Source organism: Erythrolamprus reginae, chromosome 4 (assembly GCF_031021105.1).
Source record: "Erythrolamprus reginae isolate rEryReg1 chromosome 4, rEryReg1.hap1, whole genome shotgun sequence".
NCBI lineage: Eukaryota > Metazoa > Chordata > Lepidosauria > Squamata > Dipsadidae > Erythrolamprus > Erythrolamprus reginae.
The window spans coordinates 29,192,325-29,431,232 of NC_091953.1; the positions used below are offsets into that span (position 1 = coordinate 29,192,325).

General features: G+C 39.2%; 1 protein-coding gene across 3 annotated transcripts; it reads right to left on the reverse strand.

Moving 5' to 3' along the window:
* Positions 1–17,957: 17,957 nt before the first annotated feature.
* On the reverse strand, positions 17,958–219,088 carry DCLK1 (doublecortin like kinase 1). 3 transcript variants are annotated; one of them, XM_070751704.1, is made up of 18 exons: positions 218,951–219,088; positions 204,725–205,113; positions 190,650–190,996; positions 140,349–140,448; positions 94,262–94,378; positions 89,630–89,724; positions 77,338–77,422; positions 72,995–73,103; positions 70,920–70,977; positions 68,029–68,148; positions 59,516–59,662; positions 52,900–53,033; positions 52,533–52,610; positions 51,876–51,972; positions 48,555–48,635; positions 44,994–45,107; positions 33,443–33,516; positions 19,229–19,365 (listed from the first exon to the last, which is right to left on the reverse strand). In XM_070751704.1, the coding sequence occupies exons 2-18, from the start codon at positions 205,098–205,100 to the stop codon at positions 19,308–19,310; spliced, it is 2,190 nt and encodes a 729-aa protein (XP_070607805.1). In that variant the 5' UTR covers positions 205,101–205,113; positions 218,951–219,088; the 3' UTR covers positions 19,229–19,307. The 3 variants fall into 3 exon arrangements, with proteins under 3 accessions (XP_070607804.1, XP_070607806.1, XP_070607805.1); XM_070751703.1 differs by lacking the exon at positions 33,443–33,516 and having other exon boundaries at positions 17,958–19,365; XM_070751705.1 differs by lacking the exons at positions 33,443–33,516; positions 94,262–94,378; positions 140,349–140,448; ... (1 more) ...; positions 204,725–205,113; positions 218,951–219,088 and adding an exon at positions 90,737–90,802 and having other exon boundaries at positions 17,958–19,365.
* Between the last annotated feature and the right edge of the window lie 19,820 nt (positions 219,089–238,908).

Here is a 238,908-nt window from a genome sequence, read left to right on the forward strand (position 1 = left end):
TCCATACTTTCAAAGAGACAAGGTACTACGGCTCAGCTCACTCATCTACAAGATGGGATTACATCTTCCATATCCAGATGGTCAAGTTGAAATATTAAACATGCTTACAAATCTAATTTCCTATGAGATACACGAGAACTGTAATATGAGGAGAACCTTTCCTATCCTTAACTCAGTCAGAAACACATCTTCAGTAGACTGGTTGTAAAAATGGAACCCAATTTTGCTTCTGCTGTTTCTTCTTTGGCAAACGAATATAAAAGCGTTGAGTTTTTCTGTGCATATAGTAAGGCAGGTGATATGCTGATAAAAGGGAAAGTACATTACTACGTATTGTGCTTAGATCTGGTCTACGAAGGACCATCCTGCGATAGGAGCTTAGGAGAGCCACACATGGACTTCCAAGACTCTGTTTTTATTTATTTTATTTATTTATTTATTAGATTTGTATACCGCCCCTCTCCGTAGACTCGGGGCTGCTTACAACAGTAAAAAGACAATATGAACAAATCTAATATTAAAAGTAATGTAAAAAACCCCAATTTAAGAAACCAATCATACATACAGACATACCATGTATAAATTTTATAAGCCTAGGGGGGAGGGAATATCTCAGTTCCCCCATGCCTGACGACAGAGGTGGGTTTTAAGGAGCTTACGAAAGGCATGGGGGTGGGGGCAACTCTGATATCTGGGGGGAGTTGGTTCCAGAGGGTCGGGGCCGCCACAGAGAAGGCTCTTCCCCTGGGGCCCGCCAAACGACATTGTTTAGTCAACGGGACCCGGAGAAGGCCAACTCTGTGGGACCTAACTGGTCGCTGGGATTCATGCGGCAGAAGACGGTCCCGGAGATATTCTGGTCCGATGCCATTAGATTTGTATGCCGCCCCTCTCCGTAAACTCGGGGCGGCTAACAACAGTAAAAAGATAATATGGCTGTGATGGATGTCCTCCTGCAGCCCTCTGCCTATGAAATTGATTCACTTTCTTGTACAAATTCAAAACCACTCAGAAGCTTGTTTCAACTCAAGCACTTCCTCTGCAGATTTTTTAACATGCAGCAGGGGAAAAAAATGCTATTTAATTTCACACTCAGCTAATCCTTTAATCATTTTCTTTCACCCAGAATGGAAAAGTCTATCAGTTCCATAATAAAATAAAAATTAAAAAGTTAGGTTGTTATTTTGAACTTTTGACTACCTTCTTTTTCCCCTTCCCCATAGTCTCAGCCCCCAGCCCCAACTGGGAACATAATCAGATATCAGTGTTGATGGTTAGTGATAAATTATCCCTTGGGGTTATTCTTCCATTATTGTATCACTTGTCGTAGAAATGAATCAGCAGGACTGGATATACTTTTTCACTCATCAACAGATTCCCCCCCCCCAGCTTTTAATAAATGGGCTTTTGCACATAAAGATATTAGGCAGTTTTCATTTAAGAGTTAGAATAAAGAAGCAACATTTATTTGACACTAAACTAAACAAAGGTATTGGTATAAATGATGCTGCAGGGAGCTGAGGTTATAAAAATTAGTCACATATTATAGAGAAGGACACGGAGTGGAAATTTAACTTTATGTTTCCTGGGTTCGTTTATTAAAGTGTGATATTGGTGAAACCCTCTTGCATACAAAAGTATCAGTTTAAGATATGAAACCTTTGTTTTTGTAGATCTCAGGGGTCAATATATAGTCCAGAGTGGAAACTATTCTTGCTTCTGCTGAATTGCCAAGAAATGGGAAGTTGTAATTCAGCATCATACCCTACAAAAATAGACTTACAATCCTGGGTCTAGAAAGCTTAGAACTACGACGCCTTAAACATGATCTAAGTATTGCCCACAAGATCATATGCTGCAACATCCTGCCTGTCAGCAACTACTTCAGCTTCAACCGCAATAACACACGAGCACGCAACAGGTTCAAACTTAATATCAACCGCTCCAAACTTGACTGTAAAAAATATGACTTTAGCAATCGAGTTGTTGAAGCATTATCAGACTCCGTGGTGTCAACCCCCAACCCCCAACATTTTTCCTTTTGAGTTTCCACAGTTGACTTCTCCAGATTCCTTAGAGGTCAGTAAGGGTCGAGCATACAAATCCAATAAATAATAATAATAAGTGCACTAGTGTGCCTTCCGTCCCCTGTCCAATTGTCTCTCCTATATTTTATATATCTTTTCTCCCATCCATATATCCTTCCTCTACTCTTTATTGAAACATAGAAACATAGAAAACTGACGGCAGAAAAAGACCTCATGGTCCATCTAGTCTGCCCTTATACTATTTCCTGTGTTTTATCTTAGGATGGATATATGTTTATCCCAGGCATGTTTAAATTCAGTTACTGGATTTATCTACCACGTCTGCTGGAAGTTTGTTCCAAGGATCTACTACTCTTTCAGTGAAATAATATTTTCTCACGTTGCTTTTGATCTTTCCCTCAACTAACTTCAGATTTTGTCCCCTTGTTCTTGTGTTCATTTTCCTATTAAAAACGCTTCCCTCCTGGACCTTATTTAACCCTTTAACATATTTAAATGTTTCGATCATGTCCCCCCTTTTCCTTCTGTCCTCCAGACTATACAGATTGAGTTCATTAAGTCTTTCCTGATACGTTTTATGCTTAAGACCTTCCACCATTCTTGTAGCCCGTCTTTGGACCCGTTCAATTTTGTCAATATCTTTTTGTAGGTGAGGTCTCCAGAGACCTATTGATGTATTCTATTCTCATATCTCTTCTTCTATCCCTTCCTTGATATTTACTAGTACACGTTTTTATTCTCCTTAACTTTCAATTTGTATTGGACAAAATAAAGAAATAAAGAAATAAATCTTCTGGAGGAATTATTTCCCTCAACTATGTTCCAGAAAATATAAAGAGTTAGGGTGGGGTACTTTATTTTTATGGAAACGGGAAGTAGGTAAGGCTCAGAATAATATGTGTTTAAGTAATCCAATCTTTTGTATTCCTCCTTTCTAGTGAAATGTAAGGTTTTCCCCATATAAGAAATTTTCTGGTTTGGAATGATAGTCCAACATATATGAGAAAATATAGAGCTGGGGAAATGTGATGGTTGAAATTCCTCAGGGTATCAGGAATATTTCACAAGATTTAGGCATTTTTTAGTATATAATTATTTTGTAGGAAGAACATCTGTGAAGGATCCAATACTAGTTTCCAAGACATTCAATATCTGACTTAATTGATAGTTTAGAGAGCGAGATGACGTTTCCTCCACTTCTCTTTCAGAAATGTTTTCTATTTATTTTTTAAGAATGCTCTTTGTGTGCCTTCTTCCCAACAGTTGTTCTGTTTCCCTTATTCCTGATATTTGAATTTATAGTATGGTAAACTAAATTCAGAAACTATGGAGATGTTTGCTAGGCTCTTGTGAAAAACAGATTTCCCATTCTGAAAAATAAGAGAGTGGTTAAACTATTTTAGTCATTGTGGAATTTAAAAATGGAAAGTTTGCTGGTTTTTATCATACTTTTATTTGTTGACTGATTTATAAGGTTATGCTGTTGCTTGCTATAACAGAACATGTGGAACTCATGTGCATGTTTTTTTCAGTATGATGGATCAATTATCTCCGAGAACGCCTTCTGCCGCACCAATCCCAGTGACCGGTGAGGTCCCACAGAGTTGGTCTCCTTAGGGTCCCGTCGACCAAACAATGTCGGTTGGCTGGACCTAGGGGAAGAGCCTTCTCTGTGGGAGCCCCGACCCTCTGGAATCAGCTCCCCCCAGAGATTCGCACTGTCCCTACCCTCCTCGCCTTCCGAAAGAGCTTAAAAACTTATCATTGCCGCCAGGCTTGAGACGTTTTGATCTTCCCCCTGATCAATGAATGTTTTAAGTATGAATTGTTGAATGATTGGTTTGATAGGTTTTACTTTCTTTTAACTGAATTTAATGGTTGTTTTTAATGTACTAATTGGATTTATATTATTGTTCTGTTTTTGTATAGGCTGTGAGCCGCCCCGAATCCTCAGAGAGGGGCGGCATACAAATCCAATTAAATAAATGAATGAATAAATGAATGAATGAATGAATAAATAAATAAATAATTCATACTGATTTTTCCTATCTGAGAAAACAACACAATCAAGAGAACTCCTATTAATTTTCACCATATTTCTATATCATAGAAATGTTTGTGGTCACTAAAAAACATATTTACAACTTGATGAAGTTTGAATTGATCATTAAATTGTATAAGTTAAACAAAATATTTCAAAGTATTTGGATAAATAGTCTTAGCCCAGGATGTTTTTTCATGGTATATAGTTGTGTCAAAATTTAAAAGAGGACATATGAGTTGTTTGTTCTTTACATCTGCAATCTAATAATATTGGGTTTCTGGCAAGAAATGAACTTGCAAACACACTTTTAACATATGTACAATATAGCAATTGTCATGTGAATGGATATATATACGTATAACAGAGACATTACTTTGTGCAGTAAACATATTGTTCTGCCGGGCTCTCTGGTAGGACCCTCCCGAAAATTCAAGGATACAAATTTCAGACACACACACGCTTGAAAATTCAAAACAATGTTCTTTATCACAAAATTCAAAATAAACTGAGCACTCTTTTTATATTGCAAAGAGCACTCGTCCCAAAACAACTGGGTAGTCTGTACAACCTTTAAGTACTTAGCTAGCAGCTGTGAAGAAACTTTACACCCCTTCTTCTTCCATGAAGTGAAATACCCACACACTTTGCTCTGCGTTGGTTTCAAAGACGTGAAAAATCAACAATGTCAAGGCACGATTCCTGAAGAACTGCGATCAGATACTCTTCCACAATGGCCAAACCCACACGCTGCTATTTATAGCAGCAGCCCTAATTCCTGGAGCCCCACCCAAACACAGGTGGCCTCTCTTATCTCCGGTAATATGTCCTTTCTTGGTCTCTTCTACGCATAATTCTGCGCTTGCGTGGGTCCAAGATGTCTTCATCTGAATCAATGAAAGATAATGGAGATTGACTGCCTGGGCTGTTTGCCAAGCCCCCCTCTTCCAAGTCACTCCCACCTTCTTCTTCGTCCGAGGAAACTAAACTCTGAACTGACTCTGTCGGCAATAACACAGGCCTATGGCATGTTGACGTTTCCCCTGCATCCACCTCCCTGGGGGAGGAGCTGGGCCAGAGCCAACCACAACACATATGAACAAGCCTGTTCAATAATTGTGTGAATATTATTGTCCAACTTCAATTAATGAACAATTAAAATACATTTTAAAAAACCCAACCAAATATTTTACTTGATTGATGTGCATGTTTCAATTATTTTTTACAAACTGGCGTTTCACATGCATGGCATGTGTATATGAGCCACATAGTCTTTAAAGCAGCATTTCATTTTATAAAGTGCTGCATTTTGCTTCCATGTGTATGAAATAATCTCTTTCAAAACCCCTTTTTGTGTATATGGACTGTAGGAATGAACTATAATCAAGAGGATGGATGCATTATTATTATTATTTTTGTAGGAATGTCTCAGAATTATTAGCGATCCATCAATATATTGTTTTATAATGTTTTCAGTGGTCAGTTTATTTAATCCTGCTAAAATTCATAAATTACTTATTTGAGGGATCTATTTTACATTGACCTTACAACGTTCCCTCTCTCTCTCTGTGTATGTGTGTGTGTGTCTTGAATTTCATACAAATATTCCTTTGGATAGAGAGACTGTTGTGGTTAGCTCTGGCCCAGCTCCTGCCCCAAGGACTGTGGATGTGGGGGAGACAGCCACATGCCGCAGGCCTGTTTTTCTCCCAGTGGAATCTGATGATGAAGGCTCCTTTACCAAGAAGACATGAGTGACAGGGAGGAGGAGAGTGTGGCAGACAGCTCAGAAGGAGATCAATTATCTAGCTCCTCCTTGGATTCGGAACAAGAGTTAATGATACAGCCATGCATGCAGAGAGCGATGCATAGGCAGCAACAACTGAGAGATTATTATCAAAGAAAATGAGGCCACCCGTGGTTGGGTGGGGCTGGGGTAATTAGTGAAGCTGCTATAAATAGCAGCCTGTGGGTTTGGCCATTGTGGAGGATTATCTGATCGTTGTGTTTCATGCCTGCCTTGCTGACTTCGACCTTTGTGTGCTGATTTTTCCCCGCTTTGAAACTAAACCAGAGCAAAGCGTGTTTCACTTTGTGAAAGAAGAAGGACAGTGAATTGCCTCACAGCTGCAAGCTAAGTATCTCAGAACTGATAAGGGACTTGTACAAATTACCAGTTTGTTTGGAGACGAGTGCTCTTTGCTTTACAAAAAGAGTGCTTAGTTTATTTGAATTTTCGGTATAAAGAACATTGTTTTGAATTTTCAAATGTGTGTGTGTCTGAAATTTGTATCTGTGAATTTTCGGGAGGATTCTACCAGAGAGCTCGACAGAACAGAGACTAGCAGAATTTAAAAATGAAATACCAACAGACAAAAGGCATTTGGCAGCACTTAATACAAAGAAAGTTCTCTACACCGTCCAAAGCAAATAAAAGAGACAAGCATGTAAAAGGCTCCTCATTTAATAGTACTTTTAATGTACTTGACCTGTGATCATAGGAGACCATTATTATGCTTCAGAGTCAATTTCTCTTTAACCACAAAAGTCTTTTGATTTCTTTTTAATAGCTTTCCCATCTATGTTTTATTTGTTGGAATATCTTCCTGCTATTCCAATGTTTCAGTGAATATGGAACCACCAGTTTCTCCCTTCCCGTTTATTTATTGAGTTTTGCATGTGCTTTATGTCCTGAAAAGAAATTAGATGACAGCTTCTTTCACTGTAGTAAAGTTAACAATGATTTGTGTCTGTTTTCTTCTTTAATAGCTTGCATATTAGTTTCGGCTTCAGTGTCAAGGAAATAGAAATATATTAAATATGAAATTTGAGTAATTCTAATTTGTAAGGATGATTTACAGAAAGCATGCTATGATATGCCTGTTATTAATGGTTAGTACTTTACCAAATCAAAAAGTTGATTCTTAGGACTTTTATCTCAAAACTCTCAATCATTTTTCAGTATGAAAAGATAGTTTCAGGTCATAATTATTTTTATATATGAGAAGTTCCACAAAATACACTGAAAATTACCTCTAAGTAAATATGCAGAAGATAAGATAGCCAGTAATGCATGCTACCACAGTTTATAAAGACTTAGAAAAGTTCCAATATTAGTCTAACGTATCATTGATATTGCATTAAAACTGCATATTATTTTTGAAAAATTAAAAGTATAATTTATTTGAGCTATCCAAATCTTCAAATATAATTTGTCTTCAATTTAAATATTTTCAAGAAGGAGACAAAAGGATTATGCCACTGTTTATAACACAAAAGCAATCTAAATGTGCTACATATAATTATCATCCCTGTGCTTTTTTGTTAAGCCTCCAAGTTAACAAAGAACTAAATAATTCATAAACTGGTCACTAATATATATCGATGATGAACTTATTTATTGTTAAGATCAACTTGGAATATACAGCCCTCAATATACAATGAAAATGAATGAAGCCCTCAATATACAATGAAAATGTTTCATTGTGAAATGAAACATTGGAGCAAAGTTAATGTGTAACACAGTTTTAGACCATTTAAAAACAATATTTACTTGGCAACAATATAATGTGCTGCTTGATGTGCTTTATTCATTCATATATACTGTTATATATATTGGGCTACATTGTGCTGAAAACTATTCAGCTGGTAAACTTCTAAGTAATCTAAATCTAGTACCTTGAATTTCATGTTATATTAATGTACATATCTATGTTTGTTTTGTTATTGGTCTTTTAGCTTGTCCCTCTGAACCTTTCCTTTAAGGTTAAATTTATCCACATCCTTTACTATTCTTCACAGGACAGTTAAATTCATTTCATTTCTGACATCAAATAGCAAATAGAAAAGTATGATTTTTTAAAAACCGTATCACTTAACTAGTGACTTGTGTTTAACTCATCTGTCCAGTCCTTTATAGACAATAATTAGCAAACATTCCAATCTACAAGTGTCTGAATTCTATTTAATTTTAATTAAGAATGTAACTAAAGTTGATTTTCCTTTTGCCCTTCTGTGTTACAGAAGTTGATTATAAGGGGGGAAAATAATTGACTTTATTATGAATTTCATTATGAGAGAATAAGCTGTATTTCAATAGGCATTTCAGCTATTCATTCTGAGAAAATGGGATCTAAAAATACAAATCACAGTCTATCATAGTCCAAGAACAATTTCTGAAAGTTTTTACAAAGTTAATGCCAGCAAAACATAAATCAATAATCAAGCACTTGGTTGGCAGTGAACAGGAGAGGGACGGCTGTAATTGCTATAATATGGCACAATGATGAAAGAGATTTAGACATCTTTTTTTAATGATATTCCTGGATGGTAAGAGGGAAATAGAGGTAATATAAAGCTGAATAGCTGATGCAGCATGACCATAATATAAAGCATGTTAGGCCTGGTTTCTTTACTTCCTCTAATCAAGACAAAGGAATCACTTTGCTTTTAAGTGCTAGTTTTCTACCAGGAATCAAGAAATCTGTATTATTAATGGACATTTTACAACAAGGGATAGCATTTATTATTGTGAAGGAATACCACGTGACCTGCCATAAGAATATTTATGGAGTCTGGTGTGTTACACTGATTTATGACCAAGAAGAGTACCTTCATTTTTAGTATATCCAAAGTCTATATTGTTTCATAGGTCCAGATATATTCTCGTTATTTTCTCACTCTTATTAACCATTCAAATAAAAATGTAATAAAAATGCTTTTTGGCTACAATCAAGTAACAAATCACAAAAATGAATAGCTATAGGATAACACAATTAATTATAAATATGAACAATTTTTAATCTGTATTCCAGGTTTAAAAATGTTTTCATAATCCCAGAATACATCCCTTAAATTCAAAAGGAAATATAAGATTGCTTACAACTGAACAAATTTGACAATGCACCCTATTCATTTTCCTTGTTACAAGAGCACCAGGAGGCAAAAGTAATTCTAATACACTGCTCAAAAAAATAAAGGGAACACTTAAACAACACAACCTAACTCCAAGTAAATCAAACTTCTGTGAAATCAAACTGTCCACTTAGGAAGCAACACTGATTGACAATCAATTTCACATGTTGTCAGCACACTCAACTTTGTACAGAACAAAGTGTTCAATGAGAATATTTCATTCATTCAGATCTAGGATGTGTTTGTTTGAGTGTTCCCTCTATTTTTTTGAACAGTGTGTAATGCAATTTCCCTTCACTTCATCTGCTGAATAGAACCTGCATTTACCAGTAAAGAATTAGTTTACTTCTATGGTTAAAAATTATTATAAATTAGGTGGCGTATAAGAATAATATATTTTAGCATTGTTTTAATAAAGTAATAAATAAATAAAGAGCGAGTTCCTTGGATCAAACCAGTCAGTCCTAGAGGAGATCAACCCTGACTACTCTTTAGAAGGCCAGATCCTGAAGATAAAACTCAAATATACTGCTCAAAAAATTAAAGGGAACACTTAAACAACAGAATATAACTCCAAGTAAATCAAAATTCTGTAAAATCAAACTGTCCCCTTAGGAAGCAATACTGATTGAAATCAAATTCATTTTGTTGTCAGCACATTCAACTTTGTACCGAACAAAGTATTCAAGGAGAACATTTCATTCATTCAGATCTAGGATGTGTTATTTGAGTGTTGTCTTAATTTTTTTGAGCAGTGTACTTTGGTCACCAAATGAGAAGGAAAGACTAACTGGAGAACAGCCTAATGCTGGAATAGATTGAGGGGAACGACAGAGAATGAGGTGGCTGAATGGAGTCACCAAAGCAATCAGCTTGAGCTTAAATGGACTCCGGAGTATGATAGAGGACAGGAAGACCTGGAGGACTGTTGTCCATGGGGTCATGATGAGTTGGACACGACTTCACAATTAACAACAATAAATAAAGAACTGGAAAAAATAAAAAAAATAGAGATTGTAGATTTCTGACTATAAATAATATTAAGTAATTTTATTGCATTTTAAAAAGTTTTATTAGTAATCATAGAACTATGAATGTATTGTTGTGGTTTCGGGTCCAAAGGCTATAATATAGGTTTGATTTGATTGATTTATGGTGTCATCTGTATTGGTTCTACCATTGAGCGTTCTATCATTGAGCATTAGTTCTACCATTGAGCATCCTTTCAAACCATCCTTAGAACCCATTTCAATCAGGGATGGGTTTCTCCCAGTTTGAACCAGATCATCTGAACCGTTAGTGACCCGCTGGTGATATAATTTTGGCATCATGGATCCAGTTCTGTCTGTGTTGGTCCATGCATGCCACCATCTTTTTTTGTAATTTTTGGCAATGTTGTTTTGTTGTTTGTATAGCTTCTCCTCATCCTCTGCGGTGAAAAAAGCCCACCCGCCAGCCTGTGGGTGAATATTGATTTTTATTTCTTCTCCTGCTCCCCATCTGTGTTTTGGCCTGAAGCCACTTTCTGAGCATGCGCAGAAGTGAAATTTGCCGGAAGGGATGCAGACGCACGCAAAACATCACAATGTGCACTATTAGCAAAGGTAAGTGAAACCCACCCCTACTTTCAATCATTTACAAGAGATAAAAACAGTTCAGAGCTTCAAGCTTGACAAATAATTGTGAAACATATTAGGGTTGGTGGTGATCAGCCAAGGCCTCTAGAGGATGGAGAGATCCCTGGCGTGATGTGGACAGCAATGGGCCTGGAGGCAATTAATTTCAGCAGGACTCTCCGGCGGTGGCAGGGCACACGAGGCGGCAAGTGGCACAAGGAAGGCAAGGAGGAAGGCCTTGCCTTGGTGCACACATAGAGACTTCGTAGGATGGAAACCATTCAAAGGTTTATTAATTGCAATACCGTTAAGGCAAACGGTTACTGGAACAAGTAATACAACAACAACAACAAGATGGCCGTGCCTGGCAGCTATTTATATCCCTGCTGCCTGGCTGAGGCAACCAATCCTGATTCTGTATAGGAATAGGGGCGGGTACCCATAGCAAACTATCCTCTAGACACAACAAAACATTTCCCTTGCATGCTAACCCAAGGATTTATTACCCAAGGATGGATTTTTATCCTATTTTACTTTGTGTCTAGGGAGTCTCAGCCATCCAGGTCATGGTTGTCCCAAATGTGCTTTTTCAAGAGGTTTAACCAGAAAGACCAGTTGCCTCTTGAAAAAAGGGAATCTTTGGGAATCGTTTACTTTGATTTCAAGAATAATCCTTGCCTTGATTATTGAGAATGTGATATACTCAGCTTTCTCTTCCTTTTTACCAGAAAATTTGGAATAAATGGATGCTGTTTGCCAGGGATATCAAACTCATATATCACAGCGGTGTCACGTGATGTTTTTATTTATTTATTTTTATTTTATTCATTCATTTGTCCAATACACAAATACTTAGGAAGAAAAATAGACATGTAGTAATATATATAAGGGTAAAAGTGAACTTAGAGGAGAGGATATATGAAAGAAAGAAAATATATATGATAAGTGAGAGAAAGGAAAGACAATTGGACAGGGGATGAAAGGCACACCAGTGCACTTATGTACGCCCCTTACTGGCCTCTTAGGAATCTGGAGAGGTCAATCGTGGAGAGTCTAAGGGAGAAATGTTGGGGGTTAGGGGTTGACATAATTGAGTCCGGTAATGAGTTCCATGCTTCGATAACTCGATTGTTGAAATCATATTTTTTACAGTCAAGTTTGGAGCGGTTCGTATTAAGTTTGAATCTGTTGCGTGCTCTTGTGTTGTTGTGGTTGAAGCTGAAGTAGTCATTGACCAATAGGACATTGCAGCATATGATCTTGTGGGCAATACTCAAATCGTGTTTTAGGCGCCGTAGTTCTAGGCTTTCTAGGCCCAGGATTGTTAGTCTATTTTCGTAGGATATTCTGTTTTGAGTGGAGGAGTGAATGGCTCTTCTGGTGAAATATTCTGGAGATGTATCAGGAGTTTATCCCTCTTCACTAAACTGGAAGTGGGTGTGGTCTGCGCATATGACCAGTGAGCCAGGAGGTTGACAGCCATGCTGCATGCCCAGTAATGGGCTACCAAAAGTTTTACTACCACACTGTGGGCGTGGCTTATGCATTTTGTTTCATCATCTTTCAGTGCAAATTGAGTACTCTGGGGGTAGAGCTCCATTTTCCCTACCCCACTGTGTTCCCCCCCCATCCGGGTAGTAGCCCACTCCTGATTATCTATTATGTACACACACATGCACGCACAGCTCTTCTAAAATTATACACATTCAACCTCATTTACTGTGATAGGAAAAACATACCCAGAGCCCAGAAGGGGGAAAAAAAATATCAAAATTTTGCTACCGGTAGTATGTACCTGACCCAAATTTTGCTACGGGTACTGTGACCATACCCGTAGGAACCCATCTTTGTATGCTGAAGTCTCAATATGAAACACACACACAAAAAAGAAAAACATAGAAAACAGGTTCTTTTGTCTTAAAATCCTTTGTGTTTGGAACCAGCATAATTTTAGTAGAGGATGCACAGGGGGAAAAAATTAAGTTATCCTTGTTCTAGAACTAATTATTTTAGTGGAACAGTTCTTGGCCAGCGCTAGAAATACTTCAACTGTTTCATAGGTCATTTCTCACTTATCACTGCATAAAAATATTGCACAAAAAATCCTTTGCAGCATTGGATTTTTTTTATTTTTTGCCACTGAAAAAACAGCAGTTGTCAATTGTTTTAAAGCAAGAATTGGAAGGAACTATTTAAACAGCTTGAAGTCCAGCAAGAGTCAGCAGGAGAGGTCCTCATAATGATGCCATTGCTATTTGAGACCTGTCTAAAAGATGGATTTACTTTCTGAGATCCATTTCATAGAATTACTGAATTATGGAATAGGAAGGAAGATATGTACAACTAGTCTAGTCTTCTACAATATGCAGAAAAACCAATTAAACTATTCTCAGGGCTAGGTATATAGCCCTTTTAAACAAATCTTCCAGAGATGAAATATTCATAATTCTATAGATAAAATTTCCCGCTATTAAACAGATCAGGAAATTTTTCATAATGTATAAAGAAAATCTAGATAGCCACAATATTATTTCTGTGGCAAAAGAAAATAATTTCTGCCCATTTTCCCTAAGGGAAATTTTATGTACCTGCTCACAGTCACTCATGCCCTCATCACCTCGAGGCTCGACTACTGTAATGCTCTCTACATGGGGCTACCTTTGAAAAGTGTTCAGAAACTTCAGATCGTGCAGAATGCAGCTGCGAGAGCAATCATGGGCTTCCCTAAATATGCCCATGTCACACCAACACTCCGCAGTCTGCATTGGTTGCCGATCAGTTTCCGGTCACAATTCAAAGTGTTGGTTATGACCTATAAAGCCCTTCATGGCACCGGACCGGATTATCTCAGGGACTGTCTTCTGCCGCACAAATCCCAGCGACCAGTTAGGTCCCACAGAGTGGGTCTTCTCCGGGTCCCGTCAACTAAATAATGCCGCTTGGCGAGACCCAGGGGAAGAGTTTTCTCTGTGGCGGCCCCGGCCCTCTGGAACCAACTCCCCCCAGAGATTAGAATTGCCTCAACCCTCCTTGCCTTTCGCAAGCTACTTAAAACCCACCTCTGCAGCCAGGCATGGGGGAATTAAGATTCCTTCTCCCCCTAGGCCTTTACAATTGTATGTATGGTATGTTTGTATGTATGTATGGTTTTTTATATTAAGGGGTTTTTAATTCACTTTTAGTATTGGATTATTATTGTATACTGTTTATGATTGCTGTTAGACGACCCGAGTTTTCGGAGAGGGGTGGCATATAAATCCAATAAAACTAAACTAAACTAAACTATTGATATCATGTCCTCTTCAGACATGTTTTCTCAGACTGAATATTTCAATTTCTCCTCCTGTACTAATAGTACATATCCCAAGTTCCTGTACCATTTTTGCTGGGCACTTCTGAACCGGTTCTTTTTTTTTACCTAACCTTTCTCACTTTTCTTTGCCCTTCCCCCTTCCCTCTCCCTGTCCTCTTATTTGCTTTTGTATTTTATAATACTTTATAACTCAATAAAAATGTACATGGAAAAAACAAAGTGAGAAAGTATTTTGCAAAAGAGCTAGACTTTACAACAGGGGTCTCCAACCTTGACAACTTTAAGGCTTGAGGACTTCACAATTCCTCAGCAAGCCAAAATTGCCAGGATTGGAGATTCCTGCTTTATAGAGTTTGCCTTTCAACAAATATTGTAAAAATGTAAGTGTCTCATAATTTACTTCTCGGATCTTGGAAAAATCTGCAATTTGCTTTTGGAAATTACATACTCATATACTCACTTTGATGAATAGAAAGGTGACAAATAAATTGATAAAGAAATACATTTGGGGAACACTTTTTAAAAAGAAGGTCCAAATTATTTATGAAAAGAGACTTGGTTATAAATATTTTATTGCTGGAAAAAATGTTTGTTAATGGGAGTTAATTTTAAAGAGTACAGTGGTCCCCCGATTATTGCGAGGGTTCCATTCCAGGACCCCTCGCAATGATCGGTTTTTCGCGAAGTAGCGGTGCGGAAGTAAAAACACCATCTGTGCATGCGCAGATGGTGTTTTTACTTCCGCCGCAGCAGCGAGGAGACGAAGATTGGGGTTTCCCCGCCGCCCACGCAAACTCCTCGCTGCTGCCACGCCCGTCGCTTTTCTGCCCGCCGCTTGTCCGCCGCCTACCTGCCTGCCCGCGCACCTGCCCTTCGCCCGCCCACGCCATTCGCTCGCGCCGCTTCCCAGCTGAGTCCTGAAGCGAACTTCCGCGTTTGGCTTCAGGACTCAGCTGGGAAGCGGCGCTGGGGTTTCCCTGCCGCCCACGCAAACTCCTCGCTGCTGCCGCGCCCGTCGCTTGTCCACCCGCCGCTTGTCCGCCGCCTGCCTGCCCGCGCGCCCGCCCTTCGCCCGCCCACGCCGTTCGCTCGCGCCGCTTCCCAGCTGAGTCCTGAAGCAAACTTCCGCGTTTGGCTTCAGGACTCAGCTGGGAAGCGGCGCTGGGGTTTCCCTGCCGCCCACGCAAACTCCTCGCTGATGCCTGCCGCTCGCCCTCCCGCCAGCAAGAGGGGGAAGACCCAGGGAAGCCGCCCAGCAGCTGATCTGCCCGGCGCCATCTACGCATGCGTGGCCATAGAAAAAAGGGCGCGCATGCACAGATGGTGTTTTTACTTCCGGGTTGAAAAATCGCCATATAGCCGTTCGCAATGATCGGGATCGCGAAACGCGGGGGATCACTGTATTCAAAATTTCTGCTCATGGAGATGTCCTTTTAAAAACCCTGATAGGTCTTCTCATTTTAAAATATTATAATGCAATATTTTTTAATGCTGCAAATCTTTAAAAAAAGTACCACTTAATTCAACTGTCTTTAGAAGCCAGATCCTACATACTACTAGATAACTCTTAAAAATATAGGATTTACTGCAACAAACTCAGCATTACAGTACTACAAACATGCATTATGTTTAATTACAAAAGAGTATCTCAGGGAATTTCCACCAAATATTTGCTCAAAACTACAAAAGAGAGGACTTTCTTGGGTGTTGGACCCCACTTATGAAATCTATCCCCAGAGCATACATAGTATCTTTGTTGCCTTTCCAATCCAAGCCATTTTTCATTTTATTAATAATTTTATTAATAATTTTAACTCAGTTTTTGATTTTATGTGACAAAGTTATACCATAATAACAACTTTGCTTTATATTATCTTTTCCGTAATTCACTTTATTGTTCTTTTCACTTTTATAGTTTTAATAGCCTTGGAAGTTTCCCATGCTGATTATGGATTATAATCAAGTTTGGTACTGCTAAATTTTGGGTTGATTGATTGTTTTCAGATTAGATCCATCAAAAATTGATACTGGAATCAAGAAACATCCAAATTAAACATACAATCATCAGAAAGAGGAGAGAAATCCAGATATTTTAAACTGATAATTATCCAATAAGTAATTATTTCTTGTTACATTTTTGTAATTTATGAAAATTTTAATATAAGAAGTAACTGAGATTAAAAAAAAAATCCAGATTGTTAGGAGAAATTGTGATATTTTCCATATTAGTAAAACATGATAACAATAGCACTTAAAACTTATATGCCACTTCAACAGTGCAGTTTACCAAGTCAGCATATTGACCCTAATATGTTGGGTCCTCATTTTACCGACCTTGTAAGGATGGAAGAATTTGACTGTTTGTCCTCTGGGGAAAATGTATAAAAACAAGCTGTTGAAACAATGTAGATTCACACATAATTTAAGCAGAGAGATTATCCATGAGTCAATTGAAAATTTTCACAGCTTCTGTTGCTAGAATTTGAAAAAGTATTAACATCATGGCTTGCACATGCTATTTAACTGATTTATATTTATGCAACTTGTTCATTTATAGTTTTTTTTAAAAATATCCTTAAAGTTAAGCAATGAAAAATGCAATGGTGTATTGGTTAAGGTGGTGGCCTAAGCCAGGAGTCTCCAACCTTGACAACTTTAAGACTTGTAGACTTCAACTGCCAAAGTGCCAAAGCCCACTGCCACAATATTGCCAAAAAGGCTTCTAGAGTTGTTAACCTGATCCTACGCAGCTTCTGCTCTGGCAATCTCACACTACTCACAAGAGCCTACAAAACTTTTGCCAGACCCATCCTTGAATACATACCATATCTCGGACATCAAAACCCTTGAAAATGTCCAAAAAAACTTCACCAGAAGAGCCCTTCACTCCTCTACTCAAAACAGAATACCCTACGAAAGCAGACTATCAATCCCATGTCTAGAAAGCTTAGAACTACGATGACTAAAACATGATCTAAGCATTGCCCACAAGATCATATGCTGCAACGTTCTACCTGTCAGTGACTACTTCAGCTTCAATCACAACAACACAAGAGCACGCAACAGATTCAAACTTAATATTAACCGCTCCAAACTTGACTGTAAAAAATATGACTTCAGCAACTGAGTTGTCGAAGCGTGGAACTCATTACCTGACTCAATAGTGTCAACCCCTAACCCCCAACATTTTTCCCTTAGACTATCCACGATTGACCTCTCCAGGTTCCTTAGAGGTCAGTAAGGGTGCACCAGTGTGCCTTCCGTCCCCTGTCCAATTGTCTCCCCTTATCTCATTTATCTTTTCTTCCTTTCAAATATGTTCACCTATACTTTTATATCTTTTCTTCTATTCTTTTCTTTATTTATATTACTACATATCTATTCTCTTCAATTTGTATTATGTATTGGACAAAATAAAAAAATAAATAAATAGAATTCCTCAGCCAGCAAAGCTTAGAATTCTGGGAGTTGAAGTCCACAAGTCTTAAAGCTGCCAAGGTTGGAGACCCATGATCGATAAAGCAGGATATTTTAGTTCTAGTTTTGCTTTTGTCTTGAAAACTGATTGGAGGGTTAGTAGTTACTCTCGCTTCAACCAATTCACCTTACAGGATTGTTGTGTAGAAAAATAGGGGGAAGAGAACTGGTAGGTTAGTCACCTTGAGTTGCATATAACAAAGTAGGATAAAAATATTAAAAAACCTATCTTAAAATAAAATATTTCCCATAATAAAGCAATACATTAATAACAGCCATTTTTGTATCTGAAATGTAAAAGGAACTTTACATGTGAAATTTTAATACTCTACATTTGTGCTCAATATTTGTTAATAACACTTTAAAAAGCATAATTTAAAAACGAAACTTTTTTTTATTATTCAACTCAAGTTATGGGTGAATGGACCATTTTACAATAATATTACAATTTTAAACCAAAACTATAAAAAGATGCTTAATGTAATTTAAATGTGTTTTTGAAACACTGATGGAACATTTCTTTTCAGATTTTTTTTAAATCCCAGTCTCATACACACACAGTCTCACTAAATTCTGGTAAATATATTTTTACAAACACATTAGGTGAGTAATTGCTAATCATGTAATTTTCAAAACAACAGTTATTTATGTTTGGAATTTCAAGACCTTTCCTTGATTTACAGTTTCAGTAGAATGAATTGTTCTTTTTTCGAAGCATTGTGAAGAGAGAATAAGTATATAGTTAAATTCTCAATAATATTCACAGAAGAATCCATAGTATGTAAAAATTGATTGTGTTTATTGCTGCCTCCTAAACATGTCTTTTGTCTGCACCTGTACATGTGAACATAACACATTCTTTCAACTACACCTCCAGAAACTGTGTTTCAATGTATAAATGGCGACTGAAGTCAATAATTTTGAGATTATTGCCACATCACCCACCATAGTTTGATTTCAGACAGTTCTACTACCGATGAAATTATTTAAAGTAGTAGAACACATATTAAGAGAATTTTGAATAAGAAACAGTAAAGAATGGGATGCATATTTCTTAGCAAAATTTAGGAGCCATCGATATCTTTTGGAATCCAGATAGGATACATTTTCTTCTTGACCTTTAAAACAATCCACAATATTCTAACCAATGTCCATATCTATTAGGGTGGGGGGTTGTCCCCATGCATAAGAACATAAACAAGGTCATAGCTGGTACTTTATGATTATGGAGCACTTAACTCAGATTACTAAGTACCTGTAGAAAAAAAAACCTGTCGATAAAGCCCTCATTTTGGCTTGACAAAATTAAAATTAAACACTCAGAGGGTTAACTTATGCTTAAATTACGCATAGTAGCTCCTACCTCAATTGATGAAAACATTCATTGCTGTTATCCCCATTTGAAAATTATATATATATATATATTTATATGTATATCTCAAAATAGCCTTAACCCTTTGAGGATCATATTAGCAGCAAATCACAATCTAGACTAGGCTTCCCCAATCTGGTACTCTTCAAATGTGAAATGGGATTGCTTGGCAATTCTGGAAGGACAGTCCCACCACATCTGTGGGTGTCAGGCTGCAGAAGGCTAGTCCAGACAGAAAACAAAGACCATCTCAATCATACAGGGAATTATTGTAATAAAGATACCATAAAACTTCTTTTTGGCATCTTTGTCAAGGAACTGATACAGACAAAAATCAAATGGAAAAATTGCACATGGTTTCAGGAACTGTTGTCAAAATCTCAAAGGGTTAAGCCAAGGCTTTCAAGAAAAGTGATGTATTAAAAGGGTGAATTGGGTGAGCGAACAGTCTCAGATGAACTTGGTGAATAGTCTTCTGATTCAGAGTTGAGTTCAGGAGGTGGTGGCTGTGGCTTAAAACGTCCCCTCACATCCGGGTTGCGTCTTCGTCGGAAAATCTGCCTCTCCTTATCAAGAGCGGTGGTCTGGCAGGGGCATAAAATGAGAATAGATGAGATTAAGCTGGGCATGAAATAGCAAACCTGACTCTCGTTTCTCTTCTTTTTCAAAGCAAACCTCAACCCAGGTCAAATTAACCCCACCCCGCCCTCCACAACCATCAGGTCTGGCTAGTTTTGCAAGCTTTAATCCATTACATGACTCAATTCATATCAAAGTGCATAATCCAACCTATAAAGAGGCAGTGTGATCTCATCAAGCATGTACAGTATGAGTGCATGTCTCTATATGGATGCCATATGTTAGACTTCTGGAAGCTATTAATATATATATATATATATATATATATGAATAATAGGCTCAGGTTTCAGACAAAATGCAGTCTAACCTGCTTTTTTCAAATGAGGTCTCGGTTCTGAGTAGAAATTCAATGCAATTTAATCCAAAGAGAGAGGTAAAAATTTGCCAATGTTCAAAATAATGAAAGTATCCATCAAAACACCACTGTTAGAAATACAGTAGTACCTCCACTTAAGAACTTAATTCGTTCTGCGACCAGGTTCTTAAGTAGAAAAGTTTGTAAGTAGAAGCAATTTTTCCCGTAGGAATCAATGTAAAAGCAAATAATGTGTGCAAACCCATTAGGAAAGAAATAAAAGCTAGGGATTTGGGTACGAGGGGGAGGAAGAAGAAGAGGAGGAGGACAGTCGGTGCCGAAGGAAGAAAGTGAGGTGAGGGGAATAAAAAAAATCCAAAACTTTAAGGCTTAAAAAAAAAACGAGGGACTCTGAGGCGGCAAGGAGGAGCCTGCACCTACCATACACTCAGCGCGAGGCTGCCTCGCATACATTGCGCCAAAGAGAAAAACCCAGGGGGAATGGCAGGAAACTGGCCGGCCTTCATACTGCTCTCAAATTTCCTGGGAATTTTTTCCGGGCTTGGGTTCTTAAATAGAAAATGGTTCTTAAGAAGAGGCAAATTTTTTTTGAACACCCTGTTCTTATCTAGAAAAGTTCTTAAGTAGAGGTGTTTTCAGTAATGAGCAGCCAAAATTTTTACTGCCACAATGTGGGTGTGGCTTATTTTGTGATTGTGGCTTAATGATCATGTGACTGGGTAGAAGTGGCTTGCTGGCCATGTGACCAGGTGACTTGCATGATCATTGTTCAAGTGCACTGTTAATTTCTTGACTTACAACTTTACCAGTGTTGCTCGCTGGGGTGATAATTTGCTTCGCGTTTCCCACGCTCCCCTTCCTGGGTTGCCCCCCCACCTCAGGCTGGGTAGCTAGGCGAATGGGTGCTGCCAGAAGCATAAATGCTGCTAGTGCTGCTTCCACCTCAGGTGGGAGGTGGCTGTGTGAGGCTGGAGGGGAGCCGGGCAGGAGAGAGAGAAGCTCGTCCGAGGCCAGGAAGGAGGAAAGAGGAAAAAAGCAAGGAGCGCAGATGCAGCAGCAGGGGGAAAAAGGAGAGCCAAACTGAGACCAGAAATCCAGGAAGTGACAGCCACCAATTAGATGGAGCTGCACATGTATCATAATTTCTTCTGGTGGAACTGTGTTCCACCCCCGTCCTGCCTGCTGCTCACCCCTGGGTATTCTTAGGTAGAGGTACCACTGTATTAGATTTTGATAGAACAATCAGACAAAAGAGAGGTATTCTCAACATGCTTACTCTTTCTCTCACTTCATACTTCCCTACTCACCATTCCTCTTTTCCTTTTAACGCAGGCACTTGCTTACACATCACAAATCACACAGACCATTTCTACATCCCATAAGTTTCCACTACGCTTTCCCTTTTGCTCTTTTTACACCTTTTCCAGCCAAACAAACTACTCTTCCCATTCCCTTCAGATCCCATTGGCCGTTTATCAGTGTGAATTAAATTGCCACCAAATTCCAGTGTGAGCTGGAATTTCTTGTGCGAAAGGTTTAGTACTCATTTTCTAGATCATTCCAGTTAGATGCTCCTTACCACTATCTAATTCTTATTAAGACACAGGGTGATTTTTGGAAAGACTTAACCTATAGGTACATAAATTCAAGTAATTATTTAATAAGTTGATGTAATGTTGGACCTAACAAGCATGTTTTTAATTTTTAGAGTCAGTCTAAGTTTTATTAGTTTGGGATGTCTTTAAACATTATGTAAATTTCCTGAAATTCCTGGACTGAGAGTTAGTCTCTAAACTATAAATGCTCACTATAGTAAACCAGATTCAAAACTACTGGAAAAATCCAATAAAGCTAAGTGTTTTCAGAAATGTTGGAAAGGTTATTATGATGAGCTGATATGAATAAGAGTTTATTATACTTCAGTTCTTCCTGAGACATTCACAATTGTTTTTTGTTGAAAATCTACCAGTTATACAGTGACTCAGAAACATAGTTATACTCTGAGCATTTTTGAGAACAAGATTAAAACTAAATCAGGTTAATGCAGGTTAGTATTATAGCAATCCATGTTTTAAAATAATGCAATCAAGCCCCCAAAATGTAATAAAAGCAGAAGAGGGACAAAGTTTATAAAGCAAATGGATTCAGTTAAGCTAAATTGTTCCCCTAATAGTTTTATAGTTAGAATATTTAAAGGGCTGATATAAAGTGGCAATAAAAGTTCATCTTTGGATCTTGGGGAAAAAAGACAATACTAAACGCCAACTGCTATCGTTTGCCAAAAGTTCTTTGTTTACAGTTGGCCCTTGGAAAAGGCCTAAACGGTTTTCAAAGTTGTGCTTTAAAACCAACTTTATGATTATATTTTAATAGAAAGCAGAAGACATTTGGAATCATATTCACATTACAGAGATAGAATTTACAGTATATAATTCTCTGTAACAAATGGAGAGAATGGCATACATTACTCTTCTATGACATACAGATTTGCATTTAAAATATTTCTGTGCACAAAAGGAGTTCATTTAAAGATTGACTCACATCACATCATTTTTATATTAATCCCAGATTCATGAAAAATTCTTTCTTTCGGCAGGAAAGTCTAAATTAAAATCTCCATTACAATCCAGAATAATACGCTCCTGGTAAGCAACTTTTGTTTTGTTTTTAAGGATGAATTAATCCTAACATTTCTATGTGATTGGGGTTCATATTATTTAAATCAAAATCTTTTGCTCTTATGTCTAATTCAATCTTTTGTTCTTCTAGCTATCCAGACCAACAAGGAACCTACACATGAGAACTATAGCAAAATCATGGTCTGTGACATATCCATAATGAAGGAATAGTTTAATTTAGTACTAACATGTTAGCAAAAAATTATCCAGATCTCTCTTTAGCATTAATTGGACTTATAACGAGGAGAGGTTTTCTACTTTCTAAGACAAAGTAAGTTGGGATGGTAGAGTATATGAAGTTGTTGGGAGATGTTAGAACAGAAGTTATGGAGCAATTACAAATTTCCTTTGGCACTATTAACTTAACAGATTGTTTATTCCTGTATAAATCTTAATGAACTAAGTTGAAAATTGATTCTGTATTGACCAATCTCATAAGTGGTAGGCTTCCATGGAAGTGCAGCTATTGAAATAGATATTTAAACTTCAGAACCTCCTCCTATCTTTCTACCTTTCCAAATCATACTTCTTTCCAAAATGTCCATAAACCATTTCATATGCTGCCATTTATTTTGAAATTTCTATCTAGTTTGAACATGGATTCATTTTTAACTTTCTCTCTTCCCTGAAACCTATTCACTCTTTCTTCATATATTTGTTTTGCAACTTTATTTTCCTTCATTCTGTCTTACTTTAACAAATATACTTTGACAGTCTTACTTTATACTAATAATTCATATTTGTTTTCAATCATCATTTATTTGGCAGATTTAACCTTATTTCTGCATTTTTCATTTTACAGATTTAGGTACCCCATTCTGAGGATATCCAATGTTTATCCTGATGTATCCAACTCTCACTTCTGCACAATAACACAGCATCTTATTTACAGTCATTTTTGCTTCTATCAATCAGCACTCAGTCCTTGCAACAATTCATATAATCGAAATATGTGTTTTTTCTGGAAGCATCTGGATGTTTCAACTTTTTTCTATCTTTTTCTACCAAAATATATATCATTCTATAATACAAATTCATTTATTTGCTCTAGTTTTTCAATAATTTATGAATAAATTACTCAATTTTCCTGTTAAGTACAACCTTATTGGTCTTTGATTCATTAAACTATACTAGTATGTTCTGTAAAGTACAATATTCAGGTTTTTACTAACCAGAACTCTATTATATAAATACATATAAAAGTACGGCTCTATTCCTCTTCTTCAGTGAGTGTACCTTCAATGTCATCAAGAGTAATCCTTATATGATTATCCATGAATATATTTTACAACTTAAATGGCCTCATACATCCTTGTCAAGATGGTAGAAAAACTAATTACTAACTTGGATAGAAACTGAGGCAAGGAAGAATATGTTTAATTACCTATCCTGTCAGGTGACCTAATGGGTATGATTGGAGCTAGGCTACGCATGCCATTTGTGACACTAGTTTAGATTAAACCCTAAATGTATTTGGGCATATTTTCCTATGAGTCAATCATACACAAAACATATACTAAAAGACCTGACACGCTAAAAAATTTTATTTATCTTGCCACAGGATTTCTGTGTGTTTCAAGAAAAAATAGAGAGCTAACAATAACAATTTCAAGTAACAATTAATGTGGAAAATGTTTACAAAGACAAATAAGAACTTTCTATTGATGTTCTCCGGGATCTAATTGACTTTGGCTATTCTTGAAAATAATAAACGGGGTCAAGTTACTAGATATGACCAGGTCTCAAAGAAGATAGTAGAAAAGCTGTTCCATTATTGTGAAATTATTCCTATAGACCGAGGTGGGTTCTGTTTTTCTTCCCTGCCGATTCGCTCCCTGGCTTGCCGTGGGGGCATGTATAGTGCTAAAAAAACCCACCTTCTGCGTGTGAGCAGAAGCAAAAAAAAAGATACTGGTGGCTAGTGGTAGTGATATCTTGTGCCACCAAGAGAGCTGGTCTGGGGGCATGGCAGTTCTGGGCCACTGCTGGTTCTAGCGACCCAGGCCACCAAGTTACGAACGGTTCCATTGAACCGGTCTGAACTGGGAGGAACCCATCTCTACTATGGACACCATAAACTGGATTTGACTCCCCCCCACTTGCTGAAGGGAAGACTTCCAGAATAAACAGAACATATTATTTTAAGCACAATTTGTCACATTGTTATTCAATTATGAAGCCCTGTCTTCAAGTGTAAGAATAATTAAACTCATCCGTAAAAGAGAGGAACAAAATCTAACTAACAAATGAATAATAGCCTCCTAGAGTCTTTTGGAGTGGGAGGCTATAATACATCTAATAAATAAATAAATACGTTTATCTTTTTTTACTCCACCTATGTTTCCATGCCAATAAATACTAAATGCCCTATAGTGGTACTTCAATACTCAATTGCTTTACAACTCATTGAATTTGGCACTTGATACATTTTGACACAAAAACATTGTCCCAGTACTTGTTTGTTTGGTACTTGATGTGATGCAAAAGGAAGAGGGAGGTGGCCACAGATGGCAGACAGGAAGTCAGCCATGATGAAAAGGAAGTCAGCCATTGCTGACATAGGAAAAAGGACAGACAGGAAGTCCTTCCTGACTGAAACAAAGGGTCATGTGGTAAGTTAGGTGGTTTGTTTAGTACTAGTTGTTTTTAAGTACTCATCGTGCCTCCTGGAACCAATTAACGACAAGGGCCAAGGAACCACTGTATTCCAAATTCCATTAGTATGTGAGTTCATATTGACACAAGCAAGATAATAGATCTTGCTTATGCCAATTAATTACTTCATTAATTGACATAGTTAATAATTAATTAATTGATCGATTAATTAGTTAGAATACAAGATACTGTACATACTACCATAGACAAAGATGGCTTCATAAAACTTCCACACTCAAATCTATATAATGTCATTTTAATAATAAGTTCCAAACATACTTTATCATTGTCTCCATTAGCATAGAACTGAATGACAGTTTTCTCACTATTGTTTTTTTTTTCTTTTTTCCCTTTGAAAAAATAGCAATGTTCCCATTTAAATTCTAGCAGGCTATAAAAGCTAAGATTTTCTTCCATTTCATTTCACCATATTCATATCTTTCAGATGGGGAACTTAAGAACAGTAATTTGACAAGAACACTTTAGCTTCAAAGGTTGAAGCTCAATATAATATCTTCATAATCTTCTTATGATTATACCATCTACTAGACATATGATAATTCTTCCATTCTAAAATAATCAATCCAAATGCTGTTATATAACGGACAAAACTTTATGCTTCTCTATAGATTCCCTTACAATATTATTTTTATTAGACATTTGATGATATCAATGAATAAAACACACTTGCAAGAAGTGGGGCCTTTTTTTAAAAAAAGTATGCAGTCATTTCTAAAATGTCCCCCCTCCAAAATGAAAACACTAGAATATCCAAGTTAAATTATCATTTATATGTTAAATATATTAAAAAGGATCATGCTGGCTGGGGAATTCTGGGAATTGAAGTCCACTCATCTGAAAGCTGCAGAGGTTGAGATCTGATCTGTATCAATAGTGAGATGCTGGAAACACATGACTGATTGTAACAATACCTTAGGCTGGTTTTCTCTAGAGCAGTGTTTCCCAACCTTGGCAACTTGAAGATATTTGGACTTCAACTCCCAGAATTCTCCAGCATTTGCTGGCTGAGGAATTCTGGGAGTTGAAGTCCAAATATCTTCAAGTTGCCAAGGTTGGGAAACACTGCTCTAGAGCAGTGATTTTCAACCTTTTTTGATCCACGGCACATTTTTTACATTTACAAAATACTGGGGCACACCACCAACCAAAATGACAGAAAATAACACCCTAAGACACTCTCCTCTCTTTTTCCATCCCTGTCTCCTCCCCCCCTTGTGTGTGTGTGTGTGTACACATTCTGGAACCCTTTCCAAAAACAGGTGAGGGCTGGGTTTTCTCTCTCTCTTTTTCTTTGCATACTTTTTATCGTATGCTTTAAATCAAGAGTCACTTCTCTCTCTCTTTTGTTTCTCTCTCTTTCCTCTCATTCTCTGTCTCAATCATTTTCTCATTTCTCTTTTTTCATCCCCTTTTTGCTCTCATTTTTCTCTCTCTCCCTTCCTCTCCTTTTCTCTCTTTCTCTCTCTCTTTCTTTCTTTCTCTCTCGCTCTTTCTTTCTCTCTTTTCTCTCTCTCTCTTGCTTTCTCTCTCTCTCTCTTCTTCTCTCTCTCTTGCTTACTTTCTCTCTCTCTCAGCAAAAATTTGCGAGACCAAAACCTGAGCTTCCTTCTTTGCAGCACACCTGACCATGTCTCGCGGCACACTAGTGTGCCACGGCACACTGGTTGAAAAACACTGCTCTAGAGCAGCGTTTCCCAACCGGTGTGCCGCGGCACAGTAGTGTGCCGCGAGACATGGCCAGGTGTGCCGCGAGAAGCTCCAGCTGGGCGGGGCGCTGCCGGCGCCCCTGCCTGTGTCGTCCTGTGTGGATGGTCTTGGGCTTCACATTCGCTTCCTGGTTCCCTCTCCTCCCACCGCCTGTGTCTCCCGCCGTCGCCTCCCACCAAGCTGTCGCCCGTTGCCGTGGGTTCCTTGAGTGGGAGCTGCCGCTTCCCTCCATCCAGCTCAGCCACGCTGCCGTAGAAAGCACAGAGGTTATTGCCACCGCTTCTGCCTCCACTCAGGGAGCCACCGTGGTCACTGCGCCTTTTCCTTTCGCTCAGCTCAACCACGATGGCTCCCTGAGTGGAGGCAGAGGCGGCGGCAATAACCTCTTGGCGGAGGGGAAGCGCTGATGGGCTCTCCTCCTTCCCCACCCCCGCGCTTCTCTCCCGCCCTGGCTTTTGCTTCGCCCCATGATTTCCCCGCAATTTCATCCAGGCCACCTCTTGCCTCTTTTTGAACTGCGGGGAAATCTGCGGGCGAAGCAAAAGCCAGGGCGGGAGAGAAGTGCGGGGGTGGGGAAGGAGGAGAGCCCGTCAGCGCTTCCCCTCCGCCAAGCTGCCTGCTTGTCCTCGCGCCTCGTTGCTACCTCCTGCCTTTTTCCAGGGGCCTTTGGAAGGTACCCAGGGAAGGGGGGGGATTGGGGGTGGCTGCAGCGGCTTCTCGTTCTCCTCATCGGGCTGCTAATGCCCGCCCGGCCCCTCTTGCATGCAGTCCCTTCACCGAGCGCTTTTTTCTTCTCACAGCTGAGGCAGGATTTGGAATGTCGGGGGGGGTGTGCGTGCGGGCTCCGCATCCCCCTGCTACCCGGAACATTTAAAATAAGAAAAACCTTCGCCGGCCTCCGCAGAGAAGAAAGGAAGAGAGAGAGAGCAAGAGAGACATAGCAAGAGAGGCAGAGAGAGAGAGAGAGAGAGAGAGAAAGAGAAAGAAAGAGCTAGCAAGAGAGAGAGAAAGAGAGACAGAGAAAGAGAAAGAGAGACAGAGAGAGAGAGAAAGAGATAGCAAGAGAGAGAGAAAGAGAGAAAAAGAGAGAGAATGAAAGAGAGATAGCAAGAGAGGCAGAGAGAGCAAGGGAGAGAGAAAGACATATAGGGAGGGAAGGAGGGATGGAGAAAGAGAAAGAAGGGAAGGAAGAGAGAGAAAGAGTGAGGGAGGAATAGAGCGAAATGGAGGAAGATTTTTTTTTGTCAAAACTTTTCTTTAGCCACCCCCCCCCATTCAGTGTTCCCCAGGATTTTGAAAATGTGAATAATGTGCCGCGGCTCAAAAAAGGTTGGGAAACACTGCTCTAGAGGACCTTTCATTTCCTCTTTTTTAAAAGCTTTCTTCCATCTATCTTTAAGCTGCAGAAAAAGGATAACACCTAGTGTAACATTATTTCTGCTGTCTCAAAGGTGCTTTTTCAGGAGGCAACTGGACTTTCTCGTTTTTCTTTCTTAGCTTCTCAACCAGCTCTAACTGGATGGTGGGAAAAAACAGGGCTGAAGAAGCATTTTGGATGAGAAGGAAAGCATCATCAACGAAAAATCAGAAAGTCCATTGCCTCTTGAAAAAGCACTTTTGGGACAACCATGGCCTGGATGACTAAGAATCTCCATGGACATTATTTCTGCCGTTGTGTATTATAATTCCCATACTAGTTCCCATTACTGATGTTAAAAACAATTTGCAATATATCATTCAAATGTAATAATATACATGTATATAGTTTATCTATTATGAATCAAAATCAAAATTTAATTATGGCCCAAGACAGAAGCCAATGAAAAGGCCAGAAATTTTAAAATAGCAAGAAAATCCTAAAACAATTAATAGCTAATAATTACTAATAGGAAGGAATCCGTACGAAGTTTGCAATCTTAGAGATTTCTGAAGGGTGGTCACCCAGGAGAAGGATAATCGCTTTCTGTTCACAATGGCAATTAGAATTGCTAACAATTGGAAGTACAGTGATACCTCATCTTACAAACGCCTCGTCATACAAACTTTTCGAGATACAAACCCGGGGTTTAAGATTTTTTTGCCTCTTCTTACAAACTATTTTCACCTTACAAACCCACCGCCACCGCTGGGATGACCTGCCTCCGGACTTCTGTTGCCAGCAATGCACCCGTTCTTGCGCTGCTGGGATTCCCCTGAAGCTCCACTCCATGGGAAACCCCACCTCCGGACTTCCATTGACAGCGAAGCACTTGTTTTTGCGATACTGGGATTCCCCTGCAGCATTGCAAAAACAAAGAAGTCCAGAGATAGGGTTTCCTATGGAGGGGAACCTCAAGGGAATCCCAGCAGAACAAAAACGGGCGCTTCGGCTGGCAAAAGGGGTGAATTTTGGGCTTGCACGCATCAATCACTTTTCCATTGATTCCTATGGGAAACATTGTTTCGTCTTACAAACTTTTCACCTTAAGAACCTTGTCCCGGAACCAATTAAGTTTGTAAGACAAGGTATCACTGTATTAAACTTGATGACAATCTATAATGGGTATTTTAGTAGCACATGTGAGACAAATTCTACCTCTGATTCTGAATAGAAAAAAACTGGCTGTCATATGAAGGCTTATATTAGTTGTCCTATTTACGTCCCAATTTGTCCAAAATAAACAATCTCCTTTGTAATGTTAACAAAATATCTATTGATAGTCCAGGGCAGAAGAACGATTGTACTATAGAAGGAAAAGGACACTTTAGTTCTGTTAGTTCCCCTGCTTTACTTCAGCCAGGGTTTACCTAGCATAATATAAGCAATAGTATAAATGATATAAACTATATTACTATTTATAGTTTATGATAGAAACCTTTGCTAGCATAGCAAAAAAATCATAGCCTACAACAAACACATACACATATCATATAGTATATGAACACAAAGACAAACACATAAATATATTTGCACACACAAATACAGACACACGTGTATAAACATATTGCCTAAGCAGCAGAAAAGGCAAAAACAACAACAACAAAAGCACAATACAGCATTTCTAAACAGTTTGATTCTGACGTTTCCACCAGGAATGTTTCAATCAAATGGTATAATCCATGAGAATAATAAATTCAATAGAGAGCAAGAATCTATTGAATTGAAGCTCTTTAAGGAAGGAAATCTTGACAACCTAAACAGGTCAAAGCATGAGTAAAAATTTCAACATTTCAATGGAAATTACATTGACAAGCAACAGATGGCAATCACAAATGCAAACAACAGTACCATTAATCAGTTTCTAGAGTAAAGAAAACCCTTCAAATGCAAAATATTATAACATTTACAAAGAAACTGTTAATATGCTGTAAATTTTAAGTTAAGATTCAATTATCGTATTGGTTTATATTCTGGGAAAAGCTAACTCAGGGTGTCCAGGGGGAAAGCATTTTGTAATTCCCTGATATTTCCCTGACATTTCCCTGTAACTTGCCATCTAGTTAAGACATCATACCAAATAGCATAAGCCATGGAGAAATATTGTTAGCTGAGGAAGCAAGTTGTTGCCACAGTTATGCTCATTTTTGCTTGACTCTGCCAGGCAGCGCAATCTGTTTTTTTTAAACCTGATTTTCCCTGACTTTAAAACATTTTAATACAGTTTGTTTTTCCCCGATTTATTCCCTGATAATTCCCTGATATTTCCCAAACCGCCGATTTCCCTGTTTTCCAGGTTTGCTGGACAGCTTGTAACAACTTGGTGGTAAACATTTAGTTGTAGTCTTCAAATGCACATATTATTTCTTTAACATACTAAAGACAAAATAGATTCCAGATAATAGGATTGTGGAAACTTCTGCATGAGAACAAATAAAGTGAGTCTCATTTAAAATGCAGTACATTGTTGAGTTACATGGTTTGAAATTTTGACTGAGCATGAATCACAGCTTATGACCAATATATGAGGTTAGAAATAAAGGATATAGGAGATTTAAATTCAGAATCACCAAGCTTGGAAATTGTTATACATTTACTAACTATAGACAGAAGTTCCAGCTGGCAATGATTTCATATGATCCTACATGATAAACAATCTTCTATTAATATAAAGCATGCATGAGAATAACATTTCGCTTAGTATGGTACTAATTATTGTGATCTACTGAATATGTCCAGTGTAGCGCCTTAATGGACCAGTTTTCCAGTATACATATATTAAAAGGACATGGTCAAGACCAGGTATATAATCCGTAAATGGAGTGATCAATCTATATGTACATATGAAGTAGTAAAGGAAAAGTTGAAATCATAGCTAACACAATACAGTAAATTTCCAAGCAAGTGTACATTATCAATTTCTAATACATCCAAATAGATAAATGTGTTTAAAGATTTAAAATACCCTGACATATAGACATGACCATGAATACTGACAGAATAGAAACAGGATACAGTGTTCCCTCGCTTTTCGCGGGGCATGCGTTCCGAGACCGCCCGCGAAAGTTGAATTTCCGCGAAGTAGAGATGCGGAAGTAAATACACTATTTTTGGCTATGAACAGTATCACAAGCCTTCCCTTAACACTTTAAACCCCTAAATTGCAATTTTCCATTCCCTTAGCAACCATTCAGATTACAGTGGTACCTCGGTACTCGAACGCTTTAGTTCTCGTACATTTCGGATAACGAACAAAATTTTCAGCAAAAATTTGCTTCGGTATCTGAACAAAAATTCAGATACCGAACAGCCAGAGAAAATTTTGTTCATTATCCGGCAGCTTCGGGGGGGCTGAGGAGCTCTATAAGAGCTCCAAGCTGCAGGAAGGGTGGGGGCTGTGCCATCCGCTCCAGCAGCTTCCCTTCATTACGTGACGTTCCCGGCGCTGTTGTTCCTCGAAGGGAAGCCGTTGCAGCCGACGGGAGGGAGAAAGTTTTGCAGCTGCTTACAGGTAATAAGAGGAAGCATTGAGGAAAGGAAAGGAGCAGAAAGGAGTGGGATTGCAACAGCCCCCACCCTTCCTGCAGCTTGGAGCTCTTATAGAGCTCCTCAGCCCCTTTAAGCTGCCGGGATTGCAGCAGCCCCCACACTTCCTGCAGCTTGGAGTACCAAATTTATTTATCCCATTGGAAATAAAGAAAATAGATTTAATTGGTTCCCAGAGAATTAACAGGGGCTGGGAACCAATTAAATCCATTTCCATTATTTCCTATGGGATAAATAAATTCGGTACTCGACCAAATCGGTTCTCAACCACACTTCTGGAACGAATTGTGGTCGAGTACCGAGGTACCACTGTATTACTCACCATGTTTATTTATTAAAGTTTATTTTAAAAAAAATTATTAAAGGCAGATGAAAGTTTGGCGATGACATATGACATCATCGGGTGGGAAAAACCGTGGTATAGGGAAAAAACCCGCAAACTATTTTTTAATTAATATTTTTGAAAAACCGTGGTATAAACTTTCCGCACAGTTCGAACCCGCGAAAATCAAGGGAACACTGTATATACTTCAAGAAGGCATCCATCCAAAATTTTTCTTCATATAAAGATTCACTTCTGGACACAAGAAATGTAATTTTTCCAAAGGTAGTTCATTGCAACCTAATCCAGATACTTTAAGCAAAATATGTAGAGGTAATATTTAATTTACTGTAAATGCTTGCATTGACTACTGCCACAATTATATTAATAAAGGTTAGATCTGCACATTCTGGACAAACCTTCCACAGCACTGAAAGCAGTTCCTTGCACATAAAAAAATATTTGTAAATATTTAGTTCATCCTACTGAGTCTTTTTTAAAAAGTTATAAAACCCCATCTTTATAAAGTTATCAAAATGTATAAAAATTGAACATCAATAAACATAATAGACATTTAAATTGGGAATTTTAGATACCATGTTCATCTTTGTAGCAAAAATTATGTATCATTGCTGATAACACCTATTTTCAACTGAACGGGTATTCTTAATCACAATCCTGCCATATAATAAAAGGTGATGTACTAAAGAGAGGTAGGTTCATGCAATATCATTTTTATCCACGTCTTTTAAAAATGGAGTAACAAAAATGTGCATACTTTGGAAACACAAGCTAACCATAGCACATACAATGCATTATATTTCATTGAACAGCTTCTCAATACTATGTCATGTCAATGCATTGTTCATTCTAAGATAAGGAGTGTGGTTGGGAAGGGGGAATTTAAAATGACAGTATATAATTTTGTATCTCAGAGAGAAAAAACAAAAAACAAATATAAATGTAGATCCGGAGGTCTTGATATCCTGTTGCCGTTTCATAGGTCGAAAAAGAAAGAGCACAGGATATTACACGCCTTAAAAGCCGTTGACGTAAAATAAAATATTGCGTGAACGTTTCATTTTTCTGTATACACTGTCCTTTTAACTAGAAGGAGCACTGGGTACTGAGCATGTGCAATGAAGAAGAAGCTTACAATGTCAGTGTGAATAATGGGTGAAGAAAGGAAATAAAGGGGTGTGGTATCTCAATCAAGATTCAAATGAAACTGATAAAGCAGCATATGGAACTGGGTAACAAATAAAAATAAACATGTTTATTCACTGAAGTAACTGGTTAATGGAGACTGCCAGCACGTTGCCATGGAAACACTGACTATTAGAGCTGTACCATCTCATACCTTATCCAATACATTCCTGGTTGTTGGTAGTAGTCCAAAGACCCTGATCTCTTGATGGTAAACCCGTGGTCCAGCTGAGCAGAGAGAAATGGGCAACTCAGTGGATCGATATTGTGCTAGAGAATTAAGACCTCCAGACCAAAACTGTTCCTTGTTTATTAAGTGCATATTTTTTTTCCCCGTTTCACAAGGTAGCACTCTAACATTTTAAAAATAAAATAAAAACAAAAACTACATATTGAAAATGGGGGGGAAAGGAAAATAAATAAATAAATAATGAGGAAGATCCTAGACCAAATAATTTATCTGGATAAAATTAGTATCTTGTTTATTAATTACTACTTAGTGCACTTATTTCCAATTGTAACAGTCATCGGTTAAAAAGATAAACAAAATAGGGCTGTATAAAGGCATCACGTAAGGTTCTCCCATTTTATAATAAAATTTTTGTGAACAGTTTTGTTTTCAGTATATCTTGGGGGTTTTTATAAACCACAACAGCCACCTCTATAACCAAATAGATTAGATTTTCACAGATCAAAACCACTCTGCTTCATATTGATGAAAATGTATAAATATGAAAGGGTAACATTTTGACATTCCCACCAATCTTTGTTACTGGTTTCAAAAGGAAACTTTGATCTGATACAGAGGAAAATCCTAGATAACTGTACATTATTATAGTCTCAAATTTAATCTTAAAAATGTGTAAGTTTGCATTACTAAACCCTTGTATTCAAAGTACAATCTTAATTTCTTAATTTGGGAGGAACATTTTTTTAAATTGAAGGAAAAAGAAACTATTCCTATTTAATTTCACTTCTGATATAGTAATAAAAAGATGATTTTATTCTTTATTAAACATACTTTCCATTGTGTGTAGCAGGGCACCACATAAGTAATTAAAAACTATTTTAGTGCAGGTAGTTCTTCAGAGACAGAAAGGGGAACAAGTTGTACTATACAGTTTAATATTTGAAAAAGCTTTAGCATTTACATACACATGCAGAAAATAGAACAAAGATATATCCCTTTTGTGTTCATGTGTGCTTTGTTAGAATGACATAAGGCCAGAAGTTTACAATTTATATTACAAGAGGCAGCTTGAAACAACTCCAAAAAATCAGTTATTTAGTTGTTGCAGTATGCATCCTGACTTTGAATCCAGATCATAAAGAAAATAATGTTTATTTTCTTTCATCAACTTTTTTCTTATATAGGATACGTACTTTAAAACACCCAAATTATTGAAGACTTCCAGCTAAAATGATGAAGGCCTTATATTGTATCTACTACTGTATCCAAGATCTACTGCTGCCATCTATTGTTGGATGAGGGCAATGCACTAATAACACTGAACAGCCAATGTCCAGGAATTTCAAAATGAAATGTTTTATTAAACTGTAATTACTTGAGTGGAGAAAAAACATTGGCTTAGATCTTTTGCATCCCTTTTTTAAATCCAGCATTTTAAGTACTCAAAATCATAACATTAATTAAATTATAAATAACGTATAGTGGAAAGTAAAAAAAACACCAAATAAATTCTTTGCTTAAATCAGATTCACGTGCCAATGAAAAATGCAATTCACAAGCCACTTAAGGCTGCAGAATTGGGATAGCTCACACATATAAGCACTTTTTTGAATCCAGTGTTAAGTATCTTGCAAAATAATAATAATAATAATAATAAGATGCATTTGTTTCATCACAACTGTAGAGTCCTTTTGGACAATGGATCATCTGAGATCATGGTAAACTTAGAAGAACATATGTTTCTGTGCATGAGAAAGAAAAAGAGAAAGAAAGAAAGAAAGAAAGGAGGAAAGAAAGTAGGAGAGAAGGAAGGAAGGAAGGAAGGAGAGAGAGAGAAAGAAAGGGAGGGAGGAGAGAGAGAGGAAGGAAGGAAGAAAGAAAGGAAAACAGACAGACACAAACAGTATTCTACTTTCATTCAGCTTACAACATAGATTCTGTGGATTTCCTACTCACTTTTTATTGCTTCCTACAAAATAAAAGGGGAAATGCCTTCTCCAACTATTCCAGCAGTATGTTTTATTGCCGGCAATTGTATCAGTCTAATAGGCCTAAATGCTGACAACATAACTTATCTATTTTTAATCTACTTAAGGTAAAGACATTTCCCTTTGTGACAGAAGGAGCAAGGGAGCAGATGGATAGTTTCCAAATACTCAAAAGATTTATCTGTGATAGGAAAGATGCTCACAGAGTATTAAGCTGAACCTCAACTTTTGCAAACTATTTTGGATTCTTTTGGAGCTATGTGAACAGAGACTCCTAGTCCTCATGACGCACTGGTTCAAGAATGAAAAGTCTGAGGAGTAGTTATTTTGAAAATGCATAACTCTTAAGCTCCCTTACTTTTACTGATAAAAAGGATCACATGCTTGAATGTATAATTTATTAGCTAAAGGGTGTTATTAGGACCAATTCAATTCACTGATTAATTGATGTCCACAATTAATTTTGTTTTTAATTGTACTTATTGATTTGGGCAGACTTTAATGTATGGGAAGAACACATGGAACAAAATGGTGGATCAAGTAAAGGTCCATCTAAATTCCAACAGTTCAGGAAGCTCAGAAACATAGACAATTACAGTCCCCAAGTTTGAGCGTGAAGGAAAGTGGCCCAAATTTCCAGGAGGCAGTGCATTCTGTAGAAGCAAAAGACAACACAGTTAAGAGTTGTTTGCTTTAGTTTGGCAAGACTGATGGCAGGCTCCAAAACCCAAGACAAACATACTGAGATTCTTTTAAGAAGTTTCCTTTATTGTCCCTCACCTATATAGAGAAATCTTGCCAAACTAAAACAAACTATGCACCACAAACATATATTCTGGGAACTATTAACTTTGCTGACTCTTGCTCCTCTGGAATGTACCTCCTCCCTCCTGGGAATCTAGATCACATTTTATCACAATACTTCACTGCAAGACCACCCAAAAAATTCCAAGGCTGTAGAAAAAATGTGTACGCAAATGTGTGATGTGTCTATATACGTGCACACATTTTTGTTTTTAAAGAATGTTCATAGATGTGTTCATGGATTTTGATCAGTTCAGAAGAATGTTAATTTTTCAGTTCTATGATTCTGGATAGAGTGCTCAGTCATCAAGTGATCTACTGATAGGTAGATCTTTCATGAATTAGTGCATTCCCATTGGTGATGATTGCACCCGATTGCAGCAACTTCCATAATTGAACTACGCATGTTTATTGAATGTTAAATTACTGTAAAAATGCATGTAAATTTAATCTACCAAGTGAAAATGTTAAATTAACTGACCATTCTTTAAGTGGCTGTAATAACTATAGAGGTCACTTGAAGGACAGAGGAAAGATTCATTACTAAGGCAATCGTCTAATAAAACAAGGGTTGGTTTACAAAACTGTGTCAGATGACCCACTCCCCTTGATTCAGACAAAAATACAAGGGGTGGGGAAAAGAGACATAGAGTGGTACCTCTACTTACGAACTTAATTTGTTCCATGGCCAGGTTCTTAAGTAGAAAAGTTTGTAAGAAGAAGCAATTTTTCCCATAGGAATCAATGTAAAAGCAAATTATTTATTTATTTATTTATTTTATTTATTAGATTTGTATGCCGCCCCTCTCCGAAAAGAGAGAGAGAGAGGCCCCACAGAGGCTTCTCCCTGTCTTTTCCAGCCGTTTCCTCCCAAGAGAGTCCAAGAGGCCCCACGGACGCTTCTCCCCGCCTTTTCCGGCTCGGTTCCTCCCAGGAGATTCCTAGAGAGGCCCCACAGAGGCTTCTCCCTGCCTTTTCCGGTTACAGTTTTGGAGGCTCAGGTTTGTCAGTGGAAAATGGTTCTTGAGAAGTGGCAAAAAAATCTTGCACACCCGGTTCTTATCTAGAAAAGTTCATAAATAGAGGCATTTGTAGACAGAGGTATCAGTGTATATTCAAAGTTACAAAGTTTCTATTACTACAATGTTCTAATAAAACTGACTTTAAGTTTGCTCAGTGGCTCTAGTCTACCTCACTGGGCTGACGTAGCTGAAAGGTTCAGCTTCAAAAAAAAAATTGCAATCAAGGCTTTCTTTTATTAAATGTGATGGCAGCGATATAAGCTGTCATAAATGTAAAAGTTGTTCACTAGTGGAACAGACTACTTTGAGAAGGGAGGGATGTCCTTCCTGGGAGCTGCTTCTGTTGGGGATTTATTATTTATTATTATTTATTAATTCGACATCTTTGCCGCCCAATCCCAATGGGACTCAGGCATAGAATTTAATAGTGGACTCCTTCACTAGAGAGGGCTTGAGAACAGATACTCTCTAAGATCTTCCCAAATTTTCAACTTTTACATGGTGTTTCCTCATTTTGTTAGGATCTAAATTTAAAAAATGGAATGTTATTGTAGTAACCAGGGATCCAATATTTGTTCAACCCAAAGTAAATCCCGCTTAGTTCTTAAGCATGCACAGAAGTTCACTCTTAATCAACTAAGCTTTGGTTGGACAAAAGTGTGATAAAATGTAACCCTAGCTATGGTTTATACTAGTTTTACTTTATTCTTTGGGGCATTTAGCTCTTCTTTAAAACCACTGCCAAAATGCTACTTACCAGTTTAAATTGATATTTGTATTAATATAAAAATGATTATTCTTTTAATTATTCTTTTTATTCAGTCAATCAAACTAATAGAACGATTTTCGAAACACAATTGCAGGTTTTAATTTTCAGCTATATGGACTACTAAGAGGAAAGATGACTAATTTCATTGCATTTGGAATTTTTGTAAGGCAGGAGCCAGATGTTATTCTATGGTTTTCAAATCCTCTACTGGGAATTGAATTCATGGACATTCGCACTTTAAATGACTACATACAGTGCAGTAGTTTTAGCAGCAATCTAGGTCGTGGTATAGGTGGCTGCTGAGAGGGTTATAGAGTGGCTATCAGAATGATGTATGCAACTCAGCTGGACTTAAGCTCTGTGAGTTGAAAGGCATCAGGGTTATATTATGTCATGCCGCCATCTGTCTACCCATGTCTGATGAACCCTGGTCAAATCCTATTTAGCTCTTGGTAGTCACTGTAATTAAAAAATGCCACAGCATATATACCGTGCATAAAAATAGAGGGAAGTAGAAGTTATGTGAAATCCCATACATTGGATTGTATTTACTATTCTGAGAATTGCAGGTCATATACTTTCATTATTACATTGGGTTTTTTTTTCTTCTTCTCATCAACACATGGTACTTTCATGCCTCAAACAATAATCTACTTTTATAGATAAAAAAGGAAAGTCCAAAAATCAAAGCAAACTTAGATTTTGTTGTGTCTCCTTGAAAGCAACATATATAATTGGATCTTAATTTATCCAGTATAATGACAATAAGGAAAATAAATTGGCCGGCAACTCACTAATATACAATATTACCTCCCTGTTAATTTTTTTAAACAAGGAAAAGGCTCATTTGTTTTCATTAATTTCAAAACAGGAAAATGTTATTAATCAATTCTTCAGGGCAATACCACTTCACTATGAGTCTTTCAAGACATCTGTTAAACCCTAATTACCAGTTCTCCTCTTTAGTAACTACAGACACCACAAGGCAGCAGTTAAGTCACTAGTTCTAAATACTCAGAGAAAACAGTGACAAATTGCTGGAAAGTCCTCACAGTATTGAAGCAATTACTTCTCATTTTAACACATTTTTTTCATCCAATCAAAGAGTGTAAAGAAAATAGTTTACTGATGCTGCTGTCTTTATCTATTTATTGAAAATATAACCTCAGAGAAAAGATTATATTAGCTTTGGTTACACAGCATGGTAAAGAGAGAGAAATTTCATTTAAGAACCTGAAAACTGGATGTTTAGAAATGTATTTCTTCAAGAAAATTTGAAAAGAACTATTAATATTTAATATGCATTTGCATAAATGGCAGATGAAGTGATAAGTGCCTAGATATCAACAGTACTCAACAAAGTCTGTCATTGCATTTTCCCTTTAATGTCTACAGCTGACAGAGGGAATGGAAGAGAGATGCGAATATGCCATCAAATTCATGAAAATGTCAACTGTATTTCATTTTTAAAAGATAATTTTCTTTTAAAATCTTTCATCATTCTGGTGTCCAGAGGATTTGGGTAAAATGAACTTCTACAAAATCTGTAAAAGAAAAGCAACTCCAAACAGCTGTTGTACAATTTCACAGCCAATGTTAAAAATGTCAGAAGTATGCTCCCTCTTATTTTGGGGGTTCAGGAAAGGGACTGATTTTTTTAAAATGCCACATTTAAAGGCTGGGTTGATTGAAAAAGGTGAGCAGTTATCAGAATAATGGTGGGAATGGTGCTTGCATATTAATATGTAGTGCATGTGTTTTGGGATTCCATAAGCAGCTTTGGTTTCTTAATGTGTAGATATCAGTAGTGGGCTGCACCTGGTACAGATCACACTATAGTGTGGTAGTGGAAATGGAGATGCACACGCATCTACGCATCCAGATGTGTGCATGCGCATGCCCGTGTGAGATTCGGCTTCTGCACATGCGCCAGAAGTGAAATCTCGCATGAGGATGCTCACTCGCATGCGTGAGATTTTGCCAATTTTGGTGGGGGTTTTTGCTTCCACGCTTGCAGAGAAGGAACCCTACACTGGTAGACATGTAGTAATGTAGATACCGGGAAATCTTTAAATATAAGAATCTAAGTATAACGTTACCTATATTTCTGTGTAAGACATTTCAATGAAAGAGCCCCTTTCATTAAGCCAATATGAAGAAGATGGAAGCTTTTGCAAGAGGAACTGACCTTCCCATCACTCCAGAATACCACTTTCAGTGAACTTCAGGAAGAGAGAAAGCTTTTGATCAAGTAAATGAAGTTAAATGATTGTAGTGTAAACTTCTGAAATGCTTTAAAAAGTTTATGTAGTGTTCCAGATCTCATATTATAATGGATGATGTTACAGGGTCCTTAGTACTTGATGGTTAAGATAAAATACAAAAAATAGTATAAGGGCAGACTAGATGGATCATGAGGTCTTTTTCTGCTGTCAGTCTTCTACGTTTCTATGTTTTCTTGCAGACATTTGATTACCAAACAAGAATAACATCATCATGAATGAAACCTCTGCAAGAAAACTACCAGGTTAGGGAGCACCAAGCAGAGGTGGGCTGCTAAGGTGGAACACTGACATGTGCTCGCCTATGTGGCTCTGAGTGCTAGTGGAGTCCAGCGCAACTCTGTTACTACAGCTGTGCAGGTTGCAGAATCGTGCATGGAGACGCAGGGGCGCCCATGTTTCAGCATGTTTTTCTGTTTCCACTCATTCACAGCTGCAGTAGCAGATTTTTTTTAATAAATATGTTTATTGAATGTATACATTAAAAACAGGGTACAGAAAAGTAAAGGGAATATATGTAATGTACATTCTAGCAATTATAGTTTACTTATATAGTATGCATAAGTGGGTAAAGAGAGAAGAAGAGGGGGAGTGGGTTGAAGGGGAAGAGATACGAGGGGAAGAGGGATAGGAAATTAGAGTAAAAAAAAGAGTAGTAAGAGGAGAGGGCCAGCGTTAGAGCTGGGGCTTCAATGTTTAGCGGTCTGTGGTTTAAACATATAGGTAATGTAGATTTCCCTAAAGTTTTATCCATATGTGTTTGACGTAGTTGCTAGTGCCAACACGTATCAGTGATTTAAGGGTTTGTTCATTCAGTTTCTTTGTAATTCGAACTTTGTGTCGATCAATGTTTACAGTTTGTCGTTTCAATTTGATATTATGATTCGTGTTGTAGATTGCTGCAGTAGCAGAATTGCGCTGGACTCCGCTAGCACTCAGAGCCAAGGGAGGGAGCCAATGCCACTGTTCCACCTTAACAGCCCACCTCTGGCACCAAGGATTCCAAATTCACCCCTGAGCTACAAATATTCTCTTATATTGGATGATGTTATGTTATATGTTAAACAATTTGTCCTTTATTTTTGTATTTTTTTATAAGTGCCATTCTTTTGAGGGGGTAAAAATAGAATGTCAAACCTTATATTTGTAAGAAGAATGAACACTCCATCTCATTTAAAGCGGAACGGGGAAATCAAGTGGATACAGAAGTCAGCATTAGATGTCATATATTCAGCATGCCCTTTCTAAGCCTATATTCAGGCTTCAAGCCTACATTTAGTTTAGTTTCCTGTATTAAGTTGTGCTTAGTTCTAAGTAGTCCTTGACTTAGCAAACATTTGAAATCACTTCCCTGGTTCTGAAGTTCCATCAGTCACATGATCAATGTCAATTGTTAGGCAACTGGCCTACATTTAAAGTCATTTTAAGTGTCCCAATATCATATGATCACATTTTACCACATTCTTGCCAAAACCTGACAATTCTTTTTGAATTTTGGTAAAACTGTCCCACAGTAAACAATTGGTTTGCTCAATGACTGCAGCATTCACTTTAATGACCACCCCAAAAAAGGTTGTATAATTGGGTTGGTCATGTGGGTGATCTGCTTTAAGGTCATCATGACTTATAATCATAATGGCTCCATTAAAGTTCTAACTGAAGGATTACTTGTACTGCATTTATATCCATTGCAGGAACTATGGCGTCACAATGGCTAGACTGTAGTATTGCAAGCTAACTCTGCCCATAGCCTGACCAGCTCAAGGTTGATTCAGCCATCTTTTGTGAGGTTGGTAAAATGAGGACCTAGATTGTTGGGGCCAATATGCTGACATTGTAAACTGCTCTGTGAGTGCTCTAAAGCAGGGGTCTCCGATTTTGGCAACATTAAGACTTATGAATTGGCAACATTAAGACTTGTGAATTTCAACTCTGAGAGCAAAGTTGGCTGAGGAATTCTGGGAGTTGAAGTCCACAAGTCTTAAAGTTGCCAAAGCTGGAGAGTCCTGCTCTAAAGCACTATGGACAGTATATAAATCTAAGTGCTATTGCTATTGCTATCTGACATTATTATTGAGGTACCAGGTAGCATACATAATAGACTCCAGCCCACATAGAAACATTTTAAACATTACAATACATGGTACATACAGAACAGTACATTTGAATTGGATTAGAAACACTAATAAATATTATTTTATTTATTAACATTGTATTATAAAGTTGATGAAAGTTAGAGTGGTTTGTGAGTGTTAGCTAGTAAAAACATACCGTGTTTCCCCCAAAATAAGACTCTATCTTATATTTTTTTTTGAAACCTGAAATAAGTGCTTGGCCTTATTGCAATGCACTCAAAAACTCGATTGGGTTTTTATTATCAGGGGATATCTTATTTTGGGAAAAATAGGGTATCATCAACATTTTTTAAAAAATAAATGGAACTGCAGGTTTTTTGTTCAAATTTATAATGAAGCAAAATGATGGAGAGCTATAGAATAATGTAAGCCCAATAGCAAATTGATAAGGTGCCAAAGCAACACAGTGCTAAACACAATGCAAAGATCTGTGTATTTCTTTATTCTCGCATTTTTATTCTCAGTTTGAAGCTGCAGTGCAATACCTGTTCTCGTTTTTAAAAAATCTGAGTACTGAAAACAATAAATTTTATGCAAATCTTGCAAATTAAACTTAAAAAACAAAACTAAACGCAATAAAGAAGGCAAAAATGGGTGCAAAAGGGACTAGCAAAGCATTTTGAGAAGTTGTAAGAACTATGAAAAACAGTGCAGAGTAGAAGAACTGAGCGGTACATTTCACGGGCAAGCGTGCTGGCAGTCCAATTGAAAAGCGTTTCAGCTGGACAGTTATGCATATACCTGGCAATTCATATGAAAAATGCATACAATGGGATGTTTTAGTTGTGGGAAAGCTATGGTGGTTTCCCTATTAAAAAAAATTAAAAAAATATTGACAGTATGTTAGATGATGCCATTAACATAATAGGAACAATAAAGTCCAAATCTAAGAAAAAGATAACAAATTATCTTCCATGGTAAAGAGGGTGAATTTGCTAATTCTGCCAAATGAGTTGGGTTTTTGTTTTTTTATTTTTTAAACTTCTGCTGACTTAAAATCAGCCTCTGGCTAATACAACAACTACCCAGAGTGTACCACCTACAATTGCTGGTTGTACCATCTACAATTTAGTGAAGCTAGGGAAGAAACTCTGATCAGTCTAATGCGGTAAATGAGCATGTTCAATGAATCATTATGATGTTTCAGTCTGGAGCATGGTTTAGGGAGGCATAATTATGGAAGGAAGCTTAAAATGTAGGCAGACTTAAAGAAAAAAAGATGGGAACATTAAAAAAATTGACTACTCCATTATATTTATTAGTAGAATCGTATATCCTGCATACGTTTGAGAGATCAACAAATACTAATCATTTCACTACTATTAAATTCATGTTTTAAATATATATTGTTGGAAAAAGGTCAAAGTGAACCTGGTTCATTTCCATTTGTACTATGATAAACAGATGATATGTTAAACAGGTCTCATAATCTCTCATACTATGTCCTGCTATACAACTGCAGTATGTTGAAAGACTTATGTTGACTCTATTTAAATCTCATAACACTTTAACTTCTGCCTGGAAGGAAGCACTTAGTCAAATTGTGTGCAAAATAAAACTATTTAAAATGGAATAAAATTCACAAGCATATATCTAAATGCATCCCATAATATAAAAGACAATATGCCAATAGATTGATCCCTATCCATTTCCTTGCTAGTATATGATTCTTTGATGACTCTGTCTGTCTGTCTGTCTGTCTGTCTGTCTGTCTGTCTGTCTATGTCAGGGATGTCAAACTTGTGGCCCACAGACAGGATGTGTCACATGCTGGCCACACCCACCATTTTAACAAAGGGAGAAAAAATCGTAACATGTTTACATAATGCGATGATGCGAGTTTGACACCTCTGGTCTATGTCAAACAAGTCATCATAAACTTTTTTGGTGCCCTTAAAAAGGAATTCATTATGGCTATTACAGTTTCACTACAGTTAGGGAAAAATCTTAAAATTCTTCCGGTAAGGAAATTTTAGATGAACTAATAATACCTTGATCATCAGCTGAGCTGACAGGGCAGGTGCCAATCTCTCAAACACAGAACACTGCATGGATTAGCCTCGCGTGGCATAGCAAAACTGGGAGCCTTTGTAGTGACATGTACTGAGCCAATTTAGATAATATGGCCAAATCAAATTAATTAGGCAGCCATATATATATGTCTAAAATGGCTGCATTTCTTTGTACTTTACATGTGTATTTTTCCTCTTGCTCATAATTGGAATATGATATTTTTTCCCCATGAAATGTTCTTTAAATGTTCATCACAGGGAATGTGTATTGAATTTTTCTCCTCATAATGACTGATTCTCAATCAGAAATATGTATTCTGCCTAGCATTTTAGGATGATGAAGCAATTAAAAAGTGTGAGTTCCCAATGATGGAATAATGGAATATCTGTTTTTCTCTGCAATTAAAACTGAATATATTAATTGAACAAGGGGGACGGTTCCTCAAAAAATAAATAAATAATTTTCTAAATATGTATGGGAAAAATGCATTGCAGATGCTTACTGCTATAACGGAAACTCCAGCAGCTGTGCTGTTGGGCTTCGGACCTGTGTTGAAATGTTTTTTTATCTTCCCAGCTACTGACAACTGATGCTCATTTTCCGGAAGGCCATCATCCTACAAAACAAAAGCAGGTAATTCATTTCAGGTCTTTAACAATTTTGTGGTCATTTATGCAAAACCATTCTGTCTCAAAGATTTTTAATTTTCAGAAATATAATTAATTTAGTGACTCTAAACTTTACAGTTTGCTAACCTTTTATCATCAACTAAGAACTCCTAAATAAAATCCTATCTGGAGATACTAAAGTATTATAACTTCTAGTTATAATCATGTTTTCCACTATGATTTCTCATACACTTTAGCCGCACAAATCCCAGTGACCACTTAGGTCCCACAGAGTGGGCCTTCTCCGAGTCCCGTCAACTAAACAATGTCATTTGGAGGGACCCAGGGGAAGAGCCGTCTCTGTGGCGGCCCCGGCCCTCTGGAACCAACTCCTCCCAGAGATTAGAATTGCCCCCACCCTCCTTGCCTTTCGTAAGGTTCTTAAAACCCAACTCTGCCATCAGGCATGGGGGAACTGAGATATTCTTTCCCCCTAGGCCTCTACAATTTATGCATGGTATGTTTGTATGTATGTTTGGTTTTATAATAAGGGTTTTTTAGTTGTTTTAGTATTGGATTGTTACATGCTGTTTTTATCACTGTTGTTAGCCGCCCCGAGTCCACGGAGAGGGGCAGCATACAAATCCAATAAATAAATAAAATAAAATAAATAAATAAATAAATAAATGTAATATGCTGAAGGTAACCATAAAACAAGGCATATTAATTTCAATTGTTTCAGGCACTTTCATACACCAAAAGATAACCTGAAGAATCTTGTTCTTCAGAAGAATATGGTTATTTCATAAACCATATAGATTTTTAGAATGATTTCACATTTTCTGTCAGACCCTTTTAAAACTCTTTTAAAATGTATTTTTAAGACCAGTCGTTATAATTTCATAGCAATTGTAAATAAAAATTAAACAATCTTGATTAGGAATTTCCATATTCTTGTACTTACAGCCGAAGTTCTTTTTAAAGCAATATTTTCTGAGCTATTTTAGACATAATGTGTTTTATTATTTATAAAAAAATAATTTTTTATCTATAGATGGCAGTGAAAATATTTACTGACCCCTTGCATCCTGGACACAAACTGTTTCCACTTCTACCATCAAAACGTCACTACAGAGCACTGCACACCAAGACAACTAGACACAAGAACAGTTTTCCCCCAAACGCCATTACTCTGCTAAACAAATAATTCTCTCAACACTGTCAAACTATTTACTAAGTCTGCACTACTATTACTACTAGTTTTTCCCTCATCAACCCTATCACCCATTTCCCCCCCACTTATGACTACATGACTGTAACTTGTTGCTTGTATCCTTAAGATTTTTATTAATATTGATTGTTTCCTCATTGCTTATTTGATCCCTATGCAATCATTAAGTGTTGTACATCATAATTCTTGACAAATGTATCTTTTTCTTTTATGCACACTGAGAACATATGCACCAAAGACAAATTCCTTGTGTGTCCAATCATGCTTGGACAATAAAGAATTCTATTCTATTCTATTCTATTCCTTTCAGCCATACATTTGAAATATTTCATGAAACGAAAAAGTTTAGGTATATCCTTGATTGCAACATAAGCAGTAAATTATAATGATTAAGAGAAACCTAAGGTTTGTTTATAACCCTTCGTCCAAAAATCAGAGGCAGTTCAGTTAGAAACTGATTCAGAAGCAAATAGTTTTTGAGTAAATTAGAACTGAACATGTCTATTTTCCACTAACCAGCAACACAGTCAGGCTTCTTTCTCTGAAACTAAAATGGAACCATTTGACCCTAAAATTGCCTAATGCAGATGCCTTACGCATCAATATAACCTCACAATAATTTTGACAAATCTTAGTTGATCTTCTGCAATATACACAAACCAATGCTTACAAAGTCCAGCCACAATATGTTGTATTATCATTTTTCTATGATAATATAAATGGCTCATATTTGTAATGATGCTAGGAATCCAATAGTTTTAAGATGTCTTCCTCCCAAATCATACTAAAATTTGAAAATATTAAATATCATAAGTAGAAGGTGCATAATGTTCCTTCCTAGCTACTAAATAAATTGAGGAGAAAAACCAGATTTGTATCATTGACCTCACAAACAGTTTTGACACTGGAATTCTAGGCTGTGCTTTGTTTCTTTTGGTTATCTCACAGAGTGGAACTCTATGAAGCTTTTTTTGGGGCAAAGATGGATCTAATGTTTCTACATTTTCAAGTTTATTTAAGTTTAACTTTTTAGTTAGAATCAAGACGTTCAGAATAATTTTATCTTTGACTCAACTTGAAAACAATTATGTGATTTTCTGAAATCTGGAAGGTACTAAATTCCTTTTCGGTCAGTTGGAATACTTGCACATAATGCTACAAGCATTATAATAAATATTCTGACATAGACCTAATTTGCAGACTGCTAAATCAGTAATTGAGATAGTGAGATGGGCAGTACATAAATTTAATAAATTAATTTAATAAATAAATATCCTGAGAAATTGGGAAAAGGTTATAAAATGTACATTCGTGTGAATTTTGGAATAATAATGAGTGTAGAAGCTCAGTTTAACAGGTATAAATTTACTTTCATAAAAATGAGACTAGTAGAACAGGAAGTTTTATTTTGTAGATACTGATAAAAATAATTCAATGTAACAAACTTTCTATTGAGAAATGGGAACTTATATAATTTAGATTTGTATTATTTCAGGCTGAAATAACTTTAGATTGATCACTGCTGAGTAAATATGTGTATATTCTAAAGTTTGGCTTTCTTTTTTTTAAAAGTGCATCAAACCAACCAGTATATAAATTTTGATTAGAATATAATAAACATCCTTCATGTTAAATCTTTCATGTAAGAGGGATAGGTAAAATAATTATTAAATTACATTATAAGCGCAAACTTGTGCCTAAATTATAGCAATGGATGAGTTTGATGTATCGCAATATGAATTACATATTCTTTTTTTTTTTTTTGTATAAGCAAGGAAAATAATTTCTGAGCAATTTAATCAAACTATCTGGAATATCTTGGATATTCCTTCCTCTCCTAAACTTTATCCAGAATTCTCTCTCCTCTGCTAGTTGGTTTTTATTTTTTTTAAAGACAAATTTTAGAACCCTATTCAGTTTTAAATTTAATGAAAAAAAATATCCTGATATGGCAGGTCCTTTATAACAAGTTTGTGAACTGGAATTGGCAAAACTTCAGAAAGTTAGTTACACTTTCTAAAGACACAACACCATCCTGGGTCTGGCATATTCTTAAATTCATTTTCAGAATATATGCAGAGAAAGTTATTATTGGAAATAAGCCTACATTTTGCTATAATGTTTAAAAATTTCATATTTCCAAAACAGCATTCCAGCTGATTTGACAAATAATGCAATAAAACACAGTGTGGCCAAAATAAAACCAGTAGCAACCTTCACTTACATTAACCCATGGATGCTCAAGCACTTGCAAAGCTGAAAATCGCTGTTCTATATCTACCTGAAGCATCATAGTTATTAGTTCCTGTAAAATGAAAGTATTACAGCCAGTAAGTTCATTCTAATGTGATACATTTGATAAAGAATTTTTCAAAGATGATAATAGCAAATACAACACTGAATACATTGAAAAAAGTAAGATACAAGGATGAAATATAGTGGTACCTCGTCATACGAACCCCTCGTCATACGAACTTTTCGAGATATGAACCTGGGGTTCGGACTTTTTTTACCTCTTCTTACAAACTTTTTTTGCCTTACGAACCCGCCACCGCCACTGGGATGCCCCGCATCCGGACTTCCATTGCAAGCGAAGCATTTTTGCAATCCTGGGATTCCCCTGTGGCTCCCATCCATGGGAAACCCCACCTCTGGACTTCTGCATTTTTGCGATGCTGTAGGGAAATCCCAGGATCGCAAAAACGGGCGCTTCACTGGCAACGGAAGTCAGGAGGTGGGGTTTCCCAGCGAGGGAAGCCTCAGCGAAATCGCACCATCACAAAAACACGGAAGTCCTCAAAACCCACCTCCGGACTTCCGTTGCCAGCAGAGCGATCCTGGGATTCCCCTCCTGGGATTTACCTACAGCATCGCAAAAATTCGGAAGTCCAGATGTTGGGTTTCCCATGGAGGGGAGCTTCAGGGGAATCCCACCAGCGCAAAAACAAGAGCTTTGGCTTGAAAAAGGGGTAAATTTTGGGCTTGCACGCATTAATCGGTTTTCCATTGATTTCTATGGGAAACATTGTTTTGCCTTACGAACTTTTCACCTTACGAACCTCCTCCCGGAACCAATTAAGTTTGTAAGACAAGGTATCGCTGTACATTGCAACCTTGCATTTTAATGTATAAAGCTGATAACTGAAAAGTTTATTAAAAACCTAAAAGTTGAAAAATCATTTGAAAAATTCAAAATAGTATTGCATATAAGTATGGTCAAATATATTTGTAACAATATTTATGATTAATATCTACTAAATAATTTGGAAAATATTTTCCTAAATATCCAGAAAACATGCTTGTTAATTTCTCAAGTCCTTATACAGTATTCAGTTCCAGAATGCCTTCTGTAGAAAAGTATCAATTCCAGTAATAACACTGCATTTTTTATTTTTCATCTAATTTATTCAATTTTTTAAAAATCCAGGTTCTATTCTTGGGCACAACCAAACATACTTAGATAGTATCTTCTTTACCTGCCCTTGATAATAGTCCTTCTAAGCTAAAAGGTTTTCCTTCCAGATATTGTAATATTCATAATTTCATTTGGCCTTAAAGGCTTATACATCTCTTAGAATGTTATTTAAAACATTGTTTATATCAATCACGTATATAATAGAATCATGCTTCATATCACAAACATGGCATTAATTGTATCATTTCTTTAATAACTCTGGAGATGTATAATCTAGTAAATTAACAATGCAAAGTACTTAGTTGTGATGAAGAAGTATCGGATGTAGATTTAGTTAACTATCAAAAGCATAGGAGTGTTATTGATTTAGAATCTTAAACATATTTAGTATAGAACGATAAAGAAATGCTATAATTAATGCTATGTTTGTGATATGTAGCATGATCTTTATACGTGCTATACAGTATGGGTATATGTGATCTAGGTGTGTGAGTGTATGTGTGTATATATGCATGCATGCATGTATGTACACACACACTGGATTACTCCATTTGGAGTATAAGATGCACTTTTCCTACTACAAGAGGCTGAAAAATTGTATGCATCTTATACTCCGAATGGAGCCCTGCCCATCCCCTGCCCCCACTCTACAACCTCCATGCATCGTCTTCCTGGTTGCAGAGATTGCCATAGACAATTGCTTGCCTTTTGGGGCTTAGTGCCCCACGTTTTCAGCCTCCAAAGGCTCCATTTGAGAGCTGTTCAAGGCTGCGGGGATCACCAAAGCACATAGTTACTGATCGCTGCCCTTGCTCGTTGCGTTTTCAGCGTCCATATGTTCCATTTTTGGTTTCTATCATGTTGTTATTATTATTATGTCAATACAACACAGCAAACGAGATCACTATGCTGGATTTCGTATTTCATCACCAGTCGAGCACTTCCCAGGCACCTAGGACTGCGTGATGTAGCGGCGAATTATGTTTGCCGATCCCAGTAAAGTGGCCTTTTGCAATTGACAGATGGAGATTTTGTCAATTCCGATGGTTTTCAAATGTCCACTGAGACCCTTTGGTACTGCATCCAGCGTGCCAAGTACCACTGGGATCACTTTCACTGGCTTATGCCAGAGTCGTTGCAGCTCGATTTTTAGATCTTTGTATTTCACTAATTTCTCTAGCTGCTTCTCCTCAATTCTGTTGTCTCCTGGGATTGCGATGTCGATGATCCATACTTTCTTTTTCTCCACAATCAGGATGTCTGGTGTGTTATGCTTCAGAATTTGGTCAGTCTGAAGTCTGAAGTCCCACAGTAGTTTTGCTTGCTCATTTTCGACCACTTTTTCGGGTTTATGAACCCACCAGTTCTTTGACACTGGTAAATGGTAGTTCCGGCACAAGTTCCAGTGGATCATCTGTGCCACAGCATCATGTCTATGCTTGTAATCAGTCTGTGCGATCTTTTTGCAGCAGCTGAGTATGTGATCGATTGTTTCATCTGTTTCTTTACAAAGTCTGCACTTTGGATCGTCTGTTGATTATTATTATTATTATTATTATTATTATTATTATTTATTAGATTTGCATAACGCCCCTCTCTGCAGACTGCATTTTCGGGCAGCGATCGGTGGTGATTTGCTTTGGCGATCCCTGCAGCCTTGAATGGCTCAAAAAAAGAGTGTTTGGAGGTTTAAAATGTGAGCCACAAGGCCCAAAATGGCAAGCCGGGACAGCTGCTGCCTTGTCTTACCACTTCCATACTTTGCCTACTTTACTCACTGAGCTCCCTCTGACGATCAGCTGTGTTTTTGAAGCTGCCTAACAGCCCCAACAAGGCGCGTATAAGCTAAGCAAGTTCATGTGTGCACATGCTCACAATCAGTGAACTAATGTGCTGAAGCTGACCAGGTAAAGGATGCTGGTAGGCAGACGCAGAATTCCTCCTCCTTGTTTTCCTCCTCCAAAGCTAAGGTGCGTCTGATACTCTAGTGCATTTTGTACTCCAAAAATAGGAATGTGTGTATATGTGTGTGTGTGTTATAAACTTTACATGATGTTGCAATAGAAGAACAAAGATATGGGTGCATAAAGAAATGTCCTAAAGGGAAGAAAAAAAACATTCTCAATATACCTTTGCAGAGTCAGATACATTATCCCAATATGGAGATGGAAACTCTACTTGTCCCATCAAAATCTGATCAAAAAGAACTTCCTGGTCTTCTCCACTTCTGCATAACAAAGAAATAAAACTGTCATTCTCTCACTGCTCCTAATAAGCTACAGACAAGCAAAAAGAGAAAAAGCTTTTTAAAAAGCTGCACAACTATTTTTGTGATGCACTGCCATTACTTGAGCAATCTGAATAGCAAATCAAATATTTATTAGAGTCACAGACCAGCGTAAACATGAATGCCAAATTTGAAATTTAAGGAAAAGAGAAAGAAAAAGAAGATGAGAATAAGAAAAGCCTCATAAAGCAATCAGTTTTATATTGGAATGGTTCTGACATTTATAAGCCCTGCATATTTCTTGTTTCCATTAAATACAGTTTACACTGTAGACAATTCTATTAACATAGTACTCAGGTTTCTGTGAAAAAAAAGAGATTTCCCCTAGTATTTAAGTCTTAGTAACAATATGTTCTTCTACTGCTTTTTTATGTTTTGCGAATGGAAAGAGGCTAACGGCCAATATTACACCCAGACAAGAGAAATAAACCATATGGGCAACTGATAGAATAGTTAAGAGATGCATTCTTAAGAGATGAATAGAAAATCGTAGCCCATACCCTCGGAATGGAGGAAAACCACATAGCAGGATATAAGTAATCACACCAGCTGCCCAGATGTCCACCTTCAGGCCATATCTAAAATTGATAAGGGATTATGGTTAGGAAATCAAGAATGTATGGTCTAAGGGAAATAAAGGCAACAGAAAATGATACGTTGGCAAGGAACTTCATTAAATTAAATGATCTCATCTAAACAAAAGCTGTAGTTTATATCACGTTTGTATGATATAAGAACAAACTTATAAATATAAGATATCAAAATTCAAATTCAGTATGGTTTCTATTTAAAAGGGCATTGCTTAATCATATGGGGGGGGAAAACAGCTGTCAATTGAATCTCTTCTACCAGGTGAAGTTAGTTTACCCAGTTTCTGCAATGATTTCTGGAGCCACATAGGTAGGAGTTCCACAAACTGTGTAAAGAGGTCCATCTACTATAGTGGCCAGGCCAAAGTCTCCCAGTTTCAGTGACTTGCTTCCATCTTGGTGCTCGTAGACCTGAGAACAAAAATGCCATTAAGTTATGACAGAAATATGATCTTCTCTTAATAGCCAAGCTTATATACTTCAAGGAAGCAGGCCTTGCCATTCTCCAGTGTCATGTGTGAATCTGGAGTGAAGAAGAAAGACAAAGACAAAGTAGTGTGGAGATAGTGGGAAAGGTTTGGAAACTAACCAGTTTTCAATTCTTCAACCATGAGGCAAAATATTATAACTAAAATATAGGAGTCCAAAGGCAATACAACTTTTATGTACATGGTTCCATCTATATGTGATCACAATTTTGGCATAGTGTCCAGTCCTGTTTTTATTCTTGGTAACGTGGATTTTTAATTAATCAAACAAAGCCTTAAAAACATTTCTGGACTAGTGAAAGATGTTCAGTTTAGTTTCCTGTGTTTTTAAAATGTGACAGTAGGAATGGATGAAACTTTTGGTTTTCAGAAAGTCGATTTTGTCTCATTTCTATGTGACTTTTAAAAAGTAATATTCTTTTAAATTCTATAGATTTTTTTCTCTTTTAAAGTCTATATTTTAAAAAAATATATAGTTTAAATCTACAGATTTAAAATTATTATAATTATTATTACCACCTTTCTTACCCCTTTTTATTATGTTTTTGGCCTTACTGTATGATAGATTAGGTTGAATGTGTATGATTGCATAGTTAGGGATTTTATTATGTTATTAATGCTTTCTTAAATGGATTTAATTTTTATTATTGGATTTGTAATGTATTGTATTACTGTTATGATGTGAGCCGCCCCGAGTCTTCAGAGAGGGGCGGCCTACAAATCTAATAAACTATAAATTATAAACTATTAAGTTTAATTATTTAATAAAATAATTTATGTAGTGGCACAGGATGATTTTTATTTATTTATCATCATTATCATCATCATTATTTCCACTTTCTTTTCTGTCACAGGTCATGGAAGTCTTCATAACATATCTGAAATGTCCCCATAAAAGGGCAGAAGTTGGGTAAATGGTAATGGTAATGACCTATAAAGCCCTACATGGCATCGGACCAGAATACCTCCGGAACCGCCTTCTACCACACAAATCCCAGCAGCCAATAAGCTTCCACAGAGTTGGCCTTCTCCGGGTCCCGTCGACTAAACAATGTCGTTTGGCGGGTCCCAGGGGAAGAGCCTTCTCTGTGGTGGCCCCGGCCCTCTGGAATCAACTCCCCCAGAGATTAGAACTGCACCCATCCTCCTTGTCTTTTGCAAATTACTTAAGACCCACCTATATCACCAGGCATGGGGGAACTGAGACACCTCCCCCAGGCTTTTTATATTTTATGTTTGGTATGCGTGTGTTGCATGGTTTTTAAATGATGGGGTTTTTAGATGTTTTTTAATATTAGATTTGTTTCATTGTAACATTGTTATTATTGTTGTTGTGAGCTGCCCCGAGTCTTCGGAGAGGGGTGGCATACAAATATAATAAATTATGATTATTATGATTATTATGATTATTATGATTATTATGATCATTATGATCATTATTAAATCACACAGAAAAAATGCAGCTGCCCTGTGCTTGTAGGGAAATCCATTTCTGTTGACTGCTATAAAATGTTACCATGAAACATTTCATGAAAGTAAGGATAACCTTTGGGAAAAATATGGGCAGTCAGACAATTACCTACAGTTAGGATTAATATATATCTTCATTGCCACTGTTACACAAAGGACACAGGAGGTTATAAATTTTCTTTTCTAAAAATATAACATCTGCTGTTGAACAAAATGAGGTGAACATAAATTATACAATGCAGCACATTTCAATCTACAATTGTGAGAAACTAGATTTATTTTTCAAGTATCCCCTTTGAAAGAATATATGCGCTATGCCAGTGATGGCGAACCTTTCTTTCCTTGGGTGCCGAAAGCGTGTGTGCATGTGCTATCGCACATGTGTAAATGCCCACACCCATAACATCTCCCCTGGGCCTATACAGTTTATACACGGTATGTTTGTGTGTATGTTTGCTTTTAATAATGGGGTTTTTAGTGTTTTTTAAATTATTAGATTTGTTCTTACATTGTCTTTGTTATTGTTGTGAGCCGCCCCGAGTCGACGGAGAGGGGCGGCATAATAATCTAATCAATCAATCAATCAATCAATCAATCAATGCCTGGGGATGGCGAAAATGGCCTCTCCTGCCTACTGGGAGCCCTGACACAGCCCATTTCTCAAATTCTGGTGGGCCTGATATGTCTGTTTTTCACTCTCCCCAGGCTCCAAAGCAAAAATGCCCTCCCCCATCCCCCTGGAGACTCTCTGGAAGCCGAAAATGTCCTCCCAGAATCTCTGGAGGAGCCGAAAATCAGCTGGCCGGCACGCACATGCACATTGGAGCTGAGTTAGGGTAATGGCTCATGTGCCAGCAGATATGGCTCCATGTGCCACCTGTGGCACCCATGCCATAGGTTCATCATCACTGCTCTATTGCTTTTGCTTGGAAAATACCAGAGGAACTTACACAAGAGTCATAATGAAAAGAGGAGGCTGGAGATATTGGATATGTTCACGACATTGACTTATTTTTTAAAAATGAGGAATATAAACAATGTAAAGAACAAACAGACAAATAACAACTTATGTTTAATTTAGTATAATTCTTGACTAGGTATTTTACTTAGATAAGCAGAAGGTTATTTGAAGCTTTTTATTTGCTTAGTCATAATTTGTCCATCAAATATTTTTAGTTGTTGAGAATTCTGTACTTCTTACTCAGAGGTCACCACCTGTAAACATAGTCTGTTTTTCTTCGAAGACATGCATACTTTTAAGCTACAAATTTGCTTTTTTTAACAAAGTCAATCTGTTTTTTTATATTCTCAAAGAGAATATAAACTGTCAAACTATTCACTAAAGCTGCATTACTATTACTATTCTTTTTTCTCATCATTCCTATCACCCATCTCCTCCCACTGGTGACTGTATGACTGTAACTTGTTCTTTTATCCTTACAATTTATGTTTCCTGATTGCTTATTTGAAACCTATGACAATCATTAAGTGCTGTACCTCATGATTCTTGACAAATCTACATTTTATTTTATGTATATTGAGAGCATATGCACCAAAGAAAAATTACTTGTGTGTCCAATCACACTTGGCCAATAAAGAATTCTATAAGGGACAGACAGAGCTTGTCTTTTTCATACTAACATATCCTTTAAGAATGAAATCTTATTGGTGATAGGATGCCATTGGGTACCTCCCACTTCAATTATTCTACATCTCTAGGGCAAATTTCTAGGATGTGCAGAGAGCTGTAAGTAATAATGGGAGCTGCTGTTCCCAAAATTTTGGCAGTCCATCACTGGTGATAGGATGCTGTTGGGCACCTCCCATCTCAATTATTCTCCATTTCTAGAGCAAATTTCTAGGATGTGCAGGAAGCTATAAGATGTTTTTCTAATAAATCTCCCACGTGTGTCTTTTCATTTTCCTATGATACTTTTTCTAGCATGGCATCAACCAAAACCATTCTAAGATCAGAGGCAAAGATAAATCATGTTTCCTAATTTGGTAGCAATAAAAATAACGCAAAGGCTCTTATTAGAGGCCATTATATCAACAAATATATATTCTAAAATAGTAAGGTTTTTAAATATGGAATTGTATTGTTCCCTCCAGTTAATTTATAATAAATTTATGCAAACAGAATTTCTCTTTAGAAAACTTGCTATCAAATTCTCAACACAAAGCAATGGAAACACCAAAAGAAAGAAAAATACAATTGCAGTTGTAGTAAAAACATATGTATATTTCTGATTGTTAACTATGAAGAACATGTTTACTGATGTAGTAGATCTACTACTATACTATTAATTATTTCTCAACATTTTTAGTAACACTTTAATCACACTTCAGATATTTAGCAATGCTTATGTCAGGGAACATCTAACAAATCAGGGAACATCTAACAAATCTTACAAACTGTTTTTCTTGGTCATTACTTTTTAATAAACAGTTTTAGTTATTTTCATTAAAGTTTCTGTGTAGCTGAAATTAATGGAAACTATAGAGGAAAATCTCTGCAAATCTGAATCACAATTTCATAAGTTTATGAAGTACCAACTAAAAGAATTCATATTTTTATAGTTGATATTTTGCCTAAAGATTTAAAAAAAAACTTGAATGGAGAAATATAGAAATTAATCTTTTTTCCTATGAATATATAGCAAATATAATGTGGGAGACAATATTGCATCTCCTAAATCACCAGATATGCTGGGACTGCAACTCCCAAAATTCCCTACCAGTATGGAAATGAGTTACTGGAGAGTGTATGAAGGTGCTATCTGATGGGTATCAGATTGAATACTATAGCCTCAGCAAGAAAGATTAAATATATATATCATTAAGGCTGAAATAAGAAACAGTAATAGATTTACTATCCACCCTGTCAAGATCAAAGAATGCAAATGATCATTTAAAGTTCATCTTAGTCAGAAAGTAAGGTCTTTACAAATTTTATTTTCCTTTCAGCCCTGAAGGCCAATTAAAGATATGTGGATTAGTGTAAATTACTCACTATGTAGTACTTTCACCGTTTTACCTAAGCAATAAAACAGTGTAATTGTACACTACTAATTGAATCCAGCTATATATAATTGTGTGCTGCCATATGCATCCTATTATTCTAAAGGCTATCCATATTTTTTAAGCTGCTCTGTGATCACTGCAGATGGCAACAGTCAGAGAAGTTGTTCTCCTGGGCTTATTATATGGCTATAAAGCTATCCCATGATTTGACAAAATAATCACACTAAATAGTAGCAATTATGGAAAAATGTTCCAATTAAAATGGGAAAACCCAGCTTTCCAAATGAAGTGAGCATAGACTATTACAGCCTTCCATAAACAATAGACATTCCAATTTTCTGCAGCAACTAAAAGCTCATTGATTAATGCATATTTTGAAATTATAATTTAGTAATCTCTTTACACTGTGACGGTTCTTTGTTTTTTAAGAACTGGACACACCACAGCATAGCATTTAACTATACAAAATGTGCAGTTACAGCATAGACTTATTATAACACACACCCCTTTCCTATTGCCCTGGGTTAACCTCCTACCCTTTGAAAGTTATGGTAAGTTACATGTAGTCCTGTAAATATGAGTTTATTATTTTATAATAAATAAAAGTTTTAATGTTCATAAAAAGGCATGCAAACATTGCCTATTTCCTTATTCTTGTTGGAATTAAGTGTGGTTTCAGTCTTCCAGTTGCTATTTGGACAGGGAGTCATTGCTCAGAGTCACTCATGCCCTCATCACCTCGAGGTTCGATTACTGCAACGCTTCCTACATGGGGCTACCTTTGAAAAGTGTTCGGAAACTTCAGATTGGGCAGAATGCGGCCGCGAGAGCCATTGTGGGGCTTCCCAGATTCACCCACGTGTCTGCAACACTCCATGGCTTGCATTGGCTGCCGATCAATTTCCGGTCACAATTCAAAGTGTTGGTTATGACTTTTAAAGCCCTACATGGCATTGGACCAGAGTACCTCCGGAACCACCTGCTACCACACGAATCCCAGCGACCGATAAGGTCCCACAGAGTTGGCCTTCTCCGGGTCCTGTCGACTAAACAATGTCATCTGGCGGACCCCAGGGGAAGAGCCTTCTGAGTGGTGGCCCCAGCCCTCTGGAATCAACTCCCCCCTGGAGATTAGAACTGCTCCCACCCTCTTGTCTTTCGTAAACTACTCAAGACCCACCTATACCACCAGGCATGGGGGATTTGAGACATCTTTCCCCCAGGCTCCTTATAATTTATGTTTGGTATGTATGTGTTATCTGGTTTTAATATGATAGGGTTTTAGTTATTTCTTTTAATATTAGATTTGTGCCACTATAATATTGTTTCTATCATTGTTGTGAGCCGCCCCGAGTTTTCGGAGAGGGGCAGCATGCAAATCTAATAAATTATTATTGTTATTGTTATTGTTATTGTTATTGTTACTGTTACTGTTACTGTTGTTGTTGTTGTTATTATTATTATTATTATTATTATTGAGTTTCAGGCCAAACTCTAAGACAAGCTTTAGCCAGGAATCACGCTACAATGGACTGTTTACAATAGCTTGTGGGCAACTGACTGATAGTTCACTTGTTTGGTTGTAATAGTTGTCAGACCACTAAAACTCTCATTGTGTATTGGACAAAATAAATAAAAATAAAATAAATAAATGTGGGTAGAACAGCTGATAGATTGCTTGCAGCTTATAATAAGTAAAATAATGAATATTAACACTAAAATTCCATTGGAGCCCAGATTGGAGACCTGGGGGTACCAAAGGTTTACTTCTTCCTGGGGGAGAGGGGGGTGACAGAAAATAATTGAGAAGCACTGCCCTAAATAGTCTGAAATTTGAGACAGATGATTGATAGATGATTGTTTTAATTGTTCAGTATCATAATCTCTATCACCACTTAATGTTTTACTTACCAGCAGATTTTCTGGTTTGATATCCCTGTGAACAATGTTCAAGGTATGAAGGTATTTGATGGCACTGGCCAGATTGTACAGCATTCCACTGGCATCCCTCTCGGTATACTTATTTGTAGAGGTAATTGCATCAAAAAGGTCTCCTCCCTGAAGTAAAATGAAGACAACATATTAGTATAATTCACTATGATTCAGGAGAAGGCTCATAATGATAGATAGCATTTTCTTGCAGGAGGTCTTAGAATTCCCATTCTTAAAGAAAAGAATGAAATCTGCAGTGACCATTTTATATTTCTATAAATCAGTGATTTTCAACCTTTTTTGAGCTGCGGCACATTTTTTACATTTACAAAACCATGGGGCACATTGAGGGGGGAGGGGCGGCTAAAAAAGTTTGGACAAAAAATTCCTCTCTCTCTCTCTCTCTCTCTTCCTCCCTTTCGCTCTATTTCTCTCTCCCTCCCTCTTTCTCTCCATTCCTCTTTTTTCTCTATCTCTCCATCCTTCTTTCTTTCTCTCTTCCTTCTTTCCTCTTTTTTGCTCTCTTTCTCTCTCCCTCCCTACCTCCCTCTATGTCTTTCTTTCTCCCACCTTCCCTCCCTCTCTTTCCCTCTCTCTCTCTTTCTTTCTCTCTCCTCTCTTGCTTTTTTTCTCTCTTGTTCTTTCTCTCTCTTGCTTTCTTGCTTTCTCTCTCTCTCGTTATCTTTCTTTCTTTCTCTCTCTCTTGCTTTCTCTCTCTCTCTCTTGCTTGCTTTCTCTCTCTCTCTCTTGCTTGCTTTCTCTCCCTCTTGCTCTTTCTCTCCCTCTCCCTCTTTCTCTCTCTTGTTTTCTTTCTCTCCCTCTTTCTCTTTCTCTCTCTCTTTCTTTCTTTCTCTCTCTCTTGTTTTCTTTCTCTCCCTGAGCTTCGCGGCACACCTGACCATGTCTCATGGCACACTAGTGTGCCATGGCACACTGGTTGAAAAACACTGCTATAAATGATGAGATAAACTCAAAGAATTCACAGTCTAGCCTGGGGGGAAAATGCACTTCAACTCTTCATGGATTACGTTATTTCAATTTGTCATTGGTGGTAGCCGTTCAGTAAAATTCTAATTTTTTTATTTTTATTCATTCATTCATTCATTCAATTCTTATGCCCCCCTTCTCCTTAGACTGAGGGCGACTTTTTAACAGAGCCAGTATGTTGCCCCTACAATCCGGGTCCTTATACTACAAGTCCTTATACTACAAGTCCTTCCAATAAAATACATATTGTTAAACTTTTGCAGTTTTACAGTTAAGGAAATTGGGATGTAAGAAGGGAAACATGAAATATTTAAAGTAAACAGGGAAATGCTGATGTCTATTAAGACCCTAACTCTTCAACTTACTGACTCCTCATGTGTTCTGTCTGGGTGCCCCCAGACTTCAACACCAACTGGAAAAAGCAGCCAGACACGCTGGTAAAAGCAAAAGCACTTTATAGTTTGAAAAATAAACACAGAGAAAAACCTGTTCTTCCTAACAGGCAGGCTATGAGACTTCACAGCAGAGTCCTGATGGCCAGACAATACAGCAGACTTCTTGCTGGCACACCCACCACTGTAGAGAATAAGACCCACACCTTTTCCCCCAAGGTTTCAGTATTCAAAGTCACAAACCAGAATTCCAAGACGCCAAAGATCACAGCCAGGTCCCAGGACTCCCAAAGATAATACTCCACAAGCCAGGAAGGGTGGGTCTGCCTTTTCAGCCTTTCCAGAGAGCACCACACCCAAACCCAGCTGTTGCCTCTTTAGTGCTGAAAGTACCTGGCTAATTGTCCCCTTCGTTGTGTTGCTCTTCTCTGCCGGAGATCGATTATTGCTTGTGCGTTTTCATCTAAGGAATCCAGGCTGCTTGCTGGGGAGAGCTCCCTCTCGGGGGACTCTGGCTGTCCTCCCTCTCCCTCAGCCTGAGATTCCTCCTCCCCGTCTGCCTGAACCTCCTGTTCCTCATCCTCCCCCTCTGAGCAGGAAGCCGGCAGAGGATCAGCCGTTCCCTGAGGGGCCTCAGACGGAATCACAACATCATGAAGCTTCAGATTGTTTTATTTTTATTTGTTAAATTTGTTTTCTGCCTATCTCATCACAAGGCAACTCAGGTTGTTTGCTGACCCCCAAATAATGATGAAAATAATGTAATAAATACCACTTAGTACTAAATAGGTGGTTTACAACTCCAAAACAACTGGAGCACCATTTGGACTCCCGATCGCATTGACAAAATCACCACCAGTCAACTACAAAAGGTAGCTTTACTTGGGAAAGGCTTACTTCCTCTGACACTGCAACTATATCGCCAAAAAGGCTTCCAGAGTTGTTAACCTGATCCTACGTAGCTTCTGCTCTGGCAATCTCACACTACTGACTAGAGCCTACAAAACTTATGCCAGACCCTTCCTCGAATACAGCTCATCTGTCTGGAACCCACACCACATTTCAGACATCAACACTATCGAAAACGTCCAAAGATATTTCACCAGAAAAGCCCTTCACTCCTCCACTCGAAACAGAATACCCTACGAAAACAGACTAACTATCCTAGGTCTTGAAAGCTTAGAATTGCGGCGCCTAAAACACAATTTAAGTATTGCCCACAAGATCATATGCTGCAATGTCCTTCCGGCCAACGACTACTTCACCTTCAACCGCAACAACACAAGAGCATGCAACAGATTCAAACTTAATATTAACCGCTCCAAACTTGACTGTAAAAAATATGACTTTAACAATCGAGTCGTCGACGCGTGGAACTCATTACCGGACTCTATAGTGTCTACTCCCAACCCCCAACATTTCTCCCTTAGACTCTCCACGATTGACCTCTCCAGGTTCCTAAGAGGCCAGTAAGGGGCGTACATAAGTGCACTGATGTGCCTAACATCCCCTGTCCAATTACCTTTCCTTTTCTCATATATCCTATATATTCTCTCCCTCTCATCCACTCCTCTTCTTTTTTACTTACTATCCCTATATATACTACTTAATGTCTATTTCATTCCATATGTATTGTACATTGGACAAAGAATAAATAAATAAATAAAAACAATACCTTTATTACCATCAAACAGCAACTATCTATCCCAATTCCTTAAGAAGGGCTCAAAAAGGTGGATTAAAAAAGCCAAATTCATTCTCAATATAGGACAAACCATAGTGGTAATTTGAACCCCTTAAATAGTCCCAGAAAGCCTAGAACATGGAGATCAAATTCGATTTCATTGGAAGCCACATTATAATTGTGTTTGACGTTGGGATGCCAGGGTGGGTGTGGCCAGTTCGATGTCACTCATCGAGGATCCATTTTTGGTTGGCCAGCCTCCTACAGTCCTCTTCCAGAAAAAACAGTTTGAGGAAGTCGCACGTGGCCCAGTTGGGCTGTGTTTTTGGCCAGGATGACCTCCTACAGTCCTCTGCCATTGAAAATGGAGGTTGGGGAGGCTGGCAGAGGGACCGCAGAAAACAGTCCTTCGCTGTTAACAAGGAGACCCCGTGAGCCAGATATAAGCTTAGGCCTTGAGTTTGATACCCGTCGCCTAGAGCAGAGGTCCCCAACCGCCGGTCCGCGGACTGGGACCGGGCCGTTGGGGTTTTCCAGCCGGTCCGCGGCGTCGGAGACCCAAAGCCCATGTGGAGGAAGACGGAGCCAAGCGGGGCCACCCGGAGACCTTTTCCCGTCTTCTTCTCCTCGCTCGCTCCCCTCATAGCCAGCAGCCCCGCTCGCGGGGGGATGCCCGTTCGTAGCTACCAGCCCGCCAAGCGTCGAGGGGGCTTCCGAGGCTGAAGGGAAGAGCCGGAATGCCCTTCCCGGGTTTAGATTGCTTGCTGTTGGGGGAAACGGAGGAGGCGGCGGCGGCGGTGGGGCGCGATCGCCTACTTTCTGGAGCGAGGAGAAAAGAACCGCCGCCTCCTCCGTTTTCCCCAACAGCAAGCAATCTAAACCCGGGAAGGGCATTCCGGCTCTTCCCTTCAGCCTCGGAAGCCCCCTCGACGCTGGAGGGATGGTTATGAGGGGAGCGAGCGAGGAGAAGAAGACGTCCCACTCATCGCTCCTGAGGGAACGGGCGAGGGCGTCGGAGACCCAAAGCCCATCCTGCGTGGAGGAAGACGGAGCCAAGCGGGGCCACCCGGAGACCTTTTCCCGTCTTCTTCTCCTCGCTCGCTCCCCTCATAGCCAGCAGCCCCGCTCGCGGGGGGATGCCCGTTCGTAGCTACCAGCCCGCCAAGCGTCGAGGGGGCTTCCGAGGCTGAAGGGAAGAGCCGGAATGCCCTTCCCGGGTTTAGATTGCTTGCTGTTGGGGAAAACGGAGGAGGCGGCGGCGGCGGTGGGGCGCGATCGCCTACTTTCTGGAGCGAGGAGAAAAGAACCGCCGCCTCCTCCGTTTTCCCCAACAGCAAGCAATCTAAACCCGGGAAGGGCATTCCGGCTCTTCCCTTCAGCCTCGGAAGCCCCCTCGACGCTTGGCGGGCTGGTAGCTACGAACGGGCATCCCCCCGCGAGCGGGGCTGCTGGCTGTGAGGGGAGCGAGCGAGGAGAAGAAGACGGGAAAAGGTCTCCGGGTGGCCCCGCTTGGCTCCGTCTCCCTCCACACAGGATGGGCTTTGGGTCTCCGACGCCCTCGCCCGTTCCCTCAGGAGCGATGAGTGGGACGTCTTCTTCTCCTCGCTCGCTCCCCTCATAACCATCCCTCCAGCGTCGAGGGGGCTTCTGAGGCTGAAGGGAAGCGCCGGAATGCCCTTCCCGCGTTTAGATTGCTTGCCGTTGGGGGAAACGGAGGAGGCGGCGGCGGTGGGGCGCGATCGCCAAGTTTCTGGAGCAGATAGGCTTTGAGTTTTTGGCTGGGGGGGGAGAAGTAGGACCTTCCTAAGTTCCCCCCCCAGTCAAAATCACAAAGCCAGGCAGCCCCCAGCCGCCAAAGGAGCCTCCTCATTCTCCCTGCCCTGTGGAGAAGTGTGGAGGGCTGCGTCACTAAGCTCCACCCCTCCATAACCCCACCCCCATATGACCAAAGCCCCCCCCACCGGGCCGTAGAAAACTCGTCTAACTTAAAGCCGGTCCCTGGTGCTAAAAAGGTTGGGGACCTCTGGCCTAGAGGGTCAATATTGATCACTTTGAGGAACCCTGCCCTAATGTGCTAATTTTGCAAGTAATATAATTGCATATAATTCAACATTTCCCTTTCGTTGAGCAACCGTGTTCAACTTCCCAATTTCAGTCATTTTCAGTCATAATTTTTAATAGATTACTCACTATTAGCCAGTCAATAATATTATTTGATTTCTTCACTAACACTGCACTTTTCTGAAAGCATGACAAACTGAAAACAGCTTTAAAAATGTTTTTTTTTAATGAAAAAAGGATGGGATAAGATGGAAGAACAAACCTTATCGCCTTTCACCATAAGGCACTGACATCCAGAAGAACAATAACCAATTACTTATTTACTACCTTCCAAAAGAAATTCTATAATATTCCCTTTCTCATGGGAAATTGAAGTTAGATCCTTTGAACAGCAGGAAGAAAAACCCTATCATAAATCATGCTTATTAAAATAACTAGGGCAATGCAAGCCTTGCATAATAATCTAGTCCCAGTACATACAATGGCAGCTTGCCAGCAACCACATCCTCTCTCACCTTTGAAATTTGTTTTTATTTATATATATATGAAATGCATTTTTTACATCTAAGGACAGAAAGATATGCCTGGGATGAAAACAGAATGTATGTGTAGCAATAGGACCCACTTATATTAAGTTTGTTGGGACCATTGAAAGCATAATGTTGTCAACTAAAGTTTGACATGCCAGCAGTCTTCCCTTGAAAAACCTTTGCCATGGGAGAATTGAATTTACATGTTAAGACTTCAAAAAGCAGCCCTTAGCAGATGGTTACTCAGCTGTAAATGGGAATAGTGAATGGACTATTCAGCAAGCTTCCAAAAATACTTGCTCTATTATTTGAAAAAGAAACTTATAACAGGATTTATTCAATTTTAAACAGACAGCCCCATTATGGCATTCCCTTTTGGGACAGGGAGGCACAAGTAAGCAAAACACAGGAAGGGAATACAAAGCAGTAAGGCATAGAAGTTAAATCAGTGGTGGGTTGCTCCCGGTTCGGACTGGTTCTTAGAACCAGTAGCGCAGCTGGCGGGAGGCTCTGCCCACCCACCTGGGATATGCAGAAGTATTGCATACAAGCTTACAAAACTTTTGCCATCCTCGAATACAGCTCATCTGTTTGGAACCCATATTGCATCTCAAACATTAACAACCTTGAAAATGTCCAAAGATACTTCACCAGAAGAGCCCTTCATTCCTCCGCTCGAAACAGAATACCCTACGAGACTAGACTTTCAATCCTGGGCCTAGACAGCCTAGAACTAAGACGCCTTAAACATGATCTAAGTATCGCCCACAAGATCATATGCTGCAACGTCCTGCCTGTTGGCGACTACTTCAGCTTCAACCACAACACAAGAGCACACAACAGATTTAAACTTAATATTAACTGCTCCAAACTTGACTGTAAAAAATATGACTTCAGTAACCGAGTTGTTGAAGCATGGAACTCATTACTGGACTCCATAGTGTCATCCCCAAACCCCCAACACTTTACCCTTAGATTATCTACGGTTGACCTATCCAGATTCCTAAGAGGTCAGTAAGGGGCGAGTACAAGTGCACTAGAGTGCCTTCCGTCCCCTGTCCTATTGCTCTCCTGTATTTTACTATGTGTATATAGCTATATACCCACTAAAACCCTCATTGTGTATTGGACAAAATAAATAAATAAATAAAAGCTCATGTCACACACGAACTGGTAGATCCCACTACTGACTTAAATGCATAAGAGAATAAAATATAGCTAAACCTAGCTTACACCAATGGCATTCACTATACCGCTCCATATTTTTTCCATTTCCATAGGGAAATGTATATGCTTTAGATCACATAGCAGCCTTCACTTCATAGGCTTTAGAGTTGAAAAGGACCGCAAGAATGATCTAAGCCAGTTTCAAGCAGACAGTTCATTTTTGTCTAGCTATCTCCCTCCATTTCTGTCCTTTTTTATTATTGTGTACACAAAACAAAAATCCCATCCAGTGATAAGGTTCCGGTCAGTGGTGGGTAGGCAATTCTAGTGCGGTAGGCAATTCCTCACTGGTAGTGGCCACCAGATTGCACAATTTGCATACGACCACTCCGGTGGGGCAGGGGCTATGGCAGAGGAGATATATTACCTGGTTCCCACCAACATTCCTTGGTGATGGAACCCACAATATGCCCAACCTGTCCAACCAAATTGTACAGGTACACAACCAGGAAGGATAAACCCTTGGATAGCTTGGCCCCAAGACATGAAGGGCTTTAAAGATTATAACCAGTACCCTGAATTGCACCTGGTTACACACTGGCAACCAATGTACTTACAAAAGAGATCTTCCATTCAAGCACTTTTGTACTTTTTCCTATTACACCCTGTTGTGGTTAGCTCTGGCCCAGCTCCTGCCCCAAGGACTGTGGATGTGGGGGAGACATCCACATGCTGCAGGCCTGTTTTGCCCTCGGTGGAATCTGCTGATGAAGGCTCCTCTGACCAAGAAGACATGAGTGACAGGGAGGAGGAGAGTGTGGCAGACAGCTCAGAAGGAGATCAATTATCTAGCTCCTCCTTGGATTCAGAACAAGAGTTAATGATACAGCCACACATGCGGAGAGCGATGCATAGGCAACAACAACAGAGAGATTATTATCAAAGAAAATGAGGCCACCTGTGGTTGGGTGGGGCTGTGGTAATTAGTGAGGCTGCTATAAATAGCAGCCTGTGGGTTTGGCTATTGTGGAGGATTATCTGATCCTTGTGTTTCATGACTGCTTTACTGACTTTGACCTTTTGTGTGCTGATTTTTCCCCGCTTTGAAACGCAACCAGAGCAAAGTGTGTTTCACTTTGTGAAAGAAGAAGGACTGTGAATTGCCTCACAGCTGCAAGCTAAGTATCACAGAACTGATAAGGGACTTGTACAAATTACCAGTTTGTTTGGAGACCAAAAGAGGGCTTAGTTTAAGTGAATTTTCATTATAAAGAACATTGTTTTGAATTTTCAAACGTGTGTGTGTCTGAAATTTGTACCTGTGAATTTTTGGGAGGATTCTACCAGAGAGCCCGACAGAACACACTCAGCTTCCATTTTCATATTATAACTTGAGCAGAAAAAGGTTCTTACAAATACAGTATACATTTTAGCTTCTTTCAACAAACATTTATACTTCACGATAATCTACAAAGTATCCCTACATTTAGATAAATATTTACAAGTTACTCCATTCATATCCCCATCTTTAATAATCTTTCTATTGAGGAATAGTATATCTTCTTTTCTCCATGTTCATACACATATTTCTCTACACTGAAGCTAAGATTGGAATTCTGCTAAAAGGCTAACAAACTAAGCAGCAGCAAATCATTGTTCACCTGTACTTACTTTTACAAGCTCCATGACAAGATACAACTCAGTGGGCATATCCATTTCTTCAATCAGGAGAACAATATTGGGATGTTTGACCCGTCTTAAAATAGAAACTTCATTCTGAATCATATGTTCCTGCATAAAAGGACAGGAAAAAAAATATATATGAAAAGAAAATGAAACAAAACCATAGTTGCTCCAGGACCTTTGCCATATTTAACGGGGTAAGTTGCTCTTATAATTTATCAAGTCAGAGTTCATGACTGTAGATGCCATAGGCCAGTGTTTTTCAACCAGTGTGCCGCGGCACACTAGTGTGCCGTGAGGCATGGGTCAAGTGTGCCGCGAAGCTCAGCAAGAGAGAGAAAGAGAGGGAGAAGAGAAAGAAAGCAAGAGAGACAGAAAAAGAAAGCAAGAGAGAGAGAAAAAGAGAGAGAAAGAAAGCAAGAGAGAAAGAGAAAGAGAGAGAAAGAAAGAAAGCAAGAGAGAAAGAAAGCAAGAAAGAGAGAAAGAGAGAGAGAGAGAAAGAAAGCAAGAGAGAGAGAGAAAGATAAGCAGGGAAGGAGGGAGAGATAGAAAGAGCAAAAAAGAGAGGAAGGAAGAGAGAGAGAAAGAAAGAGGGATGGAGAGAGAGAGGAAGGAAGGAAGAGAGAGAAAGAGGGAGAGAAATAGAGCGAAAGGGAGGAAGAGAGAGAGAGAATATTTTTGTCCAAACTTTTTTTAGCCCCCCCATTCTCACCCCCCACTCAATGTGCCCCATGATTTTGTATATGTAAAAAATGTGCCGCAGCTCAAAAAAGGTTGCAAATCACTGCCATAGGCTAGTGATGTTGAACCTTTTTTCCCTTGAGTGCCAAAATAGCATGCGTGTGTGCTATTGTGCATGCGTGAGTGCCCACATCCGCAATTCTATGCCTGGGGAAGACGAAAACAGCTTCCCTCAGTCCCCAGAGGCCCTCTGGAGGCTGCAAACGGCCTGTTTCCCAACTTCTGGTGGGCCCAGTAGGCTCATGTTTCGCCGTCCTCAGGCTCCAAAGGCTTCCTGGACCTGGAGGAGGGTAAAAATGCCCTCCCTCATCCCCTCAGAGGCTCTTTGGAAGCCAAAAACACCCTGCCAGAGCCTCTCTGTGAGCCAAAAATCAGCTGGCTGGAACATATATGCATGTTGGAGCTGAGCTAGGGCAACGGCTCGCATGCCAGCAGATATGGCTCTGCGTGCTACCTGTAGCACCCGTGCCTTAGGTTCGCCGTCACTGCCATAGGCTAAATAAAATCAATATATTCAACTTCTGGTTTTCTTGGCAGTGGTGGCTTGCCTATACGTTGTTTCTTAGGCTGAAAGAGACACTCATTGACCCCAAATCTCTTCACTAGCCTCTCAACCTAGGAGAGGACTAGAACACACAGGCTACTCCTTTCTAATCTATTGTCTTAATCACTACACTAAAGTTTTAGAACCCTTATAAATTAATGCATTTCAATGACTATGCTGAGTCTGAGAAATAGAGGTAGACCATTTAAAATTGCAAGTATTTTATTTAGATTTAAGCTTTCCTATATTTAACATTGTCTTTTAGTATGCCTGTGAACAATTAAACTTCCAACCTGTATCTCTCTCTCTCTCTCTCTCTCTCTCTCTCTCTCTCTCCCTCTACCTCTCTCTCCCTCCCTCCCTCCATCCATCCACCCATCCATCCATCTACCTACCTACCTATATCAGATCTATATTGCTTCTCTATTGCTTGTTTTACCTTATGTGAATCCTCCAGAATATTTTAGAGACTATGAGTCTAGATGTTTGTTGATACTTAAAACATCTGTGAATGATTTAGAAGAAGAATAACACACCAATCACATCAAATCAAGACTCAATAATAAGAATAATATGGGAGGGAGGGTCTTTCGTGAGCCTTCTTTTGGCATTAAATCTGCTAAACATTCACCTAGCTTCAGCACTTTTTCACCTCTCTCCAGCACAAATTGCTTAAATCTTGTCAGCCAGGCAATCCACAATCTCTCCATTTCAAATGTCCTGATCGTAAGGAGATACCCCTAGCTCTGCGATATTGGCCACACCCCTAAAATACTCAGTCTTCACCATCTTCAGAAATATCAGCAGTGTAGGGCCTCCTGTAGCTACAATGGGATGTGTGTACCAAACAGGAAAGGCACTATCAAATTTTTCAGGACCAAATCTCCCTGATCAGGTATCAAAAGCTTCTCTTTGTTTATATATGCACAGGCCAGAGAGATTACACTTGAAAGAAACAATTGCTAATACATCTTGAAGACATGATATATAAGGCTTTCTACATTAAAACAAACACTAATTTAATTTGACTATGTAACTGTAGTTGGACATTTGTTTTTTTAAAAAATCTGTGAGGTAACCAGAGTTTGGATATTATATTACAAGAATAATTCATACGTAATTAATATCTTGGCTCCTGAATGTTATAATTATAGATTCTGGGACATTTTCAAAGGCAGATTTTTACAAACCATATTATAATAATCTAACTACATCGGCTGATCGATGAAGTGTTCAAAGAAGTTCACATGTAGCCAAGCTCATATTACAGGGACTCCTATCCATTTCATCAGTTTCCACATGGCCAAATAACTCCAAGATAACATCACAAGAAATTATTCACATCATCACATTAGATTCCAATTGATACGTAATTCTGAGTCAATGTAAGCTATTTTTTCCTATAAAAACCTTGTGAACATGTCAGGGTGCCCTGCCAAATCCTTGTTCCATCTGTTGTTCAGCAAATGTTAGACTACAATTTTTTTTTAAATTAACCACTAAATTGGAGTGCCTGCAGATTAATCTAATTAAAAAACTGAACATAAGATTCCTCTGTAACATATGATACTCCACTGAGGTTCTCAATACTTACTTTTCCTCTGCATTTACTTTTCTTAATGATTTTCAGGGCATATTCTCTACCAGTTGACCTAACAAATTCAGAAGAAGGAAGAAACAGATTAAATTCATTTATCAATAGTGACAACCTTTTACTATTTAACACCTAGCCTCAAGATTATTTTGCAGAACAGCCTAAATGTATATCTTAATAGAAACAACTAGAAAATCTCCAGCAGAAAATAAGGAACTTTTTATAATGTTTCTATTCTGTTACTGTTGGCAAGCTGCTGTGAAATATGAAGAGATATATGATATTGATTTAAATAATAAAATTGCTAATAGAAATGAAAACATTAAAGATTAAAATGAAGCTGAAATTCACTATTTAAAGCAAAGACTTAGGAAACATCTCACGTTTTATCATATTGCACCATTGTTTTAAAATACATATGCATATACATGTACATATAGATATAATGATATATAACTATATCTACAGCAGCACGAAGTTTACAACTTCAGCCTGATGATGGTGAATGTGATTTCACCGAAACGTCGCATAGTCATGCAAAATATTACATGGGGCAAAACCCGAACTCAGAACAATCTACATATATATATATATATATATATATCTGAGCAAGGCATCATTTTCCCACTAGAGGGCTTCTTGGCATAGTAGTTACTCTGAAATAAGATATCAAAATGCTATATTTATGTGGATTACCAGTTGGAATCCACCTCCTCCTGCTCCTCCCCCCCCCTATTTTTCATCATAGGTTGCATGTTCAACTTTTATTTTTTTAAAAATTCAAATTTTATATTCTGAGTTCTAGTGAAACAGAAATATATGCAGATGCTATTTTATTAAGCAACAGTTGCCTCATTAAGGAATAATAAATTCAGTGTGGCATTTGAATTGCTCCACTCAGCCTCTTTTCTTTGCTATCCCTCACCTTAAAATATAATACTTCAGATGGGCTTAAATATATGACAAAACTTTGGTAGGATAGCCTGAACAATTCCATTGAATGTCCCGGAATGATATATTTTCTCATTTGTTAAACTGTGACATGAAGCTTAGAATACTGGGCTTAGGTTTCTGGGGACACAACTTTATCCCTGACTCAACCTAAGTTATTCTAGGGATGTATGCTTCCCCACAGATTGACAGCATCAGTAGAAGGGAAGAATATGAAAGCTGCCTTGAACCTCTTAAAGGAAAAGAAGAATGAAATGCAATAAATCAATTCTACTCAATCCCTGAATTGGAACGGAATAACTTCTTTATTTAATTATACACTAATCTATACTGTTTAGATAATTCTGGAAAAGAACACATGTTTGATTTGCCTGTGATTGCCTTGGTTGCTTGTAATAAACACAGCTTACCCCATCAGGCTAGGATTCTTTTGCATATAACAACTAGCTTCTACACATAAATTCCTGTCTACAAAAGGACCTGTGTATGCCAACAGCTGCTGCACAGGGAATTTTTCTGACATGACCAAAATGCTCCAAAAGGAAGAAAGTGGGATTTCTCCCTAAAAGTTCTTCTTTACCAAACATTTAATGGAAAAACAGCTATTTTCTGTTCAGTTGACCCCCAGCAAGTTCTATTTTATATGATTATAACCAATGTAGCATATAGACTAGTGCTGGTAACAGCAGAGAGTTGGAAGTCAAAACTGAAAAAGTTATGTTACAGATGGACTTTTTTAATTTCCAAAATATTTATTGTACCTGCTTATATATGAAGCTTTTGAAACTATTGTGTTTCCAAAAGCATATATGTCCCATAAGACCCAACTACAGAAAAAATAATCAAGGATGGTAGAAAATAAAACCAATTCATTTATCAAATTCCTAGATCATATCTCTATTAACAAATGATACGTAACAAAATAGTGCTTCAACTACATAGCTATAACAACATCAACAAAAACTGTTCTTTATAGGCCTAGCTGGAGTCTTTGTTGATGTTGTTATAGCTATGTAGTTGAAGCACTATTTTGTTACGTATCATTTGTAAATAGAGATATGATCTAGGAATAGTCTAATGTTAGGAAATGCTTTTAACAGTAATAAGGGAACAAGCTTGCTCACCTTTCTATACACTCTTTTACAATAGCAAAATTTCCATCTCCTATAGTCCGACCGACTTTATACCTCTCTGCTATTGAGGCTGGAACCTGGAAGCCTTCATCCAACACTTCTAAAAAGAATTGTTAGTAAGCTTTATTTGTGGGAAAAGCAACACATATGTGGCATTTAATACATATTTTACCTATACCTATACTGTTTAAGACAATTGAAACCATCCATAAATGGTATTTTGCAAAACAGAAGAACCATCTTGCTGACATTATCAGAAAGTTTCACAATATTAAATATCAAGTTTATGGACAGTGACTGAACCCATTGCTTGTATCTCATATACAATGGTGATCAATTCACAGACATAACTATTTCATCTCAATGCAGGATTAGTTCAACACACCATAATTAAGTATCTGCAAAAGAAGTTTAACACTCAAACATTTGTTTTATTACATCCTGTAAGCTGAGAACAACACAAACTTGCTCATGTGATAACTCCTATTTTCCTCCTTTTGTATAAAATATTTGGTTTTTAAATAAGTGTTCTCAATAATGTCACTAACATTCAACCTGGACACCAGACACCTTCACAGTTAAATCAAAAGAGAGGAAAAATGGATTATATTTATTTTATTTTAGCAGCCATTAGAGAATTACTATTCTTCAATTAAAAAAAAAAACTCAAGCCATATACCTTCTCTTAAATGAATCATGTTTAGCTTTTTCTAATCATTAGATTTTCATCAAACATATTTTCTTTTAATCCTTTAAATTCTGTTCTACAATCAGTGGAATCATTAAACTGTCCTGACCAGATAACTTCTTGTTTTGTTTTTGGTAAGCTTTCTCAATTTGATTAAAGAGATGAATCTGTACCAAACTTGGTTTTGTCAGGGCAAAGCTTTAGCTTTTCCCATTGCCTCCTGATTCCTACAGACTCTAGACACAGGGGATCAGAATAGGCTGGTTAGCCTGGGATTGAAATATTCATGAGCAGACGGATGATACCTGACATTAAAATTGCCCACAAGGAAAAAATGATTCCCTGCACTTAAAAAAAAAAAAAGCAAGATGGCCAAGATATTTGCATATATGTCCTGAGTTTGTTTGATGATTTAAATTTGTTAGAGCCACCTATTTCAGTAGATTCTGATAATCTTACAATCAGTTTCATAGCACATTATTCTTCCAATATTTTGCAGCTTGAAGCAGCAAGCTGAATGGCTTTGATTACAAAGGCTATTAATCAGTGAAGTGCTACCAAAATTTTTACTACCAAACTGCGGGTGTGGCTTAAACAGGATGCCCTGCATTTTCTTTCAACATATTTCAATGCAAATTGGGTGCTCTGGGATGGAGCTCCATTTTTGCTACCCTGCTGCATTCCCCCCGCATCCAGGTAGCAGCCCACCCCTGCTATTAATGTATAGTTGGAAGATCTGAAAGGTCAGTTGGGAGACCAACGATTTTGAAGACGTTCTATCTGTGATGTCACTGAGACAACACTATCTTAACAGCATAAAACCAAACAGTTAATTTATGAGTTCTCATATCTCAATTCACTTTTAAAAGAAGACATACCAAATCAAATCTTCCCATTGGGCTTGGTTATCCAATGGGAAGATTTGACTTGTTATTTGACCTATCCAATGTGGATAATTATTCAAATAATGTGGATAATGTTTCAAATAAGTGGAAGTGATGTGCCGGTGTCTGGAGGTGGTTAGGGCCTAGATGGGTGTCAACAGACTCAAACTCAACCCTGATAAGACGGAGTGGCTGTGGGTTTTGCCTCCCAGGGACAATTCCATCTGTCCATCCATCACCCTGGGGGGGGGAATTATTGACCCCCTTGGAGAGGATCTGCAACTTGGGCATCCTCTTCGATCCACAACTCACATTAAAGAAACATCTTTCAGCTGTGGCGAGGGGGACGTTTGCCCAGGTTCGCCTGGTGCACCAGTTGCGGCCCTATTTGGACCGGGAGTCACTGCTCACAGTCACTCATGCCCTCATCACCTCGAGGCTTGACTACTGTAACACTCTCTACATGAGGCTACCTTTGAAGAGTGTTCGGAAACTTCAGATCGTGCAGAATGCAGCTGCGAGAGCAATCATGGGCTTTCCCAAATATGCCCATGTTACTCCAACACTCCGCAGTCTGCATTGGTTGCTGATCAGTTTCCAGTCACAATTCAAAGTGTTGGTCATCACCTATAAAGCCCTTCATGGCACCGGACCAGGGTTTCTACGAGACTGCCTTCTGCCGCATGAATCCCAGCGACCGGTTAGGTCCCACAGAGTTGGTCTCCTCCGGGTCCCGTCAACTAAACAATGTTATTTGGTGGGACCCAGGGGAAGAGCCTTCTCTGTGGCAGCTCCAACAATCTAGAATCAGCTCCCTCCAGAGATTAGAACTGCCCCCACCCTCCTTGCCTTTCGTAAACTCCTTAAAACCCACCTCGTCGTCAAGCGTGGGGGAACTGAAATATCCCCCCCTGCCTATGTAGTTTTTTGTGTATGATATGACTGTATGTATGTTTTTATATATTGATGTTTCTTGTTTTTTAGACTTTTTAAATGTATTATTGTTATTTTAGATTCTAACTATTAGATTTGTCATTATATATTGTTTTTCATCATTGCTGTAAGCCACCCCGAGTCTACGGAGAGGGGCGGCATACAAATCTAATAAATAATAATAATAATAATAATAATAATAATAATAATAATAAAATAAGATTTGACCTATCCAATGTGAATAATTTCTTCTTATTCTGAAAAAAAATCGTGAAATAACCCACCCATTTTCTTTGACAATCAACATGATTAATTGCAAATGACTAATTATGCCTATCTTGAGATGAGATGCTATAGGATGTTCCAGGGAAAGGGAGAAGCATGAGAAACAAATTAAAGAATAATTTACTCTTAATTATACTAGACAAAAGTTGTGCAGGAAAATTATTTGGCAGGATTTCAAGATTAATGTCATGCTCTGGAAGAATGATCAACTCAGCAGAAAAAGAAAAATTATTTAAAATTTCTGTGAAGACCTGTCTGCAACAAATTAGAATTTCTCTGGCAGAATCTAAAAATAGATGTTTCGTGGAGTTCAATTTATACAACATAAGAAAATTATAAACAGCAATAACATACTCATGCTCACCTTAAACACTGGAAGAAGCCTGAAATTATATAGAATTCACTAGCAAATAAAAATGACTTAGCAGCACACAAAAAAGGAAAGGTTAAATACAAGTCCTGGACAGAATATATTTAATTATTTCTAAAGAAATAGCCATTTTTTTAAAAAAAAAAAAAACCCTGAAACCTTTCATTTAATTGAAAATTGGTTTTTGCAAAAAAAATTCCACCCTTAATCTGAATCACTGAAAAATACCAGAACCCTCTTTTCCTACTTTCAATCCATAGCTTCTCCCTCAGTTCCCAATTTTAATTTTGCTTCTACCTTTTTCAAGGAGTCAATTTTTGTCTCCCTAGAAAATCTCTCTCCCTTGATGTTGGCAGTCAATTTGAAAATCCAGACTAGGTTGCAGACTAACATTCACAATACTTCAGTTCAGCTCACATGAAATCATTATATAACCCCTCCTATTTGTGGCTTGTATACAAAAGGTTTAGGCAATAACTAATTAACTTTCAAACCATATCAATTAAAACCTCTATAAACAATCTGAACTAGAAAGTTAACCAAACTTTTTTTTTGTCAAGGACATGTACTCTCATACTTAGTAGATGATATACAGTAGGAATATGTTGGATGGGAGCATGGCTCATTGTCTAAGACACTGAGCTTGTTGATCGAAAGGTTGGCAGTTCAGCAGCTCAAATCCCTAGTGCCGCATAACGGAGTGAGCTCCCTTACTTGCCCCAACTTCTGCCAACTTAGCAGTTCAAAAGCATTTAAAAATGCAAGTAGAATAATAGGGACCACTTTTGAAAGAAAGGTAACAGCGTCCCTTGCAACTTTGGCATTTAGTCATACCGACTACATGACTACGGAAACGTCTTTGGAAAGTACTGCTTCTTCGGCTTTGAAACAGAGATGAGCACCACCCCCTAGAGTTGGGAACAACTAGCACATATGTGCAAGGAGAACCTTTTACCTTTACCTTAGGAATATTTTGATTATTGCAAAAAATGGAAAATAGCTATGGAAGTACCTGATTATACAGTAACACATAGATGCCAAAGACAGTTTCATACAAAACATCAATTCTGCCCTAATATCAAAAATCTTTCTTTAACTTTTAGAGGCAATAAATTATAGAGACCTTTGTATTATCACATTTCAAACCGAGAGGCATTTTATCTACTTATATTACCTTCACCAGTCCCATCGGTTTCATCCATCGAACTGCAGACTTTGGTAGAGGCTAGTGAGGTAGAGGAGCCACTGTGCTGAGAGCTCTGAAAATACAGAATTGGATTGAATAAAGATAATTTAATATGGTTTCAAGAAAGCTAGATTATAACAAAAAGCATCTAGAACTGTGATGGCGAATCTATGGCAAGCCACCACTGCCAAGAAAACCAGAAGTTGAATATATTGATTTTATTTATCCTATGGCAGTGATGGCAAACCTATGGCACTGGTGTCACAGGTGGCACATGGAGCCATATCTGCTGGCACGCGAGCCGTTGCCCTAGATCAGCTCCAATGTGCATATGTGTGCCGGCCAGCTGATTTTTGGCTCACACAGAGGTCCTGGGAGGGTGTTTTTGGCTCCCAGAGAGCCTTCGAGGGGGATGGGAGAGGGCATTTTCACCCTTCCATGGCTCCAGAGAAGCTTTTGGAGCCTCGAGAGGGCAAAACACAAGCCTACTGGGCCCACCAGAAGTTGGGAAACAGGTCATTTCTGGCCTCCAGGGGGTGGAGTAAGCTGTTTTCACCCTACCCATGCATTGAATTATGGGTGTGGGCACTCGTACATGCTGATAGCACACGCCCACGCTCTTTCGGCACTTGAGCTAAAAAAAGGTTCACTATCACTGATCTAGAGGGACTTCTTGATAATCGGAAATGATTTTTTTTTATTAAAAAAAACAAAGCTTCTGAAACATTCTCTTTATGAACATCTTTGGAAACCATTTTCAACTTACTGCTTATTATATAAAAACATGGTATGCAACATTATACTTCCTTGTTAGTCTCATTTTTTAACAATTCAAAATACCTCTGTTAAAGTGTCCTATTGAAAATTTATTGCTCTGTTTCTTTGAGTAATTCATCATTTAGGATTTGAGGTGTTAGTCACCGGTACATGTTCTTCTGCTTTCTTACCTGTAAAGTTACCTGTAAAGTTACCTGTAAAGTTAACTACAGGAATGACTCGCCATAGCAGCTCAATTTTCGCTACCAGTGCGATGGTGTCAACCCGCTCCTGTTGTACACATTGGTGTGTGTGTGTGTGTATTACAAAGGGTGAAGTAAACCATATACCATTTGTAATACACCCCAAATACATCCCAAATAAGACAATAATACATAGTATAATTTATAATTTATTACATAATTTATTAATAAATACACCCCAAATAGGACATCCCCTGACAATAAGCCCAATCAGGCTTTTGAGTACGTCGCAATAAGGCCAAGCGCTTATTTCAGGGTTCAAAAAAATGTAAGGCAGGGTCTTATTTTCGGGAAAACGTGTTGTATGTTGTTGGTTTGAGCTCCAAGTTTGGCAATTTGGTTGCAAATGTTTCATCCTCATTCATGGAGACATCTTCAGTGGGGTTTGAATTGTGCTTGTCTGGGGAGTAATAACCTTTAAATAGCCTTTTTGAGTCTTGTCTGATTTTGGGTTGTGTAGTTATGTTGGTTTGAGCTCTAGCTTGGAGATTTGGTTGCAAAAGTTTTGGAGTTGATTTGGTTTTAGCTGCTGAGTCATAGTCCTTGGTTTGAAATACTGTCTGTGTGATGTAAATTAATGGTGTTGTTGTTTGGATATTGTCATTTTCTGATTTCGGGTTGATTTGGTTGGCTGCGTATGAAGTGGTCAGTCAACCGAATCAACCCCAAACCAGACCATGACAACATCAGAAGACATCTCAACAACACCAGCACTAATTTACATCACACAAGCATAATCCAAAGTGCACTGAAGATACCTCCTTGAATGGGGACAAAACTTCTGCAACCAAATCTTCAAGCTCAGAGCTCAAACCAACATAACTACCAACCTGAGCTACTAATATGTCCAGTCAACGAAGCAGTGGAAGTGATGTGCCGGTGCCTGAAGGCTGTTGGGGCCTGGATGGATGTCAACAAACTCAAACTCAACCCAGACAAGACGGAGTGGCTGTGGGTCTTGCCTCCCAAGGACAATTCCATCTGTCCGTCCATTACCCTGGGGGGGGGGAATCATTGACCCCCTCAGAGAGTGTTCGCAACTTGGGCGTCCTCCTCGATCCACAGCTCACATTAGAGAAACATCTTTCATCTGTGTCGAGGGGGGCGTTTGTCCAGGTTCGCCTGGTGCACCAGTTGTGGCCCTATCTGGTCCGGGACTCACTGCTCACAGTCACTCATGCCCTCATCACCTTGAGGCTCGACTACTGTAATGCTCTCTACATGGGACTACCTTTGAAAAGTGTTCGGAAACTTCAGATCGTGCAGAATGCAGCTGCGAGAGCAATCATGGGCTTTCCCAAATATGCCCATGTTACACCAACACTCTGCAGTCTGCATTGGTTGCCGATCAGTTTCCGGTCACAATTCAAAGTGTTGGTTATGACCTATAAAGCTCTTCATGGCACTGGACCAGATTACCTCAGGGGGCGCCTTCTGCTGCATGAATCCCAGCGACCAGTTAGGTCCCACAGAGTGGGTCTTCTCCGGGTCCCGTCAACTAAACAATGTCGCTTGGCGGGACCCAGGGGAAGAGCCTTCTCTGTGGTGGCCCCAGCCCTCTGGAACCAACTCCCCCCAGAGATTAGAATTGCCCCCACCTTCCTTGCCTTTCATAAGCTGCTTAAAACCCACCTCTGCCGACAGGCATGGGGGAATTGAGATATGTTTCCCCCTAGGCCTTTACAATTTTATGCATGGTATGTCTGTATGTATGATTAGTTTTTATAATAATGGGTTTTTAAATGTTTTTAGTATTGGATTATTGTTATATGCTGTTTTATTACTGCTGTTAGCCGCCCCGAGTCTGCGGAGAGGGGCGGCATACAAATCCAATAAATACAATACAATGCAATAAATACAATATTCAGAGACATTTCAAACCATATATAGTGTACTATATTTTTTTTACTAAACACATTAGATAAATAGGACTTTTACATAAATTAGATAAATAGGAAAGAGCCTTGGTGGTATTTGTATTTTATTTGTATAGATAATTAACATACTTATTATTTTTATAGCAAGCTCACATAATTGTATATTCTTTCAAGAGGCAACATAATATTTGAGCCTGGACTGCAAATTTCCCCAAACCACAGAGATTGTAACGTTTTCTGTATCTGCTTGCTACCATCTAGTGGTATTTCTAAGGTTCAGAAATTGCAGTCCTAATAATAATGCTTCTTATATCAAATTACCTTGGTTTTACTAAATAAAGATATTATCAATAGATTTCTAGCTATAAGGAATCAAATTATAAATTTTTCAACTACTTAAGGATCAGAATTATAATACAAAAGAAGGTAAAATCTGTTCAATGTATATTAATTGTAATCTTTTGACCCCTTTCTTCTAAGAACTTTTACACTTAAATTCATTATGCCTTAATCTCTATAAGTGATATGACTAATTTCTTCTTGTGAAAGGAAAATGTTACTTATCACTGCCTTCTCATTTCTACTTTTCAGTGACAACTCTGAACTAAACTCATCTATTCAACACACAATATTAACAGATGGCTGCCAACATGTTTTTTTGAGTCCATGAGCTGCTGAATGGCCAAATAAGTGGAGACAAAGAGTTATTCTAAAGAGTTGGCTTCATCTAGTATGATAAGATTCATAGATGAGTTGGGAATATACAGGCAAGCAATCTTGCCCAAATGTAACATATTCTCCAATTTATTATTTCCAAACTTAGTCGCCCAAAGACTGAGAATTCATGAAAGCTGAAGTCCAATATATCCAAAGAACATCAGGTTGATGAATTCTCTATCACTCTGATACTTCTTTTATATTATTATTATTATTATTATTATTATTATTATTATTATTATTATATTTGTATGCTGCCCCTCTCCAAGGATTCGGAGCGGCTCACAACAAGAAAACAGTACAAATCCAATAGTTAAAAACAGTTTAAAACCCTTAACATAAAAACAATCATCCATCTCATACAGACCATACATAAAGTGGAGACAGCCCAGGGGAATCAATTTCCCCATGCCTGATGGCAGAGGTGGGTTTTGAGGAGTTTGCAAAAGGCAAAGAGGGTGGGGGCAGTCCTAATCTCCGGGGGAAGTTGATTCCAGAGAGTTGGGGCCACCACAAAGAAGGCTCTTCCCTTGGGTCCCGCCAGATGACATTGTTTCATCGGTGGGACCCGGAGAAGGCCAACTCTGTGGGACCTAACCGGTTGCTGGGATTCGTGCGGCAGAGTATTGGTAAGAGATAAAACAAGACAGTGGAAATACATTCCTAGACTATTAAAGATATCTGAGCATCAAACTCTCATGATAGCAATGAGCCTTTTCTGGTTTGTGTGTGTGTGTGGGGGGGGGTGTTGCACAAAGAAAACAGACAGGGACAGGTTGGGAATGTACCAAATAAATTGAGCATTTGCGTGGGAAGTTTATAGTAAAATCCCAGACAGAAAAGATATCTGATATTAATTACCATATTCACAGTAAAAAGAAATAAATTTCAAGTTTGCACATATTTATTTCCATGTTTGTTTCAATACATCATTTAAAAATAATATGTATCATAATGTAATTTAAACAATCTATAGTCATTAATAATGGTGATGTAGCTCTATTTCATTTAGATCACTTTACAAAATGGACTCCACAGATTTTTAATCTTAAGGAAAATAAACCTGAATAATATCATTTAAAAATCAGATCATTCTGAGATCTTTGATTTCAGTGCACAGTTACTTTTCAACCGTATTAATAATAATAGAACTGAAATACACAGTTCGGATCTGCACCCCCAGATCTAAAGGGAAAACATCATTTGAGTTCTGCTTTTGATCCAGGAGCAGAGATTAAGTATTACTGAGATAAAAATGAATTATATTGAACTCTAAACTAATGAGTGCATTAAGATTTTCAAACTATTAGGAAGAAAAAAATAAACACCACAACTTTCAATTAAGCAAAATACCAGTATGTTTCCTTGAAAATGTTAGCGTTTAAAGTAGTGATCCAGTTTGGTATACTGATTAAAACAATTGTGGCCTCTAGTATTTCTTTAGTTACAAAGTCAGCTGTGTGACCTTGGGCCAGTCACTTTCTCTCAGCCCTGTAGAGGAAGCAATAGTAAATAACTTTTGAAAAACCTTGCCAACAAAGCTACAGGGATTAGCCCAAGAAGTCACCAGGAGTCAAAAATTTTGACACAAAGTTTTGGATAACAAACCATGGCTTGCTAATATTTATGCCTTGCTTGCCAATTACAGTATTCCCTTTGTAATATGTTCAGTCCAAGTCTTAATAAATTATTGTTTGGGGAATGCATTAAAATTTAAGCAGGACATTATGTGACTAGATATTGTTTGCTCCGATCTCTGGTATGATCCAAATAGTTTCCAGAAAAGTTCCTAGCCATAAAGTTGCTTGGGTGATAATGTATGAATCTGTCTAGAAGAATAATGAAACATTAAATTAAAGTTGGACGCTAAAGCTGCCATCACATGTAAATGTAATTGTGTATCCCACCAAACTCGGTGGAATTCACAGTGCAAATATTATTGAATACATTAATAATCCACAATCATTTATCTTTAGTTTATCCTTCATCACATTATTATTGAGCAGGGACATTATGAAATTCCACTATCTGCTTTAAACCGGTGAGAAAATTATTTACTAATCTACATTAATTACTAATCTACATTTAAATTAATCTTATTTTATGCTATTTTTCCCTGTGTTTAATATTATAAATCAGCAACAGATTTTGTTATTTAGGGACAAAAACATTTTTCAGAAATACTTGAATGAGAACAGTTTTCAGTTGCTCTTTGGGGTTAAATGAATGCCTTTTGTAAGGGTTCTTTAAAAAATAAAATACAAATCTTTTTTGTAATATCAGAAAAGAATGAAAACCACAAGCTATTCTCTAAGATAAATTTCAATACAAATCAGATAAAATCCACTCAACCAAATAATATTATTTTGGTAAGAGACCATAATTTAGTAAGAAAATTTTGGTCACCATACCACCTGCTGGAAATGTAATGAAATGAATTTTTTTCCTGTATACTTTCTGGGTAAAATATAACTTACTAACAAGTAATACTCTTTATGTTTGGCAGAAATAATTAAACAATCATCATGAGCTACACTAAATCCTATTGTAAAGGCTTCAGACTTATTTTCTTTAATTTTTATTTATTACATGACGGTCAAGGTTGGTCATTATATATTTCAAAAGTTTGAAGGATATTAATTTTTTTCTCTCAATTATTATTCCATAATTATGGAACAGCAATTCATATGTTGCATGACTATAACTGGGCAAACGTCCTGGGTAGCAGTGATGGGCTACCAAAATTTTTACTACCACACTGTGGGCGTGGCTTATTCATTTTGTTTCAATGTCTTTCAGTGCAAATTGGGTGTTCTGGGGTGGAGTCGCTACCCCACTGCGTTCCCCCTGTCCGGGCAGTAGCCCACCCCGATTATCTGCTATATAAAGTATATGTACACACACGCACGCACAGCTCTTCTAAAATTATATATATTCAACCTCATTTGGCATGATAGGATAAACATACCCAGAGCCCAGAAGTAAAAAAAAGGGGGGGGGGAATCAAAATTTTGCTACCGGTACTGTGTGCCCGACCAAAATTTTACTACCAGTACTGTGTACCTGACGGTACCCATAGGAGCACACCACTGCTGGGCAGTTATTGTGAAGTTATGCACACTGTACTGCAACATAGCTGTAGATCACATTAGAATTACTGGTGGTGGGAAGAGATAATTCCAGACCAAAAAGCCTTTGAAGAACCTAAAGCACGCAATATAAATGGCAAGTCTAAATTTTAATTTAGGCTGCACCATTTGAAATGTCATCACCATTAAACAAACTTTAAGAGGAAGTTCCTGCTTCAGTTTCTGGCCACCAGGCTGCTTTTATGGCACACCTACATTAAAGAAAGTAGCTGCATAAAAGTAGGATTTGATCTGTAAGTACTTCACTTCCAGATCAGCTTAATTTAACAGATGGCCAACATACCACCATTACTCTACAACGGAAAAAGGAAGATCAGCACTCTAGGGTTTCAACCACATTTTACTGAAACTTTTGTTCTGCAGTTCATTGGTAAATATTTTAAACAGATAATCTCAGTAATAGTCCTCAGGCTGAAAGTACTGTACATCAGTGCATACTAGTGCTTTAAGCATAGAAATTAATATATGCTGAAGATCTTTCTTCTTTTTTATTTGTAACTTAAAGGGAGCAGTTTATGTCTGACGTATCATAGAATAAAAGGTTGTAAATCAGAATGCCTATGATTCTGCTCAATATTTTCCATAATATTTATTATTGGAAAATGTTCTGCCGGGCTCTCTGGTAGGAGCCTCCCAAAAATTCAAGGGTACAAATTTCAGACACACACACGTTTGAAAATTCAAAACAATGTTCTTTATCACAAAATTCAAAATAAACTAAGCACTCATTTTGAATTGCAAAGAGCACTCTTCCCAAAACAACCGGGTAGTCTGTACAATTTCCCTTAAGCAGTCATTAAGTACTTAGCTAGCAGCTGTGAAGAAACTTCACACCCCTTCTTCTTGCAATGAAGTGAGACACACACACACGTTGCTCTGCTTTGGTTTCAAAGGTGTGAAAAATCAACAAAGTCCAGAAAACAGCAACACACGATTCCTGAAGAACTGCGATCAGATACTCTTCCACAACGGCCAAACCCACACGCTGCTATTTATAGCAGCAGCCCTAATTACTGGAGCCCCACCCAAACACAGGTGGCCTCTCTTATCTCCTGTAATATGTCCTTACTTGGTCTCTTCTACACATAATTCTGCTCTTGCGTGGGTCCAAGATGCCTTCATCCGAATCAATGGAAGATAAGGGAGATTGACTGCCTGGGCTGTGTGCCAAGCCCCCCTCTTCCAAGTCACTCCCACCTTCTTCTTCATCCAAGGAAACTAAACTCTGCACTGACTCTGTCGGAAATAACACAGGCCTATGACATGTTGAGGTTTCCCCTGCATCCCCTCCCCATTCCCTGGGGCAGGAGCTGGGCCAGAGCCAACCACAACAGGAAAATAAAAAGGACAGTCAGATTAATTTTACCAAGGTTTTGTGGTTTGTAACATTTACACTGTCTCATTGTGAAGAAACATTGGATCCAGGGACATAGGTTTAAGGCTAGTGCTCCCTCTAATTTTTTTTGGGGTGGGCGGAAAAGTATAGTGTCTGAGCGGCTGTCCCTTCGGGACTGGGCGGCACAGAAAAAACAAACAAACAAACAAACAAACAAATTAAAAAAACCACCCTGTTTTGCCTCAGAGAATTTCAAAATAAAATACTGTACTGTGTGTCTATAACAGTGAGCTCATAATATGGCAACTCTATCAATATCAAAATGCCACTTAAATAGTTGAGCTAGTTTCAAACTAGATTTTGATTTTCTTTCTCTCTTCCTTACTCCCATTCTTTTTCTTTCTCTTTTCCTTCCTCTCTTTTTTCTATCTGTTTCTCTCTCTTCCTCTCTTCCTCTCACTCTCCTTCCCTCTCACTCTTTCCCTCTTGGCTTCTGGGCAGGTTTGGAAAACTCTGAGTTGATGATGATTTTTAAGTGAGCAATTGCTCACTGCTCAGCTTAGAGGGAACTATGTTTAAGGCTATTTCATATGCAGAGTGAATATTCAGGCAATTTAAGTGTGTTTTGGAGAAAGAAAACTAGCAAACTACAGTAATCATATAGTATTGAATTTCTCATCATTTAGAAATGCCAGTTCCTAACGTACACATAGCTGTAGCCAGGGGATTCAATATACAAGCTATATGAAAATACCCTTTAAAATATAAACTTAAAAGGTCAGTGAAAGAGTGTTGTCTAGGTTGAGCAAGATGATATTTTGGCAGTTTTCAGATAACAAGCAATGGGTTTCTTAACTCTTCCAGTTCTCTTTATTTTGTAAAAAGCAGATGTTGCATTCACATAAAGTGACAATCAGGACAGTTGGTTAATGCAGAGATGTCAATGAAGGCACACACTTTTATTCAGAAAGCTTCAATGTATTTCAGGGCTATCATTTGATAGACCAAAGCAGTTGCTAAGGCAGAAGATGTTGGTATAATGACTAGAATGCAAATAATTTATTATTTAATATGTTATTATTTTATATTTATTATCAGGAAAGGGGAGATATAGTTTTGCAGTTGATTGATAGACGAAAACAATCAAGATAATTTTTAATTTTTGCTTAAATTTCTTCAAAGTTGTTCTATTTACACTTTACATTTTAAAAACAAATTACCTTTCTGTTTATATTTATATTTACAGTCAGTTTCCTATACATAAGGAAAGTGAAAGTGATCGTGAATTTTATGATGTTCTAATGGTCAAGTCTTCTTTTTGAACCTTTTCATATAATAATGTATGAGTGTAAGGGCTCTTTGGTTCTATTCCCCACCCCAATCAAAACTCCAATCCAGTTATTCCTTGACCAAACAGAAATAAAATATAATTCCAGGCTCCAAGCTAATATGAAGTCCTTAACTCATATTGGTAGCACCCACAATATAACCAGTATGAAGTTCACTAATTCTTGCTTAAATAGTATGAACTACATTATTTCAAAAAAAAAAAAATGGGTATTTTAAAATATGGCTCCATTTCCTTTCACGTAAATAAACTTTTGACATCCAAATTGCTTGAAGAAATAGCTACATCTGAAAGTGGGAGTTTTTTCTATAGGCAGAAAAGGAACTTCTGTTTCTTTACCTATAATTTGTCCATGAAAAATACCAATTTGTTTTTATTTTACCATTGTCATTTTAAAATATTTTGATTAAAAATTAAGGCTTTAAAACCATGTGATATAATCTGTACACTTTCTATTTATTGATGACAGATATGATAATGCTGGTAGTTCTTGAGAAACTAAAAATAAGTTTTGAAAAAAATCTTAATATAAAATACCTTATATTTTGGATAATCATGTTTTGGCATTGTAGATTGTAGTTTAACAATCAAATAATTTGATTGTTTAATTAAAGTGCTGCAGAAGCACATGTAATCTATGTATCTGTTGCTATGGTGATTAACAAAAGGTGAACACTTTCTAACTTTAAAAAAAACCTTCTAAATTAATTCCTATTTGAATTAAGAAGTAAAATAATTGTTTCATTAATTTTTTCTCTTACAGAGAAGAGATAATTAATGCCAAAGTAAAAGGATTTCAATGCTAATTTTCAAGGACTATTTCAAGTACAGTAATACCTCGTCTTACGAACCTAATTGGTTCCTGGGGGAGGTTCGTAAGATGAAAAGTTTGTAAGATGAAACATTGTTTCCCATAGGAAACAATGTAAAACCAATTAATCCATGCAACGAAACCCCCCACCCCCGCAAAAAAACGCCGCTGCCCAGCTGTCACCTTTTAAAACAGCCGGTGGGGGGGCTTCTCAGCATCCTCCTGAACCCGAATGCCAAACCTGAACTTCCGGGTTTGGAGTTCAGGAGGCCGCCGAGAAGCCCCCCAGCTTTTTAAAAAGGTGACAGCCCAGGCGGCAGGGCTTCTCAGCGGCCTCCCGAACACCGAACCTAGAAGTTTGGCAAAAGTTCGGGTTCGGGAGGCCACTGAGAAGCCCCCCAGCTGTTTTAAAAGGTGACAGCCGGGCGGCAGGGATTCTCAGCAGCCTCCCAAACCCGAACGTTTGCCAAACTTCTGGGTTCGGCGTTCGGGAGGCTGTTGAGAAGCCCCGCCGCCCGGCTGTCACCCTTTAAAACAGCCGGGAGGCTTCTTGGCGGCCTCCCGAACACCGAACCTGGAAGTTTGGGTTTGGCGTTTGGGTTCAGGAGGACACTGAGAAGCCCCCCGGCTGTTTTAAAAGACGTCAGCCGGACAGCAGGGCTTCTCAGTGGCCTCCCGAACCCGAACATCCAGGATCAATGAAACGACAATTTGTGTTTTAAGTAGAAGCTTGTGTGGAGATACTGCTACGATTAAAAACCTACCATTGCTCAGGTCAAGTTTGGGCATATAAAGGGCTGTTCTCCAATCTACCATGAAGTGACCACGATAGTCAACACAAGGGTACAATTTTCAGTACAACGCCCAGGAATAGAGAACAAGGCAAATCATTTGGCAACAGTCACAAGTCAGAAAAAAACAGATTCATTGGATTCAGTAGCAAAGCTGTACAGGTGATCATTGATTTTAATCAATTGATTGAGCGACCATCAAATTTACAGCAGTGCAGAAGAAAGTGACTTACAACCAATACTTGCACTTATGCCCATCACAACATCTCATGGTCCTGTGGTTGAAATCTGGGCGCTTGACAACCAGCATAGATTTACAATGGTATCCGGTTGTCACATGATCAGTATTTGTGACCTTTCCAGGCAACTTTCAACAAAGTTGAGGTGGGTGGGAGAAGCTAGATTTGCTTAATGACCACATGGTTTGATTAACAATCATAAAATCAAGTGCAACTCGCTTAACGTAGACATTGTTTAATGATGAAGTTCCAATCCTAATTGTGATTCTAAATTAAGTACTACCTGAATTAGTAAAATTGCAGAGCTGTCAGAACTCACTCCATTCCTACTTTGTCTGGTAAGGACAGTAGTTGACTTAGCAAACAAAGTGGAAGGAACAATGATCCAGCATCTTTGGATTGCCAAACTCATGATCAAACCAAGAGAAGTGAGGGAAGAGGAGGGAGAAAAATGTGGAGTTCATTTTGACAATGTTCCTGTTTTTCATGCAGAAGTGGATGCAAAACAGACACATTTTTCAAAATTTGCTACAGCTTTGGGAAACCCTAGGATGAGTACAAGTGCACTAGAGTGCCTTCCGTCCCCTGTCCTATTGCTCTCCTATATCTCCTATACCTTTCTTCAATTCCTATATCTCTTCTTCTGTTCTTTCATTGGTATGTTCTATTACTATATCTTCTTTTCTATTATTTCTTAGATATATTTTACTATGAGTATCTCCTCTATAACCTTCATCATGTATTTTACTATGTGTATATAGATATATAACCACTAAAACCCTCATTGTGCATTGGACAAAATAAACAAACAAACAAACAAACAAACATTCCACCACCAGTCAACCAGCCACCATTTTATTTCTTTATATTCATTAGCATAGTATTCCTTGCATTATCATTTTATGGGGGTTGTGATATCAGAACATTTGCTAGATTAAGAAACTTGGTATCAAACGATTCACTTGGCCACCTTCAAACCTTGCATTTTCTTACCCTCTGTTTCCGCAAGCTTCCTGGGCTAGTAGGAGAAGGGCTTGGAGACTTCCCGGAACGGGGAGTAGAAAGCTGACTTCCAGGCGTTCCATTAACTAGAGAAACATAAGAACAGACAAGAAAACATGATTTTGGATCTGGCACCACTATAATTAAACACCAAAAAACATATTGCTCATATTAGCCAACACTTTCTGCTTTGCCCTTTTGCAGTCTGTGTACTCCTAATAAGATTTGAGTAAAGGTTCAATTCTTAAGCAATTAATCACTATACGCTGTACTCAGTTGATATACATTTTACTTAACAAGTGATTGACCAATTTGTATTCAATATGTAGCCACAATGAAATTAAAAGTATTGTCTTCAACTCTGGACTGATTATCCATCCTCCCCCCAAGAGTCTGCGGAGAGGGGTGGCATACAAATCCAATAAATAATAATAATAATAATAATAATAATAATAATAATAATAATAATAATAATACTTGCTCTTAAAAAAAACCCTTTAACAATTGGTCTTTCCCCCTCCTTTTTAGAGATAAGGGAATGTTTTAATGTTATCTGTTAGAAATATCAAATTATTGCATTACAATAAAAGGGCATTTATTACTACTGATACTAACTTGGAATTGTTGGAAAGATTTCTGTGTGATACATTTGACCTAGGCATTAAATCATCTGGGACTCTTTGATTAATAAGATCAGTCATTCAGCCTTTCATAGTTGCCTTCATGAAAACGAGAGGCTTCTAAACTGTTGCTATATTCTCTACAATTTGTTCCTACTTACATAAGATTTGCCTTAGCATTCAATATAAAAACTTCACAACTGTAAAAGCTGTAGAACAGAAAACATAGGCAAATAATGCTAACATTGCACTGAAAAGATAGAGGAGCGAGAAAGGGAGAGAGAGGGGGAGGGAGGGAGGGGAAGAGAGAGAGAGAGAGAGATGCTATATAATAAAATGTCTTCTCAAACATGCTATGGCTAAATCACGATTATATATACTGTACACCAGCCATAAAAAGCAGTAACCAACAGACATCCAAATTCTGTATTTTGCGCTGACATTTCCAGCCTTGATACTAATAAGGCATTGAACTTACCTTCTATGAGTTCTAACATGGAAACAGACTTATTTTTAACCTGATAAAGCCAAGCAGGAAAATATTTGCTTTTTGTACTACACGCTGGCAGAAACAGGAAGCGTTAGGAGTACTTAAAGGTTGCCAAAGCAGCTCACAAAGAGAGCTGAATAAAATGCCGGATTCATAAGCCAAGGCTTTTTCTGCGTAAGGCTGACGTCTTCCAAGCAGCAGTAGGTGGTGTAGGTGCCGTCTTAGGGCTACATCAAAGGTGTCAATACACAACGCCGCAACTTCAGGATGTTGAGCAACTGCAGCCCTCACTCTGATCTGCCAAGCCCCCATAGCCTTAGCAATCTTATATGTTGCTGCACACTGAATCATAATGAAGTGCCTTTGGGAACAATATACCAAATTACTCATCCAAAGATCACAATAATAATAATAATTTTTTATCATAGCTTAGCTGACTGATAGCCTTGGAACTGCTACACCCAGTAGAGAGAGAACTGGATTTTAAAACATTGTCAGATGGGAGGGATATTTTTCTTTCCCATCTGCCAACTAGGCACAGTGATAAATATTCTGCCTGGTTACCTAGATGATGTGTTCTTTATTCAGCTCAGACATAAAAAGCACTTTGTGGAATGATAATTAACTATTGCAATACTGTTATGTTAAATTTGCCTTTGGAAAACTGGGGAGTTTTTTGCGCATTGGGTTAGGATTAGCACGAAGGTTGGGACACCTGTAGCCTTCCAAATGTTGCTTAAGTAATCCCTAGCAGCCCTGGCCAAGAGCTCAGAAACATCTGGAGGCCAAAACTATATTAAACTTTGAATTAGTCCTTGGATTAAATTACTATTGCAGCCGAAGGGCTTACTATTAAAGACAGGAAATCTACTGTTGAAATCATAGGAACCTTTGGAGAATTTTTGGTGCATTAATGCCAAAGACATTTGCTTGTGAATCACCACTCATCCGTCAATAATATTATTGGTGTGGTGTGCTTAGACATAGATAATTTATAAGAGATAACAGGGCATTCTAATGGAGGCTGACACCAATGTTGCCAACAACACAATCCTGCTAGCATGATTAATTGCTTGCTTCCAAGTGATTTTTGTTTAGAATTAAGGCTAAAGCACAATTGTGCATTTCATTGAAAGACTTCTATTTGATTATTGTTTCCCTAAACACTTATTTAACTTTCAAGCAAATCCCAACGTTTCGAGATGGAAAGTACATTTTAAATGCTAAACGCTTTTTCTGATATCTCTAGTTCAAAACAATTGAAATCGTTTCAACTTGTAGCATAAGGAAAGTTCTAGAAGTGTAGACAATAAATAAATAAATAAAGTCCAGAGATACTTTATGTGAAGAGCTGTTCACTCCTCTACTTGCAACAGAATATCTTATGCAACAAGACTTGAAATCCTAGGCTTAGAAAGCTTAGAACTATATTGCCTTCGACATGACCTAAGCACAGCTCATAAAATCATCTGCTACAACATCCTTCCAGTCAGCGACTACTTCAGCTTCAACCACAACAATACACGAGCACACAACAGATACAAACTGCTCCAAACTTTAATGCAGAAAATATGACTTCAGCAACCGAATAGTTAATGCCTGGAGCTAATAACCTGACTGTAGTTTTGTCACCAAACCCCAAACCTTTACCCTTAGACTATCCACTGTTGACCTCACCTTAATTCCTAAAAGGTCAATAAGGGGTGTGCATAAGTGTACCAGCATGCCTACCATCCCTGTCCTAATGTTTCCCTCTTATTAGTACCCATCCCATGTATATAAACAATGTTATATCTATGTATATTACAAATACATACTTGTAAATAAATAAATAAATAAATAAATAAACAAGCAAACTTCTGTAATTGAAATGAAAGTCTGATTCACTCTCTACCGTATTTTCCAATGCCTATTCCATTGCCATTCTATTGCCACTTGACCCTAACATTTTTCAGAACACATAATGAAAGTTTGAAAATTATATACAGTATTGTATGCAGTTACATTAGGAAGACAAACAAATAGCCTGTCAGGCCCAAAGTCATTATGTGAAGTTAGAAGTTTTGGCCTGACACAGTTAGCAGCGATAGGGAAACAGGAGGGATGAGAGAAAGACAGAGGGAGTGATTGATGCCACCAACATTTCTTTACGCAGAGTCCAAGGTCAACTGAACTAATGAAGAAGCCAGTAATCCCTGCACCAGATTGGTCCACATGATTGCACTTGTGGGTGTGGGGATGTGAAATGAACCTTATCTCTGGGAATTCCTTCTGCCGCACGAATCCCAGCGACCGATTAGGTCCCACAGAGTTGGCCTTCTCCGGGTCCCGTCGACTAAACAATGTTGTCTGGCGGGTCCCAGGGGAAGAGCCTTCTCTGTGGCGGCCCCGACCCTCTGGAACTAGCTCCCCCCCTGAGATTAGAATTTCCCCCACCTTCCTTGCCTTTCGTAAACTCCTTAAAACCCACCTCTGCCGTCAGGCATGAGGAAACTGAAATAACTTCCCCAGGCCTATATGGTTTATGTATGGTGTGTTGTGTGCATGTTTTTAAATCATGGGTTTTTAGTTTAAATTATTAGATTTGTATTACATATTGTTTTGCTACTATTGTTGTGAGCCACCCCGAGTCTACAGAGAGGGGCGGCATACAAATGTAATTATTATTATTAATAATAATAATAATAATAATAATAATAATAATAATAATAACCTGGATGGGTACTGAAGAGAAATTCAGTGTTGGAACGACAGCCCCGAATCCAAAATGGTCATATTAATAAATCGAACCTTGTGTGAGAGCACAGGAGTGGAATGTGATTTATTTCTCAGATGCTATCTGGTTCACTGACATAGACATAGTCTTACTTTCAGCAGGTCTGACATTGTTTGAATTTTATTTGTGAAGCTAATGATGGAAAGGAACACATCCTTTCCAAAATGATATAAACTGCACAGGATGCAGAAGATTCCATGTTGCTAATATTAGTATTAAGTGTCACCCCTACACAAGACCTTGACAAAGTTACAGTAGAGAAATTACTGAAGAGGTGCAAGAAGGGAAGGGAAATACAGTAGTACCTCGTCATACGAACCCCTCGTCATACGAACTTTTCAAGATACGAACCTGGGGCTTGGAATTTTTTTGCCTCTTCTTACAAACTTTTTTTGCCTTATGAACCCGCCACCGCTGCTGGGATACCCCACCTCCAGACTTCCGTTGCAAGCGAAGTGCCCGTTTTTGCGATCCTGGGATTCCCCTGAGACTCCCCTCCATGGAAAACCCCACCTCCGGACTTCCGCATTTTTGCGATGCTGTAGGGAAATCCCAGGAGGGGAATCCCAGAATCGCAAAAATGGGCGCTCCATTGGCAACGGAAGGTCGGGTTTCCCAGCGAGGTAAGCCTCAGCGAAATCACAGCATCACAAAAACATGGAAGTACGGAGGTAATAATAAATATGATAGCCACAGAGTTACCTTCTCCTTAGTCAAATTTGTTTGCAGTTTGTTACCTGAGCTGGTGGATGCTGGAGATTTGCTGCGTCGGGATGGACCTGGGCTCTTGGTGGTGCTCCGACGTGGTGCTGAAGCTATTTTGGTATAGGAAGTAGATTTCACGACACGACATTCTGAAAGTCAAACAAATAGCATATCCATTAGTACCCTCAACAACATTCTTATTTCTGCCTCAAAATGATTTATAGTGGGGGAAAAGATCTTGAACATACTCCTTGACGTACTTTATAAAAGAGTGGAAATCAAAGACTATGACTTTCACAGCTTGTGTGTCTATGTTTCAGCATGCGCAGAAGCAAAAAAACCTCGCTGAAACACAGGGCCACCTGTGTCTCCGTGCGTGATTTTGCTACCTCCATAGGTGCAGAAGCAAAATCACGCTGGCCCCGCAAGCACTTACGAGCTGTGGCGGCAATTTAGCGTTCTGGCTAGTAGCCCACCACTGAAGATAAGTCATCATATTCTAGATTGGATTAAGATTACCAATATCAGGCAAAAGGAGGGCATGTCCTTTGTTTTGTTATCAAATCTCCTGAGTAGTCTAGGCGTAACATCAAATACCTTCTGGCTTTTTGAGTGTAGATAGTCTTCGATCTATTATCATAATTTGATCAAAAACCTGGTTGTAAGTTATTACGGTTATAACACTCATGGAGACTGGAAGTAGTATTGTGGCTTTTTTTTTTGGTTTTTGCAGTGTTTGTTAAGTAAATGCTGCAGTTATCAAGCGGACCCATTCATTTGAATGGGTGGATTTTGACAGAAACTACAAAAAACTCCATAAACCAATGAAGAACATCATAAATGATCAGGGGTGGGCTACTAGCTGGAATGCCTAATTGGGCTCGCCTACACGGCTCTGGAGGCATGCGCAGAAGCAAAAAACCTTGCTGGAACACAAGCGCAACCTGCATCTCCGTGTGCAATTTTACTACCTGCACATGCACAGAAGTATAATTCCGCTCGACCTCATGGTACCTCCAGAGCTGCAGAGGTGAGCCCAATTAGGCGTTCTGGCTATCAGCCCACCCTGTAAATGATGGTCATGTGAACATGGAGCACCCCAACATGTGGCGATGCAGCATGCTGGTGCAACTATTTAGAGTGGCACTCTCTCTCTCTCTCTCTCTCTCTGTATATAAAATAACCAGTTGTAACTCAAGGACTACCTATATCTACAAAGATTCTCTTTCTGAGCAGCTTTCTTCTGCAGCCCAGCCCTTTCCTAATAAATGCTAGCCACAACTTAACATGCTCTGCTCCATGAACTTAATTAGTACCCTCCAACTTGCTTGTGCTATTGCCTGAAATTAACAAGCCACAAACTGAAGTCATTTGCCTTCCAATCTCTAGCACATTCCTGCATTTGAAAAAGGAGTATGTGTTGCTGGAAAAAATTAAGTCAATATACAGATATGCATAAATACTTTGTTTATTATTTATTTATTTATTATTTGGATTTGTATGCCGCCCCTCTCCGAAGACTCGGGGCGGCTCACAACAAGTGAAAAAACAATCCAATACATAATCCAATTAATTAAAATATTAAAAGTTTAAAAAAACCCTATACTAACATACACACACACAAGCATACCATGTATAAATTCAGCGGGCCCAGGGGGAGATGTTTAGTTTCCCCATGCCTGACGGCAAAGGTGGGTTTTGAGAAGTTTACGGAAGGCAGGAAGAGTAGGGGCAGTTCTGATCTCCGGGGGGAGTTGGTTCCAGAGAGTCGGTGCCGCCACAGAGAAGGCTTCCCCCTGGGGCCCACCAACCGACATTGTTTAGTTGACGGGACCCGGAGGAGGCCCACTCTGTGGGACCTAATCGGTCGCTGGGATTCGTGCGGCAGAAGGCGGTCTCGGAGATATTCTGGTCCGATGCCATGAAGGGCTTTAAAGGTCATAACTAACACTTTGAATTGTGACCGGAAACTGATCGGCAGCCAATGCAGACTGCGGAGTGATGGTGAAACATGGGCATACCTAGGTAAGCCCATGACTGCTCTCGCAGCTGCATTCTGCACGATCTGAAGTTTCCGAACACTTTTCAAAGGTAGCCCCATGTAGAGAGCATTACAGTAGTCGAACCTCGAGGTGATGAGGGCATGAGTGACTGTGAGCAATGAGTCCCGGTCCAGATAGGGCCGCAACTGGTGCACCAGGCGAACCTGGGCAAATGCCCCCCTCGCCACAGCTGAGAGATGGTTTTCTAATGTGAGCTGTGGATCGAGGAGGACGCCCAAGTTGCGGACCCTCTCTGAGGGGGTCAATAATTTCCCCCCCAGGGTAATGGACGGACAGATGGAATTGTCCTTGGGAGGCAAAACCCACAGCCACTCCGTCTTATCTGGGTTGAGCTTGAGTCTGTTGACACCCATCCAGGCCCCAACAGCCTCCAGGCACCGGCACATCACTTCCACCGCTTCGTTGACTGGGCATGGGCTGGAGATGTAAAGCTGGGTATCATCCGCATATTGATGATACCTCACCCCATGTCCTTGGATGATCTCGCCCAGCGGTTTCATGTAGATGTTGAATAGCAGGGGGGACAGGACCGACCTCTGAGGCACCCCACAAGGGAGAAACCTAGGAGCCGACCTTTGACCCCCCACTAACACCGACTGCGACCGGCCAGAGAGGTAGGAGGAGAACCACTGGAGAACAGTGCCTCCCACCCCCAACCCCTCCAGCCGGTGCAGAAGGATACCATGGTCGATGGTATCGAAAGCCGCTGAGAGGTCAAGGAGCACCAGGACAGAGGATAAACCCCTGTCCCGGGCCCGCCAGAGATCATCCATCAACGCGACCAAAGCGGTTTCCATGCTGTAACCGGGCCTGAAACCCGACTGTTGGGGACCTAGATAATCGGCTTCTTCCAAGGACCGCTGGAGCTGGAGTGCCACCACCTTCTCAACAACCTTCCCCATAAAGGGAAGGTTGGAGACTGGACAATAGTTATTAAGTATGGCTGGGTCCAGGGAGGGATTCTTGAGGAGGGGGCGCACGAGCGCTTCTTTATAGAGTGATGGAAAAACTCCCCTCCCCAAGGCAGCGTTGGTAATCTCCTGGGCCCAGCTCCGTGTCACCTCCCTGCTGGCCGAAACCAACCAGGAGGGACACGGATCCAGTAAACAGGTGGCGGAACTCACAGCTCCAATGGCCTTGTCCACTTCATCAGGTGTCACCAGATCAAACTCTTCCCAGACAGGTGGACAAGTACATGCCCCAGTCACCTCGACTGACTCGTTGTCAGTCGACTCTGTCTTACAAAAACTCTGTTTTTCAGTTTTTCATTGTATTTTTTATCACCAAATCCAAGAAAGCTAAACAAGTTAGTGTGTCCTTCTTGCCAACTATTCAGGTTCTCCTTTGCATGTTCAGGTATCTGGAAACCCTAGGCCTGATGCCTCTCCTAAAGGAAGTGGCTTTTGAGACTTAAGTCAACCCTTTGAGATATACAAGGTTGTGAAACAGATACAGCAGGAATTCTAAGAATAACAAAATCTTGATAACATGTTAAGAGTTTCTGTTCCATCTTGTGACAAACAAAATAAAGAAAGGGCTATTTTGAGCTTCTTTGTTATTCCTTCCTCTTTCTTCAGACTAAATATTTTGTTTAAAAGTCCTCATTAATTGTTGGCTTATTCTTTTCCTATTCCTAAGGCAAGCTCTACATTCCTTCATGATGGCTTGCCACAAAAAGCAAAACACAGAACAATTCAAAAATAAAATGACACAAAATTGGTGGTATCATACCCTGAATACCTTCCAGAAGAGGTATCCAAAAATAAAGGAGATACTCAGCGGCGGGCTGACTAGCCGGAATGCTAAATTGAGCTTGCCGTGGCAGCATGGAAATGCTTGCGGGGCCAGTGCAATTTTGCTTCTGCACCTGTGGAGGTAGCAAAATCACACACAGAGCCGCAGGTGCGCCCATGTTTCGGTGAGGGTTTTTTTGCTTCCGTGCATGCTGAAACACGGGTGCACCTGTGGCTCCGTGCACGATTTTGCTACCTCCACAGGTGAAGCATAATCGCACTGGCCCCGCAAGCATTTACGAGCTGTGGTGGTGAGTGCAATTTAGCATTACGGCTAGTAGCCCACCGCTGCTTATCTTTGAAGTACCCTGCTACCTGCAGAACAATTTACTAAGGTCATCATCATCATCATCAACAACAACAACAACAACAATAAATTAGATTTGTATGCCGCCCCTCTCCGATAATGGGTTATATAACTGCAATGTAAGAAAGAAACCCAAAATAACACCTAGGGCCTGATGAAGTGGACAAGGCTATGGGAGCTGTGAGTTCCGCCACCTACTTATTGGATACATGTCCCTCCTGGCTGGTTTCAGTCAGCAGGGAGGTGACACGGAGCTGGGTCCAGGAGATTGTCAATGCTTCTTTGAGGGAGGGGTCCTTTCCAGCTCCCTGCAAGGAGGCAGCTGTGTGCCCCCTCCTCAAGAAGCCTTCTCTAGACCCAGCTGTTCGGAACAACTATTGTCCTGTCTCCAACCTTCCCTTTATAGAGAAGATTGTTGAGAAGGTGGTGTTGCTCCAGCTCCAATAGTCCTTGGATGAAGCCGATAGTCTGGGTCCTCGGCAGTGAGGATTCATGCCCAGCTACAGCTCTGAAACTGCTTTGGTCGCACTGATGGATGATCTCTGATGGGCCCGGGATAGGGGCCAATCCTCTATCCTGGTGTTACTTGATGTCTGAGCAGCTTTCGATACCACCGACCATGGTATCCTTCTGCGCTGGCTGGAGGGATTAGGGGTGTGAATGATTGAATTTAACGAATGGGAATGACTGCACTGATTTTATAAATAATTCTTTTAAATAATAATTAGATTTCTTTTTGTTTCTCATTATGTTGTACGCCACCCTGAGTTGCTTCGAGAAGGGCAGCATAGAAATTAGATAGATAGATAGATAGACAGACAGACAGACAGACAGACAGACAGACAGACAGACAGACAGACAGACAGACAAATGGAAATGAAGAGAAAGTCTGACAATTTTTCAAGATTCTATTATTCTATATTACAACAGTAAAAATCATTGCTGGAATTCTTGCTGTGTCTGTTTCACGTCCTGACCTATCAAGAAAACCGGACAGCTGCTGAGTCTGTTTGGATCAGGGCTGTCAAACTCCTGGCTCACAGGTCAGATAGCCACACCCACACCTGGTTTAATAAAGGAGGGGAAAGTCCCGATATGTCACATGACACCACCCTAACGATGTGAGCTTGGCAGATCAATGTTTCTCAACTGTGACAACTTTAAGAGTGTGGACTTCAACTCCCAGAATTCCTTTGGTTAGCATGAAGTTGAAGGGAATTAAAGTGCACATATCTTAAAGTTGTCAAAACTGAAAACTGAGAACTGCATACTTTTGCAGAATCCAGAAAGGCAGAATGAAATAAAGAAAAATTTAAGAACGTTACAGGGCCAGTTAAGCCTGCAAAAGCAATTTAAAAGACTATGTTAAAAGGTATGCTTTCAAGTCTTTCTTAAAAGCAGAGACTTCGAGCCAATCTTAACTTGGCCAGAATACATTAGAAATCAAGATTTATGTATGTAGAAGAAGTTCAACCAACTATCAAGAAAGCGTGCTCTTTGAAGGAAACACCTGAAAATGTTCAAGAAAAAGTCAAGAATTTTACGTTAAACAAAGAAATATTGGGTCACAAAATTATACAAAAGTTGAAAATAACCAAGGGGTTATTTTGAGTTCAAGAATTCAGAAAACAGATTGACTTTTGTAATTTTCTAAGCAATAAAAAGAAATAATTGCCTAGGCTAGATATGTATATCATGTTTTATATGTTATAAGGAACATCCATTAATTTTTAATTATAAATTTAGTGCAGTGGTTCCCAACTTGGGGGTCGGGACGCCTTTGGGGGTCGAATGACTGTTTCACAGGGGGCGTCTAAGACCATGGGAAAAGATAAATTTCCCAGGGTGTTAAGAACTAAAGCTTCTATTCTGGCACTTTGGAACATATTTTTATAATCTGACCAATCAGGAGTTTACAGTGGGGATGTACCTCTAATTTTCCTGCCAATCAGCTTAAAGCTCTGTTGGGAGAATTGGGGCTAGACTTATGATTGGGGGTCACCACAACATGAGGAACTGTATTAAGGGGTTGTGGCATTAGAAAGGTTGAGAACCACTAATTTAGTGGCATTTAGCAGAATGAAGAAACTTGCTGCATGCAATATGAGAAGGAAAGAACAACTAAAACTGGGGTCTGAAGAAAGACCTGAAGTTTGACTCTTGGCATACTTAAAATGGCCAAAATGTCCTTCTTTTGCTCAGCTTTTAAAAAAGATTTTTATAATATATGTTCATTTAAGGCCTATTCCTGAAAATTTCTTCTCATCACATTTTACACCAACAAATATTTTCTCCATTGGGCAAAAATACAAATGATGTAAATCATGGGTGAAATTCACTTACCTTCCCTACCAGCTCATACGCAAATGCTGAATACTGTCACAAAAAAGTGATGTCATGATGTCTGTGTGGGTGGGAGGGGCTTCGTGCAGTTGGCCCTACTGTATTGCGCAAGCCGGATAGAGCCGGATGAATTTCACCCCTGATGTACATAATCTTTGAAATATCTACATTGATATCACAATGTACAAAAGGGTATATTAAAACTGAGCATACTAAAATTAAAAGACATAAACATACTGTTTCTCATGCAAAGTGGAGGACATCTGCCAATAGTCATCCTTTCCCTGTTTTCTAATCTAATATAAACAAACTTTATTTATTTATTTATTTATTTATTTATGTGTTTATTTATGTGTTTATTTATTTATTTATTAGATTTGTATGCCGCCCCTCTCCGTAGACTCGGGGCGGCTCACAACAATAACAAGAACAGTGTAAGAACAAATCTAATAATTTAAAAACACTAAAAAACCCCATTATTAAAAGCAAACAAACACACAAACATACCATGTATAAACTGTATAGGCCCTGGGGAGATGTGTCAGTTCCCCCATACCTGATGGCAGAGATGGGTCTTAAAAACTTTACGAAAGGCAAGGAGGGTGGGGGCAGTTCTAATCTCCAGGGGGAGCTGGTTCCAGAGGGTCAGGGCCGCCACAGAGAAGACTCTTCTCCTGGGTCCCGCCAAACGACATTGTTTAGTCGACGGGACCCGGAGAAGGCCAACTCTGTGGGACCTAACCGGTCACTGGTATTCGTGCGGCAGAAGGCGGTCCCAGAGGTATTCTGGTCCAATGCCATGAAGGGCTTTATAGGTCATAACCAACACTTTGAATTGTGCCCGGAAATTGATTGGCAACCAATGCAGACTGCAGAGTGTTGGTGTAACATAGGCATATCTTGGGAAGTCCATGATCACAAGCCCAATGTGGACTATGTTTTTGGATACTGAAGCTAAATTTAGTTGTCTTGTTCTATCTTTCTTTTATATTGCCTAAGGAAAAATACTGGAGGAAAAACTCTCCAAAAGAGTTTACATATTACTTTGCCACTTTTTAGTAGGTCCTGTTAAATAACATTGCCCTAATTTTACTTTATACAAGCTAAAAAGTTAAATGTTCCTTTTCTTATTTTTCTTGGCAGCAAATTCAGATATGAGATCATTAATGACATTCTCCTTCCAAGACTCCATTCTACCGAGTGCATAGATAATGATAGTCTTGATTGCCGCTTTGGGAAAAGTCATTTATTTTTAATCAATTACAATTTGGAGAAAGTTCTCTGTCCTTCACATTTTGAAATGGAAACATACAAAGGTGAAATGCTATGATAATATTTAGAAAAATGTCAACCAATTTCTAATACTATATTTTAATATTATAGGTTAATGATTGCAAACCTTTTTTTCCGCAGGTGGTGAAAGAGCATGGGTGCGCGCAATCGCGTATGCGCAAGTGCCCACACCAATAATGCCTGGAGAGGGCAAAAACACCTTACCCCTGTCTCCCAACTTCTGGTGGGTCCAGTAGGCTCATGTTTCGCCCTCCCCAGGCCCCAAAGGCTTCCTGAAGCTGGGGGAGGGTAAAAACACCTTCCTCTATCCCCCAGAGACTCTCTGGAAGCCAAAAACGCCCTCCCAGAGCCTCTGTGTGAGCCAAAAATCAGCTGGCAGGCACACACATGTACATTGGAGCTGAGCTAAAGCAACGGCTTGCATGCCAGCAGATATGGCTCTGTGTGCCACCTGTGGCACCCCTGCCATAGGTTCACCATCACTGTTATAGTGTTAATGCTTATAAAAGCATTCTTTCATTTGCTTACTATATAGCAGAAATGTAAAATATTTTATTTTTAAGGGAAGAGAGGTTTGGATATTTTACAAAATCATCAGTATCCATTTTCCAATGAATCCATATTTAGAGTGGTCTGTGCAATTAGATAAAGAAAGCTACGTGGAAATACAATGGTGTTTCTTCAGCTCAAGAATATAATTATGTAACAGTATGTTTCCATCTTTATATAATATTATACGTTTCCACCTTGAAAGTATAGGGTAAGTCCCATGTATAAATTTTTCAACTTCAATGTAACAGGAATTTTAGCTGATAGAAATTTAGTTCCTCTCCCAAACTTGCTAATAAGATTGGAAACTAACTTAATAAGCTATGTATTATTTAAATATTCATGTCAAAGAAGAATACTAAGGCTCAATAAATTGAGTGGGTGAGTGAGTGGGTGACCCATGATACTGAAATAATGTTTGATCCTTTTATTCTAATTTATTAGCTGACAACCCCCATTCAAAAAATAATAATAATCTGATCATTTCAAATAATGAATCATACTTGCATGGAGGCTTCTGCCCCCACAGACTCTGGCAATTGCACCCTTACCCATCCTCCTTCAAATATGTTATCTGAAGCAGTTCCAACCATATAGTACAGGACAAAGGAGACGTCATACACCAGAGTATTTTCAATTCAGAGCAAACCGGTAAGCCATCAAATAGAATGCTCAGCTATCATACTTTCCTTTGTCTCTACTTATGAACTTTTCTAGTTAGCTTAGTTATAGTTTATTAGATTTGTATGCCGCCCCTCTCCGAAGACTCGGGGTGGCTCACAGCACAACAGTAATACAATACATTATAAATCCAATAATAAAAATTAAATCAATTTTAAAAAGCATTAATAACATAATAAAATCCCTAACTATGCAACCATACACATCAACCTAATCTAACATACAGTAAGGCCAAAACATAATAAAAAAGGGGGGAAAGATGGTAATTATCCCCACACCTGGTGACAAAAGTGGGTCTTCAGCATTTTACGGAAGGCAAGGAGGGTGGGGGCTGTTCGAATCTCTGGAGGGAATTGATTCCAGAGGGCCGGGGCCGCCAAAGAGAAGGCTCTTTCCCTGAGTCCCGCCAGCTGACATTGTTTGGTCAATGGGATCCGGAGAAGGCCAACTCTGTGGGACCTAATCAGCCACTGGGATTCGTGCGGCAGGAGGTGGTCTCGGAGATATTCTAGATAAGAACCGGGTGTTCAAGATTTTTTTGTCTCTTCTCAAGTACCATTTTCTACTTAAGAACCTGAGACTCCAAAACTGTAATCGGAAAAGACAGGGAGAAGCCTCCGTGGGGCCTCTCTAGGAATCTCCTGGGAGGAAATAGGGCCAGAAAAGGTGGAGAGAAGCCTCCATGGGACCTCTCTAGGAATTGCCTGGGAGGAAACAAGGCCTCCCCCATCCCTGTAGTTTCCCCAATCGCACGCATTATTTGCTTTTACATTGATTCCCATGGGAAAAATTGCTTCTTTTTACAAACTTTTCTACTTAAGAACCTGGTCACAGAAAGAATTAAGTTCATAACTAGAGGTACCACTCTACACTGAATGTTAATTTAAAAGTGCTGCAAAGAATTTAATTTAGCCAAAATTAAAAGTGCTACAGATAATTTAATTTAGCCAATATTGTTGTCACAGAAGACTGTTTAAAGTGGAAAAGAAAGTTTTACATATTATTATGGGTGGGAAATAGATTTTCTCCCTATCACACATCTCAAGCTCATGCAATTATTAGTTCCAGGACATGGCACTAAAAAAACCTATGAGTTTTAAGGTAGGTTGTGGGATTTCTACCCATTCACAAGGAAAGGTTAAACATTCCCGAAAGAGGAAAGTGCTGATAAAAACACTATAAAGCAAACTGGGCAGGCATTACAAAACTCAGATGATTTGATGGAGGGGATAGGGAAGACCTTTAATCTTCTAACATACAGGTTGTAGAAAGTACAGAGGAGGTCCTTGATTAAGAGAAGAAGGAACTGCTATCAATTCAAGAAACAGATCAACATGAGTCCGTCCATTACCCTCGGGGGGGGGGGACGCAACTTGGGCGTCCTCCTCGATCTACAGCTTACATTAGAGAAACATCTTTCAGCTGTGGCAAGGGGGGCGTTTGCCCAGGTTCGCCTGGTGCACCAGTTGCAGCCCTATCTGGACCGGGAGTCACTGCTCACAGTCACTCATGTCCTCATCACCTCGAGGTTCGACTACTGTAACACTCTCTACATGGGGCTACCTTTGAAAAGTGTTCGGAAACTTCAGATCGTGCAGAATGGAGATGCGAGAGCAATCATGGGCTTCTCTAGGTATGCCCATGTCACACCAACACTCCGCAGTCTGCATTGGTTGCCGATCAGTTTCCGGTCACAATTCAATGTGCTGGTTATGACCTATAAAGCCCTTCATGGCATCATACCAGAATATCTCCAGGACCGCCTTCTGCCGCACAAATCCCAGCAACTGGTTAGGTCCCACAGAGTTGGCCTTCTCCGGGTCCCGTCAACTAAACAATGTCGTTTTGTGGGACCCAGGGGAATAGCCTTCTCTGTGGCGGCCCTGACCCTCTGGAAACAGCTCCCCCCAGAGATTAGGATTGCCCCCACCCTCCTTGCCTTTCGCAAACTTTTGAAAACCCACCTCTGCCATCAGACATGGGGGAATTGAGGCATAAATATAATTTATGCATGGTATGTTGTGTGTATGTCTTGCTTTTTTAAATAACGGGTTTTTAGAGACTTTTTAATATTAGATTTGTGATAAATTGTTTTTATTATTGTTGTGAGCCGCCCCGAGTCTACGGAGAGAGGTGGCATACAAATTTAATAAATGAATGAATGAATGAGTTAAAAAATATCAAGAGAAGTTTAAGAAAATGTATCAGACAAGCACCACCCTAATTCTAAAGAAAATAAGATAGGGATGAGGAGAAGCATATTCAGATTTTCTATAATGTTCTAATAAAAGTAATGTTAGATCTACGTGGCATCTCTTTCATAGTTTGGTCTATCTTGTTGGGATGACACTGGCTTATCCTTTTGCCCTTATTTCCAACATTTTGATGGCAGTGATGGGATTCAATATTTTTTACTACCGGTTTTGTGGGAGTGGCTTGATAGGCATAGCATGGCTTGGTGGGCGTGACAGTGGAAGGATTCTGTAAAATTTCCATTCCCACCCCACTCCAGAAGAAGATGATTGCAAAATCCCCATTTCTTCCCGATCAGCTGAGACTCGGGAGGCAGAGAATACATGGGGGTGGGGCTAGTCAAAGGTGGTATTTATGGGTTCTACGGACTATTCAACATTTCTGCTACCAGTTCTCCAGAACTGGTCAAAACCTGATGAATCTCACCTCTGATATTGTGTATGTGTCTGTGTTTTAAATCAGTAACTGTTTTTTGTATTCATACATTTTATATTTCTATAAATACAGAAGTTATATTTATATTTCTACTCAATACAGAAATGTAAGAAGTAAAATGGTCACTGCATTTTGGAACTACCATCTTAGATACGTTTTCTTGGCTCCTTACAGATGGAAAACTTTGTACTTTTTATGGATTCTTTTACACTTACTTTTCAAAGGCTGGGTCCTTGGCTTATCCTGCTCTAGGTCCCCCAATGAACCCTGGAGTTTACTTCACCTTAAATTAATTTGATAGTCTGCAGAAAAGACTTTGTGAGTTCTTTGTCACTAAGAACATTTATCAAGTCCCGGAATTTGTTTCCTCAGAAAATGTATTTGGTTCCTTTTCTCTTGCCAGTGGAAAAGAATCAGAGTTCCTTCTTTCACCAGCCCTTTAGTATTGTTTTTATCTTGGCATATTTTACTTCTGTTTATTTTCTTTTACTGTTATTAGCTGCCCTTCTGAGATTCTCATAAGGTCAGGTTTAATTTGACTTGGTTGGACCAGGACAGAGACTTTCCATCATCACCTTGCATGAGTAATCAGAAGTTGCCAGTTTTTTGTCCCAGTGTTAAAGCTCCCAAAAAATGGCTCATTTAAGAACCATTCACAATGGTTCTTAAATGCATCATATGCTGCAATGTCCTGCCTGTCGGCGACTACTTCAGCTTCAACCACAACAACACAAGAGCACACAACAGATTTAAACTTAATATTAACCGCTCCAAACTTGACTGTAAAAAATATGACTTCAGTAACCGAGTTGTCGAAGCGTGGAACTCATTAGTGTCATCCCCAAACCCTCAACACTTTACCCTTAGATTATCCACGATTGACCTATCCAGATTCCTAAGAGGTCAGTAAGGGGTGAGTACAAGTGCACTAGAGTGCCTTCCGTCCCCTGTCCTATTGCTCTCCTGTATCTCCTATACCTTTCTTCTATTCCTATATCTCTTCTTCTATTCTTTCATTGATATGTTCTATTACTATATCTTCTTTTCTATTCTTTCATAGATATATTTTACTATGAGTATCTCCTCTATAACCTTCATCATGTATTTTACTATGTGTATATATACCCACTAAAACCCTCATTGTGTATTGGACAAAATAAATAAATAAAATAAATAAAATAAACAATTGTGACAATTATGAAAAAATAACTTTGGGACTAATCCTAGCATTAGTGGTATGTGGTGGCACAGTGGCTAGAATATAGTGCTGCAGGCTACTTCTGCTAACTTCTGGTTGCCAGCAGTTTGGAGTTCGATTCTCACCAGCTCTAGGTTGGTTCAGCCCAGTGAAGGGCTACCAAAAATTTTACTACCACACTGAGGGTGTGGCTTATTCAGGATGCCTTGTATTTTATTCAACATATTTCAGTGCAAATTGGGGGCTCTGGGTAGAGCTCCATTTTTGCTACCCCACTGCATTCCCCCCCCCTGGTCCGGGCAGCAGCCCACCCCTGGTTCAGCCTTCCATCTTTCCAAGGTCGGTAAAACAAGACCCAGGTTGTTGGGGTCAATATGCTGACTCTGTAAATTGCTTAGAGAGGGCTGTAAAGCACTGTGAAGCAGTATATACTGTATATCTAACTGCTATTGCTATTTACGACCTTTGCAGGTATGCAAAACAAAGGAAAACTGAGATAAGATAATAAACATGCATTTGGTCGAACCTTACAATACAGTCCTTTCAACAGTCCCAAGAAGGTTCTTCACCCATTTGCATTCTGATTCAGGTGATTCTGAGGATACAGGTCAGAGATGCTTTCCTACCAGTTCCAACTGCTTATTTAGAACCATTAGTAAACTGCTGGTGACATCAAGGAGAAGCTTCTGTCAGTGCCAGTCCGTGGGCAACGCCATATTGTTTTTGGCTCCTGCGCATGCGCAGAAGCTGAGTTTTAGGCACTGCGCCTGCGCAGCACAGCAACTTGGTGCAGGAAGGAGCAAACCAACCGCAAGGTAAGTTAGAACTCATCCATGATACAGATGAAACCCCCTCCAAGTGGTCTCAGTGACTCTCATAGTGCCAATGACTAGATGACTGCAAACCATATCTCTACATTCTACACTAGTTAGTTAGAAGTGAGGAAGCTTCTTGAATGATAGGTGAAATGTTTTCAGAATAAAAAAACCAAAAAAATCCAGTTGCCTTTTAAGGGGTGTAAAAGCATTTTTGGGACTACCTGTATCAATTTCACATACTCTCTGCTACTACCAATGAATAATGAACAGGTTACTACTTGGTAATACTGATTTTCTAGGTATATAAGCAACTTATCTCTTTAATGATCTGTAAAAATCTCGCCTTGCTTTGTTCTTCCAAAACTCCACTTTTCTCTTGATTATTTACTTGATTATGTTATGTTTATACTTTTCTCTTGATTATTTACTTCATTATGTTATGTTTAAACTCTCTTTGGCTTACCAAAAACTAAATTATTTCTTAAATTTCACTTTTTAAAAATCAATTTGGCTTTGACTGTAACTTTAACATGTCCTTATGTCCATATTTAATTAATCTTATTTATCCTGGAACCAGATATCAGTTGCTATATTGTCTGGCTTTTACTTCTGTAAAGTTTATTCAAATCTTTCTTACCAGAGGGAGACAAAGAGTTATTTTAGAGATGCATGCAGTCATATTTATGGAAACAGCTGCAAACAATAAATATTTCTTGCATAGCAGTTCAGGATTTATATAAGACGGCTACTGCAAAATATGCAACATTCTAAATTGTTTTTGTACTGTTGACTCTATAAGATTTGTGTGAATCACTGAAAATTACCTATTAAAACATGGAATATTTAGTACAGACAATAGATAGACAACACACGAAGATTAAAATAGGGTTCACCAGTGTTGTATATCCTCCTGTTCAGTTTGGGGATTTTTCAGATTCTGATTTAGATAGTGTCTATGAATTAGTGGCAGGGCCTGATTTACAGGCAGAAGAAGAAGGGGGAGACCAACCACAGGATGTTCCTATGAGTTCAGATTCAAGTGAAGAAGAAACAGATATTAGATGGGTAAATCCTTCTTTTAGACACTTGCAGAGAGGGAGGGAGCAAGTGTCAGGGAAGAAATATTAAGGAGAGGAATGGGTTAATTAATTAATTCATCACGTCCAGGTGTCAGCAAAGAAAAAGGGTGGAGTTTTCAATCTGCTATTAAGCAATATGGAGGTGTCTTTCCACGGCTCTGAAAGTAAGCTTTTTCAATGTGTTTTTAATTGCACTTTTTATTACCCTGGGCTAATGCTGCCTAGCCATAAATTTTAAAATGAATGGTGGGATGCTTTGAAGATGTTTATGCTGCCTTAACTACTAAAGACTGAGATAAGAGAGACTGCATACCGAGATGGCGCAGTTTGTAACAGAAGGAAGAAAAATAAAGATGTTTTGTTTTTAAAAATCTCTGCATTTCGCAAGCCTTTATTCCAATTAACAGTTGCAAAAAGAATCCGAACCTCATATATAAACTGAATAAACAAAATCTCACAGCCAACCTCCACTCAGTAAAAGACCTTGGTATACTAATATCAAATGATCTAAGTGCCAAAGCCCACTGCAACAATATCGCCAAAAAGGCTTCTAGAGTTGTTAACCTGATCCTACGCAGCTTCTGCTCTGGCAATCTCACGCTACTCACCAGAGCCTACAAAACTTTTGCCAGACCCATCCTTGAATACAGTTCATCTGTCTGGAACCCATACCACATCTCGGACATCAACACCCTTGAAAATGTCCAAAGATACTTCACCAGAAGAGCCCTTCACTCCTCCACTCGAAACAGAATACCCTACGACAGCAGACTATCAATCCTAGGTCTAGAAAGCTTAGAACTACGTCGCCTAAAACACCATCTAAGTATTTCCCACAAGATCATATGCTGCAACGTTCTACCGGTCAACGACTACTTCAGCTTCAATCGCAACAACACAAGAGCACGCAACAGATTCAAACTTAATATTAACCGCTCCAAACTTAACTGTAAAACATATGACTTCAGCAACCGAGTTGTCGAAGCATGGAACTCATTGCCTGACTCAGTAGTGTCAACCCCTAACCCCCAACATTTTCCCCTTAGACTATCCACGATTGACCTCTCCGGGTTCCTTAGAGGTCAGTAAGGGGCGTGCATAAGTGCAGCAGCGTGCCTTCCGTCCCCTGTCCAATTGTCTCTCCCTATCTCATTTATCTTTTCTTCCTTTCAAATATGTTCACCTATACTTTTATATATTTTCTTCTATTCTTTATTTATATTACTACATATCTATTCTCTTTAATTTGTATTATGTATTGGACAAAATAAATAAATAAAATAAATTAGAGAGGAAGACTTTATATTCCTTAGAATGTGCACACCTAGAGTGCCATAGTACTGAAGTTTCCTCTGAATTATTCTTTTCACAATTAGGATTATAACTTTTTCTAAATAAACCATCTAATGTGAATAAATGGAATAAAATCTTGGTAGGGAAACTGAATGAAGATTTGATTTCCTCCATCGCCACCCGCTTTATATGGTTTTCCAGGGGAACAAAAAACTTATTTGTAAACATGGACCAGAACCTGTCACTGAGCATCTGCTAAGTTAAAACCTAAACCTAATCCTCAACCATCTCCTGCTCTTTTCTGTGACAGGGATTAATTTCTGGAATTGCCTCAAGGATATTGAAAACTGATTTCTCAGAGATGAAGACAGTTTCTTGGCTCTGAAAACACATGAGCTATAAAGCTAAACCACTGAGAAGATCAAAACTGTTCTCTGTTATTGAAAAATCATTTAATTGTAAAGTGTTCGGATGCCATTTCTGCTACTGTTGGGATGTCATCTTTAATAGAGCAATAATTTTTCAATGGCGGAAGGGAAATAAGAAATAGATTGCCTAGGCCAGTGTTTCCCAACCTTGGCCACTTGAAGATATTTGGACTTCAACTCCCAGAATTCCCCAGCCAGCAAACAACGCTGGGGAATTCTGGGAGTTGAAGTCCAAATATCTTCAAGTGGCCAAGGTTGGGAAACACTGGCCTAGGCAAGGCACAATTTGGTTTTCAGTTGCTATGAAATATGAGAATATTTCCCCCATATTTAAGCATTTTTAAAAGAGGAACTTCAATTAAAATATATTACGATTGCCTTTTTATGTTTCAGGACACCCACTATCATTGTCTAGTGCAGTGATGGCGAACCTATGGCACGGGTGTCACAGGTGACATGCAAAGTGATATATGATGGCATGCGAGCTGTTGACCTAGCTCAGGGGTAGGTAAAGTTGGCTCTTCTATGACTCATGGACTTCAACTCTCAGAATTCCTGAGTCAATCATGCTAGTTCAGGAATTCTGGGAGTTGAAGTCCACATGTCATAGAAGAGCCAACTTTGTCTATCCTTGACTAGCTCAACTCCAACATGCATGTGTATGCCAGCCAGCTGATTTTTGACTCGTACAAAGGCTCTGGGGGGGGCATTTCTGGCTTCCAGAGAGCCTCCGTGGAATGGGAGATGATGTTTTTACCCCCCCCCCCCTCAGCTCCATAGAAGCCTTTGGAGCCTGGGGAGGGTGAAACACAAGCCTACTGGGCCCACCAGAAGTTGAGAAATAGGCCATTTCCATCCTCCAGAGGGCCTCCAGGGGGAGGAAACTGTTTTCGCCCTCCGCAGGCATTGAATTATAGGTGTGGGCACTCACGCATGCATGATAGTATGTGTGCACACTCTTTTGGCACCCGAGGAACAAAAGGTTCGCCATCACTGGTCTAGTGACAACAGAAAAATGCTTAAAACGAATGCTACTTTTATGAATATTAGATTATGGATAGGACTAACAAAACCGGTTTGCAAAAACTCAAGACAATCGCTAGATGCATCATAAGATAAATTTATTTTATTTATTTATTTTATTTATTAGATTTGTATGCGGCCCCTCGGGGCGGAATACAATATATATAAAGTTTTTCCTTTGATACCACCTAATAATTATCTGGATTTGTAACACTTGTTATAAGAAACATAGAAACATAGAAGACTGACGGCAGAAAAAGACCTCATGATCCATCTAGTCTGCCCTTATACTATTTTTTGTATTTTATCTTAGGATGGGTCTACGTTTATCCCAGGCATGTTTAAATTCAGTTACTGTGGATTTACCAACCATGTCCGCTGGAAGTTTGTTCCAAGGACCTACTACTCTTTCAGTAAAATTGGACATTCAATTATGTCCAATTCTCAGAGACTGCCTGGATAAGCCCCTGTAGTTTTCTTGGCAAGAGTTCCAGAACTGGTGTGCCATTGCTTCCTTTGTAGAACTGAGAAAAAGATGTCACAGTGTTAATTCTGTTTCCAAGGTGAACTAGAACTTGCCCTTTCAAGATTTCTAGCCTGATGCCTTAACCACTATACCAAAGGAGTTCTCTATTGTATAATTGAATTAGGTGACTTTCAATCAACAGGACTTGATTTGTGTCACTGATAACAATGGATCCAACCAAGGTTCATAGGTTCAAAAAACTGTTTACACAAATGTCGAAGATTCTTAGTCATTCGGGTAGAAGTTGAATCATGACAAATTGACTTATTTTCTTGTTCATTTAAGATGTTTCACTGCACATTCAAGCAACTTCTTCAGTCTGAACAAGTTGATTAAGGAATCTGACTGAGATGTACCACTCCTAGCATTCTTAGGGGTATTTCTGCACTAACTTCAGGGTTTTTTCCCCTAAATATGTGAAATAAAATTCTAAGTCATCCGGGTATAATTGCTTGAGAGCTGAGTCATGCAATTTTGAATATTTGAAGTTTATATTTATGTTTATATAAACGTACTACATTATTACATCTTTATAGGCTAGTAACTTATAATTCTTTTGGTTTTAAGAAAAAACCAATAATATTTATAATGTATAAATGGGTAATTACTTAAAATCACTTCATAAAAATAATTGGTTTTGAAAGCATATTCAAGCTAAAATCTACAGTCGTTATAATGAATATTTTGTTTATGTGTAGATGTCAGAGGAACCTGGAATTCATCCCAAATTTCAATTAATGAGTTCTACATTTTGACCTAGAAAATGTTTGAGCTACAGAATCAGTGGGAACTGCTTTGGGTGATCAGCTTATCTCCATGACTTTAATTATGACTAATTCTTTATAAATAAAAGTTTTTGAGGCTTTTAAAATATGGAGATCTCTTATTTAAAAGTTGGGAGTTCAGAGTAAGCTGAAACTAGAATCCAACATTAAGGTTCAAGAATCAGATAGCTTCAAAGGTATAAAATGCATATAAAACAAAGAAAGAGAAAATACATTAATTCATTGCAAGTCTACAAATGATTTAAAAATAAATACAAATTAAAAAGCAAGCAGCCAAAGTAAACCAACCAGTCAGAGTCAGCCAGGATATGTGAAAAGATGCAAATTAAGTTTTTTGGTCAGTTGACAACCATATATAGTAATTCTGGATGTTATTAATTTTCAGATACTTTATGTTTTGAAAATGCAATTATTAAAAGATTGGTAATGTTATACTTAAAATGTTTAAAATTTGGGAGCCTCCAAAAACAGGATGGCGATGACAACGGATCAGACACAAACGGCTTCCTGAAGTCACCAGCAGTTTAATAACAGTTCTAAAAAACCAGCTAGAACTGATAGGAAACCACCTCTGAACCTGTATCTTCAGAATCACCTGAAACAGAGCGCAAATGGTTGAAAAACCTTCTTGGGACTGCTGAAAGAGATGTATTATAAGGTTCCACTACATACATGTTTATGATCTTATTTCAGTTTTCCTTTGTTTTGCACACCTACAAAGAACATAAGAACATAAGAAGAGCCGTGCTTGATACCCAAAGCCCATTGAGTCCAGCATCTGTGTCACACAGTGGTGCACCAATTGTCCATGGGAATCTTGAGCAGAAAGAGAAGGCAAGACCCTTCTGTAATAACTCGGAATTTCAGTGAACAGTTAACTTTGTTTATTAGCTGACAGGAGCAATACACACTAACAGCTTCTATATAACAAGTTCTGAGGTGCTCGGAAGCAAAAATCACGAAACACAGTATTTATATAAACCAGCCCCAGCAACAGGCAACTTTGACATTGATACAATTTTAGCGCCAAAGCGGCCAACCAATCAGTGAGGAATATGCAAAACCTAGAACTTTTGACTTTTCCCTAGTAACTTGAACTGCATACTTAACATCTTCCTTTCCCTTGGCCCCCAACAATAAATAATAAATAAATCTAATAAATAAATGGTACCCAAGGGAATCCTGCCAAAATAGAGGCGGCCCTTGGACATCCATTTCAATAACCACCGATACACTTGGCATCCATGAATCTGTCTAATCCTGTTTTGAAGCTATCCAGGCTGACAGCTGTCACCACCTCTTCTGGAAGTGAATTCCATAAACCAATGACCCTCTGGGTGAAGAAATATTTCCCTTTATTTTCCCTCACTTTCTTACCTATGAGCTTTAGGGAGTGCCCGCTTGTCCTAGTATTGTGTGATAGAAAAAATATTTTTTCTCTATCCACCTTTTCTATCCCATGCATGATTTTATACACTTCGATCAAGTCACCTCTTAAATGCCTCTTAAATAACTTTGTGATGGGGCTTTATAAATTGACACTTAAAGCTTGAAAATTAATGAGTAGTTTAAAAAGGGACTATTATTTCATTAGAGATGGTAAGCTAAGTTTCTGTTGCAGATGAAGGCATTATTTGCATAGCATAGACTTTAAATTCGTCCCTCAGATGAGCTCAGGGCTTCCCTGTAAACAACATTCCTGGTTTTGCTGTCTGGGTGGAGGATGACCAGGCTGGAGGATGACCAGGCTGTCTGGTAAACTGACTCTGGAGCATGACACATAAGAACTGCCATGGGAGGGGAAAAAACAGAGCTTCCTTTACTTGTGTTTTACTAATTCCATCTATAAATCTTTTCCTGCTTTGTTAAGTTTGTTTGTTTGTTTTTTCCTCCTTTCCATTTAACTGATACTATAGTAGAAGGAACAGATTGGTCTGAACTGAGGAGGAAAATAAAGGGGAAAAATCTGTCTCTGCCTACCAGCATTCATTGGTATTCATCTGGCTAATGTCCTATTAGTGTGTGAGAGAGTTGAGGAGTGTTTGGAAACTTAAACAGTATTTGCTGTGTGAGCAAGAAGGAGAAAGGAAGGGGTCTGCCTGTGGCTTAGCTCAACTATTCTTTAGTAAAGCTGCTTGCTGCTGTGAAAGCAAAACTGAAACTCCTCTGCTTGTATTTTGCATTTGGATCAGAATTCTTTTCAGGTGGGGAAGGGGGAGTACAACTCCTTGGCATCAAAGTTTGTTAATAATAATATAAGAAATATTCATGCTCCAATGATCATTTTGAAAAAATCATTTCTTAGTGAGCATCTAGAAGCCAAGAGGAACATATGTAGCAAATTTCAATTTTGTAGGTTTTACAGTTTTGGAGATTTTGTGATTAATGTGTGAGTGGTTTTTGCTTTTGCATATACTGTATAGATAAAAAGGTTTTAATTTACCCTGAATAAATTGGGCAATTTAAAATCTGTTGTTGTTCATTCAAGCACTCATATTTTTCCATAAGAGGTAGAATGGATTGGTACTGTGTTAGCTAAATATAAATGGGTGGAAATTCAAAATCTGCTACAGGTAAACTACAGGTAATTTGTATTGACAAATGTTTACAATTTATATGGAACATAAAATTACTGATTCACTAATTTTTCTTTACATCAGTTATTAAGTATTTTAAGGAAGAAAAAGAAAAAGAAAAAGGAATACAGTGTTCCCTCGATTTTCGCGGGTTCAAACTTCGCGGAAGTCTATACCACGGTTTTTCAAAAATATAAATTAAAAAATATTTTGCGGGCTTTTTCCCTATAACCATGGTTTTTCCCACCCGATGACGTCATATGTCATCGCCAAACTTCTGTCTGCCTTTAATAAATATTTTTTTAAATAAACTTTAATAAATAAACATGGTGAGTAATAATCTGAATGGTTGCTAAGGGAATGGAAAATTGCAATTTAGGGGTTTAAAGTGTTAAGGGAAGGCTTGTGATACTGTTCATAGCCAAAAATAGTGTATTTACTTCCGCATCTCTACTTTGCGGAAATTCGACTTTCGCGGGCGGTCTCGGAACGCATCCCCCGCAAAAAGAGAGGGAACACTGCATCTATGTAAAATATTTTTTAAAAATTTGAAAAGCAATATTTTTAATGAAAGAAAGCTTTTGCTGAATAATTTCAGAAGACATAATTCTTTTAAACCATTTCTTTATCCAGATGATTATACTTGGGGTCCAAGAAATTCTAGCCAAAAACTTTTCAAAACCAGTGAAAGGCATTACAGTACTATGGAATGTAGCTCTATCTAATCAATGAGTAACAAGACAGAAGAGTGCTGTCAGATGCTGTTTCAGATATTCATTTTAATTACTTTACACCATAACTGTCTCAAAATTTGCTGCAATGCAGGAGAAAACTGAGAAAAAGAAACAAAGCAATAAAACGGACTTGCTGCTACAATACATCTATTTCCAGATAGGAGTCATTTAATCCAGCACATAATACAAATTTTAAAAAAAGTCTCCTGCAAAATGATTTTTAAAACATCCTAAGGCTAGTTGAAATAGATTAGATTAGATTTTAGATTAGATTTATTGGATTTATAAGCCGCCCCTCTCCGCAAACTCGGGGCGGCTCACAACAATAATAAAAACAGTACATAGTAACAAATCCAATGCCCACCAATCTAATTACAATTTTAAGTTAAAAAATTCATAAAACAATCCCAATATATATAAAAACAGGCACACAGTCAATCAATCAAACGGCAAAACAACATGGGCAAGGGGGAGATGTTTTAGTTCCCCCATGCCTGATGACAGAGGTGGGTATTAAGAAGATTACGAAAGGCAGGGAGGGTGGGGGCAATCCTAATCTCAGGGGGGAGCTGGTTCCAGAGGGTCGGAGCCCCCACAGAGAAGGCTCTTCCCCTGGGTCCCGCCAGATGACATTGTTTAGTCGACCGGACCCGAAGAAGGCCGACTCTGTGGGACCTAACCGGTCGCTGGGATTCGTGCGGCAGGAGGCGGTCCCGAACATATTCTGGTCCGGTGCCATGAAGGGTTTATAGGTCATAACCAACACTTTGAATTTGACCGGAAACTGATCGGCAGCCAATGCAGACTGCAGAGTGATGGAGTAATATGGGCATACTTAGAGAAGCCCATAATTGCTCTCGCAGCTGCATTCTGCACGATCTGAAGTTTCCGAACACTTTTCAAAGGTAGCCCCATGTAGAGAGCATTACAGTAGTCGAGCCTCGAGGTGATGAGGGCATGAGTGCATAGGGCCGCAACTGGTGCACCAGGCGAACCTGGGCAAACGCCCGCCTCACCACAGCTGAAAAGTGTTTCTCTAATGTGAGCTGTGGATCGAGGAGGATGCCCAAGTTGCGGACCGTCTCTGAGGGGGTCAATAATTCCCCCCCAGGGTAATGGACGGACAGATAGAATTGTCCTTGGGAGGCAAAACCCACAGCCACTCCGTCTTGTCTGTATTATGAATGCAAATAATTTGATGTTATCTTCATTACACTGAGAGTTTTCAAATCCAAAATGCACACAGAACAAGTAATAAAAGAGCTGACGAAATATTGGCAGGATGAGTTAGAAATTGATGAATGGGATATGGAAGGCATAATTGAAAATATTAAAAGAGTTAAAAATACACGGATAAGAGAGATGAGAAGAAAATTTTTACATAAATGGTATTATACACCAGTACAACTAGCACGCTTTCAAACAATGATGAAAGGAAATTGTTGGCATGGGTGTAAGGAAAAAGGAGTATTTATGCATATGTTTTGGGAATGCAGTAAAGTCCAAAAATTTTGGAAGCAAATACAAACGGAAGGGAATAAAATTACGAATAGTGACTGGAAATTAACCAAGGAAGCAGCACTATTGATAAAAAATAGTGAGGTAGTGAGGGGGGACATGATCGAAACATTTAAATATATTAAAGGGTTAAATAAGGTCCAGGAGGGAAGTGTTTTTAATAGGAAAGTGAACACAAGAACAAGGGGACACAATCTGAAGTTAGTTGGGGGAAAGATCAAAAGCAACATGAGAAAATATTATTTTACTGAAAGAGTAGTAGATCCTTGGAACAAACTTCCAGCAGATGTGGTAGATAAATCCACAGTAACTGAATTTAAACATGCCTGGGATAAACATATATCCATCCTAAGATAAAATACAGAAAATAGTATAAGGGCAGACTAGATGGACCATGAGGTCTTTTTCTGCCGTCAGACTTCTATGTTTCTATGTTTCTAATATGAAAAAATTAAAATTGCAGCAATAGAAAGTGCCCAAGCAACTATAGTTCTTGGGTGGAAAGATGCTAATAAATGGACGATAAAAAAATTGGTGCAGGTACATAGTGGATCACCTTCACTACGAAATTATGGAAATTAGATTACATAATTATAATGAAGAGAAATTAGTAGCAACAATGAGGCGGTGGGAAAAGGTTAAAAATCATATATTAATATTAGTAAGCGATGCAAATGTAAAAAATAAAATTCAATCACTCTATAAAGAATGAGCAATGTAACCCGGAGCTGAGGTAAAGGAAAAATATAGAATTGAATCTTCCCTGGTGGAGGAATAAATGATTTTATTTATTTATTTATTTATTGGATTTGTATGCCGCCCCTCTCCAGAGACTCGGGGCGGCTAACAGCAACAATAAAACAGTGTACAATAGTAATTTGGTATTGATGATTAAAAATCAATTAATATAAAAACCAAACATACATACATACATACCATGCATAGAATTGTAAAGGCCTAGAGGGAAAGAGGATCTCAATTCCCCCATGTCTGGCGGCAGAGGTGGGTTTTAAGTTGTTTACAAAAGGCAACGAGGGTGGGGGCAGTTCTAATCTCTGGGGGGAGTTGGTTCCAGAGGGCCGGGGCCACCACAGAGAAGGCTCTTCCCCTGGGTCCCGCCAGGCAACATTGCTTAGTTGACGGGACCCAGAGAAGATCCACTCTGTGGGACCTAACTGGTCGCTGGGATTCGTGCAGCAGAAGGGGGTCCCTGAGGTAATCTGGTCCGGTGCCATGAAGGGCTTTATAGGTCATAACCAACACTTTGAATTGTGACCGGAAACTGATGGGCAACCAATGCAGACTGCGGAGTGTTGGTGTAACATGGGCATATTTGGGAAAGCCCATGATTGCTCTCGCAGCTGCATTCTGCACGATCTGAAGTTTCTGAACATTTTTCAAAGGTAGCCCCATGTAGAGAGCGTTACAGTAGTCAAGCCTCGAGGTGATGAGGGCATGCGTGATTTTGTTTGTTTGGTGATGGTACACACATTTATGTTTTTGAATTTATGTTTTATCTTTTTGTTAAAATTTAAAAAAATCAATAAAATTTATTAAAAAAACAAAACAAAATGCACACAGTAAATGAATTTCACAGGCACTGATGCAGAGGGAAGAGGAAACCTGCCAAATAAACAGAAATCAAGCCTCCCACTTCGACACCCAACATCTTCTGTTGGATGAAAATCTGCAGCCATGGAGTAAATTAACCTTCTGATTTCAGAAGGCTCCAATCTTACAATGATACCACCAGCTTAGAATCAATCAGAACAGCCACAGCAGTGAAGGAAATAGAGCAGGTGGTTAAGCTTTTGATTTCCTTTTGTGGCGAAGGTCCATGCCTTCATTTTAATGAAAATATTTCCTTTTATTTATTTATTTATTTATTTATTTATTTATTTATTTATTTATTTATTTATTTATTTATTTATTATTTAGATTTGTATGCCGCCCCTCTCCGCAGACTCAGGGCGGCTCACAACAAGATACAGCGAATCATAACAAATCCAAACAGCTTTAAAATATTTTAAAAGGTTTTAAAAGAACCCCATTTACTAACAAACACACACACAAACATACCATGTATAAATTGAACATGCCTGGGGGAGGTGTCTCAGTTCCCCCATGCCTGACGGCAAAGGTGGGTTTTAAGGAGTTTACGGAAGGCAGGGAGAGTAGGGGCAGTCCTAACCTCTGGGGGGAGTTGGTTCCAGAGAGTTGGGGCCGCCACAGAGAAGGCTCTTCCCCTGGGGCCCACCAACCGACATTGTTTAGTTGACGGGACCCGGAGAAAGCCCACTCTGTGGGACATAATCGGTCGCTGGGATTCGTGCGGCAGGAGGCGGTTTCGGAGATATTCTGGTCCAGTGCCATGAAGGGCTTTGTAGTGGTGTATAATACCATTTATGTAAAATAAAGGGAGATATTCTGGTCCTTTGCCATCAGCTTTGTAGTAAGACAAAAATAATTTCATATTTAATAGATGATTTTGGAGTACAACTAGAAATATATTGCAGTTTTATCACATCAAATTGTCACTTATTCCAAGCTTTGCAGATTTTTCTAAAAATTCAAAAGTCATGCATAAGGATTAGAGCAGCGGTCCCCAAACTACGGCCCAGGGGGCACATGCGGCCCGCTGAGGCCATTTATCTGGCCCGCGGGTGATGACAGGAGCACAGGATGCGTCCGTATCCTGTGCTCCTGGCCACTGTTCCCTCTAGCCTGTGTGGTCGCATGGCTGCGCAGGCAAAAAACAAACTCCTAGAACCGGCGCCATTTTCCCCACCCAACAGCTGATCTGCTGTCGGCTGGGAGAAACCCCCGTGGGCTCTGAGCCCCGCCCAGCTTCTCTGGCTGTGTCTGGAGACCATGCCCCAACCACTCCTACCAATATTCTTCTCGCCACCGGGAAGAAACCGGAAGCAACCCTCCCCCAGGAAACAAGAGGCAGCGCTTGGATGGCCTTGCCACCTGCAAGCAGCGTAGACTTGTGCCTACACCAGAGCTGTCACCTCGCCCTCTCTCCACCTTTCCCATAAGTTCACTTGTGGGGAGTCTCATTTTTTCAGCAGAGAGAGAGACGCACCCCCTCAAGTTGATGGCCGGGCACAGAAGTTTTGTGAGAGAGAGGGAAAAGAGAGAGAGAAAGAAAGAAAAGGGAAAGAGGGTGAGGAAAATAGAAGTGGAGAGGAAGGAAGGAGGGAGGTAGGGAGGGAGGGAGGGAAGGAAGGAAGGAAGGAAGGAAGGAAGGAAGGAAGGAAGGAAGGAAGAATGAAATGAATGGAGGGACAGAGAAAGGAAGGACTGTTTTGGGGGGGGTAATTTTTTTAAAATTTTCTCTTAGCATACATTCAAACAATACAGTGTACCATACAAATCTAATAAATATTATTATTATTATTATTATTATTATTATTATTATTATTATTATTATATGGAAGGCGGACTTGCCACACTGGCACAATCTGAGTGGGCAACATGGAAAGTTTGTGGGCGGGGGACAATGGATGTGAACTTTCAATGGGGTGGAAAACTCGGATTCGGGTTTCCCAGTGTAGGTGCCAGGATAGCCCCAGAAATAAACTGGAGCTTTGAGGAATACTTTGACTTGGACTCTTATTTAGTTTGGATGCTACCTGGAACCTTGACACTTAATACAAAAAGCTACTGGACTCTGATAACTGTAGAGCCAAAATCAGAATTGGTTTTTAATCATTTATGCCATATATTAAGTTCAATAACACTATTAAATCAGTTTGGCTTCTTAGCATAATTTTGCACAGCATGGTTAAAAGAATTTTTTTGTAACAATCCATTCTGCCCTTGTAATTCCTTTGAATTGACCTTTATCTAAATTGTTCACAGATTTCAACCCTCACCTCCAACCACTGGTTTGTTAAGGCTGAGATGATAATTAGAACTGTGGCATTCTTAACTATTACTCCATGTGCCTGCAAGGGGTTGTTCATTTATTTCATTTTATTCCTAATTAATGTGCTGACATGTCAAAAATAATTTAAAGTAAATAGAAGCCTGTTTTACATGCAAAGTCACTTGTCTACACTCAATTCCAAGTTCTCTTGAATTTCACAATACAAGAAGTAATTTCTACTCACAACTTGAACTGCTGACCCGCTGAAAGTTTTCACAACCCTGGGGAATTTTCCCATTAAAAACCAATGTAAAATACAGCTTTCAAGGATCTCTAATTATTTTGGCATTTCAAAAATCCAAATTGCATGAAATGGGGCATGAAGTGATAACAAGAACATAGTCCTGAGGAAAAGCTCTCTTTTGAAGCCAGTATTTGGGAAATTCAGAGTTTTATTAATAGGACATTTCCTTTCAATCCAAACGTTGAAGCCGTGTTGCCTTGAAGAGTATTCAAAAACTACAGCTGGTGCAGAGTGCAGTGACTTTGATATAGGCCTTTAGAATATTATACAGGTCTTCCATGAGCTGCGCTGTCTACCACTTTAATTTAAACTTAATATTAAGATTTAAACTTAATATTAACCACTCTAAACTGTAAAAAATATGACTTCAGTAACTGAGTTGTCGAAGCGTGGAACTCATTACCGGACTCCATAGTGTCATCCCCAAACCCCCAACACTTTACCCTTAGATTATTTATGGTTGACCTATCCAGATTCCTAAGAGGTCAGTAAGGGGCGAGTACAAGTGCACTAGAGTGCCTTCCGTCCCCTGTCCTATAGCTCTCCTATATTTCCTATACCTTTCTTCTGTTCCTAAATCTCTTCTTCTATTCTTTCATTGATATGTTCTATTGCTATATCTTCTTTTCTATTATTTCTTAGATATATTTTACTATGAGTATCTCTTCTATAACCTTCATCATGTATTTTACTATGTGTATATAGATATATACCCACTAAAACCCTCATTGTGTATTGGACAAAATAAATAAATAAAAATAAATTCCAGATAGCAAAGATGTTGACTATCACCTTTAAAGTCCTACATAGCATGAATCCAGGCTACTTGAAGAACCATCCTACACCAATAGAATTGGCCTACTCCGCATGAGTCAGCAGAGAAGGAATTTATTTATTTATTTATTTATTCGATTCTTATGCCGCCCTTCTCCTTAGACTCAGGGCGGCTTACAACATGTTAGCAATAGCACTTTTTAACAGAGCTAGGCTATTGCCCCCACAATCCGGGTCCTCATTTTACCCACCTCGGAAGGATGGAAGGCTGAGTCAACCTTGAGCCGGTGATGAAATTTGAACTGCTGACCTTCAGATCTACAGTCAGCTTCAGTGGCCTGCAGTACAGCACTCTACCTGCTGCGCCACACTGGAATGCTGAGGATCCTATTAGTCAGAGAATTCTGGCCTGTAGGGTGCAGAAGGAGAGCCTTCTCTGTCATGGCCCCATCCCATTGAAGTATCTTGCCCCCTGGGGTGAGATTGACTCCTACTCCTTCTGACCTTCTGCAAGAGCGTGAAAACCTGGGTTCTGCCAGTTAGTTTGGGACTCCTATGAGGGAGTATCCCACTGGAGGGAGTGGCTGGACCATAATCAGATCCTACCTCTTCTAGGCTCCTTTCAAACCCATCTTTTATTTGGTAAAGTAAAATGTAATTTAAAAAAAGTATACTACGGTTTAGGATTCATAACAAGTAATTTTAAAGTGTCAAATTTAATCCCCTGCCTATTTCTGGATGAAAACTTCCTGACCAATAGGTGTCCAGAGTCTTGAAAACATGGAGCAAAAAATAACACGCTACCTCTTTAGATAATAGATTCAAACTATTTCTGCTCCTAGGAATGCTCTTCTCTAAGTTTCTTTAAGCATATAGAAACATAGAAACATAGAAGACTGACGGCAGAAAAAGACCTCATGGTCCATCTAGTCTGCCCTTATACTATTTCCTATATTTTATCTTACAATGGATATATGTTTATCCCAGGCATGTTTAAATTCAGTTACTGTGGATTTACCAACCACGTCTGCTGGAAGTTTGTTCCAAGGATCTACTACTCTTTCAGTGAAATAATATTTTCTCACGTTGCTTTTGATCTTTCCCCCAACTAACTTCAGATTGTGTCCCCTTGTTCTTGTGTTCACTTTCCTATTAAAAACACTTCCCTCCTGGACCTTATTTAACCCATTAACATATTTAAATGTTTCGATCATGTCCCCCCTTTCCCTTCTGTCCTCCAGACTATACAGATTGAGTTCATTAAGTCTTTCCTGATACGTTTTATGCTTTAGACCTTCCACCATTCTTGTAGCCCTTCTTTGGACCCGTTCAATTTTGTCAATATCTTTTTGTAGGTGAGGTCTCCAGAACTGAACACAGTATTCCAAATGTGGTCTCACCAGCACTCTATATAAGGGCATCTTGCGTTTGATCAGTAGAATATATACACTTTTCCCAAACTGTACTGAAGCTAGTATTTTTTGAGTTTACACAACTGTTCAATAATATGTGTTTTGGTATTCCATAACACACCGTGGAAAATCAGTGTTGCAGTTTATTCAATAAAATATGATTAAATAATTTATCATAACCCATAAAGCTAATATTGTGCCAACAATAACAGTAATATGGCAACCACACTTTGCCATAAAATTATGGCACAGTATGATAAAACACTAATGGGCAAGACGCCATGGAATATTCAAGGCAGCTGTACTGCTTGACATGCTCCATAAATTGGTTTGTGGTTTTTATTGTTGAAGTTGACTTTTTCTCCTTATTGTGGTCCTCTCAAAAATTCAGGCTGATTTCTGAATATCATGTCTTCCTGATATACTTTCCAGCTCATGAAATTAAGCACTTTGCTTATTAGATAATAACTGGGTAGTGAGATATGACTCATCTTGGCAAAAGGTCAACAGGAAAACAGATCTGGCATCTCAAATGCCATTTCAAATCTAAATTGAATACAATTATATTGTTTCAATCGGCTCTTATACTCCATAAATATATATTTTTTTAATTCTTTAATATTATTATACACAGAGAGATATAGCAGACACAGTTCTCTCTCTGGAAGAAGATGAGGTCATATAAGGTTAACCAGCCAAGTAATGAAAGTACAAAGGAAGTGCCAAATTGTCCAAGAGCCAATAACATCTTATGTGGCAATCTTTCCAATTCACTTTGTTTTAGGAAAAGCATCAATCTCTCAACTACCCGCTTCTAACAAAATGTCAACATAGAAACTGGGTAACAATATAATCCTTGACAAACTTTTGAGAGATTAGAAAGAAAATACCTTCAGGATGACCTTTCCTATAGAATATACTAAAAAGAATATTAGTGAAAAAAAGTAAGCACAATATTATTATTATTATTATTATTATTATTATTATTATTATTATTATTATTTAGATTTGTATGCCTCCCCTCTCCGCAGACTCGGGGCGGCTCACAACAGTGACAAAAACAATATATACTGACAAATCTAATAATTAAAATCTAAGATAACAATTATACATTTAAAAATCTAAAAGCAAGGAACCCCAATGTAAAAAACATACCTACAGTCATATCATGCACTAGAACTACATAGGCAGGGGGAGATGTCTCAGTTCCCCCACGCTTGATGACAGAGGTGGGTTTTAAGGAGTTTACAAAAGGCAAGGAGGGTGGGGGCAATTCTAATCTCCGGGGGGAGTTGGTTCCAGAGGTCCGGGGCTGCCACAGAGAAGGCTCTTCCCCTGGGTCCCTCCAAACGACATATGCTCTATGCATGAACAAATTAAGGACAATAGTTTACTCCATTTTAGTAAATATATTATTTTTCAATTAAAACCTGTGTTTGCACAATGAGTAGTGCTTTGTATTGATGTCTTCTGTTGGCAAAGGTCTGGCCATCTTTTGGTCAATGATTTGGAAAATGATTTCCACAACCACAATTTAAAAATCAGAGTGTTGACACATTTAATTAAGCCAAAGAAGCAAACTAATAACATTATGGAATAGCATGAGGTATGACTTCAACCAAAGGCTTACATTCTTAAATTAGCCAATATATATCTCATGAAGTTAATGTATCTAATCTTTTTTGTGCATTCCCTTATACTGATATATGATCCTAGAGTTGGCTTACTCTAATGAAGGGGCATCAAACTCATGGTCCACGGGCCAGATGCATCATGTGCTGGTCACTCCAACCCCCAGTTTAGCGAGGGGAAAAAAGTCCCTATATGTCATGTGACAACAATGTGACAACATGAGTTTGACATCCCTGGTCTAATGTATGGCAGCAAAGAGTAAGGAGTATCTCTGCCTGATCAATTATTGCCAGAAGAAAGGCAATACTCATTAGAATGTGGTCCAACTGATGTGAAATATCAAGTACAGAACAGTAGACTTCACCTATTCCTTTCTCAAAACCAGCAGAATGTATTGCTTGAGATATTGAAGAAGCTGAGGAGACAGTGTTTCAAGTCTATCTTCAAACATGAACTCTTAGATGACTGTAGGCCAGTCATTGTCTCTCACCATAGTGTATGTCATGGAATTATTGTTGTGTGGAAAGACTGAAGAAATACATCTAACTTAATTTTCAACTGAAATTTTAGACTTGGTTTCATGTCGGTTAGTTAGCTGCCATGGGGAGTAGTACTTCACCTAGGCAGAAAAAACCCTGGACACACATACAACCTGGGAGAAACCCCTCTTAGCAGTAGCGACTGCAAAAGAGACCTCGGAGTCTTGGTGGACAATCAACTAAACATGAGCCAACAATGTGCAGCAGCAGCTAAAAAAGCCAACACAATCCTAAGCTGCATCAACAGGGGAATACACTCCAAGACCAGGAAAGTCTTAATACCACTCTACTACACCCTGGCCCGACCACACCTGGAGTACTGTATTCAGTTCTGGTCACCACACTTCAAAAGAGACAATGAAACTCTGGAGACGGTGCAAAAAAGAGCAACCAACATGATTAAGGGATTGGAAACCAAGACTTACGAAGAGAGACTGAGGGAACTGGGCATGGATAGCCTAGAGAAAAGGAGGACCAGAGCGGACATGATAGCAGTCTACAAGTATATGAGGGGATGTCACAGAGAGGAGGGGATCACTTTATTCTTCAGGGCACTAGAGGGCCGGACGAGGAACAACGGCTGGAAGCTGACCAAGGAGAGATTCAACATGGAGATAAGGAGGAACTTCCTGACGGTCAGAGCGATCAACCAATGGAACAACCTACCAGCAGACATTGTGAACTAAAACACTCTGGACATTTTTAAAAGAAGATTGAACTGCCACTTGACTGGTGTACTATAGGGTTCCTCAGGGCCGCCAATAGACGGGTATTACTGGGACTGCTGTCCCGGGCCCCGGACAAATTGGAAAATTGGGGGGCCCCAGGCCCCGGCCCCCGCCAAAAACTCCCCAACCCCGAAGAGAGCCTGAATAATGGGGGGGGCGGGCCCGGCGCTTCTGCTGCTGAGCCCAGTCTTCTCCCGGTGGCTTTCGACTCCTCCCGCCGAGGAGCTGCAAGGCTGGCCTCGGCTCCCCTTCCCTAAACCCCCGCCAGCCCCCTCCTTCCCTTCCCGCCCTGCCCTCCTTCCCCGAGGCGTCCCTTGCCCATCATCCCCTGCCGGCCAATGGGGCAGCGGGACTGCTAGATGGGCAGCTCTTCCGGCGAGGGTGGGCCTCCGCCCGCGCAGAAAGCATCCTCCCTCACACCCAGCGCCGGCCATGGGGGCTTCCGCCGCCGCCTTCCGCAAGGCCCCCAGAGGAGCCGCGTGGGTCTTCTCCTGGTGAGTCACCGCTCCCACTGACTCCCCTACCGCGGCGGCTCTTTCGTTTGAGAGCTCCGCACTGCGTCCCAGCCTTTTCTATATCCCTTGCCGGATGTATAGATGGATGGATGCATGGATGCATGGAAGGAGGGAGGGAGAGATGGATGGAGCGATGATAGCTAGCTAGCTAGATGGACAGAGAGATAGATAGATTAGTCTCCCTTCCTTTTCATTATTAGAAAAAAATATGTTACACATATAGGTAGAATATTTATATACAGTGAACCCTCGAGTTTCGCGTCCTCGAGCATCGCGAAAGGGCTATATCGCTAGTTTTCAACCCGGAAGTAAACTCCACCATCTGCGCATGCGTGCCCTTCCACGCATGCGTAGATGGTGGAGTTTCCCCGCCGGGCAGAGGCTTCCCTGGGTCTTCCCCCTCTTGCCCCGGTAAGACCCCAGCGGCGGCGCGAGCAACGGCGTGGGCTGGCGGGCGGCACGCGCGCGGAAACCCCAGCTCCGCTTCCCAGCTGGGAAGCGGAGCCGGCAACAGCGTGGGCGGGCGGGCGGCGCGCGCGAGCTTGGGGACACCCCAACTCCGCTTCCCAGCTGGGAAGCGGAGCTAGGGTGTACCCAAGCGCGCGCGCACCCCAGGCGTGAGCAACGGGGTGGGCGGGCGAAGGGCGGGCGGCAGTGGAAGTAAAAACACCATCTGCGCACGCGCAGATGGTGTTTTTACTTCCGCACCGCTACTTCGCGAAAAATCGATCATCGCTTGGGGTCCTGGAACGGAACCCTCGCGATGATCGAGGGTTCACTGTATATTATATATATTATATATCCCTTTTCATTCTTACGGATGGTATGCGTCGTCCACGATTTATATTTATTTTCACCCACATACGCACGCCCACACGCCGGACCTATTCAAACCCGAATTCAAGGGGCAGCGAGAGTGTAGGGGGGGGGGGAGATTTACAACCTGCAGCCGAGGCGTCCCGGGGACTTGCAGCAGGTGAGAATCGCCGCCGGAATTTCCAGCAAGACAAAAGAGAAAAAAAAGTTTCGCTTCGGAAGCGACCGGGAGTCTGTGCTTTTGACAGCCCCCCCACCCCCCGCTTCGTTTAGGGGCGTGGAGGAAATGCCGCCCGGGTGACAGGGGAGCCGATGGTAATCGCCCTTTTGATAGCTGGAGCAATTAAAAAGGGGAGGAGCTCCGGGCCAGGGAGGGGAAGGCGAGGGAGGGGTGCATGAAGGAATGCCTCCCTCCCTCCCTTCCTCCGGTATAAAAACCCAGGTGAAGCGTCGCAAGGGCTCCACGCGGGGTCTTCCGGCCCGGCCCACTCAGGAGCAAGAGAGGGACAGAGAGAAAGAAAGAGGGACAGAGAAAGAAAGAGAGGGACAGAGAGAAAGAGGGACAGAGAAAGAAAGAGAGGGACAGAGAGAAAGAAAGAGAGGGACAGAGAGAAAGAAAGAAAGAGAGGGACAGAGAGAAAGAAAGAGGGACAGAGAGAAAGAGAGGGACAGAGAGAAAGAAAGAGAGGGACAGAGAGAAAGAAAGAAAGAGGGACAGAGTGAAAGAAAGAGGGACAGAGAGAAAGAAAGAGAGGGACAGAGAGAAAGAAAGAGAGGGACAGAGAGAGAGAAAGAGGGACAGAGAAAGAAAGACAGGGACAGAGAGAAAGAGGGACAGAGAGAAAGAAAGAGAGGGACAGAGAGAAAGAAAGAGAGGGACAGAGAGAAAGAAAGAGGGACAGAGAGAAAGAGGGACAGAGAGAAAGAAAGAGAGGGACAGAGAGAAAGAAAGAGAGGGACAGAGAGAAAGAAAGAGGGACAGAGTGAAAGAAAGAGGGACAGAGAGAAAGAAAGAGAGGGACAGAGAGAAAGAAAGAGAGGGACAGAGAGAAAGAAAGAGGGACAGAGAAAGAAAGAGAGGGACAGAGAGAAAGAGGGACAGAGAGAAAGAAAGAGAGGGACAGAGAGAAAGAAAGAGAGGGACAGAGAGAAAGAAAGAGGGACAGAGTGAAAGAAAGAGGGACAGAGAGAAAGAAAGAGAGGGACAGAGAGAAAGAAAGAGAAGAGAGAGAGAAAGAAAGAGAGAGGGGGGAGAGAAAGGGAAAGATAGAGAGGGAGAGAGAAAGGAAGAAGAGAGATAGAAAGGGAGAGAGAGAGAGAAAGCAGGAGACAGAGAGAGGGAGAGAGAAAGAGGGAGAGATACAAAGAGTGAGTGAAAGAGAGAAGAGAGATAAAGAAAGAGAGAAAGAAAGAAAGAAAGAAAGAAAGAAAGAAAGAGAAAGAGAGGACAGAGAAAGAGAGAGAGAGAATTAGAAAGACAGAAGGACAGAGAGAAAGGGAGAGAGAGAGAAAGAGGAAGAATAAATATTAAATATTGTATTTGTTCCCATTTTGTTTTTTACTTTAAATAAGGTATGTGCAGTGTGCATAGAGATTTGTTCACACATTTTTTTAATAGTCCGGCCCTCCAACAGTCTGAGGGACAGTGAACTGGCCCCCTGTGTAAAAAGTTTGGGGACCCCTGATCTACACTGTTCAAAAAAATAAAGGAAACACTTAAACAACACAATATAACTCCAAGTAAATCAAACTTCTGTGAAATCAAACTGTCCACTTAGGAAGCAACACTGATTGACAACTTGGAGTTTATATTGTGTTGTTTAAGTGTTCCCTTCACTTTTTTTTGAGCAGTGTACTTTGAAATTAACTTGGATACCACGGGCTCGTTCAGACCTGCGTTCACCGATGGGCGTAAAAACTAGATCGAAAAGGATATTGAGATGTGAAGCAATATGAAATTGTATTTGGTTTTTTTTTAACAGCTCCTATTTTAATACCACTGATAACTACACAACCCCCTGGATAATTAGAATAGAATAACAGTGGGAAGGCACCTTGGAGGTCTTCTAGTCCAACCCCCTGCTTAGACAGGAATCCTACACTACTTCAGACAGATGATTTTTTTAAAAGAAGTAGTTATTATGTAAACATTAAAAAAATAAGATAGTACATAATCTATCATTTTACAATATACTTATTTGTTTGTTTAAATTTTGTATTTGCATTTTATAAGACAAGCAACAAAACAACACAACATAACAAACACCACCCCCGTCCCTTTTGAACTGTTATCCTCACAGTTCCTTCTTTATATAGTTATACGGCCTGTAACATCAGCGGTTATTATATGATTATTCTATAGTTCCAGTAAAACTAAGGTCAAGTTGTTGCTATCATAATCTTATGAATAAAGTTAATTCTGGGAACATCGGGTTTTATTTACAGCTATTTTCAGATGATTATCTAACATCTTAAAAACTTTTAAAAAGTAGTTTTAAAATGGCACGGGGGGGCCCCAGACACTTAGGCTGTATGGGGCCCCAAAATTCCTGATGGCTGCCCTGGGGTTCCTGCTTGGGCAGGGGGTTGAACTCGATGGCCTTCATGGTCCCTTTCAACTCTAACAATAAATAAATACTTTCAGGACTAATTTGGAAAGGGAACTCAAGAGAATAATCAACAAATTAGGATAGGTCAATAGCAGATAGAGGCAAATTCATCAAGACTGATTAACAAGCTAGTAGCAAAAAAATCAGCACTAGTAGAATTCTAGATAAAAATCACAGTCTATTAGATTGTCAATTCCCACATTCCTCTTATCTGAAACAATTCACTACTAACAACAAGCAGTACTAGTATATCTGCTATTCTGGTTTTTAAGTGTTTCTATTAAGGATAGTTGAAGACCTTGATGCTATGACATTTTGGGAAATTCAAAGGGTGGGCATAGTAGGACTGTTTCCTAGCAAAAGTTCGGTAAGACTGGATGGTTTGGAAACTTAACATTTACCCCCCCTAGAGCATTTTATTTATTCCCCCATGCGATTGAAACAGATTGGCTTCCACAACCAATTTTGGGCAGAGTTTGGTCACTTTTGCTTGTTATCTCAAGTCCAGGGAAATGTATGTGTGTGTGGGGGGGTGTTCTTTGGGTTTTTTTTGTTATCTATCTTTTACATCTTGGGTGGTTTGAGTATTTCCAGGTGCTGCTGTCCTTGACCCCATTGTCTAGGGGTGAGGATTTCATTGCCTTCTCACACAAATAATGAAAATCAACATGATTGTAAATTTGGCAATTTGACTAACAAGAAGCAGGTGGAGATCGTGCTGAAAGGAGGAGGCCAGTGGTCTGTTACATAAGGTGGGAAGTAAAATGGAACAAAAGTAGATTTGAACACTGTTTCTATATGTGGGGTTCCTTTCTGACCACAGCAGTTGCTGAAATTTGGTTATGTCTTCCTACTTCTTTAAAATTGTATTCATTTCATTCATTCCACTGCAACAATATCGCCAAAAAAGCTTCTAGAGTTGTTAACCTGATCCTACGCAGCTTCTGCTCAGGCAATCTCACACTACTCACATGAGCCTACAAAACTTTTGCCAGACCCATCCTAGACTACTGCTCATCTGTCTGGAACCCATACCACATCTCAGACATCAACACCCTTGAAAATGTCCAAAGATATTTCACCAGAAGAGTCCTTCACTCCTCCACTCGAAACAGAATATCCTACGAAAATAGACTAACAATCCTGGGCCTAGAAAGCCTAGAACTACATCGCCTAAAACACGATTTAAGTATTGCCCACAAGATCATATGCTGCAACGTCCGACCGGTCAATGACTACTTCAGCTTCAACCGCAACAACACAAGAGCACGCAACAGATTCAAACTTAATACGAACCGCTCCAAACTTGACTGTAAAAAATATGATTTCAACAATCGAGTTATCGAAGCGTGGAACTCATTACCAGACTCAATTGTGTCAACCCCTAACCCCCAACATTTGTCCCTTATTAAACTCTCCACGATTGACCTCTCCAGGTTCCTAAGAGACCAGTAAGGGGCGAACATAAGTGCACTGGTGTGCCTTTCGTCCCCTGTCCAATTGTCTTTCCTTTCTCTCACTTATCATATATATTCTCCTTCTTTCATATATTCCCTCCTCTAAGTTCACTTTTACCCTTATATATATATTACTACATGTCTATTTTTCTTCCTATGTATTTGTGTATTGGACAAATGAATAAATAAAATAGAATAAATAAAATTTGTGATTTTTTGTATTTTGTGAAGGGTAGAAGGCTGAGTTGACTTGGATAGAATTGTTGGCAGTCAGAAAAAATAGCCTCCAATACTACATTCCACCCACTGCGCCACCCCATAATTAGGAGCGGTTTGATTTCCAGACTTCCAGTGCTGTAAATCTATATTTTTAGTTATCATTTTGAATATACTAGAGGTAAAAGCATATTTTGAAATTTTGCTCTGCTGAATATTGCTGTTAGCACCCCGTAGTATAATTATTCTTCTGAAGTAGGAATGCAGAATCAAGCTAGCTAAAGCATTCCATGAGTCCATCCCATCTGAAGAGCATCAGTTTTGGGAAGATTTGCCAACCGCACTTCACAATTAATTATTTAAACGCCCTTCATGGTATTCAGAAAGTCAAGCCAAGTTCCATAAGGCAGCACTTTAGATTTATTACATATTCTCTCTGGAAAATAAAGCTTGAATTCTCCCAACTCTTTATTTCAATCCTAGTCTCCAAGTAACTCCTAGCTGTATACATTTTTATTCATTTTATTTTAGGTTATTAATCAATTTCAGTATTAATTGGTTTTGGATCAGTTTTCCAGCAAGGCTTTTGTACGTCTTCTCAGCTGCTGTATTGTACCTTTTGTTTTGCTTTTTTCAAAAGATCTTTCACCATTTAAAAAGCAGTTAATGAATATTAAGAAGGAATATATTATCCTCAAATGCCTCCAGGAAAGTTTTGCACTTTCTAAAAGCTAATGAATTATGGATTTTGAATAATTAAAGTTTTCTGTCCAAAAGATACTGTCATTAAAGAAAAAAATGGATTTTGAATAATTAAAGTTATTGTCAAAAAGATATTGCCATTGTAGAAAAATGACTGGACATTTTTGAAGAAAAAGCTGTTGTCATCCAGAGCTTTAGAATTAAGCCTAAGCAAGAAAGATAGGAGGATATCAATTGTTGTTTAACACAAAAACTCATTCAGGCGTAATTTTAATTCATTTAGTGATAAGACTTCTATTGTCTCCTTTTCAAACTAAAGAACAGAGGCAGATCTGAAACTTCAGATTCAGTGAAGAATAAAATGGAAGTTCAGTAAATGCAATCACAGAACAATATCCCCATATGTGATTTGTTTGGGCTCTGCGTTCTCCAGAGAAATTAGAAAGATTTTAGTCATAGGAAATAAGATAACAAATATGAATGATTAAGCATTGAGTCATGGTGCAATCTAAATTCTGTTACTGCATCTACGGTACTTTCCATGCAAAAAGTGTAGACTTCAATTGCCAACTTCTCTAGAAAGGACTGGGGAAAAAATCTTCATCTAAGACTCTGAAAAAACATTGTCAGACAATACACTACGAAATTGATTTCACCTAACTTCACTGTGCCATGTAATTAAAGTGCTGGCAACAAATCACCAGGCGTTTAAATGTGAATGACATGCTGTTGCAAAAATACATATACAGTGCATTCAGAAAGTATTCTGACCCCCCCCTTTACTTTTGCCAATTTTGTTATGCTGCAGTCTGATTCTACAGTTGATAAAATTCATTTTTTTCTCATTAATCTGCACCCCATTGTGACAAATTTTACAATTTTAGAATCTTCAATGCATCCACAAAGTGAAATTCTGTACCTAAATTGAAGTAAGAAGAGGGAAGGAATACTCCAGCCCTTTTTTTCTGATGCTAGATTGACAAAATTTGTCTCACTAGTCAAGTAAATTCATCCTTCAAAACTCAAAGATTACAGTACAGTGGTACCTCGAGATACGAGTTTAATTCGTTCCGGACCTGGGCTCTTAAGTCGAGCAGCTCTTATCTCGAACGACTTTTCCCCATAGGAATTAATGTAAATAATTTTAATTGGTTCCAGCCCTCAAAAAACTCACAAAGTTAGTCTAAATTATGCAGAAAGACATGTTTTTAATGAAGAAATGTACATGTACATATAAATGAATAATGAAGTTTCTTTCACTTAACTTGTAAACTTTCTTAAACTTTTAAATTTACATATGTTCAACTTCTCTGCCACCCAATCCTGTAGGACAGAGGTCCCCAACCCTTTTTGCACCAGGGACCGGCTTTAAGCGATCAAGAGAGGAATGGGTGAATGAATGGACGGAGGGTGGGAAGGAAGGAAGGAAAGAGGGAAGGGACAGGAACAGAGGAAGGAAGCAAGGAAACTTATGAAAGGGGAGAGTAAGAGAGGAATGAGTGAAGGGAGGGAGGGAAGAAGGTGGGAAGGAGAAAGAAAAGAAGAAATAGAGGAAGGGAAGGTAAAAGAGAGAAAGAAAAAGAGCAAGAAAGAAAGAAAGAAAGAAAGAAAGGGGGAAGGGACAGGAACAGAGGAAGGAAGCAAGGAAACTTATGAAAGGGGAGAGTAAGAGAGGAATGAGTGAAGGGAGGGAGGGAAGAAGGTGGGAAGGAGAAAGAAAAGAAGAAATAGAGGAAGGGAAGGTAAAAGAGAGAAAGAAAAAGAGCAAGAAAGCAAGCAAGCAAGCAAGCAAGCAAGCAAGAAAGAAAGAAAGAAAGAAAGAAAGAAAGAAAGAAAGAAAGGGGGAAGGGACAGGAACAGAGGAAGGAAGCAAGGAAACTTATGAAAGGGGAGAGTAAGAGAGGAATGAGTGAAGGGAGGGAGGGAGGGAGGGAAGAAGGTGGGAAGGAGAAAGAAAAGAAGAAATAGAGGAAGGGAAGGTAAAAGAGAGAAAGAAAAAGAGCAAGAAAGCTGCAAGCACCCCCCCCCCGAGCCCCTCAGGCCGGCTGCAACCTTTTAAAACACGTGCGCCGCTTCGCAGCTGTCTCCTGAAGCCGAACGCGGAAGTTAGCGTTTGGCTTCAGGAGACAGCTCCTTGGCGCTTGTATCTCGAATTTGGGCTTGTAAGTAGAACAAAAATATCTCTCCCCTCCCAGCTCTTATCTCGAGTTGCTCTTAAGTAGAGCAGCTCTTATGTCGGGGTTCCACTGTATTAGAAAAGAATTAAATAAATGAAATGACGTGTCACATGAAACTGGATATACAGTTATGGGTTGCTCCACCAAGGGGCAAAAGTTCTTACTCTTGTTATCAATATTTATTTATTTATTCGTTTGGCATGTGATGATAATTCAAGATAATTGGCTGAAAGCCTGAAAATCTTTTAGTTACAAAATAAAAGTGTCCTTAGACTGGAATAATTCCTTACATTACCATCCCATCTTAGACCTGAGTTATATCTGGATACCATCTTTGGCAACTATCAAATTAAATTAGTCAAGTTTTTGAGTTCACTGCTCTTGATATATAATCATTAAAATTATTATTATTTATTATTATTATTATTATTATTATTATTATTATTATTATTATTATTTATTAGATTTGTATGCCGCCCCTCTCTGCAGACTCGGGGCGGCTCAAATCAATAACAAAAAACAATGTAATATTTAAAAATATCTAAAACCCCTTATTTAAAAACTAGACATACACACAAACATACCATGCAGAAACAAAAATAGTTTAACAAAAATAGTTAAAAGCTACCCAAGTAGATCCCAGTCTTCTTCTTATTCTCTATATCATCCTTGGCATGCCTTTATATTGAAAAGGTGGGGGAAACACTTCAGAGTCCCATACTGCAGTGATTTTCAACCTTTTTTGAGCCGCAGCACATTTTTTACTTTTACAAAACCCTGGGGCTCATTGAGGGGGGGGAGCGGCTAAAAAAGGTTTGGACAAAAAAATTATCTCTCTCTCTCTTCCTTCCTTTCGCTCTATTTCTCTCTCCCTCCCTCTTTCTCTCGCTTCCTTCCTCTTTTTTCTCTCTCCATCCCTCTTTCTTTCTCTCTTCCTTCCTTCCTCTCTTTTTTGCTCTTTCTCTCTTCCTCCGTCCCTCCCTCTATGTCTTTCTCCCGCCTTCCCCCTCTCTTTCTCTTTCTTTCTCTCTCTCTTGCTCTCTTGCTCTTTCTCTCTTGCTTTCTTTCTCTCTTGTACTATCTCTCTCTTTCTTTCTTTCTTTCTCTCTCTCTTTCTTTCTTTCTCTCTTTCTCTCTTGCTTTCTTTCTCTCTTGTTCTCTCTCCCTCTCTCTTGCTTTCTTTCTCTCTCACTTTCTTTCTCTTTCTTTCTCTCTTTCTCTCTTTCTTTCTCTCTTGTTCTTTCTCGCTTGCTTTCTTTCTCACTCACTCTCTTTCTCGCTTGCTTTCTCTTTCTCTTGTTTTCTTTCTCTCCCTGAGCTTCGCGGCACACCTGACCATGTCTCATGGCACACTAGTATGCCACGACATACTGGTTGAAAAACACTGCCATACAGTGACTCATGTAATGGCTTGTTTGCCAGACCTGGTTACCAGCAAGATAATGCACTAATTAATCATCTTGTATTTGGTACAGGATAACAGGTTTCTGACATCTGAGAACTGACTCCCTTGTTAAAATCATCAATAATGTAGGGTATTTTTCATATGCCTAAGGATGGTTTTGCACCAAGAAGGTGCCTCCCCCTGATGCAAGGTGGTGAACAAACCAGCTTCCCAAACACAACCCAAAAAAGCTATTTAACCAACGTTCCATAAATCACAACAGATGGATCTTATTTCTTCTTCCTCTCTGCCTCAATAATCAAGGTTAGAAAAGCCTGGTGGTTAAACATGACACTTCTGATGTATTACATTCTGAAAAAGAAATAAGATTTTTCTGGCAACGTGACAGCTGCCAGTCAGAATATACCAAGAAATGTTGGCACTAGGCAAACTAGGCTCAAGATAGCAAATTAAGATGACATGAGATATTCAGATAGCTCTGTCTCAGAATAATCAGGTACTATTCATCTCTTTTAATAACAGCGTGTGTCTGTTGTACGGTAATTTGGTATAAATGTTGTGTGTATGTTATACAAATGTGACAGTTATGGATCTGCTTCCTAGGCTGCCTTTAATAACATAAACAAATCAAGGTTGGGATTCAAAAATTTCAGCAAGGGGTTCTCTGCCCGGTTGTTGGGTAGGGGTGGCCATGATGGGCATGGCCTATTTGGCCTTCTGCATCTTGGGAGAGGTGTTTTTGCCCTCCCTGGACTGCAGAGGCTTTCCTCAAGTGTCCGGGAAGGGAAAAACGGCCTCCCCAGGCTCCAGGGGTCCTCCTAGCAACCATTTTCTCCTCCCCAAGCCTCCATCATCATCATCATTATTATTTCAATACAACACAGCAAATGAGATCACTATGTTGGATTTCGTATTTCATCACCAGTCGGGCGCTTCTCAAGCTCCTAGGACTGCGTGATGTAGTGGCGAATTATGTTTGCCAATCCCAGTAAAGCGGCCTTTTGCAATTGACAGATGGAGATTTTGTCAATTCCAATGGTTTTCAAATGTCCGCTGAGATCCTTTGGCACTGCGCCCAGCGTGCCAAGTACCACTGGGACCACTTTCACTGGCTTATGCCAGAGTCATTGCAGCTCGATTTTTAGATCTTCGTATTTCACTAATTTCTCTAGCTGCTTCTCCTCAATTCTGCTGTCCCCTGGGATTGCGATGTCGATGATCCATACTTTCTTTTTCTCCACAATCAGGATGTCTGGTGTGTTATGCTTCAGAATTCGGTCAGTCTGAAGTCAGAAGTCCCACAGTAGTTTTGCTTGCTCATTTTCGACCACTTTTTCGGGATTATGATCCCACCAGTTCTTTGCCACAAGCGGCTCTTCACTGGTGGGGTGGGGTGGGCAGGGCCAGACAGGAGTGCAATTTATTATTATTATTATTATTATTATTATTATTATTATTATTATTATTTGTATGCCGACCTTCTCCAAAGACTCGGGGAAGTATGCCCTGCACTTACCTGCATCCAAAATGGGCCATGTGGAGACTCCTGGGAAGGGCAGGGTGCAGTGGCGGCCAGCAGCTGGTGCAGTCAGGTGCTCCAGCCCGATAGAAAATTCTGGGATGCGCATGTAGCCGCACATCCCTGATCCACCCCCGCACAGCAACACATGACATTTGGCTTCTGCACATGTGCAGCAAGTGAAATCTTGTGTGAAGACGCTCGTGCAAGCGAGATTTCAGTGATTTTTGCCAATATTTTCTTTTCCACATGCGCAGAAGCCAAAATCTCAGCAAAAATAGCAAAAATCTCACTGGCACACACATCCTCATGTGAGATTTGCTTGTTGCGCATGCGCAGAAGCCAAATATCATGCTGATGGGTACACATGTGCTCAATGGACATGTGCACGCCTGCGATGACCTCAGAGAGTACACCGGCAGTGCCGAAGACAAGCGGCCCTTCACTGGCGGGGTGGGGTGGGCAGGGCCAGACAGGAGTGCGATTTGGGGGTTCTCCAAACTGCATAGAATCTTAGCTAGAGATTCTCTCAAACCCCTGCGGACCCCCAGCAGCCCACTCCTGAAACAAACTTTTAAGATGTAATATTGGCAAAGCTTGATCAAATAACATTGTCCAACACCCTACTTCCACAATGGCAGGTATTCCTGTTATAGATTCTAACCCCCCTCTGTAAATATAGAAACCACAATAGAGCAGTCATCCTAACTGGCATTATTAAACAATGTCATTAAATAATTTTGTCTTCATTTTTTAGCTATCGTAAAGAACCTTGTACATTTTTTGATTTGCTGAAATTTCAAGTCTCTGAACCAAACTCCTCCCCCAACAAAGTAATCTCATTAGCTACCTTAATAGGTAGAAGTTAAAGTCCACATATCTGGCACCTATCCAGGCTGGAAAAGACTGGTGTGTACTTTTGAACCAAAAATCTTGGGATCAGCCCTATGATTGTCTTTGACACAATCTTTCTGGCTTCACTTAATTAATATCTATTGGTAAGGACTTTGAAAGTAACATAGCATAATTATAGTAATAGGGCTTAATATAATTCTATCCATTCCAAAATAAAATAATATGTGTAGCTCAGAATTCAATTGTGGAGTCCTTGGCACTCTCTGAGTTTAGCAGTTTGCTTGCAGAATCATGAAAGGGAGATGAGTAGCATTATAAATTTAAGCAAAAAATAAATTTAATAATAAATACAATATACAATACAATACAAATTAATGCCAATGAGTGTAGCATCTGCTGCCTGTTTATACAGAGTAGCTTGCTAGACTAGAACACATCCCCTCCTCACATAAATGGACATCAGCCATGGAATCCAGGAAGTGATCACCTTGGCGTCCTTAGCAACCTGCCGGTATACGTGACGTCAAAGCTCCACCCCCGTAATCTCTTCATGGGAGGGATTCCCCAGTTCCTCTTCTGCCTCCCTCCCATCCTCCCAACTGGCCGACTGCTCCCCGGTGTTCGCCTTCCTCCTGAACTAAATCACGAATTTTAAAAAATATTCAGGTTCGGGTCCGGCATGCCGAACACCACAAAATTCGGTACGGACCCGAATCGTGCCCTACTCACTAACACTGATGATATTACCTACTTTGGTAATGAAACATCTCCAAGCAAGCAACCAAGTGCAGAAAGCACCACGAACTTTATATCATCGTTCATAAGGAAATAATAGGGAAATGTCATAAAATTGCTATCTTATATTATAATGAACAATTATATTTCCTTACCACTTTCATCTAGCAAGAAGTCATCCTGGTAGCGAAATTTTTCAGGGCCACATGCAATAAATATGTCTTCCTCACCAAAAAAATCCTGAAGGCACACCACCTGCAATATGAAAATCATGTAATTATTGCAAGACATGCTATGCACCAAATATTACATTAAAATATTTTATTGCACAAGACCTCCAAACTCTTCTCTATCCCCTTTCCCTTCGTTTACATTGGAAAAGTCTGAAGCTGGAGGTTTCACCTCTTCATGAAGAAAGTGGCAGGATTCCAAGCAATAAAAGAAGATGTTTTAAGGCAGACTAATTCTTCAAAAATATTTTTGGAGCCAAAGGTAAAGTGCAGCAAAGTGCTAATAATTACCATTTTGTTTCATAAGGAATGTATTTTTAAAGTAAAATTAACTAAACAATGCCGCTTGGCGGGACCAGGGGAAGAGCCTTCTCTGTGGCGGCCCCGGCCCTCTGGAACCAACTCCCCCCAGAGATTAGAATTGCCCCCACCCTCCTTGCCTTTCGTAAGCTACTTAAAACCCACCTCTGCCGCCAGGCATGGGGGAATTGAGATACTCTTTCCCCCTAGGCCTTTACAATTTTATGCATGGTATATGTGTATGTATGTTTGGTTTTTATAATAATGGGTTTTTAATTGTTTTTAGTATTGGATTATTATTGCATGTTGTCTGGTTTTTGCTGTTAGCCGCCCCGAGTCTCCGGAGAGGGGTGGCATACAAATCCAATCAATCAATCAATCAATCAATCATCAATCAATCAATCAATCAATCAATCAACAAAATGAGAGTGGCTAAGCACCTGCCAAGTCAATCATCCACTAACTGAAATCAAAGTCTAGTGCAGTGATGGCGAACCTTTTTTGGTTCACGTGCCCAAAAGATGTGTGTATGCAAGCATGCGTGCATGTGCCCACACCCATTCCCTTCCCCCATGCATGAGCATCCCTCACACTGCCCCCAATGCATGCACACAATTCCCCCTATCCCTGCGCATTCGCACAGGCCTTACTGAAGCCTGGGACGGTGAAAAAATGGCCAAATGGGCAAACCAGAAGTTCGGAAAAACTGACTTCTGTTTTGCTCGTTGTGCTGTTTTTTTGCACTCCGCAGCCTTTGGGGAATCTTCCTGAAGCCTCTAGAGTGCAAAAGAGCACAACGGGCAAACTGGAAGTCCATTTTTCCAAACTTCCGGTTTGCCGTTTGGGCAGCTTTTTGCACTCTGGGGCATAAGGGAAGCTTCCCTGAAGCCTCCAGAAGGCGAAATTACTTTCCCCAAGGCTGAAAATCAGCTGGCTAGCATACAGATGAACGCTAGAGCTGACAGGGCAACGCCTCGCATGCCCTCTGATATGGCTACGCATGCCACCTGTAGCACGCGTGCCATAGGTAGGCCATCATGGGTCTAGTGCAGTGATGGGCTCCTACGGGTACGGTCAGGTACGCAGTACCGGTAGCAAAATTTTGGTCAGGTAAGGGCTCTGGGTATGTTTTTCCTATCACAGTAAATGAGGTTCAATGTGTATAATTTAAGAAGAGCTATGTGTGTGTGTGTCTATATACACATACAGTTTATATAGTAGATAATGTATATTTTTGTGTGCCTGTGTGTAATACGTATATACACATATGGCATATATACATAGAATTAAAGAGTACAGTGGTACCTCAACATACGAGTCTAATTCGTTCCAGACCCGAGCTCGTATGTCAATCAACTCGTATCTTGAACGAATGCCTTTAGACTTTGTTTTTCGTGCCGAGATAACTGGAAGCATGGAATTATTGCGCCACCTAGTGGAAGCTCGGCTCGTATCGCGAATTTGAGCTCAGGTGTCGAACAGAAATTTTGCTCGCGTCTTGGCTTGTAACTTGGAATACTTGCATGTGGAGCAGCTCGTATCTAAAGGTACTACTGTATATTTTGAATGCTCAGTAATAGTAAATAGAGAGGGAAAATGTATCTCTTTGAGTTGAGGATAGGCCAGGCACCCTAACCCAAACCCTTGATGTGAGTGACGTCATGTTGGCCACCTTTAAGCCAGTCACATGACCTTTAAGCCACCCCCCCAGTCACATAATTGTCAAACCACTCCCACCAGGTCACATGGCTGGAAGCCACACCCACAAAATAAGCCACGCCCACAGTGTGGTAGTAAAATATTTTGTAGCTCTTCACTGATCTAGTGAATAGTTATTACCTACTCTTAACTACTAAATACTGTGAACTCTACCCACAGTTGTATTATAGCAGGAGTTCCCAATGTCGTGGACTGACACATTATTATTATTATTATTATTATTATTATTATTATTATTATTATTATTATTAATTGGATTTGTATGCTGGCAACTGGTCCACGCAAACAACTGAAGCCTCATCTACAGGATGCAGGCACCACACAAAATCAAACCCCACTTCCAGTCTATAGAAAAAACCTTTCTCCACAGAGCCGGTCCCTGGTGCCGGTGGGGGGGGGGCATTGTATTATAGCATCCAATTGATCAAATGAATACATTCCTTGTATCCAGTGTTTGCTTTTATATTTGTGAATGGGATGTATCAGTGATGGCGAACCTTTTTTTTCCTTGGGAGCCAAAAGTGCGTGGGTATGCACTATTATGCATCCGCAAGTGCCCACACCCATAATTCAATGCCTGGGGAGGGCAAAAACAGCTTCCTCTGCCCCTCCCGGAGGCCCTTTGCAGGCCGGAAACGGCTTGTTTTCCAGCTTCTGGTGGGCCTAGTAGGCTTGTGTTTCACCCTTCCCAGGCTCCAAAGGCTTCTCTGGAGCCGGGGAAGGGTAAAAAAAACCCTGCCCCATCTCCCCAGAGAAGCCAAAAATACCCTCCTAGAGCCTCTACATGAGCCAAAAATCAGCTGGCCCGTACACACATGCACGTTGGAGCTGATCTAGGGTAACAGCTGGCATGCCAGCAGATATGGCTTTGCGTGCCACCTGTGACACCCATGCCATAGGTTCGCCATCACTGGGATAGATGAAATATATATATATTGTTCTGAGTTCAGGTTTTGCCCCATGTAATATTTTGCATGTCTATGCGATGTTTCGGTGAAATCACATTCACCATCATCAGGCTGAAGTTGTAAGCTTCGTGCTGCTGTAAATATAGTTTTCATAGATTTTGATGGGTACGGGTATATATATATGTTTTCACGGGTACATATATATATATATATATGTGTGTGTGTGTGTGTGTGTGTGTGTGTGTGTGTGTGTTTTCGTAGATTTTCACAGGTACGGGTATGACGGTCTTGGTATATTCGGGTTTCTTCCCATGTAGGATTTCGAAATTTCTGGCAATGTTTCGACGAGGTCCCACTCGTCATCTTCAGGCTGGTGCTTCTGTCCTTGTTCTAGGGCGAACACAGCGAGACCTGAGCTGCCTTCCTTCTATAAATACTGGTGGCTGGGTGTGGTTTGATGGCTCAGCAATTGTCTGCTGTGTAGAAACTTCCTGGTGAGTCAGTGGGGTAACACCTGGGGTCATTGATGTAACTGAGGTATGCTGATTAGTTAATGATTGTGGATTAGGGGTGATATCCTGAGTAGTTGGAGCTTGCAGGCTACTTGGTTGTTTTGCAATGTGTGTTCTGAGTCTGGTTTCAGTTTCTATGGCTGGGAGTCGTTTGTTAATGAGGGCTGGTTTCCAGATGTCTGATAGGCAGGAGGTATCATCCCGCTTGTTCATATTTTGGGGATGTATGTACACATACATACACACACACACACACACGTGTGTATGTGTATATGTGTATATATGTATGTATGTATGTATGTATGTACGTATGTGTGTGTGTATGTGTATATGTGTATATATGTATGTATGTATGTACGTATGTACGTATGTATGTATATGTATATATCACATGTTTTTGCTGATATACAGTGATCCCTCGATTATCGCGAGGGTTCCGTTCCAAGACCCCTCGCGATAATCGATTTTTTGCGATGTAGGGTTGCGGAAGTAAAAACACCATCTGCGCATGCGCACCCTTTTTTTCATGGCCGCGCATGCGCAGATGGTGGAGTTTGCATGGGCGGCGGGGAAGACCCAGGGAAGGTTCCTTCGGCCGCCCAGCAGCTGATCTGCTCGGCAGCGCAGCAGCAGCGAGCAGACGAAGATCGGGGTTTCCCCTTTGCGTGGGCGGCGGGGAAACCCCGATTCGGCTCCTCGCTGCTGCTGCGCTGCTGAGCAGATCAGCTGCTCGGCGGCCGCAGCAGCAGCAAGCAGACGAAGATTGGGGTTTCCCCGCCGCCCACGCAAAGGGGAAACCCCGATTCGGCTCCTCGCTGCTGCCGCGCTGCCAAGCAGATCAGCTGCTGGGCGGCCGAAGGAACCTTCCCTGGGTCTTCCTCGCTGATGCCCCCGCTCGCCCGTCCACCCGCCGCCCGCCGCCCGCCCGCCCGCCGCCCGCCCACCGCCCGCCGCCCGCCAGCAAGAGGGGGAGAGATCGAGAAAGAGAGAGAAGGAAAGAAAGAGATGAGAGAGGGAGGAAGAGAGTGTGAGAGAGGAAGAAGCAAGATAGAGAAAGAGAGAGAGAAAGAAAGATGAGAAAGGAAGGAAGAGAGTGACGTCATCAGGTGGGAAAAATCGCAATATAGCATTTCGCGAAGAACGAGATCGCGAAAATCGAGGGATCACTGTATATATATTTTTTAAATTCAGCAAAAACGTGATTGCTTTTGCTCGGCTATTGTTGGCTATGAATAAATTAATCAATTAACTGCCTTGAAATGGCCCCTGGGTTGGGCCTCGAGGCAAAAAGGAACTGTGATGTTCCTTCAATATACCAGGGTGATCCTACATATATATGCCCTCCCCAAGCATGTGTGTGTGTGTATATATATATATATATATATATATATATATATATATATATATATATATATATATATATATATATATATATAAAAAAGCTGGAATACATACACGCATACTCTGGAGACTGTCAATTATGTTTTAAAATCTCAGCACATAGAAAGGATACCGACAGCAATCCTTAGCCATATTAATATATCTTTGCTATTTATTTGCTGACATGGTGTTCAATTCAGCCATAATTTTGTTCTTGAAATCATTCTGCAGAAAGATCATAGCATCCACTCAATGATTTCAATATCCAGAATTTGTTCTTTGCAGTGTTTGATGTATTTCACCAAAGAAAGCCAGATATTTGTTTTCACAAAAGGAACTCATGTGAAACAGCTTAAATCTAAACAATTAAAATATTTTTTTTAAAAAACCCTAAAGCACTTGTAATCATAACAATTCTTCTAAAGTTGCACCATATGTCCAGGAAGAGATCAGTTATATATTATCTCTCAAAATTACCAAGACAGCTGAAGTGACTCATTCTCTCAAATTAACTAGATCACACATTGCCTCCCGGTTGTGTTTGACTCAAAGTCTTTTTTTCACACACACCACTTCACTTAGTCATTACACAAGTGTGTTGCTACAGAAAAACTATGAAATGCATTTGCCACAGATAAATCATACCTTCTCTTCTTAATTTATGTGTCTGAGAGCATAAGAGATTCTGCACGAATCCCAGTGACCAGTTAGGTCCCACAGAGTGGATCTTCTCCAGGTCCCGTCAACTAAACAATGTCGCTAGGCGGGACCCAGGGGAAGAGCCTTCTCTGTGGCGGCCCCAGCCCTCTGGAACCAACTCCCCCCAGAGATTAGAATTGCCCCCACCCTCCTTGCCTTTCGTAAGCTACTTAAAACCCACCTCTGCCGTCAGGCATGGGGGAATTGAGATCCTCTTTACCCCTAGGCCTTTACAATTCTATGCATGGTATATATGTATATATGTTTGGTTTTTATATTAATGGGTTTTTAATCATTTTTAATATTAGATTACTATTGTACACTGTTTTATTGTTGCTGTTAGCCGCTCCGAGTCTCCGGAGAGAGGCAGCATACAAATCCAATCAATCAATCAATCAATCAATCAATAAATAAATAAATAAATAAATAAACACCAAGACAAATTCCTTGTGTGTCCAATCACACTTGGCCAATAAAGAATTCCATTCTATTCTATTCTTCAAATCACAAGGCAAGGACAGGAAAAACCCAGGGAATGTCCTTTAAAAGAAACAATTGCAGGAAAAAAATGGGGGGGGAGGGAGTAATCTCCATGGTGATATTCACATCATTAAGCTCCAAGGGGTTTTTTTTTCTTCAGTTAAGCAAAAATCTTTTTAAAATCCTGTTTTTAAAGGTTGGGACAACTGAGTTGTTTTTTTTAACAAGGGCATCCTGTGTAAATGAGTAAGAGGCTCCATTTTAGCTGAAAAACCATACAGCAATTGTAGTAGATGTCAATTAAATCGGATTGGATCCTAGCAGAGGTGGTATTCAGCTGATTCTGCCCGGTTCACCTGAACCAGTAGTGGAAATTGCGGGTGGCTCCGCCCACCCACCCGGCGCTATGCTATTCTATTTGTGCATATTTTTGAGCCTGGACACATGCACAGATGGCTCACGTGCAAGCAAAGCGCATGAGTGGGTGGCCCTATGTGCTCACATTTGCAAACCAATAGGGAAGGTAAGTGAAAACCATCCCTGGATCCTAGAAATCACATTGACATTGTTGCTTCGTTTATACGATAAACTCAGCTTAAATTTGATTCCTGGCTAAAACAAGCCCAGGCAAAACATGAAACTATACAAGAGTTTGCATGCTCCATGCACATGTTGTAATAAAGCATTAGGAGAATAGAGGTTCAGGAGATGTGGCTTTTCACTTGTGTTCTACGCCAGTGATGGCGAACCGTTTTTTCCTTGGGTGCCGAAAGAGCATGCGAGCACGCTATTGCGCATGCATGGGTACCCACACCCATAATTCAATGCCTGGGGAGGGCGAAAACAGCTTCCTACCCCAGAGGCCTCTATAGGCTGGAAATGACCTGTTTCCCAATGTCTGGTAGGCCCAGTAGGCTTGTGTTTCACCCTCCCCAGGCTCCAGGGCTCCAAGGCTTCTCTGGAGCCTGGGGAGGGTAAAAACTCCCTCCCCCATCCCCTAGAGGCTCTCTGGAAGCCAAAAAACACCCTTCCAGAGCCTCTTTGTAAGCCAAAAATCAACTGGCCAGCACAAATATGCATTTTGGAGCTGAACTAGGGCAACGTTTCACGTGCCAGCAAATATGTCTCCACGTGCCACCTGTGGCACCCATGCCATAGGTTCGCCATCACTGTTTTACTCTGTACTCATTCCTTGCTGTAAATAATTTATTAATTTAATTTAAAACAAGTGGCAAAATCTTATTTCATGTCCCTGTGTTTTTATTCATCTCATTTGACATGGTAAATAACCACTTTGTTATTTTGGGAAGGTAATAACAAGTATCACTTCATTTTTTAAAAAAAGGTTTAGAGTTGCCAATTACCCTGGAAAAGAATAGGGCATGATCCAGAAGAATATGGTAATTCTTCTTCTGGAAATATGGTTATTTGTTATCACCTCGAGGTTCGATTATTTATTTATTTTATTTCTTTATTTATTTTGTCCAATACACAATGAGAGTTTTAGTGGGTATGATGATCGTTCAAGCCACTCTCACCTGGTCACATGGCCTGTAAGCCCCTGCTACCCAGTCACATGACCATTAAACCACACCCACAAAATAAGCCACACCCACAGTCCCTCCCAATCCTTCGATTCTATCTTTCTAAGCGGCTTCAGCTGATTTTTAAGAAAACTTCAGATTTCAATAGTTTCTCAATTGGAACACCACTCCCACTTAATATTGTTATAATTCTGGTAGAAGTTTGTAATTCTAGTAGATGTAAAATCTAGTAAAACCTTCCACTAGACATCTGCCTTCAATGATGTTCCACAAAGTGCTTGCAATCAAAATGAACTCAGTAAAGGGGCTGTTAACAAAAGTAAGAGATTATGGGTTCGGCCCACAAATCTATCTTATGCTCTTCGTACTGTTGTTACTGAAACAGCAAATCATTGTTGTAAAACTTTAACAAATAGGTCACCAACACTTCTTCCCTTTAGTGAGTCATTTGTTCGTGTCCATCATGAAGTTCCTCTGCATTATGGCAAAACTAAAACCAGTCCTGATGCTTTAAAGCAGTGATTTTCAACCTTTTTTGAGTCGCGGCACATTTTTTACATTTACAAAACCACGGGGCACAGTTGGCGGGGGGGGGGGCGCTAAAAAAAGCTTGGACAAAAAAATTCTCTCTCTTCCTCCCTTTTGCTCTATTTCTCTCTCCCTCTTTCTCTCCCTTCCTCTTTTTTCTTTCTTCCTTCTTTCCTCTTTTTTGCTCTTTCTCTCTCCCTCCCTACCTCCCTCTATGTCTTTCTCTCTCCCACCTTCCCTCCCTCTCTCTCTCTCTTTCTTTCTTTCTTGCTCTCTCTCTTGCTTGCTTTCTCTCGTGCTTTCTTTCTCTCTCTTTCTTTCTTTCTTGCTCTCTCTCTTGCTTTCTTTCTCTCTTTCTTTCTTTCTCTTTCTTTCTTTCTTGCTCTCTCTTGCTTTCTTTCTCTCTTGTTCTCTTTCTCTCTTGCTTTCTTTCTCTCTCTTGCTTGCTTTCTCTCTTGTTTTCTTTCTCTCTTGCTCTTTCTTTCTTTCTCTCTTTCTCTTTCTCTTTTTTTCTTTCTCTGAGCTTCACGGCACACTTGACCATGTCTCGCGGCACACTAGTGTGCCACGGCACACTTGTTGAAAAACACTGCTTTAAAGAATGCTCATTTTATTGTAATTTAAGAGGCAACCTGGCAATTCATCAACATATGGCCGTGTGGCTGAGATTTCACACACCTAAACAATAAAAATGGAAGTAAGAACAAAATACCACATTGCTAGGAGATGATATTTCAACACAATCTGTTCTAGAATACATTTGTTATAACAGCACAGAGCACTATAAGATAGTGCACTGCTAATGTTACTGAATTGGAGACATTAACATTTTCTTCCATTTCCATGTTTTATCCTCTGCCAGATTTACACTCAGCTTTGCTTTTAAGAGCAGAGCAAGACTGCCATTTGGTGGCCAGGCCCCTATACAGTACTGATTAAAAAACTAAAACTATTCAAATCAATATTTCTCCACAATGTGTTAATAAAAGTACTTCCATTCATATAATAGCACATAATAAAATTAGAACATGGGGCCCATCTGTTTCATCACCTAAAATCGACTAGTTGTAAAGATGAATTGATTTTATATTTCCAAGAGATTTATAAATATTAGAAGGGAATAATTTATTCAAAATACAAATACATCTGTATCTGATCTACAATCTGTGAGACTGTGCTTGCAAACAGTATTGTAGCTCCTTCTGTTTAAAAACAGAAGTTTAGCTGCTATAAATGTTTAACATGTTTAAAGCATGTTAAACATTTAAAATGTTTAACATGTTTAAAGCATGTTAAACATTTAAAATGTTTAACATGCCTTAAACATGATCTAAGTATTGCACACAAGATCATATGCTACAATGTCTTGCCTATCAAAGACTACTTTGACTACAGCTTCAACTACAACAACACAAGAGCACACAACAGATTCAAGCTTAATATTAACCGGTCCAAACTTGACTGTAAAAAATATGACTTTAGTAATCGAGTTGTTGAAGCGTGGAACTCATACCGGACTCTGTGGTGTCATCCCCTAACCTCCAGCATTTTACTCTTAGACTATCCACAGTTGACCTCTACAGATTCTTAAGAACAGACGTGCATAAGCGCACTACCGTGCCTCCCGTCTCCTGTCCTATTGTCTACCCCATATCTCATATCTCATCTCTCCTATCTCTATATCTTTTCTTCTATTATCTCATTGATATATTCTATTCCTATATTTTCTCCTCTATTCTTCTACAGTATTTCCACTATAATATTGTGTATTATTGTGTATTGGACTAAGTAACAAAGTAACAAAGTAACAAACTAACTAGATAAATAAATAAATAAATAAATATAGATAAATAATTAAATAGATAAATAAATAAATAAATAAATATTATTCTTTTAATTTTTTTCCCAGGTTCAGTTTACTCCTGAAAGTCAGAATAGTGAACAATCAATGCTTAAAATTGACTACTGCAATGCTCTCTACATGAGGTTACCTTTGAAGAGTGTTTGTAAAGTGAAAATTGTGCAGAATGCAGCTTCCAAGGCATGCCCATGTTTCTCCAGCACTCTTCATATTGGCTACCAATTGGTTTCCGGGCACAATTCAAACTGTTGGTTATGACTTATAAACATGGCATTGGACCAGATTACTTGCAGGACCGCCTCCTGCCGCATAAGTCCCAGAGACCGGTTACGTCCCACAGAGTCGGCCTTCTCCAGATCCCATTAACTAGACCAGTGTTTCCCAACTTTGGCAACTTGAAGATATTTGGACTTCAACTCCCAGAATTCCCCAGCAGTGAATGTTGGCTGGGGAATTCTGGGAGTTGAAGTCCAGATATCTTTCAAGTTGCCAAGGTTGGGAAACACTGAACTAGACAATGTCGTTAGGCAGGACCTAGGGGAACAGTCTTCTCTGTGGGGGCCTCGGCCCTCTGGAATCAGCTCCCCCCAGAGATTCGTACTGCTCCCACCCTCCTCGCCTTCCATAAGAATCTGAAGACTCATCCATGCCACCAGGCTTGGGACTATCAGACCCAAGCCCCCTGGCCAATGAGTGTAAGGTATGTCTGTTGTTTGAAGGGGAATGAGTGGTTTTAAAATGTTATTGGGGCTTTTAGAGTAATTAGTTAAATTAATTGGACTTTAGGTATTTATATTGTATATTGTTTTTCTTGATATGTTGTAAACTGCCCCAAGTCCTCGGAGAGGGGTGGCATATAAATCCAACAAAGAAAGAAAGAAAGAAAGAAAGAAAGAAAGAAAGGTTATGTGTCTGAAGCAATTTATTTTAAAGCAATTTTGCAATTTGTTTGTCATATGCTTTGAAAATGTAATCTTATGGTGAGGAGTTCTTACAATAATCATATTTCTTTAAAGTTATTAAAGGCTGCATACCACACTTTGCGTCTTTAATTTTACTGCCTAAATTGGACAAGGTTATAATTGCACTATTACTCAACAATGACTTGAAAATACCCAATAAATATATATATAAAGAAAACCTATCCTTTAATATATTACTTTTGGGGAAGGTTTCATTTCAGGTACCGAGGGATACCCAAATGTTTGTTAACCTAGTAGCAGAAACATTAAAACAAAGCATTAAAAATGAATAATTTAATTTCTCAATATACCAGAGTAACTTTTTTCTATAAGCAGAACCAGATCGTTCACACATTCCTTAAACAGTTCAGAAAATGGAAACTTAGAAGCTCTGTATGATAAGTACAGATTTTGCCTGAAAATTTTTACTGAAAATTTTAGAAATTCGTGTTTTGGTATGATAGCATGAGGAACTTCACCAACTTACATTCTGGTAAATAAATACTTTTATTAGCTTTACAGATTTCAGTGTATTTCACTCTTCAAGCTTTGTCAATATATTTTCTTATACTCTGCTTCATCACAGCCATAACTGTATTTTCGAATATACTAAACTGTATTTCTAACACAGTGGTACCTCTATCTAAGAACGCCTCTACTTATGAACTTTTCTAGATAAGAATTGGGTGTTCAAGATTTTTTTGCCTCTTCTCAAGAACCATTTTCCACTTACAAACCCGAGCCTCTGAAACTGTAACCAGAAAAGGTAGGGTTGCTTCCTCTTACAATCTTTTCTACTTAAGAACCTTGTCACGGAACGAATTAAGTTCGTAAGTAGAGGTACCATTGTACTTATGTTCTTCTATTACTATACTATTTGACTGCATAATTTTTTTTCTTGGTCATTTGTTTTTAGTTATTAAAGGCTATTTGTCCTTTGTAATATTCTACTTTTCCACAAGGTGGCGATGCAACCTAATAAAACATCCACCAATGAGCAAACTATATGTACTCAAAAGTGTGTGCAGTATACATTTCTCAAGTGAGTGCCTTATAAATTAATGGCTGCTTATAAATCATTAAAATATTTGTTAAAATATTATATTTATTCACTACTGAAAACAATTTCAATTATTTTGATTTTGCTTTCAACGCATAGAATTCAGGGGGGGGGGGTGCATGTAACTCCAAGCAACTAGGCAAAAATTAAGCAGTTGCTTTTAATGATTTCAAAGCAGGCACGTCATGTGTACAGTATAGTATTTGAGCGTGCAAATACACATGCACAACAGTGTTGGGTTGCTACTGGAACTCATCACAGATGATCTGCGTGTTCACAGTTCCGAACCAGTGAGCGAAGGTAAGTTAAATCTACTACTAATATACTGTATAGTATTGCATCCTTCAGTTTGTCTACTTGCCTTTTAACTAATTTAACAGCCAGTTAAAAGGCAATTAGAAACCACAGGTCAATATAGAAAACAATGGCTGAATTTGTGCTTTTAGTCATATTACTTCAAACTTTTTTCCCTCCCAAAAAAGGTGAAAAAAGTAAGGGTCTACATTTAGGCGAGGAAAACAAAACACGCAGGTATGGTATATGTGGTACCTTGCTCAACAGTAGTAACTGTGACAGGTACCTTGGAGTCATAGTGGACAACCATTTAAATATGAGCCAGCACTGTGCAGCAGATGTCCAAAAAGCCAACACAATTCTAGGCTGCATTAATAGAGGAACAGAGTCAAGATCACGTGATGTGTTAATACCACTTTATAATGCCTTGGTAAGGCCACACTTGGGATACTTCAGTTTTGATCACCACAATGCAAAAAGGATGTTGAGATTCTAGAAAGAGTGCAGAGAAGAGCAACAAAGATGATTAGGGGACTGGAGGCTAAAACATATGAAAAATGGTTGCAGGAATTGGGTATGGCTAGTTTAATGAAAAGAAGGACTAGGAAAAACATGATAGCAGAGTTCCAGTATCTCAGGGGTTGCCACAAGAAGAAGGAGAAGGGGGGGGGGAGTTTGAAGTAATATGACTAAACCTATTCTCCAAAGGACCTGATGGTAGAACAAGAATAAATGGGTGGAAACTAAATAAGGAGAGAAGTAACTTAGAACTAAGGAGAAATTTCCTGAGGGTCAGAACGGTTGATCAGTGGAACAACTTGCCTCCAGAAGTTGTGAATTTATTTATTTATTAGATTTGTATGCCGCCCCTCTCCGTAGACTCGGAATGCTCCAATACTGGAATTTTTTAACATGATGTGGGATAACCATTTGTCTGAAGTGGTGTAGGGTTTCCTGCCTAAGCAAGAGGTTGGACTAGAAGACCTCCTAGGTCCCTTCCAACTTTGTTGTTGTATGTTATTATTGTTATTATTGTTGTTATTATTTCCAATAGTATTTAATAATGACACCCCAACTTTATTTTATCAAACACGAAGACTCAGCAACCGGTTATTTTCTTGCTAAAACATTAACTCAGAGTATCTTGACAAGTAGTTGTTTCCATGGAGACGGCAAATGCATATTATCCATGTTACATTGAGCTTCTGATTTCATCTTGAACCATTAATCATCAAGCCATAACTCATTTATTATTCATTTGCAGGAAGGAAGTGGATAAAACCCTGACCACAGCAGGTTAAAATCTCTTCCCATGTGGGAAAAACAAAATTAATTAGATTCAAGTACTCAATATATGTATATATTCAATATGCATGCATGCATGCATGCATACATACATACATAGAAACATAGAAGGCTGACAGCAGAAAAAACCCTCATGATCCATCTAGTCTGCCCTTATACTATTTTTGTATTTTATCTTAGGATGGATCTATGTTTATCCCAGGCATGTTTAAATTCAGTTACTGTGGATTTACCAACCACGTCTGCTGGAAGTTTGTTCCAAGGATCTACTACTCTTTCAGTAAAATAATATTTTCTCACGTTGCTTTTGATCTTTCCCCCAACTAACTTCAGATTGTGCCCCCTTGTTCTTGTGTTCACTTTCCTATTAAAAACACTTCCCTCCTGAACCTTATTTAACCCTCTGACATATTTAAATGTTTCAATCATGTCCCCCCTTTTCCTTCTATCCTCCAGACTATACAGATTGAGTTCATTAAGTCTTTCCTGATACGTTTTATGCTTAAGACCTTCCACCATTTTTGTAGCCCGTCTTTGGACCCATTCAATTTTGTCAATATCTTTTTGTAGGTGAGGTCTACAGAACTGAACACAGTATTCCAAATGTGGTCTCACCAGCGCTCTATATAGTGGGATCACAATCTCCCTCTTCCTGCTTGTTATACCTCTAGCTGTGCAGCCAAGCATCCTACTTGCTTTTCCTACCGCCTGACCGCACTGCTCACCCATTTTGAGACTGTCAGAAATCACTACCCCTAAATCCTTCTCTTCTGACATACATACATAGACTAATACATATAATACCTGCTGAACAATGTCTCAAAGAGTGTTTTAAGGATCACTTTTAATATCAGATCCATTTGAAAAGCATAAGGAGCTGATATAATATAGAAATATATTTCTGAGCTGTATTTTAGTTTGAGTGTTTGCCTTCCATTTCTGATCCAGAACAGATTGAATCTCCCTATGAAGTTTGATTATGTTGCTCTTTTGAGATTTGGTATTCAACTTTAATATGCAATATATTAGTACTAATGAAAGTCTATGAATGTTATCAGTGGATTCAAGTTCCTGCCTTTAAAAAAATGTATGAGCAACCCAAGCAACTTTGAGTAATATTACAGTAATGCATGTACTCATGTGCTAAGGTAATATTTCAATTTTACTGCTATCATTTTTCAATCTAGGAATTGTTTGAGTAAAACATGACAGGTTCTCATTTAGGCTCATCCTTAGAGAAGAATTTTTTCACATTTCTCCATATTTACAAGAATATAATAGTTTCTCTAAGTTGCTACCCATCCAGATGTTTTTAATGTAACTTCAGCCATGCTGACTGGCAGTTCTGGTAACTGTAGTGCAAAAGAATGAGCATTTAAACCAGGGATATGAAATTTGTGGCCTATGGGATGGATACATCACGTGCTGGCCACACCCATGCCCAGTTTAGCGAAGGGGGGGGAGTTGTGATACATCACGTGATGACAACATGATGCCATGAGTTTGACACCTCTGATTCAAACTATAGTTTCTTCTAAGAGCTACTATTCCTCAAATAGCCTTGATGTTACCAAGAAAAATACCAGGAACTCAAAATGTTCTCCAAAAATTCCTTTATAAGTATAAAACATGGATTATTTGGAAGAAATCTGCAATCATTCTTTGGTCCTTGATAGGCCATTCAAATGTTGGTGATGAAATTGCAGATTTCTTCCAAATAATCCATGTTTTATTATATATTTTATTATATAACAAGATTATCCAAATGTTTTTTAAAAAATTGCTGATTAAAAGCTAATCTATTTTATACATGGTTGGTTTAATGAAATGCAAAGTGCGTACTTATACAAATACACACACACAATTATTTTGTGCTGCAGAGGTAAGCAGATATTCCTTTGAAAATAGCACTGATTTCCTAAAGAGGCAGTGACCACATTTCATTTCTTGAAGATTAGTCTGACCTAACATTTTTGTCACTTTTTAACAAATCTAATGAGTTTAGTAGTAGCTTAATGGCTTAATGGTAATCTTGGTGCATGCTGCCAATCATACAGTGAGGTTAAAAAAGTTTTAAGCAACTGCTTTATATTAGCTTTATAACAAACTTTATAAGCCTAATTGCAAACAAAATTTAAAAAACAAGAAATATTATATAACCATTGATGAATCAATTGCTGAAGGTAACTGAAAAACATTTCAAACACAAAATGTATAAAAACTGAGAGAAAGTATTTCACAGCTCAGGAGGACAGAAAAAAATTATTATTAACAGTCTTTCAATTGCTGATTCCAGAGCAAGACAAATTTGTAACAAAACTGGCAAATTTGTTAAATAAATACATGAGTAAATAAAGTACATAAGTAAATAGAAAAACTTGAATTATTTCTAAACAATTACTGACAAGAGTACATTTGTTCACCTATTTGTGTGCTATTATTTTGGTATTTTCCACCAATTAAACACATTTTCAATATGTAACAAATGTTTTGTATCTAATTCTGTAGATCACTTTCTAGATCACATTCTAAAACCCGGGCGTCAAACTTGCGTTATAAGGTTGTCACCATGTGATATATTAATACTTTCCCCCCCTTTGCTAAACTCTGAGTTGGGTTGGTCAGTACGCGCCACAGTTTTGACACCCCTGTTCTAAAACATTAGAAATGTTTATTAGAAAAGCAGTAGAATGTATAGAAACTTCATTAATGGACAACATATTTCAGTTTGGTTTATATATTGAGGAATCTTTGATTGACAATATGTAGAGTAGACAGGAGAAGACCAAGCTAAAACCAAAAATGCTAGGGGATTCCTGAAAGTTAAAACCAAAAATGCTAGGGGATTCCTGAAAGTTAAAACCAAAAATGCTAGGGAATTCCTGAAAGTTTGACATTCAGACATAGACACCAGTAGAACATAGAAATTATACACACACACATACACACACACTCATACACACATATACTGCTCAAAAAAAATAAAGGAACACTCAAATAACACATCCTAGATCTGAATGAATGAAATATTCTCATTGAACACTTCAGAGTTATATTCTGTTGAATCACCCTGGTATATCCAAATATGGGAGGAACATACTGCTTCCTTTTTGCCTCTCTGCTCAGTACAAGCTGAGAGGAGGTGAGTAAGGGTATGGCTAGTTGATGAGAGCATAATAAGCTTGAAATAGTTCTATACTATACTATCCCTTCCTTTCATTATCAACAAAAATATGCTATACAGTGGTATCTCTACTTACGAACTTAACTCGTTCCGGGACCAGGTTCTTAAGTAGAAAAGTTTGTAAGAAGAAGCAATTTTTCCCATAGGAATCAATGTAAAAGCAAATAATGTGTGCGATTGGGAAAACCACAGGGAGGGTGGAGGCCATTTCCTCCCAGGAGATTCCTAGAGAGGTTCCACGGAGGCTTCTCCCCACCTTTTCGGGCCCTGTTTCCTCCCAGGAGATTCCTAGAGAGGCCCCACAGAGGCTTTCCCCCGCCTTTTTCAGCCCTGTTTCCTCTCAGGAGAGTCCTACAGAGGCCCCACGGAGGCTTCTCCCTGCTTTTTTCAGCCCTGTTTCCTCTCAGAAGATTCCTAGAGAGGCCCCATGGAAGCTTCTTCCTGCCTTTTCCGGTTACAGTTTCGGAGGGTCAGGTTTGTAAATGAAAAATGGTTCGTGAGAAGAGGCAAAAAAATCTTGAACAATGTAAAAGCAAATAATGTGTGTGATTGGGGAAACCACAGGGAGGGTGGAGGCCCTGTTTCCTCCCAGGAGATTTCTAGAGAGGCCCCAAGGAGGCTTCTCCCTGCCTTTTCCGGCCCTGTTTCCTCGCAGGAGATTCCTAGACATTCCTAGAGTTCATAAGTAGAGGCATTCTTAGGTACGTGTGTGTGTGTGTGTGTGTGTGTGTGTGTATAATAAAAAAGCTAAGAAGGAAGGGAATAGCAATAACATTTAGACTCTGCCTTCCAGCATGCTCCGAGTGATTTACAATGTCAGCATATGGCCCCCAACAATCTATGTCCTCATTTTGCCAACCTTGGAAGGACTGAAGGCTAAGTCAACCTTGGGCCTATCAGGATCAAATCCCAGACTGAATATATCCTCTCCAGCAGCCCAGATAAGCAGGGATCAACACAAAGCAAACAATCAAGCAAAAAACCATACCTTAATCAAGGAACTACCAAGGAGAAAACCACTCACTTACCAAAACAGGCAGTGCAAAGTTGTTATACATAAAGAGGGGATAAACCCCATACTAACTTCTACTGTTGAGGTTACCTAGTTGTGTAAAAAAAAATCTGCAAACAAATAACCAAGTCAAGAGCACCAAGAATGTCAGAGTTTAACCCTGAACTACATATATTCTCTTCTTGGAACTCAGTTCCTTCTTGGGCATTATTTTTGTGCCAAACCAATCAAACATCAGACATAAGGACAGTAACTCTTCAAAAAGAGAATGCCAAACTAATTTTTGTGTGAGGAATAATGTGGGGAATTCCCCACCCCCACTCCCCCAGCCTCCACACCAAAAGCCAGGAAGTTATGTTTCCGTGACGTCAAAGCCCCAGCGGGGATCACCACAGTGGCGGCTTTAACGCACCGAGAAACTTGCCACTGTCTTACTTTCCCAACAGAGAAACACTCCCCCCACACACTGCGCGCACCCATCCTCCTTCCGACGTCAAAGGGGGATTCCCCTCTGCCTGCCACTGCCCCCACTCCCCCAGCCTCCCCAAGATGGGATTCCAGGGGCGGGGCTTTGACATCAAGGAGACGTCACTTCCTGGCCAGCCGAGGCAACCGAATGCCGAATGCAACCCCGAATTTGCCCAAAGTTTAAAAAACATTGGGTTTGTGTTCAGCATGCCGAACACTGCGAAATCCGCACGGACCCAAATTGTGAGAGTTCGGTTCACCCAACACTATTTGGGACTTGATCACAAAACAAAACAACAAAAGAAAACCAGATTAATCCAGGTTACTATTTAGATAAGAAACCACCTTGTGAAATTATATGGTTATAGGATAAAGTGGAGAAAATTCTCTGAAAAGAGGCAAATTATTGCTGTATTTTACCAAGAAAATTACTTCTTAGCTTTTTATTCGGACTGTCACAATTCTTAAATTTATTTATCTTAAATTTATTTAATTGAATTGATAGTTTTTAAAAATAGCATATGAAAACTTCCTTAAAAGAGGAACGGACTGTCACAATTCTTAAATTTATTTAATTGAATTTACAGTTTTAAAAAATAGCATATGAAAACTTCCTTAAAAGAAGAAAGGACTATCACAATTCTTAAATTTATTTAATTGAATTTACAGTTTTAAAAAATAGTATATGAAAACTTCCTTAGAAGAAGAATGTTCTGGTGGGAAAGCGCATAAAAAGCATCTTGTTTTGCCCGAGGTGAATAACTGAAAGCTTTGAGAGCTTCAAAGAAGAAATAGAAGATATGTACATTACCAATTAATTTTCACTATGGGGAAAAGGGAACATTGCTATTGATGTTTAAAATCTATTTCACAGGAAATGCAATAGAATATTGATGCTGCAAACAGAATGTCAGCAATGAGGATTCTCATAGATTGCCATTTTCTCTCTCCATCATTACGTGGAAGATCCAACTGCAGTTAAGTGCACAGAGTGGGGAAAAGTCAACCAAGTGTGACTGATAGCACTCAGCACAATCCTTGCAGAATACTGTTCACCAAGGGACTCATAACAGCAGGACACCTCCCATCACAAAATTTGCCAGCTCTTTCACTAATGCAAAACCAGACTGCCAGAATATCACTTTGACAGGTCTTTGAATTTTGTGGGTTTCTGTTCTTAGAGCTCATTCAAAGACACTGAGCAACATTTAAAATTAAGCACCCATTCATGAATGTATTTTGTACTGCAGCCAAAAATAATTAGCCACATTCTGGCAAATGTTGAATACTGGTGCTCCCTTGATTGCAAGAAAGGCAAATTTACAGGCTTAACATGATTAAGCTGATGATGGATAATAACTGATACAACACCAGAATGCCAAGCAGACTAACCGGCATGGGGTTCGATCCATGGACTAAGGAAGCCAAAAGAACATAATTTACCTGCTGGTGTGACAGATGAGTGGATTGTGTGAAGGTTTAGGATAGGAGAAGAAATCACATCTAGGAATGATGAGAATGATGAACCCACAAAGAAATGTTCTCACCGAGATTTCCAATATTGAAAAAGCGAGTCCTTAGTTTACAAGGACACACAATCAGAATATGACATGGGATATTTCTGAAGAAAAAATGAAATCTACTATGCTAGATTGTTGCCAAAGTAAATGAATTTCAGTACATTGAAAGAACCTACAGTGGTACCTCTACTTATGAGCTTTATTCGTTCTGTGACCAGGTTCTTAAGTAGAAAAGTTTGTAAGAAGCAGCAATTTTTCCCATAGGAATAAATATAAAAGCAAATAATGCATGTGATTGGGGAAACCACAGGGAGGGAAAATAATAATAATAATATTATTTATTAATCAGATTTTATTATTAATCAGATTTGTATGCTGCCCCTCTCCACAGACTCGGGGCGGCTAACAACAATAAAAAGACAATGTAAACAAATCTAATATTAAAAATAATCTAAAAAACCCCAATTTAAAGAACCAATCATACATACAAAAATACCATGTATAAATTCTATAAGCCTAGGGGAAAGGGAAAATTTCAATTCCCCCATGCCTGACAACAGAGGTGGGTTTTGAGGAGCTTACGAAAGGCAAGGAGGGTGGGGGCAACTCTGATATCCGGGGGGAGTTGGTTCCAGAGAGTCAGGGCCGCCACAGAGAAGGCTCTTCCCCTGGGTCCCGCCAGACGACATTGTTTAGTCGACGGGACCCAGAGATAGCCAACTCTGTGGGACCTAACTGGTCGCTGGGATTCGTGCAGCAGAAGGTGGTCCCAGAGATATTCTGGTCCGATGCCATGAAGGGCTTTATAGGTCATAACCAACACTTTGAATTATGACTGGAAACCTATCGGCAACCAATGCAGACTGCGGAGTGTTGGAGTAACATGGGCAAATTTAGGAAAGCCCATGATAGCTCTCGCAGCTGCATTCTGCACGATCTGAAGATTCCTAGAGAGGCCCCACGGAGGCTTCTCCCTGCCTTTTCCGGTCTGGTTTCCTCCAAGAGATTCCTAGAGAGGCCCCACGGAGGTTTCTCCCTGCCTTTTCCGGTCTGGTTTCCTCCAAGAGATTCCTAGAGAGGCCCCACGGAGGTTTCTCCCTGCCTTTTCCGGTCTGGTTTCCTCCAAGAGATTCCTAGAGAGGCCTCACGGAGGTTTCTCCCTGCCTTTTCCGGTCTGGTTTCCTCCAAGAGATTCCTAGAGAGGCCTCACGGAGGTTTCTCCCTGCCTTTTCCGGTCTGGTTTCCTCCAAGAGATTCCTAGAGAGGCCTCACGGAGGTTTCTCCCTGCCTTTTCTGATTACAGCCTGGCCAGAGTTAATATTTCACAGAAAAGTCTCTAAAATGATTCAAAATTTATGTATCCCTGGTTAAAAAGCCTGCAAAATCAGGACCAGACTATGCGAGTGTAATGACAAATTACATTACACATCATTTCCTTGACATTAGGACTTCCTTGTCACTTGCTGTACATAAATCAATGAGCTCACAGTGCTAATATATTATATATTATCATTTTATTTAGAACTGTCTCTCCTCTAGACATGGAACCAACAATCACACTTGGTCACTTTTTACTACTTGCTATCAGTTTATCAGGACCTGCACTGGCTTACAATAGTGATTTTTTTTTAGACTGTCAGGAAAATTCTAGTTAAAAACTTGTTATTAACTAGTTTATATATAGCAACTTCCACCCCATCGTTCCCACACTGCCTCGTCATCAGTCTGACAGTGGGAACCAATTGCCTTCAACAATGGTGGATGTTCTTCCCACTCATTTATTCCAGAAAAGATTTCTCATCAGATTTAGGACAAGAGAAAGCTTCATAGTAGTTGACAATTACTTTGCTCCAAGATTAATTTTTGTCTGATGAAAGCAGGCATAGAACAGTCAAAACACAGTGCAGAATAAAAGTCACTCTCGTTTAAAGATGAGAGGTTTTGAATGTGAAACTAAGAAATATTTTAGATATTAAACGACATAAACACAAGCCATAGTTCTTATGCCTTTCGATTTAAGTATTTTTTTATGCTGGTTGACTGCTCTATTTGATCACAATAGACATGAGTCAGCAATGTGCAGCAGCAGCCAAAAAAGCCAACTCAATCCTAAGCTGCATCAACAGAGGAATACGCTCCAAGACCAGGGAAGTACTAATACCACTCTACTATGCCCTGGTCAGACCCCACCTGGAGTATTGCATCCAATTTTGGTCACCTCACTACAAAAAAGACATCGAAACTCTGGAGAAGGTGCAAAAAAGAGCAACCAAAATGATTAGGGGACTCGAAACCAAGACTTACGAAGAGAGATTGAGAGAACTGGGCATGGACAGCCTAGAAAAAAGAAGGTCTAGAGGGGACATGATAGCAGTTTACAGATACTTGAGGGGTTGCCACGGTGAGGAGGGGGTCTCTTTATTCCCCAGGGCACCAGAGGGCCGGACGAGGAACAATGGTTGGAAGCTGACCAAGGAGAGATTCAACCTGGAAATAAGGAAGAACTTCCTGACGGTCAGAGAGATCAACCAATGGAACTGCCTGCCAGGGGAGGTGGTGAACTCCCCAACTCTAGACACCTTCAAGAGGAGATTGGACTTCCATTTGGCTGGGGTGCTGTAGGGTTTCCTGCTCAGGCAGGGGGTTGGACTCGATGACCTAACGGTCCCTTTCAACTCTATTAATAAAATAAAATAAAATAAAACAATCATTAGACAGAGCTGCTAATAAAAGATAAAAATAGATGCCCTGCTTTGCTTTGGTTTGTGTCATAATTAGACAAACTTGGCATTTCACAACTAAATATTCAACATAAATTATAGAATAAAGACTATAACCAAATCTCCTCTAAAAACTAATGACATAATTTCATCTTCCAAACGGTCTCCAAAATAATTGAGTTTCTAAAAACTGCAGCATATTTTTGGAGACACGCTATTCCATGCTGCAAAACCATAGAGTACTGATACCTGTGCCTCAGTCCCCCAACTGGTAAGTATAGGGAACCTACAACAATTTTTCCAAGAATATTAGAAGCTGCACTCCAAATGCTTTGCTTATGTAGCCCACTCAGTACTTCTCTATGCACACATTTATATTTATCTACCCAAAGCACAACATGAGGGAGAGCGAAAATGCACATATAGAGGAAATATGTACACAGAAAAAAATCTGTATACCAACACCTTACACATGCAGAAACAGCTTGTGAGAGCAGAAATGTGCACAGGCAGAAAACATATGTACACATACGCCAAGCAGAATCTGCATGCAGGCTCAAAATATGGACAGAACAGGAAAACGCACCATATTACAAACATCAATAAACATCTCCGACTCCTATGGCTACTGCAAGAAAGGGAGAATGGTCTCTCTTTGATGATATGCTCTTATGTTTATACTGAAACATAAGAGCAAGGGATCCAGTTTGGGTATCTTAGGGTAGGAAGTTAAGAGATATTTGTTTATCCCTGTTGGTTCTAGTCCACTGTATGTTGTATGCAAGTATACAGGTTTCACTGTCTACATTCCAGGTTTTTATCATACTGCTACTTATATTTGTTCTGCAAAATTAGAAGGTGCTAATGATTCTTGAATCATTGATAAATTCTTGAATTCTTGGATTTATATATAAACATTTTATTTAGGGCCAAAGACCATCAATATAATATTAATAATAATTAAAAGGAAAAAGAACAGGAAACAGGACTTTTGGCTGAGCAACCAAGATTGACCCATTGTAACTATACAAGAGATGTACAGATCGTGCAGAATGCATCTGCGAGAGCAATCATGGGCTTCCCTAGGTATGCCCATGTTACACCAACACTCCGCAGTCTGCATTGGTTGCCGATCAGTTTCCGGTCACAATTCAAAGTATTGGTTATGACCTATAAAACCCTTCATGGCATCGGACCAGAATATCTCCGGGACCGCCTTCTGCCGCACAAATCCCAGCGACCGATTAGGTCCCACAGAGTTGGCCTTCTCCGGGTCCCGTTGACTAAACAATGTCGTCTTGCGGGTCCCAGGGGAAGAGACTTCTCTGTGGCGGCCCTGACTCTCTGGAACCAGCTCCCCCTGGAGATTAGAACTGCCCCCACCCTCCTTGCCTTCCGTAAACTCCTTAAAACTCACCTCTGCTGTCAGGCATGGGGGAATTGAGGCATTCCCCCCCTCCCCCGGGCCTATACAATTTATGTATGGTATGTCTGTGTGTATGTCTGGTTTAATAATGGGTTTTTTAAATTTTTGAAATTTATTAGATTTGTTGTGAATTGTTTTATTATATGTTGTGAGCCGCCCCGAGTCTATGCAGAGGAGCGGCATACAAATCTAATAAATAAATAAATAATAAATAATAAGCACATATTTCGCTATGAAGGCACACATTTGCGACGAATCCCAGCTGCTGCCGCGCAGAATCTGGCCACCTGTGCCGTAATCCTGGCCTGCTCATCCCCAAGCAACCACCGGAGATAGGCAACGTCCGAGCGGCCAGGATATCCCTCAATAAGTGGTAGAATATGCTTTCTCCTAATGTCAGTGTAAAAGGAGCATCTCAGGAGCATGTGTCCCTCAATCTCCAGCTCTCCTGAGCCACAAGGGCAAAATCTTTCAGTGGCTGGATTTCCCTTGTACTTGCTGTACAAAAGGGCGGATGGAAGCGCACGGCACCATACAAGAGCAAATGCCTTTCGATGGCTTGCTGACTCTAGCTGTCCCAGGTATCTTGCAGGAGCCACAACCTATCTAGTGGCATCTGGGGCCAGAAACAGCGGAGCTCTGCCCAAGTCCTCCTGCCTCTCGATGTCCTCCACAAATTCTTGGATTATATCCACTATAACTATAACTAAACGGCCAATGTGGAAATAAGTACTTTTAACCAGCTGTCTCCTTTCCATACTATAAACGAAACAAGTTAATCAATGCAATCAGCAAGGGTTTTACATTTGCAGAAATTGTTGCGACTCAAACAACAGCTGGTACAAAAACTATTTAGCAGAAAGGACAGGTGTAAAGAAGAATGTAGACAGCAAAAGGAAATAACTTTTGGAAACTGCATAACTGACGTGTCAGTGGTAAATCTCAGGAGTTTGCTTCACATGTCACAGTGAGCCATAATGTGGTTAATTTAGTTCTGAATCAGTGCAAACAGTTTTATGGCTTATGCCCCTGCAGTGAATCAGAGCAACTTGCAGGACACTCTAATTAAAAATGAATTTTCATTATGAAAAATAAATTCAATTGGCGTAATTTGAATATGCAGCTGTCTCGGAAATATCTGCAGGGTGACTGTAAAAAAAGGAGGGTCACCTATTACACACATGTACACAAATATATTTTAAAATCATATGATCAAACGAGTACACAAAGGGGAGGTAATGGTTGCATCCATTACATTACAGCATCACTACAAATTTGCACTCTCCATCTAAGGAAAAGAGAAAACGGTCACTACGTATTATTATTATTATTATTATTAATAATAATAATAATAATAATAATAATAATAATAATATATTAGATTTGTATGCCGCCCCTCTCCGAAGACTCGGGATGGCTCACAACAATAATAAAAACAATATTATAGCGAAACAAATCTAATATTAAAAAAGAAGCATATAAAATTAAGACATTTGTTGACATTTGTTTAAATTTGACTTCTGGGATTTTGAAATATTTCAACAGTACAGATTGGCTGGATCCTTCCTCAGGCTAAACCTCAGTAGTCCCCAGCCAAGGACAAAGATCAATGGAGAAAGTTACAATGGGACCCATTGAGATAGATGCCATTTGTCACAACCTCTTTTCTTTGCACATGTGAAAAAGATGTTTTAGTTACTGCTGGCTGGCACATACACCCATAAATCTATTTTACATGTATTTCATGCTGCTACCTTTCAATAATAGATTTCAAAAGAAGTTTCTCCTATGCCAGCCTTTAAAACAATGTTAGAATCCTTATGGTCTGAGTCACCAACATCCATTCATTGGTGCACTTTTAGCCCCAATCTTAAGATTCTCGGCAGAAGAACTAACTAAAAGCAAACCTAAGAGTAAGCAGAAGAAGAAGAAAAGAGAACATGGTTATTCAAAATGTTTATCCCAGGCTAACAACTGCTGAAAAAAGAATACTGCAAACTCAGATTAGATTAGATTTATTGGATTTATATGCCGCCCCTCTTCGCAGACTCGGGGCGGCTCACAACAATGGCAAAAAACAGTACATAGTGATAAATCCAATACCCACCAATCCAATTACAATTTTAGGTTAAAAAATTCATAAAAACAACCCCAATATATATAAAGAACAAGCACACAATCAATCAAACACCAAAACAACATGGGCAAGGGGGAGATGTTTCAGTTCCCCCATGCCTGACGGCAGAGGGGGGTTTTAAGGAGTTTACGAAAGGCAAGGAGGGTGGGGGCAATCCTAATCTCAGGGGGGAGCTGGTTCCAGAGGGTCGGAGCCACCACAGAGAAGGCTCTTCCCCTGGGTCCCGCCAGATGACATTGTTTAGTCGACGGGACCCAAAGAAGGCCAACTCTGTGGGACCTAACTGGTTGCTGGGATTCATGCGGCAGAAGGCGGTCCCGAAGATATTCTGGTCCGGTGCCATGAAGGGCTTTATAGGTCATAACCAACACTTTGAATTGTGACCAGAAACTCAGAGAGTAGCAGTGGCTAGGAGAGTTTTCAGTAATTTAGACTGAGGAGTTGCAGTCAGGGGTGAACTGCTGGGAGTTTGCAGGGGTTTGGGAGAACCTCTAGCTAAGATTCTGTACAATTCAGATAGCCCCCAAATCCCACTCCTGGTTGGCCCCATTCATCCCACCCCACCCCTCCCAAAAGTCCCCATGAGGCCCATTTTGGATGCAGGTAAATGCAGGGCACGTGTTGAAGCTCAAGGAGGGTGTAAAATGGCCCTACTGGAAGTTTGTGAAGGCCAGAAATGGGCCTGTTTCCAGCCTCCAGAGGGCCTCCTGAGCCTGGGCAAGGCTGTTTTTGCCCTCCTGGTGGCTTGAAGAAAGCCTTTAGAGCCCAGGGAGGGCAAAAACGCAGGCTCTAGAGACACCTCTGGCTGGAGAATTCTCGGAGTTGAAGTCCACAAGTCTTAAAGTTGCCAAGTTTGAAGACCTCTGACTTAAAGCTTTGAAAGTTAGGACTGTTTAACTTTGCGTATTAAAAAGCAATTATCAATTATCAACCAAATGTTATTTATTTTATTTTATTTTATTTTATTTTGTTTTGTTTTGTTTTGTTTTATTTGTTTTGTTTTGTTTTGTTTGTTTGTTGGATTTGTATGCCGCCCCTCTCCGTGGACTCAGGGCGGCTAACAACAGTGATAAAAACAATATATAGCAATCCAATAATAAAACAACTAAAAACCCTTATTATAAAAACCAGACATACCTACTGACATACCATGCATAAACTGTAGAGGCCCAGGGGGAAAGAACATCTCAGTTCCCCCATGCCTGACGGCAGAGGTGGGTTTTAAGGAGCTTACGAAAGGCGAGGAGGGTGGGGGCAATTCTGATCTCTGGAGGGAGTTGGTTCCAGAGGGCTGGGGCCACCGCAGAGAAGGCTCTTCCCCTGGGTCCCGCCAAACGACATTGTTTAGTTGACGGGACCCGGAGAAGGCCCACTCTGTGGGACCTAATCGGTCAATGGGATTCGTGCGGCAGAAGGCGGTCCCGGAGATAATCTGGTCCGGTGCCATATATCTTTTATATTGGATACTTGCTACTGAATTATATAGAAACTTACTTAATACATGATGTTCTTTTATATTTATTTTCTGTCATTTGCCCTTGAGAAGAACTAGATTGGATTAACTTCACTTATGCTCAGTTACCTTTATAAGAATGTCAGACAAACTTAACAACTTATATGTTTGGCAATCTGTTTTTCAGCCAGTGTCAAAAGAGATAATATGGACTCACTCTGACCTAAGAAGGGGAAACTGTCAATATGCTTGGGGAAATATGCTTCGTGAGATTTGCAGAAAGCAAATTGGCATCGACAGCAATGAATTATTAAAATACTGGTAAGAGCAAGAGTAGCAAGAATTGTTCACTTGTGATTTCACTTGGGTTGGGCTGCCATTCAAAATTCTGTCTGAGCATTTGAAAATGAAGATTATTCTCCCTGACAAAGCAGGAGGAGATTATTTTGAAAATCCTCTGAATGCTTCTAGCTAAGCCATTCCAATTGTGAAAAACACAGTTAACATGGATATTGCATAAAACTGTTTTTTAAATATTTGTTTTACTTTTTAGAATAGAATAGAATTCTTTATTGACCAAGTGTGATTGGACACACAAGGAATTTGTCTTGGTGCATATGCTCTCAGAGTACATAAAAGAAAAAGATACTTTTGTCACAAATCAAAGCAAAGGTAATGGCTATGTTGATGATTAAATAAAGTGAATAGAAATATTCATAAATAGGGAAGAATTCATGGAAATGTATTTTCTTCTTCTGAGTAACGTTTTATTTAGTAAGCATACTGAAATACTTTAATAAAAATTATATCTATGAAGACAAATTTGCTTATGAACTAATAACTGGAGTTTTATTTTTTGTTTAAAATTCTAACTTGCCTTATATTAGTAATTAAACATAACCAAGTATTGTCTATTCGGACTGCTGGTAATGCCAGTGCCTCAGGCAAAAGTCTAATTCTTTTTGTTTAAATCGAAAATGCCAGTGCTCAACACGGAGATGTGAATATTGGTATGCAAAGCATCACTTCTGGCACTGGATTATTTTCATTCATTTGGAAAAATAAAGTTTGTATCAATAGGATATTGTTAGTTCCTAGTTAATGACAGTAAATGGGAGCAGAATTCTGATACGAAGTGATCAGAAGCGCAATAGATCACTTAGTCCAGGGATATCAAATTTGTGGCATCACGTTGTCATTATGTGATGTATCCCAACTTTTCCCCTTCACTAAACTGAGGGTTGGGGTGACCAGAGCGTGATGCAGCCAGCCCATGGGCCGTGAGTTTGGTACCCACCTGACTTACAAGGCTTAGGGCCAGACTATCTACGGCAGCGGTCCCCAAACTACGGCTCGGTGGCCGTATGCGGCCCGCTGAGGCAATTTATCTGGCCCGCAGCAGCACACGAGATTTTACATGGAGCTGGGCATTGGAGTTGGGGGCAGGGAGTGACGAAAGTGCGAGGCCAGCTAAAGTTTTTCCTTTTTTGAATGGTGAAGGTATTTCTTATTCTGAATGTTGCGCGTGCGTGTGCACTCCCCATCCCCTTGTGGCTGGCAGGGGGATGGGGGCGGAGAGGCCACAACCGAGATGCTCGGCACCCGCCCATCCGTGGCGGGTGGGGGCAGCCACGGCTCCCTTTCCTTCTCCCGCCAACAGCCATCGCTGCAGGTTCCTTGGGTGGGAGCTGCCACTCCCTCTGGACAGCCCAGCCAGGCGGCCGTAGAAAGTGCAGAGATTATTAGAAAGTAGCAGAACCCGCCCGAGGAACTTGCAGCGACTGCTGCCGGCTTGGCTGGAGGCGACGGCAGTGGGTGAAAGAAAGAGCTGCGCTCACGCGCCGCGAATGCTGGTGAGAGAGAGTGAGAGAGAGAGAGAGAAAGGAGAGGAAGGAAGAGAGAGAGAAAGAAAGAGAAAACTCGGCAAGGAGTTGGGGACTTGCTCCACTTCACCTCCTCCTCCTCCCTCAAGGCTGCGGCATTGAGAAAACCGCAGGGGTTTTTTTATAGTCCGGCCCTCCAACAGTCTGAGGGACAGTGAACTGGCCCCCTGTGTAAAAAGTTTGGGGACCCCTGATCTACGGGATCATCTCCTGCCACATACCTCCCAGAGACCAATAAGATAACACAGAGTTGGCCTTCTCCTCTGTACTGCTCCCACGCTACTGGCCTTCCAAAAGGCTATGACATAGGGGAAGAGCCTTCTCTGTGGCAGCCCCGACCCTCTGGAACCAGCTCCCCCCGGAGATTAGGATTGCCCCCACCCTCCTTGTCTTTCTCAAACTACTTAAAACCCACCTCTGCTGTCAGGCATGGGGGAATTGAGACATCTCCCCCAGGCATATATAGTTTTGTGTATGGTATGCTTGTGTTGTATGTTTTTTAAATAATGGGTTTTAGATATTTTTTAAATATTACATTTGTTCTTTGTACATTGTTTTATTATTGTTGTGAGCTGCCCCAAGTCTGCAGAGAGGGGTGGCATACAAATCTAAATAATAATAATAATAATAATAATAATAATAATAATAATAATAATAATAATAATAATAATATGAAGACCCTATTTTGTGCAGGCCTGGGGGCCATGAAATTGACATCTGCCATGGCCAAATTATACGGAAAGATATGCATGTGTGTTGCCTGGATTGTTTGAATTGGGGGTTTTTAACTGGGGTTTATCGTTTTAGATATTTATATTTGACTTTTTTTATTGTATTTGTATCTTTTACATTGTTGTAAGCTGCCCTGAGTCCTTCGGGAATGAGCGGCACAGAAGTTGAATTAAACAAACAAACAAACAAACAAACATCTCATTGATCTTTTCTTCCTTTCTAATATGTTCACCTATACTTTTATATCTTTTCTTCTATTCTTTTCTTTACTCATATTATTACATATCTTTCTCTCCAATGTGTATTATGTATTGGACAAAATAAATAAATAAATAAATAATAACAAACAAATTAATAATGTTATAACTTCTTCTATTTTACTGCTGGCTTCCAACTAGCAACAGAAGGTGGTAGAAAGTTGCAAATACCAGGCAGCTTGCAAGCAATGTGGCGGGCAGGTAAGTGCCTATTAGGCGAATGAGGGGCTGGTGAGGCATGGCCAGTGATGGGCTACCAAAATTTTTACTACCACACCGTGGGCGTGGCTTATGCATTTTGCTTCAACATCTTTCAGTGCAAATTGGGTGCTCTGGGGTGGAGCTCCAAATTTTGCTACCGGAACTACGTTCCGGACCATTCCCATAGGAGCCCATCACTGGGCATGGCTCAAGCATGATAAAGCATGAGGTAGCTGCTGAAGCATGGATAAGGGTGTATGAGGGCAAGCACACTGGAAATGCAGATAATAACTCATTTAGAGTGCATGGGTGAATGGTGTGCAAGCATAACAAAGCTTGGTTTGGCTGTTACAGGGTGTGAAAGGAACTAGCAAACACAGCTTGGGCTGGTTGCTATTGTATGGAAGGCGCATAGTGGTGTTAGAATTAAAATTGTTGACCTATTTATTACTTAAATAACAGGGTAACTCAGGCTTCCTTAAAGTTTGAAAAACTGCTATCTTGTCACTGTGATTTTTACTTGGAAGAATATTAGACCAGTGGCCTAATCGGAATCATATTCTACAGTTGTACATTTTTAAGCAATCAAATGAAATATAAACTCCAAATGAAGTTTCCAGGCATAACTGCAAATCAATATTAAAATAAATTTAAGACATCCAGTTTGATCAAAAGGCTGCTGGAACTGAGCCAATGGAACAGAGCCCAGTTTTCTTAATAGTTTCGGATCAGTTACATTTTTGCTGCATTACCAATTTTGAAAGAACCATTACCACAAATATAAGAGCAAATACAGTTCAGTTGAGAAACATGGCATTAGGAAAGTTTGCACTGTTTAAATGTACAGTGGAACCCCGACATAAGAGCTGCTCTACTTAAGAGCAACTCGAGATAAGAGCTGGGAGGGGAGAGATATTTTTGTTCTACTTACAAGCCCAAATTCGAGATACAAGCGCCAAGGAGCTGTCTCCTGAAGCCAAACGCTAACTTCCGCGTTCGGCTTCAGGAGACAGCTGCGAAGCGGCACGCGTGTTTTAAAAGGTTGCAGCCGGCCTGGGGGGCTCGGGGGGGTGCTTGCAGCTTTCTTTCTTGCTCTTTTTCTTTCTCTCTTTTACCTTCCCTTCCTCTATTTCTTCTTTTCTTTCTCCTTCCCACCTTCTTCCCTCCCTCCCTCCTTTCACTCATTCCTCTCTTACTCTCCCCTTTCATAAGTTTCCTTGCTTCCTTCCTCTGTTCCTGTCCCTTCCCCCTTTCTTTCTTTCTTTCTTTCTTTCTTTCTTTCTTTCTTTCTTGCTCTTTTTCTTTCTCTCTTTTACCTTCCCTTCCTCTATTTCTTCTTTTCTTTCTCCTTCCCACCTTCTTCCCTCCCTCCCTCCCTTCACTCATTCCTCTCTTACTCTCCCCTTTCATAAGTTTCCTTGCTTCCTTCCTCTGTTCCTGTCCCTTCCCTCTTTCCTTCCTTCCTTCCCACCCTCCGTCCATTCATTCACCCATTCCTCTCTTGATCGCTTAAAGCCGGTCCCTGGTGCAAAAAGGGTTGGGGACCTCTGTCCTACAGGATTGGGTGGCAGAGAAGTTGAACATATGTAAATTTAAAAGTTTAAGAAAGTTTACAAGTTAAGTGAAAGAAACTTCATTATTCATTTATATGTACATGTACATTTCTTCATTAAAAACATGTCTTTCTGCATAATTTAGACTAACTTTGTGAGTTTTTTGAGGGCTGGAACCAATTAAAATTATTTACATTAATTCCTATGGGGAAAAGTCGTTCGAGATAAGAGCTGCTCGACTTAAGAGCCCAGGTCCGGAACGAATTAAACTCGTATCTCGAGATACCACTGTACTATACTAAAAATTTTCATTTATAGGACATAAAAGGTAGAAAAAATATTTTGTTTCCTTTCTTATTTTATAGGTAAAAACACGGTTTGCTGCTGGGACAGATAATATTATCATAACTGAGTTTAATATATGAGACTTTACATTTTTCAAATAATTTTATAGTATATAACATTATTTGAAATTAATTTTTAAAATAAGATTCCTTTCAATTTATTAATCCTGGACATAAATTTCTGAAACAAATTAAGTCATATTACTAAAAAAAATATTAATTATGCAAAATAGATATATAGTCAATCACTTTCCCTTAGAAGATATCCCTCCTAAAGCTTTTTATGCATACATTTTACATTGAGCCTCCAATTAAAAGAACCAGACATAACTCTACCCAAACTGCTAGCAATGCAGAGTCTTAAATATCGCAGATACAAACTTTCATTAATTAAGGTAAATCTCTGGGATCAAAATATCACTTTTCATCTGCCTAGACTACAATTAAGAGCTGCAAACTATATTTCTTCTGTACACTCTAAGAAATTTTCTAGATAGTATTTAATAATTCTTTATTAACTACAGTACTGCTAATTTGATGTTAAGATGGTTAGATATTCATACATCAAATGAACATCAAGCCTACTAGTACAGCAATCTGTAAATATTATCCAGCCTTGGGACAGCAAAAAATGGTCAAGTGGGCAAACTGAAAGTTCAGAAATGAACTTCCGGTTGGCCCGTTGGGCCGTTTTATGACAACCCTATGCATTAGGAGGGTTTCCTGAAGCCCAAGAAGAGCAAAAACAGCCCAATATCCCAACCGGAAGTTCATAAACGAACTTCTGGTTGGCTCATTTAGCCATTTTTCACCATCCCCAGGCTTCAGGAGGCCTCCCTGAATCTTGGGGAAAGCGAAAACGTCTGAAAAGGCCAAAAATCAGCTGGCCAGCTCATGTATGCACTGACATAGGGCAACACCTTGTGTACCCTTAGATATGGGGCGTGTGCCATAGATTCGGCATCACAGGTCTATAGTATTAGCATTAGTTTGGTAAATATACTGAGATAATATATTTATGCATGCCATTTTTTGTTAGGCTTCTAAAGTTCTGAATCCTTCTAAACAAACATAGTTTCTCTTCTGCTTTCTGTACAAAATTTTCAAGTGCAGTTTAATATTAAGGCAAATCTTATTTTTGATTTACTTACCATTAAGTAATTTTCTAAAATATTAAGAGTTTTAGATAAATTGCAAGTATTCATAGCCTCTTCTTTCATTGTCAGCAGATTTTCCCACAGCTGATATTGTGTAATTTTTATTAGAAGAATGTGGTAACTATGTAAGTGTTGAATTAATAAATACTGTTGCATTATCCCAGCGACCTTCTTTGCATACTTCCTTCTTTGCATACTTCTTTCTTTGTAATGAAAAAACAAGCAAATAAAAGCACCAGAATCCAGTAAGTCACTTAATAGAATTTATACATGGTATGTTTGTAATGTATGATTGGTTCTTTAAATTGGGGTTTTTAAGATTATTTTTAATATTAGATTTGTTTACATTGTCTTTTTATTGTTGTTAGCTGCCCCAAGTCTGCGGAGAGGGGCGGCATACAAATCTGATTGATTAATAAATAAATAAAAACTATTTTAAGATTCACAATTCTTAAAACAAAGAATTACATGTTTTGGAAATGAACACAGCTCAAAAGTAGCAGTTAGGAAGAGATTCAAAATCAAGAACTAGATTTATAGCACTCTTGGTGGGTAGATGCCTAACACCTAACAGCATCATTATGCTGTTAACTACAATTGGGAAGAGATAAGAGACAGATCAAAAAGGATTTAATTTTCTAAACACTTGCCTAAAAATAGATTCTAAGCTAAATTAAACTGAAACATTTTTTCTTCCTTGCACTCACTTCAAGATCAATTAACGCTTGATTGCTTGATCTACTACAACACTGCAAAAAAGTTAGAAGGCAATTTAGAAGAGTTTCCAGCAATGCCTCATAGAAAATAAAATTGTCTGATCATACAAATTATTCCTTATTGATGGGGTCAAACTGCACGAGCTTTCTCCCTATTCTAAATCATAGCAAATATTAAAGTAGACAAGGTCTAAATAACACAAAGTCAGATATTTCTGTTAATATAGACTCCCTCAAGTCAAACTGAGTTTCATAGATATCTCCATTTGTTTTGTTAGCCATAATAGACAAGTCACCACCTTCTAAAATTTACTTTGGATTTCAAATCTAAAGAAAAATGATGCGATAGAGCATTACACACCAGCTGGACACAGGACAAAACTGGAAACAGGTTTTTTTCTGAACGCCATCACTCTACTAAACAAATAATTCCCTCACCACTGTCAAACTATTTACTAATCCTGCATTAATATTACTATCAGTCTTCTCATCGTTCCTATCACCCATTTCCTCTCATTTATGGCTGTATGACTGTAACTTGTTGCTTGTATCCTTCCAATTTATATTAATGTGGATTGTTTCCTAATTGCTTATTTGTACCCTATGACAATTGTTTGGTGTTGTACCTCATAATTCTTGACAAATGTATCTTTTCTTTTATGTACACTAAGAGCATATGCACAAGGGCCGTCGGCGACTTACCAAGCCGGTGGTGTTTACGGCGTGGGCGGGGGAAGGAGGCTGCCATTGTAGGCGGAGCCTGCGGCCCCACGTCAGCACCAGGGGCCGCAGTGACGTCAGAGCGGTGCGCGAGGCACCAATTGGACAAATTCCTTGTGTATCCCATCATGCTTGACCAATAAAGAATTCTATTCTGTTCTAATTTCTATTTCTATTCTAAATACTAACCAGAGACTGATAAATGGTTATTTTTAAAAGGAAATAGTTGACATATGCAATATTGATCTAGCCTTTTTAATAATTTTACATTTTTCCTTACTTTTAAATCTAACCTATCACATCAAGCTCAATTCAGCTGTAATAGATCATAAATAATAAATTGATTTAATCTTAATTGTGCAATAGCAATCATATATGCTGGCATCATGAAAGGTTTATAGTTTTCCCATGCAAAGTTATAGAAAGCGATATTGATTTAATTATGAAGCATAATTTCAATGAACCAAAGCATTATTAGAATTGATTCCTAGTAATCATTATTATTCCATAAAAGCATTTTACCCAATCTCAGTGTAACCTAGGTCTCACTTGAGTAAGTTAAAATATTGAATTTAAATCCAGGATTCCCATGTTTTACAATTGTCAATCTCATCTCAGGCTGCATGCAATACAATCCCCAGCACACATTACCATCTTATACAAATCCATCCAATGGCTCCTTGAGATGTATCACAGCAGTTAAAGTTCTTCAATGATTATTTACTGTTGTGGTTAGTTCTGGCCCAGCTCCTGCCCCAAGGACTGTGGATGTGGGGGAGACATCCACATGCTGCAGGCCTGTTTTGCCCCCCCCCCCAGTGGAATCTGCTGATGAAGGCTCCTCTGACCAAGAAGACATGAGTGACAGGGAGGAGGAGAGTGGGGCAGACAGCTCAGAAGGAGATCAATTATCTAGCTCCTCCTTGGATTCGGAACAAGAGTTAATGATACAGCCAGGCATGTGGAGAGCGATGCATAGGCAGCAACAACTGAGAGATTATTATCAAAGAAAATGAGGCCACCTGTGGTTGGGTGGGGCTGTGGTACTTAGTGAGGCTGCTATAAATAGCAGCCTGTGGGTTTGGCCATTGTGGAGGATTATCTGATCGTTGTGTTTTGTGCCTGCCTTGCTGACTTTGACCGTTGTGTGCTGATTTTTCCCTGCTTTGAAACTAAATCAGAGCAAAGTGTGTTTCACTTTGTGAAAGAAGAAGGACCGTGAATTGCCTCACAGCTGCAAGCTAAGTATCACAGAACTGATAAGGGACTTGTACAAATTACCAGTTTGTTTGGAGACGAGTGCTCTTTGCTATACCAAAATAGGGCTTGGTTTAAGTGAATTTTCATTATAAAGAACATTGTTTTGAATTTTCAAACGTGTGTGTGTCTGAAGTTTGTACCTGTGCATTTTGGGGAGGATTCTACCAGAGAGCCCGACAGAACACATTTTAAATCAGATTTTACTCCTGGCAACTACTTGAATAAGTCCATAGAATTTTCTCAGCAATATTTTCATAATTTGTCATTGCTTTTTCCTATAACTAGAATGTGTGAGTGGCGAAGGTCATGCAGTTGGTTTCCTGCCTAAAGCAGAAATAGAACTTGTCTGCTCATTGTCTAGCATCTTAACCGTTAGACCAAATTGGCTCTCTTTTGCCCTTGAGTCAAATTTGACCCTCAGCAACTGCAAGGACAAGTTCATTCAGGCTGTTAGCCAACTTTTTCCAGTGGTAGTTTGCCGTTGCCTTCTTGTGAGAGCTGAGTGTGTGATTGACCAGTCACTCAGCAAGCTTCCATACCTAAGGTAGAACAACAATTCCTTTACCACTAGAGCAGGGGTGTCAAACTCACAGCCCACAGGTCGAATGCATCATGTGCTGGTCACACCTATGCCATTTAGCAAATGGGGGGAAAGTCATAGAAATATAGAAGACTGATGGCAGAAAAAGACCTCATGGTCCATCTAGCCTGCCCTTATACTATTTCCTGTAGTTTATCTTAGGATGGATATATGTTTATCCCAGGCATGTTTAAATTCAGTTACTGTGGATTTACCAACCACGTCTGCTGGAAGTTTGTTCCAAGCATCTACTACTCTTTCAGTAAAATAATATTTTCTCATGTTGCTTTTGATCTTTCCCCCAACTAACTTCAGATTGTGTCCCCTTGTTCTTGTGTTCACTTTCCTATTAAAAACACTTCCCTCCTGAACCTTATTTAACGCTTTAACATATTTAAATGTTTCGATCATGCCCCCCCCCCCTATCCTTTCTGTCCTCCAGACTATACAGATTAAGTTCATTAGGTCTTTTCTGATAAGTTTTATGCTTAAGACTTCCACCATTTTTGCAGCCCTTGTTTGGATCCGTTCAATTTTATCAATATCTTTTTGTAGGTGAGGTCTCCAGAACTGAACACGATATTTCAAATGTGGTCTCACCAGGGCTCTTTATAGCGGGATCATAATCTCCCTCTTCCTGCTTGTTATACCTCTAGCTATGCAGCCAAGCATTCTACTAGCTTTCCCTACTGCCTGACTGCACCACCAATTTTGAGACTGTCAGAAATCACTACCCTTAAATCTTTCTCTTCTGAAGTTTTTGCTAACACAGAACTGCCAATACAATACTCAGATTGAAGATTCCTTTTCCCAAGTGCATAATTTTACATTTGGAAACATTAAACTGCAGTTTCCATTGCTTTGAACACTTATCTAGTAAAGCTAAATCTAGTACTGTAAAGCTAAATGTCCCAATATGACATGACAATGTGAGTTTGACACCCCTGCACTAGAACAAACCAGGTCTTACATTCTATGCTAGAATCATATAGTCTACAATTTAAAAAAAAACCCAAAACCATTCTATAACATAATTTTTCTCGGAGAAATTAGATTATATCATATATCATCCCCATTCCTCATCAATTTGGGAGTGTTTCATTTTGAGACTTTTTTACACTTAAAATTTCTAGGGGTGTAATTGTTATTTGAATATAAGATTTTTGGATATATTTGTTTAATTGAGTAATATTAAAATCTTCCATTATTTAATAGTGCCAAGAACCAAACCATTGAGTAGCAGGAGCAACCTTACAATCCTTTGTGCTGCAAAACCTAGTTCCTTAGCAACCAGTGAAGTCAACTGTGTTTCCAAGGAAATCTGTAAGATACTTATCAAATGTAGAAGCAAAAAGCAACAGCATAAAAAATCAAACACGCAGATCTTCTAATCTTTTTTTTTTTGCATGCAGTTTAATCATTCTCATCTATGAACAAAAATCATGTTGGGTCAATGAAATATATTTTGGACCTACTAAAAGTTTTATTTTATAATAAACATCCTCTATTTAAATATTAAATTACACATATATAAACCTAAATTTTATTTTGTCTCTTCCAGCATCTGAACTCAGGACAGCTTTAGATATGAATTAACAAGCTCAACAATTTTAAGACGCGTGGACTTCAACTCCCAGAATTCTTTAGCTAGCAGTTGAAGCCCAAGCTTCTTAAAGCTGTTGACACGAGGAAACTGTGTCTTAAAAAGACTGCCACATTTAATGGAATTTCTGGCTTCCAACAGGCAATCTCTTCCGGCATTTGAAAGCTCATTTCTGGAGTTTCCAGTTATAGGTTATGAAAATTAACAATAAATGGCAATATAGTGATATAGAAAAACATTAACTCTTTTCTACCATGCAGGGCCATTTTTGCAATCTAAAGATATTAAAATGGTAATATGATGATTTATTTTAAAAAAGTAACCTTTCACTACTGCAGCCTATAACAAAAAAAATTCATCTTATGTTAATTTGGCCTGCAGCCATTGTTGTCCTTTTAGACAACAATGTATGTATGTATGTATGTATGTGCGTGCGTGCATGCGTGTCTAAATATATATGTATATATTTATATTTATAATAAAAATATTTTATTTTTATTTACTTTACTTGATTCGACACAAAAATATGTAACCCTTCCCTGGTGCAGAGCTGAAGGGATTGGATACTGTAGCCTAGAGAATAATTCTATGCCTTACAAGGCAAAGGTTGCAGGTTCAAGTCCCAGTGGGTATGGCTAGCTGATGAGGCCAAAATAAGGCCGAAATAGATCTATCCTAGTCTCCCTTAATTTTCAAATTCAGCAAAAAAACATGTGACATATATATGTGTGTGTGTGTGTGTGTGTGTGCGTGTGTGTCTAAATATATATGTATATGTATATATTTATATTTATAATAAAAAAATATATTATTTTTATTTACTTATTTGTCAAACATGTATGTATATACATAAACATAAGTAAAAAGTAATGGTAAAAAGAAGGACAATGGATGGTAGGCACAATGGTGTGCTTATATATGCCCCTTACAGGCTTCTTAGAAACGGAGAGGTCAACTTGTGGACTTCAACTCCCAGAATTCCTGAGCCAATCATGCTAGCTCGGGAATTCTGGGAGTTGAAGTCCACATGTCATAGAAGAGCCAACTTTGCCTACCCCTGCTTTAGGCTATCGTATGTGTAGCCAGTCAATTGTGATATAGTAAATAAATAGCATTTTGTGAAGCAGTCAGTACTTAAATGTTACTGCTCAATCCACTAACAAATACACATAGATACACACATTTTTGTTAGCTGTGTGTGCATAGCATGTACTTTTACTATAGAAACATAGAAACATAGAAGTCTGACGGCAGAAAAAGACCTCATGGTCCATCTAGTCTGCCCTTATACTATTTTCTGTATTTTATCTTAGGATGGATATATGTTTATCCCAGGCATGTTTAAATTCAGTTACTGTGGATTTATCTACCACATCTGCTGGAAGTTTGTTCCAAGGATCTACTACTCTTTCAGTAAAATAATATTTTCTCATGTTGCTTTTGATCTATATAGTGGGATCATAATCTCCCTCTTCCTACTATGTGTCTCATTTATCTCTACCAATGTGAATGAACATAGTGAATGAAGCCTACCCAGGCTTCATGCTCTGGGGAATCCAGAGCATGATACCATGGTCTTTTGAGACTGAAGGATGCCAATGCCACATTGAGGTAAGTTTAGACTAAATGGCTATAGGCATGTGAAAAACAGTGAAGGTAACTTGATTTACATTAATGAAACCATGTTTTTTAAGACACAAGAGGCAATAGTCCTGCTTCATTCAGTGTTAGTTATGCTTGTTCTGGATAGCTGGTCCACAGCATAGTTCCCTCTAAGCTGAGCAGTGAGCAATCGCTCACTTGAAAATCATCATCAACTCAGAGTTTTCCAAACCTGCCCAGAAGCCGAGAGGGAAAGAGTGAGAGGGAAGGAGAGAGAGAGAGAGGAAGAGAGGAAGACAGAGAAACAGATAGAAAAAAGAGAGGAAGGAAAAGAAAAAGAAAAAGAATGGGAGTAAGGAAGAGAGAAAGAAAATCAAAATCTAGTTTGAAACTAGCTCAACTATTTAAGTGGCATTTTGATATTGATAGAGTTGCCCTATTATGAGCTCACTGTTATAGACACACAGTACAGTATTTTATTTTGAAATTCTCTGAGGCAAAACAGGGTGGGTTTTTTATTTATTTATTTATTTGTTTGTTTGTTTGTTTATTTGTTTATTTATTATTTCTGTGCCGCCCAGTCCCGAAGGGACTGCCGCTCAGACACTATACTTTTCCGCCCACCCACCCACAAAAATTAGAGGGAACACTGGTCCACAGTCTAGGGTTCTGCATTTAAGAAAGGAGATTGACTTTTTATGGTGATCTAATGGCTTCGATCCATGCTTGATTTTCTGCAAATTTGTCTCTGACTCCCTCTTTCCCTTGCTTCATGTTCTAGAATAGGACTGTCAAACAGTTTCGTGAAGGGGGTCACAATACATCACATCATGATGCTGTGATGACATGAGTTTGACAACCCATTCTAGAAGGTTTTCAGACTTTCCAATATTGGGAAAATAGGCAAAAATATTCCCACTTTCCTTGATGAAAGGTTCTGGGAACTATGTTTATTTCAGAGACGTGGAGAGTGGGGATCTGCTGCTTGGGTAACAAGTCAAGTATTGACTTGTTGGGTAATTGGATCAAATTGTTTTATCATGTATTCTATGTTTGCTGTGAGCCGTCCCGAATCCAGGGAGAGGGGTGGCATACAAATCCAATTAATAAATAAATAATAAATAAAGTCTATCCTCCATACTAACCTTACCTCAATAAATGATTTGGTAATTGTGCTGCTTGGAATGGAAGCATTACAGAGCAAGCCAAATCACAACAACATTGGTAAGGCATTCCTAGAACACATTAAAGTTCAAACTTTTCACCAAGTTGGTAAAAGCAGTAGGAACAAGCTGACATGGTAAAACTGCCCTTTAATTGACACTATCTCTTAGCAATTTCCATGTCAGATTGCTTTCAACAACCATGTCTAAGCCATGCTGACTCCGAGAACACAAATCTCCAAGGAAGCACAAATCACATACATTTGAATTCTCAAGCTTCAGAGCTGACTAGGCAATATTTTAAATGCATTCCTTCCTGAACAGAGTTTTCTGGATTCCTCAAGAAGTTTTCCAGCATTTTACCAGAAAAAGGATGTTGACATAAGGAATATCTCTGAAAGACATGGTTGTAACAGTTGAAGTGAATGATAATCCATTTTGTACAGGAAGTTGGATGAAATCATCTCTCTTCTGTACAGGACTTATTCACCTTCACTATCTGTAGTTATTGCTTTGGATGCTGAAGTGCTCTTGCATTAAGTTGCAAACACAGCAGACTGTCATATCAGATTTACTCAAATGTGGACTCACCTAGCGGTTGTCTTTTTTTTTTCCTTAGTGATTTATATAATGTTTTCAATATGCATCGCTTTCAAATAAAGTTTGGAAATTAAAATGTTGCAAAATGCTTCTTTTCACATTTTGAAGGACACGATCTCTCTCCCAAAGGAGACACATTGGCTGACATCTCATTTCTTAGTCAATTATAGGGAACGTTATTTATCTTAACCTATAATGGGCCTGGAAAATTGACAAATGAACCTCTATTTCAAATTCTATCTTGCAAAGATCTTTTTCTTCACATTCTCAATAGTGTAAAATTCACAATCTTTTTTACTTAACCACATTTCTGATAACTATATTGGATTCTTGTTTCAGGGGCTACCATTTTTTAAAAAATCTTCTGTTCCTCTTCTGTTTTCCCAAATTATATTTTAACTGATTTTTTTTAAGAAGGACTTCTATAGACAAATGAGCTAAAATGTAATTAATGACCTTGTGTAAATTAACTTTATGTACTAGGTTTTTTTGAGAGAAAATTGAGAAGCAATTTACTTTTTCTTTAAGTCAACAGAAATTAGAAATTTCTCTAAGAACTTACCATAGAATGCAACAAAGTTATAGAGAGTCTGGGCATATGTTGCTCATGTTCAACAACAGAACTGGCCATTGGTACTTTTCAATAACAGAACTGGCCACTGGTACTTTTCAATAACAGAACTGGCCATTGGTACTTTTCAATAACAGAATTGGCCATTGGTACTTTTGGAAGTCTACAATCAAGCAAACTGGAAGCAGAAGAACTTTAATCTTTTAATGATCAGAAAAGACCCCAAGAACTGTCCTCTTGGCTGCATTCTGCACCAGCTATAACAGTGATGGCGAACCTATGGCATGGATGCCACAGGTGGCACGCGGAGCCATATCTGCTGGCACTTGAGCTCTTACTCTAGCTCAGCTCCAATGTGCATGTGTGTGCCAGCCAACTGATTTTCGACTCACCCGGAGGCTCTGGGAGGGCAGAGTCTTCGGAGAGGGGCGGCATACAAATCTAATACATTATTATTATTATTATTATTATTATTATTATTATTATTATTATTATTATTATGTCAATACAACACAGCAAACGAGATCACTATGCTGGATTTCGTATTTCATCACCAGTCGGGCGCTTCCCAAGCACCTAGGAATGCATGATGTAGCGGCGAATTATGTTTGCCGATCCCAGTAAAGTGGCCTTTTGCAATTGACAGATGGAGATTTTGTCAATTCCGATGGTTTTCAAATGTCTGCTGAGATTCTTTGGCACTGCGCCCAGCATGCCAAGTACCACTGGGACCACTTTCACTGGCTTATGCCAGAGTTGTTGCAGCTCGATTTTTAGATCTTTGTATTTCACTAATTTTTCTAGCTGCTTCTCCTCAATTCTGCTGTCCCCAGGGATTGCGATGTCGATGATCCATACTTTCTTTTTCTCCACAATCAGGATGTCTGGTGTGTTATGCTTCAGAATTTGGTCAGTCTGAAGTCTGAAGTTGTAGTTGTAGTAGTAGTAGTTGTTGTTGTTGTTGTTGTTATTATTATTATTATTATTATTATTATTATTATTATTATTATTGGCTTCTGGAGAGTCTCCAGGGGGATGGGGGAGGATATTTCTGCCTCTGGAGCCTGGGGATAGCAAAAAACGGGCCTACTGGGCCTTCCAGAGTTTGGGTTATGGGCTGTTTCAGGCCTCCAGAGGGCCTGGGGGGGGCAGAGGAGGCTATTTTCACCATCCCCGGGCATTGAATTATGGGTGTAGGCACTCGTGCATGCGCGATAACAAACACACATGCCCTTCCAACACCCAAGGAAAAAACGGTTCGCCATCACTGAGCTATAACTTCCAAATACTCTTCAAGGATTGCCCTAGGTAGATCATGTTGCAATAGTCCAAGCATGAGATGACCAGGCTTAAGTGACTGAGTGCAGGGACTCTTCATCCAGGAAAGATTGCAACTGGTACACAACATGACATTGGACAAAGACTCTCTTAGCCACATTTGCTACTTGTTCAAGTGTTCTTCATATTCCCTATTTAATCTGGGAAGTGCCAGAATGCCCTTTGTATAAATGGCATTTTTCTTCTACTATGTAGGACACATCAGTGTCATTCAATGCTGTTCAGTGTTTTTTGCACAGATTTCTGTTTATTAGGACATCATGAACTATTTAAAATAAACCTCTGAATTAATTTTGATCTGCATTTTGACATGCTGTGCGATAGTGCAACTTGGATTTGATTATACCAGGGAAAATAAGAAATTTATTCTTATTCATATATGAATAATGCTGAATTCAAGAAGAGTGTCTTCTTTCTGGCTGCACTTATATAAAACTACAATATGTTAAGAGAAAGAATGTCAAGATTTCTTTGGCTTTTGAAAGCATTCACAGAACTGTTTTTTGGCTGTCTCTTGCCATTGCATGCAATCATTTACTTACCTTTCTCAAAGCCAAATACAGTCTTAATTGTCATTATTCCCACAGTTAGGAAAAATGTTAGGCGGACTTTATGAAAGTTTTTGTCCCATCCTCTTAATTATAGGGCATAGTTTATTATAGTGTATATAATCATAAGTCTTGAGCCAAAACATTTTGCCATTAAATTGACTTAACTTGTAAAGGATCCATTCAAATGTTAGCACAATGCATAGAATCACATTACCTCTTCACCAATCCCACATATTCCCATCTGATCCATTATCTACAATAAAAATCAATTTGGTGTAGTGGTTAATGCATCAGGCTAGAAACTGGGAGAATTACAGTCCCACCTTGGGCACAAAGTCAGCAAAGTGACGTTCTCTGTTCCCTGAGAAGGAGACATTGGTGAACCACTTCTGAAAAATCTTGCCAAGAAAACTGCAGGGAATTGCCAAAACCTATCCAGGCAGTCTCTGAGAATTGGACAAGATTGAACGATAGGAAACAAGTTACCTATTATATATAGCATTGATTATGTGACATCAAGTTAACTCAAAGTGGTGCCGTGGATATTGCCTATCTGGACTTCAGCAAAGCCTTTGATACGGTTCCACATAAAGAGCTGATAGATAAATTAGTGAAGATTGGACTTAATCCCTGGATAGTTCAGTGGATTTCAAGCTGGCTGAAGCGTAGACATCAGGGAGTTATTGTTAATGGCGAGTATTCTGAGCAGAGACAGGTTACAAGCGGTGTGCCACAAGGGTCTGTTCTGGGTCCTATTCTTTTTAATATGTTTGTGAGTGACATAGGGGAAGGTTTGGTAGGGAAGGTTTGCCTATTTGCCGATGACTCTAAAGTGTGCAATAGGGTTGATATTCCTGGAGGCATCTGTAATATGGTAAATGATTTAGCTTTACTAGATAAATGGTCAAAGCAATGGAAACTGCAGTTTAATGTTTCCAAATGTAAAATAATGCACTTGGGGAAAAGGAATCCTCAATCTGAGTATTGCATTGGCAGTTCTGTATTAGCAAAAACTTCAGAAGAGAAGGATTTAGGGGTAGTGATTTCTGACAGTCTCAAAATGGGTGAGCAGTGTGGTCGGGCAGTAGGAAAAGCAAGTAGGATGCTTGGCTGCATAGCTAGAGGTATAACAAGCAGGAAGAGGGAGATTATGATCCTCTTATATAGAGCGCTGGTGAGACCACATTTGGAATACTGTGTTCAGTTCTGGAGACCTCACCTACAAAAAGATATTGACAAAATTGAACGGGTCCAAAGACAGGCTACAAGAATGGTGGAAGGTCTTAAGCATAAAACATATCAGGAAAGGCTTAATGAACTCAATCTGTATAGTCTGGAGGACAGAAGGAAAAGGGGGGACATGATCGAAGCATTTAAATATGTTAAAGGGTTAAATAAGGTTCAGGAGGGAAGTGTTTTTAATAGGAAAGTGAACACAAGAACAAGGGGACACAATCTGAAGTTAGTTGGGGGAAAGATCAAAAGCAACGTGAGAAAATATTATTTCACTGAAAGAGTAGTAGATCCTTGGAACAAACTTCCAGCAGACGTGGTTGGTAAATCCACAGTAACTGAATTTAAACTTGCCTGGGATAAACATATATCCATTGTAAGATAAAATACAGGAAATGGTATAAAGGCAGACTAGATGGACCATGAGGCCTTTTTCTGCCGTCAGTCTTCTATGTTTCTATGTTTCTAACTTTTAGTATTGTGTTAACTCTTAGCAACCGTTGCCTCTGTAAATCCATCCATCCAACTTGCTGGTCATCCATTAATGGTTTGGAAAGATCTACCATGTGCAGGTCAAATGGCATTTGTACGAGATATATATATATACACAAAACCAGCCCTAACAGAATGTAGAAAACAGAAGAGAGAGGCGTTCCCAATATCATTTACAGCAGAAATAAGGCAACCTGAAACTAATTAATTACATTCAGCCCAGAAATTCTTTTTGTAGCCTTTGGATCTTTTCACCAAAGCTTATTAGGGAATTTTTTAAAGAGAATAAAAAATAAAAAAATGTAAATATATTAAGCTTCATCTTTTTTTAAAAAAAAAATTCACTACCTCTAAAACCAAGAAATTGAGTCCTTTCTCCTTGGCTGCTGCTGCCCTTGGAAGTTATTTTTTTAAGTGTGACTTTTGATATAAAACATTGCCTCCCTTTATCTATTGTTTTCCAATAAACATGTTTCATCAGAAGGAAAAATAAATCAGATTTGGGTTCCAGTCGTGACAAAGAAATCTTATTACTACCTAAATCAGAATGCTTCTCCATCTAGATCATTGTTTCCCAACCTTGGCAACTTTAAGTCCAAATATCTTCAAGTTGCCAAGGTTGGGAAACACTGATCTAGATCAAGACAATCTCCTCTAACTAGCCTTATTTCCAAGTCCCCCTTGCTGAATTATTTCAACTGTTAATGTCAAATGGTTTGAATTGCTTGCACTCAAAATATCTCCTTTAAGGTTGGTCTTTCACCAATACCATTAAAATATTGTTTTGATTTTTAAAAGAGCGGTGCTGGAAGAAAAATAAGGAAGAAGGTATCTTGCACTTAGTGTTCCCCTTTTTTGTGCTTAATATTTGATCAATGTATTAAACAGCAATGAGATATAAGTTAGTATGTTTATCTATTTAATAATATTGGGAGTACCAAAAGACAACACACACCTTACAATTTCCTTTAATCCTTACCAAGTCATAGGAATGCTCCATATATGAGTTGAAAGCATAGAGACAGAGATGCAATTTTGTACTTCATGAACAATAATTGTCTTTCCAAACTAATTTGTACTATTCCTTATAAAATCTTTTCTTTGTAACTGACACTGTTCACATCAAGACATATGGATGTTGAATATATAAGCTCTAGATCAGTGGTTCTCAACCTGGGGGTCGGGACCCCTTTGGGGGTCAAATGACCATTTCACAGGGGTTGCCTAAGACCATGGGAAAAGACAAATTTCCAATGGTGTTAGGAACCAAAACTTCAATTCCAAGGCCTTGGAACATACTTTTTACAATCCGACCAATCAGGCGTGTACAGTGGGATTGTCCCTCTGACCTTCCTGCCAATCAACTGGTGAATTGGGGCTAGAGTTATGGTTGGGGGTCACCACAACATGAGGAACTGTATTAAGGAATCGCGGCATTAGAAAGGTTGAGAACCACTGCTCTAGACTGTTATTACTTCAAAACCTTGTCCATAGTGCTGATTTTGAAATTTTGTTCATAATTTAACATCTATATATCTTATTACTTGGAATGACATACATTAACTTTCCCAACCTGGTGGCTATTTTTCACTAAAACGTGATCTATGATCAGTTAATATATGTATTGGGGATGATGACAGCTAATGGTGCACAATATCTTGCCAGATTGTTTAAACACAACACAAACCTCTTGCTACAGGCTACGCCATAAATTACCCAGGACTTAATTATTGGAAAGATAACTTTTTATATTATAGGGAATTTATAACCCATCTTTCAATTTAGAGAGAGATCATATTTAGCCTTTATCAGCATAGAAAAGCACCACAATGAACAAGTGCCTTTCTTCCAAGGTCATCTCACTTATCTGAAGTTCAAAGAGAATAAGCTTTTTAGGCCACTAGGTTGTGTAACAGAATGTTATGCTCAATAAGCGTCATATTTTGACAAGTGTTTTCTTTTTTAAAAAAGAATGCTTTATTCATGATTCATGCATGTAGCTCTCCTTTTTATATCCTACTTCAGGAAGATAACTCAACATATAGGGTAGCTTTACATTTTGCCGTTAGTCATCTCATTTTTTAAATCCCCTTTTCACATCCACAACACACAGTACAAGGAGAAGGTTTCTATTGGTGTAAAAAACATGGACCTTTTAAAAGTATGTTTTTACCACCTTTGTAGATTTTGAGATTCAGGAAATAAAACTGAGGAACAGGGACAGAAAAATTAATTGTCATATATCGCACCCAGTTTACCTATCCTAACTTTTAAAAATGTAATTTATATGCTACAGAGTTCAAAAATAGTTCATTCCATTAGGCTTCTGCTAAATTAGTTGGCCATATATTTTGTTCTTTTCCCAACATCTTGAACTATGTGATGACTTTGCTGCTTTCAGAGTTTTATCCTAAAGAACAGTTGCCTCTCTTGATCTAAAGAACTATTCACAGTTTAAAAAGATAAGATATTTGTGGGTACATTTGCAAAGCAGTTCACATATATAATCTGAGAGAAGCCTGATTTGTTATTTCTGGTTTGAAAGTTTAGCCATATATGTCTGTAGATTAATCAATAATGCCATCTCCTCTTTTAATCAAAAGCATGACTTACTACCCCATTATTGGCCTTGGGGTCCTTCCAGTCTGTCAGCTTTAAGAAAAATGACTGCTTAACTGAAGTTGAAAAGATAATTAAAACAATTCAGGCTGAGTTTGATTTTCCATTTGCTTGATGGGATATCTTGATATTATTATGTCCTAAAGCCTCAAAGGCAATACGCCCAAGCTGTAGTAGTTGATAGAAATATCAGATTCTTCACAAACAAAGAATTATGGATGCCAGGGTACCAAAATGTTGCATGGGATTCTGATATATGCTGTGTCCTATCATTTTTTAACTTCACAACCTGTTCAAAGTCCACATTAAAGCCAGTATTTCACCCCAATTCGAATGTTTATTTCAAATTTCAAGGCGATGGTGAAATTTACTGAAATTGTATTATTTAGTCTACAGATTCTGTTGTCAGTTGGTTAGCAATGATGTGAAATTATTTAACTAATTTGAAAGGTTTGGAAGACTAAGCTCTTGACTTTGATCTAAATTTATTTCCTTGGGGTGGAGGCGGAAATGAAATTAATTGTCCTGTAGCTGCAAGCTCTGCCTATTTCTCACTGAGTTCAGGTTGAATACAACTTTGGATGAATTGCCTTTCTACACAGTACTTAGGGAACACTAAGGACAACAGATGTAGAGTTAGCAAAGAGACTTTGAATTTCATTCTCCTCTCTTGGCTACTTTGCATGTTTTTATACATCATGTCTCCTACTGGATAGATAGATACTCATAGTCCTTTCATCCCTTCCTTTGCTACCAACTTCTTCTGTCCCTGATCTTTGCACCTCAGGTTTTCACATGGTTTTTTCCCCTCCATAATTGGAGATGAGCACAGCGTAGGCTCTTAGATGTAGAAATATTAAAGTAATTCAAATGTTACTTTCATGCAAACATCAGACTCGAGAAAGCTTTACTTAAAAATGGATACTTGTCTAAAACTTTAAAACTTTTGCTCCTAATTTTAGTTGTTTTCTCTACATGGTTCTATTACAATAATGTTATTTTATTTACATTGCCCAGGTACAGTGGTACCGGTACCTCTACTTACAAACTTAATTCGTTCCGTGACCAGGTTCTTAAGTAGAAATTTTGTAAGAAGGAGCAATTTTTCCCATAGGAATCAATGTAAAAGCAAATAATGCGTGCATTTGGGGAAACCACAGGGAGGGTGGAGGCCCTGTTTCTTCTCAGGAGATTCCTAGAGAGGCCCCACAGAGGCTTCTCCCTGCCTTTTCCGTCCCTCTTTCCTCCCAGGAGATTCCTAGAAAGGCCCCACAGAGGCTTCTCTCTGCCTTTTCCTGCCCTCTTTCCTCCCAGGAGATTCCTAGAGAGGCCTCATGGAGGCTTCTCCCTGCCTTTTCCGGTTACAGTTTCAGAGGCTCGGGTTTGTAAGTGGAAAATGGTTCTTGAGAAGAGGCAAAAAAATCTTGAATACCCGGCTCTTATCTAGAAAAGTTCATAAGTAGAGGCGTTTGTAGGTAGAGGTACCATTGTATTTGGGGCTAAGAAGCACTAGCTCAGTAACCTGAATATCTATGTTCCTGTGTAATGTTTTATTCGATAGCTTAAAGAATTATCTTACCTGTTTCCCATCCAGTGTGTAAAGACGCTTAACTACTCCTGAATCAAGTTTGATGGCATCAGTAATATCAGTGAGAACCTGCTCAAATGAATGTGCTGTTTTTTTGTTAAGCAGAATCCGAACTGCTTTGCGGGGCTTCACACCACTCCTGATGATTGTGACCAGTTTAGGTCTAATGAAATCCTTGTTCTCCTTTGACTCTGAAGGGCTTCCTTTGGCCGTGGCTAGAGAGGGCACTGAACGGGAAGTTGCGGTGGTCTTAACATTTACGGACCAATTCGGATTTACATTCTTTGTGTACTCCAGCTTCTTAAAAGGCTCTATTGAACCACATACATAGCTCTCTCCTGAAAAAAAGAGACAAAAGGATGGGTGGGTAGAAACAATTAAAAATCATTAACTCGGGCATATACAGTTCTTTCCATAATCATTCAAGTCACTTCCTAAAGATTGACAGTGAAGACATGTTACTATTCCAAAGTCTTTACTTATCAGATTTGGGGGGGGGGGGCAAATGGTCTAGCTTGCACAGTACACTTTGCCTAATAATGAATAAAATACAATTGTCACACTCATACAACTCTTAAGCCAAATAACAGCTTACTTGGTTGCATTAATTCAATCATTTTATAGAAAAGTTGGCCATTTTGAAAAAGAAAATGCAGAGATTACAATAGTCAAAAGTTACAGAATCCCACTATTTGTGAACAGAACCACCTTAAATGATTTTAGAGATCATATTGTCAGGTGCAAATAAGCAGCTTCATAGCTGTTTACTGCTTAAGCTTATAACACAGGTTCAACTCAGGGATGGGTTCCGGATTTTGTTACTGGTAGTTCACTCAGGGAGATGTTGCATGGGCACAGATGTGCAGTACTAAGAAAAAAATATTCTGTGCATGCACAGAAGCAAAAAACAAGATGGCAGCACCACTTAGAGAACCAGCTCGGGGGTGTGGCAAGCCTGTGTTGTTGCCAGTTCCCAGCAACTCCGGCTGCCAAGTTACTAACAGTTCTATAGAACTGGTCCAAACCGTTAAGAATCCACCTCTGCTTCAACAGCAATCAAAGGGGATCAGACTTTGCAAGGAATCCAGGCTAATTTTCCATTTGACTCTTCTCTCTGGCTCAACGAGTTTCTCTTCCACACATTTATATACATGTAGAGCTCCAAAAAAAGAAATTCTAACATTTCTAACATTTGTCTGATAGGAGGCAAATTGGAGGCAAAGACTGGAGCTACTCTCATTTCTTTTAATTTCTGTTGTCGAATTACCTACAATGTTTGACAAAGAAAATTAATCTTCTTAAGAAACACATTCTTTAATGGAAAGTAAGTTTTAGCCCCAATGCATTTACAAGAAAAAAGACATTTAACAGTTCTATTTCTGTAGCGGAGTCTGAAGATTCTTTTTAAAGCACTTTGTTCTGGGGAAAATATAGTACATCTTAAGGGCCAAAAGACGAAGCACAGTAATGATTCGCAAATGATTAAACAGGACATATTCTCTTTAATCTACATTTGTCATGTAATACTTTTAGTATCAACCACAAGGTCAGAAACCACAAAGTGTTCTTTCCTTATATGCTGTTCCAAACTTCATTAACATCCAAGCACTTCGTTTCTGGGTAAAAATATTTCCTAAATGATGTGGTATTGATACCCTGCAGTGCTCTTCAAAGCAATTAAATTGCATGATAGTGAACATCTTATTTTACCCAGCTAAATGAAATTGTTTGCTACCACTTGATATAGTGACATATATATTGTTTTTCAGCACATCTCAAATTCTCCCAAATAAAGGATTATTTTTAATATTTGCTTTTACTATTATTGCTCAAGTGATCTGCCAACAATTCTTAAAGGTATCAAGTCTGAAGTTTGTAAAAAGTGTACATGGTTGTAAAAAGTATTCTGCTACACTGGTATTTTATTAAATAATATATTACCACACCATTTGGTTCAGAATACTTTTTTCCTTATTTTCCATCTCTAAAATCTCGGTGTGTTTTATACTCTGGTGCATCTTATACTCCGAAAAATACGGTAGTTATCAATAACTATCTTATTTTATTATAATACTACTTTCTATTTATTAATAACATATCCATAAAAGATAAAATGTACATTATATATGTTGTACATTTCATACAGGCCACAATTACTATACAATGAATATAACATTTTAACAGTTAAAAATTCACTGAAGGGGAGGGATCTTGGAGCCCAATTAGACAATAACATGAGCCAGCAATGTGTTAAAAGCCAATGCAATTCTAAGCTGTATTAGCAGAGAATAGAATTTAGATCATATGGAGTGTTACTACCACATTATAAAGCCTTGATAAGAGCACACTTGCAATGTTACATCCAGTTCTGGTCACCACAATATTAAAAAGTGCTGAGACTCTGGAAAGAATGCAGAGAAAAACAACAAAGATGATTAAGGGGTTAAAGGCTAAAACATATGAAGAACAGTTGCAGGAATTGGGTATGTCTACTAAAAAGAAAAACTAGCTGTGATATGATAGCAGTTTTCCAATATTGAGGGGCTAACACAAAGAATTAAGTTATTTTCCAAAGCAGCAGAAGCAGCGGTGAAATTGACTTACCTTTCCTACCAGTTCGGAAGTGTGTGCTTTGCACTCACACACAAGTGAAGTGAGCGCACACATAATTTCATTCCCCCCTCCATTCACGCATGCGATTTTTCACCCTCTGTACATGCGCAGGAGTCTTTGCGCAGGCGCAGAGGGTTAAAGAAAATGGCAGCGTCCAGGTGGGTGGGCAGAGTCTCATGCTGCTGCCATTCTATGAACCACCACTACCACCTGCCACTACCACTACTCCCGAGCCGGACCGAACCACTAGCGTTTCACTCCTGAGCAGAAGGCAAGACAAGAAGCAATGGAAGGAAACTAACCAAGGAGAGCAGCATTCTAGAACTAAGGAGAAATTTCATCACAATGAGAACAACCACCAATGGAAGAGCTGGCCTTCAAAAGTTGTGGGTATTCCATCACTAGAGGCTTTTAAGAGGAGACTGGGCAGTCATTTCTCTGAAATGTTTGCTTGAGCAGGGAGATTGGATTAGAAGACCTCCAAAGCCCCTACTAACTGATGATGCTCTATGTTTTTCATTTATTTATTTTGTCCAATACACAATGAGGGTTTTAGTGGGTATATATCTATATACACATAGTAAAATACATGATGAAGGTTATAGAGGAGATACTCATAGTAAAATATATCTAAGAAATAATAGAAAAGAAGATATAGTAATAGAACATATCAATGAAAGAATAGAAGAAGAGACATAGGAATAGAAGAAAGGTATAGGAGATATAGGAGAGCAATAGGACAGGGGACGGAAGGCACTCTAGTGCATTTGTACTCGCCCCTTACTGACCTCTTAGGAATCTGGATAGGTCAACCGTAGATAATCTAAGGGTAAAGTGTTGGGGGTTTGGGGATGACACTATGGAGGCGGGAAAGGGTTCCACGTTAGACAATTTGGTTACTGAAGTCATATTTTTTACAGTCAAGTTTGGAGCGGTTAATATTAAGTTTAAATCTGTTGTGTGCTCTTGTGTTGTTGTGGTTGAAGCTGAAGTAGTCGCCGACAGGCAGGACGTTTCAGCATATGATCTTGTGGGCAATACTTAGATCTTGTTTAAGGCGTCTTAGTTCTAAACTTTCTAGGCCCAGGATTGAAAGTCTAGTCTCGTAGGGTATTCTGTTTCGAGTGGAGGAGTGAAGGGCTCTTCTGGTGAAGTATCTTTGGACATTTTCAAGGGTGTTAATGTCTGAGATGTGATATGGGTTCCAAACAGATGAGCTGTATTCGAGGATGGGTCTGGCAAAAGTTTTGTAAGCTCTGGTAAGTAGTGTGAGATTGCCAGAGCAGAAGCTTTGTATACACAGAATAAATAACCTTTGAATAGTTTTACAGCTTAGCAGAAATTGTTCTTTAAAACACAGTACATTTAATTACGATTTAACATTAATTCTTCATATACTTTTTTTGGGCATATTTAAAAGGTTAATATTGAAAAGGTTAACAGAACTTTGGCAGGGAAAAGAGAAAAGCCAAAGAGAGAGAAAGAGAGAGAGAGAGAGAGACCTAAAACTCTGTCTTTAAGTAACCAGGGACAAAAGATAATGTCCTAAAAAGTTGCTGACGAAAAAGGGTGTGTTGTGAGAGTCACTATTATGTGAGTAAGCTGAATAATTGCTTCCTAAATGGCATCCAGTATGCAAGGAGAAAGCCTCACAACACAACACAACACAAATAAGCAGGGAAGAGTAATTGTAGGGATTTGAGGGGGGGGGGGTGTTCAGCGCTTAAACCTTTTTAACTCTCAGTAAACAATGTAAATTTAGCTAAGACTGGCAGAAAAAGAAACTCTTGCCTGCTTAAACAGAGGTTAACAAGCGCGAGGATAGATGGCTGGAGAGAGGATAGATAGATAGATAGATAGATAGATAGATAGATAGATAGATAGATAGATAGATAGATAGATAGACAGACAGACAGACAGACAGACAGACAGACAGACAGACAGACAGACAGACAGACAGACAGACAGACCGACAGACAGACAGACAGACAGACAGACAGACAGACAGACTATAGACAGATGTACAGACAAACTTTACAAGAGAATAAAGTATACAAAACTAGCTTTCAAGAAGGCAAAAAGAAATCACAATAGTAGTGATTCACTATTATTAAAAAACACAGACAAATGTATATTAATCAGATCTACCAGCTCATGAAAATTATTGGCTGACACAAACATGGATTAAGGGTGTCATAAAAGTATTTCCAATTTCAATTAAATGCATTGTTAAGTGCCACCTCCTGCTAATCTAATGATATTGCTGACAACAGTTACACCATATATCATTTGAAAGTCTAGGAAGTTCTAACATCTTGATGTTTTAATTTTTTTTAAAGAGTTTTTATTGACTTATTTACATTTAAAACCAACAAAAAAGACATATATACAAAATATACCTAGATAAAGATATAATACAGTATTACAGATGACTGACTGATTTCAAAAAGATTGTAAACAGTATATTTTGTTTCTGAAATCAAGGTCTGAATTACACAGATCATTAGTAGACGGCTGGTAAAAATGTGTTTGGCATTTTTAAGCATGGTGAGCTGGATCAGAAGGGCGTAAATTGTATTTGTGAAGTTGGAGGCACAACTCCTGAAGAATAAACCTTGGATAAAAGACTTTAGACAGGAAGAAAATGGAAATATTGTTCTAAAAACAACTGGCTGAACCATACAGTTTATTTTATTTATTTATTCTTTGTCCAATACACAATACATATGGAAGAAAATAGACGTTAAGTAGCATTTATAAGGATAGTAGGTAAAAAAGAAGAGAAGAAGATGAGAGGGAGAGAATATATAAGATATATGAGAAAAGGAAAGTGAAAGATCATTAGGTTCCTTGGCTGTGGTTTTGAACCATCCTAATCTTTAGAGCATAGAAAATAAAGGTGAACATGAACTGTTAGTACAAGAACACAAACATAATTGAATGACAAAACAGAATTGTATTTAATGTTGAATATAAGTAAAAGTAGGTACTTTTACTGAGAGTTATTCTAAAGTCTCCTGTAATCTGAATCTAGAAATCAAATCAAAGGTGGATTTGATTTGATATGATATGAACATTACAATTCCATGTTATGCATGATGTAATTTTTATCTCAATTTTCCACAAATGACCTGGTCCAGAGTTGCCTGTCCCTAATATATTCTTGTTGCTCATTCTACCAAACCAATCTAATAATTTCCAAATCTTGTACAGGGTTTACTGATAATACCTAGTAACTTATTTGGTGTATAACTAGATCAGTTTGTCCCTTTTTTAAAAAGGGACTGGAAAATGGAATATTACAGCCTCACCTCTTTATAGATATTAGCCATAAGCTCTATATGTTCAAAAAGGCATAGAAAAGTTGGGAGCACAACATTTAAAGAGCCAAGGTGGTGCAGTGGGTAGCGTGCAGTACTGCAGGCCACTAAAGCTGACTGCTAGATCTGCAGGTCAGCAGTTCAAATCTCATCATCTGCTCAAGGTTGACTCAGCCTTCTATCCTTCCCAGGTGGGGTAAAATGAGGAACCGGATTGTGGGGGCAATAGCCTGGCTCTGTTAAAAAGTGCTATTGCTAACATGTTGTAAGCCGCCCTGAGTCTAAGGAGAAGGGCGGCATAAAAAAAATTGAATAAATAAATAAATAATATTAAGCTCAAGAGGTATAAAATCTTAGATGATACCTCCCCTGTATTGTTTATGTATTATGAAGTTAGCAGTAGCTAGGAAGCAATGGAATACTAAAAATGGCTCCAATGAGAGTGGAACCAATGACTGTGTTGGAACAAGGAGGTAGAAAACAAGCTCTTCAGAATCTGTATCTGGAGCAAGAGAATTGCTCAGAAGTACTCTGTACTGTGGATGTTCATTGGGAGACTTTAAGTCAATGGTCTGCCACAGATTTTGGAACCATTGGAGACAAAGGAAAGTCAAGCTGCAGTTTGGAATCTTCAAAAGAACATTTGGTTTGCATACTTTTCTTAATCACTGCTTGAAATTGCTTATTAGTGCAATTTTATATATTAGGAACCTTTTAAAAAAGCAAGTTTCATTATACTAGGTAAGTTTCCTTCTATCTTTGGTGAAATAATTTTATGTAAATTTAAGGAATTTTAAAAATTCTTATATTGGAATAAACAGCAAATGCATGCTTAAAACATTGATTCTGGAAACCTATAAAGAGAGTAAAGTGCCTTATTTTTGAGAAATAAGATCTCAAAATTAATTACAAGAATCGTTCCTGTGGTTTAAAATTCTATTAAAAATAGATGAAGATTTTGAAACTAAGTGTAGGAAACCTTCCCATAGGAAAATGTTGAGTAGAAAAAAAACATTAGAAAGAACTCTGAATTTGAGCATTAATAAGGAACCAGAAAAATATTAATGATTATTGTTAAAAAAAAAGAGATTAATACACAATGAAGAAAAATATGGAAGAAATTATGGGGAAAACGAAATCAGAAATTATTTTTAAGGCTGCTTGCTATCATCAAAATGTGGAATTAAAAATGGTAATTTACAATTATATGGGAAAAGACACAGCAATGGATTTACAAATGAAACTGGCTGATGTCCTAGTAATTAAAAGGGACATATAATCAAAAGAATGATGTGGATGTCTTTCTTACCATAGATTTACAAAATATGTGCTAAACAAATGAAGAGATTTTTTGAGAAGAGAAAATAAATCAAATTTGAGACATTTTAAACAGATTAAATATCAAGATTCTTAAAAACAAAGGGAAAGAATGTAAAGTTGGCTTATTTGATCAAGATATATGTTGCTTCTTTTGTAGCTCTTAATGGACATCTGCTGATTAGGGCTGAATGACAAAATTTTAATATTTATTTATGCATAAGAGATAAAATATAGGAAGGGATTTTTGTGGGAACGTCAGAGAAAGTAAAAAGTTATTGAAATTGTTTCTACTTGTCCAGTTGAAAAGCAGTCATTTCACTATACTGTACATCTTTATTTTTTATTTTTCTTGTATTTTTTACTTTATATTAGTTTATCTTTGAATCTGTACCTATGTATACCTAGATTCTAATATACAGTATATCAGGAGTTAACTGCAAAAATGTAATAGAAATATGACTCCAAAATAGAAGCTGATAATTTGATAACAATCTCTTGAATCATTTTAGATTGCTTCTAATGGGTACTAGAAAGTCATAAAATTTCTTCATCTAGCACCTATGATTTGCCCTTGCAAAATCTCTTTTTAAAATCCTTGCCGGAATTTTAAACTGTTTTTGGCCCTGCAGATAAAAAAGTTAATGTAAAGGGATGCCCACTACTTAGTTTTTATTACTTGTTTTATTAAATTCCCTTTAGACCTTAAACATTCATTGTTAAACCTGTATTTTGATTTAATTATTGAAACTCAGGCTTTGCTGTGAAAGTGTTAATTGAGTCTGCAAAAAGTGATTTTACAAATTGTTAAAATATTGGAGACAATTTAATTGCCTCTTAGGATAAGAGATGAAATTAGGGAATTATTACAGAAATCCTTAAAAAAGGATCATTGTTAGTTTTCCACCTAACTGGGGGGAAAAATCTAAGTTCAGTCATGAAACTCTCATCTGAATTGGGTGAAAAGGTGGAAGGGGTTCTTAACCAGTATGTAGATGGGTACAAAAGTGCAACTAATAGCTTAGAATACAAATACAATTTAAACATCCTTGCTATGAAAAAGAAATGGGCTGAAAATAGCTACACGAAATCAGATGTAAAGCTCTTGACTTAAGAAGCTAGTTAAATAGGGAAGGTATAGGAAGATGGCAATTTAGCTTGCTAATACGTTTTTTCTGAAAAAAATAACGGAATACTAAATGCTTACAAACTGAATATTGTGAAAAAGGACAAATGAAATTTTAGATTAAATAAAAAGAATATTCTTTCCAAATTCCAGAATACTTCCACTTTCTTTTACTTTGCTCATTTCCATGGAAGAGGTACAGAGAATAACACAAGGACAACTAATGACTAGAATCAAAGTTCCAAGAAGAAAATTGTTAAGAATTTGAAATGTTAAACCTTGAAAAGAAAAGCTTTAAATCAATGGTAATTTTATTTACTTGTTCAGGAACAATAACTGCCCAAGAAATATCCAGGGAAGAATGATTTAATGTCCACTCATTAAATGTATGAATTTAGAATTTTGTTTACAGGTTTCAGCCAAACCTGATATTTATACCAATCAGAAATATATTATTTGCTTTTACTTTGCCATGAGGTTTTTTTTACAAAATCAGGTAAGTAGCCAGATAAATATAATAGTTTAATGAAACCACCAACTAGGCAAAAAAGTTGCCATTAAAACTATAGAGCAATAGGTCATATAGGCATGTATGGTAATATAGAAAGAAGATTCAGTAAGAATATACAGATGAAACTCAAAAAAATAGAATATTGTGCAAAAGGTCATTTATTTCAGTACTGAAACATAAAAGGTCAAACATAATAGATGAAAGAGACTCGTTACATGCAATGCAAGATAGTTGGAGCCATGATTTGTCATAATTGTGATGATTCTGGGGTACAGCTCATGAAAATCCCAAATCCACCATCTCAGAGAATTAGAATATTACATTCAATCAATAAAACAAGGATTGTACATAGAATAATATCAGACCTCTGAAAAGCATAAGCATGCATTTGTACTCAGTACTTGATTTGGGCTCCTTTTGCAGCAATTACTGCCGGTGCGGTGTGGCATGAAAGCTATCAGCCTGTGGCACTGATGAGGTGTTATGGAAGACTAGGATGCTTCAATAGCAGCCTTCAACTCTTCTGCATTGTTCAATCTCATGTCTCTCATCTTTCTCTTGACAAAGCCCCACAGATTCCCCATGGTGTTCAAGTTAGGCGAGTTTACTGGCCAATCAAGCACAGTAATCCCACGATCTTTGAACCAGGTTTTGGTGGTTTTGGCAGTGTGAACAGGTGCCAAGTCCTGCTGGAAAATAAAGTCTCCATAAAGCTTGTCTGAGAAGGAACATGAAGTGCTCAAAAATCTCCTGGTAGATCCTGAAAACTTTTGCATCTCCTTTGGAAACCAAAGAAGGAAGAATTGCATGCAAAATGCTGTGTTGATTTGGGGAGCCATGTTATCGACTGGTGTTGGTCCACTGTGCTTCATTAAGTCCAGGGTCAACACAGCAGTCTACCAGGAGATTTTGGACCACTTCATGCTTCCTTCTGCGTATGAGTTTTATGGTGTTTTCATGAGCTGTACTCCATAATCATCACAATTATGACAAATCACATCTTGAACTATCTTGCCTTGCATGTAATGAGTCTCTCTCACATATTACGTTTCACCTTTTAATTTGCATTACTGAAATAAATGAACTTTTGCACAATATTCTAATTTTTTGAGGTTCACCTGTACATGGCATTGAAAATACTATTTGAATCATGTACAGTGCATGTTGGTATTACTAAACTGAACTTTCAGATTTAATACTGAATGAAGTTCTTATAAAATGGAGAACGTATCACCTTCTAGGAGTTGATTATAGTAATCATTAAGTGTTGTAATCATTAAGTGTTGTACCACATGATTCTTGACAAATGTATCTTTTTCTTTTATGTACATTGACAGCATATGCACCTAGACAAATTCCTGGTGTGTCCAATCACACTTGGCCAATAAAATTCTATTCTATTCTATTCTATGCCTTCAGGTAGTCCTTGACTTACAACAGCTCATTTAGTGACAGTTTAAAGTTACAATGGCAGTGAAAAAAAATGTGACATAGGACCACTTTTCACACTTACAACCATTGCAGCATCCCCATGGTCTCATGATTAAAATTCAGATGTTTAGCAAGTGGTTCATATTTATGATGCTTGCAGTGATCTGGGTTCATGTGTGACCTTCTGACAAGCAAAGTCAATGGGGAACCCAGATTCACTTAACAACCATGTTACTAACTTAACTGCAGTAATTCACCTAACAGGTGTGGCAAGAAAAGTCATAAAATGGGCAAACTCACTTAAACAAATGTTTCACTTAGCAACATAATTTTGGGGCTCAATTGTGGTCATAACTTGAAGTCCACCATCGAAGCTGAGGTTTAGCATATCTGGAGCCAGAGGCTTCCACCTCCATTTTAAAAACTTACATCAACTTAGAAATAAGTTCTGTTTACCGTTTAGAAATTGCATAGGTCAGTGATGGTGAACCTATGGCACAAGTGCCACAGGTGGCACATGGAGCCATATCTGCTGGCACACAAGCCATTGCCTTAGCTCAGCTCCAACATACATGTGCATGCTGGCCAGTTGATTTTTGGCTCACACGGAGGCTATGGGAGGGCATTTTTGGCTTACAGAGGGCCTCCAGGGGAATGGGGCAGGGCATTTTTTCCCTCTCCAGGCTCCAGGGAAGCTTCTAGAGCAGTGGTTCTCAACCTTGGGGGCGGGACCCCTTTGGGGGTCAAACAACTATTTCACAGGGGTCACCTAAGACCATGGGAAAAGACAAATTTCCAATGGTGTTAGCAACTAAAGCTTCTATTCTGACATCTCGGAACATATTTTTACAATCCAACCAATCAGGCGTTTACAGGGAGGGTGTCCCTCTGACCTCTTGCCAATCAGCTTAAAGATCTGTTGGAAGAATTGGTGCCCTGCGGAGAGGGGTGGCATACAAATCTAAATAATAATAATGATAATGATAATGATAATGATAATGATAATGATAATAATACGAGATCACTATACTAAATACGAAATCCAGTATAGTGATCTCATTTGCTGTGTTGTACTGACATAATAATAATAATAATAATAATAATAATAATAATAATAATAATAATAAAACTTATAGTTGGGGGTCACCACAAGATGAGGAACTGTATTAAGGGGTCACGGCATTAGAAAGGTTGAGAACCACTGTTCTAGAGGCTGGGGAGAGCAAAAATCGGGCCTACTGGCCCACCAGAAGTTGGGAAACGAGCCATTTCTGGCCTCCAGGGGGAGAGGGAGACCGTTTTCACCCTCCCCAGGCATTGAATTATGGGCGTGGGCACTCGTGCATGCATGATAGTGCACATGTATGCACTTTCAGCACCCATGGGAAAAAAGGTTCACCATCACTGGCATAGGCAATAAGAAAAATCTACAAATAACCTCTGTAAAACCAAAACAGGGCAGAATTCCTTGTTAAATGTAAGTCTAGAAACTACCATACACCTGTTGTGGTTGGCTCTGACCCAGCTCCTGCCCCAAGGAATGTGGAGGTGGAGGCAGGAGAAACGTCAACATGTCCTAGGCCTGTTTTGCTGCCGGCAGAGTCAGGGAGTGCAGTTTCCTCGGACGAAGAAGAAGGTGGGGGTGACTTGGAAGAGGGGGGCTTGGCACACAGCCCAGGAAGCCAATCACCATTATCTTCGGTCGATTCAGATGACGAAGTGTTAGACCCACGCAGGCGCAGACTTATGCATCAAAGAGACCAATTGAGAAAATATTACAGGAGATAAGAGAGGCCACCTGTGTTTGGGTGGGGCTCCAGTAATTAGACCTGCTGCTATAAATAGCAGCGTGCTAGTTTGGCCATTGTGGAAGATTATCTTATCGCAGTTCTTCAGGATCGTGCCTTGCTGTTTCTGAACTTTGTGGATTTTTCACGCCTTTGACACCAAAGCAGAGTAAAGTGTGTGTGTGCTTCACTTTGTGGGAAGAAGGAGGGCTGTGACGTTTCTTCACAGCTACTAGCTAAGTACTTAAGGACTGATTAAGGGACTTGTACAGCCTACAAGGTTGTTTTGGGGAAGAGTGCTCTTTGCAATGCAAAAAGGGTGCTTTGTTTCTTTTGAATTTTGTGATAAAGGACATTGCTTTGAACTTTCAAGCGTGTGTGTGTCTGAAATTTGTACCCGTGAATTTTTGGGAGGCTTCTACCAGAGAGCCCGGCAGAACAACACCCAGTATCTGAACTCATGTTAGGTATCTTTATGTTTTTAAAATGAGGGTGTTAAAAAAGAATCAACTCTTCACAAAATGACTGCCATGGTGGTTCACAAAACCAAACCAAACAAAAGGCAAAATGCTTGTTTCCCAATCCTTCAAATGATTAATTTGCGTGTGTAAGCAAGAGAGCACTTTTCCATACAAAGCATTCAGCTGCAGCTAAACAGCATTTTCATTTTCAAACAGTGCCCTTGGGAATTGTTTTGAAAATAATAATGCTGAAAGCCAGCGCTTACTTGTGTGGCTGCTACCCATCTATTTATTCTTTTTGAAGAAAGAGAAAATCAGGTGGGACAGGAAACTGAGCCAGTGTTAGACGTGTTCATAAATATCATTTTATGTGGAAAAACTCCTTGCAGCATGACTCATTTGCTGCAGTTTCCTCCAAAATAGAACAAAACGAGGCCCAAAAGGGTAGAGGAGCTGTACAAGCAATACTCATTACTATACCATAATTTCTCTTATATCTGATATAAGTACATTAATGTTCTTATCAACGCGGCTAAAATAAGACCCATCCTCCCCATAGAGGCAGAAAAGTTCAGGAAGCCTAGGTCTGTTGTACCTTCTCCCAAATGAAGGACTATTAAAAAACAAAAAAAGAGAGAGTATTGTTGTGGTTAGCTTTAGCCCTGCTCCTGCCCCAAGGACTGTGGATGTGGGGGAGACATCCACATGCTGCAGGCCTGTTTTGCCCCCCCCCCAGTGGAATCTGCTGATGAAGGCTCCTCTGACCAAGAAGACATGAGTGACAGGGTGGAGGAGAGTGTGGCGGACAGCTCAGAAGGAGATCAATTATCTAGCTCCTCCTTGGATTCAGAACAAGAGTTAATGATACAGCCACGCATGCGGAGAGCGATGCATAGGCAACAACAACTGAGAGATTATTATCAAAGAAAATGAGGCCACCTGTGGTTGGGTGGGGCTATGGTAATTAGTGAGGCTGCTATAAATAGCAGCCTGTGGGTTTGGCCATTGTGGAGGATTATCTGATCTTTGTGTTTCGTGACTGCTTTACTGACTTTGACTTTTTGTGTGCTGATTTTTCCCCGCTTTGAAACTAAACCAGAGCAAAGTGTGTTTCACTTTGTGAAAGAAGAAGGACTGTGAATTGCCTCACAGCTGCAAGCTAAGTATCACAGAACTGATAAGGGACTTATACCAATTACCAGTTTGTTTGGAGACAAGTGCTCTTTGCTATACCAAAAGAGGGCTTGGTTTAAGTGAATTTTCATTATAAAGAACATTGTTTTGACTTTTCAAACGTGTGTGTGTCTGAAATTTGTACCTGTGCATTTTTGGGAGGATTCTACCAGAGAGCCCGACAGAACAAGTATGATGCTCAATAACCCCAAAAGATTGCTATTCTGAGACAAAAGGAGGGATGAAATGGAGAATCATAAAGGAGACCATGAAGAGAATAATGAACATTTTACATGGGAACATTGCATCCCTTGCTTAAAAACTGACCTTCCACAAGTTGGTCTAAAGTGGTGATCTTCTTCACTCCATCAATAGTGTAGATGGTTCTCACACCCTGGGGCAGATTGACATTATCAGACAAAGTTCGGGTCAGGTCAGCCAACAAGGCTTCATAAGATCGAAAGCGATCAGGAGATATGGCATATACAATCCCTTTGAAGTATCGGTCCCCGTTGCGATAGAAACGGACTTTTTTGGCTTTCTTCTCAGAGCTGAGGGTTTGCAGGGTGCGGGTTCGGTAGAAACTGCAATGGGCACTATGGGTCGGGCTAGGGAGCCCATTCACCCGTGACCCTCGGCTGTACCGCTGTGCTTTATCCCGCTCGTCAAAGTGTTCCAGCTCCATATCTCTCCCAAAGGACATTTTTAGAATTAATCTGGAAAAAGAGGGGAAAGAACACAGGAGAAGCTTATCAATACAGCTATAATGAAACAATTGCTTTATTATTATTATTATTATTATTATTATTATTATTATTATTATTATTATTATTGGATTTGTATGCTGCCCCTCTCCGGAGACTCGGGGCAGCTAACAGCAACAATAAAACAGTGTACAATAGTAATCCAATACTAAAAACGATTAAAAACCCATTAACATAAAAACCAAACATACATACAGACGTACCATGCATAGAATTGTAAAGGCCTAGGGGGAAAGAGGATCTCAATTCCCCCATGCCTGACGGCAGAGGTGGGTTTTAAGTAGCTTACAAAAGGCAAGGAGGGTGGGGGCAATTCTAATCTCTGGGGGGAGTTGGTTCCAGAGGGCCGGGGCCGCCACAGAGAAGGCTCTTCCCCTGGGTCCCGCCTAGCGACATTGTTTAGTTGATGGGACCCGGAGAAGATCCACTCTGCGGGACCTAACTGGTCACTGAGATTTATTAACACAGGATAGCAAGGACTGTTCTATAATATCCATAGAATCTCCAATTCTTTGAAGAATGCTAGTTAAGAGAACCAGTGGCTAAAATTTGCTATTTTAATTTTTGGATGATCTTTTTCCCCCCTCCTGATATAAGTTAAAGACATCTCCTCCATCTGTTAATTTGGTACCTCTCTGTTGAGCACGGGTTATAGGAAACTGTCTGGCAAAATCAATGCATTTCTCTCTCTTTCTCTCTCTCTCTTCTTCTTCTTCTTCTTCTTTTAAGGCATCAGGATTATTTCCCTTCTAGGAGAGCTGAGGTTATTAGATATCATGAAACCTGTGCATCCGTTGTGTTGGAAACTTCTTTTAATCATTTTACTCTTTACAGATGTTGAGCAACCGCATCTTACATTTAATAAATGTCACAAAATCAAAAAAAATAAATACACAAAGAAAACAATTTTATTGACTTTTTAAATAATCTACCAATACTGTATTTTTCTCCCTCCATACAACCTAACCTTTTTTCCATTACCTTTTATATTAGTGTCTGGGGTTATTATTAAATAGGATTTAATAATAACATCTAATTGAAGGATACAAATTCCTCATTCTGTTGAGCTAAAGACTTAGCCAGCTAATGTTATCTTGTAACATAATCAATGTTACAAGATAACATTAACAGATAACAGATTTAATTCCAAGGATGGAGTGACTTAGGTTTCTTCAAGATGATTATTTGGTTAATAGGAATATTAATAGGATGTCATTTTTTTGGACTTCAAAGTAAACTTTCCTAACCGAAACAGTGAAAGTCACCTAGAAGTTGGTACATCCAGTCACTGTTGGCAGTTAAAGTCTTGTGTCGCAAAGCATTAAGGTTAGCAACAATACAACACCAGCAAGATAGGAAAAAGGTTAGGACCGTTTGAGGACTCTCAAAATTTCCTGGTCAGTATGGCTATTGCTAAGAACTATGAGAACTAAAGTCCAAATATCTATAGGGAACAGAGCTTGGGGAACAGAGCTTGAGTCCTCGGAAAGGGACAGTATATAAATCCAATCAATCAATCAATCAATCAGTAAGTAGGTAAATAGGTAAATAAGCAAGTGTGCATAAGCGCACCACTGTTTCTACTGACCCTGTCCTATTTCCTTTGTCAATTTTTTTTAACTTATGTTACATTTATACAAACTACTGTACTATCCTATACATGTTTGACAAACAAACAAACAAATTCTATCCTATACATAGTTTTAAAATGTTACTGTATTATTTCTTACCGAGAAGGACAATGTAGCTCTAAAAGGTATCAACAACATACACACAGGTCTCAAAATAATTCACTACGCCAGTGTTTCCCAGCCTTGGCAACTTGAAGATATTTGGACTTCAACTCCCAGAATTCCCCAGCCAGCTGGCTGGGGAATTCTGGGAGTTGAAGTCCAAATATCTTCAAGTTGCCAAGGTTGGGAAACGCTGCACTAGGCTAATGTTCCATTCTTTTCTAAGACATCTTTTAAAATCTCTGCTCTCTTTCCCTTCCTATTACACTCCATTTTTACTACAAAATGATTTTCCTTCTCCACTGAGAAGGCTACACTTGCTCAATCTATTATGCATGGATACATTTAGCCTGCCAAGCTGCTGCCACTTGATCACAATAAACATACCGAATTACAATACTGTTATTTAAATGCTGACTTTCCCGTTTAGTACAGTGCAGTTAAAATGAATGACCTTTTTTTTCCCCTATACAAAACCCAACTGGAAAAAGCAAGGTGCCTAAAACTGTCTATCATCAACTTAACAGAAGCAATTATTTGCTTTCCTTTTACTGTAATTATTCTATTACATTGGGATTTTGTTGAAGCCAAAAAAAAGGTCTTACTCAAAAAATAAATTCCATGAATGAGACTGACTCATTCTCAACATAGTATGTAAAGGACTACAGTACTTCTATATTAGATTATTGAGGCTTAATATAGATAACCTCTAGGGACATTTGTATTTAGTTGTCTTAGCGCAGTACAAGGACTAGGTGCAAACATCAGCTTCAGTGGCTACTAATTCAAAAGGCTTCCAATGGAGAATTGGGAACCTGGGGTTTTTCCTGGACTTGCAGTTCCTGAACAACTGGTGGAATCTGAGACTGCACAACCTTTGCCCAGATTCAGTTGCTGATCTAGTTGTAACATTCACCAAAACAACACAAAAAAATTGAGCCTAGCCAAACCTTATCTAACTTCATCATCTTGAACATAGATTTCTATTATTTATTTATTTATTTATTTATTTATTTGTTTGTTTGTTTGTTTGTTTATTGGATTGTATGCCGCCACTACCCGTAGACTCGGGGCGGCTAACAACAGTAATAAAAAACATCATATAAATCCAATACTAAACAACTAAAAAACCCTTATTGCAAAACCAAACATCCCTACAAACAAACATAGCATGCCTAAATTGTCTTAATTCCCCCATGCCTGACAGCAGAGATGGGTTTTAAGGAGTTTACGAAAGGCAAGGAGGGTGGGGGCAATTCTAATCTCCGGGGGGAGTTGGTTCCAGAGGGCCGGGGCCGCCACAGAGAAGGCTTTTCCCCTGGGCCCCGCCAAATGACATTGTTTTGTTGATGGGACCTGGAGAAGGCCCACTCTGTGGGACCTAACCGGTCACTGGGATTCATGTGGCAGAAGGCGGTCTCGTAGATACTCTGGTCCGGTGCCATGAAGGGCTTTATAGGTGATGACCAACACTTTGAATTGATTTTGATTCACTTTGATTCATTTTGCGTGCTGCTAACTTTAAAGATCCATCTGCAAATGCAAAATATCCTGATTGAAGAATTGTGGTATTGTCACATGACACCACATTTTTAAAATGAATTGATTAAATCAGATTATTTGCCTATGTGCCTTGGAACTGGAGTATCTCTCAGACCACCACCATTTCTGCTTATCTAAACTGGATGAACAGAGAGTATTTCCCCCTACTTATCATGTGGTGGATAGGAAAGGGTTCTGGAGGGCATCTTCTCCTACACAATGACTCATTTATTTATTTTTTTAATTTATTTTGTCCAATACACAATGAGGGTTTTAGTGGGTATATATCTATATACACATAGTAAAATACACGATGAAGGTTATAGAGGAGATACTCATAGTAAAATATATCTAAGAAAGAATAGAAAAGAAGATATAGGAATAGAACATATCAATGAAAGAAGAGAAGAAGAGATATAGGAATAGAAGAAAGGTATAGGAGATATAGGAGAGCAATAGGACAGGGGACGTAAGGCACTCTAGTGCACTTGTACTCGCCCCTTACTGACCTCTTAGGAATCTGGATAGGTCAACTGTAGATAATCTAAGGGTAAAGTGTTGGGGTTTGGGGATGACACTATGGAGTCCGGTAATGAGTTCCACGCTTCGACAACTCGGTTACTGAAGTCATATTTTTTGCAGTCAAGTTTGCAGCAGTTAATATTAAGTTTAAATCTGTTGTGTGCTCTTGTATTGTTGTGGTTGAAGCTGAAGTAGTCGCCGACAGGCAGGACATTGCAGCATATGATCTTGTGGGCAATAAGTAGATCTTGTTTAAGGCATCTTAGTTCTAAACTTTCTAGGCCCAGGATTGAAAGTCTAGTCTCATAGGGTATTCTATTTCGACTCATCCAAGATAAAGGCATATCTTTTATATGTTATAGATTATATCTTTCATTACATTCTGGAGATCTGTACAAAACCTTTCTTTGGTACCTACAGTGAAATTTTAGCTCCCTGGTTTTGGCACAATATTTTAATTATTTTGTGATCTCAATCTCTCGCTATATTAATGTATTACCTTGGTGGCACAATGGTTAGAGTGCAGTACTGCAAGCTACTTCTGCTGATCACTGGCTGCCAGCAGTTTGTCAGATCAAATCTCAGTAGGCTCAAGGTTGACTCAGCCTTCCATCCTTCCAAGGTCGATAAAATGAGCATCCAGATTTTTGAGATCAATACTCTCTGTAAACCACTTAGAGTAGGCTGTAAAGCACTGTGAAGTGGTATATAAATCTAAATGCTATAATGCTATAATACTATTACCAGTTTTATTTGTACTCAGCTTACAACCTTAGTATAGTGGTACTTCTACTTACAAACTTAATTTGTTCTGTGACCAGGTTCTTAAGTAGAAAAGTTTGTAAGAAGAAGCAATTTTCCCCATAGGAATCAATGTAAAAGCAAATCATGTGTGCGATTGGGGAAACCACAGGGAGGGTGGAGTCCCTGTTTCCTCCCAGGAGATTCCTAGAGAGGCCCCACAGAGGCTTCTCCCTGCCTTTTCCAGCCCTGTTTCCCCCCAGGATATTCCTAGAGAGGCCCCACAGTGGCTTCTCCCCACCTTTTCCGGTCCTGTTTCCTCCCGGGAGATTCCTAGAGAAGCCCCATGGAGGCTTCTTCCTGCCTTTTCCGGTTACAGTTTCAGAGGCTCAGGTTTGTAAGTGGAAAATGGTTCTTGAGAAGTGGCAAAAAAATGTTGAACACCTGTTTCTTATCTAGAAAAGTTTGTAAGTAGAGGCGTTCTCAGGTAGAGGTACCACTGTATATCACAATTCTACACATAAACTTCCTACACAGGACCTCTTTGAGTTCTTGGTCAACCTCATTTAGGAGCTAGGTTAAAATAGTATAGAAGCCATAATTTTTTGAATAAGGCATCATTGTTTGTCAAAGCTACCCAAGCTATATTATGACTTAGCACTTTGTTTGCATCAGGACATAATGATCTTATTCTTGCCGATTATGCCTCTCCCGATTCCAGACAAGAGTCTTCAATATGCAAGGGTTCAGCCTGGGAAGTTTTTATGCAAAGCGCCACCACCATGACCCTGAACAACAGTGAGAAAATATTGACAAACAAATATATCCTGCAGCATAGTGACTATTCTTAGTTCACTGCAGAATGATTAATAGGACGAGACTGCAATTCTAAACATATTGACTAAGAAAGAACAGTTTTACTGTCAATGTTACTTTTGGAAGAAAGAGAAAAAGCAATAGCACTTGTATGCCCCTCCAGAGCACTCTCTTATTGGTTTACAATATCAGCCTATTTCCCCCAACAATCTGAGTCTTCATTTTTCCAAGCTCAAAAGGATGGAAGATCATAATGAATCCACATTGAGCCTGTGTTTGCCTGCAAATATTGTTATTGTTATTTATTGGCTTGCATTGGCTGCCGATCAGTTTCCGGTCACAATTCAAAGTGTTGGTCATGACCTTTAAAGCCCTACATGGCAATGGACCAGATTACCTCCGGAACCACCTGCTACCGCACGAATCCCAGTGACCAATAAGGTCCCACAGAGTTGGCCTTCTCCAGGTCCCGTCGACTAAACAACGTCGTTTGGCGGGTCCCAGGGGAAGAGCCTTCTCTGTGGCGGCCCCGGCCCTCTGGAACCAACTCCCCCCCGGAGATTAGAACTGCCCCCACCCTCCCTGTCTTTCGTAAACTACTCAAGACTCATTTATACCACCAGGCATGGGGGAGTTGAGATAGCTCTCCCCCCTAGGCCATTACAAGTTATGCATGGTATGTCTGTGTGTATGTTTGGTTTTATAATAGGGGTTTTCAGTTGTTTTTTATTATTGGATTGTACATGTTGTGTTTATTATTGTTGTTAGCCGCCCCGAGTCTGCGGAGAGGGGCGGCATACAAATCAAATAAATTATTATTATTATTAATTATTATTATTAGATTTATATGCCGCCCTTCTCCCAAGACTACTACTTTCCCACCCCTGCACCATTATATCATTTATTTATTTATATTAAATTTTAAAAGGGGCATGGTGGCGCCTGTTGCTAGGATTCTGGGGAGGAGATTAGAAAGCCCATGTTTGAGACCAAGTGCTGCTGAGGGGTGGGGTTGTGCTCCTCTCCTTTACTCTAGCTCCTTGATGGTGAACCTATGGCACATGTGCCACAGGTGGCACAGAGAGTCATATATGAGGGCATGAAAGATATTGCACTATGTCCGCTCCAGTGCGCATATGCATGCTTGCCAGCTGGTTTTCGGCATTCCAGATGGCAGGGGGAGGCTGTTCTAGCCCTCTTCAGGCTTCAGGAAAGCCACCGGAGCCTGTGGATGGCAAAAAACAGACCCAAAGAGCCAGTAATGGGCAGCCAAAATTTTTACTGCCACACTATGGGTGTGGCTTATTTTGTGGGTGTGGCTTAATGGTCATGTGACTGGGTAGGAGTGGTTTAGTAGCTGTGTGATCAGGTGGGAGTGGCTTGAATGATCATCATCATTCAAGTGAACTGTAAAGTCCTCGATTTACAACCTTACCAGTGTCGCTTGCTGGGGTGACAATTTGCTTCGCATTTCCTGCGCTCTCCTTCCTGGGTGGCCCCCCCCTGCCTCAGGCTGGGTGGGTCAGCGAACGGGGGCTGCCAGAAGAATAAATGCTGCCAGCACCGCTTCCATCCATGCCTTCTGCTTGAACCTCGGGTGGGAGGTGGCCGCGGGAGGCTGGAGTGGAACCGGGCAGGAGAGAGGGAAGCTCGTTCGAGACCAGGAAAGAGGAAAAAAGCAAGGAGTGCAGACACAGCAGCAGCAGGGGGGGGAAAGAGAGCTGAGTTGAGACCAGTAATCCAGGAAGTGACAGCTGCCGATCAGCTGAAGCTAATCATCATCATAATAATAATTAATAATTTATTAGATTTTTATGCCGCCCCTCTCCGAAGACTCGAGGCAGCTCACAACAATAATAAAAACAATATTATAGTAGAAAAAATCTAATATTAGCCGCCCCGAGTCTACGGAGAGGGGCGGCATACAAATCTAATAAATAATAAAATAATACTAATACTAATACTAATACTACTAATAATAATAATAATAATAATAATAATAATAATAATAATAATATTAAAAAACATATAAAACCCTATCACATTCATACCAAACATAAAACAAAGTATAAAAGAGCCTGGGGGAAAGGTGTCTCAACTCCCTCATGCCTGGCGGTATAAGTGAGTCTTGAGTAGTTTACGAAAGACAGGGAGGGTGGGGGCAATTCTAATCTCTGGGGGGAGTTGATTCCAGAGGGCCGGGGCCACCACAGAGAAGGCTCTTCCCCTGGGGCCCGCCAAACGACATTGTTTAATCAACAGGACCGGAGAAGGCCAAATCTGTGGGACCTTATCGGTCGCTGTGATTTCCGCTGGTGGAACTGCGTTCCACCCTGTCCTGCATGCTGCCCACCCCTGCAAAGAGCCTACCCATGTATGCGGGGGGCAGTGCAGGGTGGAGGGCATTGCATTATGGGTGTGGGCTATCGCTGACGTGCGTGCCCTTTCGGCACCCGAGCAAAAAAAAGGTTTGCCATCACTGCTCTAGCTGCTGCCAAGGACATGAAAGGACTCCCCAATTGGGCATCTCCCAGGCAACAGTGATGTCACCAGCTCATCCTTTCAAATGGAAGCATCTCGGTGCTTCTGACATGAGTGCTATGCTATCCAGTTTGGAGACCGTTCATCTCACTCACAGGGTGACTCATACCAGGCTTATCTACTCGTATGAATTTTTATATGAATTTTTCAAACTCACATTTTTCTCCTTACTGAGTAGAAAAACATTCAAACATGCATGTTATGGAAATTTTATAAAATATGCGTATTCAGCTTGGCATTGTCATGTAGAAGCTTAGAACTTAATTCTATTCTATGCATAAATTGGCTTTGGATTCGCTACAGCCTATTTCCAACTCAACAGGAAGAAAGTGAGGCCAGTGAATGAAAAAATTGCACCAAAGGTCTGTATTTATTTGTTTGTTTGTTTGTTTGTTTGTTTATTCAATTTTTATGCCGCCCTTCTCCTTAGACTCAGGGCGGCTTACAACATGTTAGCAATAGCACTTTTTAACAGAGCCAGCATATTGCCCCCACAATCCGGGTCCTCATTTTACCCACCTCGGAAGGATGGAAGGCTGAGTCAACCTTGAGCCGGTGATGAGATTTGAACCGCTGACCTTCAGGTCTACAGTCAGCTTCAGTGGCCTGCAGTACAGCACTCTACCTGCTGCACCACCCCGCTCTATATAATGTAATATATACATCTGATTTGAATGGTTTATCTTTCTACTTTGCAATCAAAATAAGAAAAAAATTAGTAGACTCCTACTAATAATTACACAGCGGTTAAATGGATGATACAAAAAGGCAGAAAAATAGATCATACAGTAGTAAGAATTTAAAAATATTTATACAAAAAACCCTAATTTCAGCAGCATCTGTTTTCCCTTACTTTATAATTATAGTTAAAACTATAGGCTTTCCTATTTTGCACATGTAGAAACATAGAAGATTGATGGCAGAAAAAGACCTCATGGTCCATCTAGTCTGCCCTTATACTATTTCCTGTATTTTATCTTAGGATGGATATATTTTATCCCAGGCATGTTTAAATTCAGTTATTGTGGATTTACCAACCACGTCTGCTGGAAGTTTGTTCCAAGCATCTACTACTCTTTCAGTAAAATAATATTTTCTCATGTTGCTTCTGATCTTCCCAGATTGTGCCCCCTTGTTCACTTTCCTATTGAAAACACTTCCCTCCTGAACCTTATTTAACCTTTTAACATATTTAAATACTGTATTGTGATCATGTCCCCCCTTTCCCTTCTGTCCTCCAGACTATACAGATTGAGTTCATTATGTCTTTCCTGATAAGTTTTATGAGTAAGACCTTCCACCATTTTTGTAGCCTGTCTTTGGACCCCTTCAATTTTATCAATATCTTTTTGTAGGTGAGGTCTCCAGAACTGAACACAGTATTCCAAATGTGGTCTCACCAGCGCTCTATACAGCGAGATCACAATCTCCCTCTTCCTGCTTGTTATACCTCTAGAGTAGTAATTATAATCCAGTTTTATTTTTAACTTCAGATGAGAATCCAATTTAAATCCAATCACATCTTTTCCATCCCACCTTAACTGGGCATCAAACATTAAATATACAGTATAACAGAAACATACCATGATGTAATTTGCTTTAGCTTAGCATTATATGAAGCCAGAAATTGTCATTTATAAAGCATGGTGTATGGCTTAGTGCTGTGTTAAATCAGCCAGTTGTGACATTCAATAGGTGAAAGCTACAAAAAACAACAAATAACTTAATAACAATGTGAAAATTATGCCATTTATTTCTCTCATAATACAAGTAAGCTAGATATACAAAGGGCTGAAAGTGCACATTTATTTGTCATTGTGTATATCCATAGTCTACTTCTGGAGTGAACAACGCTATCATTGCATCAAACTGGTTCTCTTGACTCCTTGAAAATGTATCAGTAAGAACTAAAGCGGAAAAATTCCACGTTGCTTATTTCCAGTAGCGTGAATATAAAGAGCACTTTTAGCCACCAGGCTACTTCAGATATTACACTAGGGAATGTCCATCTATTATTCTCAATGCACTGCTCTAAAAAAACCATGCAATCTGAAATCCCTGCTAGACTCATGGCTAGCCTAGAACTTTGGACTATCTTTGATGAATTTACCAGTGGTCGTCATTCTTGGAGCAGAAGGGACTGAAGACACTGGCTTGTCATCTTTCAGACTATGCAATTTGCTCTATTTTGTGATGCTCTTAAAATTTAACCAGCACCTTTAATTGGCACAGTAGGTATTTACTTACTTGCTGACCAATGCTAACTAGTTCAGCAGAAGTAACACCAATTCTGTAAGAGCTGCACTGGTTGTATTGGGCTTTCAGGCCTCATTCATACTATAGGGCTGGCTGTTACTTATAAGACTGATATTCTTGCTACCTTTGGGATCATCTTCTCCAAGTAGAATCTGTCCACTTTACATTATCTAGCTAGGAGACAATGCCATAGGTACTGTCCCTCAAGGGAAGGGTTAGAATTTATCATTCTCAGGGCTAGTCATCTCTGTGAAAGAGCTTACCCATTGAGGTAAGGCTAATCTATACAACAGTGATGGCGAACCTTTTTTTCCTCAGGTTTATTATTTATTATTATTATTATTATTATTATTATTATTATTATTATTATTATTTAGATTTGTATGCCGCCCCTCTCCGCAGACTTGGGGTGGCTCACAACAATAATAAAACAATGTACAGAGAACAAATCTAATATTTAAAAATCTAAAAACCCATTATTTAAAAGAACATACAACACAAGCATACCATACATAAAACTATATAGGCCGGGGGGGGGGGGATGTCTCAATTCTCCCATGCCTGATGGGCAGAGGTGGGTTTTAAGGAGTTTGCAAAAGACAAGGAGTGTGGGGGCAATCCTAATCTCTGGGGGGAGCTGCTTCCAGAGGGTTGGGGCCACCACAGAGAAGGCTCTTCCCCTGGGTCCCATCAGACGACATTGTTTAGTCAACGGGACCCGGAGAAGGCCAACTCTGTGGGACCTAGCATGTGCGAGTGCCCACACCCATAATTCAATGCCTAGGGAGGGTGAAACCCATCCCCCCAGAGGCCCTCTGGAGACTATTAATGTCCTGTTTCCAAACTTCTGGTGGGCCCAGTAGGCTCGTTTTTCGCCCTCCCCGGGCTCCAAAGGCTTCCCTGGGGCCAGGGGAGAGTAAAAACACCCTCCCCCATCCCCCCCCCCCCCCCGGAGGCTTCCTTGTAATCAAAAATTTTATTTTTATTATTATTCCATAGACTCAGGGTGGCTAAAAAGCGCCCCCCCCCCAAGCACCTGTGTGAGCCAAAAATCAACTGGCCGGCACACACATGCACATTGGAGCTGAACTAGGGCAACGGCTCACATGCCAGCAGATATGGCTCTGCGTGCCACATGTAGCACCCATGCCATAGGTTCACCATCACTGCTATACATTTTTATAGGAAGCAATTGAAGACCTTCCCCCCTCTTTTTTTTTTTTTTGCTAGATTTTGTGGGATAGGGAGTTTGAAAGAAAACAAATGATTTTTTTAAAAGATTCTTTTAAAAATATGGGCATCTTTAATACATGACCATAAATCATCTAGAATCATTTGAGTAAACTACATGTAACTAACCATACATATGTGTTATGGGAGTAGAAGAGTTCCCAATTAAAATGGCAAATGGCCTCCTAGCTTGATGGGATTACTATTCCATAATTGGTGTTATTGACTAGGAGTTCTAGATATTATGTGGAGATCAGTTTCAAAGAATTGTTTAGCTAAGACAGGGGAACATAGCTCTCCAAATGTTATTAAATCCTCACTCCAATGTTCAATCACTATGCCAACTGAACTAGATCAATATTGTTTTCAGAGCCATACATTCATCTTTTTTATCATCTTTGATTAAAGGACCTCATTAATACAATGGCTACCAATAAACCTAATAATATGATATCTTCAAATTCAGCTTGACTCCCAGGGGTTCCATCCATGTAGTTTTCCTCACAGCTTTGTGAGAATAGGGCATTTCCCTAACTTTATAATCTTGATTCAAAACTAAAGACACTAAAACCTTTAGAGAGAAGAGCAAGGCTGGAATCACATATCAGTCAGATCTATAAATTGTAGATTATAAATCTTAATGTCTGGATTCAAGTGAGATGCTATATCATGCTATGAGTTAATGTACCATGTGAACCCAGCCAAACACCATTTGGAAGTCTTGCCCTTTTACAATTGGCAGTTCATGTTGACTTAATGTGAATGTACTATTATCTTGAATTAGGCAATGAGCTATTCATACTTGTACACTGGGATTCTCTATTTTTAGCTTCCAAAGCAAAACTACAATTTGAAGTCCTATCTAATCAAAGATAATAATGAGATGTAACAATAACTATGACGCAGCAATTATGTTGTGTTTTAGAGACTGAAGGGCCAGGTAAAGCCACAGCCAAACGAGTAGTAATTTCAAATTCCAAGAAGGAGATTATATAGAATTCATATAACATTAGAAAGGCATTACAACTTCATTTCAAGCTACAGTGCTGAAAATGTATTCTTTAAAGCAAATAAAACTGATGATTAATATTTCAGACTAATTACAGATATGAAAAGATCATAAAAGTTACAGAGGGGAACCTTCTCTTTAGTATGAATCGTATCATCCAGAAGGAACTCCTAAAATGGAATCAGGATTCTAGCACAGCAGACCAATTCATTCCTTCAAATCCTATGCATCATACGAGAAGACAAGCAACAATCCCTAATGTTCTTAAACCAGAGTTAGAAGCAAAGACTTGGATATATTTAATCCCCAAAATAGCATTTAAAGCCAACAGGTTTGGTTTTTTTAATAATAATAATAATAATAATAATAATAATAATAATAATAATAATAATAATAATAATTTTCATGCTATTTATCAGTCCTCATACTGATCACAGGTTTAAGTGAACACACCCTGTAGAATGCCTGGTACCCACCATTCACACTACATACATCTATTACAGACAGACTTCACACCCTGCAAATGTGGGTGGGTGATTTTGTAAATCTATCAAATGCAAACCCAAATAAATGACACAGATCAGCAACAAATTATTAAGAGGCACTGAACAATAGACAGGCATTCCAAAACCCCTCATCTTCAGTTATATAACAGCCTTTTTGTTTTATTCCAGGCACCCTTTAAAATGTGGCGCAAAGGCTTTAAATATAGACTAGGCAGACACGTGGACCACCTAGATTCGGGGAGAGCTAATACATGTTTTTGGCTCATTAATTCGAGAAGGGGGGAAACGGAATTATTTTTGTACTCTCTTTTTTAAAAAGTGCCGTTCTTTGCCACCATGTTACCAGAAGGGACACGTTTCTAAAACACGCTGCAGCTATCCATGCCTAGCCTAAATCAAGCCTCAGATAGGTGCAGGCACGTTTTCCAGCTGAGCATCTTCTCCAGTATCCATTCCCAGACGAAGCAATAAGATTCACGACCCCTTTGCTTCCCACAGGAAGGACCCACACAATGAAATTATCCCCGCGTTGACACAAGACGAGAGAAACCACCATCGCCAACCCTCCATCTCTTCTCTTTTAAACCACCCAACCTAAAATGGTGCTAAAATTATACCAGACTGCGGGAGGCAGGGGGGAAAAGCTCCCCCCCCTTCCAAGCAACCTCTCCTCCTCGTTCTTCCAAGACACGCATCCCTAAACAATGGGGGTGGGGACAGGTACGCGAAACCCACCCCGCGCGCGTTTCCCATCCCCAAACCTGGCGTTACGAGCATGCAACTAAGGTGGAAAGGGAACCCAACCCGATTTCTGGCTGCTTTCTGCTAAGAATGGGGCGTGGGTGGAGGACTGGAGGTGGACAGCTTTGGAAACTACCGCAAACGCTGCTTACCTGTGCCTGGAGAATCTCAAGTCCTCAGCTACTGCAAAGGGGGTGGGTTCCTGAAAAGACAAAGCCCAGCTTCCACTGCCACCAAGCCTGTCCAATGGTCCTCAGCTTGGTAAGCGAGGCTGCCCAGGGAAGAAGGCTTTTTAACTGGCTTGGGCTTTGTTATGCGACTCCGCCTGTCTCCTTTTTTTTTTCCCTTTCCCTCTGCCGGCTCTGATTTTGCTGCTGAGCCTCTTTTTTCTCTCTCTCCCCTACACAGCTGCTTCGCCTTTCTTCTCCTTGCCGCTGATGGGAGCGATTTGCATTAGCCCGTCCCTCCTGAAATGCGGTTCTTCACACCAGGCTGGGCAAATCTAGCACGCTGCATTTGCCAGAGGGCGGTGCCTGCGCCTCCGCCCTTCCTTCACCCCCGCGAGAGATTGGAGACCCCCGTCAAGGAACCTGGGAACGCGGCAAACGTTGTGCCCCACCCGCTTGCCACCCCATCGGGGTATCTGCATCATAACCGGGTTCTTCTTCCTTTGGAAGGGAGGGGGGTCCCATTTTAGTAAAACAGGTCTTACTCCTAAGTAAGTGCTACATGCTCTACTCTTCAAGCCTTAGACGTTTGCCCATGGTTAGTTGAATCAGAGTTTTATGCGACCCAGCTTACTAGGTTTGCATATGACATGTAAGGGGTGTACATAAGAGCACTGGTGTGCCTTTCGTCCCCTGTCCAATTGTCTTTCCTTTCTCTCACTCACTTATCATATATATATATACTGTATTTTCTTTCTTTCATATATCCTCTCCTCTAAGTTCACTTTACCCTTATATATATTACTACATGTCTATTTTTCTTCCTGTGTATTTGTGTATTGGACAAATGAATAAATAAAATAAATGGAACCGAGAATCAGAGGACTGGGTTCAGTGATGGGCTACCAAAATTTTTACTTCCACACTGTGGGCGTGGCATTTTGTTTCAACATCTTTCAGTGCAGACCCATCCTCGAATACAGCTCATCTTTTGGAAACCATATCACATCTCAGACATTAACATCCTTGAAAATGACCCAATACAGTTCCCCAGAAGAGCCCTTCACTCCTCCACTCGAAACAGAATACCCTACCACAGTAACCTTGGCAACTTGCAGATATTTGGATTTCAACTCCCAGAAGTCCCCAGCCAGCATTTGCTGGCTGGGGACTTCTGGGAGTTGAAGTCCAAATATCTTCAAGTTGCCAAGGTTGTGAAACACCGCCCTACGAGACTAGACTTTCAATCCTGGGCCTAGAAAGCTTAGAACTAAGACACCTTAAACAAGATCTAAGTATTGCCCACAAAATCGTATGCTGCAACGTCCTGCCTGTCGGCGACTACTTCAGCTTCAACCACAACAACACAAGAGCACACAACAGATTTAAACTTAATATTAACCGCTCCAAACTTGACTGTAAAAAATATGACTTCAGTAACCCAGTTGTCGAAGCGTGGAACTTATAGTGTCATCCCCAAACCCCCAACACTTTACTCTTAGACTATCCACGGTTGACCTTTCCAGATTCCTCTAAGAGATCAGTAAGGGGTGTGCATAAGTGCACTAGAGTGCCTTCCATCCCCTGTCCTATTGCTCTCCTATATCTCCTATACCTTTCTTCTATTCTTATATCTCTTGTTCTATTCTTTCATTGATATGTTTTATTCCTATATCTTCTCTTCTATTCTTTCTTAGATATATTTTATTATGAGTATCTCCTCTATAACCTTCATTATGTATTTTACTATGTGTATACCCACTTTAAAAGTCATTACCAACTTTGAATTGTGACCGTAAAATGATTGGCAGCCAGTGCAGACCATGGAGTGTTGTAGAAACATAGGCGAATTATGTTTAAGGTGTCGTAGGTCTAAGCTTTCAAGACCCAGGATTGTAAGTCTATTGCAGTATTCCGATGTGCCCTTACTAAGGTTTTATAGAGTGGTTCTAATATTTCACATGATTTTGATTCTATGCCTCTTTTTATACAACCAAGGACTGTATTAGCATTTTTGGCTGCTGCCAAAACACTGCTGACTCATGTTTAAGTGATTGTCCACTAGGACTCCAAGGTCCCTCTTCAGAGTTACTGATTTTGAGCCAAATTTCACCTTAGCTGTATTTGCAGGTTTGGAAGCCAGATTCACTTAACCATGTCACTAATGTAATAACTGCAATGATTCACTTAACAATTGTGACAGGAAAAGTTGTAAAATGAGGCAAAAAACAAATGTCTCACTTTGCAACATAAATTTTGGCCTAAATTGTGGTCTTAAATCAAGGACTACCTGTATATTATATATTATACCATCCTGACTCTAATTTATTTACAGTGGTACCTCGAGATACGAGTTTAATTCGTTCCGGACCTGGGCTCTTAAGTCGAGCAGCTCTTATCTCGAACGACTTTTCCCCATAGGAATTAATGTAAATAATTTTAATTGGTTCCAGCCCTCAAAAAACTCACAAAGTTAGTCTAAATTATGCAGAAAGACATGTTTTTAATGAAGAAATGTACATGTACATATAAATGAATAATGAAGTTTCTTTCACTTAACTTGTAAACTTTCTTAAACTTTTAAATTTACATATGTTCAACTTCTCTGCCACCCAATCCTGTAGGACAGAGGTCCCCAACCCTTTTTGCACCAGGGACCGGCTTTAAGCGATCAAGAGAGGAATGGGTGAATGAATGGACGGAGGGTGGGAAGGAAGGAAGGAAAGAGGGAAGGGACAGGAACAGAGGAAGGAAGCAAGGAAACTTATGAAAGGGGAGAGTAAGAGAGGAATGAGTGAAGGGAGGGAGGGAGGGAAGAAGGTGGGAAGGAGAAAGAAAAGAAGAAATAGAGGAAGGGAAGGTAAAAGAGAGAAAGAAAAAGAGCAAGAAAGAAAGAAAGAAAGAAAGAAAGAAAGGGGGAAGGGACAGGAACAGAGGAAGGAAGCAAGGAAACTTATGAAAGGGGAGAGTAAGAGAGGAATGAGTGAAGGGAGGGAGGGAGGGAAGAAGGTGGGAAGGAGAAAGAAAAGAAGAAATAGAGGAAGGGAAGGTAAAAGAGAGAAAGAAAAAGAGCAAGAAAGAAAGCTGCAAGCACCCCTCCGAGCCCCCCAGGCCGGCTGCAACCTTTTAAAACACGTGCGCCGCTTCGCAGCTGTCTCCTGAAGCCGAACGCGGAAGTTAGCGTTTGCCTTCAGGAGACAGCTCCTTGGCGCTTGTATCTCGAATTTGGGCTTGTAAGTAGAACAAAAATATCTCTCCCCTCCCAGCTCTTATCTCGAGTTGCTCTTAAGTAGAGCAGCTCTTATGTCGGGGTTCCACTGTATTTCCCTCCTTTATTGTTGGTTTATTTATTTCCCACCTTCATGGTTTTTACAATTAACTCAAGACTGCAAACATATCCAACATTTCTTCTTCCTCTTGTTATTTCTCTCACAATAACAAGTTGTGAAGTGAGTTTAGCGGAGAGAGTGTGTGTAATGGGCCTAAAGTCAGCCAGCTGGCTCTTGTGGTGAGGCAAGATTTGAAATTGAAATATAATGTCTTGATCCAAAATCTGCCTGTGTCAAGGAGGTTAGGGAAACCTAATCCCTAACTTCAGATGCTCATTTTTTAAAATAGTGCTGATTAAATATTTAAATCATGTGACTTTTTAATGTGACTTTTTCTTAAAGGAGCACTGGGGTAAAGATTCTAGTTTAGTGGTATCTAGCTGATGCAATTAAAAAGAGTTAGCAATGTTTCTGAGTGGTCAAACACATGGCAACTCCAAATCTCAACTAGCAAATGCTCTGTCCTCCACATTGGGAAGAAGAATCTGAACTCCAAATACGAACTGAATAATCAAATTATCACAGATAATCCCCACTCGGTTAAAGACCTTGGTATACTAATAACAAAAGATTTAAGTGCCAAAGCCCACTGCAACAATATAGCCAAGAAGGCTTCAAGAGTTGTAAACCTAATCCTACGTAGCTTCTGCTCTGGCAATCTCACACAGAGCTTACAAAACTTTTGCCAGACCCATCCTCGAATACAGCTCACCTGTTTGGAACCCATATCACATCTCAGACATTAACACCCTTGAAAATGTCCAAAGTTACTTCACCAGAAGAGCCCTCCACTCGAAATAGAATACCCTACGAGACTAGACTTTCAATCCTGGGCCTAGAAAGTTTAGAACTAAACAAGATCTAAGTATTGCCCACAAGATCATATGCTGCAATGTCCTGCCTGTCGGCGACTACTTCAGCTTCAACCACAACAACACAAGAGCACACAACATATAAAAAATATGACTTCAGTAACGGAGTTGTCAAAGTGTGTAACTCATTACTGGACTACATAGTGTCATCCCCAAACCCCCAATACTTTACTCTTAGACTATCCACGGTTGACCTTTCCAGATTCCTCTAAGAGGTCAGCAAGGGGTGTGCATGAGTGCACTAGAGTGCCTTTCATCCCCTGTCCTATTGTTCTTCTATATCTCCTATACCTTTCTTCTATCCCTATATCTTTTTTTCTATTCTTTCATTGATATGTTCTATTACTATATCTTCTTTTCTATTCTTTCTTAGATATATTTTACTATGAGTATCTCCTCTATAACCTTCATCATGTATTTTACTATGTGTATATAGATATATACCCACTAAAACCCTCATTGTGTATTGGACAAAATAAATAAATTTCTCACTTATTTCCTTAATCCACACAAAATAAGTCACCTAAAGACCTACCAATAATATATGTATGGACTTTCCTTAGAGTTTGGGTCTTGTTTATTGTATTGTGCCAGCCAAGTCTATTAGAATAGTTCATCATTCAGCATATTGTTCAAACCCTGACAATGGGTTAATTCAGTGTCCATGTTTATGTTCTCTGAAGGCAAACACTGGAGTCTTCCTGCTTTCTCCTATCAAGATGCTCTGCAGTCATTTTAGTCCCTTCTGTGATTTCTCTAGTCCTCTGCAATAATGGGAGTATAATGGGAGTAAGATTCAGGGATTAGGCTGACACCACAAAGAGATGAGAAAACAAATTGAAAATCCAGTTTGAATGAGTTCCGTTCCTCAGGGTCAGGATCTGATGGCCCTTTAAATGGATGTCAATAATGAAATTTTCAATCCAAGCGTAGTTTGTGCACAGAGTTTGGCTGGAGAAAGAAATCCTTCCTTTGGCTTTCTAAGCTTACCCCAGAATCATCATATGACCAGTTTGAACTTTTGGAGTCTGGGAAGAACTAGAAGAGAGGTTAACAAAAGCGGCAGTGTTTGGTTGCATGTAAGATCCACCCCTTTTGTATTTGCAAAGAGGCAGAACTTATAGATGCTACTTTCATTTCAGCAAAAGATTGAGTCTTGAAAGTCCTCCAAGCAGAAAGTTTACTGCAGTTTTCCCTCATGGGACACATTTACCTTTTCCACCCCAATATTTTAAAAAGAAATCTTCAAGAAATACTTTTTCAACTCCAATTTTTTAAAATAATTTATTTATTGGTGTTTCCCCCCCCCCTACAACATATGTTTTTATTTACAGGTGGATCGACATCTATATATACATGTTTGTCAATATTATCTTTAACTACCTTTGTACATATAAATATTTTATTCCGTCACTTGTTGTAGATTCCTCTTTTTAGTCCATAAATACCATTTGATCCAGACTGAATAATAGTCCGAGTCTTTTTGATGATTTAATTCCATGGTCAGCCTGTCCATCTCAGCACATTCATAGATTTTCTTAATTATCTCTTTATCTTCCGGTATCTTTGGATTCTTCCATTTCTGTGCAAATACGATTCTTGCCACTGTTATTATGTGCAAAATTAAATATCTTACATTTTTAATATAGGATCCTTTCATAATTCCTAATAAAAAAATCAGGTGTATATTCAATTGTTCTATCTGTTATTTGTTGTAGCCAACTCCAATTTATATTAATGCTTGTTCAGGATTTTTTTTAAAACTCCAAATACAATTTTATAGAATCATTTTTGCAGTTGGCTTAGCTGAGTGGGTTTTATGATGCTTTACATTTAATACTGTCTCTATGTGAATATTTCCCTGAAGAGCAGCATCTGTGAAAGAATTTTGAAAGAAAATACTGTGGATTATATATAGATATGTGGCTTGCCTAAATTATGCAGGGCACGTTGATTTCATACGTTGGTATAAAGAACTCCAGCTAGAATGAGTATGGGGGAAAGGTTTCCAGGGCCTGGACCACCTTTGTTCTGGCTGTCTGCTCTTTTAACAGCTGCTGAATAAATGAACATTGTTTTATGTGGCAGACAGCTATTCTGTATCCAACATGCAGATCTCAAGCTTTGAGAGTGCTGCTTTTTTCCCCTAGTTCTGCTGACAGAATTTTGGCATGTCTGTTGTCCTTGGGGATTGTTGTTCTCTTATTATTGTAAAAGTTTGAAGAAGACATGCCACATTACGAAGAATGACCACATAAATCAAAGGAAATATTGGCTTGCTTTTGGATGCTAAATTCTATAAACCCAGGAATTGAAACAATAATGGCAGAAGAGAGAAAACAGACGGATCCCTGGTCATACAACTGGATAATTCTAAGATAACTCTAAGACCAAGCAAAGAATTCTTCTCTCTCTTGGAGAAATAAATTCAGCAGGAGCCTTTGTCAGAAGATACCTTCCTTGAAGGTAAGTGATATGCTGAAAGAGTAATTAGCAGAATTACTCTCATTGCAAGCCTATCTCCAATGGGCTTAGCCCAATTAAATGAATGGTAATAGACATTACATTTGTTTCTTGGGCTGACCAAAAATACAGGTGGGATAAAATAAGCTAATAAATAAAGTGTTTCATTAAGAAATAGGATAGGAAAGCTTTCCTGCTTCTTAAACTACAACTTGAGGAGAGAGGGAATAAGAAGTTCATTTGACTCTTAAAGTGAGACTCATTTAGAAACAGGTAACAGTGACTGGTCCCATCATGTATCTCTTACCAATGATTCATAAGTGCAAGTAGATGTTACAATCTCCAATATTCACTCACTCTCCTGTTAAAATATAAACATATCGGCTATGTCTCTTGCTATAAGTCAAAGCACAACTTAGTTAGCTAGTTAGCTAGTTAATTAGTTAATTGGTTAATTGGTTAATTACTTAATTACGGTAGTTAATTGGTTAGTTGGTTACTTACTTACTTGTTTGTTTGTTTGTTTGTTTGTTTGTTTGTTTGTTTATTTATTTAATTTGTATGCCGCCCCTCTCCGCAGACTCGGGGCGGTTCACAACAGCAACAGAAAACAATATATAATACAAATTCAATAATTAGAAAGCTAAAAACCCATAATTTAAAAAACATGCACACAACATAAACAGTATGGGCCTGGGGAAGATACTTAGTTACTTACTTAGTTACTAAGTTACTTAGTTTTATATGCTGCCCTACTCCCAGAGGACTCTGGGCAGCCAAATAGACATTCAATACAATATAAAACACAATAAAAAACAGTACAAAACAATTTAAAATCTGTGATGAACACCCAAAACAGCTAAACAACCCATGCATATCTTTCCTGGTTGTATCTTGATGGTGTGCCATCGGCTCAATGACCCCAGGCCTGCTGGAAAAGCCAGGTCTTTATGGCTTTTTGGATGGCCAGTATGGTGGAGGTACTGTAGTCCAGATTTCGAGAGGTAGCTGGGGTAAACTTAGTCATTTGTGGTTTTCTTGGTAGTCTATGGCTTAACAAAACACATAGTAGCATAATCCGTGAATGTGATACCAATTATATAAATACTAGACTTTACATTGTCTAGTATGAATTTAAAATGATGGTTTGCTTACTGACTTGTTGAATTAACAAGAGGCTTCAGGGATATTTAGCATAGTAATATTTCACAATATAGTGCCAAATTTTTCTGGTATTTCAACAGCCAGAACTCCAAGATGGGAGGCAGATGGATGGGTAGTGGCAATAATTTCATGAGAAACCCTGGCTGTGATTAATGGGTGGTGGCAACAAGAGAGATCTTGGATGGGATCAAATACTCTCTAGCTACTTAGATGTGCATGTTTTTATTGGAAATCGAACTCTAAACATGTTTGGTGTGCTGCTAGTATATTGCTCTCATTAGCAAGAGTTATGATGGTTCTTGTTCTATTTTTCATACTTCTCTAAATATTTTCTGAACCAATATATACTATAACAAATTTAATATTTTACAACAGTTTAATGTGCTATTTATATGGTTCCCTGAATTTTTCAAGAACTTTAAATGTTGAAGAATGATTTTCTTTTGGCGTTAAGCATGATTGTCATGACTACAGTATTATATCAAAGAGTTGAATTCTTAGAAATAATATTCTAGACCATTTGTTTTAACTAAAACACAAGTTCTTCGTAAGCCATTTAAACCGTCTGACATCTAATGTGGAAACTAAGTTGCAGCATTCTTTAGTACATACTTTATTTTTTGAGTTTTTAGAATGAGAGCTATAAAACAAAATACATATATTTAAAAAAATATGTAATCTCTAAAGTTTGTTTTCTTTTTCTGTAAAATAAGAGAGTTGTTTAGAAGGTGACTTTTGTAATTACTTCTTTAAGTAAAAAGGTACTTTCTCTGAAATTTTTCAAATTTTGCTCTGTTATGGTACCTTCTCAATATGAAGGTTGGGGACAATCCATTTTTTTTTTAAAAAAAATAGGAATAATATCATCCTCCAAAACAAAAGGTTAAAGAGGTGAATAAAATAAGTAACAAATTAAAAATTGCTGTCTGTATAAACTTGTCCTTGTTTTCTCTGACCTCAAATCTAGTATTAGCTATGTATTGCTCTTAGATGTTTATTTTAGTATAAAAGCTGTCACTCTTTTCAGATTATTTTCTCATAATAAAGTAACAGAAAAGTTTTATAAACATAGCTACATTAAGTCTGTTGCTACATTTAAAGGGAGAAAAGAAGAAAACACTAAATTTAACAAAAAAAATAAATAATGTCTAGTGTTGTGGTTGGCTCTGGCCCAGCTCCTGCCCCAAGGAATGTGTAGGTGAATGCAGGAGAAACCTCAACATGTCATAGGCCTGTTTTATTGCCAACAAAGTCAGGAAGTGAAGTTTCCTTGGAAGAAGAAGAAGGTGGGGGTGATTTGGAAGAGGGGGGCTTGGCAGATAGCCCAGGAAGCCAATCTCCATTATCTTCAGTCGATTCGGATGAGGAATTGCTAGACCCATGCATGCGTAGAGCTATGTATAGAAGAGAACAACTGAAGAAATATTACAGGTGATAGAAAAGCCACCTGGGGCTCACGTAATTATAGCAGCTGTTAAATTGGCAGCGTGCGGGCTGAGCAGCGTGGAGATTATCTGATCGTAGTTGTTGGGAGTCACGGAGTTTGAGAAAAGAAATCCTTGTAAGTTTTTGCTACGTCTGGAACAAACAGTATTTGTGCCCAACTTCACAGTACTGGTTTATTACTGATTTATTGCTTGCCTTGTTATCGGACTGTAACCCATTTCTGCCTTGTTTATACAAGAAATTCCTTTGAATTCTAAAAGGGAGTTTTGCTTCTCTTTTGTTGAGATAAACAACATTTACTGAACTTCTACTGCGTGTGTGTGTCTGTTTTGAACCAATTTCCTTTTCATCGGAGGCTTGTACTAGAAGCCGGCAGAACAGTCTAGTATTAAATACATAAAGCTGTTGAAAACTGATGTAACTTGCCCCTCATATAAAAGCCCGCAGGGCATGTTTTGAAAGCATTTGCAAAAAGTATTTGTTTCTTCAATTTAAAAGTGAGTCTGGTTGAACAGAGGAAGAGGAAGACCTGCTTATACACAACATCATGCCATCACAGCCTTTATTAAATGTTTAGAAATCTATTCTAAGTGGATGGAGAACTTTCCCCCCATTAGCTATTGTTGAAGTGCAGCTTATAACAACTGACTGGTGAGAAACATCTTTACATTTTTTTTAAATGACAAGGCAATAATGAGCATACTTGAAATCAACAGCATAAATTGCTAGTAAATAAATATTGTCCTCTTTGGTAAATAACAAAAGACATAAAAGTTAAATGCTTATTAAAATGATTTGCTGGATACACAAATCAGTTGGACTTTATAATTAAAGTGTATGATTCTAAGATGAATCAAAATAATAAGTTGCCAAAATAACTGAAGGGGACATTTTACACAAAGAAGATAGTAAGCTTAAAAAGAGAAGTAAAAAGGGACGGGGAAACTGAAAGAAAAGAGATTCAGGCCAAAGTTACCGGAATATTATTGATCAAGGTCTACTGACCAGTGTTTGAGGGGGAAGGGGAAACCAAATCTTCACTTCCATCTGGAAAAATAAACATTACATTTTCTGTAGGCACATTTTATGGCTTTTCTTTGTATTTATAGGTGAAAATTGTGCTGTATATAGCATTGTAGGCTCATATATATATATATTTTGCCTAGAGGCAAAAAGGAGCTGTGACGTTCCTTCAATATACCAGGGTGATCCGACATAAAAAACATATAGCCCCTCCCTGGTACAGAACTGAAGGGATCAGGTCTGGTGGCTCAGCTGTTAATTCTCTGCCTTACAAGGCAGAAGCTGCTAGATCAAATTCCAGTAAGGGTGTGGCTAGCTGATGAGGCCAGAACAAGGCCGAAATGGTGCCATCCTGGTCTCCCTTAATTTTATGTATGATATGTTTGTATGTTTTTTATATACTGTGGGTTTTAGGCTTTTTAATGTAAAATTGTTATTTTAGATTTTAATATTAGATTTGTTACTATATATTGTTCTTATGATTGCTGTGAGCCGCCTCGAGTCTGCGGAGAGGGGCGGCATACAAATCTAATAAATAATAATAATAATAATAATAATAATAATAATAATAATAATATGTTCCTCTTGGCTTATAGGTGCTTGCTAAGAAAGAATTTTTCAAAATGACCATCAGATCACTAGTATTTGTTATACAATATTATATTAAAATACTCTGATGCTAAGGAGTTAAATGTTCTACTCCCCTTCCCCACCTGAAAAAAATCTCTGTTCCAACTGCCAGTTGCCTTATATTGAGATCATCTGATGCTACCGCTTTATTAAACTAGGCATGGCCATGGCCAGCGTGTGATTGATCCAGCCTGCAGGCTGGGAGTTTAAATGTTTTATTCCCCCTCCTCACCTGAAAATAAATCTGTTCAAACGGTCAGTTGCCTTATTTATTTATGTATGTATGTATGTATGTATGTATGTATGTATGTATGTATGTATGTATTTGTTTGTTTGTTTGTTTGTTTATTTAGTCCAATACACAATAATACACAATGAAAGTTGATATAGGAGATACAGGAGAGGCTATAGGACAGGGGACGGAAGGCACTCTACTGCGCTTATAGTTATAGTTATAGTTTATTAGATTTGTATGCCGCCCCTCTCCGAAGATTCCTTGTATGCCCCTTACTGACCTCTTAGGAATCTGGAGAGGTCAACCGTGGATCGTCTAAGAGTAAAATGTTGGGGGTTAGGGGATGATACTACAGAGTCTGGTAATGAGTTCCACGCTTCGAAAACCCGATTACTAAAGTCGTATTTTTTACAGTCAAGTTTGGAGCGGTTAATATTAAGCTTGAATCTGTTGTGTGCTCTTGTGTTGTTGTGGTTGAAGCTGAAGTAGTCTTTGACAGGCAGGATATTGCAGCATATGATCTTGTGGGCAATTCTTATATTTACACATTCTGATAGTAAAGAGTTACACATTCTACATATATTTTCAAGCTTTAAGTGTCAATGTTTCAAGGCTGATGGTAACTACTCATTAATTTTCAGGCTTTAACTGTCAATTTATCAAGCCCAATCACATAGTTTCGTAAAGAAGCATGGGTTATCCAGCATTATAAAATGGAATTGTGTTCCTTTCTTTTGCAAAATCAAATTACCTGGTCCTACATACACGGTCCATTAACCATGGTAAACAATTGTGCTGACAAAGCATCAACTCCTACCAATTTATGCTGGCAACAGCTCACAACGCACACTATATACATGAGGGTACAGAATACGTGTGGCCTTAACAAATGGCAGAACACAGCTGACTATCACTGATTTCCTAACTAACAATTTGGATCCCAATTAATGCTGGGAATTCCAGGTTTTTGAGAAGATAATTGGATTTAAAAAGGGAAACATAGCAAAAAACATGGCAAATTTTTTGGCATACAAATAAAAATAGCAAAAAACATGGCAAATGTTTTTAGCTATTTTTATTTGTATGCTGCCCAGAGTCCACTGGCATTCAGAGGCCAATAAATTTAAATAAATAAGCCGTTTCCATAAATCTGTCCTGAAAACTGCATTAAGAACATTTACAAACTATCAGTTCAAGCTGTGAGATCTTTCTCGTTACTTTCTGTTCTGTCGGGCTCTCTGGTAGACTCCTCCCAAAAATTCACAGGTACAAATTTCACACACACACACGTTTGAAAATTCAAAACAATGTTCTTTATAATGAAAAGTCACTTAAACCAATCCCTCTTTTTGTATAGCAAAGAGCACTCGCCTCCAAACAAATTGGTAATTTGTACAAGTCCCTTATCAGTTCTGTGATACTTAGCTTGCAGCTGTGAGGCAATTCACAGTCCTTCTTCTTTCACAAAGTGAAACACACTTTGCTCTGGTTTAGTTTCAAAGCAGGGAAAAATCAGCACACAAAAGGTCAAAGTCAGTAAAGCAGGCACGAAACACAACGATCACATAATCCTCCACAATGGCCAAACCCACAGGCTGCTATTTATAGCAGCCTCACTAATTACCACAGCCCCACCCAACCACAGATGGCCTCATTTTCTTTGATAATAATCTCTCAGTTGTTGTTGCCTATGCATCACTCTCCACATGCGTGGCTGTATCATTAACTCTTGTTCTGAATCCAAGGAGGAGCTAGATAATTGATCTCCTTCTGAGCTGTCTGCCATACTCTCCTCCTCCCTGTCACTCATGTCTTCTTGGTCAGAGGAGCCTTCATCAGCAGATTCCACCAGGGGCAAAACAGGCCTGCAGCATGTGGATGTCTCCCCCACATCCACAGTCCTTGGGGCAGGAGCTGGGCCAGAGCTAACCACAACACTTTCAGGGTTTAACATCCCATAGTAGAAGAATATGAACTTGAATTAATATTGTGACTACAGTGGTCTTAATGAAGTATTGAGCTTAGAACAAGAAGAGTTGGGTTCAAAGCCCAACTCAAGTTTCACACTAGTTGCATGACCTGGGTGAGCTATTCAGTGTTATCTACTTCAAAGGACAATTGGGAGGATAAAAGGCAAACAGAAGACCAGCAAAGTCCCTTATGGAAGGAAAGGATGAAAGAATAACCAAGGTTATTCTGCAAATATTAACAAGAGAAGAATAATGTTCCAGATAAAAGCTCAGCTGGTCAATTTAGTTAGCGGCATGCATTGTGTTGAAGAATAAAAGTGAAAAAAAGAATATTCAAGCTCACAAAAGATAGAATATTAACCATTGTTATAGAGAGAATTGAGGCTTGTAGTCCTTTTACATAAAGTTCTGCAAAATTTTATATTACAGTATTGGAATCAATTTAATTAGGAATGTGGGAGATGATGAATTAGTCTAAAATACCCATAAAATGTAGATGGGAGAAAAGAAACTAACTTACCTATACAGTAGCCAGACCCAGTAATTCTGCTATTTATTGTGTGACTTCATGCAATTAGAAACACTGCTCCTTCGCATATCAGTTTGCCAGTTGGAAGAAATGCTAAATCACACATGAGCTTTTATAGCAATTTTTGAGGCTGATTCACTGAAAAATTACTTCTCACATTCTGATCTCTGAAAGCATTAGACACTGAAGCAAATACCCTTCTAAGATGCAGCACTAACAATGGGCCAGGAGTGGGTTTCTCCTGGTTCGGATTGGTTCACCTGAACTGGTAGCGACCCGCTAGTGATGTCACGATGACATCACCAAACCGGATTGGTTGGTGCCAGTTTGTGGGCGCTGCCATCTTCTTTTTAAAAAATTAATTTTGTTTCGTTCTGAACATGCACCGAAGCTGAGTTCCAGTTTCAGACACTCAGATCCTCTAAGCAGGAAGCCTTTGCACATAATGTAGTATGTAGTATGTTCCTTATATGCGGGAGAATCTAGCATAGATCAATTGCTCTGCATGCTGGATCTCACAAACATTTCATTCATTCATGCATTCATTCATTCATGCATTCATTCATTCATGCATTCATTCATTCATTCATTCATTTTCTATGCCACCCAAGTCCCAAAGGACTCTGGGCAGCTTACAACAGGATATAAAATACATTTTAAAACATCATAAAAGATTAAGAAAAATGTAGTTTTAAAAAATCACATCCATACATATTATTCAAGGCAGGACCTTGTAAACTTGCGAGATCAACAGCTCCAAGCCTGCCAGAAAAGCCAGGTCTTCAATGCTTTCCAGAAGATCAATAGAGTGGGGGATATTTGGTTTCAGAAATTCAGGGCAGCCACAGAGAAGGCCCTTCCTGTGGGTCCGCCAGCCAACACTGTTTAACTGACAGGACATGGAGGAGACCAGCTCTGTGGAATCTTACTGATCACTTGGAACTATGAGGTAGAAGGTGGTCTTGAAGATAACCTGGCCATGAGCAATGTAGGTCTTTAAAGATAATAACCAACACCTTGAATTGAGCCCAGAGATCAATAAGGAGCCAGTGCAGCTTGTGGAGGATTGGTGTAACGTGAGTGTACCTAGGTGAAAGTATAAATTTGGTGGTCTCTAAAAGTTTGGAGACCCCTGGTCTATCACACTCAGGCAAAGCATGTGAGCCATTTCCTTCTTTCAGTGGTCCATGAAAGTACATCTATAATATGTAGATAATAAAGTTGAAAAAAGGTGAACAACTTTTGTACAGAGTTATAGATACCTTGAGTCTGGATGTGACAAGGGGAGGGGCCAGGTGAGGCACTCCTTGATACGAGTGACATTGAGTTGGCCCCCCCCACCCAGTCACATGACCATGAAGCCACGCCTGCCCAGTCACATGACCACAAAACTATTCCCACATTGTCACATGACTAGTGATGGGTGAACCCAACGGTGTTCAGGTTCAGCAAGTTCGGATGAACTTTATGCAAAATTCGGCCTAACCCAAATCGAACCCAAACCCAAATGGGGAATCCCACCAAGAGATTCCGGGGACGGAGCTTTGACGTCACATATACCGGCAGGTTGCTAAGGACGCCAAGGTCATCACTTCCTGGATTCCATGGAATCCAGGAAGTGATCACCTTGGCGTCCTTAGCAACCTGTCGGTGACGTCAAGGCTCCGAATGCCGAACGCAACCCCGAACTTTGCCCGAAGTTTCAAAAAAAATTGGATTCATGTTCAGCATACCGAACACCGCAAAATTTGGTACGGACCCGAATAGTGCAGGTTTGGTTCGCCCATCACTACACATGACCATCAAGCCACACCCACAAAAAACCCCACGCCCACAGAACAGGTAGCAAAAACATTTAGAACCTGCTTCTGCAATGGATTATTAGTTTCTCTTTCCCTGCTGCTATGCACATGTTCACATTCGTTTATTTTGATCTTATTCTCTGGATGCATTCAGAACATTGACATTAACTTTAAACATCTTTTCTTCTAAAATCAAGCAGGATAAAAGAGGTTCAGCAATAAAACGTAACTGTGCAATCCAAGCTAATTCCGTATGAATGACAAGAACATGACATTCAATTCATGGGCTAAAATTACCATGTTTGATTCTAAACCTCAAAAAGCACCGACTCCAAAACTGCACTCCATCCCCACCCTCAATGCTATTAACAGAATGGAGGGAGGAGCTAGATGTGCGGCTGGCATTGCAACCAGGATGCAGAAGGCTCCCTTTCTAAAAATTGCAATCTGTGGGTGGATGGCTTCACCCACGTGAAGAAATTGGGATCGGGAGAGTTCTGGTGAATGCATAAAGCTAATTGAAATTACCTATGCTGCTCCAAGAGCAAAAAAAATAAAATGCCTCACAAATGGAATACTATTTAAATATAGTAGCATTCAGTTACTGGGCTCATGTATTGTGCTGTTATTGCAATGGGTTGTTAAATAATTGACGTTACATAAACAAGCTTGCTTGGGTTTACTTTAGCATTTCATGTAAGCTCTGATAGAGGTTGAAACATCTGTTTCTACACATGAGCATTGCTGACCGCAAGAATTTGTCCTGAGTAATTCTTAATGAAGCAGGTTTTAGAGTTATAACAGAAAAAATATTTATTTAAGGAAATGCATTGAAGTACTGTATTGGCAAAACCTAGGACAGTGATGGCGGACCCAGGGGAAGAGCCTTCTCTGTGGCGGCCCCGGCCCTCTGGAACCAACTCCCTCCAGAGATTAGAATTGCCCCCACCCTCCTCGCCTTTCGTAAACTTCTTAAAACCCATCTTTGCTGTCCGGCATGGGGAAACTGAGATACTCTTTTCCCCTAGGCATTTACAATTTATGCATGGTATGTTTGTATGTATGTTTGGTTTTATAATAAGGTTTTTTTTAGTTGTTTTAATATTGGATTGTTACATGCTGTTTTTTATCACTGTTGTTAGCCGCCCCGAGTCTACGGAGAGGGGCGGCATACAAATCCAAATAATAATAATAATAATAATAATAATAATAATAATAATAATAATAATAATGGCACGGGTGCCACAGTGGCACACAGGGGAATATCTGCTGGGACACAAGCTGTTGCCCTAGCTCAGCTCCAAAGTGCATGTGTTTGTCGGCCAGCTGATTTTTGGCTTGCACAGAGGCTCTGGGAGGATGTTTTTGGCTTCCAGAGAGCCTCGGGGGGGGGGGGGGGGGCGTTTTTACCATTCCCCAGCTCCAGAGAAGCCTTTGGAGCCTGGGGAGGGCGAAACATGAGCCTACTGGGAGCCTCAGAAGTTGGGAAACAGGCCGTGTCCAGCCTCCAGAGGGCCTCTGGAGTGCGGGGAAGCTGTTATTCGCCCACCCCAGGCATTGAAATATGGGTGTGGTCACTCATGCATGCACAATAGTGCGTGCACATGCTCTTTTGGTACCTAAGGAGAAAAAGGTTCACCATCACTGATCTAGGATCTTTGTGGCTATATTCTACCAGAATAATCCAAGGGCAGGTTCTGGGTGCATTTTTGTCTAAGAAGAAAGAAATGGCATCAGATTTAACAAAAAGCAATCAGAATTATGAACAAAGAGGGATACAAGGTACAGTGGTACCTCATCTTACGAATGCCTGTTCTAACAAACTGTTCGAGGTATGAACCCGGTGTTTAAGATTTTTTTGCCTCTTCTTCCGAACTATTTTCACCTTACCAACCCAAGCTGCTGCTGCTGGAATGAAGGGGTTTCTTTCCCCCCCCCTTTTTTGAAGAAAGAAAAGGGAGGGGCGGCTTGGAGGAGGAAAGATTTTGCAGAGAACAACGTCCTTGCAAAGGCACTGAAACGGTGTCTTTTGAAGAAAGAAAAGGGAGGGGCGCCCCCCTTGCCTTTCTTCCTTCCCACTCACCCTTTAGCCTAGCCTTGCTTCTTCCACCCGCCCCTTTTCGCTGCTCCTCCCTGCCCTCTGTTCGCCTCCCTTCTAAAGTTTGGGATTTTCCTGAAGGATTTGCATGCATTATTTGCTTTTACATTGATTCCTATGGGAAATTGTTTCATCTTACAAACTTTTCACCTTACGAAATTCCTCCTGGAACCAATTAAGTTCGTATCATGAGGTACCACTGTACACACTTAACATGTTACTGTTCTCAGCAATCATGTAGTGTTGAACAGCCAATTTAATCACATCTGGATCTTCAACCTCCCTATTCACTGTCTTGTTAACCTCCAACTCCCATCGTGTCTCAAAAAGGTTCTGTGTTGATCTCTGGGTCAATAAATCCATCTGCCGGGATTTCTTGGGACGAGTTCTTTTGAACACTTCTAAAATAGCGGTACTTGGCTCTATCTGCATTTAGATGTACTTTTTTTCCAATTGAATATATCCTTGATTGACCCTGTATGACATGTTTGAACCCTTTGACGTGGTTCATCTGTCTCAAAGCTCATTAAAACTTTATGTAGTCACCTTGCTTTATAAGCCTTTTAGGCATTTGATTAGGAGCGTCTTCAAATACTGTGGTTGCTGCTTGCCTGGATATAAGGAACTCCAAGGCAGACTGGAAACCAAAATGATGAGCAGCAATACTTGCCTTCCAGTAATAGAATTGTGCCAAATCTGATAGCATTGCCTGTCCCCTCCCACTACTTTCCAAAGAGCTAGAGAGGATATTTTCTGAGTCACTTTGCCCAGCCCCATTCCTCCTTTGTACTCAAATTTCATCAATTGGACTGCTGTCTGGGCAGCAGCTCTTCATTCTGCCTCCAAGGTTATTTTCACAGAATATTCTGTGTTTTTCTCCATCTCATTACAATATGCAATACTATACAATGGCATGTGTGGCAGGATCATATACAGCTGCCCCGAGTCCTCAGAGAGGGGCAGCATACAAATAAATAAATAAATAAATAAATAAATAAATAAATAAATACATACATACATACATACATACATACATACATACATACATACATACATACATACAGTATTACCTCTACTTACAAACTTAATTCATTCCGTGACCAGGTTCTTAAGTAGAAAAGTTTGTAAGAAGAAGTGATTTTTCCCATAGGAATCAATGTAAAAGCAAATACAGTAATGGACAAAGCAAAGATGGGCTACAAGAATGGTGGAAGGTCTTAAGCATAGAACGTATCTGGAAAGACTTAATGAACTCAATCTGTATAGTCTGGAGGACTGAAGGGAAAGGGGGGACATGATCGAAACATTCAAATATGTTAAAGGGTTAAATAAGGGTCAAGAAGGAAGTGTTTTAATAGGAAAGTGAACACAAGAACAAGGGGACACAATCTGAGGTTAGTTGGGGGAAAGATCAAAAGAAACATGAGAAAATATTATTTTACTGAAAGAGTAGTAGATCCTTGGAACAAACTTCCAGCAGACGTGGTAGATAAATCCACAGTAACTGAATTTAAACATGCCTGGGATAAACATATATCCATCCTAAGATAAAATACAGAAAATAGTATAAGGGCAGATTAGATGGATCATGAGGTCTTTTTCTGCCGTCAGTCTTCTATGTTTCTAATGCATGTGATTGGGGAAACCACAAGGAGGGTGAAGGCCCTGTTTCCTCCAAGGAGATTCCTAGAGAGGCCCCACGGAGGCTTCTCCCTGCCTTTTCCAGCCCTGTTTCCTCCCAGGAGATTCCTAGGGAGGCCCCACAGAGGCTTCTCCCTGCCTTTTCCAGTTACAGTTTTGGAGGCTTGGGTTTATAAGTGAAAAATGGTTCTTGAGAAGAGGCAAAAAAAAAATCTTGAACACCCGGTTCTTATCTAGAAAATTTGGCAAGTAGGGGTGTTTGTAGGTAGAGGTACCACTGTATTTCTTGAAGTATTGTTTAGTGTCATGAATTAAAGGAAATATATGTGTCCCAAAATTATGTTGCAGGATCCAATCTGAGTTGGTTACTGGGACCAGAAGTTTAGTCATACTGAACTTTCAGACTCATGTAGGAAGATGTCTTCAGGGAACTTCCCTCCAGCACGTCCAGTATTGGGTTCCTTACCAGTACGGGTGAAAATTAATTAAAACAAATTAAGGATTAGCAGTGATTAGCTTACATCCCTACCATTACATATCTACTTACATAGATTCTCTGTAAAAAAAAATGTTGTTAACATTAATATATTGTAAAGAGCTAGAGATAACATGTATATTCATAATTCCTTTTTTTGCATACAGCAATAGCATTTAGACTTATACACTGTTCAAAAAAATAAAGCGAACACTCAAAGAACACATCTTAGATCTGAATGAATGAAATATTCTTATTGAATACTT

Excerpts from the sequence above, each read along its gene's own strand:
- DCLK1 (XM_070751703.1), bottom strand. The coding sequence starts at position 205,100 with ATGTCCTTTGGGAGAGATATGGAGCTGGAACACTTTGACGAGCGGGAT. Across the intron at positions 73,104-77,337 it reads AACCGATGGGACTGGTGAAG|AAGTGTTGGATGAAGGCTTC; the intron begins GTAATATAAGTA and ends AATTCTTTTTAG. Across the intron at positions 45,108-48,554 it reads TTGAGCATCCATGGGTTAAT|GATGATGGCCTTCCGGAAAA; the intron begins GTAAGTGAAGGT and ends TTTGTTTTGTAG.